Source organism: Cavia porcellus, unplaced genomic scaffold (genome assembly GCF_034190915.1).
Source record: "Cavia porcellus strain 051 isolate PalLab524CR breed Dunkin Hartley unplaced genomic scaffold, mCavPor4.1 scaffold_8, whole genome shotgun sequence".
NCBI lineage: Eukaryota > Metazoa > Chordata > Mammalia > Rodentia > Caviidae > Cavia > Cavia porcellus.
This window is the reverse complement of record NW_026947491.1, coordinates 67,839,106-68,106,667: the sequence shown is the minus strand read 5'-3', so window position 1 is coordinate 68,106,667 and position 267,562 is coordinate 67,839,106. Positions and strand designations below refer to the sequence as shown.

Genomic DNA, 267,562 nt, shown 5'->3' with positions numbered 1-267,562 from the left:
ATTAAAAAAACAAAGCTCGGCATAGTGGCACACACCCGTAAACCCAGCATTCTGGAAGGCTGAGGTAGGAGGACCACAAGTTCAAGCCCAATTTGGTTAATTTAATGACTTAGTGAGCCTCTATCTCAAAATGAGATATAAAAAACAGACTAGGGATGCAGTTAAACGTGAAAGTCCTGGGTTCAACTCCTGTTACTGCAAGTAAATAAGCAAATAAGTACATTTAAAAATAAAATAAGAAAGAGCAGTGGGAAGAATCCTGGATTCTAGCCTTGGCTCTGGACCTAAGAAGCTGTATAATCCTCACTCAAGTTTGCCTCTCTGGATTTAGCTCTCTCATTTCTAGAAGACTTTGTACAGTAGTAGCTGATCAAGGAATGTGATGGATACATATGACATGAGTCCACTCTTGCATTTCCATGTGTTTTATACCTAAATGAGAGAGTTTTGTAATATCTCTGTGCTCTGGGGGAGATGAGGAACAAAGAGGTTTCCAACACCCACTTATGCCCACAGATCAAACACTGAACTCTTCCATTCATCCAGTGAGTTTAGACCCAGCACCAAAGATCTGTTTCCCTGCTAGGAAGCTTCTTTGTTTTCATTCAGGCTAAAAATCTAGCAAGTGCCCATCTCTACTGTCTGCACCCTATTTCTTGACCTCTTTTTTCTAATCCATTAGAACCACAAGGTGCAAAAATCTCCATCAACTTAAAAACCATCCATTTTTACTCTGTGCTTTCCCCTACTCTTTCCTTTAGGAAAAAGAATGAAATGGCCAGGAGACATGCTACTCTTCTGGGTGTTGTTTTAATTTTGGCCGTTTGACAGCCCAGTACGCCCTCAGCCCCAGCATACCATGCGAACTCCTGTTTAGAGTGATGAGTGACCAAAGCGCCAGATTATCCCATAAGGTTGAAAAATGTCCTAATGTGATCTAGAATCATTTTCTACGCCATGGCCTCCAAATGGATGTTGATTTAGGCAAGAAGTTTATTGAAATGGAATCTTTTATTATCTGAACACTTGAATGAGCAGTGTTCTACTTCAATGACATAACTGGGAAGAATCACAATTGAGGAAATAATAAACTTTAACAGCAAATAGTTAGAAGTTTTTCAAACACTTTATAGCAGGGCCTTTATCATAACACTGCTTGGAAGTAGGCATTGTTATCTCTCTTTTATTGGTAAGGAAACAAGTTTATAGAAGTCTAGTCAGTAAGTTCCCAAAGCGAGAGGGCAGTGAGCGGCCTGTGCAGGAGAGCTGTGTGGTTCCACGCCGAGCTGGGAGACCACAGTTCCTGCTCCTTCAGTGCGAGGCTGGCTCCTGTCTTTGGGGAAAGCAGAATGGGGGAGGCCAACGGCAGCCAAGCTCCTATTTATCCAGGAAAAAGAGGGTGGTGGCATGTGTGTGAGGAAGGACAGGGGAGGCCTTGAGGCGCATATGGCTTTCTGTGACCAGTGTGGAGTCATTGGCTGTCACAGGCTGCAGGGTCTATCCCCAGGCCAGATCCTGCAAAAGTCTGGGAGCCTTGAAGGTACCGTTTTATTCATTAAACGAGGGGCTTGCGAGTTGAGGGAAAAAACACGCTGACTAGCACTTACTGAGGAAAAACACAGGCTTTTATAAGCAGGGGACTGGAAGTAACTGCAACAAACACACTTCCTGGGGAATTAGTGAGAACCTCTCCTCATCCCGGAGTCCCGAGTGGGCTATGTCTGCACCCTGGGCCTTATCCAAGGAAACATACAGGTCATGGTGACCAGGAAGACTTGGCAGAGGACTGTCCACGTAATGGGCTACTGGCACTGAACTTACCCAGACAGGCTAACATCTTGGCAGGGGCAAGGGGACACAAGAACCAGCCCATTCATCACATGGTCTTCACTTGCCTCTTGATTCTGGGGTGGGGGGCAACTTTTCAAAGCCCTACCAAGGCTTCTTGCTTCTTCCTTTCTGAAAAATAAGTGTTCACAGGGGTCTGCAGGGAACTGCAGGGGTGGTGCTATCCTGACGCCCACCTTTCCTGCCTCTCTGCTCTGACTCCATCCACCTCTGGGTAGTTACTCTGGCTGCAGTGTTATCACCACAAGACCATATAAGTCAGTTTTTCTCCTGTTCCTTCTTCATCCTTGAACACTCCTCAAGTCAGGCTCAATCCTTCAGCTAGGGCTACCAATCAGGACAAAGGGTGCTAAGCCTCAGCATGGGAGTACGGAAGGGGAGCCCTTCGTGCCCTTTTTGGCTCCCAGCTGTGCATATCATATACCTTCAGAGACTCCCCAGAGCCCTGAGACACCGTGCCTGCCTCTGTCTGCAGAAAACAGGCCTCAGAAAGGCTGTGGAATTCCAGTTGCTGTTTAGATGTGAAAGGCCTCTCTTTATCACAGAGATTATTCTATGCTTCTCCACGTGAGGGGAGATTTCAAGTGTGCAGTAGGTGAGACAGTGTATATGGAAGACACATTCATAGGAAGATTATCTAAGGGTTGTAAGAGTAATAGAACAGAGACACCAAAAGCAAGACAGACTGATAGGGAAGCAGAAAGGGACAGATCCTCAGTGTGGATGCAAACTCAACTGTTACAAAGATGTTACAAAGGTGATTGGCCTAGAAGGGTCACCAGGAAGCTCACATTGTGCTTGGTCCTAGCCATATCCTCTCAAGGAGGTGATGCTGCTGCTCGGAGTGAGACTCTTCCTAGTGATACAGGGAATGAAACTCCTGACCAACTATGTCCAGTATGAGCTCGTGTTCTCTAAAATCGAAGAATGAATTTTAAGAACAACGGAGGTGAAGAATAGAATATATTTATTGAGAGAAAGAAAGCTTCTGTCTGAGAGAGAGACAGAAGGGGACCCAAGTGGGTTGCCCAGGATTCTGTCTTTTCCAGGGACTTTTATAGAGTAAAACCAGGGTCCAAGATGGGGAAAGACTGGGAACTCACAAAGCAGATGGGTATAATGTGGGGCATAACTATAGTTAGCTAATAAGATTAATAGTTCAGGAAAAATTGATAACATTAGAGACAAATGGGAAAGCAAGTCATTCTTGGAGCCTTGACCTTTCCCCTAGGGGGATGGGATAGTGACTCCAGGGTGACAGGGAACTAATTAGAATATCAGTCCTTAGGATGTAGATGCATTTGTTTGATCCTTTTGGCCCACAGCAGGAGGTGTCTGTCTCCCCTGCACTGGCTCCTTTGAGGACCTAGCCCTATCTCATTGCCTGTAATACTTCTGACTAACTCAGCTGCCTGCAACACTAACAGCTGTGTTTCAGTGCCCTGCACTCCATCCTGAGTGCCAGCAATGTAACCCCTGGAGAGCCTTGCACTGGACTTCTAGTCATGACTTCTGGGAACAGGGACCTTCATCTTTGATCCCTGCCCTGGGTCTACTTGGTACAGTCAGTGCTCAGTGCACACCTACCCAGCTCACAGGACTCTAGAAAAAGCTTCTCTGATTAGCATTTGGGGGATGTGAGTGGGGCGGGACCCTGGTGCGGGCTGGTGATGCCACTGTCCTTGGTGGTGTGCACATCTGGGATGTGTGGTGGCCCAGCTGAGAAAAGAGCTGGGTGATGGCCAGGGGAGGGTAGGAGTTACAGCTGAGAAAAGATGGAGGCCTCAGCCTGTGTGGAACTCAGACCGGGTGAGCACAGGTGGTAGGAAGGGAGAGGAGCAGACCTGGTCCTGGTCAGTGTCACAGTTATCAAGACAGCTAAACACCCCAGACCCAGGCCACCAAGACCACTTTGGCTTGGGTGGCAGTGGCAGCAGTACTGGCTTCACATGTCAGCCTCCCACTGTTGGCTCCTCCCATCCTCTCCAGAGGGTCCATGCAGCTCACTGAATGCTTGGAGTTGACCTTTAATCAAAGCTCCATGTGTGATTGAAATATGTGATGAATGCATTTTTAAAAATTTATTACTGTAACATACAAACTGCCGTTAATCCCTCTCAACATATCTCCCCTCACCTCTCACACACTTGCTCCTCATTCTTCCCGCCTTCCGCAGCAGTTCTAGAAGCCCTCGCTGGTGTCTTCTGTCTTTGTAAGGCATAATTAAAAATATGAATGTTGCTGTTGAGTATCATCCAACTGAAAGGCAGGCTCATAAAATGTGACAGTGTGTCCTCATCCCCCTTAGTCACTGGATCTGGCACTGTGTGACTTTGGGCTCTTCCCCAAAGTCAAAATGACCGTGAAAGGTTAACATTTTGAATTGATTCAGGACACCAGGGCAGCTATGACAATGCAACTCAAGAGACTCTCGAAAGAGGACTTCTAGAGCGGCTTCAGAAAGTGGCAACTATGATGGGACAAATGTGGTCAAAGAGAGGCAGAGTGTTTTGGGGGAAGGTGGCAATGTATCTCGTACTGTAATAAATTCTTAAGATGTAAACATTCACCATAGTTCTCAGTCATACTGTGTGTGACCACACACGCAGAACTATGGTGAGTGATTCTGCAGTCTGTTTTTCCCTCCAGTGACCATGTGGACCTTTTGACGTTTGTAGAGGCGAATCTGGCTTTTCCATGCACAGTGTCTCCCTCTGAGGCTTCCCTCAAGGACAGGGCCCGGAGCCAGGGCTATACCCCATCTGAGATCCCACTGTGTGTCCTATCATATTCCAAACTGACCTTCACTGTGTGTCCCCATCCAGCCCTCAGGGTGGTCCAGGGTAATCTGTTTGCCTTCTTTCTTATCTTTTCTTCTGCTCTTCTGGGAAGGCAGGCAGCCTTTGCCTCCTCTCTTGACACAGTAGTACTAGTCTCAGCTGTGTTTCATTGTCAAGACCCCAGACCCCTACTGCTTCTCCTCCAAGGCTAAGAGGCCCCTCACACAGATGGAAGAATCCTAGTAGCCCACCCCAGTTCTCAGCATTTCCAAAATAAGCATGCAGATCAGTCCTCAATAGTGACATACAACTTACAAAGCAAGCAGCAAAATAATTCTTTATGAGTGACTTGTAGAAACCAGGCCAGACATGTTTTTAAGCAATAACAGGCACCACTGCAATGAGATTTTAGTAAGCCCTGAGCTATTTTTGAGGTTGAGTGCTGGGAATCCTTTTGAGCACAAAGGCAAAGTCCCTATGGGTGCGTCGGACCACCTCCAGAGCTCCAAAGTGGGTTTTAGAGACATTCCAAAGAGAGGCCAGGAAAACAGGAAGTATTCCCAGAATACTCTACTCCCAAAGTCCCTGTTGCCTAATGAGCAGGGCATAATTGTAAACAAAGCAGACAAGCTTCAAAGAATAGCAGTCTATAGCAATCATGATCGTCAGCCTCAGCAAAAAGGAAAATGTCCTCCTGATTTTGGCAACACATGGCATCTTTTATGCTGGAGTATTTCAGCTCTAACCAAGAAAAGTACACATGGGCTTGGGATATAGCTTGGGAGTAAACTGCCTGTCTAGCCAGCATGTGTGAGGCCATGGGTTTGATCCCTAGCACTGAAAAAAAAAATTGCACATGTTCTGTTATAGAAGGCCAAGTCTAAACCTAACCCTGAACCCTGGACCACCTACCTCCCCTAAGTACTCTGTTTCTCAGGCAGATAAGAGAGATGACAGAGACCTGAGGAAAGGGGAGAAGGAAATAAAGAGGCCACGATGGCCAGTTTGCAAATCTCTCTCTCTCTCTCTCTCTTGTATCGGGAATCAAACTCAGAACCTTGTGCTTGCCAGGCAGGTGCTGTGCCACTGAGCTATATCCCTGGCACAAATATCTTTTCAGATTCACATGGAGCAGGTTTCTAGTTATCAGTCTTTTTCTTTCTTTTCTTTTCTTTTTTAGCAGTCTTGGCGACTGAACCCAAGCCTTCACACAGAGCTAATCTTTTATGTTTATTTTTCTTCTGAAACAGAGACTCCCTAAGTCACTAAGGCTTCCCAGGATGGGCTTCAATTTGGGCACCTCTTCTATGAGCTTCCCAGAGTACTAAGCTTGCAGGTATGCACCCCTGCTACCCAGTTTCCTGGTCATAAGTGTGACAAAACTCTGCTAATTTCCCAGTTAGTCCTGCTCCGCGCAACCCAGTCTCCCAGAGCAGAGTGTGTGCGCACTCTGAAATTAGTTCAAGTGCCCCAAACCTTCAGTTCTGTCACTCTCAAGAGTTGATGTCTTACTGTACGTGTATCCTCATCCTGTAAACTGATGAGGGTAACTCTTGCTTTAAGCAAAGGCCGTAGAAATGGGTATTTTGTGCCTGAAACTAGGAGACAGATGCTTCTACCATTTCTACTACTTTCGCAGGCCTGGTAACTAGCTAAAGCTAGTGAGTACTTACCATATGCTGTGTGTGGGAGACAACTCCAGGGTCTCCCCTTGAATGTAAAACAATCACTGCAACTTTGATTATTTGGAGACTTATTTCCTTATACTGATACGTAGAGAGCTGGCTATGATAATTCCCTCTCTTCAACTGGCTCTAAACATTGCAGATAAGGCTAGCCAGGTACTGGGATGTATATCTTAAAGCTGATGGACAGTATCCTGTTTCCTTGCAAAATGTCATCTGAAAAGGATATGAGCACAGCGGGATGTTAGAGCTAGTAGCTACAGCTCCAGGAATGTCAACTGGGTATGAGCCTCAGGGTAAAGAGGCTATGACCCCCAGGGCACAAATCAAAAACCCAAGCCTCCCAAAACAATTCAAGTGCTACCTTAATTGAATTATGCAAATTGATCTTCAGCATATCTTTATCTCTGCAATTTGCAGAGATGCTTTTCTCCCCACTTGGCCAGCCAGCACAAGTTACTCACGTAATTCCCGCCATCCTCACTGTCACTCATCCCTGAGCCACATCCCTTCTTCACAAGATAATAAATTCTGGGAGGAACCTTTGTCTACATCCTCACAAGGATTACACTTAGGACCCCTTGGCTGCCCTTAACTTGGAATATGTGTTGGTGTCTTTACTCTTACCGTGCGTTGCTTTGGAGGTGGTAGATTGGAATTAACTTGCTGGGATTCCAGTAACATCTCAGTAGGATTACAAATATAACTTTTGGATTATAAAGAGAACTAAAAAAGGGGTTACAATACTTGGACAGTTGTACTTAATAGTTGAGATTACAATACTGGACATGAGGTTAAATAGTGTGTATGTATACAATTAGTGCTCACTATTTCTACTATGAAATTTTTTTAAAAAGTAAAATTCCTAATGCAATGAAGTATTGCTGTATCTCTATTCAGTTAAATAAGAACAGCAAGGAAGTGAGATTTAAACAGACTGATAGTTCTGTTTGCATTTGCTTACCTGAAATTCACTCATTATATTTCAGACCAGTGTATTCCTGAGCTAAGAAACTGTATCATATTTCAGGAGGTGTTAATCCATATTGGGCCTGAGCTTTTAAAAGGATATTAAGGATTAGTGTGGTCAGCTTCACAGGCTAAGTAAAGAAAAAAACCTGCCTTTTGGTAAAAGTCAAGTAATTGAAACCCAAGAATAAGAAGTCAACAATTTTAATTATTTTACTATCAAACATAATCTTTTTTTTTTTTTTTTTTTTTTTTTTTGGTACTCAGAATCAAACTCAGGACCTTATGCTTGCCAAGTAGGTGCTTGTACCACTGAGTTTGGTTTTGCTGGAAATCAAACTCAAGGCGTCATCCATGCTAGGCAAATGCCCTACTCCTTAACTACATCTCCAAACAAGCAAATCTTTGATCTCACTTTACATTTATCCAAATTTCCTATGCTTTTAATAAACAGAAAGGAATTAGATGAAGCTCTAGACCATGTTTGTAAAGAACCAGAAATGTCTGGCTTCTGAACTGTCTTGTACCAATACACACAGAGTGCCCGAAGTCTAAGCAGAGAGAAGGGTGAATAAAATCTGGAGGAGGTGCCAACAGCTAGCATGGTGCAAACACAACCCAAACCTCCATCCCTGCTTTCCTGCAGTGTACCCGGTACAGACTGTCTGCCCCATGCATCTCCTGGGATAGACAGATGTATCTGCTTTTATCTTTAGTGACTCAATCTGATCAGCAGATTGAGGCAGTCTGCTTTTCTTGGGACACAGATGGAAAGTTTAATGTATTTTCCTTCAACATCTGGTCAATAGATGAAGGTCACAGTATTTGGGAAAGTGAAAAAAACATTACTGACCTCTTTGTGATGCCAGGCACCATCATAATAATATGTGTCAAGTAGCTTTTCTCTTTTAACTCTTAAAATGAACTTACGCATCAGCTATTATTACCTAAATTTTATAGGTGAGGCAACATAAAGGTTGAAGAATTTGCCTGAAGTAGCCTGTGGCAAAAATCAGAATCCAAGCCATGGTCTTTGGACTCCAAGCTAATATTCGATCCGCTAAGCCAGATGATAACTGATGTATTTAGAATAACTGGCATATGGATAGTAAGATCATTTGTTCTGTTTTCTGATTTTGTGAACTTTAGTCCCAGCTTGCCCATTGTGTAATCATGGACTATTTAATGCGTCTAAGATTCTGTTCTTCATCTATAAAGAGCAGGCAATAACAGTAAATCAATCTTTATTAATTTTTTTATTAGAAGGACTAAATGAGAAAGAGAATGTAAAGCCTTTCAGACTTGTAAGGGTCTGAAACATACCAGTTGTTACTAATATATATATTTATTTATTTATTTTGAAAGTAGTAAAATACAACCGAACAAGACAGAATAAAGCCAACTGAGACAGTGTAGTGAAATTGGTACAGAACTTCACAGCAGGTTACTGGGATAGCAGTAATAGGTATCACAGTATATTTCATTGTCTTTATTTTTTTTTCTTTTTTTTTTTAAAGCCAGTCAAATTTAGCAGTGGGGGGGTGGTATACCAACTTTAGTGACACTAATGTTAATAAGTTCTGATAACCCACTGCCATCAGACCAGCCTTCATTATCTTTACAATAGTTGTGCTTTCAATCATGTATATCAAAATAAAATGAAATACAGAATATTATAGAACTTATCAAAACAGAATATTGAATAGAGCAGTACCATTAATCAGAATAAAGCAAAACAGTAATAAAAATATTTGCCTTCAAAGAGATGGTAGAAGGAATTCCCCCTTATTTGCTATGGTCAACCTCCCAAGAGATGCTCAGATTTCTGGTTTCCATTTGCTAATGGGGGGACAGGGGAAGGGGGTCGGGAAAGTGGGATGTTTGACTCTAGGCTGTGCACCAGTAGGTTCACTATTGCTTAGCAGAGAGGCAGGCTGGTTGCTTGGTTTCCCAGAGTCCTAAGTTCCAACATGGTGCGGATCTCAGGAGACACTGGTGGTTCTCCTCCTGGAGGGGCCGTAGTCTGTCACAACAGCCACTTACCAGGGAGGCGAGTTGCTTGCTCGGTTTCTCAGGATTCTCACTATTATATTTTTATTTACTTGGGACATCCATAGTTTTATTGCAAACAATACTGAAATACCACTGTTAATTATACAGTGTCTTTTTACAACGCTTTGTTAAAAACTCCATCACCACCATGGTGGAACTTAGGCAGCTGATCAAGAAAGCAATTCACCTCCCTTCCTGGTAAGCAGCCCTGGTGCGAGCCAGGAAGAGAACCAGTCAGTGTCTCCCATGAGCCTACTGGCACGTGGGCTGAGACTCAAACATCCCATCCCCCTTCCCCCTGCCTCATTAGCAAATGGGGGAGAGGTCTGAGCATCTCTTGGGAGGATGACCACATGCAATACAGCAAATGTGGGGATTTCCTTCTATCTTCTATTTGAAGGCAAATGTTGTTTTCACTGTTTTGCTTTGTTCTGATTGTTTTACTCTATTCAATATTCTCTTTTGATTGGTTTTATAATGTTCTGTTTTTGGTTTGATTTTCCTATACCTGATCGAATGGACAATTGAATGGACAATTGTGAAGATAACAACATGTACTATGGTACTTATAACTGTTATCCCAGTATCCTGCAGTGAAGTTCTGTACCAATTTCACTGCATTGTCTTGATTGGCTTTGTTTGGTCTTGTTCTGTTGTATTTTTCTACCTTCAAGATAAAATTAAAAAAAACAAAAACAAAAACAAAAAACTCCATCACCAGAGGTAGAGGGTAAGAAGAGGAGGTAAAGATATTTTAACTAGGATGACAGAAGTAAGGGCTAGAACATTTACTACTGACTGGAGAGTTTTTTTTGAGAGGTGCCAATGGGAATCAAACCCAGGGCCTTGACATGTCAGGCAAGTGCTCTACAACCGAGTTACATCCCCAAAGACATCTTTCTTCTTTTCTTCTCTCCCTTCCTGCTTTCCACTCCACAGTGCTAGGGATTAATCTAGGGCTTCACACATCTATGCAAGTGCTCTGCCACTGAGCTACAACCCCTCCAGCTTAGCTGGAGAGAATTTAAGTGTTGATAGAAACACAAAATATGTGCGTGAATATCTGGAGCAGCAAGAGGACTGGAGATGCTTGAGACAAGAATGAGCCCTGGCCCACTCCAGCCAGTGAAAGGGAAGGATGGGAGGATTCCTATTCCAGACGCTCTGAAGGAATTTAGTGATAAGGGTAGGTATCTCTTGTCTCCACTTATCCCAGCAGTGTTCTTTGTAGCTATTTCTGAGTCAATACTTAGGAAACCAGTGTATGGTATGGCATGTATAGTTGTTTGTGCATGACGTGTATATGTGTACATATATATGGACAGGGTACATGTATGCAGTATTAGTGTAGGCATGCACTTGTACTTGCATGCATATATATGATGGTGGTGGTGCGTCTGTGTATTTGAGGAACAGAAACCATGGTTGTATGGTTTTTAGTCTATCAACTCTCATTTATTCTTTGCATACAACAAACATATATTGAATATTTTCTTCTTGCCAAGAACTTTGGTAAGGTCTCTAATTAAAAACTTGAGTAAGACAGAGTCTCTGCCCTGAATGAATCCATTGATAAATAAATAAGCTAATAAATATGACTTGAAAAGTCTGGTAGAGGCTCTTCAGATTACTAGCTCTCTGCCTGTCAGGGACTGCAAGAAATTTCATTAGTAGGGGATCATGGATCTTTGCTTCCAGATCTGACATAGGTAAAAGCCTTAAAAGACAAATGCTGGATTGAAATTTGTTCATATTAGGGTGTAACCAGTCAGTGTGACTGGAGATGACTTACATAAATCTATCCTATGTTAAATACAGGACAAGGGGGTAGATGCAGATGGGGAGCAGGAGCCACTACGGGGGCCATGCCAGTGGAGAAAGACAGCCCCAGTCAAGGGGAGTGAACCTCCCAGGAGTGTCTGTACTCTCTATTTACCTTCTTCACAAAGGGCAGCTTTGTTGGGGACCCGCAGTGTCCTTTCCTGTCATTGGTGCAGCTATTCTTTAAATTAGAAAAGAGAGCAGTTAATTAAAAGTGGCTTAAGCGTTTGCTAACCAGTCACTATTAATTCCTTTCCTTAAGAGGCCTCCAGCCTTGATTACAACCACTGTCACAGGAGAACCACTAAAAACAAAACAAAACAAAACCCTTTAGGTCCCTCAGGAAGTGGAACACCTATAGAATTCATACAGATTAGAGAAATTGAAGGTTGCTAAATCTAAAGACAGATGGCGGAAAGGGTCAGCCTTCTGCATAATTAGCACTAATGGTAAACAGTCCTCTCCCTGCCTCTTCAAATCCTAAGGCCTGCAGGGCCTTGTCCCCAGTGTAGACCTGGGGGCTGTGTGGCAGAGCGAAAGGACAGTGGCTCGGGAAGTTCCTGCCAGGCAGGCTGCAGCAGCTCCAACTTTCTGGCAGTGTGACCACAGGTATAATCTGTCTCTGCAGTCTCAGTGTTCGTCTTCAGAGTAGGGATGATAAGACCTACCTCACAGAGTTAGTTGTTCAAAGAAGCATATGAGATGTTGGGCAAGTTAAACTCTGATGCTTTGATTTCTCATTTGTGGGATATGGATAATGATACTTCCCTGCCTAATGGAGTTAGGAAATTCTATAACTTTATTAGAGAAGTCAAATAGAGAAGAAACTTAGTTAATGTTTATAGAGTGCTTGGAACAGTTCCTGGAACACAGTAAGAATTTTGTAAAGTTATTATATAAAGCACTTAAGCAGCAGTTATTTTATTATCTTTTTGTTATGTTTTAGATTGAGAGTGTCCTTGAAAGGGCTCATGTGTACATGGTAGGGGGGTTGCTTTTGGAAAGTGACTGAATTAAGGGGATGGTGTAGCTGACTTGCTTTTAGGAGGCAAGACCTGGTTAGGTAGGTGACCAGGGTTGTGACCTAGAAGGCTATATATATATTTTTTTAACTTTTTATCGGTACCAGGGATCGAACTCACAACCGCCTGCTTGCAAGGCAGGTGCTTATGCCGCTGAGCTAAGAAGGCTATATTTTCCTTTCAGGATTCTCCCTTCTCTCTGCTTCCCGGTGGCCATGATGTAAGCAACTTTTCTTCAGCTAGACTACTCTGCTTTGGAGCTGGCTGTAAACTTGAGCCAAAAAAAAAAAAAAAAACTTATTTTAAGTCGTGGGGTCAAATATTATATTTCAGCAACGAGAAAGTGATGGAGGACACTTTCTTACTCCCAGAAATGCCATTTTGTTAGACTGCTTTCATCACATAGCTGTGTAGTTAGATCAGCTAGGGTTGTTATTTTAAACTTTGGAAGGAAAAGTCTTAAAAGTATCAGGACAATGAAGTTTATTTCACAGTCAAAGAGGATTTGAGGTTGGAAGTGAGGTTCTGCTTTGCGATGTCATGACAGACCGAGGTTCTGGCATCTTGAACACATCACTTCCACAGTGCTGCTTCAGGGTGGATACATGCCAGCTGAAACTGGCAAAGAGCAAGGAAGAATATGTGTAAGAGGGCTTCATGAAAGATATTTTTTCTCCTATATTTTGCTGATGAGTTGTTAATCATAAGGCCGAGCTTAGAGGCAAAGGAGATAAGGTACCTGTGCCCAGGCGGGTGAGAAGATTGTGAAGTTGGAGGAAAGCCAGCTGCCTCTGCCTGGACACGTCAAGCCCCATCAGCAGCTTCTCCTACCTTTCCCATCAGCTATGCACCCCTTCACCCCTACAACTACTACTGCCCTCATGGTAGAGCTCAACACCAAGCCGTTGATAAAGTGCAGACTCATCACCCTATGTAACAGATCCTCCATAATTTCTTTTAGATTCAGCTAATATTTGTAGGCTTCCAAAGTGTCAAGTACTAGTACAATATCATTTAATCTTCATAACGAAGTGGCCATTGTTAAAGCCATTTTACAGGACACAGGATTGTAAACTCAGAGAGTTAGATAATTTTTGCAGTTGTAACTTAGCCCTATCCCTCTCTTTCTTCAAGTCCATTTTCAGTTAGTCTTTACCCTATCAGTCAGTACTCAGTTTTCCATAGTTTCTGAGGAATGTATCTGGAAGAATAGTTGTCTTCTGAGAAAATGATCCCTCGCCCCCCAGGCCTCTCATTACATGGCACACTAGCTTTACTCTTGAAAAATGAACCTTGAGCAGAAGTTCCCAGCTGTGATTCTTCTGTAGCTCCCCGTGTTTGACATGAGGCGCATACACGGGAAGCACCAGCTCCCTGACTGCTGAGGGTGCTCTCTCTGCAGCCTTCCCTCTGGGATCCCCTTTTCTGCTGAAGACCACCATGTCCTCTGAGGCAGAGGATCAAAAAGGAGGAACAGTTTGGCCTCAGATGCTATTCACCCCAAGTGACTGGTCAAGAACAAAGAAGTGGCAGTGGTGAGCTTTATTGTTTTGTTGTTCTTTCCTTCTCTGCAGGGACTTTATTTTATTATGATTATTTAAAGATATTTATAACAAAATAAACAGTTACAAATGTTGGGGAGATTGTATTGCGCAGGGGCCTGTCTCTCACAGCTGCGAGCGTTGCCTCTTCCATGTTATTAATTTAGAGGTAATCAGGTTTGCATTTGCAGCTGTGCAGCATATGTTTTTCTAAAACAGTCATGGCCATGAGCACCAGAACAATTAAGACTGGAAAAAATGCCAGGAAGCATTTTTAAAAACCCCTCTTGTAAACTAAGGATGTCTTTTTAAATTTTTGGGTCTGTGTAGTTTTATCATTAAAAAGTAGAAAGCAAAATACTTTTTGAATATCTTTTGCGTCCGAGCTGGTTGCTTCTCACAAATGTATAAAATCTATGTATACTGCATTTTTAAAAAATGACTCTAGTTTTGCTAGTGGGGAGAGGTTAAGGTATGAAATGCTTCATTGGAGGAGACCATAACAGGTTAGTCACAGTAGGCACATAGAATGCTACAGCTGAAGTGTTTCCCTGGGGAAAATGCTGATACAAATTGCCATTTGGAAGTTACTGTTTTTTTTTTTTTCTTTTAATTTCAATTGAATGCTGAATCCTTTTTGGATTACTCTGTGACTCTTTTTTTTTTCCTTTTTATCGGTACCAGGGATTGAACTCATGACTCCCTGCTTCCAAGGCAGGCGCTTATGCCGCTGAGCTAAACCTCCAGCCCCTTTTTTGGGTTACTCTGACAGAAAAGTGTATTATCATACACAAATTGATTTCTGCCTAAAATTACTTTTTGGATGATCTTGTAGAATTTAACAAATTGTACTTTTCTTTGAAGTCAATTTGAATAGAGTTACGGTATACAGATAAATAAGGCTTGCATCAAAGAAGTTCTGAACGACACGATGTTCTCTCAGGGTGTAACATCCCTGGATCTTTCTCCATTGAATGCAATTATTCATTCTCTTGTATTAAGTAAGAATATCAGTAAAATAAAATGTACTGGAATACTTACCTAGCTAAAGTAACTCCTGAATGAATTTATGATTATTCAGCAAATACACGCTTTTTGTTTTGTACTTTTTTCCTAGTTTTAAAATTAGCTTTCCGGGGCTGGGGGTTTAGCTCAGCGGCATAAGCACCTGCCTTGCAAGCAGGCGGTCGTGAGTTCGATCCCTGGTACCGATAAAAATGAAAAAGACAAAAAAAAAAAAAAAAAAAAAAAAAATTAGCTTTCCAAACATTAAGGAGCACGCTGGCCTACTAAAATGTGGTCTGTGGGCTGGGGATATAGCTCAGTGGCATGAGTGCCTGCCAGGTAAGCGCAAGGTTCTGAGTTCAATTCCTGTACCAAAAAAAAAAAAAAAAAAAAAAAAAAAAGCAAAACAGAAAAACAGTGACCTGGCTCAGGGATCCAAACATGCCCATTCACTTACTTAGCTATGGCTTGTGTGATAAATTTCACAGCCAAGCAATCATAAGAGACAGGTACAGACTCTTGTTAGACCCATGTAATTGGACAAGGCTTTCAGCTTAGAAAATTCTTGTGCTTAGCTTAATGCTCTGTGATAGCCTTCTTAAAATTATGGATATTTATTTTTGGCCAGGGATATGGCTCAGTAGTAGATGTTCACCTAGTATGTGTGGGGCATTGGATTTAATCCACAGCACTAGAAAGAGAAAAGCTCTTTTTTGGAACAAAGGATTCTATATTTTTATTTTGCAGAGGGCCTTACAAATTATTGTAGTCAGGGGTTGTACACAGAGAACAATTAGGATCAAGATATGGAGTTTATAATATTATTTTTATAATGGTCACTGGGAGTTAACACAGGAAAATGCAGGAAATCTATCCGCAACACCAAAGACATAGATTATTTAGTCAAGAGCCTAAATCCCACAGCAATGTCCCACATGAGTCCAGATAAAAACCCAGAGCTCAGGACAAAGCCTCCCACGAGTCCAGCTGGAGGTCCAGAGCCCACAAGAAGGACTCACGCCAGTCTCTTTTATGGATTCGTGCCGGGAAGACCCAAAGGTCAGCGGTGGAAGCCAGAAAGTCTATGCCAGCAGGATGAAGAAGATGTGCTGGTGGGATGAAGGTTCTACTATGGAGCCGAGAAGTCACACTCACAACAAAGAGTGGGGCTGTCCTGAATGGAACCACAGCTGTCCTCAGCGACACGGAGGCCCCGAGCTCCTCCGACGACAAGCACAGTCCGGTACGTGCCAGGAAGCAGCATGAAGAGTTCATCCTGGAGACCAGGCAGCACATGTCTTCCCCTCCAGAGCCAGGAAGCAATGCTCGATGTGAGGACCAGAGCTTCTCCAGGAGAACCAACAGCACAGACAGCCACAGAGAACCCACAATGCCTCCTTAACGCCTCAAGCCTCAACACCTCTCTTCTTCTCCACCTATTTATCCTGGCAACTTTCCTCAGGTGGAGCATCTTTGCTCCATGCCATGCTGATGTAATCCAGCTGGCGTTAAGTTGACCACCAGTTCTCAATCCATAACACAAATTATACAATTGATCTTGGTGTCAGGAATTGCAAAGCCCCAAATTTTGTAGGCCTGAAAAACCTGAAATATTTCCTGGACCTTACAGAAGTTTGCTGACCTCTGACCTAGCTGGTCTTTCTGTTTTACAGTCTTACATGCCTACAGGCTGCCCCTGCATGGACGCAAGCAACCTCAAATTGAAAATATCTGAAAAAGTAGTTGTATCGAACATGTACAGACATTTTTCCTGCCACTATCCCGTAAACAATACCTCTTAGCAGTTACTTACAGGACATTCACATTGTATTAGGAATTACGATTAATCTAAAGAGGACTTAAAGTATATAGCAGGATGCATATAGGTTCTATGGAAAAGTAAGGGTTGAAGTGGCATGGAACATGCTAGTTAAATGAGCTAATTTATTAAGAACCACCTGGGGAAAATGTTAAAGATGTATTTGACCCACTCAGAGATTCTGGTTTGTGTCTGACATTTTAAAAACAATGCCCAGGCCAGGTTGTGACATGGAGAAGAGCTGATGGGCCCTTACCACTTTGTGTCTCATTACTGATTTCCTCCAAGCTCTTCCCTTTCCAATCCACTTTTTAAAACACTCTTGTCAGTGAATCATCTCCAAACCCTGCCTTTGACGTCTCGCTGCCTTCCTGGCCCAAGATCTCTGCAGGATAGAGCCCTAATGCATTTCTTCTGCTTTCCAAGCCTCTCACACTGGCTTCCACCAAATGCAGAAGCAGTGAGTGAGGGAATCCAGGTTCCCTCATTCACATCCAGGTTTTGCTGTTCACTAGCTCTGTAGTCTCCAGTGAGACTCAGAACCGTTATTTTGAAAATTGAGCCCATAATCAAATATTGTGCTTTGAGAAAGACAAACCTTATTTCTCTAGTATGTTTACCCAAATTGCATGAGTTCACTTTAACCATAAGGAAGCATCAAACAAACTGAAATCAAAGGATCAGTAACTGACCAGTGTCTTTCAAAGTGTCAAGTCGGGACAAACAGAAAGGTAGGATAGGAGATTAAGGAAACTTAGCAAGTGCAATGTGTGTTGCTGGGTTGGGTGTTGGACCACAAGAAGGACATTAGTAGAAAACCTTGTGGAATTTGAATAAGGTCTGCTTTCTAGTTAATACTGTTGCATCAGTGTGAAGCTTTGGTCTTTGATAATTGTGCTGTGGTTATACACAACAGCAGAGGAAGCAGGATGAGATGTATTTGGAAGTTATCTGTGGCATTTTTGGAGGCTTCTATGTGAATCTAAAATTAGTTCAGAAAAGAGAAGTGATAAAATAATAGCCAGAACTCTGAGGACTTTTATTAATTCCTAGCCACAGGAACTTTGTGATTTCGGTTATTATAATTATACAATGTGGTAGGTAACAATTTTCTCAGGTACAGTGTCTGGCACTTAGAGCTCCATGAATTCTAGCAAGCTGTTTTATAAATTCACTGTCCTAGTTCATTTTCTGTTGCTAGTATGTGTGGGGCTATGGATGTGGCTCAGTGGTAGAATATGTGCTTAGTGTGTGGAAGGTCCTGGGTTCAATCCCTGCCTCCAGAAGAAGAGGAGGAAGAAGGGGAGGAAGTGAAGGGGGAGTAGGCCCTGAAAGTCTTCCTGCTGAGTCATTACATGGCAGAGAGCATCACCTGGTAAGATAGAGCAAACTAGCCAGAGAAACCCATTTTTTGGGTAACAAAGCTACTCCTACATTAACCCATTAATCCATTAAATCAGTAATCAATTCTTTCCATAAAGATCCCAGTTTATAATACTGCTACAAAGGCAAATTTCAGCTTCGTTTTGGAAGGGACAAGTTAGTCAAACCCTAGCACACTCTGTTCTAAACCTGTCTGTTTCCCAGGTCTCCATAAACCCTTTTGGGGCCCCTTTTGCAGTTCTAGACTTTTGGAACTTTTACTGTCTCTGGTACACATTTATCACTAATTTTATGTAATTTAGTACTGCCAATTTCTTATATTTGTCACTTTTGACGTTCCTTGAAAACAGATTGGATTTCATAGACATTTGGGTAATTCCACTAACAGTCATGCATATCACACATTACCTGCATGAACAATTTTAGATGTCCCATGGTGCCTTGAGTAATAAGCTTCAGCATCTCCTCATTCCTTTCACTAAGAATTGCTCAGGTACTTCACCATCCTCAGAATCTCTAAGGGTGACTCATCTTGGCTTGGCCTGGAATAGTCTCTCTGGCCTTCCTAAATTAGAGACATTTGTCCTTGCTATAGGAGGGAATTTTAACAGATGGCTTCTTGGAAGATTTCCTGGAAAATACACAATATGATCTGACTCTTAGAGAGAACTTTAGCTCTCATCCTTTGTAAAAATTGTGGTAAAAAATATGCAACAAAGCTGAGCATGATGGCACATAGCTATAGTTCCAGCACTTGAGAGGCTGAAGCAGGATTGCTGAGAGTTCAAGGCTAGCCTGGGCTACATAGTGAGTTCAAGGTCAACCTGTACCACACAGGGAGATCCTGTCTCAAACACTCAAACAAACAAAACAAAACTGCCAACAACAAAAAACCCCATGCAAAGTGAAATTTGCCATCTTAGCCATTTTTTATAACTGTGGAGAACTGTAGTATTAAGTATATTGCCATTGCTGTGAAACAGATCATAATCATACATTTTTTTATTCTCAAAATCAATCTTTCTTTCTTTCTAACCTTTCACATGTCACCCTTCCCTCCTTCCTTCCTTCCTTCCTTCCTTCCTTCCTTCCTTCCTTCCTTCCTGAGATAGGGTATTGCTGTGTAATCCAGGCCAGCCTTAAACTCACAATCCTCTTGCTCTAGCCTCCCAAGTGCAAGGATTACAGCCATGTGCCCCAGGCCCACTCGAAATACTTCTGCTATCCAGAAATATCTTACATACTTGCACTTCTTAATAATAAGAGAGCAAGCAAAAATATCCAATAACATGTGGGCTAAAGATTTAAACTGATGTTCACCAAACCAGCTATATAGGTGACAGGTGGTAAGCACCTGAAAAGATACTCAGTATCCTTAGTCATTAGAGATTAAAACTACAATGAGATACCTGTAAGAATGGCATTAAAAAAATGGAAACACCAAGTGCCCACAATGATGTGGAATTATTGGAACCCTTACACACTGCTGGTGGGAATGCAAAGAAAGATGAACACTTTGAAAATCTGGCTGATTGGAGGAACTGTATCGTTTGATTGACTTTGTAAGCCTGAAGTCAAACAATAGAGGATAACAATATGCAGCATATTAACTATTGTAGATTTCCTACTGTCTTATCACTGTTTTGATTTCATTTGTCTGTTTTATTCCATTTAAAATTAAATTTAAAAAAGAAGGAAAAGCTGGTTGGCAGACTCTCTTTTTTTTTGGTACAGGAGATCGAATTTATAATCTCGCACTTGCAGGGCAGGCACTTATGCCACTGAGCTAAATCACCGGCCCCAGTTGGCAGACTGTTATAAGTCAAACATATAATCCAGCAGTCCCACTTATACATATTTACACAAGGGAACTGATAACATATACCTACACCAAAATCAAAATGGGAAGCTGGGCATGGTGGTGCATGCCTGTAATCTCAGCACTTGGGAGGCTGAGGCAGGAGAATGTTGTCAGTTTGAGACCAGCCTGGGCTGCAAAGTGAACTCAAGTCCAACCTGAACTGCATAGTGAGACCTTGTTTCCAAAAGACACACAGACACACACAGACACACAGACACACACACACACACACACACACACACACACACACACACAAAATCTGTATGGGAATGTTTATATCAGTTTTATTCATAATCACTGAAAACTGGGAGGATCTATCAGTGTTCATCAGTGAAGAGATGAATAGGTATAATATACCCATATTGTTGAAAATTGTTCTCACCAACAACAAAGAATTACTGATAAGTACAATTTGGATGAATTTCAAGTGTATTGTGCTTAACAGAAACCAGCCTCAAGATTTAATTCCTTTGATATAACATTTATGGGAAGCAAGCTGCAGAGATTGATGGGTGGGGGAGAGGATGAGTTAAATAAGACCCTTTTTTGTGCTGAAATACTAGCTTTTGTGGGGGGAGGGGTGTGTGTGACAGGGTTTAGCTGTGTAATTCAGGCTGGCCTTGAACTTACTATGTAGCCCAGGATGGTCTCAGACTCACTAAGACCCTCCTGCCTCAGTCTCACAAGTGCTAGGAGTATAGGTGTGTACTACCACATCCAGCTTCTATAGCTTTCTAAAACTATTATTGGTATGTGTTTGTAGAACATGATGATTGCATTCAGCATGGGAATTGGTGCACGTACATAACACATCTTCATTTTTTCATCCCTTACCCCTTCTCTTCCTCCTTGATTGTCATAGAGTTAACCCAGCTCTGTATAATCATTCAAATTCATAAATGAATACATTATAGCTTGGTGGGCCTAGCTCTAAAGAAAATTTCAGCTATTTAATACTGCAAATAGTTGACCATTTAATTTAAGGCACTGCTATTAGAAATACCTGGACCAGGTTGGAGAACCTAATGTGTTGGTGGATCTAAGTTTGTCCTGGACAGTCTGGTGAATATCTGTCTCCCAGGTGACCCAGTGGGTTTAGCATTTGTCCCAGATAATTGAGACCTCGTTTGCATGATAAAGTACATTAGGGTGGAGTTAGGAGCCTTTCTCATGGTACCCTATACAAATGCTTGAGATGCAGGTGACTAAGCAGAGGTTGTGAGGATACTGGACTTGTTCTAGCCTTTTTCCTAAGAGACACTATAGAGAAGGGAACATCTGCCCTTCTAGCTCAGTCCAGAAGTCTGATAAGGTATTTGACAGATTTTGGAATCCAGTAGGTCTAGGCTTTAATAGCAAACCTTCTCCTAAGTAAGTTGGTGAAGTAGTTAAGAATCCTGCTTGTGAGGTAAGTATAGTATTTGCTGGGGACAAAGTCAGGGCTCAGCACTTGCTGTGATCACTGTTATCATCATCATCATCATTTGCTGTGAGGAAAAGGGTTCCTTGTTCATTTATGATGGGGTAAGTAGATGGTGCCATGAGATGAGTGACATCTTCCTTCATGACTGTGATGATGGGGCCGAATGCTCTTTGGCCTTTGCTGTTGGTTTACTTGTCTAAAAACTGAACTTGCTGAAGACTTCTCACTTAAAACTGGTTCCTTCTTGCAGAATTACTACTAGGGCCTTCAAGCATTTCCCCTTTTTGGGTTATCTGTCTGATGACTTCAGAATAGGGTAAAATCTACTTCAATGACTTCAGGAATGTATCATAACCAAGGTACAAGGTAGCAAAGAATGTGCTTTATCTTGGTCCTTTGGCACTGTGAGGGTGGATGGATTTTTGGCTCAAATATCAGACTTAGTAAGGATGCTCGAAGAAAGCATGGAGTTCAAGGGAGCCTAATTAATGGAGAAAGGGCTTATTGTTTACTATTTTATTGAACACACACAGTGCAAGCAACTGTGAGCCTCAAGCAATAGAACAGTTGTTTGTGTATTCTTTGGGCCAATCAATGAGTGCTGCAAGGTACAGCTAGAGAATGAAAAGAAACAAAATCTGGAACTTGCTTTGAAGGAATTCACACTGTACTTGGAAGACACGATGAAAGCATATAAAATTAAGGGAGTGATAATATGAAAAAGAACAGAGTACTACATTTTGTGATACAGGTTGGGTACAAGACACCAGTCAAAGAAGAGATGAATATAAATGGAAGTGGAGAAGGTATTTAAAAACTACCTTTAGGGGCTGGGAATTTAGCTCAGCGGCATAAGCATCTGCCTTGCAAGCAGGCGGTCATGAGTTCGATCCCTGACACCGATTAAAAGAAAAAAAAAACTACCTTTAGCCAGAGGTGGTGACACATCCTTGTAACCCAATATTCTCCGAGGCTGAGGTAGGAGTGTCACAAGTTTGAGCCCAGTCTGGGCAGCTTAGTGGTTTATCAAAACTTTCTCTCAAAATAAAAAATATATAAAGGGTCAGGAATGTAGCTTAAAGTGAAGATCCTGGGTTCATTTTCCCACTAGGATTTTAATAAATAGATCATCGGGTGTGTGGTTATGCACATTTGTAATTCCAGCACTCGGGAGGCTGATACAGGTCTGTTGCAAATTTGAGGCCAGCTTAAGGTACATATTTCAAGGCCAGCCTGCACTACAAAGGGGACCCTGTCTCATAAAGAAAAATATAAAAATTTAAAACAAAAATTCCTTCTACACAACTTTAGTGTTCGGTTATTTGTGGCAGAAGATGTTAATTTCTAATCACCAGCTGTGATGTTAGTAACATCCTAATCCTGTACCCAAGCTGAGCAAGGGGAGTCAGTGTGGCTAGTATTTAAAATTTAATTTAATTAATCATTGGCAGATGCAAGATCGATCAGAGTCAGAGTCAGAGTCAGTCAACTGGGATGGGGCAATAGTCTCCTCTTCAAATTTAAGCAGAGGTTGTTAACAGGAAGTTTCAAAAGGCAAATGGGCAAATGAGTCTGCACTCGTCCCCTCACCTCCCAATAAAGACAGAAAAAACCAAGGAAAAGTGCATGAGAGGACTAATTCTGATGGCTTGAATCCCTTCAATCCTGCAAGACTGAGACAGGCTCAGGATTAATGGCACAATTTTGTTGTTACCATACCTGAGTACTATAAGAATGAAATTAAACAGTGATTAAAAACAGTCAAGTATAGTGAACAAAGCCCAACATTTCTATTTCTTTATATTTTAAAAATATATGCGTACGGTAGTGCAGTGGTGGCGAATCTATGGCACGTGTGTCACAGCAGGCCCATGGAGCCTCTCTGTTGGCTTGAGAGCCAAGTTGTCCCAGCAGCCGAGCTTCAGATAAAAGCTTTGTTTTCTAAACTAAAACCTCAGTATTCAGGTTTAAATTCGGTGTGGGCTTTTTGGAAGAAATAAGTGGACTCAGGGTTACAGTTTGTTCACTGTGTTCCTGTAAGTTTCGCCATTGTTGTTTTAGTGAGAATGTAATAGTGTGACCACTGAGAAAAATACATGTTGGTCCTTACCAAGTTAAACACTAAATCTCCATATAATTCACCAATCCCAGTTTAGGGTGTACACATAAAAGAATTGAAAACAGACACTTGAACAGGTTTTTGTAAACCAGTGTTCACAGCGGTATTATTCACAATAGCCAGCAGGAGGGAACATCCCAACTGTCTATGGATAGACGGATAAATAAAGTATGGGACATATGTACAGCCTTGAGAAGATCGCTTAACCTTGAGAAGGAAAGAGGCTCTGACACACGCTACAATATGGATGGACCTTTAAGACATTACGCTAAATGAAACAAGCCAGATACAAAAGGACAAATTCAAATGGCATGAATCCTCTTATACGAGGTCCGGGAGTAGTGAAATTGAGACAGATGGAACATAGAAAAGTGACCCCCCAAGAGCTGAGAGGAAGGGGGAGTAATTATTTCATGGGTACAGACTTTCCTTTTGGGAGGATGACAGTGCTAGAAATGGATGGTGATGATGGTTGCACAGTAATGTGATCATACTTAAGGTCCTGGATGGTATATTTAGAAACCGTTACATTGATAAACTTTATTTTATGTATACTTTATAGCAATAAAAAACAGACACTTTCCCTACAAGTATGTGTATGCAATTCATTTTTTTCCTGAACAAAGAGCTCCTTTCCTTCTACCAGTTCAATCCAGCATTCCTTCACAAATTCTAATTATATTGCGATGTCAGTTGAGGTGCTGGTTATTATGACTGGGAATTGTAGCCTACCAAATCCAAACCTAGACATGAGAAGCTGTAAAGTGCAATACCTTCATGCATGTTTATTTACGGATTCATTTGTGGCTTGAGGGTATTTGGGGAAATGGTGAGTAAAGACGTGGTGGGGGTGAGGGTGTGGGGTAAGGGACAGCAGAGCAGCCACCCAGTTTGATGGGAGGTTGTGTGGCAATAATTAATGAGATAAAATGGTGCACTGTGCACGGACTATGGAGGGAGTTCAAACTTGATGTATCAGTCATAGGGATTCATGGCATTTTCTTAGTTTAGTTTTATATGCATTGCATATATCAAAAGATAAATTCTTTCTAATGGTGACCTATTTCTTAAAGCAGAGGAAGTGATATATGTCCTTCAGCCTTTAGATTCTTCATCCTTTTTCTCAAGGCCCTGCTATGTGCAAAATTTCTTTTAAAATGCAAATCTTCATGCGTGGAAAAATGAAGCCATTGCAAAGAAGGCAAATTATATTTGCACATAGCATAACGACCATACTCCAGTGATTTTGATAAATGATAAAACCAATAACTAGGTTCTTGAAATTCATTCTTGTGAAAAATTCCCTGTCATCTCTAGTTATCTGATTTACCCTTTCTCAAAAGCTGAGGCAAGGGTCACAATGTACTGACTTGTGGCATAAATATAAATGCTTCTTTCCCTTTTTTTGTTGACATCATCCTCTAGTTGGAGAATTTTGTTTGACTTGGAGATGGCCAGGTATTTACCAATGGCTGAAGGGTGATTAAGAAATAATGTAACTTCAAAGAGCCTATTGAGAGAGGCCTAGATAATCATTGCTTGGATCTCTTCCATATATTATGGGAAGTTAGGTTACGTTTGAACCAGTCCTGATGGATAGGTCACTGAAGGTTAAGTTTGGGTTCAAATGTCTCTGATTTTGTAAAAACACTGCCTACTTGCATTAAGAGGCTGACTCTATTGCCAGCAACTTGTGTGATACTGAGAACAGTCATCTGGGGATGATAGTGAAAAGATCTTCAGCTCCTTTTAAATGCCTGAAAAATGGGAGTTTATATTTTTTAAGAATTGCATTTAACAAAGTAGAGTGATCTGTTCAAGTGTGATGAACAAATATTAACAAATGGAAAGGTGTGAAAGCCACTATTCCTACATGGGTAGATTATATGTTGGAGAAAACTGTCATTAATTTTCAGAGATCACTGAGAGCTAGGTTCAATCAGATCCTTTTTTTTTTTTTGACTAATGACGTAGGCTCCATGGATTATGATAGTGCAGAAAGTGGCCAAGCCATAGTTTCCATTTTCAACAAAGCCACAAAAAATATTAAAGATTAGAAAGTGCTCAGTGTGTGTCATTTGTCATAAAGTCCATCTTTCTGTGTAGCACAGCTAAAAGTGCTTTGCCAAAAAGTAAAGACCCAGGGCTGGGGATTTAGCTCAGGGGGCATAAGTACCTGCCCTGCAAGCCTAAGGTCATGAGTTTGATCCTTGGTACTAAAAAATAAAAAAGTAAAGACAGTTCTGCTTAAACAGAAGAGTTAAATCACAACTGGCTGGCACTGTTATTTCTATTGCTAGCACTAGTGTAGATGGTACCACATTAACAATAAACACTGATGATTTTCACTGAGGACTTTCATTCTGCCGTCACAGATGTAAGGCAAACTCCATTAAGAAATACGAATTCAGTTTTAAAATCCCTAAATTATTGTCTTAAACAATGAACTGTGTCTTACAGAGGTTTTAAAAAAATACTCGAAGCAATCATCCTTCACACAATTCCCTTAGCAGTTGCTTAATTTATTTCAGCATGTGATCACAATAACCTTCTATTCTTTGGAAAAATTAGATCAACTAATTGAATCCCCTTCTAAGCATTTGGAAGGGGGCAGCCAAAGAAAGCTGATTTGAATACAGGGAATAAACAGTAATTAAACTGTAAATGTTGATTTTTCTTTTGAAGTCCACTGGTATGTTTGGTGTGAATAAAGAGCACATTGTCAGTTATAATTTCTGCTGCCCCAGTTATGCGTGTGAGAATCACTGAAAGGCTATGTTAAATTGGGGAGTTTCCCAGGGCTGCTGTTCTGAAACTTCCTTTGTTTATATTAAAGCCTCGATTATTTTTTCCCCTCTCAAATAGTGCACACTGATTTTGGATAAAATCTGAGAGCTTTTTTTCTGCCACTTCAAACTCCTTTACTTCACCATCATCTGGAGAGGAGTTGATAAACCTGGAAATGTAGAGTCTCAGAGAAAGTAAGTAAGAGCTTATTTCATTGTGCATTTTCAGGAGACTTTAAAATAGCAGTTTCCACCTGCACTTTTTATTATACTAACCTGGGAGCTTTTAAAAGTCCTGGGATCCAGGGTGCACACCAGATCATTTATATTGGAATAATTATTCCAATAAATATTCCAGTGTTTACCGATGTCTTCTAGAGGCCCTTGAGTCTTGCTTGTAAGTAGCTAAATGGGTTAGTCTCTAAATGACTTTTCCCCATACAATTGAAAATTAGGAGGGCTTTCCTTTTCTCACTCTGATGCACACAGGAGTGTATACCTTTTTCATCCCCTAGTATAAATGCTGAAGAGGCTTTGATGATTATAAAGCTGATAGAAGCTCAGCAATTAATTAGGTTGGCTTTATTCAGGATATGTGATGCAAGCTAGAGTGTTTCTTTCTTAAAATTACACACATTCCAGCCAAGTGTGATGGTGCACGCCTCTACTCCCAGTACTTGAGAGGCTGAGGCAGGAGGATTGCTGTGAGTTTGAGGCCAGCTAGGGCTACATAGAAAGTTCAAGGCCAGTCTGAACTATATAGCGAGACTATCTCAAGAAACAAACAAATCCCAAAACATAACAAAATCACATACACACAAGATTATAGTACAACAGCAAGGTGCTGTCTACTGCTAATAGATCATCACAAGTTACTCATCACAGTGTCAAAAGTTTTTAAATCTACAGGTTTTAAAGAAGACAGATTCAGCATCATCAATAGGTTGGATTTTCCTATTTTTGCAAATGTAATTTATTGTCACAGGACCCCAAATTTTCCCTTGTGAAGTATCTTTTAATCTGGTCCTATAGCATTCAAGGCCTTTGACAGGTGAAAGTATTTTTTTTTTTTTAACTTTTTAAGGGATTGAACTCACGACCCCCTGCTTGCAAGGCAGGTGCTTATGTCGCTGAGCTAAATCCCCAGCTCCCAAAAGTATTTTGTAAATTGTAAAGCACTAACCAATGCAAACTAATTTGTTCACTGCATGCCTTTTATGAAGCTTGGAGTTTTCAGTATCTAAAGTTGGTATCAAATAAGATAACCCCTGTTACTGGTAAACAACAAGGTGATTTATTCTGAGGTTGCTTTGTCGGGAGTGGATGGGGTTTTATTTTTAGAAGTTGAGAAATGGATAAGGGGTAGATTATTAAATCCTTGATGCAGTGGCCATTTATTGTTGACTGTTTTATTCCCTAGTATACGAACTAGGGAACCCAGAGTTTCATTTGTTTGTTCATTTATTTAACAAACGCTCAGGAGCTGGGGACACAGCGATGTGGGGAGCAGAGCCACGGCAAGGCTGTTCTTCTTTGATGGAGCTTAACTTCCTCTCCTTGTGGGAGGGCAAGCACTTCCTATGCAAGAAAATCACTTCCACAGAAAAATAAAGCAGAGATGGGAACAAGAAGCGACAGATTGTAATTTTTCATGGGGAAGGTGGCACTTGAATAAGAGACTGAAGTAGGTGAGAGAGCAAACCACATAAATGGAAGGTGCTCGGGCAGCAGGAACGGAAGGTCAGAGGGCCTCATAAAATAGCGTGTGCCTGGTTAAATAGACATTTGGGTAAAAGATATCTGAAACTGTGTGCCATGAACTATTTGGGATTTATTTATACTAAAGAGTACAGCCTCCTGTATTTTTATGTTGTAAATCTGGCAATGTTAGATACATTTAATGCTGAGTGGAGAGAGTCAGGAGAGGCTAGAAATGCCCTGAAGCCCTCCTGGGGACCCGGAGGAATGTGCAGGGCGCTCCAGGCCGCTGCAGGAACTTTAGCTTTCATTGCACTGAGCCTAGACATCAATGGAGGGTTGGAGTGGAGAGGTGCTGGGACTTTCCTTGAGGTTTGAAAGCACCCATCTGGTTTCATGTAGGAGGATAAGAACGGGCATGGGAGACCAGGAAGGAGGTTATGGCAAAAATCAGGAACGGGATGATGGAAGTGGTGAGAAGTGATGCACCGGGTATATTCTGATGGGAAACCAACATGGATGGCATGGCATTAGCTGGTGGGTTGGATGGGAAGAATCCGAGGAATGGTGGGCTTGCTTTAACTCAGGGGACGAAATTCAGCTGGAGCAGAGTTGGTTTGGGAGATAAAGTAGGGAGAACGTATGAGAGCATCTTAAGTTCGTTTCTGACATAAACCTGAGAAGTGTATTAGATAGCCAAGGGGAAACATGAAATTGGCAGTTTATGTGGCTCGAGTAGCAAAATCTAGAATTGGATCTATTTACTCAAATGGAAAAGAAAAATGAAAGTGGGTGAAGAATGGATGAGAAGGCTGTTTGAAAGACAGCGGAGCTCTTCATCCAGATGTTATTGTGGCCTGCGACTGTCTGAGGGAGCTGGTAACTACAGGCAGCTAGGGATTCTTTGTGTGTCTCGGATCCCAGGACACAGGCCATCAGAGCTCTCTGGTGACATGTCGAAGAGTCACGTCTGGAGGTCACATCTGCATGGAGCCAGCTGCCAAAGCACGGCTGAGTTACTTAACGCTCCCCCTCAGTTCTGTCTCTTAGTCTTCTGTTGCAAGGTTAAACTGTTCTTCTATAAGGAAAACAATTATATCTACATAAGTGTAGACAGAAGCTACTCTAGCTACACAGTACCACAGAAGGAAGAAAGAATCTTTCTATGGAAGGGTGAAAGGCTCCGTTGCTGCTGTTGTTGGTACACTGTTGTTCCTGTTGACAGAGCCATGCAGGTGGGCTTTTCCTGTCCGACACCTCCTGTGCATCTTTTCCCTTTCTTCAGGCTCTGAGCTGGACCCTGGATCCCTTTGTCCTTGCAGAGCTCAGGCAACAGCGGATATTATCACTTGTCTCTCCCGCCCACTAAAACTTGGCTCCTCCTCAAGGCACTTTTGCATTTTCCCACAGTTTGCTTCTTGATTCTTTTCCTGTCTGCGGCTGTGGTCTCTCTTCCCCTTCTCTGTAGGTTCTGTGAGAACTTGGCAATTTTCTCTTTGACTTGTTTTGTTATTTATTCTCCGCTTTTACCCTTTTTCATTTTATTTCTTATGGTTTGTTATATTCTAAAATTTCTCTTGGAGTTTTATTCTGCCTGACTGTAATTGCTGACTCAGAATGCAGTTTTTTTTGTTTGTTTGTTTTGTTAAGCTTCATTTTGTTACTTGTGATTTTGCAGTTTCATTCAGAAAGCAACAATACAGTCTTTTTTTTTTTGAGACGGGGTCTCGCTATGCAGTTCAGGCTGGCCTTAAGCTCACTTTGCACCCCAGGCTGGTCTCGAACTTGCAATGATCCTCCCACCTCAGCCTCCCCAGTGCTGGGATTATAGGCGTGAGCCACCTCCCCCAGCAACAATACAGTCTGAATAGCAAAACTTGATTTGGGTGGGTTCTGGTACTGCTCTCTGTAGCTGCCAGCTGAGATACCACTTACCATTAGTATTTCGTTTCAAGATTATCACATGTGATTCGAAATTTCTCATTGGTTTTATTTGGAAAGATACTGCTTGGTTCAGAGATCTGAATGTTGGGAACCTATGTGGTTCAAGCCACACTCGGTTCCAGTTTTTCAACAGTTGAGTTAACAAATTCAGATTTAGTTTTAGTTTTCATGGGCTCTGGTTTTATTTTTCTGTTTAGCTAGATTTGAATTCAGAACGCTTTTTCTTTGACAATCCTCTCAGCAAATTTCCATCTGCATGTTCAGTGAGGACAAACCCTCATCTTCACTCAGTGATGCCTCAATGGGTTTTTTTTTTTTTTTTTCATGTTTGGTCTCGGTGAATGTGATGGGGTAAATTTCCTTGCAAACCTTAGGGATCCTCGATAACCCCTAAGACCCCTTGAGTAGGTGCTAGATAAACTTTCTTATAGCAAAATCTACTTCATGGACAGTGCTTTTGTAATTTTCCATAGGCTAGCCTGTCTTTCAAAGTACAGCCTTTGAATTTGTGGCATGAAAAACACATCAGTGGTATCTTTTTTTCATATTTGTAAAACAAGGTATTTTTCTGTGCCAGGCTTTGGTAGTTCTTCAGATTCATTCAATTCATTTCACAATGGGAGATTCTTAGAAGGCTTAATAATACGCTCAGGATATGAACCAGAACTAATTGTAGTGCTTGGGCTCTTAGGGATAATATCCTAGTGCAATACGGGGTTTAAAACTAAATCAGCAGGAAAGAATCAACGCAATTTGCTTCTCTCCTCTCAAAAATTTTAGTTTTTCTAGAAAATTTCTAATACTGATTTGGAATCTAAAAAATTGGGTTGTTCTTGCAATATCATAATATCATTTCTCTATTCTAATCAGGGTTAGTGCCCTGATTCGCCAAAAGAAATTCTGACTCTCTAAACTGCTGATTTTTCTTCCTTTTTGTGGTGTGGGGGATGGAACCCCAGGTCCCCGTGCATGTCAGGTGAGTGCTGTACTCCTGAGCTCCATCCCTCATTTTAAAATGTTTATTTATTTACTTATTGTCTTTTTGAGACAGGTTGTCACTATACAGTTCAGGCTGGCCTTGAGCTCATTTTGTAGCTTAGGTTGGTCTCAAACTTGCAACAATTCTCCTGCCTCAGTCCCCCAAGTGCTGTGATTACAGGTGTGCACCACCATGAAGCTGCTGATTTTTAAACCATATTGTTTTGGATATAGTGAGGTCTTCAATAAAAAAGCAACTGTGCTATATACATCTGCAACAGACTAAAACACTAGTAAATGCCAAACTCCAGGGAACATACACTCACTAAAGACATGCTATGATTTCTTCAGTGATGTCTACATAGCACTTCTTACAGTCCTAATGCACATAAGAGATGCTCAATAAATTGTTAATAGGTTGGTTCTGGTTAAAAACGTTGTAGAAGTTGAGAATGGTTGCCTGTCTTTACTGGTGTCTCCAACAGAAGGTCAGAAGATGAATTTTAAATGGGAAACTGAACTCAATTGGCCTTTTCCATATGTATTTGATGAGGTGTTTCTAATGGGGCTATTACTGGGCAAGCTTGAAGAATCACCTTTTCACAAAGGTCAGATTCCCCATTATCAGGGAACAGAGAAATGGGCTAGACATTGCTAGGAATCTTGCTGGTATCTTTCTTTCTTTCTTTCTTTCTTTCTTTCTTTCTTTCTTTCTTTCTTTCCTTCTTTCTTTCTTATGGCTTACATATAACAAAGCAATGCAGAAAGTTTACAGATGACAGGTGAGATGTCCACATGGAAATAAGACTTTATTATGTTTCTCCTGTACTGCCTACTATGATCATATATTCAGATGTAAGAAAAATGTGACAGGCATCAGGTGGCAACAAATTTATGAATTATGACTCCAGTGCTGCTGCTTTTGTCTTCAGCCTTCTAGGACCTCCAGTGGGTGGTAAAGGGCTTGGATTCTGAAGCTAAACAGCTCTGGGTTGGGATCCTGGCTCTTTTACTTGCTGGTTTGATTTTTGCCCACCTATTAATGAAAATAATACTTCTCTAATATAGTTACTGTGAAGATTAAAATGACTAAAGTCTTTAACAAATTTAGTGGAGTATCTGACATCTGGTAAGTATTGAATAGATGATAGCTGTTTAAAATTTATAATTTGAAACTGGGCAAGGTGGTACAGGTCTGTAATTCCAGTACTTGGGAGGCTGAGGCAGGAGGATCACCTCCAGTTTGAGGCTAGTCTGAGTTATGCAGTGAGCCCAAAGCCAGCCTGAACTACATAGTGAGACCCTATATCCAAAAATTGTAATTGGAAAAGGTGCTATTTTATTAGTTAAAATGTTGATTGAAATGGAGATAGAAGTTCATTAGAGCATGGGGTGATAATACCAGTATGTAAGGTATTTAATAGTAAGGAAAGGATCATTCTGTGCTTGAGAGAAGATGAATCATTTCTGTTTCTAGCAGTGAAAACTGAGCGCAGACCAAAAGTTTCTGTCTACTTGGAAATGACTGACTTCCTTTCTGTTCTTTAATAAAGTAGAATGATGTTAAAGTGGGTAAGAAGAGAGAATAGAAACGCACCCAGAGTGGAAGTGGGGTGCGGAAGAGAGAGGGTTCCAGGGTCAGCCCCAGCCTTCCTTCCTTTACAAGCTATGAGCAGAGCATCACATGATAGCCAATGGCCTCCGTTAGCCAGCGTTACCAAGCACAGAGAGAGCTCTGAATGAAGCTGTCACACATGAGTGCCTGATCCCACTCGTGACCAGCAAGTGTAAGGTTCCCTAGTCAAGTTCATCCTGAGGGTGAACAGCTATGTGCTGTTTTATGAGTGATGACAGCTACTTTTATACTTAAGTGTTTAGGAATCTGTGCGCTCCTATCAGGAGAGAAACTGCATTAAAAACTCACTTGGGTGAAAGGAAGTATCTTTGAACTCCAGGCTCAGCAGGTAGTCGTCTGCATTTTTGCCATTGATGTGTGAGCAGGGAAGCTGAGAACTCTCTCACCTTAGCATAGTTCTCCAAAGCAATCAGCACCACAGGCAGTAAGAGATTTTTCTTCCTGCCATTGCTAAGTATTTGCTTTGTGCTTTGTACATATTTTTGGATGAACTATGTTTAGTTTTCAGATTAGCATTTGGAAGTCATTCTGATTTGGTTTAAAACTGAGATCACGGCCTGAAGAACTGGGCTGTGGCTGTGGAGTATTCTTCAGATTTCATTAGCAACTCTAATGCTTATGATAAACTCACTGCCTTTCAAAATAAAGGCATTGAGACTTTCCTTCTCTTTCTATGTAAGCAACTCTATCAGCCCCTTCTGCCTTTCAGGCTGGCGTTAGTTTGGTTGACTTCCTCTAAGCAAGCCAAGCAAATTCTCCAAATACCAAGTATAAGATGAAGATTCAAAGGTCATTGTTTTCCTGCATGTCGCCCCTCCTCCACTCCCACCCCAGCCTGGAGTGTGAGGGTTCAGATTACCACCGCACCAGGCAACAGACATGGGTACTGCCCATTGTCCTTCATGCCAGTTCAGCCTCTAAGTTTTCAGTATCGGAAAACCAATGTTTATTCCATGTTTGTAACTCCCGAGTTGTGCTCCCTGACCGGATCCCTTGCTTTCCACTGCCAGTGGATTTGCATCATTTCTGTGTATCCCGCGTGTGACTGCCCTGTCTCCATCTCTGTTGAGACTGTCTGTGGGTGGTTTCCCTGTGTGGAATGACAGGGGCAAAGTTCAGGAGCTTCCATGATTCATTTCCTCTTTGCTGCACGCAGTGGATGGTTTTCTGAGTGAGTCACTCGGATGCCAAACACAGGAGGGAGATTCTTTGCGTACAGGCCCCGAGTCTCCACTATACCTTGAGCTGGGAAGACTGACTTCTTAATAATGCCTTTAAAATTTTGTATTTTTTCCCGATGGTTTCATAAGCCCTTTTGTATTCTCTTTCTTCGTGTCCAATGACTGACTCGTGAGAGCTGCCTGACACTTGAAGGTCTTCCCATAACTTTCTGGAGTTCTTCTGAGTTCTGACTCAAGTAATTCAACTGTTAAAATGGAGAGCCAATACTCCCTCAGGTGAACACTATCTCTGTTATATCATCTAAGAGTCATCTATTCATGACCCCTCAAAAACCCACTTCCTTCTTTTTCTTCTAGAATAATAATCTGTGGGACAAACATGGGCACCAACTAAGGAAGACAATGTTCAAATGCCTAGAGCTGCGATCTACAGCGAGGTGTTATTTTGACAATCAAGGGAGGGCGTTATTTTCTTTTTTTGATCTTTAAAAATTATGAAATAGAATATACAAACAGAAAACAATTGCATATTATAAGGAGTAACTATAAAGTGAACACCCTCCATCAAAAACTAAAACTGGCCGGTCCAGAAGCCCAGCCTCTGTTTACCTTGCAGGGCACACCTCCTCCCTCCCCTCCTGGGGTATTCCTGTCCTAACTTCTTGTCAGTCAGTTCTTTGCTTTTCTTGCCACCTGTGTGCGCAAGATTATTATTGTTTTTAAAGCAATATCAGTTTTATCTTCTGCTGGTGGCGCTATGCAATTCATTTGTGTTAAGTAATGACCACAGGTTGACACCGGCCTAGAGTTATGTGTATGTCTGCATGTGTGTACTGTTCTCTCCCCACCTCAAAATTCCACAAAACTGCTTATCCGTGTATTCTGTGTCATGAATTAATACTACTCCTGTGAAGACACAAGTTTAAAATGATGACAGTTAAAAAAAACCCATTAAAATAAAATAAAAGTGACAGTGCAGAGATGAAAAAAGCCAGGAACTTTGAATGGTGTTGTTCTTGTGTTCTTGTGCACAGGGTCCTTGAGCTGACCCCTCAGTAGAATTAAGTAACTTGCTCTGGGAAGTAGGACTCATCCTTTTCTCCTTTCAGCCCCCTTTTTTAATTCCCCAAGACTAGACCAACAGGTTCTAAGATCTGCAGAACTTGGCATGAAAAGGATCCATTTCCCGATCCTGGACTTCCCCCCTTGGCTCCCTACCTAGGGAGCATACTTGCTATTTCAGCATATTTCTTCATCATTGGAACTCACCCCAAGCATTCGTTGATCCTCTTTGGTCTGATATTTTTTTGCTGAGCCAGGAAAAGAAGATAAGTGGTAACGGGGCATGTAATCTGATTCCTAACTATTTTTACTTCTGTGCTTTCATTTTTGTGATAGGCTCAGGCAGATCTGTTAAAGAAAAGAACTAAAACTAGCATTTATTTGATCACTAAACCTGTGCCAGCTACATTTGAATCTATTATCTTTCTTAAATACTAAAAATGCTACAGGATAATTATTTATTGTCTTTACTTTGTAATGGAGGCCACTACATTTCAGAGCTTAAGAAACTATTAGGATCAAAAAAAAAAAAAAATGAAACTATCAGGATCGTCAAATTATAAATGGACACCACTGATAATTAAAAGGTTTAATGAACCTTTTGACCCCCAAAGCCAACTTCTTTACCAAGCTTCTGATTTCACGTGGCTGATGACTTTGGAGTGCTCTTGGCCAACTTTTTTTTTTTTAAAGAAGTTTAATTTCTATTAGAAAAAAAAATCTTTGAGTTTATTGGAAGTAATGAATTCAAATTCTCAAAAATTTTTTTTCTTGAAAACATTGATTAGGCAACAGGATAAAGAGCTTTGGGGGCATGATACCTCCACCAGGAATTCAAAGAAGATCACCAAAGATCGTGTCTGATCCTGGGTCACTCTCTGTGTTTGCACATCTGCCTACCAATGTGCCATGCTGTCAGTCTGTAGTAGGTATTGTGAACTCAGTGTCAGAAGACAACCATGGCAACAGAGTGGCATTAACTTGGTGAATGTGATAATGCTCCTCACTGAGGAGTATAACGTGGTGAAATGCCTGTCACCTTGGACCTTCCAAGTGTGTTGCTCGAGCAGTACCAGCACTCTAGTGCTGGTCTTTCCTGGAAGGCAGTTACCCAGAGCAGCTCAGCCAGCGGTTCTGCCTGGGAAGACAGCAGGGTGAAGGCTTGTGTGAAACAACTTGGGCAGTCCAGAGCAGGTGCTGGGAAAGCAAATGAGGCAGGAATTTAATTTTGGTAGCTGTCTGGTGTTGGTATGTATGGAGCACGTAGCAGATATTTTCAGAGGTGCTTATGAATTGTCCCAATCCGTGTCTTTAACTTTAGGAGAGAGTAACATTTCCATCACACTAAATGTGGAACCTGGATGAGACTCAGAGCGGTCACAACAGCCAGGACCTTGAGCCAGCGGCTTTCATGCACCCTGTGTTTCTGTGCCGGGCTGAAGGGCATTTTTAGAGGAAGCTGGCGAGACAGCAGCAGTGCCAGCCCTGCTTCACAGTCTCTGGACCGTGCCCTTTTCATCTGGGAGAGATGAGGAACAACTTTCTACCTTCCCCAACCAGGCTATCCTCCCCAAGTCCTCTTGTTGGCCCCTTGTGAAATACACTGCATCTTTTTTGTAATCCTAGGGTCATGCATTTATTCATTCTTGGATTCTTCAGTTTATAAACAGCTTTTTTTTTTTTTTTGTTTCATTCTGAGTCAGGTGTTGTCAGTCCCTTGTCAAGTACGATCATACAAATGAACAGTATGGTTTGTTTAATCTAGAAGTGTTTTCATTTTTTTCATGAAGTTTAAAGGACAATGATGAGCTTAAAAGTGCTATAAAAATTGGTTTGTATTTGTGATCAGTAGGAATAATAATAATGAGTGCCATATATAAAACACAGAAGGAGGAAATATTGTGCGTTTTGCTAAGAGATGGAGGATGAGCCTGGTAAGAAACAGACACAAAGTCACCTTTCTTGTTCTCAGTGCTGTCTGTACACTAACAGAGAACTCTTCGCTAATGTGTTAATGGATATTCATTTCTTCTGTGAGTCACTGTGGACCCATCACTGACTTGTTTCTTTATTTTGTGCAAGTTACCTAATGTTCCAGTATATCTAATATGATTTAGTTTAGCACAGTGTTAGAACTAGATGGAAGCTACACTACGGAAATTGAATTCCAGATGAGGAGGCGGTTTGTCCAGTATTAGGGGCTGGTTCTTTCCTTCTTATTCCAAAGCGGTCTGTCTCCCTGATTTGCCTTCTCAATATCTGTTCCATGACTGACCATGCTTCATTATGCTACTGTATCCTCTCTGACATCTGCACTTATGTAATGGTTACCGTGACAATATGGCAATATATAACGAGAGTCTACGATATTTCAGCAGTGGCTGAGGCTCATATGCACGACATTATTAATTCTATGACAACCCTTTCATTTTACAGATGAGGAAACAGAGAGGCTAAGTCAATGGTTTTCTTAGCAGGTATTAAAAATTTAGATTGTCTTGGATAACAAAATAATGATAGCATTGAACTAAAACTCATAAAATAAATATTTATGAGCTTGTACTAATATCAATAAGTGATTAAATAAATACTTTGAAGAGGCAACACTTTCTCAAAGAATTATTCCTTAGAAAGTCAAATTAATAGTTATGGGAGGGAAATGAGAAGTAGAAGATCACCATTAAAATACCACAGTAATTACTGACTTGGGCAGCATGTGTGAAAGGCTGGGGAAAACATAATGTTTGAAGAGTCTCAAAATGTCTCTTTTTTGGGCTGCGGATTTAGCTAACAGGTGTAAGTGCCTGCTTGGCAAGCGTAAGGTCATGAGTCCAATCCCCAGTACCAAAAAAAAAAAAAAAAAAAAAATCTGTTTATTAATCTATTTTCTGTTACCGTACTGAAATACTTGAGTCTGGGTTCTTTATAAAGAAAAAAAGGATTAACTCATGTTCTGAATGTTTAGGACATGGCCCTAACATGTGACTCCAGCAAGGGCCTCAGGGTACAAGGCATCACCATTGCAGGAGCACAGGCAGGAAAGGGAGATCACATGGTGGGAAAGGAAGCCAGAGAGTGGAGAGGGGCCAGTCTTGCTTTTAAACAGTAACATGTTCTTGTGGGAACTAAGTCACTCCATGAAAAACCCATGGGCAGTGGTCCCAGTGACCTAATGATGTTGTAGTAAACTGCATATTTAAAGGTTCTACCACCTCCCAACTTCACTACACTAGGGATCAGGCTTCCAGTACCCCCAACCCTGAGAGATGATTCACATCCAAAACAGCAAACAGAAAAACTGTAAGTCGATCATGGAAAACCCAATAAACACCTCCCAAACTAACTAATCAGAATTCACATTGCTAGTTGTAGGATATAATAGTGTCTTTACACCATGTATGAGCCAGCATGAAAAGTACTTTTCTTCTGTGGATTCTTGCTAAATATAAAAACAGCAGTTTCACCAGGAGAAGACATTAGATGAACACAAACTGACCAAAGTTCTACAAAATATCAACCACTATTTTCCAGAAGTGACAAGGTCATGAAAGTCCAGGAAAAACTAGGGAACTCTTACAGTTTGGAGACAAGTATGCAACATGAAATCCTAGAAAAGAATAAAGATACTAGCAGAAAAACTGTTGACAATAAGATATTACTCCAATTTAGTAAAGCACTGCACCAATGATAACCTTTAATATTGATAATTATTAGGGGAAGCTGGGTAAAACATACATGGAAATTTTACTAGTTTTGCAATTTTTGCAAATGTAGAATTATTTCAAAAATGAAAGTTAGAAAACACACTGTCAGGCCCCATCTTAATTTATTAAATATAATTTTTTGGATATGGCTTATGATTCTGAACCAACCCCTAGGTAAAGACATACATGGAGGAAGTGGTGGAGCTGGGATTTGACACTGGGTCTCCCAATTCTAAAGCCTGTTTGCCTCACCATGGTGGGCTGCCTCAAAAAGACTAAAAGTAGAAATTCAGATTAAACATATCAGTGACATTTGAAATAAAAACACTCAAATTAATATATTATATTTTAATACATTCTTTTAAGTATGCAGGTGTCAATGTAGTGATTGGAGTATACACAAATTCTCTCTGACCATAATTTCCAAATCGTTTTCCTTTATCCTTAATCCTTTAGAGGCAGTGTAATTATCCAACTGAATACAGTATTTGCAATTTGCAATATCAAAGCTATCTTCATTGTTCATACAGAGGAACCCCAAACTATAATTGTAAATGTTGCTATTATAAGTACAAATCGCAAAAATTTAGTGATATATATTCCTTGGTCCAACTAAAAACAGCAAACTCAAATTCTAAACATTATTCTCCAGGTGTGGTATGAGTCAAAGCCTATTTAATATGTCTTTTCACTTATTTGGCACATCTCTGTCTCTGATTGCATCAGCGTCTGGAAAGTAGAAATTCCCGGCAGGCTGGGATTACCCATATGTAGGGGGATTGCTTGCCAGAATGGTGTGGTTAGGGCGAGTTGTCAAAAAGGCTCCATGCCCAAGTCCTCTTCCTTCTCAGTACCTTTGGTGCCAGGTACTGTATTAATACCTAAAAAAATTAAGGCGAAAGATGGCACAATCTCTCTCTTCAAGTTTGAGGAGGATTAGACAAGAGCAAAGGAAGGAAAAAACTACCATTAGAACCAAACTTAGTATCACTATTTCTACACACTATAAGATCACATAATTTACCCAGGTACAATGGCTCTTTAACAGTTGGATTTGCACTGGACCTGGTGGTACGTACCTACAGTCTCAAGTATTTGGGCTTAAGACCAGAAAATTCTGAGTTCAAGGCTGAGACTCTATCTGAGCATAAAAACAAGCCAAAAAAAAAAAAAAAAAAAACAGTCCTTAAAACTTGGACTTGAACTCCTCTTCGGTGAATAGTTGCCCTTGCCTTCTCCATGGGTAAGGTTATTGCCTGGAAGAAGACAAAGAGATTCAGAGAGCATTTTGCTTTCATAATAAGGTAGTGGTACTGGGGACTGTCGCCTTGTGCCTCAAAGGCCACTAGAAAAAGTGGGAGAGGCGGGGAGCTGAAAACAGGCCGGAGGCAGCTATCTGCTCTAAATCTACCCAAATCTGTGAGAGTAAGGAGAAACTTGGAAGGGGTGGCTGGTGGACTGTGTCATATGTGGAGGTGAAGGGTGACGGTATGATGCAGTGGAGCCAGGTACTGGGATGGGGGGACCGACCCCAGGTTTATCTGGGTTTCATGGAGCACGAGTGGGGTTAAAGGTGTGACAGTGTCTGAAGTAACCTTAAAATACAAGGAGGAGCTCATCAAAGGTCAGAATAGTCTTCCAGATGAAAGCTTCACGTCTCTCTTCTTACTCTGCTTGTCCTCTCTGAGGATGAGATCTCTTTGGATGAGATGTTGGATCTGTAGAGGGTAACTGCACATACACCAGTAAGTTCCCTGGCAGGGACGGTATTATGAGCTGTGGCAGTGGTTTCAGAGGAATATACTGGGTGAATTTTGTTAAAGGGGCGCTCTTACTCCTCCTGCACCCCCATTTCTGGTGAAGTGGTAGACCAGGGAGCTACAGAATAGTGGAGCAAACATTACCTTTTGAACCATTGTGACTTTGACAGAATGGCTTTTCCCTAGGTTAGGTAGGATATTTGAGGTCTTGCTAAGTTGCCCGTGTTGTTCTTGAATTTGTAGTCCTGCCTCGAACTCCCCAAGTGCTGGGGTTACAAATGTGGGCCACCGTGCCTGACTCATTGCTATGTTTCAAATGAACAATAGGAAGAATAATGGATAAAGAAAGTAATAATAAGAGGCTGATAGTTATTGAGAGTTCATTGTGTGTACTTTGTTTGCAGTTTCTCCCACTATCAAGTGAAATACTGCTAGGATCTTCATTGTTCAGAGGAAGAAACAAAAGAAATGAAGTAAATTCTCCTTGTCTGTGGAGCCAGTGGGCAGATCCTGGATCCCTGTGCTGGTCCTAACCACTAGATAGGCTGTGTCTCTGCTCCTTTAAATTTTAAGCCAAGATTTGGGAATACTTCCTGGTTGTAAAAGCATTAAATATCTCTCATGAGTTTCACTTCCCATTGTTTTGGGTGAAAAAATTGTTTTTTTTTTTTTTTTAAATTTTATTTTAAAAGTAGTAAAAATGCAACAGCACAAGACAAAACAAAGTCAATTGAGACAATGCAGTGAAATTGGTACAGGATTTCACAATGGGATACTGGGAGAGTAGTAATAGATACTATGGTATGTTTCCTTAACTTTATAATAGTTGTCCAGTCAATTAAGTATAGCAAAATCAAACTAAAAATAGAACATTATAAAACCAATTGGGAATACTGAATAGAGCAAAAGAAACATAACAAAACAAAACAGTGAAAACAATCTTTGCTTTCAAACAGAAGATAGAAGGAAATCCCTCATATTTGCTATACTGCATATGGTCCAAGAGATGCTGAGACATCTATCCCCAGTAGCTATTGGGGGGGGGGGCTGCGCATGGGGAAAGGTGCTTGATTTTCAGCCCGGGCGGCAGCAGGCTTACAGGTAATGGATCTCTTCCTAGGCCATGCTGTGGGTGTTTACCAAGAGGGCAGGTGAATAAGCTGCCTGAGTCCCACCATGGCTGGATCTCCGGTGAAAAAATTATTTACAATGTTACACTGTCCTGCATACTAACTGCACAGGTCCTGCTAATTGCCTGGCATTCCCCAGTCACTGAGACCACCTAATACATCTACCCACGTTCATTTCCAAGTTCTCTGCTGGCTAAGAATGATCAGAAACTTACAGAGCAGGACTAGAGTGAATCAAACCAGAAATTCCAACCATGGTCAAGAACTTGGGAAAACCTCGCAATACTGGGCAAGTTTTCAGCTTCTCTAAGCCTCAGTTTTCCTCAACAAGAGAGTGAATTTGGTTCTCTAAATCGCATAGATTGTAGTTTCTCTTATTTTGAGAGTGCTTTGAAATCATTAAAGTAGAATTATGTGTCAGATGTAAAGAGGGGTAAGAAGGATCTCTGACTTCCAAAGAATTCACAGTCTCACCAGGAGAAAGAGGCCCTTGGCTCACCACGCTGTGAAGTGATGTCAAACGTTGTTCTACTCAGAGTGTGGTGCATGGCTAGGAACATTGGCGTCACACTGATGTTAAACATACAGAACCTCCGCTCCATCCCAAACTTGCAAATCAGCTTTTCTCAAAATGGGACCCCAGGAGATTCAGACTCCACTGAGATGAATGGAGCTCAGCAGGGAGCAGCTAACCCTACGCTTGTCAGGGAACTCTTCCAGAGAAGCAGGCAGTAAACCTCAAAAAAATTGTGGGATTTTTCAACAGGATGAGAGAAGAGAAAGCCAAAGCCTCCTATGCAGGAGCATAAAAAATTTCTCCTTAAGATTATTTAATGGTTTGAAGCATTGCAATTCAAACACACACACACACACACATACACACACACACACACACACACACACACACACACACCAACAACAACAAAAAAACCAAACCAAACAAAAAGAACATCTCTTAAGAGAGAAGAAAATGGATGTGTGATCAAGGAAGTAAGAGCTTTGAATACTCATGTTCAGGCCCAGTGATACATCAACTCAGCCTGACAAATATTATTGAGCAACAGTTATTCATTATCACTTAATGCATGTATGTTCTGGGAAAGTGACTGAAGTGTGAACAACCAGAAGTGTCTTTTCCCTGTGTTCTGAGCTCAGAAGAGCCCAGGTGAGAATCCTCAGGCAATGGTTCTTCATTTCTAAAAAGGCAATAATTACTGTACGTGCACATGGAGTCATTATCGGGTTGAGTTACTACTAGTCAAGTGCCCAGGACAGAGTCTGATCTATACTTAGGAGTTGGTAAATCCTAGCTATCACCATTTCATTCTTATTTTTATTATTTCCCTTCAAGAGCTCTCTGGCAAGTAAGCACCGTATAGGGAAGGCACACGTCAAGTCAAAGCTGGCTCTAACTATGCTGTTGCAGTGTCCTTTATGCTCAGAGCTTTGGCCATTCTGGCTCCTTGGTCTTGTGAGTGTTATTAGCCCACACCTGCCACATGAACAGAAAGGCAAATGTGTTCTGGATCCTCATAATATCTGTGAATGGTCATTCTCTTGGTATCATTATCACCTTCAAAACTGGGTCCTGAATATTTTCTGCAGTTTGAGCTTAGACATTCTTTGTCAAGTTTGTGTTATTATCATTGGCAATTTCATTAAAAGGGATACACAGGCCATCCTACCTTTGCGCACCCTATGAAACTGCCAGTCAGCCACGTCTACTGTTTTCCGCCCTGGTAGGCTGGTATCTCACTGTCTTACCATTTCATTCCTCTTTCATTACTGCACAACACACAATTTCAGTGCGAGATGAAAATAGAACACCTGCTGTAGATCTTTGAGGATTTTGTTCTGTGTTTTCCTGTAAAGCAAAACCAGCAATCCCCTCCTCCCCACTGGCAAAACCAGCTGTGCCTCATTTAAACACAAACTTTGAAGTGCAGGAAAAAGAAAAGGGATTTGGCCAATGAAAACAGTACATGGGGGGCCAGAATGTGTTTTCAGGATTTATGAGCTGAAAGCAAGTCACACTTTAATAAATATTAAATGAAACTCCTCTTTTTTTTGGAAGACAGGCTATATTTCCTTCTGAACATTTCTATGGGATGCCTCTTTTCTGAAACTTGACTTGTCCCCTCAAAATGATGCCCATGTCAAAACATTACAATCAATTTTCTGAGAACTAGAAAATATACGATGGGTCGGTACTGTGAAAATCATGGTTTATTTTCCCCTAAAATATGTCAGAATTTTATCTAAGGGGACATGTGCCAGTGAAGGCCAGGACAAGGAAGCTGTGTCTTAAGTTTAGCCCTCCCTTAGTTTGAGGTATCTGTCATATTGAAAACCAGATCCATCTTTGGTCTAGGGAGTCAGACATGCACAATGTTCATGTCTGGCGACCTCAGTGCTGTTTCCCTGACTTCCAAATTCTTGTCCAATTCTGGCTGTTATTTTTAAATCCATCCCTAATTTCTTGCCACACCCACCCCCAGATGTCACCAGAAGTCTTTTTCTTTTTTTCTTTTTTTAAGAATAGAAATAGCTTCTGAGAGACAGGAAGGGTTGCTCATGAGTTGCCCACCAGAGTTCTGACTGTTAATTGACTATAATTTTTTTACACTTTTTGGGGGGGTACCAGGGATCAAACTAATGTGCTTGTGCTACTGAGCTAAACTCTTGGTCGGTGACTATGATTTCTTAGAAGAGAGTTTATATTTAAAATTTTCTAAGTAGTTTCTCCTAGTTCATTAAAAAGAAGTTCTGTGCTATTATCTGTTGGTCTCTTTTTTCATAAGACAATCTTTTTGTTTATAACTTGGACTCAGTAACATTTTGGCCATTCTTTTAAGATTATAGTGGCACACAGTGTATTTACTATTGACATGCTGTTTTATATTTTGATAGAGGTAAGGAGAATACTTTTTAGAGTTTGCTGTATTAATATCTATTTGTATTACTGATGTAGGCAGCTGAGTTAGTTAAAAATATTACAGGCAGTCAGACAGGGTTAGGTCCTCAAAGGAGCCAGTACAGAAGCCCAGATCCTTTGCAACTGTAGGGGAGACAGAGACCTCTTGCTGAGGGCCAGGCCTCAAGACAAAGGACCAAACAAATGCATCCACATCCTAAGGACTGATATTCTAAATAGTTCCCTATCACCAGGAGGAAGCCAGGAGTCACCCTCCCAACCCCCTAGAGAAGTCACTGCTCTCTAAGAATGTGGGCTTTCTACATGACTTGCTTCCCCATTTGTCCCCAGTGTAATCAGCTTTACCTGAACTATTAATCTTATTGGCTAACCCTAGTTCTGTCCCACCTTATGCCCAACTGCCTTGTGAGTTCCCAGTTTTCCCCACTTTGAACCTGTCTTGCCCCATGATTTTGCTCTATAAAAGTCCTTTGAAAAGACAGAGTCTTTGGCAACCCGCTAGGGACCCCTTCTATCTCTCTCAGACAGAAGCTTTCTTTCTCTCACTAAATATATTCTACTCTTAACCTCCATCGTTCCAAAATTCATTCTTTGATTTTAGAGAGCACAAACTCGTACTGGACATAGTAAGTTGGGAGTTTCATTCCCCTATATCATTACCTTAAAATAAGAAATTAAGGAAATGTTGGTGCATGTGGGATATAAGGAACCATTCATGCTCGTGGGGAGGGAAGGCTAGAGTCTTCCATTCCAGGGGATATCTGTCACGTTATTTTCTTCGTGTCCCTGGAGTTCTGTAGTGCAGGAACCTTGGATAAAAGGGGAGTTAGTTTATCAAGATTTCTAAAATGGCATTAAAATACTAAGAACCTGCCCATCTGGCCTGACCGTGGGAGGAAATAGATATAGAAACAGTCCCGGAAGTAAGAGAGCTGGAGGGTCTGCTAGAAATACCCCTGCAGGCAGGCAGAAGGCTGTGCTGGAAAAGGGGAGTGTGGTCAACCTCATGTGACACACACAGACACCCACTGTTCCTCCAAATTCAAATTGAGCAGAACTTGAAGGTAGAGATCTTAGCCTTTCCAGATTGCACCTCCGGAAGTTAGTCTGGATTTTCAAGAATTATCTGTAAGATTTTCTTTTGGCTCAGGCTGGGTGATTCTGGGTACATCAGGTAACAATCTCCAGGCAAGCCAGGTTGCCAGTTCTTTTCCAGGTTGAAGTACACTACACTGGATGACCCTTTGGTCTTTACTTTGGGAGGTGATAAGTATGGTGGTAAAGAAATAGGATTTGGAGTCACACTGCAAACAGATCCCTCTAAGATACTGTGTTGATATAAGAATGAATGAACTTATCCGGTTGAAATCCCCAAGCATCTGTATTTTAGTTTAATGGCTTTGGATACTTTATCCAAGGTTTTCAAGTCTCAGTATTCTTATTTACAAAATGAAAATAAATAATACTTCACAGTGTTGTTGTAATAAATATAATGTTATGATATATCTGTAACCCTTACCCCAATACCCTAACGAAGGCAAGCTGTCATGATAGGGGTAATAGCAGTATTATTTACAGAGTTGTTACACAGTGGGAGAGGAGGAGGTGAAAAGCTGTCGATGCTTCCTGGAGCCATCAAGAGGATCAACAGTAGATTAGTACATTACAGTGAGTCTGGATGGGAGTGTGTAAAGAAGATTAGGAGGAAAATATAGAGTATCTACCTTGGTGTTGACCAACAAGGCAGAAGGACGGGTGGAGTCTTAACAAAATCAGGTTACCTGGAAGAGAAATTAGCTTTTGGGAAGTGACAGGTGTCTCCTGCCTGAAACCTGAAGACCCTCTCCCACATACACCTGCCTATGTGGGAAGGAGAGGAGGGCTGGGGATCGGCCAGCTCTCAGCTGTGTATGCACCATATGCATATACTGCACACTGGGTCAAAAGGAGGCATTGCTGAGCTGGTAATGAAGCCAAAGACATGGGAAGGTACTAGGAAAAGCTAAAGGTCATCAAAGTAGGTTTCTGCTTTTTCCGTGCTGGATGGGATAGTCTTTACCTATGGGAAACTTGACAGATATGCTGACACGCTCGGTTTTCTAACACTTACTCTGGGTTCTTCTTTCTAAAAAACATAGTGGTGTTTAATGTTATGTGGTCTTATGCCAACTAGTTGAGAAGGCACCTGCTAAAAGGGAATATGTAAAATATGTGAACGGAGAACCGATAGCAAACATTGCTGCCATGAATGTATCTTATTAGCTGTGGTGAATCAGCTGTCTTGTTACATCACCACTGAGCTACATTCCCAGCCCTCTGTGCTTTTGGTAACATTTTGTAATGTGGGTCAGGATCCACTCTCTGCTTTCATCTTCTTCCCTCTGTAGTTATGTTGAATAATGTGGAAGGGCTAGCTCAGGGATGGGAATGGGTGTATTGATGGGAAGTAATTACTCACTTGTGTTAGGGACAATAGTTGTATCTTAATATAGTATGAGGGAGTGAACACTTACTGAGCCCTTGATACATGCCAGTCACTATGCTAAAGGCATCATATTAAGGACCTCATGTGATTCTTACCACGGGGCATGAGCTGAGCACTCTGCACATGTGCAGGGTTGCAGTGGGTGGGATTGGAACAGGTGCTCTGTGGTTACTGCTGTGCCTCAGTAGGTTGAGTTCTGTTGGACTGGCTTCCATGCTGGATGCTGCAGGAGAAAACATCAGAGACGCTGTTTTCCTCAGTTCGCAAGATTCTACCCTCAAATATAGCAGCCCAGCATGAGAACTTTCTCCCTCTGGAAAATAAGCGAGTTAGAAGTTTGATGCTGGGTGAGATGGTGGTTATTGCAAGAGCATATTCTGCCTTATTATCCTCTTCCCTGCAAAACAGCTGTAAGAATATTAGCTCCTGTTTGTGGAGCTGTGGCTAAGTGCTGCATACTTTCCAACTCACTGTACGTGCATTCACACATTGGTCCTTGTTACTTTCTGAGGGTGGAACTGAGGCAGAAAAGTTAAGTCAGTTTGCCCAGTGTTTCCCAGTCAGCAAATGGAAAGGCTCTGACTCAAACCTCAGGATGTTTGTTTTTAGATGCCAGAAGCAGGACAAGGAGGACTGCATCTAATAATCTCAATCACACTGAATTCTCCATGGAGCATGTGTTTTATTTCCTTCCCCAAGCTCATGCATATACAGTGCAGACTTAGGAATACTCACTCATTACTCAGTAGAGCTACAGAAAGGTGATTGGTGAAGGTACCATGGTTAGAGCACGATGTATGAGCTACGTACTTTTTAACCAACTTGGATGGAGGCTGGAGTTCTTTTCCTATTTTAGATTTGACCTCAGTATGCTCCCTTTAACAAGTTGACTTCAATTATTATGGTCATTTCCCATTTACGTTTGGAGCAGAGTTTGTGACCTTAGCATTCTGCTTACATATCACTTTTAACTATGCCTGCTGTTAGCTTGAACATCCTTTCTGTGTGAATAAGGTTTGATTTTCACACAGCACACTTTCCAGTCAAAGTTTCCTACTTGCCGCTGTCATAGGTGTGAAGTTCTGACCCCAATGGAAGAGGCATTTATTTTCCCTCTTAGAGAAGCACAGAGCTGGAAGCACTTGGTTCATCTCTGGACTTGCTTTGTCCCTCTGGGACAGTGTCCGTTGGATATGCTTCATTAGAAAGACCCCAGGCTGGTTCTTAGGAGCTTCCTGTTGGCCAGCTGCTGTAGTGGAGCTGGCAGGTACCAGGTGTGGCCAGCAAACATACCTGCCTCAGAGGCCTGGGCTCTTTGAAGTGTTGCCTGGAATGTCCCACTTCAAAGAAACCACACTGCAGCTGTCACCTGGCTATCTAGGGGAAGTCTGAGAGTTAATGTGCAACCCAACCCTCCCACCTCCAGCTCACACCTGGGACACTGAAGCACATTTTCCTCTGGTGCAAAAGGTTTGGAAGCATTGTTTCCAATTTATCTCAGCAGAAAGCTCAGTGCCCTGGGTCTTTAGATAAAGGTTCATTGTATATGTCTCTCCAACAATAAAATAAGTAAATGAACAGGATTTTCTTTTCTGAATAGGAATTATTGAGCAATAAAGTAAGTGTTTGCAATGACTTAACAGGAGTTTAATTATCAGACTAATTTGTAAAAAAATTTAGAGAGGCTTTGTACAAATGTGGCAGCTTTTGTCTGAGAATCAAAGTGGGTTCTCTGCAAATGAATAAATTCTTCTGATGGCTCTGCAAAGTGTGCACTCAATTACTGTTTTGTGTTTTCCCTGGGCGTCACACACTCTAGGGCTGGGGTGGGAAAGCAAAATTTATTTATAAATTGCAGCAAGATGGACACAGATTAGATCTAAAAACGGACTTCCTGGTTGGGATGTTATTAAACACCAGCCTGAATTACTGCAGCAATTTTTAAAGACTTGCATGAGTAGACTTCCTGCCACTTCGATGGCTGTGTGATTCATCACAAACCAAACCACCATGCTCTTCCACTAAATAAGCTGCACATTCAACTTACATTTAGATACTAGAGCATCAAAGGAAAGAAAAAGAGGCTTCGAATGAGTGACTAGAAAAATTGAAGTCTGCGAGACGCTACTTTAAGAGTCTGGACTCCTTTAAGACCACCCAGCAACTCTAGTACCTCAATTCATATAAAAGGGCTGAATTTTGCCTGGTGTAGTCCCCATTGCAGTGCATACTCTCAAATTTGGCTTCTGTTCTCTTTGTCTCTCACCCTTACCCGTGACTCCCTTAAAGATCACAGCCTGGGTCTTTAAAAAATAGGATGACAAATACTTGCATACATGTAATGAGGCTGGAGTTTCATTTCAGGCATCTCTTGGGCTGACTGATGTCCTAATATTCTTTCTGTGCATGGTTCATATGGGCTTCATGTTCCTTATGCCTGCGTACTCCTCGGACAGGGAGAGAGAAGATTTGGGGACAGGACAGGTTCTTTGCACACTGCCTATGTCTACTCCGAGTGTGGAGTCTTATTTATTCTTTCTCTCTTCCCCAATCCTTTTCTTCTCTTAGTACCTCTGCTTATTAGAATCCTTATTTTTCTGTACCTTTGGTGCTAGAATTTGCAATAGATTTTCCTCCTACCTTAGAAATCAGTGCTCCTGCCCTTTGCTCCATCCAGGCTGCAGTGAAGCAAGTAGAAAATAGAGCTTCTAGGACTAGCAAGCCTACTTAAAAAATCTGGCTCCATCATGTTTTAGCCATGGGAATGTGAGAAGGCTTGTTAGTCTCTCTGCCTCAGCTCCTCATCATCAATAAGAATGGTAAGAATTTCTGCCCTATAGGAGTCACAAGGATTAAATGAGATAATGTGGACTGGGGATTTGGCTCAGCAGGCATAACTGCAAGTGCCAGGTCATGAGTTTGATCCCCAGTACTGCAAAAAAAAAAAAAAAAAAAAAAAAAGATAATGTATGTAGAATACTTAGTACATGGCAAGCATGCAAAAATGCTCTGATAATAATGTTTACTGTTGGCTGGGGATTTAGCTCAGCAGCATAAACGCCTGCCTTGCAAGCAGGCAGTTGTGAGTTTGATCCCCGGTACCGATAAAAAGGAAAAATGACAAAAAAAAAAAAAAAAAAAAAAAGTTTACTGTTAATTAGCTGGACTCCAAAAACAAGGAATTTTCTAGAAAATGCAGTCTTCCATGTTCTTCCTGGGTCTAGTGTACCTTTAAATTTTTTATTTTTTTGTCTTTTTAAACAGGATCTCATTATACAGTTTAGGCTGGCCTTGAGCTCACTTTGTAGCCCAGGCTGGTCTCGAGCTCACAATGATCCTCCTGCCTCAGCCTCCCAAATGCTGGGATTACAGGTGTGAGCCACCATGCCCACCTCCTGTATTTTTAATTATTATGATGTTTCTCCAGCTGTAGGCTGGGTCTGAATGGTTTCTGAATCCAATTTAACTGGGATCAACTGGACTAGAAAAAAGAAAAAAAAATGTATGTACACAAGGCAGGTATTATGCATATTACTGTTTGTTTATGTTACACACATAGATTTACATATGTTTACTTACAATGTGTTTTCATATATTCATATAAGGTATCCTGAATCATAATGTAAAATGTCTTATTTTGAGCACAGTCAACAAAGTGGAAAGTACAAGACTAGATCATGTAAATTAAAAAAGATTTTTTTGCTACAACTTTCTGACTTCTTAATTTTGCTTGCAAAATAATATAGCCTTTTAAAAAATATGACTGGCAAAGTTGTAAATGCTTTTAGTGAGGAAAGAAAGGGATTCTTTAAATGACTTACAAGAAAAAGAGGGCAAAAAGGTATAAGTTGTCTTTGCAAAAATATATACTTATGACAAGTCAATAGCCTTACTGTATAAAAGAACACTAATAAAGTACCTGAACAATTAATTTACAAATAAGTAGATAGCAAATAAGCACAGTCTCATTAGAAATTAATATAGGGGCTGGGGATTTAGCTCAGCGGCATAAGCGCCTGTCTTGCAAGCAGGCAGTCCTGAGTTCGATCCCTGATACTGATAAAAAAACGAAAAAAGACAAAAAAAAACTAATATAAAAAACCGGCTAAGTCATTTTTCACTTACTAAATTAGCAATTGTATTTTGTGTTAATGTTGAGAAATTTACAAGGAAATAATGAATTCTTGCACACAAGATACTGGAAATAAAAATTGTACCTTTATTTTATTTCTGAGACAAAGTCTACATAGTTCAGGCTGGCCTTGAACTCATTATGTAGCCCAGGATGGCCTCAAATTCATAGTGATCCTCATGCTTCAGCGTCCCAAGTGCTGGGATTACAGAACAACAGTGCCACCATTCTTGGCTAAGATTGTACCTTTTCTGAGGGAGCACTTTGATTTCAAAAACCATAAAAATGTATATATTCTTTGCACTGAATTTTCTGCTTGAAAGAATGTATCCTAAGGCCATAATAAAGCAGTTTCACCAACAGCAACCAAGATGATCGATCCCTGCAGGACTGTTAGAATAAGGAGTTTGGGTGATGAATCTGTTTTTCAGAAAAAAATTGATAAAATAAACTTCGGCAAACTTATCCAGTGGAGTAAGAGGCAGTCATTATAAGTGATTCTGCAAACTGAGTGCTGCAGCGTGTGCCTGTAACACAAGCTGCTTGGCAGGCTAAGGTAGGGAGGTTGTGATTTTGAGGCCAGCCTGGGCAACATATTGAGACCCCATTATAAACACACAAAGAAGCTGCTGCAGTCCCAGCCCTGTGGGTGACTGAGGCAGGAGAATGGTGAGTTTGATTCCAGTCTGGGCGATTTATTGTCTCAAAATAAGACGGGCTGGTGGTCTGGCTTAATACAAAGCCTGGAGGTTGCAGGCTCAATCCCCAGCACTACAAAACAGGTAAGTTATGGATATAGTTCCTAAGATTATTCTCTTCTGTATAGGGTCCTGGGGACTGAGTTTTTACTCGGTCCCCTTTACCCTGAGTTACAGCCCTCGCTTTTTTTATTGTTTATTCTGAGACGAAGCTTTGTCAAATCACTCAGTGCCTAGGCTGGGATCAAACTGGTGTTCCTCCTGTCTCAGCCTCCTAGAGTGCCTGGATTACAGGGGTGCTCCACCATGCCTGTCTGGACACTGGCTTTATTTTTGGCACCAGTCCTCCCTGGAGTTATTTAAAGACTTGTATCTTAAGTTTTGCAACTGTTTTGAAGTGTGATGTATTGAATTTAGGCATAAGTGTTTACTCAAATAATAGTAATAATGTGATGGGCTTTAAGTAACATATAATGTGGATGAAATTGCAGGTTATTTATCCAAGCACTGATAGCCCACACCTGCCCTGTTGTTCTCTATATTAGCCAAAACCACACCCAGGTAGGCTTTGGCCTTCCTGTCGGAACCTGATGCGCTGGTCAAGCATTCCAGGCTGTGTTGTCATTACACCCACTGCTGGACATTCTGTCCCTCCCCTGCCTGACCCAGGTGTACCCAGCATTATGAATGGGGCCTGTGGACGCTTGCGGCTCTCTGGGTGCTGCTCTCTGGACAGTCTCCAGTCAACTGGGGGCCGTGGGGACTGTAGCACCCGCTCCATCCTGGCTGGCAAGCCAGTGTGGCAGGCAGGTGGCTCTACATGATCTCCTTCCCAACCTGCCCCCATCGGCTGAGTCTGACTCACTTGTTAGGAGAGGAGCACACGCTATCCACCTAGAGAGTTAGGAAATTAGTCTTTAACCAGACTGCAGCATCCAGAAGTGACCTGCGAAATGCCAACTGAATTAAGTGGTTGCGATATATATGTGCAGTATAGTATTACTTGGGAAAAAAACAATATGGTGCTGTATTTTAGACAAGGTTTGTCACCAAGGATTCATGTGCTAGAAGCTTGGTCCTCAGTGTAGCTCTGTTAAGATCTTTAATGGGTAGAGCCAAGTGGGAGGTTATTGGGGCTCCTGCCTTTGAAGGGATTATATGGTTCCCCAAGACTCTAGTTCATTGCTCAGAGCCTTCTGCATGCCAGGCAAACTGTATCACTGAGCTCCATCTGAGACCCAGTTATACAGAGCTAAAAAAAGGATAGGGGCTTTGGCTTCCTGGGGGTGGTGGAGTAGAAAGTGGGATTTCAGATAGAAAACTTGTGTACACAGAATGTGCTATTAATTTCCATTATGTTGGTTTTCTTTATAGATATATACATGTTCTTTACAAAAGGGCAGCTTTTCAGAATTAACCCTGTCTTTGACCTCTCAGGGTAACCATTTTGAAACATGCCAAAGAAATATTTTGAGGCCCCACAGTTCCTTCTATTCCAAGATGACTGATTAGTGCATTTGAACTAATCCAATCAGCCTTCCTTTGGGGGCTGGGGTATTCATGGATGGGACCAAAAAATTAGCCATTAATGTTTAACCCAAGTCTCGCAAGGGGAGGGGGGAGAAAAAGAAAGAGAGACAGAGAGAGAGACAGACAGACAGAGAGATCCTTGTAAGCCATAGGTGTCTAGGTATTTAAGGCATTCCAAGGTAACTGGGAGAGTCTTATAATGCAGAGAATGCTAAGTAGCCCTTCCTGTGTACACAAAAATTTGTGTAAATTTTGGTCCTTACTAATGAGCCTGTGACGGGAATCAAGTGCAAAGGAAGCATTAAATCTGGTTTTATTCAAGTTATGTAATTAATTCTGGCACTGTAGTTGGCTTCCCAAGTTTTACATATAGTCTGGGTTTGTCCGTTAAATTAGAGGTGAGGGTGGGAGTTGATGCCACAGTATTTTTTATCTTTCCTCAGGAGGTTGTTTTGAAGAATAAAAATGCCTAGAGCATCTGATGCAGGGTTAGAAACGTTCAGTGATCAGCAGCTCAATTCCCTATCTGCTGTTTTCTGTCCCATGCTGCTTTCTATGGAGAGGTCTTTCCTTGGAGGCAGGGCAACAAATGATCTGGAGCTGGTGTGGGAATTTAGCTCCAGAGATTGACTGGTGGATCAAATTTGCTTTGTGCTGACCCAAAGGAGAGTGGCTCTGTACCTCATTAAGTGTCGCTGTGGCATGGTCTTTCTCTTTCTTCTGGCTACCCTATTGCACCTCTCTTCTCAAGACCACTGTTGAATCTGTAGTTTCACAATACCATGGGATTTGTGGGAACTGAATGAATTGCTTCAAGATCTAACATAAAAATAAATCTTGGCCTCCAGCCTAAAAAAGGTCACTGGGAACCCAATCAGAGCTGGGCAGCAAGCCCAGGCCCAGGCTAATGAGACATTTACATGCTAGACCTTCTCTTTCAGCATGGTCTTCATGGGGCTCACTTGCACGGAAGTGCAGAGTGTCTGCTGCAGGCCTAGCTGGGACTTCCTCACTGAGCGCCATGGCTTCCAGTAGCAGAGAAAGTGTTACTAAAATACTCCGACATCCAGCATGCTCACAAATGGTGGATCGACAATCCAAAGCAATCACTTGCTTTTTGCTTTGCTTTTATAATTACTTGGTTTTCACTAATATTTTTTTCTGAGTCTCTGCATCATTCATCTGTGCTTGATTTGTTCACTCCTGAAGTCTAATCTTTTATTCTGAGAAGAGGTATACATAGGCAAAGGAAAGGTAACCTTGTTTTCATTGTTGTGGGAGTTCGGGTTCAAGATTCAATGGATTTTTAGGAGAGCATTTTAATCTAGCAGATAAAGAAAAATTCAAAAGGGAACCAAAAGAAAATTTAGTATTTGAAGACCTAGGAGGATGTTAATGGTGCAGTGTTCATTTTGCTTGGACAATAGTATAGGCTCTCCAAAATAAAAAGAGTGGCACTAAAAAGAGTTGATTGGTCATTAAGGCATGGCAAGGACAAGGGAGAGAAGGCTTATGTGTTCTTAAACAAATCATTCTCACTGGGCATGGTGGTGGTGCACACCTGTAAACCCAGCCCTCTGGGAGGTTGAGACAGGAGGATTGGATGTTTGAGCCTAGCCTGGGTAATTTAGTGACTTGGTGAGACCCTGACTCAAAAAAATAAAAAAGCACTGGGGATAGTGTAAGGCCCTGGGTTCAATCCCTAGTAACTATCACCACCGCAACAAACCCAACCACAGCAATAAGGCATTCTTCTCTCTCGGGTCTCACAGACTTGTTGGGTCTTAGTGAGACAGAGGTAGGATAGCAGGTAGGATAGCCACGGACAGACAGGACAGCAATTTGTGTGGTTTTTGCCAGAGTGCACACAGAGTCAGATGGCTTTGCCAGAAATTTTTCAGTCTTTCGTAGAATAGGAAGAGACAAAAGGGAGACAAACTTAGTAACATATGGGGTGGAGAAACATTGCTTCAAATCAGAAGTGGGAAGAAATCAAGCTAAACTTCATTTCCCCAAATCACTTTTACATTCCTAGATTTGGAAATGACGTTAGTAACTATTCTTTCAGTGTAGCAGAGTATCATTTTTATTTAAGTGAAAGTTCAGAGGTACCAAGGAAAAGAACCCCAAATTTAGAAATAAGAGAAAAAGAGGAGAGCTTGTCGTTTTAACTTTCTACTGGGGAAATGTTTAAAAATCCATCAAGGATTATACAATTGTTTGATAATTTTTTAATATACATAATTTTATTACACTTTTTTTTAAAAAAAATGCAACATCCTAAAAACCCCAAAACTTACTATTGATACTAGTTCCTGCAAACCCGTTGTGCTACCATGCACATGAAAGAGATCATTAAATATTTAGGAACATTCCACATCAAAAACTTTAAAATCTAACTGTAGTAGCCCCTCAAAAAGCTACAATGTGAATTTTTTTAAAAAGTATTTTTTGACAAAGAATTTTATCGGCTGTACAAAATTCTGTACAGTTTTTGTACTGAAGCTAATGTGGAGCTGCGCTTGAATTCACATTCTTAGTAGAACAATTGCCTGAGCACACACACATTCCACGTGCCATTCCTGGACAGCCACTTACTCTTCATCCTCATCCTCATCCTCATCCTCATCCTCATCCTCATCTTCATCCCCCTCCCCCTCCCCTCCCCTCCCCCTCCCCTTCCCCTCCCCTCCCCCTCCCCCTCCTTCTTCTCCTCCTCCTCTTCCTCTTCTGGTTCATTCTTCTTCTTTGAGGCTGTTGCCTGCCAGGACCCTTCTTTCCTACTTCACTCTTGCCCTTGGCATGGTACGCAGCGATATCCTTTTCCTATTTCTCCTTCAGCTTAACTGCTTCTTGTTCATATGGTTGTTTGTCTTTGGCTGACGCCCAGACCACATTTCACCCACATTTTTTGCAGTATCTCCAATGGACGGCCTGATCTTTGATCTCTGGGTGATGTTCAGAGCAAAACAGGAGGAAAGGAGATGGTGGTCTTTTAGGAGCCTCAGGATATTTCTTCTTTCCTCTCTCATTGTTGCAAGCAGCCGAGTTAGTTAGAAATACTACAGGCAGTGAGACAGGGCTAGAACTCTATAAGACAGAACTCCGGGCAACCCGCCTGGGACCCCTTCTGTCTCTCATACAGAAGCTTTCTTTCTTTCAATACATATATTCTGCTCTTAACCTCTGCTGTTCCTAAAATTCATTCTTAGATTTTAGAGAACACGAACTGGCGGACATAGTAGGCTGGGGAGCTTCCTTCTCCTCTGTCATTATCACCACTTGGGAAGAAGGTAATTCTTCATCTCCCTGTCATGGCGAGATTTATCACCCTCTGCCACATCGTCACCTTGACTTTTCCCTGGCAGGCAGGGTCTTCCATCTCTCCCAGCACTGCTTGGAGAACTTGTCCAAGCTGACCGAGGAGGGAGTCAGGGTGCTCCTTGGGGCAGGGCTGCAGGAAGAAGGCATGAAGACATCTTGCCCTGGCTTCCTGGGGTGTCCCTGGCCCACAGCGGTGCAGCTTGCTGTGAGCTTTTCCCGAGTCCCTCCTTCTTGGGACTCCAACCGAGATGCCTCCTTCTTGGGGCTCCGGTGTGGACTGGTTTGCCCAGTTTTTTGATAATTTGGGGCATTATTTACCCTTGACGAGGCCTAGCCTCTGTGAGCTCACGTGTTAATTTGTACTCATGTCCTATATGAAGATAACCCTGAGTATTACGTTTTCATTGGCCTGCAGGATGTTAATCAGTTGTCTGTTTGATCTTGGGGACTCAACGCTGGGCACAGAACAGCGGGGTGTATGGTCCATCCCTGAGCTGGGCACTGATTTGGAGTAGAACTCTTATTTATGCATTCTCTTCTGTTCATGTTATAACCAGACCCCCAAGTGCTCTTTATACCTGCCAGACCCCTCTGTTGGCTTCCCTATTGATGAGCTGAACATGAGCTATACGTGTTCCTTTTGCATTTTTGTGAGTCAAATTTGCAATTATTGACAAGCTTTTCTTTGACAGTAAAGCTGATCCCTTATTGTTTGCTGAGAAATATTTCTCTTCAGGTTTTTCTTCTGCTTTTTGACTAACTCTGAATAGCCGTGATTTTATCAATGGTTTTGCGGAGGCTCACAAAATCCTACCGTTCTTCAGAGGCACTTGTAAACAACAAATAAAACTATTTTCTCATGTAAACAAGCTCTCCAATCTGCCATTTTTATTTATTTATTTATTTCTGTTTGTGGATGGAACTCAGGGTCTCACATAGGCTGGGCAAGTCCTCTGTTCCTGAGCCACATCCTCAGCCCATTCCTTTTCTTCTTCTTCTTCTTCTTCTTCCTCCTCCTCCTCCTCCTCCTCTTCCTCCTCCTCCTCCCTCTCCTCCCTCTCCTCCCTCTCCTCCTCCTCCTCCTCCTCCTCCTCCTCCTCTTCCCTCTCCTTCTTCCTCCTTCTTCATAGTGGGGATGGAATCCAGGGTCTTTGCCCTGAGTTACATTCCAAGCCCTTTTAAAATTTATTTTTCTTTAAAAAAAAATGGATTTTTCTTCCTTTCTGCAGGGTGGGAGGATGCTTTTACTGTAAAGTTGCTAAATTGCCCAGGCTGGGCTGAAACCTGTGATCCTTCTGCCTCAGCCTCTCAGAAAGCTGGGATTATAGGCATGGACCACACCAGGCTGCTGTTCTTACTCTTAAAGACAGTCAAAGTGAGCAAAATCTTTACAGTAATCCTGGATTTTTATCTAAATGGGAGAATCAGTGTTTCGTGTCATTCAATACTGATTGTCACGGCTAGATCTTGTATACATACAATTTGTGCTTTAAAAAGTTATAGTCACTCATATAAATATTTGAGGAAAAGGACTGAATCTCTCTGAAAGAAGCTGAATTTTTCTTTAATAAGAAAAGACCCTGAATTAAAAATAGTAATGTTCAGAGTAGTTTGTTTGCACTTGAATGAATTTGACCCCTTGCTCTTCAGTGATGAGCCACTTGAATTCAACTACTTTTTCATGTGATCTGTTTACATCTTTGAAATTTGGGAGATGCAGCATATCGTCTTGCTTATTAAAAGAAAAACAGCCATGAGAAATATGATACTTTATATGCAATAAATATACATATTTGGGATGTCACAATTTTGTCTTACTCTCTTCCATTCAGAGTGGGACATCAGTTTATATGAATAAGTACCTGTTACCAGAAAGCAAATGCACTGCATGTATTATTTGTATGACAGTTCCTATTTGGAAGCTGCAAATTCAAATGAGCTAAAATATGTATCATAATGTTTCAATGTGTAACATCAGAATAAAACTCCTAATGACTTTTATGGATATTAAAATTTTTATTTTTTTCAAGACAAGGTCTTCCTATGTGATTCAGGCTGGTTTTGAACTCATGGCAATCCTCCTGCCTCAGCCTCCTGAGTGCTGGGATTGCAGGCATGTACCATCATGCCTGGCTTGAAATATTTATTTCTTTATAATTTTATTTTAATGAGAATAAAACCAAACAAAATAAAGCAGAATAAAGCCAATCAAAACAAAACAGTGAAAGTGATATAGAACTTCAAAACAGCATAATTGTAAATCAACAGTGGTTACCATAATGCCTCTTGTTGTCTCCAAAATTGCTGTCCAATTAGACACAATAAAATCAAACAAAACAGAACAGAATAAAATCAATCAGAACAGAACACTGAATAGAACAAAACAATAAAATGGAACAAAACAGTGAGAACAATATTGGATTTCAAAAACAAGACAGAAGGAACTCTCCAATAGTTGCTATACTGTATACTGTTACCCTCTAAATATATGCTTAGACTACCAACTTCAGACCTGCAAGTCAAGTAAACAGTACAAGCATTGAGTTGTTTTGGTACTGCAGTTGCTATTAACTCAGCCTGTCCTCTGAGTCAGTCAGTGGCTTACAGGGTGGTGGTGGTGGAGGTTCCTTCTTTCCCAGCCTGCATGCCAGCAGGCTCATAGGAAAGGCACATTGGCTTCTTGTTTCTCCTCCTGGGCTCGTTATGGCTGCCACTGGCTCACAAGAAGTGTGAACTTTTTTGGTTTTGGTTTTTGAGACAGGGTCCCACTCTATCAATGTTTATTTCTTTAGAATACTCATTTTATAGTTAAGTCTTAGTTATGTCAGGAAGAGTTGTTTTTTTCTCACTGAGGACAGTGAGTAGTGACAAAAGTAACGGGTTTTGTTTTAGAAAGTGATATTTATCACTTTTTGCTCCCCGAATATGTTTCATAAATATGGCATTCCTTTTATTTAAAAATTGGAGTAAGCATTGTGTTGCTATACTACTGGTTCTTTGAGCTGCTTGTTCCCAAGATAGAGCATAAACTAATATATGTGAAAAGAAAGAATGTTTAATTTTTTAAAGTCAATATATCAAAAATTCAAGACCAAGGGGCAAATTCTGAATGCCTATTGTATTAGTCAGTTTTCTATTACTGTAACAAATATTTGAGGTAAATCAACTTATAAAGAGAAAAGGGTTATTTTAGCTCACAGTTTTGAGGTCTTATTCTATGGTCACTGGGCTCTGTTCCTGTTATACCTGTGGTGGGGACATGTGGCAGAGGAAGCTTCTGGCCTCATGGCCATCAGGAAGTACAGAGAGAAGGAGAGGAATGGGTAGGATCCTACAGTTCCCTTTGAGGGCGTGCCACAGTGACCTGAGATCTCCCTTTTTGCCCCACCTCTAAAGATTTCTGCAGTCTTCTGGTAGTACCAACCTACCAGTCTTCTGGTAAGCACCAAGGCTTTATGCTAGGATCCTCAGGGAGAAGCTTAATCAAACCTCAGCACTCATGACTGACAATTTAGTTAAGAGAACAAAAGGGTAGAATTGAGGTAAAATATCTTAAAACATGATTTTACTAATATGGAAGTTATTGGTATTTTTAAGGCCAATATGCCTGGTATCGTATGCATTCTTGGCAATGTTTGCAGGCATCTATGATTGTGATTAGACTTATTTATTTATTTATTTTGTCTTTTTCCTTTTTATCGGTACCAGGGATTGAACTCACAATTGCCTGCTTGCAAGGCAGGCGCTTATGCCGCTGAGCTAAATCCCCAGCCCCCAATTAGACTAATTTAAAGATGAACAAGCCCATGAACCTCTCAGATTTACAAAACTATTTTTAACTCTTGTTAAAACTTCCTCAAAATAAAATTTTTTTGTTATTTATTTCCCTTTTAATTGCTAAGGAATTATACTAAGTATTATGAAAGCCTTTGTTCTTAATAAAATGTCTTCAAGTAAAAATCAAATTGAGATGTGAAATTATTGAAACTGGTTTCTAGAATAATGCCAACCTGCAGGCTTCAATACTTTGTTAGTCTTTAGGATCTAGGCTCCATAAAATCAACTGATAATGGGTGATTATATGACTTCTCTACCAGCTTTCACAGCTGTTTATCTGGAAAAGAAGGCTCTACCAGTTCTGCAGGAGTTGTATAATGTTATCTGAGAGGTTCAATTATTTTAAACAAACAATGTTTACACAGTCCTTTCCTGAGAGCTTCTCACCAGCTTTGATCTAGTTGGGAAAAATGGATGTGTGGATCTGAGAGCTCTCAGAACAAGTTAGTTTGTGAGGTATTTTTAATTTTTTTCTTTTTACAACTATTATCTGAAAACATTATAGCCATATGTGTTTTTAGCTATGTATACAGAAGAATACAGACCCATAAAGTGTGAAAGTGAGTCCACAACCATGATGTGTTCACCAGCCAGGGAACCCGCTGTTTTTGGTTCAGCAGTGGTGAGGGGAGGTTTGTGTTACTTACAGACAAAAATAAATGGAAATAGTCTTAAAAATTTTCCTGCAGATTCTTTTTCCTAATTAATACAATGATACTGAATTTGATGTAGAGGTAGTTTAATGTAGGGATGGTAGGGGTAATTTATACTTCTTATTACCTTATGCACACAGCATTTTGTTCACGTAGCAACATATGGTCCGTAACTGGTTCTTCAAAAGCAAAACAGTGACAAAAACAATGGCTCGACTTTCCTATCAGGTAAATAAATCTTTTGCTTAGAGCTTGTACTAAAGAAGTAGAAAGTATTTTAAACTTTTCCTTAAAGTAATTTTTTGAGGGGTGTACAAATTATTTAAAGTTGACTTTTCCATTGTGCATTCAACCAGGTTTAATTCTTCTAAATAAAGGCATATGAATGGATTAGGAAGGTTGTAAGTTTTCCTCAGAAAAGAAACCTTAGCCAGTTTGTGTCAGAAATTGGGTGAATCTAACACAAGCAAGGTCTCCTTCATCTTTTTTCTTTTCCTGTGCTGGGGATAGAACTCAGGGTCTCATGTATGCTAGACAAGTGCTCAGTCACTGAGCTACACCCTTGTCCCTAAGTACCGTATTGTTAGGGAGACAGTCCCAATGGCTTCACATTCTTCTTTCCTCTGAGAGAATATTGGGGTCCCCTAAAATAAATAACGTGGTTCAGAAAATTGGGGACAGATCTTCAGGAACTTGTGCCAATTAATCTTACTTGTCAATTTGACTGAATAAGAAACCTGAGATGACTGGATGGAGGGAGTGCTGTACTTATGAGTAGGCTAATTCACTGATAGTCACAGCTCCATATGCAGTTAAGAGCAGGGCACTGTTAGAGGGTGCAGGTTACTACGGATACAGGGGAATGAAACTCCCGACCTACTATGTCCATGAGTTTGTGTTCTCTAAAATCGAAGAATAAATTTTAGGAACAACGGAGGTTAAGAGTAGAATATATTCAGTGAGAGAAAGAAAGCTTCTACTGACAGCTTTCTCAGAGGGTCCCAAAGGGGTTCTGAGTGGGTTGCCAAGGACTCTGTCTTCTCCAGGGACTTTTATAGAGCAAAATCATGGGGTAAGACGGGTTCAAGGTGGGGAAAATTGGGAACTCACAAGGCAGTTGGGCATAAGGTGGGACAGAACTAGGGTCAGCCAATAAGATTAATAGTTCAGGTAAAATTGATTACATTAGGGACAAATGGGGAAGCAAGTCATGTAGAAAGTGGGCATTCTTAGAGAGCAGTGACTTCTTTAAGGGGTTGGGAGCATGACTCCTGGCTTCCTCAGGATGATAGGGAACTAATTAGAATGTCAGTCCTGAGGATGTGGATGCATTTGTTTGATGGCCTGGCCCACAGCAGGAGGTGTCTGTCTCCCCCATAGTTGTAAACTATCCAGGTTTCTGCACTGGCTCCTTTGAGGACCTAGCCCTATCTCATTGCCTATAACATTTTTAAGTAACACAGCTGCCTGCAGCACTAGGGATATGCCTTTGGAGGATATGCCTGTCTCTTGAGCTCTTCCTCTTGCTCTGCTTTCTGGCTACCGTGAAATGAGCAGCTTTGATGTGCCACGCCCTTTCCCATGAGCCAGCTGACCATGGACTGAAACCTCTGAAACTATGAGCAAAAGGAAACCTCTCTTCCTTCAAGCTGTGGGTACTGAGTATTTGGTCTCAGCAATGGGAAAGCTATCACAGAGTTCAGAAGGCGATACCCCAAAGAATGCCATTTTGATATGTAGATTGTTTCAAACTAAGAGCGCTTGAGGACCTGTAAATGCAGGGAGTATTTTCTTCCCAGTTTCCTTATCTGACCAAAGACAGATCCTCAAAATGTCACAGTGGAGGAAGGGATCACCTATTCTCAGGGCTAATCCAGACACTTTGCTTACCTGACATGTTCCTTATCTGCATAATCAAACCTTTGTTTCTGTGCATTTCCTTTCCTCACCCCTCTAGCATGTAGGGGGTTAGGGGGTAGCCCTACTCCCCAAGAACCCCCAAGTCCCTATTCCTTTATGATAGAATTTTGGCATGGCAGAAAAGATAAGAAGTATGAAATAAAAGCAACCTTTATTTTAAGAATGTGGGAGAGACCCTCTGACCCTCCAGGGTCTGGCATTGTCTGGGGCAAAAACCTTTCATTCCGTCTTTTGATTATTAGGAAAAAGGGCAAAGATTTTCTTTCTTTTACTGCTTCCTGCTGGAAGGGGGCACTGTACTGGGGTTTAGGAGAGTTGACGGGATGATGGTTGATGCCCATGTAGAAGCTGATGCCAGGTATTTTAACCAGGACAACTTTATTACTGGTGAATGCATGTACGTTAGACTGGAAAAACAAAAGACAAGGTATTATGAGGAGGCATGGCACTATCATATTTAAGGACCCAGGTGAGGTAAAAGGAAAGGTGCCTTTGATTTGGATATGTCATTTTATTGGGACCACATTGAGGTAGAATCATTGCCACAGTAAGTTAGAATTCTGAAAAATAAGTGTGGGGTTATGAGAGGAAAAATAAGTATGGGATTATGAGAGGTGATTATTCCCCCATCTGAAAGGGTACAAGTTAAGAGGGCAAGTAAGTAAGGCTTGTGTCTGGTATGCATGATGTGGGAGTCTTTAGGAAATACTGTTGAGAGTCTGCTGTAAAAAGGATAAGGAATTGGGAACCAAATTGGATAATAAAACATGATAGCCTGAGAGTTGTGTCTGTGAGGCATTGGTGAGGTGGAGATGAGTGGGCAAAAGGATGGTTAGATCTAAGGCTGGAAGGGCACCACTTAGTCTGAGTGATGATGTGAAACCAGGATGGCAGTCTAGCAACTTTGACCATTGTTGAGGTTGTCAAGAAGACCAGGTATGGGCCGTTTCATCTTGGTTGTAGTCCTTGGGATGGTTTGCTGTAACAGGACTTCAGTAAGTATATCAGCAGTCTCCCTGGTTGTGGGAAAGGCTTTTATGTATCCTGAAAAAGTATAAACAAAGATGAGAAGATAAAATTTATCTGTCAGTCTTCACCAGGGTTGTGTCTGAGAAATTGGTGAATAGGAAAGGAAGGGGGTGACATGTATCCCTGAGGAGAGGTTTACTAGTGATAACAGGTGTAAGATGTTGAGACCTCAGAGTGTCTGGGTCAGTCTGTATAAACACAAGGGAATGAAAAGCATTTTTAAGATTTAGGACTGTAAAGTGAGTGGTGAAGGGAAGATTTGGCACCACTGGGTGGGTTGGGAAGAAGCAGTCTGGAACTTGCACGAAATAGGCCCTGTTTGTAAATGGCATAGGTTGGCCATCAGTATCCCCTATGGAGAGTGAGGACTTAATATAGTGGCCTGAAAGCTCAGGAAGAACTTTATACATGGCCTCTATGTCCACAAGTATAGACAATGTCTTACCTGAGACTTTTAGTGGGACTAGGGACTCTGAGAAGGACACCTTAAAAGGGGCTGTGGGCCCTGAGCCCTGTCAGTCTTCAGCAGCAAGTTCAAACAGATCTGTCAACGATGAATCTGGCAGTGTTGGCATTTCCTGTGAGGGCTAGAAGTTAGGATAGCTTACCCACTCTCTGGTGGCTAGGACAGTCCAATAGCCCTGGGGTAAGATCTCAAAGGAATGCCAGGATGGGGCACTCTCCTGCCCAATGTCCTTCTGCTGCATTTGAGGCATGGTCCGTGGGTGGGGGGGGAGGGGCAGGCAGCTCCACCTTGTGTTGGTTTAACTGTCTCAGAACTCCAAGTGTTACGGCTATCTCTGTTGTTGAAAACACCAAAAGCCATATTAAGGTCTCCCTGTGGGGTTTGAAGGCCAAGTTTAGCCTGTTGTTTTGGGATCTGGTCTACGGTAGAAGGCATTTGTAATGGCTTCCCATAAGGAGGACAAGCTCCAGGGAATTTTAGGAACCGACGTCATTTATGTCATATATAAGTATCTCTTTATGTTATTAAAATGTCTGATTCCATCTGATTTTTGGAGGGTGGCCTATTTTATTAACTTTTACCTTTTTATTTAGGAGAGAGATCAGCTATGGTGTCATTTAATGTGAGTTGAATATAGTTAATTATGGCTTGGTGGAGGGCTGAGCCAGGGCAGGTGAACAGACTGGGAAAGGTTTAAGCCAGGCTTATGGCCCAGTGTTGGTCTTGTTGTTTTGCATCATATAACCTTTTTTTTTTTTTTTGGGAAAATATCTAGTGGTTTATAGAAAAAGGAATTTGTAATTACCTCTTAATTTCAGTTGTTAAACATGTAGAAGATTGATAACAGTACAGTACAATATAGGCAGTAAGCTTAATATCAATCATGAGCATTTTTAACATCTGAACACCGAAAAAATTTGTGAAACATCTCTAAGCGTGTGTCTGGATCTGAAAGAAAACATTTGTCATGGCTGGAACACAAGAAAAAGGCAGCAGAAACAATCCAAATTTTATATTTGAAAGTGTGAATACACCATCAGATCAGCAACAATGAAATGTCTTAGCTATATGAACTTTAGTTGAGGTATCTCACATAAGGCTACGGAGATTATTGAAGGTTTTAATTAATAAACAAGACTGGTAAAATTCCCAGGTGGCCACTTCCCCATTTATCAGTCAAAGTCTTGCCTATTGTCTTTTAATCTCGGTTTATTTAACCCAAGTAAACCTTGATTAAATGGTTTGAGAATGTAAAAAAAGCTGGTGTAGACCAAGAAATAGCATCTCTGAGCCGCGGAGCTGCTGGTGGCCTGTATTTGTGCTCAGAGCGGTGCTTGTGCTTGGGGGTGGGGCTGGGACTGCTCTGGAAATGCGGGTAGCGCACAGGGTAGGGGTGGAACATGGAGGGTGGGCGAGGCGCCCAGGGTGAGGGTGGAGCTCGCAGGGCAGGTGGTGCCTGCAGAGTGGCGGGTGGGGTGCACAGCAGGGCGTGGTGCGGAGCTGGGACCCTGTGTGGAGCTGGGGCACTGGGAGGGTGCAGGGCAGGGATGGAGCATGGAGGGTGGGGCCAGGGTGTGCACAGGGCGTACGTGGAGCTGGCACGTGGCATGAGGGCCCAGAGCAGTTCGCGCGTGTATTTTCTCTACATTGTCTGGGTGCACCTCTCCCATCCCAGCGGGAAAGTGGCATGAGGTGGGGGGAGGGGGAGCGGGGAGGAAAGAGAGGATGCTGGGAAAGCTTTGAAAGGCTGTCCTCAGTGTGGGGAGGGGGAGGCATCCTGGAGGGCAGTGGGAAAGGACACATTCTTAAAACAGGCCCAAAGATAGAGTTTTTAATAAACTTGTCATCAGTGTGATAAGCTATAAATAGGTATGGTTTTTGGGGGGACAGGAAGTGGTCCCCAAGATAAAATCTGGTGTGGGGCCTGGACCACAGAGTCACAGTCAGGTGAGGCAACAGACTGTGGCCTAACCAGTTCAGATCGTCACCTTTACCTTGTAGACCGAATGGTAATCAGTAATTTAGTTCCAAAGCTCGTGATATTTGGCTGTCACCAAAAACATGAGTGGATTTCCCGTGGATTACAGTAACAGCTCTGCCTGTGAGAGCTTAAAGGCTCTAGAGGATGTGAGAGCTTCCAGTGTGGGGCCTGGCCCATGGAGAAAGGCTCTGCCTTGGGCTGTCTAAGGATGTGAGAGCGTCACTCGAGTCCAGGGAACGGGAAGAAACCCATGTGGGGCCTGGCCCAGCACCGAGTAATCTCCAGGTTGCTCACCTGTGGTAAATGAATTAGACCGGTGTTGTTTGCAAATCAGCAGCGACAAGTTTAGCAGCTCCCGAGTGTTGAGAAGTAAGGAATTAATCCAGGATGCAGTTCGGTTCATGTGAATCAGCAGCGGACTTGGAATGTGGATTCCAGAAGTCACTCGCCTGCCGATCTGAGTCACGGCATCATTTGATAGGATTCTGGTGTGTCCAAAAGATGAGAAGAATGAAATAATGACCTTTATTTAAAGAAGGTGGGGAGAGACCCCCTGATCCTCCGGGGTCTGACATTGTCTCCAGGGGCTGGCATTCTTTCCATCAGACACGTGGTTTGGGGGCATACATGTAGCTTAGGTTTGGGGTGGTACCTAAGGGGCATTAGTGATGCATAGTGATGCACACCCATTGGTATTAATTTCACACCACAGGTAAATTCCAAGGGGCGGGGAAGATAGAGCCCCTTGGTTCCGCCTCCAAGGCTTTATCGGCTACACTGTCTGGGGCAAAAACCTTTCACTTTATGCTATCTAAGCTGGATTGTATGGCTCTCCTCTGAGCTTCACATTTTCTGAGACTTCCATGCATATAAATAAAATTAAAATGCTTTATTTCCTGTTAATCTATTGCCAGTTTATTTCGTAGACTCATTAGTCAACCTTCAGAGAGGGGAGATAAAGCCTTTCTCTTCCCTACACAGCCTTTGGGATTTAACAGATAGACCATAGGAGAGTTGTGTTTCTGATAAAATTTTGTGCATCCACTTCTCCTCCAGCCCGCACAGAATCAGCTGGAGGCAGAGCTACAATGATGCAGAGTTGGTGCTGGCTTTGCTCTGATTGACTAATTGTAGCTCCTAAACTCAGGGTTAAACTGCCTGAGTTCAAATCTTGCTTCTGCACTTGTTAGTTGTATGACCTTGGGCATGTTACCTATACCTTTGGTAACACATCTATATAAAAGAGGTATCAGTAGAAACTCCATTGTGAGTGAATCGATTTAACAGGTTTGGGAAAAAGTGACCAATGCAGAGCAAGCATATAATTAATATTAGCTGTTATTATTGCTATTCCTTCTTGATGTTCTGGGAGGGTGCAGGGCAGGGAGTCATTTTTTAAACCTTCATTTACTTGTTCCTATATATATTTATCTTAAATTTATTTTTTGTGTGTAATAGTCACATATTGAGTCTTACCAGTATGCTGAATACTACTTATGAGCAAGTCAGGATGAATTTTAGGATTGAAGGCCTTCCCAACACTCTGCAGTCTTATATGTAGTTTGTCTGTTTCAGGTTCACAAGTTACCTAGTAAGCAAAGTGAGGCAAGATTCCCATTTAAGAAGCAAAGAACTACCATTTTCATAAGGCATGAAAAGGATTGATAAAGCATCAAAAGTGGAAAAATACCCTGTTCTTGAATGACAAGAGTTTTGTTTCTTTTATGCGATAAGCTGAACACATTTCAATTCATCTGCATAGCACAGCATCAAAACAGTCTTTCTCCTGAGTATTCCCTTGCTTGACACTAAATTGTCATGTATATCTCAGTTGAACATTATTCTCCCTGACAAATTGACTGCCTAAGACCTTCCTTGCGCTTTTGTAATAACTATTCCACCATTCATCTTCCAATTAAAGTATTTAGCGTGCTCATTGGAATCACCTCTGAATTTGTCAGAATGTTCCAGGAAAATTCCCAAGCCGTATCAAATAGAAAGGAAGACTATCAAATAGAAAGGAAGACTCTTTGCACCGAGGAGATAAGAAGGTAACATTTAATCTTTGCACTAGAGGACTGAGGACTGTTGGATCTTCACACCAGTCGCCTTCCTCAAAGGCGACGTTGCTGAATTTAGGAGAGTTTAGTTTATATAGAATTTAGAAGTGGGAGGTACAAAGTAAGTGACAAAACATTACATAAGTGGTTACTTGCATTGAGTCATACATTGACAGGCAGGCTAGTCGTGAAACAAAGGAATTGTTTATTATAATTTAGAAACACCCAGGGAACAAGAGGAGGGGGTCCTTACAGAGCGAGCATAGTGAAAGCGTTACCCTAATATAGGAACATTCTGGGGAGGGGCCCTTGAATTAGCCCAGGATACCTTAAAGTATAGCCAATTACTCTGACTCACTGTTCATCAGAGAAATGCAGCTGGGCTTAGATACCGTCAAGATCAATTGAATTCGAGCAGAAACAGCAGAAGAGAAACTTGCTCAGAGACTTCTAATTGATCATGGAATATCTATAAGCTTGCTATCTTATGAATGTGTTCCTACATTATACTTGTGCTCCAACAAGTACCTTCCATTGGGCCACAGCTCCATGTGAATAAAGAAATGAGTTATTTTGCTCCAGCACTGTGTTAATTATAACATAGCAGATGCTCAACAAAATTTTGTTACATTATGTTGGACATACTAAGGCCTTTTAATTTTGGTGCTGGTGGCCCTTTAGCATTGAGCATTATAAAAATGGACACTGGAAGAGCTGGGTGAACCAGAGACATCATTGGATGTAGTTTCATACGTGAAACATGTATTGTCACAGAGGATCTTTTGAAATTGGCCTTCCGTCTTTTACCCTTTGCCCCTCCAAAATTTTTTTACTGAAGAGAAGCTCTTCTTTAGATTTTCTTTAAATAGCTGCAGGAGCTCAAGTCTCTTGCAAAGGTCTGGTAAGAGAAGAAACGCACACCTGGAGGACAAAGGTGTCACCCAGCAGGCAGCGCTCCTGCTCACTCTGTAGTCTTCCCCCTGTTAAGGCCTTCTGCGCCTGAGTGTCCCTGCTTCAGTGTGGAGATCGGAGGAGCAAAGAAGCCCCTCTGTCTTCTTCAGGATGAGCTTTACATAAACTTGATTCCTTCTGTCTACTCTTGTCTCCCAAGTTTTTGCTTTCTGTATGACTATTCATAGAAAGGCTGAATCAGACCGATAAAGTTTTTTTTTGTCTTTTTCATTTTTATTGGTACCGGGGATCGAACTCACGACCGCCGGCTTGCAAGGCAGGTGCTTATGCCGCTGAGCTAAATCCCCAGCCCAAAACAGATAAAGTTTTTACAGCAACAGAAATGTGTTTCCATTTCTACTTACTTGCTTGCTTTTTATCCTACTTCACTCTTCAAATCTAATCTTTAACTCCTGAGAAATGAATCAAGCCTGATAAGCCCTCACAGAGGCTGTACAGACCTACAGCAGGTGTTGGGATGAAGAATTGGCTACTCACTCTCTTGTTCATCCTTTTATTAAAAAATGCTGTCCCAGAATGCTACTATAGCTATTCTTTTGTTGAAAGGTCACAGGTGATCTGGTGGTTTGTTTCCTTTTCCAGTCCCTGGCCTCGGGTTACTGTAAGATTTCCTCCAAAGGTTTATGAGCACAACATGTTTGCTGCCTTGGATAATGTGGGGTTAATGTGGAAGAGATAAATCTTACTGAGTCACCCAAAGGCTTCTTGTTATTCAGAGTCCTTTATGAATGCTAGGTTAAGCCCTGCTGGGCCTGCAGCTTCCCGTCTGTCACTTATCTGCCTGTAGATCTCACTTGTTCATTTCTCTTCGCCTAATGAGATATGCAAAATGGTGTTGCTGTTTTGTCAAAGGAGCAGCCCTTTGCCTTCTTATTTTTGAACGAGAAGAAAAGGTCCTTTAAGAAGGTATGTGCTGCGTAATGATTATATGCCTCTACCTCTTTTAATTCTTACTTTAAAAGGAAGTGACTCATAGTGTAGATAAACTGGACTTGAAACAATGTCTGGCTTATGCAAAGCTTCTATTTACATACTGTTCTCTTTCATTCATAAGGAAATAGGCACTCCAGGACTTCAGTGCTGGAGTTGCTCCTCTTCTGTTCCTGCTCTTTGATAGGTTGTGGCTAAGGGGTCTGCAAGAGGGTTTTCTGGATTTGTGACTTGCAACTTTCTTTTCTTGAAAATAGAGTTTCCTGTCTGTGGCTCTAGATACCAGCGAGAAGTTATAAGAAGTTCCTTAAAGACTCAGCCCTTCCACTCGTATTTTCTGTCTCCTTGTCTGTCTAGTGGAGGTTATTTTATATCTGTGTTCTTCATAAGGTTTAGTAAAGCCCTGTAGTGCGGCAACTGGGGACAAATGCTTTAGGGTCTGTCTGGGTCCCATTTCCTACTAGCATTGTAATCTTAGGCAAATCGTTTAATCTCTCTGTCTGTTTCCTCACCCATGAAACAAGGACTGTCACTCCAACTCTGACACCCTGGTACACAGCACCCCCTCCTTTTAACTAAAGGAACACAGAAGCAGCAGATGCTGCAGGAGGCTGTTCTCTGATAACGCCTTGTTTGCTTAAAGTTCCACCTACCAAATAAGAAAACAATTGCTTCTGGTCTCTTCCCCCCAAGTTTTCATTAACTAAATTCATATCACAGGAAGAAAGACTGCATGAAGTATGTCAACACACCTGGGCTGGCTTTTGTGGTACACCATTGTCTTCTATTTTCAGTCCCATTCAGTATTCCAAAGAGAATAATTTACGATCCATTGTTTATTCTGCCAAACCCAGTGGAATTCATTCCAGGCCATTATATATTTCTGTAATCTCACTGAATTCCCCTAAAAGTCATTTACTATTGCCCTAAAGATTGCCCCCATTCTACTTTCTCCCCTTCCCTATAGAAATGGGATGTCCAAGTTTCTAAATCCTGTTGGGCTAGTGATTAATGACACTATGTGGCTATTTGTCTTCTCTGCAGCTAATTGTCTTTGTCAGTTTATTCCAACCAATCCTAAGAGGGCAGAGCGGAAATTGTCCTTCTCTTCCACACCTGTAAATAGCAATCATAGTAATACTTGGATCCAAGGGCTGCAGCGATGGTGAGATGAGAGTTTGTGTAAAACATATCACCTGGTATCACTCATTATTTGAGATTATCATTAAAAACAATTTTATGTGTAACCTCATAGTGTGAAGTGTTTTTGCTGTTGTTGTTTTAATTTTAAGGGTTTATTTTATGCCCTAAATCACTGCTTCTCTTTGACCTATTTTTTTCTCATATAAACTTTCTGAAGAATTCATCTGGGGAGATGAGGAGAAGCCTCTACTAGATGAGGAATATTTATTGAATATATGAAACAATGATCAGTGAAAGTTGATATTGCAAGTTTTAAGATCTGACTATATTCTTAAAAATGCAAATTTCTCTGTGAGACTCCTGGAGAAACAGAGAGTGGTATGGCAAGGTGCTTGTTCTCTTCAAGTAGAGGGTTTAAAGGAGTTCTCAGAAGCTGGGATTCCTGTCCTGCCCACTGGTTTCTGAACCGGAGATGACCTCAAGCTGGGGTGATCTGAAACACTCCCACTTAGACTTGGCTGAGCTTCTAGCACAACAGCACCCAGGCAAGGCCTCAGGCAAACAATCTTCCCTTGTTTTTCCAGCCCTTGAAGTGCCTCTCGTACTCTGAGACAGTTATTAACCCATCACAGCTTGCACACTCCTTCAGGTGTAAAGGACCGTGAAGGTGAACTCAAGAGTTTTTCTAATAGATTCTACTCTTAATTCCTTTAAACTGCTTTACTCTCTGAATCCTACTTTCATTCATTCATTTGTTCCCTCCATGTTGTCCTCCCACACCCAATGAATCATTATCCAGTGGTGAGTGGAACCTTAAAACTTGCTGTTCATGAATTAGTGGGACACAGATGGGGTTTATAGCTCAGCGGTGCAGCGCCTGCCTGACAAGCGCCAGGTCTTGAATTTGATTCCTGGTACATAAAACAAAACAAAACAAAACAAAACAAATCAAAACGAAACTTAGTGATGCAGTTCTTCCATCACGATTCAAACTAAAAAATCATTTTGGAAGCATGTTCCTGTGCTAGGTTCTATACTATAGAAATTCTGAGTGTGTGTGTGTGTGAGTGTGTGTGTGGCAGAGAGAAAGACAAAGAGACTGAGAAAGATAGACAAGGAGACATACAGAGAGATAGAGAGAAACACACACACACACACACACACACACACATACACAGATAAAGACAGAGACAGAGGGAGGGAGGGAAAGGGAAGGAACAAAACAAAATTTGTCTCTTTGGAACTGATGAGCTAGCCTCAACAGGCTGGTTCTTTAGGGTAACATTAGGACCCATCTACAATCCAAACTTTGCAATTTTGTCACTTTCTTAATTCCATTTGACTTTGGTTTCTATTTCACTGCAGCCATCCTTTATATAGGCACTGCTTAGGCATGTATGATTACACTTGACCTTGTCATCCCAGAACCGAGAGCTAAACTCCAGTGACTGGCTTGCCCATCACAGCTGCCCATCCCTGCAGCTTTCTCCTCCCACATTCCAGCCATGCAGTTTCTTTGGAACTTCATTTCTTCTTTCTTTCTTAGCGTATCAGTTACTTCATCCCATCCAGTCTGGGCAAGTTAATTGCTTACTGTTTCAATTTTTCTCTAGTCAATTCTAACCCATCCCTTTCACCTTCTCCTCCTGTCACATCCTTCTAGATCCTTCCCTGTGTCTATGCAAATCCTCCTTTCTCACATCAACATCAATGATGCTCAGAAAAAGCCACTCCACATTGTCAAAGCAAACTTACTGCTTTCAATTTTAGCCATGATTAAAAGCTGATGAGCAGTCTTTCCATTGGTCTTAAGCTGTTTCTTCAGTCTCTACCACTGTCTTGTTTTTAAGGTATATTTTCAGTTAAAGATTCTTTGATTATGGAAAAATATAAACACACAAAAATCTATACAATAGTATCATAAACTTCCATATACCTATTGTCACAGGCAGCTGAGTTATTTGGAAATATTATAGGCAGTCAGACAGGGCTGGGCCCTCAAAGGAGACAGCAGACGTTCACTTGCAGCCTTGGAAGAGATAATCACCTGCTGTGGGCCAGATCTCAAGACAAAAGGCAAAACAAATAAAATTGCATCCTAAGGATCCACAGTCCAAATACTTCTTCCATACTCTGAGAAAGTCAGGAGTCAGCATCTTACCCCTCAACAGGAAAAGTCCCTGCTGTTAAGCATGACTGCTTACTAGGTGACTGGTTCCCCCATTTGCTCCTAATTTAATCAATTTTATCTGAGCAATTAATCTTATTGGTTGACCACAGTTCTGACCTGCCTTATGCCCACCTTGCAGATTCCCATTTCTCCTCACCTTTGACCCATCTAACTTCGTGATTTTACTCTATAAAAGTCCCTGGGAAAAGACAGAGTCCTTGGCAACCTGCTCGGGACCCCTTCTGTCTCTCTCAGGCAGAAACTTTCTTTCTTTCAATAAATGTATTCTGCTCTTAACCTCTGTGGTTCCTAAAATTCATTCTTTGATTTTAGAGAACACGAACTCATACCAGACATAGTAGGTTGGGAATTTCATTCCCCTATATCACTATCACTTAGCTTATGATCATTTTGTTTCATTTATGGTTTTTGTTTCACATCTAAGTTATTTTAAAGCAAATTATTCCAATTATTTTAAATACTTAATATTATATTATTTGTGTAGTCAAACAAAAGAATGTTTAAAAATTAACCACATTAGCATTATCTAAGCATAAACAGTTACCTGTCATTAGATATACAGGTAGTTTTTACATTTCCCTGATTGCTCTTTAACTTTTTTAGAATAATGTCTGTTAAGTCTCTTTTAATGTGAAACATTCCCCTATTTTTCTGTTTTCTTGATTTTTATTCCCCCAGTGTTGGAAAAGTCTGGGTTTCATGATTGCTTTTTGAGATTACCACAATACTATGCCTCTCATTTCTGCCAGCGGATCAGGTTTATGGGAGGAGCTTCTTAACTACCTGCCCTCCTATCTGTAACACTGTTGGCAACTACATCCATCATTCCTCCTCTGCAGTTCCCCAGGAAAGCTATCCTTTCTCCTTCCTCACCCCAGTTCTTCCATCATGTCCTCTAGGGTCCCTTCCTGCTTGCCTTCTTGGCATGTCCCCTCCAGTTTTTCAAAAAATGCTTTCTTGCCTGTGTCCTCTCCCTGACCTTTTCACATCATCTTGACTGTGAAGCTACATTAACCAGTCAAATAACACACACTCACCTCCAGACTTCTTTTAGTCTTGGGTCTCATTTTGGTTCCATCACTCATCTTCCTTTGAAAGCCAAACTTCGAAACAGTTCTCTGCATTCATTTTTGACCCTCTTGTAATTTCTGTGTGCTCCCTAACTCACGTCTAGCTTCAGTGGGTGACACTCCAAAGTCACAGTGCAATGCTTTCTAAGGTCAGTGTAATCCTTCTCTGGCTAAATGCAATGGCTGTTGTGTAAATTGTTATCTACTTGATTTCTTTGTAGCATTTGATGGTGTTGCTCACTCATGGCTTTTTCCTTTGTTTTGTTTTGTTTTGGGTGCAGGAAATTAAACTCTGGGTCTTGTGCATTTCAGACATGTGCTGTACCCCTGAGCTATATCATCAGTCTACTGCTTCTTGAAACATTCTCCAGCTTTAGTGACTTGGTCTTTTCAGGTTTTCCTCTTAGCTATCTGATTGTAACTTCATAACTCCCTTGAAGGTTTTTTATTCTTCCTGCACCCTGAGGTTTAAGTATTTTGGCATCCATTTACCCTAGACGATCCTATCTCTGAGTCTCTAGCTCTGAAGTCTCTCTCTTGAGAAATAACCGTATGTGGCCACCTGTCTACTGGACAGACTTCCATAGCTTATACTTGATTCATGATCTTTCCACCTAAACTTCTGTCTCTTTCTACATTATCTAACTCTGTGAATGCCATCCTCACTGTGAGAAATTGTGGCCCTGTCATTTCTATCAAAGGATATAAACAGAAGTGCTTCCATCTTTAACTTTCATCCACTGTAAGCAGCCCCTCTCAAACACACTGAAATTATGGGAAATGTCTGCTCATTTTAAATTCTGGAAACATAGCTGCGGACCAAGCTGGCTTATCAATAGCCAAGGACTTTCTGTGTTTCTCACCTTCCCCCTCCTGTTCTTCCTCTCCTTCAGCAACCCTTTGGATCTTCCCCTCAGCTTCTTTAAACTAGCTGACTTCGGTAGATTGTAAGCCTTTGAATTCAGTCAATGAATTTAAAGAACAGCAGCTTCCCATGCATGAGGGTTTGAAAATCCCTACTTCCCTGCCATTTGGTGTACCTGTGACATCCTGTCCGAGTGCACTTGTGCCCTTCTGCAGAAGCAGACTTTATTTATTTATTTAGAAGCAGACTTTAAACTCTGTCTTGCTGAGTCTCTCGCTGGCTGTCTGGGTGCATTTTTTTCTGGGACTGATGATTTGAGTGTGGGGCTTACTTCTAACACCAGCTACCTAGATGCTCAAGTCACAAATTCAGTAATTATCCTTGACACACTCCTCTCTCCAACCTGTTCTCTTTATTTCCATTTCTAACGAATCAGTAAGTGATACTAATGTTTTTTTTTTTCCTAGCACCAAGAGTTGAATCCAAGACCTTCACACTGACCTACATCCCCAGCCCATTTATTTTTTTATTTTCAGACAAGGTGTTGCTAAGTTGTTAACTTGCCCAATCTGGATTCAAGCTTTTAATCCTCCTCAGTCTCTGCTAATCTTAGTATTACTCTCTTTTTATGTTCCCTTCCCTGAAGCTTCTTGTGTCTTAAATAAACTGCTGCAATATTGCAAAAGCCATAATGGGTCATGCCTATGATCTGCTCCCAATCCATTTCTCACACTGCTACCCAAGCTGTCATGTTTCTGTAGTGCATGGCTTCCTTCAAATTCTTCATTCTTCTAGGAAAATAAAGAAACAGGGTCGCAAATTATGAAGTCCTATTGATTTGGCTGCTTTATGTCAACTTCTGTTTTTTCTTTCCCCATCTCACACTCTATATTCTAATTTCTTGCATTTCCAGAAACAGCCTATTTTTTGATCCTTAAACTTGTTCACAGAGTTACTTAATGTGTCTTTCAATGTTCTTTCTTTTTGTTTAACTCAATGTTTGCATTTCCTGTTAGGAGTCACATCTTTTAGGAGGTCTTCTCTGACCTCCAGCCTGTTAGTGTCTTAGTTACTTTTCTCATTGCTGAGACAAAATACCTGACACCCCAAGTTAAAGGAGGAAAGGTTTATTTAGTTCACAGTTTGGAGAGGTCTCAGTTTACAATCAACTGGCTCCACAGCAGGGTGGCACATGGCAGAAGGGTGTAAGTTTGTGGTGGTGGAAGACAGCAAAAGCAATAAGAGAATTGAACAGTGTCTTTCTGCCCCTTTTACATTGTATCTAGACTGTCAGGATTGGGGTGCTGCCAAACCAGTCAATGGGCTGATCTAGTAATCACACAGCCTTAATCCCAGCATCATGCACTCTAGGTTCAGCCACCTCTGAAAAAGCCAAAAACTGCATGAAGCTTTGGAAAGACATCTAGACACAGACTGTAACATTCCGCTCCTGGTCCCCTCAAAGACTCATGCATGTCCCTTTATGCAAAAATCATTTAGTCCATCTCTGAGAGTTGTCAAAGTCCTAACAGTTTCAGCATTGCTGAAAAGCTCAAGTTTCAAGTCTCCTCTGAGATTTAAGGTAAACTCTTACCTGTGAGCCCCTGTACAGATGAAAAGAAAGTTGAACACTTCCAACATTCGATGGCACAAGACAGACATTTTCACTCCAAAAGGTACAAACAGGGGATACAAAGGAATGAGACCAAAGCAAGCCCAAAATCCAAGAGGAAATTAGTAAGTCCTGTAGTTGCACATGCAGCATCTGACACAATCTGTAGCAAGTTGTGAGCTCCAAAAGTCTTGAGTGGCTCTGCTCCCATGGTACTTCTGGTGGTTGTAGCTCCCCTAGTTTCTCTCCTGGGCCTAATCTGCTCACTCTTTGTAGGTGTCGTCAGACAATCCACATTCCTGCCTGGCGTCTCCACTACACCTTCACAGCTTCACTTATTGCCCACCCAGGGGCACATTGCCTGGCCTTCCAGGCCTTCTTAAATCCGGGTGGAAGCTTTGTTAGTCTCACAACTCTTGCATTCTGCATGTGCCTAAAGCCAGCACCACATAGATAATGCCAATTTCTGCTGCCAGCAGGAGTAGTAACCAGGCTTCCTTCTCTCTTTGCTGTACTGGCTGAGTCCCTGGATCATTAAGCACTCTGAATCCAATTCTGAGGAACAAATTTTCTATGCTGCCACCATTCTGGAACATGGTGCTCTGGGACTTTCTTCTCCAAGGAAAGTCTGTCATTTTTGCAACTGTGAGGCTCCTAAGGGCTGACTCTTTCTTCTTCTTGTGATGACTTTAGGGCATCTTTTCTATTCTGCTATTCCTTCTCAGCAGTCAACATTGCCTCTGTTCTGTCTTTGTGGTCTGTGGCTTTACTGGAGTTTCCTTTCAGGCAAAATACATAACGTTTTAAATCAGTCTGCTGGGCTCTTTGCTCTTGATTCTCAAAACAAATCTGGCTAAAAGTCCCCAACAATAACCATGGCACTGCCTCAGTGTTTGACTGCCTTGAGATTTCTTCTACCAGATTAATTAGTCTGCCACTCTTAATCTCACTCTCAAGCAAAATCTCTGGGCATGAGCAAAATGCTGATAAACTCTCTGCCAAGCCAAGTGGAGTCCAATAGTCAGTGCAGTCCTTCTTCCCAGCAGAAACCTCCCAAGCCTGGTCTTTACCTGCTGGATTTCTATCAGCCTTCTGGCCTTCTGAGCTCTGATCAGAATCTCCCATACAGAACAACATAAGGCATACCAGCTCTGCTTTTTCAGCTATGATCTGTGAACATTTCCGATCTCTTCCCATATGGTCTGGTATAGTCACAGTAATGACCCACTCCTGGTACCAAATTTTGTCTTAGTTATTTTACCCATTGCTGAGACAAAATACTTAACACCCATAAATTAAAGGATGAGAGGTTTATTTAGCTCTCAGTTTGTAGAGGTTTCAGTCTATAATCAGTTGGCTCCAAGGAAGAGTGGCATATGACAGAAAGACCATTTGTGGTGTTGGAAGATACGAAAGCCACAAGAGAGGAAGAGGAAGCCCCCGTTTCCCCTGTATGATATGCAGGCTACCTGCCTAAGGTCAAGTGTAGCACACCCCCAAATCCAGCACTAGACAATGAACAAATTTCAAACTCTATATTCAGCTGCCTTTAATCCCCTTCCCCCATGACTGCATGAGGCTTTGCAGGGGCATCCAGACACAAACCATATTAGTTACGAACAATTTTATGTAACTGCCATGAAAAATTCCATGTGATAAGCCATGCTCACTGTGTTCCTGTTCTTTTTCATTTGTTGATTTCTCTGAGGTAACCTAAGCCAGGCTCCCCAAGTCACAGAATTCCCAGCCAGAAAGACATTTTCATTGTACAGATGAAGATTTGTGTGGGGCTTACTATCTTTAAGAAGGAAATCCAAATGTCCTGTTTAGAAATGCAAAACACTCATCACAGAGGACGTGCAAGACCCTGTGTTGGCATTTTCGGGATATAAAGATAGAAACCCTGTCCTCAACTTACTCAGTGGGGTAGAAGAGACAAAATATGTGCTTGAATAGGCAGAATATAGTTAATGAGAATAGACTGACACTTCAAGAGAAGTAGAGAAAAAATACTGTGAGACTTCAGAGAACATCCTGATAAAAGGCTTTCAGGTCACAAAGGAAGTCAAAGAAAGGCCCTTGGAAGGCTGGTATTTGAGCTGAGCTTCCAACTTCAGTGGACAGTGAATAAATCTAGGGGTAAGGCCTGTGAGGAGACATAGTAGAGAGGAAATGCAGAAATCAGTTTGAATTTTAGCCTTAGGCATAATTTGTTAAATATCTCTATGAGAGTAAGCCCATACTTGGCCATTTCTTATTATTACAGAAATTTTATAGCATTAAATTGCAGATCTTTTGCTATTGGGAAAACATTTATATAGACTAGATATAATAGAACTGAATCAAATTTCCCCATAAAGTCAATATTGAACCTGACATTGAATTTGATTCAGTTCTCATCTAATTTGATTTTTGACCCTAATCATAGAAAGAATTAAGTTCTTGAAACAAGGTACCACTGTATTACTATGTCATTTTACCATTGTGTTACTATGTTATTTTGGCTGACTACTATTTCTTAACATTCAGAGAATTAGAAACTTGATAACGTTTACTTACTTTTTCAGGAAACGGTTATTGATCAATCCTCCTTAAGAGCTGTGTGCAATGGCAGCTACCAAGATCAGTAAGACAAAGTCACTGCTTCCAAGAAATCAGTGTCATGGTATTGGTAAGAGATAGAAAGGCTATGTCGTGGTTAAAGAACAAAGTGATCCGTACTGTGACAAAGGTATGAGTTGCCGTAGGAGCTGAGCCAATGAAACACCCACCTCTGGCTTGTAGATGAAACCATCAAAGAAAATCCAAAGGCAGGAAGTAGGCAGGCACAGTAGCCCACAGATAAAAGTGGAGGAGAGGTGAGCAAATAGAACCAGGGAGGTGGTTTTCTGTACCGTTGCAGGCTTGCAACTGAGCTACAGTGAAAATTTCGCTGCTATTTGTTGTGTTTAAGAGAAAAGGAGAAGCTGAATAGGGCAGGGGAGAATGGAAAAGCCTAGTTCCCTAGATTCACTTTTGCAGTTCCTGTGCTGTATAAATGAGGAAAGTCACTTAATATCTCTAGGGATCTACCAGTTGGGCCTGGGGTAGGTGGTCTTTAAGGTCTCACCCAGCTTGCGTGGCTCTGGATCCTGTCTCCTCTCTGGTATGCAATGAGATTTAAGGATACTGCTGATGCTGGTCCAGGACCTGTAGGGTAGCTGAAAACTAATGAAACATATTTTCAGACCTTTTTCCTCTATGAATGAGTAGTGTTAGGTTTTATCTATCAGCCGTGGCTCTTCATCTGCTACTTTTTTTAGAGAGAGGAAGGGATTGATTTTTTTAAACATTCTGACACCCCTTTTTACCTCTTTAATCAGTACTACTCATGAACCACATAATATACTGATAAGAACTGAAATTATTCATTAACATTTATCGTGGGGCTATTTTGAAAACATTATCTCACTTCATTTCCTAGAATATCACCAAGTCTCCACAATATCAGTTTCTGAAAAGAGAATGCTATTTTTGCTCCAACAGAGAAAAAATATTCCAGTGAATATTTCTTCAGTTCTAACTTTCTTTCCTAAAACTGTAGCCCAAAGTAATACATTTTGCAGATTCTTTGCTGTAGCAGAGACTAGTATAGTTTGCAGAATTTAAAGTTAGCTGTTTTCAGTAATTTATCTTTACTTTTTATTTAGATTATTTGGATTATATAGTGCTTTTAGCAAGTTTTAAATCCCAGACTAGGGGCTGGAGATTTAGCTCAGCTGGATAAACACCTGCCTTACAAGTTTGATCCCTGGTACCGATGATTAAAAAAAAAAAAAAATTAAATCCCAGACTAGTTTCTGTCATCGTTAACTGTGAATTTGTCATTTCTTTTCTCAACCCCACCTCCCATCTAGTTACTACACGCTCAGGCAGTGTTGCAAAGCATTGCTTCACAGCCACCACAAAGGGATATTTTATATATTCCTGTAAAAAAGTAGCTTTCCCCTACAGTATAATTTGACTTGTTTGAATTAATGGAGAAAAGTGGTTGCCTAATAATCAGACACTTTTTCTTTTGTTGTTGACTGATCTTGAATCCTTATTCAGGAGAATAGAAGAAGCAAACATTCATTAGGGTTTCTATGGAAGGAATATTTTATTTTATTTTTTTGGTAGAGGGATCAAACTTACAACCTCACACTTAGCAGGCAGGTGTTTATGCTGCTAAGCTAAATCCCCAGGCCTAGAAGGATTATTTTAAAGCATCTAACAAGTTCCATTTTTTTTTTTTTTTTGCCTTTTCTGATTTATTGGCAGGCTCATGGTTCACTTATTTATTAAACTCATTTTTTTATATTGCTATCTAAATTGCTGCATATGTCTTTCCATAAGCTTCTAGCAATTGGTTCGGGGCAGAGAGTCGGTCAGGAGTATTTTATGACGTCCAAAGTCAGAGGCATGAGAAGATAGTTTGGAACTTCTGGGAGGCCCAAGACTTAATGGCTGATGTTTCATGGGAACTTGTTTCAGCAATAATCCTGCCTCGGCTGTATGAGTCACGAACATTAAAATAGGCAGGCCATCAGCCAGATGCAATGGAAAATAGTTGACATGGAAAATATTGGGTAGTTATCTTACCTACGTCAAAGTGACTACTAAGTTTGAGTCTTTTAAGCCTGCTAATTATTTTTGAGTGAATTAATGTATAGATGAGTAAACACATGTTAACATGTTGCTACCATTATTAGCTCAAGAGCAGAATTCCTTGCAGGGCAGATTGAGACTGAGAACAATTAGAAAATGGATTATTTAAGTGTTCACTTATTTGACTATTTCCCAGAGAATTTAGCCATAAACATTTCCACCATTTTTTGATGTTTTCAGCTAGTCTTTCTTCCTGTATTTTTAAAATCATACCTAATTAGCATATAGCAATCATGTTTTTTGCTTGTCATTTAATAAAGCAAAACTTTTTAAAAAGTACCTTTGTATCGGGTCTTAACCTATTAGATCTCCAGTTGATTGCTGCAGTGAATTTAGCCCAGAACCTCAAGAGCAGACACCTGGATTTCCTTGTGACTATGAAAGTGTAATGTGGTCACATAGAATATGGCTATGGGCCAGATTAAACCATAGGGCTTCCTATCTGCTATCTGAGATGAATTGCTGCTATCTAAGATGAATTAATAAGTGATCAATGACATTAAGAGCATGCGTTCTGAGATCTACAGAATAAAAGGATTAGGGTGTATGTGTGTGTGTGTGTGTGTGTGTGTGTGTGTGTGTGTGTGTGTGTTAAGGGTTCAGGGAAGTAGGCAATGCATGCAGAAGTGACATCTTAGGCACAGTCATAGTAGTGTCTCAAACCCTTGTGCACTGCATGAAATCTTCCCAGAGGAAGAGACAGAAGCACTAGTAAGCTTCAAGGTGTGCACAGATTGTACAAATGCAGGGGAAACATACAGAGGAAAAAAGAAAGGAGACAGTAGAAAAAGAGAATGGGAAAAGAAATAGAACTTATAAAATTTTGCAACCAGCAGAGAAGAGCCCTTTCAGAGAGCAAAAAAGAATACAGATAGAGTCACTTTTAGCTATGTAAGAACATGACTGGAGAGGAACCAAGAAACAGGATAGGACTGATTACACAAAACTGACTAGGGCAAAAATAGCTGCTCAAAGCCACATTTATAGCAAGAGAAAGCTTGTGATTAGTTGTATAAGGTGGTATTCTTATATATTCATTGACTGTTAGTTATTCTCTAGAAGATGCCTTCGTCTTGAAAACCTTGAAAACCCCAGATTGGTGTTCCAGTTGGATTGGTTACTCCTCAGACCTTCCAGGTTATAAAGCTGGAAGGAACCCCTGAGGTCATAGAATACAACATCTTGTTTTTAACAGGTGAGAAGCCTGGATCCAGAGAGGTGAGAGTAACCAGACACAAAATGTATGATGTATCTGAAATTAGGTCTGAGATTATTTCACTGGACTCAGTCCTGATCTCTGGATCACATCTAGACAGCAGTTCCATCCTGGATCCCATTCAGCAGATCCCATCCTTGGTTCTTTTTTTTTTTTTTTTTTTTTTTTTTTTTAATTTTGAAGGGAAAAAACCCAGAAAAATCAAAAAATTAAAAAACAACAATAAGGGGTTTGGGGATTTAGCTCAGTGGCATAAGCGCCTTCCTTGCAAGTATGCAGTTGTGAGTTCGATCCCTGGTACCAATAAAAACGAAAAAGACAAAAAAAAAAAAAAAAGGCGCAAAAACAACAAAAGCAAAATGTCAACAACTACAGTGACAACAACAACAACAACAACAACAACAACAAAAAAACAATGGCAATATAGGATTAGAAAACAAGGTAATAAGAATTTAACAATGGCTTTTATATTACATATGGTTAACCTCAAAGTAATTGTTCAGGCTACCAGACCCTGGCATGTAAGACGGATCAAATAAGAAAATTTCCCTTTGAGCATTTTCACAATGTTGGTTCTTCCTTCCATGAACAAGGGATATCTTTCCAGTTTTTGAATTCCTCTTCAATTTCTTTTTTCAGACTATTGTAACATTCAATATATAAATCTTTTACTTCCTTTGTTAGATTGATTCCTAGGCATTTCATTTTTTTGATGCTATTGTGAAGGATGTGGTTTCCCTAGTTTCTCTTTCAGTGAGTTTGTTGTTTGTGTACAGGAATGCCATTGATTTTTGAATACTGATTTTGTACTCAGCTGAATTTGCTTTTTGTTCTAGAAACCTGTTGGTGGAGTTTTTGGGATTTTGTATGTAATGATAATTTAACTTCTTCTTTTCCTATCTTTATTCTTTTTATTTCTCTTTTTTGTCTAATTGCTTTGGCTAATGTTTCCAGGATGATATTGAATAGGATTGGTGACAATGGATAATCTTGAGTTTTTCCTGATTTTAGAGTGAAAGTTTTCAGTTTTGGACCATCTAGTATGATGATGGCTGTTGGTTTTTCATAGATGGCTTTTATCAAATTGAAGTAAAGACCATCTATTCTGATTAACTCTAGGTTTTTACCATGAATAAGTATTGGACTTCATCAAAATAGTTTTCTGCATCTATTGAGATGATCATGTAATTTTTGTCTTTTGCTTTGTTAATATTGTGTATTACATTTATTGGTTTGTATATGTTGAATCATCCCTGCATTCCTGGGATGAATTCCACTTGGTTGTGGTGTATAATATTCTTGATGATTTGCCACATTCTGTTTTCTAGTATTTTATTGAGGATTTTTGCATCTGTGTTCATTAGAAAGATTGACCTATAATTTTCTTTTATAGTTGAGTCTTTTTCTGGTTTTAGGGTCAGGATAATATTTGCCTCCCAGAATGAATTAGGAAGAATTGCTTCCCTTTCAATTTCATTAAAGAGTTTGAGGAGTATTGATGTTAAATTATCTCTAAATTTCTTGTAGAATTCAATTGTGAATCCATCAGGACCTGGGCCTTTTTGTTGTTATTTTTTGGGTAAGTTTTTAATTACATTTTCAATTTCATGAACTGATATTGGGTTATTCAGAAGTTTTATATCTTCTTGATTCAGCTTTGGTAATTCATATGTTTCTAGGAATCTGTCCATTTCTTCTGTGTTTTCGATCCTGTGAGAGTAAAGGTTTTCAAAGTAGGTATTGATGATCTTTTCCATACAATCTTAGTGATTACACCCTTTTCATTCCTTATTACATGAATTTGAGTTTTTCCTTCCTTTTTTGATAAGGTTGGCTAGGGCTTTATCAATTTTATTTATTCTTTCAAAGAACCAACTCTTTGATTCATTAATTCTTTGTATTGTTTTCTTAATCTTAATTGTGTTAATTTCAGTTCTGATCTTTATAATTTCTCTCTCTTCCTTGTGCTTTGTGTTTGACTTGTTTTTCTTTTTCCACAAGTTTAAGGTGTAGCATTCAGTTGTTTATTCATGACCACCCTGTTTTCCTGATATGAGAATTTACTCCTAAAAGTTTCTCTCTAAGAACTGCTTTCCTTGCATTCTATAGGTTCTGGTAACTTGTATTTGCATTTTTGTTTGATTGTATATATTGTTTAATTTCTTCTTTAATTTCCTTTGTGACCAATTGGTTGTTCAGTAGGGTGATTGTTAATTTCCATGTGTTTATGGGACTTTTGAAGTTTCTTTTGTCATTAATTCCCAGTGTCAGTGCACTGTGGTCAGATAATATGTATGGAACAAGTTCAATTCCTTTGCATTTACTTAACATGTTCCATGGGTGTTATGGTTTGTGACTAGATGGCCCCCCACGCTTTATGCAGTCATGGAGGTGGCTGTATCTAGTGTGTGTGACTGGTTCATGGTCTAGTGGTGGTGTGAGTGCTGCACATACCCAGAGGTGAAGCTGGCATACAGTATAAAGGAGAGAAGAAGGTGTGTCTTTTCCTCTTTTGCCCTTTTGTTCTTGTTGTTTATAGCCACCATGAACAGTTGCTCCTCAGTCATGCCACCCTGCCTTGGAGCTAGCTGAATATGGACTGAACCCTCCAGAAACCTGTAAGCTAAATAAACCTTTCCATTCCTAATTTTGAGTGTCAGGTATTTTGTCTCAAAAATGAGAAAATGTAGCCAACACAATGGATTAGTGTATGGACTATTTTAGAGACTGTCCTATGTGCAGCTGAGAACGTGTAGTCTGATGTTTTGGGGTGGAATACTCTCTACATGTCTACTATTTGTTCACAAATTTGATTCAGTTCTGTTATTTTTTTGCTCTGTATCAATGGGATGTTAAGGTCGCCTGTTATAATTACATTATTGCTTATTTGATTTTTCATGTCTACTAATATTTATCTTACATTTTTGGGTGCTCCTCCCATATTTGATGCATATATATTTATGATTTTTATCTCTTCCTCTTGAAGTTTTCCCCTAACAAGTATGTAGTGACCTTTATTTCTTTTGATCATTGTTGGTTTGAAGTTTGTATTACCTTTAGACAAAATAGCTACTGCTGCTTTTTTTTTTTCTGGGTTCCTGTCACATGGAGTATTTTTTCCTATCCTCTAACTTTTACTCTATGAATTTCCTTTTGAGTTAAATGTGTCTCTTGTACACAGGATAATGTTGGATTTCATTTTTTTTAATCCAATCTTCCAGTCTGTTTCTTTTTATTGATAAATGGAGGCCACTTACGTTAATGCTTATATGCTATGTATTGACATCTTTGTCTTGTTATCTTTCTGCTGTTGGTTCCCTACCCACTCTGCATAACTGCTAGCCCTGCTTGTTGGTTTCTTTCTGTTGTTGTTCTTGGAATTGTGGTCATTTTTTCTCTTTCTAGAATGTCTTTCAGTACTTTTTGAGGATTGGTTGGGTGGTTGTGAAGTGCTTCAGTTGTTCTTTTTTATGGAAGTATCTTATTTCTCAGTTGATTTTGAGAGATAGTTTTGTAGGTACATCCATCTGGGTCTAAGTTCTTTTCTTTTAGTATTTGAAATACTTCATATTTTTCTTAGCTCGATGGTTTGGTTGAGAAGTATATTGTGATGCTAATAAGCTTTTCTTTATAGGTGATCTGTTTCTTTTCTCTAGCAACTTTTAATATTCTTTTATTATGCTGAATTTCTGGGATCTTGATTATTATATGTGAAGTGCAGGTTTATTTTGGTTATGGCCAATTGGAGTTCTATATATCTTGCTTGTCTTTGTGCCTGCTTCTTCTTTCATGTTTGGGAAATTTTCCGCTATTACTTCTGCAAACAGTCTTTTATGACATTTGTGTTGTCTCCTTTTTCATTTAGACCTATCAGCCTTATATTGTTTTTCTTTGTATCATCTTGTAGCTGTTGAATTGTTATTTCTTAAGTCTTTGTTATTTTTAAAAGATCTTTCCTTTTATGATCACTAGCTGCAATCCTGTCTTCAAGGTCTGAGAGACCATCTTCAATTTCATTTATGTGACTTTACCAGCTTTCAATGAATTTTTTTTTTTTGGTGTTGGGGATCAAACTCATGGCCTCGCACTTGCCAGGCAAGCACTTGTGCCATGAGCTAAATCTCCAGCACTCAATGGATATCTCCTTGAATTTGTTTCATGTATTCTATTTGTTTCCTGTATTGTTCATTCAAGGTTTACCTAATTTTCCTATGCTTCTCTCTCTCTCTCTTTTTTTTTTAATCTATGTCTTCTTTGGACACACTCACTGGTTCTTTCATTATATTTAACATTTCTGTTTTTACCCGAGAGAGTATTTTTTGATCTAATTTCCTTTATAGCTTCCTAGAGTTGTTTTATTTACATTGCTATTATTTCAGAAATTTTAGGTGTGTGATTTCTATTTTCCTCTATGTCTATGTCTCCTTTGCTAGATCTGGATGGGCTGAAAGTTTGAGATTGCATTTTGTTCTTTTGTTTCGGCATTTTTCTGTGTCCCTCTGATTCTGTTGGATACTAAGTTCTAGCTGCTTTCTGTGCTGGCAGCCATCCAGCAGTGGGCTCATTGAGGGTTGCCAATGGCTGCTGGTTTCTGATTGTAGACTTCTGGTCCTCACAGGCTTCAGAGATGGTTCCCAGGTGTGGGATAGTCACTGGGGGTGGACTCCCAATACCTGTGGGCTTCATCAAGGGTTCTTGGGTGACTGGGGTCACTGGGTATGGGCATCCAGTCCCCATGGGCCTCACTAAGGGTTCCCAGATGACTGTGGGTCACTGGTCACAGACTCTTGGTCTCTGTGGACCTCAGAGGTAATTCCCAGGTGTAGACAGGTCACTGGAGGAAAACTGCCAAACCCCCTGGGCCTCAGGTGTGGGTCCCCAAATGACTATGGGTCACTGAGTACAGATTCTTAGTCCCCTGAGCCTCACTGTGGATTCTTGGATAACTGTGGCTCTCTGGGCACAGACCTGCAGACCTCAGAGATGGTTCCCATGTGTGGGGAGTTTCTGGGTGCAATTTCCCAGTCCCTGTGGGCCTCACAGTGGGCTTCCAGATGACTGTGGATTATATGGGTACAGACTCCAGGTCCCTGCAGGCTTCAGGGATCCCTGGTTTCCTTAATTACCTACCCAGGGGTAATTAAGTTAGAAAGAGGGAAGGGGAAAGTTCAAAATATCACTGCTATAGTTTGGGTCTTGAATGTTCCTCAGAAGCCCATGAGTTAAAGGCTTGGTTTCCAGCCTGTAGTAATATTCACAAGTGGTAGAACATTTAATGGGTGTGACCTAGTAGGAGAGAGTTGGGTATGAGACCCAGACCCCTTCTGTTTTTGTCTTTGCTTCTTGGCCACCTTGTAGTGAATAGCACAGTCAATCATATAGTCCCCACCATGGTATGGGGCCAACTAACTATGGACTGAAAAGTATAAAATCATGAGGCAAAATAAACCTTTTTCCTTTAAGGTGATTATCTTAGATATTTGTCACAATATCAAAAAACTGAAAAACAAATTTTAGTACTTCAGTGAAAACCAAAAATATTCATCATTCTCTCCTTTTCCTGTTTATTAAATTAGTGATGCCTTCAAATATAATGTCTTGCAGAAATTATACCTGATAAATAAAGCAAAGTGCTTATAAATAGGTAGAGTCAAAAAGGTGTTTTCATTCTTTATGCAAATTCATATTAAATTTCTTGGTTCACTGAATAGAAGCTAATTTCCCCCTACAGTTGAAGATCAAATTAGCATATTCATTATATGATAGCATAATTATTGACAATGGGCTTTTCTGTGGTTTTATTTATGTATATATACATGTTTTGGAGTTTTTTGAGACAGGGTCTATCTACGTGGTTCAGGTTGGCCTTGAACTCACTATGTAGTACAGGCTGGTCTTGAGCTCATGGTAATCCTTCTACCTCAGCCTCCTGAGTGCTGGAATACAGACATGTACCACCACACTTGTATTTTTTGTTTTTTGAGACAAGGTCTTACTATGTACTTTAGGCTGGCCTCAACTGACTATGTTGCTCATTTGGACTTTGAATTTGTGGATAATTCTCCTGACTCAGCCTTCTAAGGACTGGGATTACAGACATGCCCCACTACATCTAGTTTGTGTGTGTGTGTGTGTGTGTGTGTGTGTGTGTGTGTGTGTGTGTGGTTTTATTTTGTCATGTTCACTAAACTTTTAAAGAATTTTGGTTATAATAAGTCTTGTTATAAATGAAAAGATGATACTAATTGATTTAGCTTTCCACTTTTATATCATACATAGTATACTAGTAATGTGGTATAGGAATAACCTTTCCTACACTCCTGTTCCATTTAATGTTTGTCTCAGCAAGGCAGTGATTCTTAAGGAAAGAAGGTGGTACATACCCCAGACTTGTATCTGAATCTGACTATTAGTGGGTTGCACAGTAGAAGTTCTGTGTGATTTGAAGACTGTAGACATCTCATGGTAGGGGTTGTACTGCTGCCTAGCTGTCTTAGTTACTTTTTACTCGTTGCTCAGACAAAATACCTGAAGCCCAAGTTGGGAAAGGAAAGGTTTATTTCTTACAGTTTTTGGAGGTTTCAGTCCACACTCAGTTGGCTCCAAGACAGGCGGGCATGGCTGGGCCGCAGTTCATGGAGGCCGCCAACAGTAAGCAGGAACCAGCAAAGAGCAAGACACACCTTCTTCCTGCCATTACATCCCATCCTGGCTCCACCTCTATGAGGGTGAAGCCCTGACACCATCAATCCAAACACTAGACAATGAACCATCACAAATGCACAATGCAAACTCATGAGGCCTGGGGGCCACAGACATAAACCATGACACTAGCTCAGAGGGTTGGTATAGTATTTGTTTCTATCCTTTGGTGCTGGCTAAATTAAGATTATCAGTGACCTAAAAGGATCCTTAGACTATGGACCCCAACCTCCTGGTCAAAGGAAGAGCTTATGGAGGCTGTCTGAGTTAGAATGATATGAGGGTGAGTGTGTGTGTGACTCTGTGTGTGTGTATGTGTGTGTGTGTGTGTGTGTGTGTGTGTGTGTGTGTGTGTTGGAGGGAGTATTAAGAGGGAAAAGAGTTGGAGGGAAAAACACCCAAATGTAGCCATGAATCTCAAGCATAATTTCCTTTCCTGATGTGAGCTTGATGGCTTACTATTTACTCCTCAGACTTTCTGTAGCACCTTGGGTCATGTTTCTTTCCTCTCTGCTTCATTAAGGATTAAGAAACATTGGGTTAGAAAGTAAGTGATTAGTTAAACATCCTTAAGGACTAAATGGTGATTGTGTATTTTAAGAGTCCTTGTTATTTGTGAACCTCATCTGTTGAAAAAGTAAGTACAATGCTGTGTTAATGTAGGCTCATTAGTAACAAATACACAAGGCTGATGAGAGAGAGTGGAGGGTCTGTCCACATGTGGGAGACAGGGATGTATAGAAAGGCTCTGCACTTCTGGCTCAAGCTTGCTGTGGACCTACTATTGTTCTAAAAATAAAGTCTATTGTGTGAAAGTACACCTTATTCTAGTTGCCTATCAGCGCCGTGTCCTATAACTTCACAGGTATTTATGGCAAGAAATAGTTGAGAGTCCTTTACTACATGGAGTGTGCTGACACATTTCTTTTTCTTCTCTACTCTCCCAACTATGTCCCAATTCTTTAGAGAGCTGCTGGGCTTTAAATCTTATGCTGTCTCTGTAAGGTTCATATAGGCACCGGATAGTGCGTGGTAGGTAGCAGATGTTTCATCAATTTTATTGACTGCCCGAATAAAGGAAGGACTGAGTGACCCCGACTTACAAGTTGTAAGCCCTGGTGGGAATATAGCCTCCGTTTCACATTCAGGGTACATTTGTTATGCTTCAAGTGAACTGACAATTTTGTTTTTAATCAAATGTATTTGTTAGGGGCTTCTTAACAAATTTATGTGTTCCTAATTTTATAATGGGCTATTATTAGTGGAGAACAGTTTTAGAGATCATTTAATCAAGTGCCAGCATTTTTCAGGTGAGATTTCATGTGTGTTTAAGGAAACAGATTTTGAGATAGTTTTACTGATGTGTTTAAGGCCTGAGAGCTGGTCAAGGGCAAAGCTGGTGTGTGGAAGCCTGGTTCTGACCCCTGGAGCAATCATGACACAGCTAGCTATCTTGGAGAAAATCTGATCTAGGCAGGTTCTCTGCGAGATGACAAATGTCATATTGCTGGTATCTTCCTTCTAAAGGAACATAGATATAAATGACATATTTCCCTTATTGTCAAGCTAATTTCTACTACGAAGGATGTTTTTCTTCTGAGAGGCCATATGGCTTCCTTTGAAGTTTTTAATGAGCTGCTAAAATAAGCAAATAACTAGTCACTTACCTACCCAGGTTTATGTAAATTTGGAGTCCTGCTGGGAGGAGAAAATGTAACAAAGTGGGCCCCCGCTGATAATCTACAGAGCATTAAGTTACATATGAAAGGCGAAAGTGAGGCGTGAGAAGAAATACTCAACTTAGTCTCATCTGAAGGTAAGCACTTTCCCCTGATTGGCTTGGAAACGCTTGCCTTGTGGTAAATAGAGTCTGCTCACACGTAAAAGCCGGCAGCCTAAACAGAGTAGGCAATCAGTTGAAGTGATGTCTTGAAGAGGATCAAGATGCCATTAAGAGAAGGCTTACAGGCTTCTAGAATTAGATGGAGAGAGGTTGAGTTCACTCTTCTTGTAATTCTTTACAAAATATTTATAGTTGTTTGTCATCTTTGCTAAATTATCATAATTGTTGGATGCGGATTGATCGGCCTACCATCACCCCAAAGAGTAGAATAATTTTGGAAAACAACTGATTAATGGTTACTTAGAGTACTTTTGGACATTTCAACTGACTGGAAGGAGAGGGAGAAACTGAGCCAATGGGGTGCATGACCCACGGCAATGATTGCAATGTAAGCTATCCACAGAGCCTGTTTTAGACAAACTGGTAACAGTATATCTTGGTATACATTGGTAACTTATATCTTTCACTGATAACTCCTTATCACAGCTAGAAGGCATTAACATATGCTTTATATTTTATGATGAATTACATTAATTTCTTTTTTTATACAAAAATATTAGCTATGACTGAATATTTTTAGACTTAAAAGATTCCTTGCAAATGTACTGGGAAAAATTTGGGGGGTTTATCTGAAATAAACTTAATTACATCCTAGCTTTTGGGTTGTCCTTCCCTCCCGTCTTCTTTTCCTCCTCTTCCTCCTCCTCCTCTCTAACCATTCCTCTTTTCTTTCTCTCTTTTTTCTACTTGGAGAGTAAGGAAGAAAATGGAAGCAGAATGTTGAGGCTGGGAAATGTGCTTTCTAGACTCGTTATCCCTGCCAGGATATATACACATATAACAGTCAATAATAAGATTTAGACCCTGGACACAGTTTTCCCTCTCTGAGCAGCAGATTTAAAGAGGAGTAGACAGGGTGTGGCTGGAGAACTTTTGCAATGCTCGGGTGTATTCCTGGGCGGAGGTGGGACTGGAGAGGCCAAGGGAGGGGTCAGGCCTTCCTCTAACGGTATGTGAGAATTTAGCACTGGGATGGCTGGACTTTCTCTCTCACAAGTAAGGGCAGAGAAGCAGCCCTGGTGCATGCCGCTCCTTAGGCTCCAGCTGTGTGTGCAGGGTCTCTCCTATGTGATGAACTTGTGGCAGCAAAAAGGACCTTTAATTTTCTTGCCTCTGCCATTTGCTTCTGCAGTGCCTGGTACCTGGAGGAACTGAGAAAAGACTGTAGCAAATCATTTGTTAGATGAGATATTACGAGGCCACTTTTGGAGCAATTTATCAATCTCTCTAAAAGTTTTCATAAGCTGCTTTATTTTTAAACCCTTCCTGTCACTTCTCTCATTTCTAAAACATAATGGTACATTTCTAATAGTATATGAAATTCATGATTTCAGTGACATCCCATAGATATTACAGAAATATACATTATAGTTTTTGTAATTTTTCTTAATGTAATTTAAAACGTGATTTTAAAAAAATGGAGTCTCAACCTATTAGTGGGGTCATCAACACAGCATCATGGGTTTCAAATTGCAGCAGTATTTTTTGAAAGGAGAAAATTGAATAGAAAGTAACAAAAGTGGGGCCTATTGTTTAAAAATTTTGTTTCAATTTTCCATCCATAAAGTGTATGTGGGGGTGAAACGAAATCATTTCTTACCATAGGTCTGAAGAGTTTGAAGATGCTGAATAAGGCATTCACGCTTTGTTGGCTCTCTCTTTTCCTTTGAGACAGGGTTTTGCTGGGCATCCTGTGTCTTAGTCACCTTTTCATTGCTGAAACACAGTATCTGACACCCATGGCTTACAATGGGAGTTTATTTTGGCTCTTGTTTTCAGGCCATGATCAGCCAGCTCTAAGGCAGAAATGACCTGGTGAAATGGTCTGGGGTAGGAAAGCTGCCCATGTTATGGTGGCCAGGAACAGAGAGGGAAGGAGGAGGTGGGATGGAAGATACTCTCTTCCAAGTCACATCCTCAGTGACCTGGTCGTACTCCTACCAGCAAGTTCAGCTATGGATTTATCTGTGGGTTAATCCATTGACAAGTACAGTTCCACAATGAACCACTCGCCTTCCAAACTACCCTCCCTCCCAAACACATGAGGCCTTTTCTAAACAGTTTAGATTTTAACCATAACATTCTGCTTCTGGTCCCTCACTAAAAACAAAACAAACAAGCAACTCATGTCTATTGTAAACCCAAATATTGAGTTCAGTCATCCAAGTATTGTAATCTTTCTAGTCTTCCTCACAATCCAAAAGTTGTATTTGTAATCCCACTGAGACATTATTGGAATCCTAGCAAGTTAATTCCAATCTACCATCAACAATCCAACCCATGGTGAGAGTAAAGACACCAAGACATGTTCCAAGTTAAGGCCACCCAAGGGGTCCTAAATCTGATCCTTGTGAGGACATGTGAATAAAGGCCTCAATCCTAGGCCTCCCCCAGCATTTATTCTCTTGTGAAGAAAGAGGGGTGGCTCAGGGATGAGTTATAGTCAGGATGTTGGGGATTACTGATTAACCTGAGCTGGCTGGCCAGGTGCAAGAATGGCATCTTTATAATTTGCAGGGATAAAGATATGCAGAAGGATCAATTTACATAACCCAATTAGGTAACAGTGGAATTGTTTAGGGGGGGTTTCTGATATGCAAACTCTTGTGCCCTGGGGAGTCATAGCCTTTTATCTTGAGGCTGTATCCAGTTGACATTCCCAGAGCTATTTGCTCTAATATCTGGCCAGCTCAATCCTGTACTGTGGAGAGCATCATGCGAGGAAACAGGACTGTCTGATGGCTATAGACTTTGCACATTAGCACCACAGCTAGCCTTATTTGCAATGCTCAGAGCCAATTAAAAAGAGAAGGAAATACGCTAGCCAGCCTTTTACATATCAGTATAAGGAAATGAGTCTCCAAGTATTCAAAGTCACAGCAATTGTTTTGGATTCAAAGAGAGTCACTGGAGTTGTCTCCCACAATGTCCATCTTTCTATGCAAAATACATGCAGTCCATCTCTCAGAGTCACCAGAGATTTAGCAGTTTCTAGTATTGCTGGACAATATAAATCCAAAGTAACCTCTGAGACTCAAAGCAAACTCTTAGCTTGAACCCCTGTAAAAATTAAGAGAAAGAAAGTTAAATACTGCTAACATACAATTGTAGAGCATAGATATTCTCATTCTGAAAATAAGAACAAGAGGATAGACAGCAATCAGACAAACCCAACATGGAAAACATTAAATCCTATATCTCTGCATCCAATACTGGGGTCAGGTCATGGCAACATGCAAACTCTATAAAGAGCTTGGGTGCCCTACTCCTGTTGGATTGCCTCTGCTCACTGCTGGTGGCTTTCCTAAGACATTCCCTGTTTCTGGGTTCAACTTTCTGAGGTCTCTGTAGCACTTTTGTCTTCATTCTCACAGCTTCAAGTATCATGGTCTCAGGGGTGTAGTACCTGGCTTGCCAGGCCTTCTTCTAAAGTTTAGATGGACACCTACATGACTCTCTAGCTCATTAGGCATCCTGCGAGACCAGCACCATGTCGATGATGCCAAACTATGCTACCAAATTGAACTGTAGCTGGGCCTTCTTAGATTATGGATGCAGAGGCCTCTGAGAGACTGGATGGCTAAGAGTTATGAATTGGATTACAGGAAATCAATTCCTTAGGTGGCCCTTCTTGAACACAGTTCTTTGGGGGTTCTCTTCTTAAATCAAAATCTTTCAAAGGAGTTTACCTTTATCCTTTCATACACTTGAGCCAGTGAAGGGTGATTCCTGAGATACCTTCCAAGCCTCTTTCTTATTGTTCCAATGTACAGTACTTGGATTCTTTTTAAGGCTAATCTCAGCAACCATGCTTTCTTTTGCTTCAAATTTTCAGGCATTCCTTTTCTGGAAAAACTGAAGTCTTTAAAAATGGGCATTTTGCTCTTGCTTCTCAGTATAAGTCCACCTAAAAGCTGACAGCAGTATCCACACCACAACTTGAATGTTGGGCTTCCTCTGCCAGATTAATTTGTCAGCTGCCCTTAAGTTCACATGCTCTATAAAGCCATAGGACATGGACAAAAAGGAAGACAAATTTTATGGCAGAACATTACATGCATGGCCTCAAGTCCAACTGCCAGTGGGGTCCTTGTTCACAACTGAAACCTCTTGGAATTGACTTTTACTCTGTATCTTTTTACAGCATTCTAATCTTTGGATCTCCAACCAGAATTTCCCATCAAGCTTGGCTTACAGAACTTCTCCATTTGGCATTTCTAAACCTTTCCAATCTCCTCCTGCAGATGAGTTTCAAAGGCTTCTAAACAACATGGTCAAGTACACTCACAGCCACAAGTGCACTCTTAGTACCATCTGTTAGTCATTTTACTGCTTCTGAGACCTGTATAGACACCTACAACTTTAAGGAGGAGAAGTTTATTTTGGTGTATGTTTTCAGTCTATTGTCACTGACTCCAAGGCAGAAATGGCATGGTGTAGAAAAGTCACTTATGACATGGTAGCCAAGAAGCAGAGTGAAAAGGGAGGAGCAGGGAAGGGAGATATATAGCCTTCCAAGTCATCCCCCCAGGGACCCATTTCTTCTGACTCTGCCCACCACCTAACAGCACATTCAGCTAAGGATGTGTGTATGGATTAATCCATTGATGAACCTAGCACTCCCGTAACCCATAACCCAATCACCTTCAAGAAGCCCAATCTCTGAACACACAAGGCTTTGGGGAGTTATTCTAGATCTAAACCATGACATTCTGCTGGCTTCAATCTTCAGATCCTCTTGCCTCAGCCTCCTGAATAGCCAGGATTTCATGTTTGCACCACTATGCCTAGCTTTCCTTGATTCAATTTAAAGTTTCATAGGGGAGAGGGAAAAGTATCCTGTTTTTATAAGATCTTCAATCACTCAGTTAACCTCTGAGCTTAGATTTCCAGAAAAACTACATCATTGCCTAAAAGAACTTAATTGACAATAGAGCTGAAATAAGAAGGTTAAATAACTGTTTGTACCAACTGTGTTAGTAATGAATCCACAGCTTATATGATCAGCTGGCCACTATTCCAAAGTATTTTTAGCTCTTTTTTTTTTTTTGGGTAGTGGTCATCTGCTTACTTAGAAATTTTTTTGCATTATATTGGAATAGCATGAGGACATTTTAAAATGGTTGACAGTGGAGGCACTATTACTTACATGGACGATCCTTAGAACAAAGTCTTACCTGGATCAGGCTATTCATGTGGTGCATATGGCCTGTGACACCCCAAAATATGGCCCTTTGAACTTCCATCTAAGAGTCCTGGAGCAGCAGGAAATGCAGTGAAGGGCTATCTCTGAAGTTCCTTTCTATCTTAAAGGCCAGATTCCCATAGGAGATGTTTGGTTGTTGTGAACCCTTCCCTAGCCATCAACCAGGAGGCACTGAGTCACAAAGCTGGAAGAAAGACTAGAGTTGACACCACACAGAGTCCAGATGAATTTTGTTCTAAACTAGTTTGCTTTCAGGCCCATTCACCTTTCTTAAAATTGATGACATTCCTCCTTCCCTCTCCTCTATGAAATGGGTAGATAAGCTTCACATCTCAGTGGATTATTGGGTACTACCCCCATGTGATCCTTGTGTACATAGTAAATGTATGCTTTTTCTCCTGTTAATTGGCCTATTGTCCATTCACTGCTCAGACTCAAGTACTCAACCCCGATAGGGGAGAGAGAAAGATTTCTCTTGACTCTACCCAAAATAACATTTAAAACACTCTAGTAGGTGCCAGTAATATTCTCGCTTTTTTCAAGCTTGTTTACAGGGAACAGGATGTGGGATCACCTGACATGATTATCTGGTAGCTGTTCATGTAAATGGGATCTGTAGACCCCCAAGGACTTATGAGTGCAGTAATGTCATACAAAACGCATGCTATGCATGCTAGGCTGGTGTTTACCGCTAGAGAGAACATGTGTTTGAAAGTGTCAGACATCTCTGCAAGGATGCCTATCTTAGGATGCTGCTGGGAACAAGGAGCTGGCACTGGGGTGGGCAAAAATGCCCTCTGTTGGGTAAGTGGGGGCCAAACCTGAGCTGTTAGTAGACGATGGAGGTTTCTCTCCTATGGGCAGTCTGTTCAGTACAGAGAAAGGCACAAAGAAATCAGTGATTTATAGTCTCTCTTTAAGGAAAAACAAAACAAAGAAAAACTGAAAGTAATTAAAGAAATTTAGGGTTACATTTTTCCATCTGAAATGAGGATGGTATCGCAGCCTTGGAAATTTAACCCAAGAGCCTGCCTTTGGGTCAATGGCTAAAGCTTGTTTGCAGCTGTTATTATTTTTATTCTGTTCAAGAACTAGACTACACATTCTTCTCAGACAATATAATGGCTCCCCAGACTCTGGAGTCAGCAGATAGTTTATGAAAATATACTGATGTCACATTTAGAAACCGACCTTTTGGTTTGTCCTTGCTCTCTGTCGTTTTCTTCTCCCAATCTGTTATTTGAGTTGGCAGGGACAAAGAAATGCAAGAGAGAAGGTCACAACTTACTAATGACCTCTGCGTGTCCTACAAGTCACAGAACATCTCTGTACAGTTGGTTGAGAGCCTGTGAATATGTGGTCTGCCAGTCTGACTCTTTTCTCCTGGGCAGACATAAAAAGAAAAGTAACCTGACATCTCCCTGTGTGAGGAATTCACTTTAAGTTGGATACAAGAGACAAGGTTTTGGCAGGAACATACGTCCCCTCCTGTCTCCCTAGGATCTCAGTCTGTATTCCAAGACCTTTGAACTTCCCTTGTTGCTAATCAAGGCAGGGAGTGAGGAAGCAGAAGAAGAGGAGGCATACCACAGGCCATGGATGGATCCATACTCCTCTTCGCTGGGACATGCTGGACACTGTGAGGGAGAAGAGAATGGTTCAGTTATGTCTTGATTGTTAAGTTGCGGGAGTGTGGAATTTCTTGTTATCCTGCTATTTGGTCATTAACATTTCTGTCCAGGAACTGAGTGCTGACGGATGAGGAATAAGACTAAAACAAGCAAGCATTTTCCTTAGAGAGTAGACAAATCTGATTCTACCTAATCAAAGACAGCCAGTCTTGTCCTCATTTGGTAAAAAGGAAGTGTCCTCTTTGTCTTTCCTGTGCTTTCCAGAAAATTACACTCTAATAATCTGATTTCTCAGGGTATTTGACTAATCAAGCATTTCCTGACTCTAGTTATTGAGGCTGAGAGCTAATTATATGTCTGCTTACTGTTTTGCTTACTTCTAAGTCTGAAAGTCGCTCATACTCCAAACTTTGGCAGAGAATTTGTGTTAGAACAACTTCTATTTCACTATCTTTCCCATCATTCAACTTTACTTCCACAAATTATATTCTTAGGGGGTTATTCATTTGGACTAAAACATAACTTTATTTTTCTCAGAAAGAAGTAATATAATTTTAAAAATTTTAGCTGTCAGTACATGAATGTAGTATATAATGTTTATATTTCTTGTGGGAAGTTGGTAGAGGTATGTCATGGTTTATGTCTGTGTCCCCCAGGCATCATAAGTTTGAATTGTGCATTTGTTATTCGTTCAGTGTCTAGTGCTTGGATTGATGGTGTCAGTGCTCCACCCACAAAGGGGTGGAGCCAGGATGTGATGTAATGGTAGGAAGAAGGTGTGTCTTGCTCTTTGCTGGTTCTGGCTTGCTGTTTGTAGCTGCCATGAACTGCAGCCCACTCATGCCTACCTGCCTTGGAGCCAATTGAGTGTGGACTGAAACCTCCAAAACCTGTAAGAAATAAACCTTTCCTTTCCCAACTTTGGGCTTCAGGTATTTTGTCTCAGTGACGAGCATAAAGTAACTAAGACAAGGTACATAGCACATCTTAATTCCTTTTTATTCAGCCACTTTTCCTTGCTTCCAACACCTCTTCACCCATTCTTTGACCTCCTTCCTTTTGAAGGCACACAGGATGAACAAAAGGAATCGGGATGTGTTACGAGCTTGTATCACTCCACACAAGGAATATAAACAAAATATTCTGTAAACACATACCAAAAATTTTTTAAAAGTTTTCTTTTTTAAAATATTTTTATATTGGCATTATGATGAGTGTTTTTTCTCGCAAAGTTTCATAATAAATTTGTAATGCATTTTTAGTAGAATATTATTAATGTCATATTAAGCCATTATTAATCAGATCTCACTGTGAATTATTTCAGATTTCTGATTTTTTTTTTCTTTTTGCCTCTGGAAAGCTATGTAAGGAAAGGGCATTATGGAACTTAGATGCTGGAAAGATGAGGGATACAAATAGCACAGTGTTAGAAAAAAATATAGGCCCCGAGAGCTATTGAGGAAGAAATAGTTTTCCTCCATGCTGTTTGGATCAGTTTACCTGCAAATTAAACTAACAAAAGAAGATTAACAGCAGAAAAGGCATATGATTTTTGTAATATTTACTTGCATAGAAACTCATATTAAAGAATTGAAATTCTAAGAAGCAGTTAGACTTGGAGTCCCTTTTTTCAGGGGATGGGGGTGCATTACCAGGGATCAAACTCACGAGCTAGTGCTTGCCAGGCAGGTGCTTGTGCCACTGAGCTATACTCCCAAACCCCTATATTCCCCTTTAACAAGGCAGCTTGGGGTTAAAAGATGACGGTTTGTGGGAAACTTATTGGGAAATCTACAGTGGAATCACTGGAAGATAATGGCTGGTTTTTTTTTTTTTTTCTTTTTTTTTTTTGGTGCCAGGGATCAAACTCATGACCTCACATTTGCTAAGCAGGCACTTACTCCGCTGACCTAAACCCCGGTCCAATGATGGCTGTTCTAGTAAGGTCTGTTTATGCAAACACATGTTAGTGTCAACTCTAATCTTTGATATGACTTTTAGGCAGATAGGGGGAAGACAGACCTTCTTCCTGCATTTTTAAATTCTCAGTTGCCTTCAGCTCAAGCTCAAAATAGTCTTTGTGTCAGAATGGTATTTTGGGGTGGTCCTTCACAGGAAAGTGGAGAGAGTGATCCCACAATTGGATAGCCCAAGACCACAAAGTCAAACTATATAGTTCTATGATTTTTGCTGGATATTTAACTGAACTCTTATGTCATGAATGTAGATTGACCATTGTCTTAATGAAAGACAAATATTATTCAATCAATAGGAGGACATAACTTAAGCTATAATTATATTTGTGTTTTATGGAAGCTTGCTTCTTTGGACTGACATGCTGTATCTAAATATTGTACACCTGACTGTGGGTAGTGAGTTCTCTGGGTATAAGCTGAAATATGAACATGACAGGGTATGGGCTCTTGAGGATGATTTTATTGATCTGAAGTATTTTTAAGGATAAAGGAGGAAAATATTTTGTGATTTGTAGGACTGTAAGGACATGTGGCAGGGTCCACATACATAGGCGCTGAAAGAACTGTTCTCCAGGGGGATTCTGAGAAATAGAAGTAAGATCGCTCTGGGAGAGACTTGAGAAAAGTACAGTTAACATAACAATATATTCTTTAGACAGTGTAATCCACCTGCCACTCAGTGTTCACATACAATGTGGAATAATTAGGGTTTGAGGAACTCGGGAGAACATGGCGGACAGACAACAGCAACTACTGAACGCTCTCTAAAGGCTCGGCTCAGAGGCCAGGAATGATGCGGACTAAGGAGATACGAATCAGTAGAGATATGCTCTGCTGACTCAGGAACGAACTGGGCTGAGAGAATCCAACTTGGAATACAGTCCTGGCGCTAAAATAGGAACAGAAAAATCTCGGTGTGGAGGCTCGACTCCGCGCCATTGGAAACCGCGGTTTGGATTTCCCGCCGCCGCCCGGCGGCCGGCGCCTCCACAGCGGCTCAGCAAGGAGAGACGCGACCCCCGAGCTCTGGGAACGGGCGTCTCCGAACGGAGTCCCCACGCCATTGGAAACCGCGGTTTGGATTTCCCGCCGCCAGGCGCCCGGCTACCTCCACAGCGGCTCGGCAAGGAGAGACGCGACCGCCGAGCTCTGGGAACGGGAATCTGGGAACGGAGTCGGAAACGCGACGGACAGGGAGGAAGGCTGACTGGTGGCGAGGTGAGCGAGGAACTGACTCCCTACCGCAGTCTGACTCCAGCGGAGGATTTTCTGGGCGCGGGCAGTCCTGTAAGAGCAGGGCGCGGTGGCAACTGCAGCCGCACGCTTCCCTCTCGGACGGGATTGGTGAAAGGTGCCTGGCCGGAGGGACGCTGCTGGCGGACTCCCTAGGCTGGCCTAACCCAGATCCCAGAGCCTGACGGTGGCCCGGAGGAGCGACCGACTTCCGCGTAGGCTGCCTCCTCCGCAACTCCCTGGGGTGCAGCGGTGAGCGGGAACAACTAGCCAGCGCAATTTGATCAAGCTGTGGCTGACAGGCAGGGAAGCCGGGCCTCCTGTGTAAGATTACATTTTATAAGGAACAGAAAATATGGGGAAGGGAAGCAACAAAAAAGGCTCCTCGACCCCCAATCCTGAGAATCAGGCAATAGTGGACACTGTACCAATATACATTAAGCGCCATTTAGAGAGCCTCATAGACCAATTCAGGAATGAAGTTATCAATGACCTGAAGCTAGAAGTATGCAGAATAGTTAGAGAAATGCTAAGCACCACCCAGGAAAAAGCAGATGGTGGAGTGGAAGAACAGAAAAAGAGGGGAGAATTGCTTGATGGAGAAAACAGAGAAAGCATTGAGTATGTGAAGCAGGTGCAAAGGGACTATCAAGAAATCAAGAAGTCTACCCAAGACTGGCATAACAGCTTGAAAGAAACTAAGGACAGACTATCTGAATTGGAGGGCAGACTTGAAACATGGGAGAATGAAATGAAAAACTTCTTAAAAATAACAAAGAAACACACAGCAATAATACAAAGACAAGAAGATGATAAGAGGAGCCATAACTTAAGGATTAAGAACATAAAAGAAGAAGTAGGGACACAAACAAGTGAACTACAAAAGCTACTCATAGAAATAATCCAGGAGAATTTTCCTAATTTAGCAAAAGGTAAAGATACTCAAATGTATGAGGCATACAGGACCCCAGCTACCTACAACTCTAACAGAGAAACACCCAGGCATATAATAATAAAAATTCCAGAAATTCAATACAAGAACAGAATATTAAAAGCTGTAAGAGACAAGAAACAGATCACTTACAAGGGAAGACCCATCAAAATTACAGCAGATTTCTCTTCACAAACCATCAAATCACGAAGAGCATGGGGAGAAATAATTCAAGCTTTGAAAGATAATAATCTCCAGCCAAGATTGAGATATCCAGCACAACTGTCCCTGGAAATTGATGGAAAAACGAGGTGCTTCCAAGATAAAGAGGAACTGGGGGAATTTGCAACCACCAATTCAACCCTACAGAAAGTATTGCAGGATATTCTAAAAAAAGAAAAATACAAAGAACCCAGAAATAGGGGCGGGGAGGCCACAACGAATAGAGCAGAGAACAAAATGAAGAAGACAAACTGACAGCTACTGACAGAAAAAGAGCTCAACAGAAATGAGACAGAGAAGATTGGATGATAGGAACAGCTTTTTTTGGAGAAAATGACATCTTAATAGGTAATGCTGATTTAGTACCATCTTGTTTTGAAGTCTCATCTAGCTTTTGTTCTTCTGTCTCCAATGGTCTAAACAGGTTGTATCTTATTGGATTTTGCTATGTACGATAGTATAAGAAAAAACCTTTTAAAGACAAGGAGATTATACAGAGACCATTGTTCATCTTCTGTTAGTCGATTCTAAATACTCTATAATGCTGTCATTCTCTTAAATGGATTTACATTGTTTTGATATACTTAATGCTACAGTATATGAAGTTGTACTCAAGGACTTCAGGGAGGGAGTCAATATGGTAACTATTTTTGGGTCAGGATTATCTGGTGGTGAAACACTATTCTGCTTAAATGGTTATGTTTTGATCTGCCCTGTTTCGCTGTTATGCCCTCTTTTTTTCTCAATCTCCACTCCATTATTTACTTTTTTATTTTTATCCATTTAATTACAGGGAAAAATATAGCAGGATATAATATAGTAACCCACTTTGACTTTCTATTATCTCGATTTGAAGCCCTGTATTACTCTCACCATCTTGTTTTTGACTGAGGTTCCTATATTCTGTTTTGCTGGATAGTATCAGGTTCGAAAGTTTAGGCATCAGCTGAGAAGATAATGAGATTCATTATAACGCCCATTCTCGTTGACTTTTATCTACTTTTGAAGACCTACAATATCTCCAATGTTTTGGTTTTGTCGGTTTTATTCTTTACGGTTTTGTTCAATTGTATTACAACTAATGATATAGGCAATTCTATTAGAAATAGCGGGAGGCATTATGGTAACCATTGTTGATCACCTTGTATTATGTTTTTATATTATCTATTATGTCCACCCTTTTGACTTGACCGATTCTGCTCTGTTATGTCACATTTGGTTTTACTCTCTTCCAAAAAAGCAACAAGAACCGTGGGAGCAATGAAACCCAAAATGTGTAATAGTCACTGTACAAAAGAGAGGAAAAGAAAGTGCTCTAAACTATATAACTGCATGTATATTTAAAAGTATAAGATAGAAAATGATATCACAGAGTTTTATTGGATCATTGAACAGAACTGTTTGCAGTATCATTGTTGGAATGTCCACTCTACAAGCTTTAATTTTGTGACTTGAACAATTATTTCTAAGATGGCAATATGTAATCCATTAACTAGTGATTTCCTACTGCGCATTTTTTTATTCTGTAAATCTGTATAACTTGTACCCCTTCACTGTTTTTTTTTCTTTCTTTTCTTTTCTCCTTAAATAAAAATTAAAAAAAAAAATAATTAGGGTTTGAAGCACATGATGGATAGTTTGCATCTTAAAAACATCTTTCATCCTAAAATAGTGCTGATTTTTAAGGTGTATAATGGCTTTCAGGTGTGGTTTTGTTATCTTTCAGAGCTTCATACTTGTGCATCTGGAACGCAATGGTATAATATATGGGATTAGTTTAAAATAAGTTCAATTTTGGATTTAAGGAAGAGGGAGGATATCTTGATAGAGAGTCAAGACTTGAAGCTGGATATGGGGTAGCCATTCAGGTCTCTGTTACCCTGAGACTTGCAGAATTAAAACTTTCTTAAAAGAATAAAGATGAAATAAAAATAAGTCTATGAAGGGATCTATTTTCTCTAAGTACTTTAGCTAATTTTATTCCTGATTAGTCTTGAAGGATAGGATAATTAGGGGAAGCAGTGTTAGAAATTACTTTTCCTTTGCTAACATAACAGCTCTTTATGATATGTGACTTGCCCAGAATATTTTATAGGTACCTCTAGCATCTCACTAAACAGGGATTAAGGGCCTGTTAAGCAATGGCACATGCCTGTAATAATAGCACTCTGGGAGGCTGAGGCCGGAGGATGGAAAGTGTAAGCCCGGCTGGGGTAATTTAGTGACCTAGTGAGCTTCTTTCTCAAAACTAAAAATCAAAAGAAAAAGCTGGGGTTGTAGCTCAGTGCAGAAATTCTGGATTCATTCACTTTCTAGTACTGAAAAAAAAAGACAGAAAGAAACTGGTTAAAGTAGTAGATACTTGTTATTAAAACCAGGACTGTTTTGCTTACCATGCAATATTCCAATTACTGAATTTTATAAAAGGTAGTCTATTCACAACCAAGCACAGAGAAAAAAGAGCCAGTCTCAAATCCACCTCTCCAAAGGTAAAATTTAGAGGTATTTATGCGATAAAGAAATGGGGTGGATCTAGCTAGGAATGGGTGGCCCATGCCTGTAATTTTAGCCACTTGGGAAGGCTTAGGCAAGAAGACTCTAAGTTAAAGAGCAGCCTGGGAAACTTAGACTCTGTCTCAAAATTTAAAAAAAGAAGAAAGGGCTGTGTCTATAGTTCAGTGCTAGAGCGCTAAGCTTAGCATAATGTGAGGTTCTAGGCTCAAGACCCGGTACTGGGGAGGAAATGAAGCAGCAGCAGCAGCAGCAGCAGAACTGTCCAAGGTGTGGGGAGAGGTGATTGGAAAGAAAAGTGAAATCATCTGTGTTCTGCGCATGCAACATCAGACTTTTTGCTTTGCATAGGACATACGTTCAGAAAATGACCGTGACATTAGCGTGCCCTGTGGGTGGGCTGTTGGCCCTCTGATGCCAAAAGGCCACTTACTGAACATTTGTCCATGAAGGCTCAGTGATTTCAATAGGTTTGAGGTAAATGAAAGTTCTTGAAACATAATTTAGGGAACTGGGACCATCATAACTCATATGTCCATGGGTGTTATGTAAAGCAAAGCTCATAGCAAACTACTACTAGTTTGTAACCTCTAGAATTAGCAATAAGTCAAGTGACCAAAAGCAAGTAAAGTGAGAGTTTATTTAGGTTGTCCATTGGTTTCATAGTCTTTACCCTAGTGTTCTGGAGCTTTTGGGTCTCTTGTCAGGTGCTCAGGGGACAGTGATGTTTCCTGATTCTGACTGGAGGTGAGCTGCAGCCACCTGTGGCCAGAATATTGGTGCTTATGAAACTTACAGGCAGAAGCTTTTCAGAGGCCCAGAACACTGAGCATATATTGAATTTAAGAATAACCTCTAAGATTTTTAAATTTTTTGCAGTACTGGTGATTGAATTCGGAGCCTCATACATGGTAGGCCAGTGCTCTACCACTGAGCTACATCCCCAGCCCTCATTGACTGTTTTTGAACCTGTTTGAAAATTTTGTTTGTATGTGTGCTAAGACTCATTCAAACCACCTGTTATGGAGGTTAATGTGAAGAGACTTATGTGCCTCATCTACCTTAAACTACAGATATAGAGAGGTTTTAAGTAGCTTCTTTGGCTTGGTCTGGACCCTGGCAAGTATTAGGGGTACCCTGCCACTTCTGTGTGGGTGTTGCAGTGAGGGTTTGCAAGGAAAACAACTTAATACAGGACACATACTTTATCATATTATTTTATTATAGTCACCCAAAGAATCAAGCACATAAAGTGCAGGAAATCCGTCCACATACTAAAGATCTCTGTGAATCCAGCAGAAGGCCTGGATCCCATGGCAATGTTCTGTAGGAGTCCAGCTGAAGACCTAGAGCCCATGACAATGTCCCCTTTGAGTCTAGCTAGAGGCCTAGAGTCCACGACAATGACTCATGTAAGCCTGTTTCATGGATCTGAACTGGGAAGGCCCAAAGGTCAGTGGTGGAAGCTAGAAAGTCTATGCCAGTGGGGTGAAGGAGCTGTGCCAGTAATCTGAGGGTTCTGCACTGGAGCCAGGAAGTTACACTCAAAGCATGGACCAGAGCTCCCCTAAAAAGTACCACAGCCGTCCTCAGTGACGATGAGGCCCTGAGCTCGTCCAATGATCCGAACAGCTGAGTTCATATCAGAAGCCAGTGTGCCAAATTTCTTCATGAGATTGAGCTGCATACAATCTTCCCTTCTGGAGCCAGGAAGTGATGCTCAAAGTAGGGACCAGAGCTCCCCCAAAGTGCACTGCAACCATTCTCAGTGACAGCTAGGTCCTGAGCTCTTCTGGTGATAAGAACAGACAAGTTCATATCAGGAAGGAAGCTGTTTGTTACAAGTTGGCTATGGCTGTCAATCCACCACAGTGGGGAACAGTATGTCTGCCACCCAGCAAGCGCACTGGGAACACCTGGGAGGGCCCACAGGGGCTGTGACTGGGGTCCTTGGGGAAATCTTCTGCATTTACCTTTGCATTAGGTCTCTGCAGGCAGGAGGGTGAGAGGGGAAAGACATAGACACTTGGACAACATGTTTTGTTAGCTCCTGATATATCCCATTGACAGAACAATTTGAAAGAAATATTGGTTCTGGAATAGGGTTGACGTTTGGAAATGTGAACACAGGAACAAGAGTGAGTGAATCTGTATAATCATTTTTGTTTAATCTGACACCAACTCGTACCTTTAGCTTTTTAAGGTTTTAGCAAAACTGTGTCAAATATATTAAAATGAATGGCTTTTTTCACCTGTACATCATTAGTGATTTAAAGTGTGCAAACATATTTATAAAAATTAATATTTCTTGAGCACCTTACAATATGCCAGACTCTGTTTTTCTTAACATGCTGATAATCTTCAAAACAGTTCTACAAGATACATACTTTACTATTATCATCATAGGATTTTGGCTCTAATTATTGAATAAACTTTATTCATTTACTTAACAGATATTTAATGAACATCTATTTGGTCCTGGGAATCATTTTAAGTGCCAAGGATTCAGAAATGAACTAACACACATATAGCTTTTGTTCTTGGGGTGTTGACCAGAAATAAGCAAACCAATAACAAGCTCATTTCACATATTATTGAGTACTGTGAGGAGAAAAATGGATAAAGCATCAGAGGGGAGCCAGTTGTGTGCAGGTCACCATGAGGTAGGCGGTGCAAAATTTGAGGCTTTGTTTAAGGTGGTGTGACTTTTCAAGGTCACCCAGTTTATGAATGGAACGCTGGGTTTCTGTCTGTTTCCGTGGGACAGCAGGCAGCAGCGGCATGGAAAGTTTTGCTTATTCAAGGTGAAGCCAGGGGAGTTATCAGAGCGTGCTGAAACGGTATTTGCAGAGCTGGAATGAGGCCAGGACACCTGGACTGCGAACACCAGGGACTTGAGAGGAAGTATTTGTTTTAATCGTTTCTGGAATGGGGATTGTTCTTTGATATTTTCTCGTTTTGTTTGCCTGATGACCACAACAGAATCAGGCTTTATAAAGGTCTTTTTCATCTCAATGAACTAAATGCTTGGGGGAAGGGTGGCTGCTGTATAACAGTACTGTTTCTCTTTCAGCTTTACTGCTGACCCGAACTAGTCGGAGAAATGGCCTTTCAAAGGATAAATCTATGAAATTCCATCTGTGGGGCAAGTGCCTCGGTTTGCATTGAGCATTGTTGTAAATGTCAACTGTCCAGCTCCTACCGTCAGCTTGAATGGCCAGCAGTGTTTCTCCTCCCAAGTTAACTGTGCCAACTTACTCAGCACATGGTTGGAGGCTGAGGGCCACTCTGCCTTTGTTACTCTATCATATCCCTCTCATCTGTCTTCCTTCCGCGTTCTGCTGTGAGCCACTTCCTGGATTCTCAAGGTTATGATGATCCGCTTACTCCTTGGCTTGTTTTCCTGGGTTGCCCTGATTCACAGAAGGGCTGGCACATGGGGACCTGCGGAAGAGACTAAAGGGAAAAAGACTAACTGCAGCAGTTTCTCTCCCTCACACTGGAGATTAATGTAAAGAGTCTAGAGCACAAAATGAACCAGAGGAAAAATACCAGAGCACATACCCTGCCTTTTAAAAAAATCACTATATTCCCAGAACCAAGGATATACTAGGTGTTGAATAAATACCTACTGACAACCTGTCACAGCAAGTCATCTGCTGCCTTAACCACCCCTGTATCCTTCTTGGTTCTTTCTCATTGAACATCGCTGGGTTTTGGCCAACTGTTTTCCTTCGAAAGGGCTGAGGGTGGAAAGGGAGGAAGGCTAGCCATATTGCCTGGGCTTGATTGGCTGTGGCCAGTCGTGTCTCCCTTCCAGCTGCAGAGCACTTTGTGTGTGATGAATGACACAGAAACATGCCTGGAGCGGCCAATTGGCCCCTCACCAGTTTTTCGTAAATACCAGCCAGAGGCGGCTCTGGTCTTCTGCCAGGCTGGAAACAGCAGGAGCAAATCTTGCCGGTTCTTAGCCCTCACATGGGGCTCGTGATGACTCTACAGATGTTTTAGCTCCAGATAGCAGTTGATGAATTCTGTGTAATTTTCCTTCCCAGAGTCTGGCTATACTGGTTGCTTTGGCTTGGAAGCCTCTGCACGCTTCTCTTCTCCACTCGCAACTCTTTGATCCCAGTGTTTTCTCCTGCTGGTTACTGCTTGTCCCTGGAGGCACAAGGCACATGCTTGGTTTGGTAGAAACATCAGGCAGATACATTATGTTTCTTGAGAGGCCTGGGTTACTGGATGAGCCGGGTATCTTCAGATTCTTTTTCCCTGTCCCTCCATCAGCTGCATTACGCTGACCCAGTCTAAGAAAGGCGATTGACATGAATAAAATTAAAATAGTCAGTGCAGTAACTACAGGGATTGTTTCCATTTCTCCTGGCTTGTGAGATTTTATATTTTCACAGTTCAATACTTTGGAATTTGGGAAACAATTTTTTTCTTTAAATTGATGTATGCTACACATTAGTGACAGTCTTTTTTCTCTTTTGGTGGCAGATGCCATAATGCTGTTTTTTAAAATAGATGAAATTGTACATTTTTTGAAAATCTAGTGGTTAATTTTGGTCACAGATTTCTTCATTTATTTTTCCAGTCATTTCTTTTCTACTCAGCAATAACTATTCCAATGAATTTATGAGTAAATTATTTCCATAATGAACCTATGTTTACATGCATCTATCTATCATCATTTTAAATGATTGATTTATATTAAGAAAGACAGGTAACAACACAATTTATAGTAGCTAAATCTTGGAAACAACCAAAACGTCCATCAACCGCAGAATGGATGAAAAAGATGTGGTATTTTTATACAATGGAATATTACTCAGCTATAAAAAGGATGATCTTGAGGCCTTCATAGGTAAGTGGAGGCAACTTGAGACTATCCTCATAAGTGAAATAAATAAGAATGATATTTACAAATATCACATTGTATCTCTAGTGTAAAAAGTAATAAGAACTATAGGAGTAACATAACCCAAAATGTGTAATTGCTGTTATAAAAAAGAGAGGAAAAGAAAGTGCTCTAAAGGATATAATTGCATGTGTATTTAAGCATGTAGGATTGATAACCATATTATTAAGTTTTTGTTGGATTGTTGAGCAGAACTGTTTGCAATCTCACTGTTTGAATGTCCACTTTGTATGCTTTAATTTTGTAACTTGAACAACTGTTTCTAAGATGACAATATATAATTTATCAACTAGTGATTTCTTATGTTTATTTTTATTTTTTGAAATTCTGGGGGTTGGGGATTTAGCTCAGCAGCGTAAGCTCCTGCCTTGCAAGCGGGCAGTCGTGAGTTCAATCCCCGGTACCGATAAAAAAAAAAAAAAAAAGAAAAAGAAATTCTGTATTATTACTTCTTATGTTTTGAGTTTTTTCTCTTTAAATAAAATTTAAAAAAAACAACCCCCCCCAAACAACAACAACAACAAAAGAAAGACAGGAATCAGGAATGGAAAATCCTGGGTTTTAGTCCTAGATTTGCTTCAACTAAATGTAAGACCTTGAATAAATACTTTCCTTTTGGCCTCTCCTTTATTTTTTATTTATTTTTTTGCAGTGAGACAGTGGGCGAGACGTGATGATTGGAAAGCATTCACTTCACGGCTGTGCCTCTTCCTCATGAGTCAGCGTCATGGGGGGCTGGGCAGCAAGTCCAGGCTGAAGCTATGTCGTAGTGACTTGTGAGAGCTTGTCATGCCAGGCACATTTAGTTTTTTTCTTTAAGATAATGATCCTATAACAGCAATAAGAAGAGTTAATAGTTATTAAGTGCCAGTATGCCTGGCACCAGTCTACCTGTTTGTGATAGCTGGAGTTGTGTCCTTCCTCCTGGAAATTCTAATCCCCAGTACCTGTGACCTTATTTGGAAACAGAGTCTTTGAAGATGATTAAGTTAAAATGAGTCCACGATGGTAAACTTTAATCCAAATTAAGAGACAGGTAAACACACAAGGAGAAGGCCTTGTGAACACAAAGCTGTAGAGAGAATGATACAGCTCCAAGTCATGGGACACCAAACATTGCCAGTGAACCACCACTAGGTAGGTAAGTGAAAGGTATGAAGATTTTCCATCACACGCCTTAGATGGAATCATCTTCTGACCCCTCGTTGACACCTTCAACTTCTGGCCTTCACAAATGTGAGATGATAGTTCTGTTACTTCTGATGCTCTGTTGGTGGTGCTATGGCAGCCTTAGGAAACTACCAAATTCATATTGGCCACCATCAACCTCCCTGTTCGTGTATTCTGCAGCATGCTGTCCCTGAAGCAGCGATCAAATGGAGAAGCACTGCCTTTGTAGCGCTTTTATTCTAGTGAGGAGGCCAGCCAGAATGTAGTTTAGATTTGGCAGGCAGAAAATTTGCTTGATCCACTCAGAAGCTTCCTTTCCAAGACCTGGCATCAATGTGAGAGACAGATGTCAAGTGGCATTCGTTTCATAGTTGTGTCTCTTCCTCATGAGTCAGCATCATGGGGGGCTGGGCAGCAAGTCCAGGCCGAGGTTAGGTTGTAGTGCCTTGTGAGAACTTGTCATGCTAGGCAAATTTAGGCAATACCCTTTGGAATCACAGACATCTTGATTGGCTCTAGATGTTGGGGATGTGCATTTTTAACTTGTAGATGAGATCTAATAGATCAGTGTGATGGTTTTGAATTGGAATCACAATTCCTTGACAGATACTATATTTATACAAAGGTGAGACTAAAAATTAGAAGAAAAATCATAAAAATCATCATAAGAATTGCTAGCCACTGTCATTATTCTGAAAGAGTTGTGTGTCACAAGTGAATCACTATGTGAACTGACAATGTCATAGCTTTGTGTGGAAATAAAGCTAAAGACCAGCCAAGTTGGGTCTAATTTTTTCTTTATGCTCTGAGTATGTAAAATAGTCACTGGTGTGCTAGAAATAACATTGCCCCTTCAGTTTAAAAGGAGAAAGAGTCAAACATTAGTATATATTTTTTAAGCTAATAAGATTGGAGAAATAAAAAAAATAACACCGTCAATGTTAGTTTGAAGAAGAAAACATTCCTATAGTTTTGATGAATCTATGAATTTACCATATTTCCATGGGGTAATTTTTCCCTAAAAAATCATTGCATATACTGTGTATGAAAAGATTTAGTTTCAACAATGTTTATTGTGATATAATTAATAATATTAAGACAGTAGAATACTATATGGTTGTTAAAATCATGATGTTAAATAAGAATTAAATGTTTTTTGCTAATACATCCTTTGGGAATCTGATGAAAGCAGTCAACTCACTCCTTGGAAAGAGAGCACATGTGTATCTACATAAAATCTTGTATATAAGTTCAGAGAATTTATAGACTACTAAATCCATGCACAGACTTGAGTTGAGGACTCTTACTCTATAGTGAAGAATAAGAATTAGAGACATGGAAAAATAGTCACAAAAGCACATACGAGGACTGGAATTTCAGACTGGAAGTGTTTCTACCAAAATAGTTGCTAAACTAAGCTAAATAGTGTTATCTCTGAGAAGTAGGATTGTGGGGTTTAAAATATTTTTCTCTTGGGACATTTGAGTAATTCTCAACTTTTCACTGTGAAATGCATTTCAATATGATTTTTAAAAAGTCATTTAATATAGAATAACAGCAAGAGAATATTTTTTAAAATTTTATTTTGAAAGTAGTAAAAATGCAACAGCACAAGACAGAACAAAGCCAGTCAACACAATGCAGTGAAATTGGTACAGGATTTCACAGTAGGATACTGGGATAGTAGTAATAGGTACTATGGTATCTCTCTTTAACTTAACAATAATTGTCCAGTCAATTAGGTATAGCAAAATCAAACCAAAAATAGAACATTATAAAACCAATTGAGAATACTAAATAGAGCAAAAGAAACATAACAAAACAGAGAAAGCAACCTTTGATTTCAAACAGAAGATAGAAGGAAATCCTCCATATTTGCTATACTGCATATGGTCATCCTCCCAAGAGATGCTGAGACATCTACCCCCAGGAGCTGGGGGTGGGGTGGGTGGGGGAAGCGTGCTTGATTTTCAGTCCACGTGGCAGTAGGCTCACAGGTAATGGTTCTCCTCCTGGCTCTCACTGCAGGTGCTTACCAAGAGGCAGGGTGAATAAGCTGCCTGAGTCCCACCATGGCCAAATCTCGGCAGTTCTAGCAAGAATAATATTTAGAGAAGCCTACAGGAAATGTAACAAAAATGATACATGGTAAAAAATGCATGATTTTGTCTACAGTAATAGGGAGAAGAAGACTCAAAACTGTTCTGTGCTTATGAAATGTTTGAGAAAAATAGATTTAATTTAAAATAAATGTTACACTTGAGCAAAAAATAGAATTCCTTTACTGTTGGTTTCTGTAAAACACATAGATGAGGTACCCAAGGACAAGATGAACAATTTGTCCCTGGGAATGCAAATCATGGAACTAAAAATTATTGCTCTTGTTGTTTAAGTAACTATTTTCCTGAAGGTGAAAACAGAAGCCAGTGATTTGTCTGGAGTCCCTCTGTCAATTTGCTTATTGCAGTGAGGCAGGGCACGCTGGGGTTCCAGAAGGAAAAACATTGCTGTGACTCCACAGTTTGGTCTCTCCTTACACACTCAGGGGTGCACCGTGCACCTTCACCCACTCAGCATGGGTGTGACAACACTACTTACCTGATTAAGTAATGTGGGTTCTGTTAATAAATATTGGCTACCAGGGAATTGTGATCTAATTCCAACAAAGGTGAAATTCATTTTTGTCCCTCAATCTGATCGACAGCACTAAGTACACAGTGAGCAAAGTCACGTGTTCACCATTACGAACATTAATGACTCCAGAGGAAAGGATTCTGTGTTTGACAGATGAATCCTCCTTCTGGAGACCTGATAAATCCATAGGGGAATTTCTCTTATCTCTCTAGGCTTGGCAGTCTTTGGAGCTTGTTATTTATTTATTTTTTATCATGCTTACCATTCTTTTTATGACCCTAAGGCATTGCTGTTAAAAGTATATACCCTAGGACAATTCAGTTTCTGTGCATAGATTGGACATAGAATATTACTGTATCACACAAACATATGTAGTATAGACACAGATGTAGAAATAGGCACTCTATAGAGTCACGGTTAGGAACAAACACAAGGTCTGTAGCTAGACTTCATTGGACTCCTAGTTCCATCATAACTTTATGAACTCCAGGAACTTAGTTAGCCTTGGTAAACTTTAGATTCTCCATTTGTATATTAAGCATGATAATGGTGTAGTAGTCAGGAGTTTCAAGGAGAACAATTACATACAAGACATAGAATTTATAATATTTTATGATAATCACCCAGAATTAAATACAAGAAAGTGCAGGAAATCTTTCCACAACACTAAAGACCTAGAAAATCCAGCAGAGGGTCTAGACCCCACAATAATGTCCTGCATGAGTCCAGCTGAAGACCTAGAGCCCATGGCAATGCCTCCCACGAGTTAAGCTGGAGGTCTAGAACCCACAATGACACATGCAAGTCTGTTTTATGGATCTGTGCTGGGAGGGCCCAAAGGTCAATGGTGTAAGCCATAAAGTCTATGACAGTGGAGTGAAAGATCTGTGCCAGTAGGTTGAATGCTCTGCAGTGGAGCCAAGAAGCGACTTTCAAAATAAGGGCCAGGGATCCCCTGAAAAGTACCACAACCTTCCTCAGTAACAATGAGGTCTTGAACTCTTCCAATGGTAACAGTTGAGTACATGTCAGGAAGCCAGTGTGATAAGCTTTTCCTGGAAATTAAACAGCACACATCTTCTCCTCCAGAGCCAGAAAGCAATGCTCAATATAAGGACCAGAGCTGACCCAAAGTGAGCCAGGGCTTCTCTCAGTGACAAGGTCCTGAGTTCCTCCAATGACAGTGGCTGAATTCCTACTGGGCAAGCTAGCCATGACAAGCTCCTCCAGCAGAACCAACGGCTCCAAATAACAACACTAACAAGAATCCGTAACACCACACTCTTTCTTCTCCTTTTATGCTGGCAACTTTCCTCAGGTGGGCCATCTACACTGAGCACCATGCCAATTTAATTCAGCTGGTGTTAAATTGGCCACCAGTTTTTAATCCACAACAATGGCTACCTTCTTCATAAAATAATTGTGATGACTGAATGCCTTAGTACTGCTATTATGATTATGACATTGTCTGGGCTCTAGTATGTCCTTGCTACTTGTGTCAGTAGCCTCAGGATGTGAGATTCTTGCATATTCCCAAGGCTCCCAGAACAGGGATTTCCTTTGGATACTGTACCTTTTCTAGGCTCTTGTTTCTCTGGGGCAGATTCTCTCCTAATTATTTCTGTTGGTGTTGCATCATTGTGTGGGCAATACTACTTGAAGTTGTTGAAGAAGTGGACAGAATGCTTACATCTCTGGAAGAGCCCAAGGGAGTAGAGTCCTGTTAGTTATCCCTATTTAATGTATTTGTCAAAGGTGCCTGAGGAAGAGGGTTTATCAACTCCCTTGTATTTTTGTTGATTTCCAAAACTGACCACCACAGACTTCTTAGAGTATCTGTTCTGCGCTATGAGCTCACGCTCTACTTGAATTATCTCTTTATGTATTCTCTCTTTCCATTAAGGGGCCTGAATTTCTCCTGCAATTCTTGTTGAATGGTATCCCCCGGGCTTATTGACTTTTCTAGAAAACCAGAGGAACTGATGATATTGAGGTGTTGACATGCACAGTGCACAGAATCATGGGTAGGTGTATCTCTCTTCACACAGAATAAAATTTCTAGAGTAGCCACTTGGGTATAAACTCAACCTTAAACTTGTTGGAACAATTTGTTCTTTCTCTGGTAAAGATTTTGCCATTTTTCTCTAATGGTGCTTTAGTTAAGACCAAACAACAGTATTTTCCAGCAGAAGAGAAATCTTATGAGGTAGTTATCAGAGAAGGAGAAATTATGTTTGTTTCTACAGAGTTTGGGTTTTAATGGAGAAGTTGGGGAATATATATAAGAATTTTTCCTATGTGTATGATTTTATTTTGATTTTTAAAAAATTTCCTGCTTTGATTGCTCTATAGTTACAGGGAATAGAAATAGTCTCTATAAATTGCAGGCATATCTATAGTATTTTTTAAACCAGTTCCATTTTCTGAATGCTATATTTCCTGACTTTTATGGGGCAGTATCTACCCCTTGTTATTTTATTCTATTCAACAGAAGTGACTTAGTAAATCCATAACCAGTATGGCTTAGAAATTTATATACTAATTTTCATGCAAACAAAAAAATGGAACAACTGTATTTTTGATAGACTTTTAAAGTTATTTTTATTCTGAAAATATGATCTTTTGGATTTAGAGCTCTTTGGGTTTCATGAGTTTTAAAAAAGTGTTACTAAGACAAAGAAGTCACATGGTTCAGCAGTTTGTGGTCATCGCAGAGGTGAGGATGATTCTTTATCATTTGTACAGGGTATCTTGGATTTAACGGTGTCACTGTATAGTTGCATGTGCACTGTGACCTCTGTATCACTGCTTGTTGGCTTGTCAGCTTCTCCATTTGTCAGAGCAGAGTCTGAATGACCCTGCGATTGTTTTTCTGTAGCTCCTGCTCACCCCTCTCTGATTTCTGCACCTGCTCCACTGTCTTGCTCTGGTTAGCTTCTCACCTGGATACGTTAGTCAGGGGTCAGGCATTACTGGGTGTCTGCCCTAGTCAAACGTGGACTCTGCAAAGCCTCTGCTCTATTTTCTTTTAGAGCTAATTTGAGAGGAAATTTGTGTGTTATGGTACAATGTAGGTTTGGTCTGCACAAATAATACAGTTGCCTAAACTGAGAAGCATAGCTCATCATTCATCTTCTTTGTGTCTCTGTGCTCACAGTTCATTGGTTTTGTCCTTTGTCTAGTAAAAGAAATGTTTCACAAGAAGCTTGAAGGAATTTCCCCACTGTATTTAATAGTGTAAATAATAAATTTAGTGTCACACAGAAAAGACAGTTTTATGAGTGACAGAGAAACTTCAGAGCCAACCTGCTTTCTGGAATCAGCCAGTAGAGTGCATGGGGCAGATCAAAGTTTTCATCTCTCCAGATCAGCAGGCCAGTGTTGGGAGCTCGTACAGTTCATAAGCTGTATCTGCTCTAAAACACTTTAGAAATTGTAGCACAAAACATTCTCTAATAGGCTTTAGAGCCATCTCGGAATAATTCCTTTAATTCGATCTAATGGATTGTCTGATGAACTGTATGACTTTCCCTTGGGTCTGGGACAAGTAATTAGCCGTGAACAATTGTACTTGGCCGTTTTTAATTATACAGCTTGAGAAACACACTTTTACTTCTGCAGCTGCCGTTTGAAGAAATCTAAAGACTTTACTGAAGTAAGTATCATATTCCTTTTCTTTTCTTTTTAAAACACCTATTTTAAATCCAACTTTTGCAGTCTGCCATGTACCCCTAACTCCCATTGGCTGTGTGATCCTGAAAAATCTCATACTCTAAAAGTTTTATTTTCTCATGTCTAATTGGAGTTAACAATGATACTTTCAGGATTAAGTGAAATAGTATCATGATAGCATTTCATAAATAAAGTTCATGTTATTTTTTAAAAAAAATAATAGCAAGATCTGCCAGTAGCTTGAATGAGCTATGTCTTTCAATCAGTGATTTATAAGAGTGGGTTATAATAGCATATTTTATATTGGGCCCTGAAATCAATTTGCTAGTTTAGGATGAGTAGTTTTTAAAAAGTGAAGCAAAATAGCATAGAAAATGTAAGTCTGTTTCAAAAGTAGTAAGAGTGAGCCTTTTTTCACTGAAGGTTGTAACGTGTGTGTGTGTGTGTGTGTGTGTGCGTGCGTGTGTATGTGTGTGTGTGTGTGTGTGTGTGTGTGGTGCATAGAAGGTTGGGATGTGGAATATTATTTTTTTCATTTTTATGGATCCAAAGCAGTGCAGTACATCACTGGAGAAGGCTTGGCTTATAAATGGAAACAATATCCATTGTAAAACAAGTTTAAAATATCTTTCCCAGCTGTATTCCTCTGGATTTTTATTGAAGATAAAATACCAATTTTTGAAAAATTTTCTTTGAGGATCACAAAATCTTAATCACATGCATCAGAGAACACTTGTAAGCACAGAATTTTCTGTTTCTAGAGCAGATTATGCTTCCCACCTTACTAATTGGCAGGTCCTACCTCTCCTTATTCCTGACTCCTTCTCCTGTAAAACTCAGAGAAGACCGCTCATATCTTAATTTAGTCCCTGGGATAAATCCTGACAGGTCTCAACCAGTCATAATACTTCCATTTCCCTGACTGTGATTGGTTTAGAAAAGAACAAATGACGTGACTCCAGCCAATGAGATGTGAGGGAACTCATCTTGGATGCTTTCGGAAATGGTTTCCTTATTGATAAACATGTTACTGGAAAAGAGTTTCTCTTCCTTCTCCATCTCCTCCTCCTCCTTCCTTTTCCTCCTCTTCCTCTCCTCCTTCTTTCCCTTCCCCTCTTCTTCTTTCTTTTCCTTCTCCTTCTTCTTCTACTAGATGTGTCAACCAGTAACACCTGGACAGATCTTTTAATTCTGAGAGTAACCAGCTGAAGACCCTGCAGTGGATTGTAGGCAGAAAAAAGGAAATAACCTGGGCCTTTGATAACACAGTAATGTTGAGTCCCAGACTTTACCTATTATGAAATTGTTCTACTTTAGGACTTCTTGCTACCTGAGCTATTTTATGTTCTTTAGAATTTAAGCCATTTTAAATCAGGATTTTGTGTTACGTGAGACTGGAAATATTTTCTTTTATCCACCCAGAATAAAATCTGGATTATGTTTCTTAGAAATTTAGCATCTGTCACTGTGTATCCTTGGACTATATTGAGATTTACCATATGCAGTTTCCAGTTTAAGAGCGAGTTGTGAGTCAGCAGGTTTTATTTCACTCTCTTCTAAATCACTGTGTCTCATACTCTTAGTAGTAAACTGTGGCTGAGTGGTCTAAAATGCCAGACTCAAGGAGTAAACTGTGTTAGCTGCTGTAGATGACACCTATCTCAGACCAATCTTTTTTTTTTTTACACCAAGGGTTTTGGGATAAGCGTGCAGAAGAAAGACTCTTAAATGCTTCATGTCACTATTTGTACTTTTTGAGGTAATTTTGCAGCTATTTTCACTGAGCACTCATTAAAATTTACTAATTGAACACCTACAAATGCCAAACGTAAAGCATTGGTGATGTAACAGTAAACATGATCTACATATTTTGTCTTTGTGGGGAACCTAAAATTAAGTTATTTTGTAAATAACTTTATAAAACAGGGCAAATATTATGAACTTTATCAGTTTGCATATTCATTCATAATTCACCTTTTTTTTTTTTTTGTCTTTTTCGTTTTTATTGGTACTGGGGATCGAACTCACGACTGCCTGCTTGAAAGGCAGGTACTTGTGCCACTGAGCTAAATCCTCAGCCCCAATTCGCCATGTTTTTTGAAGAGACCCCGCTATGTGCCTGTTCTGTGCTACGACATGCAGTGGTAGACTAGACATCTGTGACTCACTCCAATGGGAGCTTAAAGTATAGCTCTTCATAATAATCCTACTAAGCAGCACGGATTATTAATTAGTTAATTAATTAATATAGCAAGTAATTACAGAATGCCTTCTCTGTGCTAAATACAGGCCAGAAAACTGAAGTCAAATGAGTTAATCACCATATTAGTGTGAAAGTTCATGCTAGAACACAGAAAATTTTCGTGATCAAGCTGAACTTTTCCTTTGGTCATTGTCTTTAAGACATGGCAGAAGAGAATTAGAATTACTTCCTAAATGCCAAGTTTGTAAATGACATCAATGCTGTCTTTCCAAACAAAGCATAACATAGATAATCTTGAAGATTTCTTTGCATTTTAAGTGTAAAATTTAACTTTATGTCCCAGAGAGACCCAAATTAGCCCAAGTATTTTTAGCTCAAAAGATTGGTGCTCAGTCAAAATGGAAAGTTTGCAAATTAATGAAAAAGGAGTACTAGGATGCTAGAGACAAGTAAAAATCTAGGCTTTCCTGGGGAAAAGATCAGCACCATTGTAATTATTGACTCTAGACTGTCTTTGCCTGTGGTGTACTCTTCTCCAGCATCCATGCTCCCTATGTGTCGGTGAATGGGAGGAAGTGATTGTTTTCTCCGTGCTCTTCTTTTCTCCTAAACTTTGAGATTCTTTAGTTTCCCTAAACCTTGATTTTGTTTATCTAACATGTATGACTCAGATTAGAAAGATGAAGAAGGGTACTTTAAGGATTTCAAATACAGAACATTTCAGTTTTATGATGCTAAAAGTTTCTAAATAGTATTAATACTCAACATTGGGAGACAGGAATTGGAAAATACCACTTTCTCAAATGGCTAACAAGCATTATTTACTTTCTGAAAATAATCCTGAGAAATGGTGTATCTCAAGAGAAGGACAATGATGAAGAAAAAGGAGAGGACAAAAAATGTTGAATATCAAAGGAAGAAAGTGGGTCAGGGTAGAAGAGGATCAGTGGAAAATATGAAATGAGGTCACCTTTGTAGCCTGAGCTGAGCTGGCTCCAGGCAATGAAGGTGGCTGCAGGTACATTTGGAGGTCTTGCTTTTTGAGATTCACGTGGAATCCAGGCAGCCATGGGATACTAGAGAGCCCATGGGAGATCATTCAGCAGGTGCTTCCAACCAGATGACTGACTCTCTTGAAGTCATGTCTTTCTGTTCAGAACATGTATAGATTTTGTCCCTTTAATGTGATACTAATTACATTCTACTTTGCAATTAAGTTTTTGTTTTATTTTGTTTCGTTTTGGGTCTTTTTGAGACAGGGGATCACTGTGCAGTTCAGGCTGGCCTACAGTTTAATTTGTAGCCCAGGCTGGGTTTGAACTCGTGGCAATTCTTCTGCCTCAGCCTTCTGAGTGCTGGGATTAAGGTGTGTGCCACCATATCTGGTTTGCAATTTAGTTTTAAATTAAGCTAATGGCCTGCCTGGAATCTTCTAGACTATGCTGTAACTGAATTAGTACATTCTTAGCGCTAGTCACATATTTGCAGTTTTAGATATAATTCCTAGTACATAGTGAGGAGTTACTGAATATTCTTGAGTGGTCCATAAATTAAATAAGACCCGGTTGTGAATTTGAACATATCTTAAGCATAGAGGTGGAAAGCTGAAATGCATTCTTCTATTTTTATTGCATTTAACTGTTGCAGTTGTTGTTGTTTTTAAATTTACCAAACGGGTAAATAGCTCAATACTGAAAGTAAAAGCAACAAGGTAGAGATAAAATCAGGAGCGAAGAAACTGCCATTAATGGAAACTTGCTCTGACCTCTATGATCTCCTTATTTAGGAGTATATATGGACAGATCAGGCATTATTACTATTTTTTTTGTTTAAATTTATATATTCTGTTTATAAAGAACTACCACAGATTTCTTGGTTCTATGCTAGGTCATTTATATGCCAGATTACACATAATGAATTTGTACCTATTTAGAAATACGCCCATTTCATAGAAAATGAAGTCTGTGATAAGGTTACACATAATACTCTGGTTGAAAATAGTGGTGCCAATGTACCACTGCAGAGCGATTTTCAACTGATTGAATATGAAAACAGAGCTTGGATTCTAGAGCCAGCAACTCAAATTTGAATCCCAGCTCTGGCACTAGCTCTGTGACAAGTTACCTACTTTCTCTGTGCCTGTTTTCTAATATATCAGGTAGAAGTGATGATAGCTATAGGATCATTGGGAGGATTTAACAAACAAAAAAATGAATCAAATACACCTAAATATAGTTACAGATAACAGCATGGTAGGTGTAATATTCCCTAGCCTAGTGGTATTCACTTCCTCATACCAGGTTCCTCATGGACCTGATGAAGACAAATGATAAGTGAAGAAAGGGTCAATGGCACTTTTGTGGCTTTGTTGTTGGCACATCTGTGAAGAGCAGAGACGGCTACAGTAATCCAGTGAGGACAGTGGTGTTATTGTCCCCATTAACAGGTTAGAAAACAAGAGAAACCCAGAGAGATTCATTAGCTCCAAAGTCTTACAAAATAGAGCTAAAATTTAAATTTGATGTCAGGGATCTATACTTCTATGCTGCAGACTTTCCTGTAAGATTCTCATTGTAAGACATCCTCAGAACTATATAGTATTTTTTTTGTGTCATTGTCATATTTTTATTTTGCCTAACCTCCACAGCATACGCCATCTGCATGACAGAGATAGCAGAGCAGAACAAGGCTTGCCATTGTAATGGAATCCAAGACAGATGTCAGGAAGAAGGCACAGCTGCCCTCATGGCGGCCTGACGGCTTCCAAAACTGCCTTAGAAAGTGGCAAGAACTATGAGGTAAGTGTGTTCAAAGAGAGGTGAGTTGAGGGGAATTAATGGTAATATATCTAGTATTATGATCAATTTAAAATAATTGTAAACCTTCTCTGTATATTTTGATCACACCTCATATATCATAAGCGGAAAGTTACAGCCAAAGAACAGAATGGGCAGAGGTCAGTGGATGGGAAATTGTTAAGAGGAAACATTGGAGGTAAGGGGGGCATTTTGGCTAACTGACCTAAGTGAAGTCTTGCTGAAGACTGGCCAGAGTGATCAGGTGTCACCTGGGAGATGGTGGTACAGGTGCCCGTGGGATGCTGAGAGAGGCCAGTGCTGGGAATGGGGAGGGCTGTCACTAAACTGATTTAGCAAGGCTCTTTGCTAAAACTGGATTTTGCAAGCCTCAGGATGGACCTAGAAGAAGGCTTAGGAGCCTGATTAAAACAGAACTGGTTAGCATTGAACTTTCTTCATAGAAACTTTGGAAACAAATCAGTACAAATTTGTCAGGAAGACAATCACTATTTTTTTTTTTTTTTGTCTTTTTCATTTTTATCGGTACCGGGGATCGAACTCATGATGGCCTGCTTGCAAGGCAGGTGCTTATCCCGCTGAGCTAAATCCCCAGCCCGACAATCACTATTTTACAGAAACAGTGATTCCTGAAGCCTGAAAGCCCTAACTATGGAGGAAACATCTGAAATAATGAACAATAACTTAGGGGGAGAAAAGATGCCCACTAGCCACAGGACACATCAATGCAGAAGCGTTGTGAATACCCAGTTCCTCCCGACCCTGAAAGAACTGACATGAGGAGCAGGTGATTTTGAGGTGGAACTCAAACTTGGCACCAGCTTTGGAACAGTGTTTTCCCCATGTCATCAGTCTACCTTGGGGATGTCATCTATCTAAATGGCATCTATTAAGATATCTCTAATTCTTCAAAGCTGAGAAATAACATGAAGCTAAGATATTAAAATAGTGGGTCAACATCCTTTTTGTTAGAGGATTTCAAAGAAAAGAAACCAAAAACACTGGTGGAAAAATAAATAGGTCTTGAGAAGACTTAAGATTTTTCTTTCTCTTTTTTTTACTCACCCCTTCTCTCCTGCCCTGAGTTAAACAACTTCAAATTGAAAGAAATTTTCTGAACGGGGGCTTTAGAAAAGTTTCTAGAATTTCCAAGGAAAAAGACTGATCCTTACAGAAATATTGGGAGAAGGAAAGTGGCCTCAGAAAGTCCTTGTCCTGTTCACATACTAACAGCAGCATTGCCTCTGGGTTGTTTTAGGGCCTTTGGTTAAAAATGAATCAGCAAAAACACATCAAGTTAGAAGCCAGGCACTATCTCTATGCTTGTTTTATACCTAAAATAAGCTGGAAGGGATTGTGATTTAAAATGTTTCGGATGGTAATGTTCCCAGAGTTGTGATATGTCATTTCAATATACATTTATTGACTGTCTGCTTTGTTCTTGGCACTGTAGGGGTACACCGTAAACTCTGAGGTCATCTTACTTGTATTCTTCGCCCAGAATTGGAATAAGATTTGTGGTTAAGATTAAAATGTATTGGAATCTTTGGGCAAGTTTAAAAAATACTCCATATGACAGCACGATCATAAAGTTACAGATAATTAGTCAACATTTTTGAGAATGCAGTGCTTGCTTGGTAGCAAATGGAACATTTCTAGGGCCTTCAACTTCATTTCTGAGAGGTTATGTATTTTTTTCCTTGTTCATTCTCAAATAACAAATGAAACTTGGGAACGTGACGGGCAGGGGTAACTAGAAGACGTACCCTGGGGAGAGAATTACCAAATTGAGGTTTGTTTGCTGAATATTTGGCTTTTAATGAGAGCATTTTCTCCAAAGTGAAATTGATGTATTACACAGATTTATTTATCCCTCTGTAATTAAGATTCAGCCTATGGAGTTTTTTTTTTAAAAGATTATTCTATAATGTGAGTAAACTGCCCACAAATGACAGCTCCTCTCTTCTGAAACCTTTCGTCTCTTTCTCAGCTGATTGATAGGGCTGCTCATGGTCTTTTGCAGCAGCTTACAATATAAAGCAAACTAGTGCCGCAGAAAGCAATGAATAAAGATTCCTTTGTCCCTGATCACGTGGCTGGAAAGAGAATGTCACTGCCTTGAGCACTTTCTTGAGTGGGTTCAGGATCTTCCCCCTTCCTGTAGGTCTCTGAGCTGTTCTTTCTGCATGAAAAAGCCATCCTGTTCCTTGGGGTGACCCCCCTCAGCAGCGCTGCTGACACCACCTCCAGTCCCCAACCCAGACAAGGGATGAACTGCTCACTGCCCAGAGTGTGCATAATTTTTCTTTTGCCTCATGGAACCTTTTTTCAAAGCAGATAGCAGCATAGCCTGGTGTTAGGAGGTCCAAAGCATCGGAATATGCTTGTAAAATGATTTGGCGGCAATATATGAATGCCCAAATGTGAATGATTTCTGCTGGGGGAATTCACAGAGGAATAGATCAACGTATTTGGCAAGGAAGGAAGGAGGCAGAGGGAAAGACAGATTTTTGTACAGGACTGTGGTTTGCTTATCATGCCTGAATATCTGTCTAAACAGATGTGATATATTTGTTTTGATTTCCTAAGCTTATAACATGTAAAATGTCCTGCAGAAATAGAGCATCTGGTCTTTGGAATCTTTTTGTCTCTCATAATCTTAAATTTCTGTTCTCTGTAATTTCTTATTTTTCCTTTAAAAATTGTCATAATCTAGCTGTTTGGTGGACTCTTCTCATAGATTTAAAAAAAAAAATTAGTTTTGGCTAGGAACTAGGGATTGCAGCCAGGGCCTCACGCATTTTAGACAAGTGTTCTACCACTGAGCTATTCCCTCAGTCATTTTTATTTTATTTTTTAAAATTTTGAGACAGGTCTCACTATGCTGCCCAGGCTGGGCTTCAATTTAAGATCGTCCTGCCTTAGACTCCTGGTTAGCTGGGATTATGATGTATGCCATTATGCTGGCAGCCTCTTCTTACAGTTTTTTTAATATGTTGTTTGATTTCAAATTTAGAACCTTGTACACATTAGGTGCTCAAAGAGTATCTTCTGAAAAAAAAAAGGGAATAGACAGGAAAACAAAAAGATTACAATATTAAGCTTTTTACTCATTAGAGTAAGTCTTTCTTTTTTCCATCTTGGTCCCAGGCTCAAATACAATTGCCCTCAGGTATCTGGGGAGGATTGGTTCCCAGACTCCCTCTATAAATATCCAAATCCTCATATGTTCGATTCCTTATATAAAATGGCACAGTATTTGCAAACAACCTACACATAGCCTTCCTTGAGCTTCAATCTCTAGGTTACTTTTAATACTTAAAAATCAATAAATGCTGTTTAAGTAGCTACCACAGTGTCTTTTTTTTGTGCTAGGAATTGAACTCACAACCTTGTGCTATGCCACTGAGCCAAGCCCTGACCCCTACACTGTATTTTTTAGGGAATAATGACAAGAAAAACAGCACTTGCATAATCAGAACTGATTCATTTTTCCCCAAATATTTTCAATCTGTGGTCAGTTGCATTCATGGGCACGAAAGGCACAGATATACAGGGTTGACTGTGTTAGGCATCTCCGAAAAGGGTGTTAATTTTCCTTGGGCTGTTACTGATTTGGAGCTGCAGAATACAAGCTTTGAGCAGGAAGGCAGTGCCATGGTCACTGAGGGTAAGATTAGGGAAAAGTGGGCCCGAGTAAATTGGTCTGCTCTCCCTCGAGGTTATCTTTAGCTACTGAGCTACCTATTTGAGATTTATTGGGCTGTTAGTGATTCTTTTAGGTATAAAGGAAAAAGTAAAAGTAAACACTGAAGATCTAGTTTAAACTACCAAAGCACGCGCTTCGACCCATCTGCCCGTGTCAATGGGACGGGAGTGCTGGAGGCAGGTGGAATGCTCCGTGCACCAACACCGCAGTGTGCGATAGAGTGAGGCACATCTGTCGCCTTTCTCCTCCTGCCAGCCATGAATGTGCACGGCAGCAACGTCATTTTCTACTCCATGTCATAGCCAGAAGGGCTTATATTAATTGTCTAGGGCTGCTATAGCACAGAGCCACACAATGGGTGGCTTCTGAAATGAAAATTCATTTTCTCCCAGTTCTGAAGGCTGCAGATCTGAGACTAGGATGTCGAAGGGGTTGTTGATCACCAGGTTTTCTCCTTGGCTTGTACCTGGCTGTCTTTTGTCCTGTTTCCTTATTGTCTTCCCTCTGCACATGTCCAGGTCTAAATTTCTTTCCCTTATGAGGATGGCAGTCATGTTGGATAGGGCTCACATTAGTGCCTTAATTTCACTTTGATTTTCTCATTAAAGGCCTTATCTCCAAATACAGTCACACTTAGTGGACTTCAACCTATGAACTTAAAGGAAATGTAACTCAAAGCATGACAAGGCCATGCTTGGCAAACCTTTGTCTCACCATTGGATATAAGTTGTTTTATGTCTGGAGGAAAATGAAGTGAATGATTACTGATTATAGTGGAATGATCTGAAAGGGTTGGAGATATTGAAATGGAAAGTAGATATTAAGCAGTGATATAGCTTAAAATGGCTAATTAATAGAAAAGGATCACATTTCCTTGCACTGGGATAAAGACATGTCTACCATGTAGCAGAGAAATTTTACTCAGAATCCCTCAGACTTTCTTACTGGGAATTGGGTAATTTGAAAGGTAAAGAGGTTACTGACGTGTCAGGGAACAAACCAGGGAGAACAAGAAGAATCAGACTTCTCTTAAGTCAATAATAGCTGCGGGACCAAAGAAGGCAGCTTTGTGATTTGAGTATGGTAGGACTGTACTATAGAGGGTGCTCATCTTTACCCATGTCAAAGGTTTCTTCTGCGAAATTATATTAAGAATAAACACCCATATGAACGGGGTTTTTGATTGATAGAGAACTCAGTATGCTTTTAAAGAAAGCCAATGATGAATTTTGAGAGTTTTAGACACAATATAGAGAAAATATTCAAGCTTACCATCAAGATTAGGAAATCACTGACTGTTAGGGATAAAGGGCACTCTGTCATTCAGGGGTCCAACTCTCTGCTTTTATAGGGACCCACAGGGATTTAGATTCCCACCTGGAGTCACTCTGCTAGTGTGCAAAACCTCTGGCACAAGCCTCACTTTTGTTCTTTTATAACTTATTAAATGGCCTTAGGCGAGTTATTTAAAACATAATATTAAATATAGGTAGTGTGGTGTATGAATTGCAGGAAGGTATAATGATAATTTAATGATTTAAAATATTGAGCCCTTTGTGATTGAAAACGTATCTGATTCCCACATGGCTCAAAAACTCCTAAGATTTTAGAGAGGTAATTAAAATGAAAATGTGAACATGTGGCACTTTACTTGATGCCCTTTATGTAGAACTAGAACTCAAGGGAAAAATCTGCGAGTAGACTGCAGAGTACTGCATGTAATTGTGCTTTTATTGCAGCTATCTGATTTTCTGAGGTGGAAGCAGAAACCACGGGCTTATTTATGGCAAAAGGTGCCTCGTCTTGTTTCCTGTTCCTTGTTTCTTTATACATAGCTTTGTTTTGCTATTTGGAAAATGTTTCATAAGAAAAATATCACATTCCTTTTTTTAATGCAATAGTTAAGCTACAGCAAAGAAATGTTTATGGGATAGAATTTGTTTATTTTAATAATTCATTCTATTCTTGGACCTTCTTTCTCAACTCTGGAGCAGTGGGATTGTGCCCTGGGATCTGCTTTGTATTCAAAATATAGAGACCTGCTTTATTGGTATAGAAGTTGAAAACATAGAATGATGTACTTATACAATTAACATTTTTGAGCTAGAATTTAAAAAGCAAGCCTACTACCTTAGATGGAAGAGATATTTTCCATCTAAATACTGAAATTCTTTTTGTGTACGCTGACGTTACATAATGGTTCAAAGTTTGCCACCTTAGAAATGATGATATAAATAAATTAAATCTTTAAAAATGACACTTCAATTTTGTCAAGGCATAGTCTTTTGTTTAGCAGATAATTTGTAATCCTTAAGATCTTGGAGAGGATCTTTTTCACTTGTATGTATATTTTTTTAACTGGTTGGAGTCTGATGATTCTGTCTCCTTTCTGTTTCTTCCAAGCACTTACACTTTGTTACTTCTTCTTAGCATTTTAAATTATTTAATGAGGATCATAGTGGTTAATTTTCTTATAAATATGAAGATAAGTATTGAATTTTAAATTTTGTTTTGTTTTTGGTACCGGGAATTGAACTCAGGGCCATGCCACTGAGTCACATTCCCTGGCTCTTTTAAAATGCTTTTTATTTTGATATAGCATCTCATTAAAATACCCAGGCTGGACTCAATCTTACTGCCTTCCTGCGTCCTCAACCTGCTCAAGAGCAGGGACTGCAGCTGTGTCACCATGCTGTGTCACCATGCCTGACTAAGATTGCTGTGTCACCAGGCCTGGCTAAGATTGTTGCTTTCTGAGTTTGTTGGTGGTGAAATTGAGTTTAGTGACAAAATTTGTTTCACCTGTGCAATGTGTATTCCAGGGGAGGCATAAGATAGCAGGTCTGGGCTGATTAGAAATTTTATTACTATAAAGACCTAATTATTGGTTTGGGAGAGAACAGGAAAGGTATAGTGACTAAAATCTGGGCACCAGCACAGTGGGATGAAGACTCAAACAGTGAGTTCCTTCAGGTTCTTGTGAAGTATCCTCAAGGCAAGGGATTTAAACTGGGGTAAGAGCCTTGAAGAACTTACTCTGCATTTTAGGATGCTGGTACAGTAATTCTATGAGACATTGTTCTTGGTTTTTTCTTTTATTGCAAGAGAGGTACACACATACAAAATACTTCCTCTTGTAAGTCCAAAAGGAATTTATAATTCATAAATTATAAAGTAGGTAAATACTTTAACATTAGGAATGTTCACTCATTCATTTATTTACTCATATAAAACTGCATGTCAGGCATTGTCTGAGATGCTAGAAAACCTAGCAGAGCAAAGCTCTCTCAGGGCTTGGCATATACTAGAGCAAGAAGAATTATAGATAAAAAAAGAAATTAGGAACTAGAAATTATGGTCTTGGGCTGTGGGTAGGGTATTGTATTCCTGAGAGCTCAGGGCCATAAGCTTTCTGATGAGACCTCTGTGATGGGAGATCTACAAGTGTAGGCCAGAGCTATAAGAGAAACCCTATGAATGAGAACAGGAGGGCTCTTTGTGTGTGTAAGGCAGCCAGTTTTGCTGAGTCATAGTGACTAGAGATGATGGTGCTACAGGGCCTGATAAAAGCAGGCTGAGTTGTAGGGCAGATCAGGAAGGATCTTACAGATTCTCATAAGGCATTCTGCTTTGCTTCAGAGGGAGAAGGCAAGTCATTTGAGGTCTTTGATCACAAGAGTGACACAATTTGCTTTTAAAGGGCCCACTCTGATGACTCAGTGGCAGAATAATTTTTGAGGGGCCTGGGGGGAATCTGGAAGCCCAGTTAGGAGGGATGGGAACAAGCCAGGCAAAGGGCCAAGGAATCCTGGCCCAGGGTGATAGAAGTGGTGGAGCCTGGAACTCTCTGAAGTTTGAATTGAAAGATATGCTAATGGACTGTGATAGAGTTATTTCCAAAAGATGAAAAATATTAACAAAAGATGAGAAATATAAAATAAAAAGCGGCCTTTATTCTGAGAACACGGAGAGAGATGACCGGCAACCCCCACCGCTGGCGTCCGGCGATCTCTCCGGCGGACACGCGGCGTGGGGGCCTGTAAATAGCCTCGGTTTGGGGTGGAACCTAAGGCGGGCATTAGGGATACATAGGTAGCCCATTGGTCCTAGGTTTGGCGCCATATGTAAATTCCCAGGGGCGGGAAGATGGCGTCACAGGTAACTTCCTAGGGGCAGGGCAAGATGGGGCTTCCTGCTTCCGGTTGTGGCTTTCCTGGCTACAGTGTCCTGTCTGGGCCAAACCTTTCATATCCCGTCTTATGGTTATTATTATGAAATGGGGCGAAGATTTCTCTCTTTAACTACTTCCTGCTGGCAAAGGGCGCTGTACTGGAGCCTAGGGGAGTCGACGGGATGAAGGTTGATGCCCAGGTAGACGCTGGTGCCAGGAGTTTTAGCCAGGACAACTTCACTGGTGAATGCACATATGTCAGACTGGAAAAACAAAGAGACAAGATGTTATGAGGAGACATGGCACTGTCATATTTAAGGACCCAGGTGAGGTAGAAGGAAAGGTGCCTTTGATTTAGACATATCATTCTATCAGGACCATGTTGAGGTAGAAACATTTCCACGGTGAGGCAGAATTCTGAAAATTAAACATGGGGTTAGGAGGAGTGGAGTTATGAGAGGTGATTACTCCCCCATCTGAAAGCATAAAAGTTAAGACGGTAGGTTGGTGAGGCTTGTCTCTGGTATGCATGATGTTGGAGTCTGTAGGCAATACTGTTAAAGAGTCCTGCTGTAAAAATGGTCATTAATAGAATGGAAGAAATTAGGAACCAAAGTGGATAACAAAACATGACTTGGCCTGTTAACTGTGGCTGCGCGGCCTTTGTGAGACGGAGATGGGTAGGTGACAGAAGATGAGATGACCACTCAGAATGATCAGATTTAGGGCTGGAAGGACACCTCTTAGCCTGAGCGATGTGAAACCAGGATGGCAGTCCAGCAACTTTGATTTGGGCATGGGTCGCTGTATCCTGGTTGTAGTCCTTGGAATGATTTGCTGTAACAGAACTTTAGCAAGTATGAGAAAGGCTTTTATGTATCCTGAGAAAGTATAAACCAAGTGAGAAGACAAAAACGTATCTGTGAGTCTTGACCAGGGTTACCTGAGAAATTGGTGAATAAAATAGGAAGGGGGTGGTCTATATCACTGAGGAAGGGTCCACCAGCGACAACAGGTGGAAGCTGTTGAGGCCTCAGTGTGTCTAAGTTAGCCTGTATAAAAGGCATTTTAAGATTTAGGACTACTCTATCATTTGTTGCCGTGACTCTATCGGCAGGCAACTGACTGTTGGGCCACATACCCAAAGTCTTCTAGCCGATAGCCAGATAACATCCTGGATTAATCCCGAGCTTTTTCCTCTCCCGAGACGTTCCTGTCGCCAGCCGCCTGCACTCCGCATCGGCCAGACTGATTTCAGGTGAGCACTCCCCGGGGAACTTTTCGCACTGGGCAGCCCCAGTGGAATGTTCTCCCCGTCTGCGTGGGTCTGTGCATTTTCACGTCCTTAGGACCGCCCAGGGCAGGGTTCTTTCTGGGCAAACCTGCACCCACAAAATCTCTCACGTTCTTTGGGTTCGGATAGCCCAAAGCAGAGATTTTTGGGACCGCCCACACTGAAAGACCCTCACTTCCCTTAAAGCCTTGCGCTTTCACGGGCAAAACTGTTACTGGTCCCACGTAGACTCCATTCGTAAATCTCAGTGACGACTGGAGTTTACGGTTTGGAACCGTTCCGCCGCGTGGTACCACAAATAAGTGACGACTTTTTTCTGGACCTCCGGTTTTTTTCTTGCCTGAATCAGTCATGGGGAACGTATTTTCTAACTCCCAAAAGACGCCTTTAAAATGCCTAATTTCCAATTTACGTACTCTAAAACTTAAAGGTACCATAAAAACTAAACAACTAACTTTTTACTGCCAGGAGGTCTGGCCAACCTACCCGCTTATCGGCAAGCCTTGGCCTCGGCAAGGAACATTTGACCCCTGCATTCTCAGGAACTTGTATGATTTTTGTCAAGCTGGCAACAAGTTATTAGAACTCCCTTATGTCCAAGCCTTTCTTATTCTGAGAACACGCCCATCTCTCATTAAGTCTTGTGCTCCCGCTGAGATACTTTTAGCTAAGTCTACTGCGCCACAAACTTTTCCATCCTGCCCTCCATTGTTTTCCCAGCCGCCGCCTGCCTACCACCAAATTCGTTCCCTGCCGTTACCTCCCGCCGGACCGCTTTCTCCTCCCCCTGTGCCTGATTCTCTCAGCAGCTCTAATTCCTCTCCATTGCAGATACCTCCCACTGTACGATCGTCTCCCTCTCCGCCTTCCAGGACCCATAGTTCTCCCAGCAGCTCTAATCCCTCTGTGTCGCAGTTATCTCCCGATGTTCCATCCTCTCCCCCGCCTTCTCCTGGGACCCATAACTCTCCCAGTGGCTCTGATCCCTCTGTTAGTGCTTCCTCACAGTCTCCAACTTCTCCTGAGAATTCTCTATCCCCTACAGCATTCTCACCGCCTGCCCACCATACTAGGTCTCGCTCGCTATGTCCTTCCAGCAGGTCGCGTGATTGTTCCAGCTTGCGCGGGGAACAGTCGCCATGTTGCAACCCTCTGCCACGTGGCATGGCGCCGCCATGTTCCGGAGGGCCACATGGCGACAGGGCGCCGCCATGTTTCGGGTCACGCGACAGGGCGCCGCCATGTTCCCAGGCGCCGCCATGTTTTGGGTCACGTGACAGGGCGCCACCATGTTTCCAGGACCCTCACTGTCAACAGGCGTCTCCTTGTGGCTCCTCTTGTGAACTACAACAGCCGCCCTGTTGCAGTGCACATGACGCTTCATTGTGCTGCCGACAGCAGTCCTCTGGCTGCAAGGCACACAGTGAGACGCCATCTGCTCGTGTTTCCCAGGGTGACCGGCAGCAGCTCTGTAGTCACTCTACAGATGATTGCTCACACGCGCCTACCGGAAGGATGGCTGCTCAATGGCCCTCTGCTCCGGAATCTCCTCAGGCTCTGCTACCACTTCGGGAGCCAGCTGGCCCCAAGGAGCTTGTTAACATCCATGTGCCTTTTTCCCTTTCTGATCTATCTCAGATTACCCTTAAATTAGGTAGCCTCTCTGTTGACCCACAGAATTATATCAGGCAATTTAAATTTATTACTAATTGTTATGATTTACATTTTAAGGACGTTTATAATGACTCTGGGCCTATAGCTGTGCCAGAGCAGGACAAGCATACTAACTATAACAAACTTTTAAAACAGGTCCAGGAGGCTAATCAAAACCCAGCTGTGTTCCTAAATTGGCTTTCTAATCCTCGAGCCCTGCGAGCAGTTCCAGCTTCGCGCGCTGTGTCGGGCCGCCTCCCAGCCCCTCCCCCATGCGCCGTCCCAGCCCCTCCCTCCCCCATGCGCCGTCATCGCCGCCGCTGTCACCTTACACGTTTCTGGGGGCAGTCCGAGCCCGCCCCTGCGCGCTACATCCCAGCGCTTGCCCCACCTACTGGGCGTGCTCTGCCGGAGCGCCGTGAAACAGCAGCTCAGCGGCTCTGCTCAGGCATGCTTTTTTTACAATTTGGCTCCACTCAAAAGATGCTTTTTTATTACAATTCTCAAACCATTTAATCAAGGTTATTGGCCACCTGATAATTTTACCAGCCTTGTTTATCAATCAAAGCCTTCACCAATCTCCTGTTTAACAACTAAGGTTATAAATTCCTTTTTGCTGGGAACCACTAGCTCTATTTCAAGACAAGGGTTTTCTTCAAAGTTTTATTTTATTTGTCTTGGTTCATACTACTGCAAATAACAGGTTTTAAAAAACTAAATGTGTTCAGAATTTGACAGTATTAGATCAGTTTTGATTGATTTATTCATAAGATTGCTAAACCTTTACTGCAAAATGTTTCCATTAAAGCCTTGTTTGGCAGACTAAAGCTTTGTTAATTCTACGTGTCACCCTATAAAAAAAGTGGTATGCCATCCAGATAAAGCCTGCTCTCTAATCCAAAATGCCAATATTAAATTCCTGCATACTTACTTAATTCTACTATAGTCCAAATCCCAAACAAAAAGGCAAAACTTGACCTTCAAACCTTATAGAGATCTTAATATGGTTTTTTATATTTTTAACACTTGTGACACTTGAAGTTCTGAGACAGGTAAACCTACACAAGGTGGAGCTGCCTGCCCCCTCCATGGACCATGCTCAAATGCAGCAGAAGATACTGGGCAAAAAAATGCCCCATCCTGGCATTCTTTGAGACCTTACTCCAGGGCTACTGGACTGTCCTAGCCACCAGAGAGTGGGTAAGCCATCCTAAGTTCTAGCCCTCATAGGAAATGTCGACACTGCCAGATTCGTCACCGACAGAAAATTGCTGCTGAAGACTGAGGAAGTTCAGGGCAACAACAGCCCCCTTTAAGGTGTCCGTCTCAGATTCCAAGTCGCACTAAAGTCTCAGGTAAGACATTCTCTATATTTGTGGACATAGAGGCCATATATACAGAGTTCTTCCTGAGTATTCAGGCTGCTATATTAAGTCCTCAATCTCTGGGGGTATTGATGGTCAACCTATGCCATTTACAAACAGGGCCTATTTTGTGCAGGTCCCAGTCTTCTCACTTGGTTTATACTTTTTCAGGATACATAAAAGCCTTTCTCATACTTGCTAAAGTTCTGTTACAGCAAATCATTCCAAGGACTACAACCAGGTTACAGTGACCCATGCCTAAATCAAAGTTGCTGGACTGCCATCCTGATTTCACATCACTCAGGCTAAGAGGTGCCCTTCCAACCCTAAATCTGATCATTCTGAGTGGTCATCTCATCTTCTGTCGCCTACTCGTCTCCGTCTCACAAAGGCCTCGCAGCCACAGTTAACAGGCTAAGTCATGTTTTGTTATCCACTTTGGTTCCTAATTTTTTACATTTTATTAATGATCATTTTTACAGCAGGACTCTTTAGCAGTATTGCCTACAGACTCCAACATCATGCATACCAGAGACAAGCCTCACCAACCTACCGTCTTAACTTTTATGCTTTCAGATGGGGGAGTAATCACCTCTCATAACTCCACTCCTCCTAACCCCATGTTTAATTTTCAGAATTCTGCCTCACCGTGGAAATGTTTCTACCTCAACATGGTCCTGATAGAATGATATGTCTAAATCAAAGGCACCTTTCCCTCTACCTCACCTGGGTCCTTAAATATGACAGTGCCATGTCTCCTCATAACATTTTGTCTCTTTGTTTTTCCAGTCTGACATATGTGCATTCACCAGTGAAGTTGTCCTGGCCAAACACCTGGCACCAGCGTCTACCTGGGCATCAACCTTCATCCCGTCGACTCCCCTAGGCTCCAGTACAGCGCCCTTTGCCAGCAGGAAGTAGTTAAAGAGAGAAATCTTCGCCCCATTTCATAATAATAACCATAAGACGGGATATGAAAGGTTTGGCCCAGACAGGACACTGTAGCCAGGAAAGCCACAACTGGAAGCAGGAAGCCCCATCTTGCCCTGCCCCTAGGAAGTTACCTGTGACGCCATCTTCCCGCCCCTGGGAATTTACATATGGCGCCAAACCTAGGACCAATGGGCTACCTATGTATCCCTAATGCCCGCCTTAGGTTCCACCCCAAACCGAGGCTATTTACAGGCCCCCACGCCGCGTGTCCGCCGGAGAGATTGCCGGACGCCAGCGGTGGGGTTGCCGGTCATCTCTCTCCGTGTTCTCAGAATAAAGGCCGCTTTTTATTTTATATTTCTCATCTTTTGTTAATATTTTTCATCTTTTGGAAATAACTCTATCAGACTGAATGTCCAGTGTGAGAGAAAGAGGGTGCGAGGCTGACTGCAAAATTTGGGCCTGCCCATTACTGAGACAAGGAAATGGTGGAGGAACAGATTGGGTTGATTTTAGCAAATGAAATCTGATGTGACTATGAAGTACTTAGGAGGAAATGGGAACAAGGACAGGCTGCAGGAGAGAGGCTGGAGCTGAAGACTGTAATTTGGGAGTTGTTAGTACATAGGTGGCACTTAAAGGGAAGGGGCAGTGATGAGAGGAACAGAACATTTGGTGAGAGAAATATAAATGATGTAGCAGCTTGGTGTGGTATCAAAAATAGCTATAGATTAAGGCTTTTAGCAGCAGGTGGAGAAGCAATGTCACTAGTAGCTGAAGATTAGTGTTGATGACCATCAAGGCCTCTGGCTGACTCCACGAAGGGAAGGCAATCAGGTCAGTCTGGAGGAAGGAGGCAGACAATGATACAGCTTGATGCAGGCTCAGACCAAAGATGATTTTTTAAAAATGCAAAACGGGCTGGGGATTTAGCTCAGCTTGCAATCGCACAGTAATGAGTTCGATCCCTGGTACCAAAAAAAAAAAAGCAAAATGTATTCCTGTTTTGCTGCTGCACAGATGTGGCTTGATAAGGAAACAAGTATCTTCATAAATTTTGAATTGCAAAGCTGTTTGTGTGTTTCTTAAGGGGGAATTCTATATTTGAGTTTCTTTTGATATTCTGCATAAAGTTTAGAACAGAATGCTCTTTACATGGTAGGTGAAAGAGTTTTGGCCCAGGCCGGACACTGTAGCTGGAAAAGCCTCAGCCGGAACCAAGGCGCTCCTGTCTCCCCCACCCCTAGGGATTTACCTATGGCACCCCTAGGAATCTACCTCTGGCGCCAAACTAGTGCCAATGGGCTACCTGTGCATCCCTAATGCCCCCTTAGGTTCCACCCCAAACCTAGGCTACTTATATGCCTCCAATCCACTTGTTCCCCGGAGAGATGGGGGGGAATGCCGTACCCCAGGGGATCGGGGGTGTCTCTCCCAGCCTTCTCAAAATAAAGGTCATTTATATTTCATACTTCTTATCTTTTCAGCCGCCGCCGGTCCCCCACAGTTCTATCAGTAGGTACTCCATTAGCATAGACTGTGTTGTGTAAAGTAACCCAAAACATCATTACAAAAAGCTTCCAACATCTCCTGAAGGGGCTTGGACAAGAGCATCCTAATGAGCATTAGCTGCGCTGGTCTTTCCTGGTCTGCTTGGCCAGGGTCCTCAGTGTGTCTTAGAAGTGTGAGGCTCCTTTTAAAATCAGCTATGGTGGGGTTGGCTTTTTAGATATAATCCTTCAAGACTGAAAATTACAGGTTGTTTGGCAGCCTATTTAAAGTATTTTTTCCAGGAAAAAAGTTTTGCTTTTTGTTATGACAAAATTATTCAAATAATACATGCTCAAACTGAGGTTTCTAAGTAGGCTCTTGTAAAAACAGGCAATTACTTGCTCACAGCAGTTAATTGTGTGCACAGATGGGTACTCGAGTTACCAATTCCTCACTTGCACGTGTGATTACCCATTTACAATAATTCATGAAATTTAGGGCAATTTTTAGGTGGGAAAGGTTGTAGGCATTTAAGAAACATCTAACTGCCTTAAAGGAAGATAGAGGGATCAGGCAATGTTGTCCCAAACTGTGGTTGCTGAAGGTAAGATCTACCTGACTGTCTTACTTAAGTTGTTTCCATTGCCTCTTCCAGCTTTAAAAAAGAAAGAAAAAATAAACAGTATTTCAGCATTTCTCATTTATTTTATATTTCTTGTTAAGAGCAGTTTCTGTCAAGCTATTTCTAGCTTGATGCTACGCCCAGCTAGAAGAGCCTTTTGCCTTAACGAAATGCACTCACATTAAAATCCTTTGAAATAATTTGAAATCATAGATCTGGGGAGAAAGTGGGTAGAAACAATCTCAAATGCCCCAGGGTTGTGGTAAAATGTCAAGGAGACCTGCTTTTAGAGGTGGTTATCGTGACAACCCAATGCTACAGAGAGTGTGATCAGCAAGTTTAAACAAAAAATGAACCAAATTCTCCTCATCAAAATAAGAAGCCTGCTCTTAAGAAACATTTTTTCCAAATAATTATGGAGTCATTGTGAACCACCTGCAACAAATGCTTCATGAGGAAAAACATCCTATGCCAAGGTATGTTAGCTTTAGCACTGAAAAAAGCAAACAAAAGAGCATAGTTCATATCCTAAAGAAGTTACAGATTGCTTTTATTCTAAATTTACCCTTTACGTGATTTATTATTTTAGTTTTCACAAAATTGGTGTGGGGGAGAATGGGGAGTAACCCATCCTATGGGGGCTGTTAAGTTGGAGGGACAAATGATGGAAGAAAACTCACAGACCTTCCATGCCTCTGGCTGAAGAGTACTTCCCAGCAGAGGAAATTAAAAATAAGGTGATGGTATGTTAATATCTTAATTTTGATAAATCATTTCACAATATATGTATAACTCAAAACATGATATTGTATACCTTAAATATGTGTTTTTTATTTTTCCATTACATTCAGTTTAAAAAATAACAAAAGAGTACTGCTTGGGGATGTGGAATTGAGCTGGGGCAGCCAGCCTGAAACCCTCTGGGTGTCTAGTCACGACCGTGGATTTGGAAGATAACTTGTGTAGTTCATTCCTGTGTAGATTCCTCTGGAAGGAACAGAGAGCCAAATCTATGGAGCATGCATCAGTCAGGATAGACTAGGTAATGTGTAGTAACAAATTTTCCCCTAGTCTCAGAAACCTAACGCCACAAAGATTTACTTCTATTGTGCTACATGTACATTGTGTGTCTACATGGGCTGTCTTTGTCATGGCCACTCTAAGTAGATGAAGCATTACCTGTCACTTCCCTTCACTGTGTGGAAGGTCTTACCTTATCAACCGAATGCTCTATTTTGGAAGTGACTTATTTCCTTTATCCTCATTGACCATAATTAGTCATGTGATCATATACAACTATAAAGCAGCCAGAAAGACTGTCCTACCCTGTGCCTAGAGATACTGAAGACTAGAAGTGTTTGGCATGACATCTGTTGTAACAGATTTTGGTTGAAGTGAATTCCATAGGTTGGTTTTCTTTGGTTCCAGGAGCTACAGAACCATCATTTTTGGTAGCCAGACAGGTGGTCACAAACTACCTGATTTTCTTTTTTTTTTTTTTTTTCCGGTACCGGGGATCAAACTCATGACCGCCTGCTTGCAAGGCAGGTGCTTATGCCACTGAGCTAAATCCCTAGCCTGAACTACTTGATTTTCATGTGATTTTTTTTCCCCTTATTATATAATTTCCTAGAGGAATAATTGTACCTGGGGTATTGAATGCTACATGGTTCACATTTTAAAAACTTCATTCCCATGATAGTTATTAGCTTTTAAAATCATTTTAGGGCTACCTCCTAAGAATTTCTATGGTATCGGAGAGGAGATCTACAAGTATCAATTGTGTATAAGATTATCAGAATTCTGAAGTTCCCCACTAAAACATTCAAAGTTATCTGATCTCTGTGGAGAATTTGAATTTTTTCTCTTTGGCAGGAGGCATCTTTTCATATTCTATTCTAGGTCTGAGGCATTTGAGTGCTTTATTTTAGACGATAAAACAGATCAAGAATTGTGATGAATGAAGAGTATGACTGAATGGCCCAATTTATCAGTCAAACCAGCTCACCAAGTAGAAGAATCAAGGTGAAAGCAGATAAGAAGAGGAGGAGGAAGAAATTAGCAGTTTTTTGATTTCTAAACACTGTGTGCTAGCTTTGGTGACAGTGTTTCTTCAGTAATGTGGATGGAAGATGGGGTACAAAAGCATTCTGAGCTGATTCCAGTATTGAAATCTGATTTTTCTTTACAGAGGATGTAGTGATAATACCTACCGGTATGGTTAAGGAAACAGTCTCTATTTTGGTGCTTTACGATCCATTTCTTTTTATTCTTTGTAGTCAGATGTAAGAGGCGTCCTTCTGGCTTATGATCTTTAGTACTACATTTTAGTCTTTGCTGAAGTATTTCTTTAGGTCCATTTTGAATACTTGGTTGGTGTCTGTTAATTTTTGTGGTAGCTTTTGCTCCCTTCTGCTATGAATGGAGAAGTTTGAATTTGTGGATTTGCAATACAGAAACTTCCTATTTTCCCAGTATGAACTTTTTAATCTTACTTTGCTACCTGCATGTTCTTGGAATTTCTTTGTATCTTCTGAGGCACCAGTGTTTCTTCCTGTCCCAGTGATAAGGCATGGTAGATATTTAGACCTCATTTCTTGGGAAAAATCACTTTTTACTTAGGTTGGTTGAAATTGAGTTATTTACCTACAGCCATAAGACTTTTTGGAACTGCAGGCAAATGTTAATATCCCCTATAACATCTGTTCAAGGTAAAAATGTTTAATTGCCTATTAGCTATTCTAGTTGTGTTCCAAAAGCATTTTCAAATACACTGTTCATTTGCATTTCTGCATCTGCTTCTCAGTATTTATACTACATTGAAAGAATATAAAGATTTCCCTTTTCCAAAATCTGTGAAATCACTCAATTTCTTAAATTTAAAATATAATTTATAAGCTTTGCTTGTGCTAAAAGTATATGAATAGCTGCTTAATAAATCCATATTTTTGATGATGGTGGTCATTACATTAAAGAAATGTTTCCCATTTTCCACAGTGACCTGCAGTAATAAATACATGTCCTTCAGGAAATTGAGTCTGTCTACATTCATAGAGAAAAATTGTAGAATCATAGGAAGTGAAAATTGGAAAGGCCAGAGAAGTTTTCTTCAAGCTTTCATGTGGAAAATCTAATATGGAAATCTGAGCTGTAAACAGGTAAGAACCAACTTGTTGTGGCTGACGTGTAGGAGGAAGAATATGGTGGTCTGAGAAACCTACTGCTTTTCTGCAGCTATGTCCCAACTCTCATGACGCACTGTTTGAAAACTAGTAGTGCCTGGTCCCTTTTTTGTAGATAGAACGTACATGACTTCCTCTGTGTCGTGGAAGAGCCAGCTCTACTCCCAGGGCCTCTCATTTGCCTACTTTCGTCCTTTCCATTGTATATGCGGTCTTGTCGTATAGTGTTTTATGCTGACAAGAAGGGAGTTTGAATCATTACTATCGCTACTCAGGAAAACGTGTGCAAAAACATCTTTTGAATTCACTGAAGACTTTATGCTGAGAAGTTATCTCAGTCACGAGAGAAGAAGGTATGTTTCCCCAAAGTCCCTGTGAGAGCCAGAGCTTCCTGTGCAGTCAGCCTTGCATCCTCCCAGCCCTCCCCCAAGCCATGGTTATATCTTTCTTCTGATTGTGTGTGACCCAGTGTGAAATTGAACATGAATTTGTTGCAACACATCGGTGGAGCTTTCCAGCTCAGAAAAGGTTTGGCTCAGGTCTTGGGAGGAAAAGAAAAGAAAATTATAAAGCAAAACAACCAACACCCCCACTGTCGCCATATTCAGAACATGAGCTTGGAGATTGTTAATGCATTTTAACAACTCCCAGAGTGCAGAAATGTGTGTTGGATATGCGCACAAATCAATAGTTGGCTGCTGTGATTGAACTATGCACCGGAGAACTGTACTGTAATTATATTCATGCCAGGCATCAAGGACGAATCTCCTGGGTTTTGAGTAGGTGTGAGACAGGAAAAAATTACTAGCTCAGCCATAGAAGATTCAAAACAAAACAAAACAAAAGGATCCATGAAGCTTTTCTTTTGAAATGGTAGGTTTAATTACATAATCTTCATCTAACAAATAACAGTTCTCAAGCTCTTGATAAAATCATTGCATTAAACAATGTGTCTGGGGAAAACAATGCTATAAAACAATTTTATTCACATCTCTGTGGATTTGCAATTGCTTTACCTGTTCTAGTGGGATTGGATTTTTTTCTTGCTTCTTGAAATTTAAAAACTATGAGCATTGGTTTTAATTTTTCATCTTTTCCCTTTTCTTTCATTATGATAATTTAAAGAACAATAAAGTCTGTGATTCTGAAATTGCAAATTGCAGCCCTGTCTCGAAGTGTTAAAATTTCACATTGCCAGTTTCCCCAGAGAGGTTTCGAAGTCACCAGCTTTTGTTTGATTGTGAGATTTCTTTAACCTGCCATATGACACAACTCTGCTTTCCTCCAACAGCCCATGGAATCCCTACTGTGTGCCAGAGATGGGAATGCAGTCTAGGAATACATGGATAGATTAGAAACAGTCAGCTTTTGGGAGGCTCACAGTCTTCTAAATGATTTAGGGAATAACCCTTCCTTTCTCAGTTTGGATTGCAATCCTCATGCACAAATAGGCTGTCTCCTCCCTCCTCCACTGGCAGCCAGAGAATTCCCTGTGTTTCCCTTGCTGTCACTGGAATTTTCTGCTGTTCTATCTGGTCTCAGCCCGTCACTGCACTCTTGAAGAGCTCCTAAAACCCTGTGAGGGAAATTATTAGACTCCCCTTCAGTGGAGGTGGGTTCCCTACTTATTCTGCTGAACAGATTGAGAGATGGAATGCACTCATGTGGATGCTGAAGGGCTTTTTTCTTTTTGTGGTCCTGGGGAGTGAATTCGGGGTCTTCTTGCTGAGCTACTTCCCTTGCCCTTTTTAATTTTGAAACAGTCTCACTAAGTCACTAAGGTGCCTAAGCTGGGTTCCAGCTCGTGAACTTTCTGTCTGAGCTCCCGGAGTGCGAGATTATGGGCATGCACCCCACGCCAGCTATGGATGCTGAGCTTTAAGATGTGGAGCCAGGGGCTGGGGATTTAGCTCAGCGCCATAAGCGCCTGCCTTGCAAGCAGGCGGTCGTGAGTTTGATCCCCGGTACTGATAAAAACAAAAAAGACCAAAAAAAAAAAAAAAAAAAAAAAAAAAAGAAAAAGATGTGGAGCCAAAGGTGTCATGGCTTTGCTTTCTGAGATGTTTATGAAATCTGTTTTCAAGGGGGAAGGAATTTAACAGAAGATTATGACAGGCAATGGAGTTATATTGGTTTACTTTCTCAGAACTGGATTTAGTTTTAACCAACTTGTAAAGCAGAGGTCGAGTCCCTGTTGAATGTGGTTAGAAGCTGTTTTCTTTGGCCTACAGAGTCTGATGATAGTGGTGGCTATAAAAAAAAAAAAACTCTTGATTTAGAGGCCAACTTTCTGCATCTGAATGATTTCACAGGTGTCTAAACTCTGTCTTTTTCTGAAAAGTCAGATCTGGTGATTCATCATGGTGGAAGTCAGCTGGGAATAGTTGCTTGCTATAGAGACTGTGCTCTTTGCAGTCCGTCTCAGGTCTCAGGATCTTGTTGATTTCCATTAGGTGCGACTTTCCAGATTCATCTTCAGTGTATCATCATCTAGGACAAATCTCCTGGGATTCGAGTAGGCATGAGGCTGGAAAAAGTTACCAGCCCACCCATAGACCATTAGACATGAACTATGAACAAAGCTTTTCTTTTGAAATGATGGGTTTAATTATACAGACTTCACATAACAAGTAACAGTTCTCAAGCTCATGATAAAATCATTACATTAAAAAATGGTTGTAGGGGAAATCAGTGGTATTCTGTTCTAGTCAGCCAATGGGGAAATTAAGTTGACCCTGGAATCAACGTCTTCTGAGCAGTTTCATGGGCCTAGGGCATATGTTCTGATCAAGTGCTCTTTTTTCTGCACAAAACTGGTGTGGTTTATGCATGAAGCACCCCACATCATTGAGAGGGATCATATATAAGCCAAAGTGCTGTGCTCCTTCCCACCCAACTCCCCTTGGCTACAGTTGCTCTTCTGTTCTCACAGTCTGAAATGTCCACTGAAAAAAGAATATTATCCTTGGCAGGATGGGAATTTACATCAGAAGCCATTGTCCTGATGAAGGTAGCTGGAAACATTTCTTTTCAGAAACGTTTTTTGATAGCTAATACTTATTAAAGGATAAAAATATCTGTGTTGTTATATTTTGCATTCTAGAGAGGGAGACAGGCAATAACATTTTGTTGTTATCAGGGGTTGTGTGTAGTGTTGAGGGGGGTTAGGAGAACAAGGCAGGAAGGGGAAAGGATGTATCAGGAGTGGGGTTGTAATTTTAGGTAAAGTTGCCACAGAAGGCCTTCCTTGAAGGTGACATTTAAATAATACTGGAAGAAAGTGTGGGAAACTTCCACGCGGATGTCCAGGGTAAGAAAATGCAGACAGCATTCAGAGTATAAAGCCACAGTGGAGCAGTTTTAGTGGTTGAAGGATTAGAAAGGTCACAAAAGCCCTGGTAGCCATTGCGTAGAGTTCAGTTTTTGCTCTGGGTATTTGGGCAACCATGATAGTGGGTGGTAGGGAGTCAGGATTAAGCAAAGGAAGAAATCTATCTTATAATTTAGTTACTCTGAAGTTACTTTGAATGTTGTGCTAAGAACAGATGGGGAAAGGAAAATCAGTTATTATGCTGCTGTGATGACTCAGGCCAGGGGTGACAGTGAGTAGACCAAGTCTGGAATATGTTTTGAGATGTGTTTTAAGATGAATCCAATATGAGGTGTGAAAAGAAAGAAGCTGTTGAGGAGAACCCCCAAAATGACCAAAACAGTTTATTTGGGGAAGCCTGGAGTGGAGGAGGAGCAGGTTGGGGAGGGACATTTGTCTTTTTCTTTTTTGTTACATTTGAGATACTCACAGATATGAAGTGGATATTGAGAAGGCAGTAAATCATAGGTATTTAAATTAAGGAACAGCTTGGAGTTTTTGCCTACGCAAATGTGCTATAGAATTTTAAATAATAATTAAGTGTAATTTTATTCTCATGCAATTAAGGAAAGGTATGTTGAAAAGAAAAGAAAAAAGATCTTTTTAGCATTCAGAGAACTTGAAAGGAGGCCAATGTTAATAACCTTCAATTTAACATTAGATTCTTCTCTTATTAATGCAAATTTTAGAAATCATCATAAAAACTAAATAGTCATTAGAAATCACCTTGGGTTGGAAGCTGGAAGCATAATTTTTTACTTTAATAGACTTTAAATAAATATTTAATACTGATAATAGAGGCACATGGAAAGTCAGTGGGAAATTTGTATGACTCACAAAGCAGACATGGAGAGTTTTTTAATCAAATTGAAACCCTTTAGAATAAAAGTTTTTGAATTTTCCTATGAGTTTGGAAGTCAAAGCATTTCCTAGAAATAATCTCATTAAACTGTGGTGAGACTAGCCAGGACACATAATATTATTTCTACTTTACAGATCTGGCTGTGGAGGAAGAATGGATTCACAAAGGAGTTGTTATGCTCCTTGAGACTCAGTGCTAAACAAGATTTAGAGCCAGCATTTTCCATTTCAGATGAGCTACTTTCCAGTTTAACTGAATTGTTTTCTGTAATAAACAAAAAGTTCTTTATTTTGCTCCCTTTAATGCTTATTATTCTAGCTCTAAAGGGTCATATGCAAAAACTTTTTGACATTATAGAAAAGATTGAACTCTGGTTAAGTAGTTTATTATTCATTTGTTTTTAAGATTATTATTACTTTTTGTCTTTTTGAGACAGAGTTTCACTATGTAGTTCAGGCTGACCTTGAACTCACTTTGTAGCTCAGACTGGCCTCAAACTCAGTGATCCTCCTGCCTCAGCCTCCCAAGTGCCACACCCTTCTACTTCTATGACCCCAGAGGCGAGACACCTTCCTTACCAGACCCAGTTAGAAGAAGCCAAAGCAAGGCGAGGATGCTTACAGTCATGTTTCCATATTCCGGGTCAGTCAGTCTCAACAGGCTGTGAGTTACTGATTTGCCGCACCTAGATAACAAAGCTGGAAGGCAGCAGCTGATTAAAATACTGCAGGATCGCACAGAATGGGTAGTGGGATAAACAAAAAAGATGAGGCTATTTATTATTAAGGGACAGGTTGCTAAGGAGGTCATAGCAAAAGACATTTCCTAACAAGTGACCATAGGTGGTGTATCTAAGACAGGGAGTCAGGTATCAAAAAACTCAGGTTTGAAACCTGAATGGTATAAAAAAAATACCCCAGGATGGAGGGAAGAAGGGCTCCCCATAAACCAGTCTTGGATCCACCTGCTAAAGTGGAACATCCTTGGAGGAATCTTGTGAGAATGACCCATGCAGGTCTACGATAAAAAAAAAAAGGCCTGATTTGGACCTTCTCATGTTTAAAAGTGCTTATCAATTTTAAAGCATTTGGAGGAGTCCAAACTTACCTCTGAGAAAAGAGAAACTAAACTCCAACTCACTACTCTGTTACTCAAAAAAAAAAAAGCAAGTCATCTTTCAGCTTTTTATGTGTCTAGCTGTACATAAACATTGAACAATTTAAGGTGGTCAGGTGGGGGAAGCTGTGTATGTAAATGTACAAAGAAAAAAGAAAGTGATTTACTCAAGGAACTAAGGATTTTGCTCTACCTGGAGAAGAATGTAAGGTGATCAGGTAGCTAGAAGTAGAGAACTTTAGAGTTTATGGGATAGGGAACCCCTTACTGAATTTAATTCAGCTAATATTTATTGAGTGTGTCTTACTGTTAGTGCTATTATATGTATTTTCCATGATTGGCTCACTTAATCTTCAGTCTTACCTTCTGAGGTAAGTAAAGGTCACTTCAAAATATTTGACACCCAGTGTGGTATGATCATGATTGGTCACATCCATTTGGAATAGAGACAGTCAGTAAAATGTCTCTGTACACACATAGGTATCAGTAACTCCCAGCCTGGAGGTGGGTACTCTTACTATTCTTGTATTACAGATGAAAAAGATAAAGCCAAGAATGCTTAGGATCGTGGAGGAACTGGACTTCAAATCAAAGACATCTAGCTCCAGACCTTGTCGGTAAGGTGGGAATATCAAATCCAACCTTTAGAAAAATAGCATGAGAAAGTGTAAGTCTTATGAGACTAGACACTGTGTGTGTTTCTCTTTATATTTTCAGTAGTATCCCTGATGTATAGTAGACACTCAAAAATATTATATGAATGAATTATTAGAAAGTGCACTTCATATTTGAGACTGGTAAATATGGCTGAGGAGTTGACACATATAAGGAAAAATATTAGAGGTTTAAAGTTAGGAAACTATACTAAGGGCACCAACTGGAAGAGATTAAAGATAGGAACACCAGTGGAAAGTTATGCAGAATTTAGTGGTTTGGATGTAGAAATGAGTCCCACGTTCCTATTTTGAACAACTAGGTGAATGCTGTCATTTACTGAGACAGGAGACACAATATACAAGGGGCAGAGCAGGATGCTGGCGGTAGTTAAACTGAAGGGGACAAGCTCTTTCTTTGTAGATATTGAGGTTGGAGTATCTATAGCTGCTAAGGAGAAAACTGGATCAGGATTTAGAGAGCAGTCTGTGCTAGTGATGCAGATCACTGTGTAATCAGACCGTAAAGTTAAAGGCATGAGGATGGAAGAAAATCCAGAAAGAAAATACTTAGAGAAGTTACTAGAGGATGAACCCTCAGGCCAGGGAAGAACTCCAATCAGAGAATGAAAATGGATAACCAGAGATAGCAGAGAAGAAACCAAATTTTGTAGGAAGACCAGAGGTGTGGGTTTCTGATTTTCCCCAGGAGCACTGAGCAGCTTGGGTATAGATGCGGACTGGTAGGCATGGGGTAAGATTGACTCGGAATTTGGGTTTTACCTTGTAGAAGTGGCTGACTGCAGGCAAGAGAGCTGAGGAAGAGGATGAGATGCTGACTGATGGAGCTGGGGTCCAGGGGGTAAGGCAGGAAGCAAGCGGAGGGAGGGGCTTAAGAAGCTGGCCAAGACTCAGGGGTCACAATGAGTCAAGGAGCAGGTGTGGTGGGGTGGAGCTTCCTGAGAGCTGAAGGGATAGGAAGTTGTGGTGAGAATGGGTGGTGAATTTTAGACCCAGGTGATAGCAGGGTTCAAAGGTGTGTCATGCGTGTAAGAGGCTGAAGTTCAAGGGAATCATTTTAGCCAGGATTCTCCAGAGAAATACAATCAACAAATACATATTATGTATATACAGGTATTTAATATAAGGGATTGTTTCATGCATCTCTAGGGGTAAGGAAGTATCAGGATGCAGGATGAGTTAGCAAGCTGGAGGCCCAGGGGAGCCAGTGGTATAATTCCAGTCTTACAGCTGGTGGGCTCAAGACCCAAGAAGAATCTACGTTTCAGTCTGAGTGTAAGAAATGAAAAAAAAAAAAAAATCAATGAATACCATTGACATTTCTTTTGAAATGAAAGAAATGGTGTCCACGCAGAATTTTGAGCATTTAGTTCACAGAGAAGATTGTCCCATAATCAGAGATCTGAGTGTAAATGCAGCCAATTCGAGACAAAACAAGGAAAGAAGGAGGACGAGAATATTTCCTTTGTCTCCCAAGGCTGGTTCTCAGAGAAGTTGTCTGGTATTTCAAACTTGCTCTCAAAGGTCATTTCTACAAAACTAGTCCTAGGAGGGTCAGGAAAAGGCAGCCTTCTTAGCATCTTATTGGCTCCTTGCTAATCTTGTTACATTGTGGGGCAACATGAATCACTTAAATGAGGGCAGATCTTTTACTCATGAGTCACCTACTACCCCAGAGCTTATCAGAATCTCTGTTATTTCTAATAGCATCACTCTGCTCCGGAAACAAAAGGCTTAATGCTAATCTGTTCTCTGAGTAGCTCCCAGAAGTGAACTGTGTTCCAACAGTTCTCATCCAGCTGTGAGGGGCAGTTCAGTTCACAGCTGGAGGCAGCCAATAGCATCGCTTATGCATTCCACCAAACTCACCTGCAATCTCTTTTTAGGTCCTCAAATGTTCTGAGGAACCAGTTTAGCCTTGTCCCCCCCTTCTCCCCTATGGAGATACACACTAAACACAGATGAGACAATATTTCTCAATACTGCTGCTCTAACCTCTTCCAATAAACACTATCTGTAAAATTGAGCAACAACTCAGACCCGGCCCTGATGTCCCAACTGCAGATTACACAGACATATTCCATTGTAATTCTAATAAGCAGATTTGCTTCTGTAACTGATAGTTGAAGCAGGAGCTGAATGGAGACCCGGAGCTGGAGGGTCAAGACCAGGCAGACCAGAGCAAGGACTGAGACTTTTACTTTTTCAGAACTGAATCTTGGCCTCAGCGTTTGCATGATGTGTAATCTCAGGAAAGTTCTGTGAATGTCAGTTTCCTTATTCATAAAATAGCAAGAATAATAATGGAACATACCTCTTGGGTTACTGGGGAGATTTAATGTGAATTATTCTGTATTAGGATTCTTCAGAGAAGCAGAAACACGAGAATATGTAAATATAGATATGAGCTGATTTTTTAAAAAGTGGGAATTAGATCATGTGATTATGGGGGCTGAGAAACGTATGATATTTTGTCTACAAGCTGGAAAAGCAGTAGTGTGGGGCACCTACATTACTGGTGTGACTCAGTCCGAGGCCAAAGGCTGAGGACTCAGAGTGCAGATGCACGAACAGGTGAACATGGATCCCAGCGCCTGCAAAGACCAGGCTCACCCTGGCTCTCGGCCTTTCTCTTCTGTCCAGGCTCTGAATGAGTTGGATGCTGCCCACCCACAGTGAGGGGAGGGATTTTCTTTATGGAGTCTATGGATTCAGATGCTAATCTCTTCCAGAAACACCCTTCCTGACACACCCAGAAATAATGCTTTGCCAGCCATCTGTGTATTCCTAACCCAGGCCAAGTGACACCTAAAATTATCCATCACATGTTCCATATAGTGAGCACAAGGCTTGGCAAACAGCGAATGCTTTTAGATATTAGCTGTAAATTTTTATTAATCTGCACCTAAAATTATTTAGGATTGTTCCATATTTATTGACTCACTACCAGTGGAGTGTTTACTGTGAATCGTGTTTTGTTTCCTATAGTTTGCTATTTTATTTTCAAAATTGGAAACAGGAAAAATTTGCTTTTTGTAATCTGGTTGAGTAATCTAACTTCATTTGATGGAGAGCTTTTTAGGGTAGTGGGGTGGGAAGAGGAATGTTTGAGCTGTAAATCTCAGTTCCCAAACTCCATCTCTCAGCTTTCAACTGAGCAGGAAGTCAGTGGTTACATTTCTGACACTAATGACCTTTTGGATTTTGACTCATCTCCGATGATGCTGTTAAAAAAAAAAGAAGAAAATCATGGATTTGGCAAATGGACATACACTTTGTTTCTGGATTTAATAGCGGATGAGTTGGTATTTTCTGAGTACTAATGCCACTAAAACGGACAATTCCTGATTGCAAATTATTTAGTCTACATACAATTTGGGAATTTGGAAATGTTTAGATATTCAACTGTTTCACAAGTTAGACTATTCATGCTCAGAGAATGTCTGCAGAATTCTTTGATTTGATTCAGTTTATACACAAGCTGAGGCAACTGTTTTCTATAAGGTATTGAACAATGAAGTGACTCACATGGCTTGGTCAGTTTTGCTTTAGGTTATTTAGTCACTCATCAAACATTTGCCATGTAATTCCTGTGTACTAGTCACTGGGTTCAGTACTGAGAACATACGCAAAATGACTGTGATGCAGATTCTGTTCTCAGAAGGCTGAAGTACAGATAGTACTTGTATAGTGTTATTTTGTGTTAAGAGCAGAAAACATTCACCCATCCATTCATTTAACATCTTTGAACTACTTATAGGAGCCAGGCACCAAGTTAGGAGAAGGTGACTCAACAATGGACAGCATAGCTCCTTTGTATCCTTTTAGACATGTTACAACTCATATCCCTTGATAAATACAAGATAAGAGAACCACTTACAATGCATTATGATGATTACAGGATAAGGAACCATGTAGAGTGAATTGTCACACAGGCACTACAGTAGTGAAGGTCAAATGCTCCAGGAGAAGTGATTTCTCCTCCTCTGTCTCTCTCTGGCCCTTCCCCTCCCCACCCTCCCTCTCTTTCTGTCTCCCTGAGACAAAAGAATCCAAAAGTCTGAGAACAGCAGTCCATTCATAAGACGTGTGTACAGTTAGGAATACAGTTAGAAACACCAATAAAAATATAGTTGATAATTTAAGTGGAAAAGAGCCAGCCTATGAGGCATTGATCTTGGAGCAATTGTAGACAGAAAACACCGAGAGTCCCTTACAATGAGCGAATTAGCACCGATAGCAGGAAATGGTCAAGAAAGACCAAGTTAATGAAAATGACAGGAGGGAAGACGTGGACTCAGTTGAGGACTAGAGTTTTTCTTCTAAGTGGCTCTGAGTAAGGGCTTCTCCAGGAGAAGGGCATTTATCGCTGCAATTATTTGTATTTTACTGTTCATATTTCTGCTGATGATAACTATAAACAAGGTATATGTATTCATTTCATCACAGGGGGTTGCATTTTTTAAAAAGTTTCTCATTTTCCTCACAAGGTCCTAGTGAAAACAAATAAACAAACAAACCTTTTCCTTCTATGTCATGGAGTATCTGGACAAATGCAAACAATTAACACCACTGCCCTAGGTTCCAGAGAAGGGAGCTGGGTAAAAAGTCCTCACTCATTTTAGTATGAAGCTCTGACCACGGTGGGGAATCTACAAAATCACAAGTTCCCAAATCAATATGCGCATCAGAAATCGCTGAAGAGCTTTTAAAATTAGAGATACCAACGTGCATCCTGGAGATTCTGATGCAGCAGGTCCGGGGGAAATACGTGGCAATATATTTTTTCAAAACCTTCCCAGGGGATTGTGATGTACCTATTCCGTGTAGACCGCGGTTTCAGGTCCTCTTTACTGATTTATTTCCACTTTTAATATGAGACGACTCGTATTAAAACATAACAACAGACACATCAATGGCAAGAAAGAGCTCTCATTCCTGCCTTTTGTTCTCCCTCTTTCCTCTTTTCCAGTTTTTTGGAGAGTCCGTGTTCAAGCCCGGGTTTTAGACGAGAGGTTAAATAACTACACCATTTAGAGAAATCCCCTACTTGGTAGTCCAACACATTTTCCAGGAAAAGTCTTGATGTCCGGTATGAGCTGACAAGTGGGCTGCCTCACGGTGGCTGCACACCTGCGAGGATGCAGGGCAGAGTGGCTGCGGTGGAGACACTCAGGGCAGCTGGCTTTCACAGCCTCGGCCTGTTTGCCCCTGGCTTTCACTGGGTCCCAGTACCTGACACAGAGTGAAATTTGTAGGTAGCATCATCATTATTATTTTCTTCACATTCTTTTAATAACACTGAGAACAGTAGCGGATTTATTTCCTAGTAAGGGATTCCATAAGGACTGGAGTATTAAGGACAAGTTTAAGTCACTGTCAGGTTCCTTGTACTAAATCGCTACAGTGCTGTGCTGACTTTCTCTTCCTCCTGACCTCGGCCTTACACGGCTCATCTAAATTGCTGACTTTGGAGTTATTCTCAATGACACTGAACTCTATGTTCTTTTTCTCTTCTATTTGTCATGCCTGAGTACTTCTTCACCTTGTTAAGTTCTATGTGTTTTGGCAGTAATCTCTCTTCTCTTTTTCTTTTCTATGAAATTTCTTATTGTGCCATAACTTGTTTATTATAGAAAGTTATGGCTGCATAAACTCTTATACACATTTACATTGCCTGGAAGCTCTGTTTGCAGAACGGCAGATGGTTCTAGTTACGTCTCCTGAAGCCTTTTTTCAGTCAGGGGTAGAAGTTCCCTTCCTGAGACTCACCACCTAAATAAAAGTGTGATGAATGAGTTTGCTTTGAAATAACTTCTGCGGTGTACTGTGAAACATCTTTTATTGGAAAGAGACCTCTTACTATAAGGTCTGGGTTAAATAGGAAAGTAGAAGAATCACTGTCATTTTGGTAAGAGTCAAGGTGGAGACCAGAGGCTGACTGCTAATTGGTAAAGCCTGCTCAAACAGGGAATTTCAAAAAAAGCACATGTGTACTTTTAAACGTTTTAGTTTAAAGTGCATGAATAATCTTTTCATGTCCAACTTTTCACTGCTGTGAGTTCACTGTTTGGAGTTCCATGTCCTTATTCTTACATAAACCACCTTGTTATGCATCATTTACAACATCCAGTTTCAATTTCCTTTAAGTGGCACAAGATCTTAAAAAACATTTATGATGTAAACTAAATGTACTCTCTGTCTAGACTAGAGTCCTATTACATACGTCTTCTAATATTTGTAGTATACTCACACATATATTGACAGATATTTTAAAGCAGCTTACTTTTTGGGTTGAGACATTTGACTACACTCTTAGAGAGACAGACTTTTCTTTTTACCTTTACATCTCATCAGTTGATATAATATTCAATACAATCTCACAATTCATGTAACTCCTACAATGATCATAAACAGATCTAGGAATGCAGACAAGTGATTCGTTATTGTGTTTATTTCCCTTGATGCACTAAAGGTACAGAGATCGCAGGGGAAAAATTGATCCCTGGGTACTAGTCCATAGGTTTTAAAAGTCACAAGAAAGTGTGAGGTATAACCGCAGGTCCCTGTTTGTGCATATTGAACTGGCTTGCATAATTGTTAAGAGCATCCTTTTTTATTTTCTCACGGGTCCTGAGACAGAAATGATATCATCATGTAGTGTTGATTAACCCAATTAGTTTCGCTTACTGGAGATGAAAGCTGACCAAGGGAGTTACTATTGAATGTGTTTAAAGTTTTGTCAGTGCCAACTTGACATTGGCTGTAAATACTCATTGATTGCTTGTTGTTGAAACTGGAATTGTTTAGAGGATAGAGTTCTTTTTTCTGTACTTTAGAAATTATTGTGTATTGGTTATACAGATTAATGGACTTCGTTTTGGCAGATTGTACATACACATGACATGCCTTAATCCTCTGCCCATCACATCCTTGCCCAGGCTTTCCCCTCTGTTTCACATGTTTTTTGGGGGGATTTCAATGTGTATAATACTTTGTTCCTATCCATGTCCCCAGTTACCTGCCCTTAAACCCCGATTTCTCTCCCTTCTTCTTTTCCTCTAATAGTAGTCTACCTCCTACTATCTTGTCATCTTTTTTAGATTCTACATATTAGGGGGAACATGTGGTACTTGTGTTTCTGAGTCTGACCAGTTTCTCTGAACATGATGATCTCTGAATCGATTTATTTTTCTGTAAATGAGATTTTGTTCTTTTGAATGGTTGAGAAATACTCCGTTGTGTAAATACCCTGCATTCATTGACCCACTCACTTGTTGATGGGCACCTAGATTGATTTCTTCAGAGTTCTTGATTGAAATTTTTGCATGGACCAGAGTCACTGAAATGCCCAGGTGGCCAGCAGGGGCTTCGATCAATAGGCTTCCCAGGTAATTAATACTGCTATCTTGGGGCCTCCCAGGCTGCTCTGGATAGGAGCAGGTATTCCATGCATGTGATGATCTTGTAGAGAGTGCTAAGGCTAAATTTTGCTAATGTGAATTCCACAAATATACCATCTGGCTGTGGCAACTGCATGTCTTTTAAATATTGGTAAACATGGTTTATTGAAGATGATACTCAAAAGAAGTTTTTCTCTTTATTCAGTGGCAATGTTTTCAGGGCCAAGTCTCTTCAGTGATTCTGTTTATTTTCTCCATCTTTGCAGTCACCTTCCTGCTTCCTTCCTCCTTTAGTCCCTCTTTCTCTTGGCTCTCTGGTGACATTGCCTCTTCGTCATCTGAACTGGAATCCCTGAGAAGATGCTGATCGCTTACGAGTCCTATTTTGTGGAGAACCAGCTCCACTCCACCTGGAGCTCAACAGACCTCCTCCATCTCCCTTCTCTTTGTCTTCCACATGCTTGGCCTCTTTGTGACCTCTGTGTTGTTTCTGTACACAAGGACTATTCCAATCACTGTCTCTGTAGATTAAGCCTGGAGCTGGCTCTTGATTGATATTTGGAAGATCACACAGCCATATATCCGTCTCTGAGGTCTGCCATTGGTTTCTGAATTTGAGATCAGGTAGAAGGGCCAATGTGAAAGCATCCATGTGGCTCAAGACTGTTATCAAGTCCATGCTCTGTAATACCTTGCCCCTGTCTCAGATCAGACCATTATGAGGGTTTGATGTATACGTAGGTCTAATGCTGATTATATTCAGGGGTGCTCTAACTTAATCCTCACAGCAAACCTGAGCTACTATATACACACAAGCACATATACACTTTTGGAACACACATGAAAATCTAAAGGCTAAGGGTTTTTAAAAGCTTAGAAACCGATGGCGGTATTAAGACTTACAGAGTACCGAGAAACTTGCTCATAATCACAGGCAGCAAGTATGGAGCCAGAATTTAAACGTGGTCCATTTGACTTGATATCTTTGGCTTCCCAGCAGACCTTCATGTTCCTCTTCTGGAAAGGACTGTTCACGATGGATTGCTATCTACAAACCATAAATAAAGGGATTAGTGACATGGTTTTCAGACTTTCAAAATATCATCATGCCTGTTATTCAAATGAAATCTTGTAAAGAAGCCAAGTTGCCTAAGCCTAAAGATAATACAGGCGAGGGTGTTTCCAATCATCTCCATTATTTCCCTATTTCTCATCCTACAGCTCCTCAAGGCTTGCCATGGACTAGTGTATGTGTATTGTACATAAATAAATAATGGTTAAAAAATCAAATACAAATTAAATGCATGCACATGTGTTTTCATGTGCATGCATGCGTGTGCGCTCATACACACACACAGACACACACACACACACTCTTCGGAGTTGCTTATAGGTCCCAAAGCACTGATGAGTTTCCTTAAACTCTTTATTTTTTATTTTTTAATTAAAGAGAAAGAAACAAAAAAACATGGAGGAAAAAAAGAGTAGAAATAATATAGAATTACAGAAAAATAAACAGTAAGAAATTACCAGTTGATAAGTTACATATTGTTATCTTAGAAATAGTTGTTCAGGTTACAAAATTAAAGTATGTAAAGTGACATTCAAATAGTGACACTGCCAACAGTTCTGCTCAAGGATCCAACAAAAACTTAGTAATATGTTATCAGTCCTACACACTTGTTTTTTATCTTAAAGAGGGTAAGATTAAACATATCAAAACAGAACAAAACAGTTCAAAGAGAAACAATTTAAAGAAATACAGATTTCAAAGCAAGTCCACTGGAGATCTTCACTCTCTATCTTATTGTCTCCAGTTTTCTTCCAAATAGTTGTCCCCATCTTGGCACACATTGAATACATACTGAACATTATAAAATTAATCTAATCATAACAGGATGATGAAGGCTTTTTAGGTCTTCAAGACCTGACATTGGGGAAGACAATAATGACTACGATAGTCAGTCTCATTCTCTTCGTAGTAGCTGTCCTTATCTTTACATATGCTGAAACTGAACTTAAGAGACTAGACTAATATCAGTCTGAACAGTGAATAGTATTGCTAGATTTTATATCATAATGCTACAGAATTAGCATTGGGTTTCTTAGTGTCTCTTCTTCAGAGTATCTGTTCATTACATCTTGCATTATATAATCTGTTCCTGTAAATAGTTTAAACAATTCTTCCCATGTGTGAATTTCCACATGTATATCCAAAGCTTCTTCCTTGGCCTGATGGAGGTAATTATACCTGCTTAACAGGATCAGCATGAAACGTCAAAGTAGTTGTCAAATTACATTTGCTTGATAAATGCTCGTTCCTTTTTTCTCTCTGACCTGGTCAAAGTTCTGTGTAATTAAATATTCTCATTTTAAAAAGTTAGTAATATGTAAAGAATAAAATCAGTTTATCATTCAAAATGCATCAAATGGGTATGCAGACATAAGGAAATTTTATGGGAAAAGGAAATATTGTCTACATTGATTTGGATGGTGGTAACATGAATGTTTAAATATGTAAATATTTATCAAGTTTTTTTTTTTTTTGGTACCAGGGATCGAACTCAGGACCTTGTGCTTGCCAAGCAAGCACTTGTGCCACTCAGCTACACCCCCAGCCTTCAAGTTGCATATTAAGATTTATGTATTTTATTATGTGCAACTTATTACCTTAAAAAGTTCTATATAAAAAACCTTTTAAAGTTGATTTACATGGTTGTTTTAAGAATGAAGAGGGCTTATAATCATAGAAATCTATTTCTTAGCTTGGTAGACATCACTTATTAGAGTGGCTTAGTGATTAAAATGTCAGCCAAGCCTGGTATCACATGGTAGTATATATATATATATATATATATATATATATATATATATATGCATGTGTAAATATAGCATATAGTCTTTCTGGAGTGATGAATTCTGCTGTGTTCTCTCTGCATTGGTGAGAAATAGCTCTTATTCTAGGTCTAAATTAGTTTATTTTATGTTCTCTCTGAAGTGTAGCAAAATCAGGCTTCCCCCACTTTCTTTTCCTATTTAGCATTCCAGGAAGTCTCAGCTAATGAAATGAGTGTCAGCTTCATGTTACTGTAACGAAACACCTGGGATACTTAACTTGGAAAAGGTTTATTTTGGCTCACAGTTTTAGGGGTTTCAGTTCAAGATAAGTAACCATGTTGATCTCTGGTGAGGACAGCACATCATGAGTGTGAGCTTTTGGTGGAGCAAAACTGCTTACATCATGAGCCAGAAAGTAAAAAGGAAGAGAGGATAGGCCAGCGTCCTGCAGTCCCCATTGGTGGCATGCCTCCAGTTACCTAAGGGCCTTCCACCAGCCTTCCCTCCTACATGGTCCACCAGCCGAGCATAGCACCATGCTGGAGGCAGTCCTTTAACACTTGGCTTTTGGAGAACATTCAGCATTTGAGTGACAGTTCAAAACTTTTGGAATAATTTTGATAGTTGAATTTGAGTCTGTACTCTATGGGATAATGACCTTAAAAACGATTTTGGAAAATAGATTTGAAAATAGACTTGGTCAGTAGGCTGATGCAGAACTCATCTGTATACAAGACCTCTCTTAGTATAAAACAGTAAGCATTAAAAAGAGAAAAATAGTGGCACTTTGAAACTAATATTTATATTGGGCAATTTATTATGATCTCTCTGATTCTCTGTTTTCCTGGCATCTTGTGGTTAAGAAAATAATGTTATCATCTATTTTCACAAATAGTTTGGGTAATTTTCTCAGAAACCCTTCCCACACTTTGTGTTTTGGTATCTCTTCATTATTTCTGACTCAGACAGACCACAAGGACATTAACTGATCTCTGGAATGCATCAGCCTCCTAGTCACATGTTCAGTGGCATGTGTGGGATCATCTCAAAGGGAGTGTATGAGGGATTTGTGATATGGAGAGGAGCCTAATAGCCTATAGCTCATCTGGGAAGAAAACCATCACCACTACCAATAACAACAAGAATAACTGCTTGCTGGGGATTTAGCTCAGTGGTATAAGCACCTGCCTGGCAAGCGCAAGGTCATGAGTTTGATCCCCAGTACCAAAAAAATAATAACTTCTTGCATCATGCAAGCTGTTCAGAAATACTTCATCATGTCCAATTCCCTGGTTGGTGATGACAGGTGATCTTAGAGTGGTGGCTGGGCAGCAAGCCCAGAGGGCAACCCTCTTTTACTGGAGCAGGACAATGGAAAGTCTGGAGAGGTGGAGTGTCTCCAAGGAAATATAAAACTAAGAGATATATTTTAAATACATTTATTGAGAGAAGATTATCCCTTTTGGTCAAGAGTTTACAGATGAAGTAGTAATTATTGAAAAACAACAAGGGAAAAAATACAAAGAAAGACAAAAAGTTTATAAGAAAAGAGAAAATTAAGTGATACATCTGGAATAAGTATTTGATAATTCCAGTAATATAATACTGAATGCTGACTATATTTGTCAGCTCTGAGTCACTACAATGAAATACTTGAGGCAGCTAAGTTTATAAAGAGAAAAGATTTATTTAGCTTACAGTTTCAGAGAGTCAAGTCCAAGATTAGATGGGTCCATTAGATGAAGATGGTGGAAGGTGGCACATCGTGGAAGGAATGTTTATGTACTTATGTGTACATGCTCATATCACCATGGACCCATAATTCCTCTCTAAGGTGGCCCCCAGAAACCTAAAGACCTTCCCCTAGGCCCACCTCCCAAAGGCAACCCTGAGAACAGAGCCCTCAATGTGGTGGACACTTGAAGGAACGTAGTTAAACAAATGCATCCAAACCCTAGTATTGACTTAACTCAAAAATTTATATTGGAGGGATCAATGGAAAAGTGAGAATTATGTGCTTTGTACATATTTATGTTTGAAGCATAAGAAAGCTAATTCCTGATTTTCGATAGTGTAGTCATTATATACTATCTAACTTGAAAAACTAAGAACCACTAATACAAGCATACTATCATGAAATATGAAGGTAAGAAAGAGTTATGAGAATTGAAACTAATTGCCTTCAGGAACTAGAAAGTAAGAATATAACTTTAATTATTGAAATGAAATTTAAAATTAGCTAAAATGTCTCTTCAGTCATTTCAGCTAATTCAGTCATTAAAATTAAGTCCTTTCCTGAAAAAATTAGAGTAGAAAAGTAGACAGCCAATTGGAAGAGTTTTCTTTAAGAGCAATGATAAAACCCAGAGTTCTTACGTCATTAATTAATTAAAGTTGTTAGTGCATAGGCTTCTCCTTACCAGAAGAGGGAGGGCTGAAGACTTTTGCAATGTGTTTGTTTTCTTCCAATACTCTTAAAAATTTCGGCCTGCTAAAAAGATACCTTGCCAGATCCTGAGAACTTGAGAATATAGTTAGGGGGCAAAATAGTGACAAAGACTATATTATTCTATGACTTCGATGCCACCAGATGCTTCCACTGAACTGTAGCCACGCCTCTCCCCCTACCCAACACCCTCCACCCCAGTACAGAGTCCGTAGTAGTGGATTGTAAGACTTCCTGCATGTGAGATTGGTATAACCACTGTGGAGATCAGTCTGGAGATTCCTCAAAAAGCTGGATTTGGAAGTCCCATTTGACTCAGCTATCCCAGTTCTGGGCTTATTCCCAGAAGAACTGAAAACATCATACCACAGTGATATATGCGTACCTGTGTTTATAGCAGCACAATTTGTAATAGCTAGATCTTGGAAATTACCTAAATGCCCATCAACTGAGGAATGGATAAAAAAGATGTGGTATTTTTATACAATAGAATACTACTCAGCTATAAAGAATGATCACATTGGGGCTGGGAATTTAGCTCAGCGGCATAAGCATCTGCCTTGCAAGCAGGCGGTCATGAGTTCGATCCCTGGTACCGATAAAAATGAAAAAAGACCAAAAAAAAAAAAAAAAAAGAATGATCACATTGAGATATTTATAAGTAAATGGATGCAACTTGAGATCATATTCATAAGTGAAATAAGTCAAACTCACATGTGTAAATATCATATAGTCTCCCTAGTGTAAAAAATGGTAAGAGTACATACGATATAAAATCCTCATCAATTACAGTAAAAGGATAAGAATCTGCCTAAAGGGGAAAAATAATATCTCAGGGGAAAATGAGGAAAAAGAAAAAGGAAGGGAAAAGAAAAAATGTCTAAAATTATATAAACACACTTAGGATAGCTAAGATGATTACACTACAAACTCTATAAGTTCTTGGAACAAAATAGTTAACATTCATGGCATTGGAACAATTGTTCATATTATTGTATAGTGATCTGAGGAACTCTTTTTTTTTTTTTTTTTGTCTTTTTCCTTTTTATCTGTACCAGGGATTGAACTCATGACTGCCTGCTTGCAAGGCAGGTGCTGATGCTGCTGAGCTAAATCCCCAGCCCCTGATCTGAGGAACTCTTGAAGATTATTATGTAAAATAACAACCTTAGTTATGCTCGTAACACCTTGTTTTGAAGGCCTAAACTGTCAGTGTTCTGGACTCTTTGCTATTGTTTATATGCCTTTTTCGTTTCATGTTTTTCTAGGAATTTGTTTTGTTTTGTCTTGGTTTGTTCTGTTTTTCCCACTAATACAGAAAGGATAGGTATACATGTAGAGACTCATGCATACGTAGAACTTCTAAAAAGTTTATGAGAATTAATAAAATAATGCACAATGAAATGAACAGCTACTTTGAAGAAAAAGACACACTAAGGTACCCAGTGCTGATTCTACAGTGTCATGATGTGAAATCTAGCAATGCTATTATTCTTTGTTCAGAGTGATTTTAGTCTGTTTTGTGTTGTTTAATTTCAACACACATGAAAGTATGGACAGCTATTTTGAAGATAATGAGAGACATTATGGCAGCCATTGTTGACTTCCCTATTGTCTGGTCTTGTAGACCTAAAATGCCTTCATCGTCCTGTTCTGATCAGTTCTACACTATTTTGTTTTGTATGAATTCATTGTATGTGAAGATGTGGACAACTATGTGGAAGAAAACAAGAGACAATATGATAGGCAGTAAAGATCTCCACTGTCTTGCTTTGAAATCTGTGTCTCTTACATTGTTATTTTATTATCTATTTTGTTCTGTTTAATTTTACCTTCTTTAAAAAAGAAGAATTCCCACACATTTTCTTAAATTCCAGTTTTGCTGCAGTGATGGTTCCTGACTATGCCTTTGGGCAATGCAGAATCATCCTTGCTGTCTTCTGTAATCTTTGGCTATCAAGGAGGAATTAAACTTCTACCATTCCCTGCCAATAGTTGGTCTGTCAATGAGAAGTCTGTCAGCGAGAGGTCTGGAAGGAAGCATGACGAATGGAACTGATGCGTCTTGTTCCTCCAGCAGTGTGTGTGGGGAGGTAGTGTAAGGACTTTAAGGGGTGTGAAATTTTGTAGCCACCACTAGGCAGTCCCCTAAAAATCATCTTCTGTGGTCACTAGGGGTAGTAAGTTTTGATGTGTGTAAATTCTTAATTCTTAATTAAAAGCAGTGGCACACTTGAGAGCTAAAGATGCTTTCCTCTAAACCTTAGATTCACAAGGACCTGGATTTGAATCCTGATTCTTTTTATTAACTATGTAATCATGAGTAGGTTTCTTATTGTCAATTAATTTTTTTCAGCTGTGCAGTAAGGATAACCCCACTTACGTCATAAATTATGAGGAGTAAATATGATAATCACATGCAGATGCCCAGTAGAAAACCCAGCCATTTGTCATTCAACAATTGGGAGCTATTGCTACTGTTATTTTTATCTCATGTTTACTGCCTGCTACTGCTGCTCCTCATGCTGTAGTGGCTCTCCAGTTGCTAGCCAAGAAACCTAGGAGCAGGGTGCTGCCCCTGCAGCTGGCATACTTTGGCCACTGCTCCTTGCCCAGGCTTTTCCTTTCACAGAGAGTGCCTGCATCTCTCTTCTTCTGTCGCAGGGAGGAAGGCAGGGCCTGCCAGACTCCCAGACCTGTCTGAGTGTAGGAAACCAGGACCTACCAAGTTGGTTATGACCTTGGCACCTGCGTTTGGCTTTTCTCTTATTTTCCCTAGTTTGCTTCTTTTAATAATCTGGGAATAAAGTAAAATTTTTTCTTCTAGGCAGTGAACTGATATTTCTTTGACTTTCCTGGATCTGATTCTTTTAGGGGCCCAGTTGGTGACCATACTTGAGGCAGATTTACTCTTACACCTCTATGGCTTTTAAAACAAACCTCACTGTAAGAGGCAAAGCTATGGACTCCCTGGTTTGGGATATTTCTTTTCCTCTCCCATTATGCATATATGAAACACCAGATGTTCCAGCTAATGATCTCTATAAGAGATTTTTTTCCTCATTGATTTAAAACGTTGTTTTCTCTCTGGCCCACCACCTGTTTTCCTGGGTAAGGTTTAGCTGGAACCCAGCCATGCCCACTGGTTTACATGTTGTGTGTGGCTGCTTTTTATGCAACAAGGACAAATTGGGTAGTCATAGCATAGATCTTCTCACCCACAAATCTGAACATGGTCCAGAAAAAGTTTTCCAATCTACTGTCCAAGCTGAAATGCTTTTGTCGTCGCCAGAGTCATATTAGCTGTGGGGTGAATGCAGGGAAAATACGGCGGCATCCAGACACCGAGCAATTTAATCTGAGAATCACACTCTTTTCCTGCCACGATGAGACAGAACTATTTTGGGACAGCCCGATGGATGAAGAATTTTATGATTTGTGAAGAAGTGAAGTCTAGAACATGATTATTTATAATTATGAAAATACACACTCAAAAAGTATCATTTTTATTTTAAAATTAATTTTATTGGTATATTTTAGATATGCATAATGATAGCATTACATATTGAATTGGATCTGTATGTGATATATCTTGATTCTTTTTTTTCTCAGTCCCCTACCTTCCCTTTAATTCCTTCCCCTCCTTATTTATGAAAGGTCTATTTCTATTTTTTTCTTCTATTCTCTATTATTTTCATTTCTCTTCCTTTCTCTGTCCTCTCTTATTAGTTCCCCTATTCATTTGAACATTTTCTTTCTATTTTATAAAATATATTATGTATTTTGGTCCTTATTTACCCTTCTGGTTTCTCACACCAGAGAAATAATGTGATAATTGAACATGTGTGTCTGATTTATTTCACTTAAGAATATGGTCTCAAGGTGCATCCATTTACCTAGAGATGTCTCAGGCTTATCCTGCGTTATGGCCAAATGGTACTCATCTTCCTTATCTATTCGTCAGTTGATGAGCCTTTGGGCTGTTTCCAAGATTTAGCTAGTGCAAACTGCTCTCCTATGTCATTATAGTGTGATGTGTTTAATTCTTTTGGGATGATAACAAGAAGAGTAATAGCTGGGTCAAATGGAAGCTTTAGTTTTAGTTTTTTGAGGAATTTCCACACTGATTCCATCTGCACTGTTCTTCTAAGGGCAGGTTTTTAGAAGAGTGAAATAGATGAGTGAAACTCTGGTGCTTTGGTGTTCTGCACAGCTGTGCTTGAATTGTGTCACTGCCATTACTAGTTGTATGGTCTTGAGCAAGTTTCTTGACCTCTCCCTGTCTTGGTTTCCTCATTTTAAAAATGGGGTTGCGATTCTACCTACCTCATGGGGCTGTTACGGAGATCAAGAAGAGGCAAAACTAACCCTAACACTGAGATGTTTGTGTGGTATGTTAGGAGCAGTTTACAGTCTCTTCTCAGAAAATCTAATCAGCTCCACCAGAATCTCAACTGCCTCTACTTGTTCCTCATCCTCCCCACCACTTGCCTGAGATGTCAAAGACCTGGGCTCTTTGGCTGGTTCATATAAAAACACACCTCTGATTATGGAGAGAAATGATCTCTACAGAAGTGAGAGGCCCGTGGCAGAGAGAGCACCCTACAAATATTTGAGTTAGCTACTCATATCCTGACAGTAGAGTCTTTCGGGAAGACAATCATGTGAGTCAGAGAGAATGGGACCATCTCGCTGTGCTGCTGAACTGTGACGAGTGCTTGCCAGTCACAAGAATGGGTCTCTGTCTTTGTTCACTACAAGTTTTTACCTGCTTTATTGTTCTTCTGACTCGAGCCCATCTCTAGTTTTTTCCTCTGGAAAAAAAATCTCTGACACGAGGAATTATTAAGCTGCTCCTTCTGTTGGCATGAGGTTAACTCTATCACACTTGGACTGTTTTGCTGTAATTGTCTCAGTGCGAGGCAGTGCCCACAAGTATTTTCACATGTGAGTTTCAGTCATTTTCAGGTCTTCCTTGGATTACCTTTTATCATCTCCTTTTATTAAAGGTGTAGATGTTAGAATACAGAGGAGCTCAGCCAGGAATCAGTGGATCAAATAATTACTTTTGGAGGAGAAAATCCCTCCAGTGGGCTCGGGGTTAATTGTCGATTTACCATCTGCCCATCTGCTGTGCTGCTGTGAAATAACATTGGATTTGACTTCAGGTTCTACTTAATGTTCCCCTGTTAGCTATTCACATATCTTCTTTTGATCTCCTTTTTCTTATATGTTAAATAGGAGGAATAAGCACTCATCTAATTAGCATTGTCTCTTTGGACTCATGGATTACCACCATCCCAGCCCTTCCTCAATCCCTGTTACCCAATGCATGCTCATGTTTGCGTAAACAGAAACACATGGAGTGCTTTGGTCATTTTAGTTGTTGTGGAGTTTATATTCAGTTGCTAAAGAGGAAACACCTATCATCCTGCTGGCATAGTCTAGATACTTCTTGGATTTCTGTAACTAATTTCCAAACCATGCTTTAGGAGATTTGTGGAAGAGGCTCTGCTTTATCACTTAATAGTTGTGGCACTTTGAGTACCTTTAGCATTAGCTTCCCTAAAACTGACCGTTTCATCAATAACATGATGAAAAATTACCCTCAATGATTAGAGAGATCAAATGAAAACATGCAGAAGTGCAGGATGATAGGAATGAAAAGTGCTTTGCAGGTAGTTGTGACGATACAATAGATTTCACTTGGAAGTGATGATGATAAGCTGAAAGGTAGTTCTTAGTTTTAGTTTAGCTATGCTCAGTGGCCCAGGACACTCATCTAAATGTTAATAAAATAGGAGAGTTCTTGACTTTGTTTTATAATCAAAGCAAACACATACATATATGTTGGTCATTAAAACCTTCTAGACTGAACAGGGGAGAAGTGGGTGTGACATCCCCAGAAGGTGGAGTGGGGACCCCATCAGTGCCCCAGGCCCCAGTGCTGACAGTGAAAAGACTGGAGTAGAGTTAGGATGGCATCAGTTTCACTGAGGGTGGAGGGGTGCTAGTGAAACCTCTGTCCTGGGCAGTGCTTCCCTTTAATCTCACTTTAAAAGAGGCCAATTACTCCAATGTCCCAGACGTTTGCTCTGGGTCTCTCTTTCCTTTGCAGGGGGAGAAGGGATTTGTGGGAGGTCTGCTGCTGCTACTCTTCCCTTTGGTCCTCTAGTCCAAGAAAATTAGAGGCAGAGAAAAAGGTTGAAGGAGATATCTGTAAGAGTCACTCGCTTTTCTCAGGCTTTGCTTCCCTCTACGCAGTAGAGACAACTTCCGTGTCGTGAATGTAACTGGAAAATTAAGATGGATCTGTAAAAATTAGCTTTGTTTTTAAAAAAAAGGATAAGCTATTTCTCCAGTTTTCTCTTGCTGAGAGTGGAAATCGCCATCTGCAATCCTAGTGCCAAGGAAGGTTCATTTCTGGGCTTTCCATGCAGTTTAAGCAATAGAAATTTATTCATAAATTTTGGATGTTAGAAGGTGCCTCGATGGTGTCAATGGGGTTGGTTTTCTCTGAAACCTTTCGTGTTGACTTATAGAGGCTCTCTTCTCCCTGTGTCTTGTTCTATTTATATCGATGTCCTAATCTCCTCTTCTGGAGACATCAAGGATATTGGGTGAGGGCAACCACAATAACCTCATTTAACCTTAATTATCTCTGTAAAGATCCTATCCCCAAATGCAGTCACATTCTGAGGTTTTGAGTATTGGAAATTGAACATATGAATTTCGTTAAGGTATAATTCATCCCATAACAACTTATAGACTCACATTTAATACATAATATATGCTCAAAATGATTTTTAAATGCCTTCTGCCTCTATGAGATGCATTCTGTCTCTATGCATTCATCAGGACTGAATTCAGTATTCTGGGTATGTGGCCAAAACAGATCCTGCCACGGGGCAGCTGCATTGTTTCAATTCTCAAGGATCCCTAACCTTATACCAAAAAGAATCCAGATGGGAAAAACCTCTGAAGGATCTTGTGGTTGGGAAAAAGATACTCCTTTCCCCATTTAGTAACTGAGGAAACCAAAGCTCTGAAGTGGTGGATCCTAGGTCATGCAGCTAATGCATGTCAGAACTGAGAATTATGTGTGCACATTCTGAGCCCCTGGGATCATCATTCCATTAGGTCAGGACTAACGGAGTTTACAATAGCAGAGTTTGTGTTTCAAATGGATGAATGCTAATTCTCAGTGAAGATTTGCAGAATGGGGTGAGAAGAGAAGCAAAGTGGATGAAGAGGAGCAAAGCAGAGCCCCAGAGAACGAAGTGAAGGAGGCTCTTGGCTTCCAGCTACCCTCCACTCCCGACATGTCATCCTTTTGAGTACACTACCTTTCATGATGAGGTCAGATTGCTGGTGTCTCTCTGAATAATCCAGGAAATAATGAGGCATCTCCACTGTGCCATGGATTTATTTACTGGTTCTTTGGGAAAGATATAATTGTTATTCATCAGCCACTGTATATTTGCAAAATGGTTTGCCATCATTTTGATATGATGTCTCTCTAGTGAACTAGCCCAGGGTGTTTAGTGCAAGTTGCTCAATTTAGTAAGAAAACAATTAAAGATATAAGGACATTGAGTGATCCTAAAGCACCTAGGGGCAAGAGCTAGGATTAAGGGTTGGAAATGTCAGAGTCCTCTCCTCCTTTTTGCCTCTAGGGCTGGCTGGTTCCACAGACAGGCTTCTGGGAAACAGTGATGAGGGGGATTCCATGAAGACTGCGGCATTTTCTATAACCATTTATTGGAAATGCAAGTCATCGCATTAGAAGAAAGGCTACCGGCGAGCCAAGAAGGCCCACTCTTTGGGCCAGGGTTTTAGAGCAGGGTCCTGGACTGGGTTCTGTGTAACACATTTATGTTGACGACCATGAAAGGATTCAGCGTCTTGAATGAGACAGCTGCTTGTACAGAGGCGTTTCTTTCTTTTCTTTTCTTTTTTTTTTTATGAGCTGACAAGTTAGGCAGGAACAAAGCATGTTTGTAGGAAGTAAATCGTTGCCAGTTTTAATCTGAGCTTTTCATTCAGCTGTAGCCGGAGACAATTGGGTTTTCAATGTTCCGCGTGAAGTTCCTCGTTTTGGATTTTGCTCAGAACGAGGCCTGGGATTTGGTTTGGCTTAGCTGCTCCATTTTCAAAATGTCACCAAAATCAATGAAAACAAAAGCGATACTGGTTGTTTTTATTTCCTGCTGATCCTAACTTTTCAGGAGGACAGAGTCTGGACAAACAAAGCTGTCTCCATGAAGGATGTTTATGTTCCTGGCTCTGAGGTTGAGCTTAAAGAGGATAGAGAAACCGTTGATATGTTATGATGTGAAAGTGATTTAAAGTCCCATAAACCAACTCGAGAATTAAATTGAGACCCTAGGGGAGACTCACTGGGGTCTTGAGGAAGTGGAGGAAACAGACTGAATCACACTGATGAGAGTTGAGAATTGCCTTTTGGATTTGGTTTCTTTAGAAGATTCTGCAGTTTATTCCAAGAAAAATTTCCATATAACAGGAAAATCTCTTTTAAAAATACTAGGTAAAAATTGCTTTTGTTGGAAGCCATTTTACGATGCATTATATACCTTTTTCAGCGTCAACAAGAGTGGGGACCAGAACATGCACTGTGTTGGTGAATTTTCCTCCCATGATTCCTACCATGGCACCAATTCATGGGGAGCCTGCAGAGGAAGTGGATGATAGATAAATACTCCTGAGGATTTATATTTTTATTTTAGATTGTGAGTGGGATTCTTTCATTAGAACCTTGTAAGTAAAAGTAGTGTCTGGGAAAAACGCAAATTCTGCTATTGAAAAATGGTATCTGAATTTCCTAAACTGACTAAATGGACATTTCAACTAATCCCAGTTTGACCAAGTTGGTTTGAAAACAATACCTTCTTATAAGAAATTTGTTCCTGGAACTTGGCCAAATGTTTCTTATTGTGTTTTTGTATAATGTCTAGTTATTATAAAATAACTCAATGAAGTATAACTGAAACTCTTTCTTAATTTTTATTTTTTATTAGTACATGTTTTTGATACATAAGGATTAGATTCCTGTTTCCACATTCTTTGGAACATGCATATAGCACATCTTAATTTCTTTTATTGCCTTTTCTCTCCTCCCTCCATTTCTTGGTGTACTTCCCCTTTCTAGCTATTATTTTGCTCGTCAGTTATATTTTGGGTTTCTCATATAAGAGAAAACATGTAATATTTAAACTTGTGTGTGTGATTTATTTCACTTGATATCGTGGTTTCAAGATGTATCCTGAACAACAAGAGCAAAGCAAAAGGTATCACAGTCTTGGACCTCGAGTTATATTACAAAGGTACTGTAATTAAAGCAGGATAGCACTGGCATAAAAGCAAACATGTTTATTAATGGACCACAACGGAGGATGTAGAAACAATCCCAGGCACCTTCAGTTTTCTGATCTTCAACAAAGGGGCCAAAAACTTATGCTAGACGAAGGGTAGCCTCTTTAATAAAACTTACTGGGGATACTGTCTATCCACACAGATTGAATATAGACCCATATCTTTCAACATCTACTAAACTAAAATCAAACTGGATCAAATGTTAAAACAGAAGTACTTAATCTGCTGGGAGCTAAAATAGGTAAAATTCTTGAAGACACAGGCATAGACAAGAACTTTCTGAACAGAATCCCAATTACACAAGAAATAACATGAAGAATCAACAAATGGGATCATGTCAAATTGAGAATCTTCTGCACAGCAAAAGAAACAACCAACAGAACAAAGAGACAGCCTGCAGGATGGGAAAAATTCTGTCAACTATTCTTGAGATAAAGACTAACTTAAAAAAGTTAGAACCCCTAAAACAAAAGACTCAAAAAATGGGCAACTGAAGTGAACAGACATTTCTCAGATGAAGTACAAATGACCAATAAGTAGATGAACACATATTCAACTAAAGCTCTTAAACTTAAAACTTGGTTGCTTTTTAAGAGTATACTCACCCAGTGAGCATGTGTCTCATTGAAAACTGTTCAGACTTTACATTTTCTCTTTGTGATTTGACCTTCAGGAAGAAGCTTCTACCTTCTTAAGGATTCCACCCGGCTTCCTGATCACATAATTAGTGACTCCAAGGCCAAGGTGTTCTCTACTCATGCTGACTCCCAGTCTACACAGAACACAATCTGCTTGTGGTCTACATGGCCATGTCACAGAGGGAATGGATTTTATCTCTACCTGTAGTTTTAGGTGGAAAGGATTAACCTGATGGCCAAATGCCACGAGGAAGACTTTTTTCCAGGAAAAAATCTGCCTAAATTATGGTCTTTTAAGATTTCTTACCTTGAAATAATCTTTTGATCTTGCAGATGTATTAAAAATGATATCGATATTTTCAACTTATAATGTATCCTTCAGATAATTTTAACTCTGTGATGCCTTTTCTCTTGGATAACCTTGTGATATCTATTTAGCATTATTTCTTCACTTACACTGTTTATTGGATATTTGAATTTTCTGAGTAAGAGAGATTCATATTCTTCTTGATTTTAATTGAATTTTTTTGCTACAAAATTATTAAATCAAAAGATCTAACACTAAGGGTGCAGTAGGCTAAATAATGGTTACTAAAGATATCAAGCTTTAATCCCAGAAACCTATAAATGATCCCTTTTATGAAATAGGGTCCTTACGAACATGATTCAAGATTTTGAGATGGGGTGATTGTTCTGTGTTATGTAGAAGGACACTAAATGTAATTATTACTTTCTTTATATTAGAGAGGCTGTGAGGGGCTTGACACAGGAGGAAAGGAAGACAGTATGATCATATGGGCCAACACTGGACAGCAGGGTCACAAGCCAAGGGCTTCTGACAGCCACTGGGAGCTGGGTGAGACTAGAAATGAATTTTCCCCTAGAGCTTCTCAAGTAAATTCGTCCTGATTGACACACAGCTTTGGCTCCAGAGATGCTGATTCAGATTCATGTTCTTCATATTGAAACAATGCTTTCTTTTATTTCAAGTCGCCAGGCTTGTTGTTCTTTGTTACACCAGCCACAGAAGCTAATGCAAAGAGCAAATAAACTACTCTTAATTTCGATTTGAAAAGCATCGGTTATTTGCAATACTTTCTTAGAGTGTATGAGTTTTATGTTAGTCCATATAGAATGCAGAGAAGAGGTAGAGGACGTGCTGCTTTTCCTCAATGGCTTAAGGCCTAGCTGCAGATACAAAGATGGCATTCTTGAGACAAGAGCAAGTGATACAAAGCAATGTATCGTTAAATGGTATAATTATAGATTTATAATGGTTGATGAGATTTGGAGAAGAGATGGATAGAACAATCAGTAACATGAGGGAAAGTTTACTGGACAAAGGAGGACAGGAAATATTTTCAGGCAGAAAGCAGGAAAGTGGGTACACCTGCCCCGGGGGATGAGGGTGATGGAAGAAATAGAACCAAACCTGATATGAATCTTGAAGCAGGGACCGTGGGCATCACTGAAAAACATCAGCTGGCACTATCAACCTCTATCTCCTCGTATAGTGCCAGAACATCATATGTATTCCCTACATATTTGTTAAATAAATGGGTAGTGTCTTTGTAGATTATCACCTTTCTAGGATGGCTGGTCCATAGGAGCAAAGGACATTCTTTGGGAATAATGGAGAATTAGTGTGGGTGTGTAAGGAGAGAACCTTGAGAGCTAAGGGGAAGAAAACAGTGTATTAGAGGACTGATATGTTAGAGAGGAATTAGTTCTTCCCAGCATTCAGGAAGACATTTAAGAAATGTACCTTACATACAAACACATGTATGCACACATGCAAGCCACACACACACACACACACACACCCACACACACACCCACACACACATATCCTTCCTTTCTTCTTCCCTGCCTCCCTCACTTTCTCTCCTTCCTTCCTTCCCTTCCTTCCTTCCTTCCTTCCTTCCTTCCTTCCTTCCTTCCTTCCTTAACTCTAGTCTTTCTGTGATACAGAGCTGTGGAACATATAAATCTTAATTTGGTAATCAGTTCACCCAATATGAATTTGCCTTAGTTGCGTCTGGAAAGTGGATTTGTGAAAGACTTCAGAACTAGCCTGAGTTGTGCCCCACATGTCCTGGATTCTGAAACCCAGACACTCCCTGCTTTCTCCTGCTCCCCTTGTCTGCAATGTGCCAACTTGGAGAATAAGAGCTGGCAGCTTTATCAGGACAATTGGATAAATTCTGGCTGTCTTTGGTTGGTACACTGAAGACATTCACCAGCTTCCAAATAATGGGAAATTTAGGAATTTTGAGTGCCAAATCTAAGTTCCTTCTCACAGAAGGGGATTTTCCACTGTTCAAAAGGAGGAAATACTAGCTATTCAATGATGTATCCTTTATCCATGGTGACAGTCTCTATCTCCATATCATAGGCACAGGAGCATTTGTTTCAATAATGCAGTTTTCCTGGCTGACAGTGGGATCTGTCTTACCTGTAAGGTTTTCAGCCTTAAATAGCAATTGCCTCTTCACAAGAAGTGACAATGGCATATATTTTGATTATCTCTTGTTTTTGATCAATTGTACTGATCATCACAGTACATTCTGAACTGTACAATTCTGAATTATACTTAATAGAGGTCTTTCCTTGGTTGTTATTTATTTAAAAAGTATACCAGACCACAGCAAAATAAAACCAGATTTTGCATCGTTTTTCATACACCTTCAAATGTCTTCCTGTTGATCGTGAGGATATTTTCCTTTTGACTGGATGGGGGTTAGGGGGATGGGTCTCAGTTCTTTATAATCTTAAAACAAAGAAAGCATCTATAAAAATTCTTTGCTCAATTCTGTTGCCTATCAAATCACTTTCTACTTTTCTTTTATTGCTAGACTTAATGAAAACAGAGTGTGTCTTAGGTTGGCAGGCAGCATGGAGGATTATGCCTACAAGCCTGATTTGTTAGCCCATGCCATATTTCTCCCAACATTTAGAAATTAGGGAAGTGCATTGAAATCTGAATTTCTCTTGCTCTTGACACATTGGGGAACTGGCAATACTGGCTGGCATTCTCTCATGGTTTCCAGCTCTTGGAGCCAAGTTTCAGCTTCTGCTTTGAGGTGGATAAGGCATACATTCTCTAGTTTTCTGTGGACCTCACCATTCCCTCTTATCTCCACTTCTGAGGCGAAATGCCAGCTGCCGCTTATCACTGCCACATATTCTTGCTTTGCTTAGCTTTTCTATATCAATGTCTGCATCCAATGGAAGGCCTAGAAGGCTGAATGAATCTTGTACTCAGCCACTTTTTCCTCTCCATTATTATCTGTTTGGCCCCTTTGGCATTGAATTTACAACCCTTGACCTGTATTACACTTTGTCACTCTTTACCAGTCTTCAACCCTTTGCTAATGTGTTCTTTTCATGCAGCATCACTTGTCTCAATGATCACTTCTCACTTAATAGATAAAATAGCCCTTGTCATAGTTTATGTCAGTGGCCCCCAAGCCTCATGCAATTATGGACTCTACCAAATCTAGCATCTGTGATTGGTTCATTGTCTAGCATTCACCCACCCAGGGGTGGAGCCAGGAAACAGTGTATAGGCAGGAAGAAGGTGTGTCTTTCTCTCTTTCTGATTAGTGCTTTGCAGTTTGTGGCTTCCATGAACTGTAGCCGCCATGTCACTGTGCCTTGGAGCGAACTGAGTATGGACTGAAACCTCCAAAATTGTAAGACATACACCCTTCCTTCCCTAACTTTGGGCATCAGGTATTTTGTCTCAACAATGAGTAAAAAGTAAGTAACATAGCTGTTTTTGGTCAGTGCTCTTTCTCAGAGATTTTCAGGGTGCCCTGCCCAATTGCTCATAGTCTTAAAAGTTTTTCTTCTGGACCTTACTTATACCACCTGCCACTTTATGACTTCTCTTCTCCTTGCCTCTTATCTTGTTTCTCAATGTTATTTATAAGACCTACTTATCTTTATATACTCACTCTTGGTAGTTTTCCTCATGTCATGGCTTGGATGATTTCTTCAACATGGTGACCCATAATCCAATTTTTCATCCCTGGCCACCATCCTGAGTCCTCATCCTAAAGAACACCTCCATTAGGGGTCCTTCTGACCATGAATCTCTCACATACCTACATGTTTAGTTGGTTGCTTTTTCCTTATCACTGGGCTGCTTGCCTACAGGAGCATTACATTAGTTCAAGCCGGATCACATTCCATGTTGGTTCCTTTTCTTTCCCTCGGTCACTGTCCTATTCAGGCCCATGTTCTCTTATTGCTGCTGTTTTCTTGATCTATGGGTTCATTCTTCTAATGTGTCTTACTTCCAATCTGTTATATATGCAGGCTGCTTGCTGCTTGATTAATCTACTTAAAAATTCATTCATTGATTCACTAATTAATTTATTCAGTAAACGCAATAGTATCATGCCTATAAATATGTCTTTTTATCTCTTCTTAGAAAGTCACCAGACTGAGTGTGTGTTGCACATCTCTAGTTCTAGCTCTTGGAAAGCTGAGGCAGGAGAACCACCTTGAGTCTGAGGCCAGCCTGGGCTATACAGTGACTTCAAACCTAACCTGCACTAGAAAGTGAGGTGAGACCCTGTCTCAAAAAAACCAAAGCAAACCAAAATGAAAGCAAAAAAGGAATTAATTGCTTTTCCTTGCTAATGCAACCAAAGTCAGAGTCATTTCCTGGCTTTGAAGACCTATACTGTCCCACCCTAGCTTATCTTTCTGGTCTCATCTTCCAGTACTCGTGGAAATAAGTCTTTGTTTCTTGAATCAGTGTCTGTGGTGATTTAAGCAGGAAGCCTTTGCATCTGCATTGATTCAGTCTCAGCTCAGCCACATGGTAGCTGTGAGACCTTGGGCTATTCATTTGACTTCTAAGGCTCAGTTTCTTCATCTGCTTAGCCCATGAGCTAAGTGTGGCAAGAGCCTCATAAACCTTACACAGCACTATCCATCCAGAGGGCAGTTCATGTTCCAATTTCACTATTGATTTCCTGCCTCTGTCTAGCACTCTTTATATGTCAACATCCTGTTCATGGTTTAAGATGCCAGTTAGATTGTATGGGCTTAATGAAGCCTTCTCTGACCCTACTGGTAGGTATCTTGTCTTTTTGAATTCTTAGTACAACCATTAACTCTTTATAGTTGCAAGACTGTGTTCGTATATAGCCATCATCTAACCTAAAGTCAGCTCTTTGATTTCTGGGATCTTAATAATGTTTTTAACACTCATGTCACCCAGGAGACCTTGTATAAAGTAGAAGTTATTTGTTGAATGACTAACCATTTAGATAATTGGGTATTTCCACATTTTAAATTTCTATCCATTTAAAAATAGTGAAAAAGTATTAATCATTCGACTTGAGAAGTGTAACATGTTCTCAGTAATGTTTTCCCTTTAATCCTATGCCACCCAAATACAGGTATATTTTCAGGAAATGATATACTCATTGATTTATTTAGAATTTATAGACCATCTTCTTTCAAAAGGATCTGAAAGAGCACACAGAATGAAACCCAGTGTGAAATAGGTCAATTATGGCTAAAAAGAGAACAGAGACCATCTCAAAGGAACAGGGAGCAGATGTTACCAGGCACCTGGGATGAGCTAATTACTATACTTGGTAACCGAATTTGGCTCTGCGTTTCTTGGCAGCCAAAGCTGAAGGGAAACACATTGGGTTATTCATTCTGCAAACATTTGTTGAACATCGTTGATAAATGGGGCACTGTGCTAACCATGGGGATTCTAGAGTGAATAAGCCGGGGCCTCTGGCTGCGGTGCATCACTTAGCTGGGGGCTAAAGCAGTCCTGGAGGTAGGGCCACAGGAGAAGGCTGCCAAGTGTGCTCGCGAGGGGAGAGACGGGAGGCTCCCAGAAGAGTGTGCTCCATCAGGCCATTCAGCAGGGAAGGTGCCTCCTTGGCAGAAAGAAGAGCATACGGAGAGGTTAGGAGGCCTCGAAGGACATGTTTATTGAATGAGCCACAAGGCGAGGGAGTGGCAGACAGTGAAGTGGGAGAGGTTGGCCAGGATATGCCAGGCTTCAGATGCCAGGCGAAGGAGTTCGGTGTTGTTCTCTTGGCTAATGCTTCCCATCATGGCTGCACTCAGGAACCAGCTTTCTCAGTCGGACTCTCTTGAGGGAAGCCCTGGGAACCTGTGCTTTCACAGTACGTTTTAGTTGACTTTCAGGCAGCTGGACTTAGCACCAGCCCCTGGCTGGGCTCACGAATCACTGTGACGTGGGCAAGAGGGAAGCCTTCAAAAGAGTTTAAGGAGAAGATGTGAAAGATCTCCTGGAAGATGTGCATTTAAAAAACTACCTGTGGTGTGGGAAAGAAGAGCTGGATGTGAGATTGGAGGAAACAATCAGATATGGGTTTATGAGGTTTTCTGAGTGCTAAGCACAATATCGGGTACAAAAAAGGGACTCAAAAAGTGACTCACTGTCAAATCTCCAAGATGATTTTGCTTTCAGTGGTTCTGTGATTTTGGGATCAACCTTTCGCTAAAAGAGCAGGAGCAAGATATGGGCTAAACATCAGAAGGGTCAGAGTCCCAGAGCAGTTTTCAGCTTTGTCCCTGAGTGAGTTGTTTTAAACTTCTCAGAGCCTCAGTTTGGTTACTTAAGAAGTCTGAAAAATAACCACTAACCCATGGCGTTTCTGAGACGGGTAAGTAAGGCAGCATGCATAAAGCATGTGGCAGCAGAGAACGAGCTGTCTTCTGTTTCATTCATTAAAAGTAGCCAGGCATGTTTTCACTATCTCACTAACTCTAAGTGCAAAGCAAGAGTCATTTTATTATACTCACAATTTCTGTGGTTTAGAAATTAAGGAATGCAGAGCAGTAATGACTTTGTCTTTGCCCAGTGATAGCAGGACTCTGTCCTGTGTCCTAGTGGGAAGATGTGAAGGCTGGATTCCCTGGGACCAACAACTGGGGCACCTACTTATGCCTGCTCAGGGCCTGAGCTTCCTCCCAAGATGGAAGCTGCAGGACATTCAGTCTCTCACACAGTGGGAGAGGGCTTTGGCATACTTAGGAATAGAGTGGCCTTTTGTGATGTAGCTTCAAAGTCACATGGTGCCCTTCTGCCATACATTATTTATATAAGCTTGCCTCTAATCAAAATGATGGTACATAGACCCGATTTCTTCTTTGAATAATGATCAAAGAACATACCTGACTTCTTATCCAAGTAAATATCAAATAACGTATTTTAAAAGCATTATATTTTTGGCAGAGGTTTTTTGTTTGCTTTTTTCCAAAACTTGATTGACTGTGGTTGGTTGAAGCAGGCGAGTCATGAGTTTGAGCCCAGATTGGGCAACTTAGTGACTGTCTTAAAGTAAAAATGTTTTTAAAAGTGTGGGGGGTGTAGCTCAGTGGAAAGGATGTGGTTTTGATCCCCAGTACTGCCAAAAAACAAAACAAAGCAAAACAAAAAAGCAAGAATTCAACTTGCTTGGTTTTTGTAGTATTTAAGTAATTTTCTATATCTATAGGCTCAAAATAAAAAAGTATTTTTATTATTAACTTTTAGTTGACAAAAATTTATATTTTAAATGTTATATATAATAGTATGCTATGTTTTGAGACACCCATACGTTGGGAATTGGTTAAACTGAGCTAATTAACATATGTACCCAGTTTTGAGTGTGCACAATGTGTATATGATGAGGAGCACGTAAAATGTCATTGATGTTCAAGATGCAGCACATTGTTAAATGCAGTCACCATGTTGTACAATAGAATTTATGGACTTTTTTTGCTTTTAACTAAATGAAAAGTTTCAATGCATGATCAATATCTCCCCAGACCTTCCTTGTTTAGCTAGTGGTGACCAGCATTTCACTATTTGCTTCTTAAGTTCAACTTTTTTAAAGGTTCCACATACAAGTAAGATGTGACATCATGTATTTGTCTTTGTATGCTTGGTGTTGGGAGCCGCGTCTGTGATAGCTCGCCTTGCGCGGCGGACGTGCGGCCTGTGGTAAAGAGCAAAGCCTGAGGTAGATTACCCCTCCCATCGAATATGTTAGTTTCCTGCTTACCGCGTAAACAACCCGCTCAACAATATAGTCTGCCTGGCAACTGATGATGTTAGCCAATCAGCTTGCCTTGCTTACTTTAACATGATTGGACACTGTACCCGTATATATACCGGTGCCACCCCTGGGCGGAAGAAGAAGCCAGGTAGAAGCCCGGAAGTAGAAGCCCAAAAGGAGCCGTGGAGAGCGGACCGGTAGAGGCTTTGGGGCAGACTGAAGCACAAAAGGAGCCGCGGGGAGCGGACCAGAGGAGGCTTCAGCTGGGAGAACCCAGGGCAGGCTGTACGGAGAAGGAAAATAAAAAGAAAAGGTTGTCCACTACCAGACTTTGTCGTGTGTCCTTCCTGCCGGCCGGGAGCGGACATCGACATTTGGAGGCCCGCCCGGGGACTGATCACCCCCGAGACGTGGAAGTGGACAACGCTCCAGTACAGAGCTGCGAGACAGGTGAGTTGGGGATAAGCCTGGGCTCTGGGTGGCGCGCACCTACAGGGCTTTTAGACTCCCCTCAGGCTCACGCGTAAGTGGCGGATTCCTTGGGCCTCACGCGGTGAGTAACATATTAAAAGATGGGAAACATGTTAGGTAGCAACACTAAGAGCGAGGGTGGTTGTGGAGAAAGCTCTCAAGAGCTTACAAAAGTACGCAGGGTATCTGAGCAGGCCCAGTCAGGGAGCTCCCGAGAGGGGTCCGTCAAGGGGAACAAGGATGCTAAGGAGGAGGATGGGGCTCTAGCCTCGGAGTCGTCTGACTCCGAGGACGAGGGAAAGTTGAATGGCAAGGAGGCCAAAGAGACCAGCTGTCAGGAGCCTAAATCGCTCAATAAGGAGTCGCAGGGTTCTTTTCCAGCGTTGCCCCGCGAATTGCGCTCTGCTCAACCTGGTCTGCGGAGGAGTAGAGAGCTCCTGAGCGCTCCCCGGCGCGAGAGGGAGGCGAAGCCTTCCGCCCCACCTTGGGGGCCGTTTCCGGAGGCGATTCCTCGCCACGAGGCGGCCGCCTGGGAGCTCTCTCCCCTTTCGCCAGAACAGGAAGTGATGCACGGGCCCCCATTTTCCGCCCAATCACGGCCGCCGTCTTATGCTCCGCCGCCAGCGGGTCGGTATTTTTACAGGCGGCTTTGGCAGGGGGGACGCTTGTCTCATGAGGTACATCCACCTGGGATAGATAGTGGCCCCTACGGGATATTTCCTGTACAAGTAGCTATGGGCCAGGGACGCAATGTATGGGAGCCTTTTGAGATAAAGCAGATTAGAGAACTTAAAAATACAGTTACAACCTTTGGGCCGACTGCGCCTTACACCATTGCCATGCTGGAGAATCTGTCTTCTGGGCCCCTCACCCCCGCGGACTGGATTCAGCTGGCAAAGGCGTGTCTGCCCTCGGGCAGTTACCTGGATTGGCGAGCCTGGTACGCAGAGTTCTCTGCAGAGCAGGCTGAGAGAAACGCCAATTGGGGAAACCGGGGGTGGAACAAAAAAATGCTTATGGGAGAAGGTCGGCACGCTGATGACCAGACCCAGTTCCCCGGCGCTGTCTATGAACAAATCAATGCCATAGGGCTCCACGCCTGGAAACAGGTAAGTGGTGCCGGAACTGCCTCCTTGTGTCTTTCAAAAATAATTCAGGGTACCACAGAGCCATTTGTTGACTTTGTGGCCCGAATGCAAGATGCTGCCGATAAGATATTTTCTGATCCGGGAGTGGCTCAACCGCTGGTAAGACAGCTGATTTTTGAGCAATGTACAAAGGAGTGCAAGACAGCGATAGCTCCTCATAAGAACAAGGACCTCAACGCCTGGATTAGGATATGCAGAGAGATAGGGGGGCCGCTCTCCAACTCGGGAGTGGCTGCTCTCCTGGCCGCGGCTGTACAGCAGAGGGGACCTCGCGGGTTAGAAGGGGAATGTAAGGCTAAAGGGTGTTTTGCCTGCGGGGAGCCAGGACACATTAAACGTCATTGCCCAAACAATACAGATGCTAGGCCTCGCCCTAGGAATAAAGAACCATATGTTTGTGGGCGATGCAAAAAGGGATCACACAAAGCTGAGGAGTGTAGGTCGGTCTTTGATGCTCAGGGCAACCGTATTTGTGGACAAGATGCTAGAGAGCCAAAAAACGGCCAGAGGGGGCCCCCTTCACAGGCGGGCCCCCGCCCCAGAGACAGGACAGCTCAGGGTGGCAGCCTTCAACAAGGGCCACCCCTGGGTCAGCAGGTGTGGACCTCAGTGTCGCCTCAGGACTTATATTAGTGCCTGATATGGGTGTTCAAGTGGTTGAAACCACCTTTAAGGGACCGTTACCCGAAAATTCCGTGGGTCTGGTGATCGGGAGATCCTCCACGGCCCTTCGGGGTCTCACAGTAGTCCCAGGGGTCATAGACTCAGACTACACAGGACATATTAAAATTATGGTTCAATCTCTTGTGGGTACTATGGTAATCAATAAAGGAGACAAGATAGCGCAGCTCTTGCTGCTCCCCAGTCTCCACAAGAGATTTCCCTCAAAACAGAAAATTAAAAAAAGTCAAGGTTTCGGTTCCTCAGGGGAAGTCTTTGAGGGACTCCATATGACACTTGGTAAAAGGCCCATGCTCTCACTTAAGGTCAATGGCAAGAATATAACAGGGCTCCTAGACACAGGAGCTGACCGTTCCATTATCTCCAGAAAGGATTGGCCTTCCAACTGGCCCACCAACACTGCAGATAACACGCTGCAGGGCCTGGGGATGGTGTCAGCTCCTCAGGTTAGTGCTTCAACCCTGCTCTGGTGCGATGAGGAGGGTCATCAGGGCCATTTCCAACCGTTTGTGTTGCAGTTGCCAGTGTCTCTATGGGGAAGGGACATCCTCACTCAGATGGATGTCACGCTTACGTCAAACTGCTCCCCCCAGGCTAAGGATATACTCAGGAACCAGGGATATACCCCCGGCAAAGGCTTGGGCAATGCCCTGCAGGGTCGGACATCCCCAATACCAGTAGAAAACAAAAAAGGTAGGCAAGGATTGGGTTTTTCTTAGGGGCCGCTGAAGAAGCTCTCCTACCCACTTCGATCAAAATCACCTGGAAATCAAATGATCCGGTTTGGGTACCTCAGTGGCCCCTGCCTAAGGAAAAGCTATTAGCCTTGTCAGAAATAGTCAGTACACAACTTAGATTAGGACATATTAAGCCGTCAACCTCCCCATGGAACACCCCCATTTTTATAATTAAAAAAAGGTCTGGCAAGTGGAGGCTGCTCCATGATCTAAGGGCGGTCAACGCGCAGATGCAGCCCCTGGGGGCGGTCCAGAGGGGGCTGCCAGCTCTCTCAGCCATCCCTCAGTCCTGGCCAGTTTATGTTATAGACCTTAGAGACTGTTTCTTCTCAATTCCCCTGCACCCAGAGGACACTCATAGGTTCGCCTTTACTTTGCCCACCATTAACCAAGAAAGCCCTGATCTCAGATACGAGTGGGTAACGTTGCCCCAAGGTATGGCCAACAGTCCCACTATGTGTCAGATTTACCTTGATTCCCTACTGGCCCCCCTACGAAAATCCTTTCCCAAGATAAGATGTATGCATTACATGGACGACCTTTTGCTCAGCGGCAGGGACCCAGACATGCTAAATAATATGCTCAGCCAGTTGGTTGAGGCCCTGAGACAAGCTAATCTGCATGTTGCCCCCGACAAGATTCAGGGAGGAGAAATGGTGACCTACTTAGGCGCGAGAATCTCCCCTATGCTAGTCTCTCCGCAGAAGGTCACCATTAGGACGGATGGCGTTAGGACCCTAAATGACATGCAAAAGCTATTGGGAGACATTAATTGGATTAGGCCATATTTACATATACCAAATTCAGATCTCAAACCCCTGTTCGACCTTCTGAAGGGAGACCCAGATATAGCCTCCCACAGGAGGCTCACTCCTGAGGCAAGAGCTGCCTTACAGAGAGTGGAAAAAGCCTTAGGTGGGGCTACCTTACACAGAATTGAACCAGGGCGACCCTTTGATGTCTGTTTGCTACAGACTAGTCTACAGCCTACAGCGGTGATTTGGCAGAAAGGACCACTACTGTGGATACACCCTAAGGTCTCACCTGCAAAAGTCATAGAGCATTACCCGGAGACAGTCGCTTCATTGGCCCTTGAAGCGCATGATAGAGCTGTCCAACATTTTGGCTCAGGACCACAAGCCATCCGAGTACCCTATACCGCCAGCCAGATCAAGACCCTGGCTGCCTGCATAGATACCTGGGCCATTCTGAGATGTGTTTTCCATGGGGATATAAACAATCAATACCCTAAAGACCCTATCTTGTCATTTGTCACTCAGCACCCTATAATTTTTCCAAAGGTTACTGCCTCTGAGCCATTAGTCCTAGCAACTACAATATACACAGATGGCTCCAAGACGGGGATAGGCGCCTATGTGATCCTAGGCAAGCCCCCGGTTACCATACAATTTAAACCAGATCAGCCTCAGGTGGTAGAACTGCAGATCGTTAAAATGATTCTTGAACGGTTCTCAGAAGCCATTAACATTGTCTCCGATTCTAGGTATGTGGTCAATGCTATGCAAGTGCTTGAGACTGCCAGTTTAATTAGATCCACTTCCACAGTGGCTGGACTGTTCCTGTCTATCCAGACATTGCTTCAGAACAGACACCATAAGGTCTTCACCACCCACATAAGAGCACATACATCCCTGCCGGGGCCCATGGCACAGGGGAATGCGGCTGCTGACACTGCCACTCGCCCGTTATGGATTTTTACCTTACTAACACCAATCGAGCGAGCCCGTGCCTTCCATGATAAATTTCATGTTAATGCCAGGACACTAGCAAACCATTTCCATGTTTCCAGAGCAGATGCACGAGATATCGTGCGACTATGTGACTCCTGTGCCACATATAAACCTGCCATACCGATGGGAGTAAACCCTCGAGGTTTGATCCCTGGTGATGTTTGGCAGATGGACATCACACATATACAGGAGTTTGGGACTCTTAAATATGTTCATGTTTCCACAGACACCTGTTCTCACGTCATATTCGCAACAGCAGAAACAGGTAAAAAAGTGTCTAATGTGATCAATCATTGCCTGGCAGCTTGGGCCGCATGGGACAAACCAAAAATATTAAAAACTGATAATGGACCAGCCTATATAGGCAAAGCCTTCAATGAGTTCTGCAAAATGATGGAGGTTCAATTAAAACATGGTATCCCATACAATCCCCAAGGTCAAGGAATCATTGAGAGGGCTCATAGAAGCCTCAAAAAAATTTTACAAAAACAAAAAGGGGGAGTAGGCCAAGGCCTGGCCCCAAAGGCACGATTATCCATGGCACTATTCACACACAATTTTTTAAATTTAAATAATGATAATCGCTCCCCAGCTGTGGAGCACTGCAACCCTTCCCCCAACCATAAAGGGTGGGTGAAGTGGAAAGATGTCCTGACAGGACAATGGATGGGCCCGGATCCAGTGGTCAGCTGGAACCGAGGCGCGGTTTGTGTTTTCCCACAGGAACCGGGACGAGAACCACTGTGGATACCGGAGAGACTGACACGGGCAACAAAGCCCTCGACTGAAGATCAGACCTGCCCTACTGGAGATCCATCACAGACCAACCAATAAGATGAATAGAAATAGCGGTAGCCCGAAATGGACAAGAAGATCCTCAGGCATATGCATGGCTTGCTCAATTGGCCCACGACCGAGTCTAGATATGGCGGGCATCCCTCATTCTCCTCCATAAGGTGACAATACACAGCAGGGTAGGTGAGTCAATGACGGGTAAGAGCGTGCCTCCCCAGCACGACTCGACCTAAGCCAGGCCCTACCCCATCCTGCACGTAAGCCGCTGGACTGTTAGATGCTGCCCAGGTCTAAATTTCTCTCCGAGGGGATTTCTTTACGGAGAGGAAATGAGTGCAAGCTTGTGTGCATCCAGGTTCCGTCCAGTTTGTGCCTGGCCCTAGAAAAAGGACGAGGGCCTCAGGGCCTTGGCAGACCATGGCATGGCCAACCAGGGTCTAAGCCAAGGACCTACGGTGGACCTACACATAGGGCATAAGCCTCTGCACCCAGTCCAGGAAGGGCTACGATGCGCACATTCATAAAAAATAAAATAGGGGGAGATGTTGGGAGCCGCGTCTGTGATAGCTCGCCTTGCGCGGCGGACGTGCGGCCTGTGGTAAAGAGCAAAGCCTGAGGTAGATTACCCCTCCCATCGAATATGTTAGTTTCCTGCTTACCGAGTAAACAACCCGCTCAACAATATAGTCTGCCTGGCAACTGATGATGTTAGCCAATCAGCTTGCCTTGCTTACTTTAACATGATTGGACACTGTACCCGTATATATACCGGTGCCACCCCTGGGCGGAAGAAGAAGCCAGGTAGAAGCCCGGAAGTAGAAGCCCAAAAGGAGCCGCGGAGAGCGGACCGGTAGAGGCTTTGGGGCAGACTGAAGCACAAAAGGAGCCGCGGGGAGCGGACCAGAGGAGGCTTCAGCTGGGAGAACCCAGGGCAGGCTGTACGGAGAAGGAAAATAAAAAGAAAAGGTTGTCCACTACCAGACTTTGTCGTGTGTCCTTCCTGCCGGCCGGGAGCGGACATCGACAGCTTGGCTTATTTCATTTCACATAATTTTTCTCCCAGTTTTTTCATGTTGTATCAAATGAGGTTTCCTTCTTTTTTTAAAGGCTGACTGGTATTTCATTGTCTATACATACTGTATGATTTTATCCATTCATCGCTTGATTCCATATGTTCACTATTATGGATAATGCTACAGTTAACATGGTAGTACAGTTGTCTCTGTGACACACTGATTTCATTTCTTTTGGATATATACCTGGTATTGGGATTGCTAGACCAAATGGTGGTTCTTTTTCTAATTCTCTGAAAAACTTTATACCATTTTTCCTAATGGTTATACTGATTTACTTTCACAATGTACAAGTGTTTCTTTCTTTCTATGCTCACTAGCACTTTTTTCCAGATTCTTTCTTGTCTGTTGTTTCTTGTTATAATCATATCTCTTAGGCAGTTGACCTCAGTTGACCCTTATTTTCTTGCTTTAGCAAATATACCTAAAGTAAATTCAACTTTTCTGTTCCATTATACACCTTCATTTCTTCCAGAAATCCTTTTAAGATGATGTAAAACATGTTTTAAGAAGATCTTAAATTTATCCAAGGGAAAGAAAGCAAATGAATAGAACTCTTTTAGGTCTCTGCCATGGTACATGCAAAAAGACTCCAGATTTCCTTAACCTCAGTTTTTTTAAGTGCTGGAGAGGATGAGAAGATTGGCAATAAAATGGGAGGATTATTGTGTCTGCTTAGAGCTCATCACAGCAAAGTGATACGTATTTAATGAACTTTTGTGACAGTCTTAGTCTTACAATCTAGTGGGGCCATATGTGCCCCGAGTGACAGATGGTCTCAATCTGCAACTGCCAGATAATGGCTTGTTTAGTGGCTTGGGGTGACTGTGTGACAAATCTTGGCTGGCCCAGCTGTTCCCCATACCTAACGCCTGGTCTGGCTGAATGAAGGCATGTCTCCACTTCATGGGACTATCCACATTCTCTGGCAGGAGAGTGAATGAGCATGTGTCTTCAAAAAGTTTATGCATCTCTTTTATACCTTGCACCTAGAGTGCTAGTCTTGGTTCAGGAAAGTTGGACTTTAATCTCTTCCCGTTGCTTACTAACTGCATAACCATAGAGATATATCACACATTTTTGAGCTCTTATTTCTTAAAATGAGTCTTAAGTAGATTCATTTTTAGTATGTTTTGCTTTTTTGAGTTATTGAATCCAAATTGTGAGCAATAAAAGGCAGTGTAAAAATGATTACTATTCAGGAACTTACCAAGTGTTGGATTATTCAACAATCACACTGACCCTAAGTGGCGTTATTATTCACATTTTTGGGTTTGTTCTGTAGTGGGAATTAACTCAAGACTTTCACACTGAGCTATATCCCTAGCTCTTTTTTTTTTTTTTTTAAATCCCTAGCGCTTTTTAAAATTTGTAAATTTTGGGATAAAGTCTTGCTAAATTGCGTAGATTGGGCCCAAACATCTGATCCTCCTGCTGCCTTTGCCTCCCCTAATGCTGGGATTTCAGCAATGCGCCACCGCCCTCAGCTTTATTTATATTTTAATAATGAGGAAGCTAACAGAATTACACAATACACCAGAAGTTAAAAACCTGGGGCAGGCAAAGCTGGGATTTGAGCAGCCCGAGCACTTTATGCTCATATTTATTAAACTATGTCTATGATTCAGGAAAGAAGGAGAGGCAATGAAAGAGGAAGATGTAAACGAATGGGTTAATAGTGTTGTGACATTTTTGCTTTTTCAGTAGTAAGTGCTGAACCCAGAGCCTCACACAAGGTAGGCAAGTGTCCCTTTTTTGTTCCTGAGTTCTGATCCTACTTGTTTTCATTTTGAGACAAGATTTTGCAGTGTTGCCTAGACTGGCCTTAAATTTGTGATCTTCCTGTGTCAGCCCTCCAAGTAGCTAGGATTATAGGCTTGTGCCACTGTGGGGATTATAGGTTTGTGCTACTGTGTTGTGGCTTTTCTGTTTCCTCTCCTTGTCTGTTGTTCATATTTCTATATTTGTAGAAGTTTGGGTGCTGCCCTAACTCATTTTAGGAGGGTCTCATCCTTCCAACCAGAGACTTGCCTCTCCCAATACAGCAAGGAAGCCCTGGGAACCAGCCTGCTGGGGTTCCCATGGGATTGTTTGGAAAAGTCCCTTTGTTGTGCAATGGTAGGGTCACTTGGATACAGGGTAGGCTGCGTATGGGAGAATGCCCTTTTATGTTAAAAAAATGTGAAGGATTTATGATATGCTGTTAATATATCTCTGGGGCTTAAACCACATGTATAGATTTGTCATTTTAAGTCCACTTTATTTAGTTCACATTTCTGAAACCTTTCATTATATTGGTCTTGTGTTTCCTGGTCATATGAATTTTGAGACAGTGATCCCTTTCTGTGAAGAATGACCTCATTCTCCTCATGGAAAAATTACTTTGGCATTTGAGCAAATAAGAATTAAATTGAAACCCAAGCCATTCTTCTGATTGTGGTAACCTTCTCCACCCAGCAGCTCTTCAGGGTGTTGCTGTAGACACTGAGTTATATTTTTTTCTCTAGACTCGGGTTTAGTTTAAGAATATAATACAAATATTAATTAAATCTCTCCCTGCCAAGCACAGGATTTAAAAAAAAATGTGATCACACTGTGCAAAAAAGACTAGATATCTGGTTGACCTTGGGGTTTGCAAATAGGGTCTTTACTGTCAGCTCAATTTTCAACTAGGATTTGAGTCTCAAGAAGCTTAAATACAAGAAAGCTTGAGGGTATTTTCAAATGCTGCCATTGTTGGGTGCAGGAAAGAAGAGGGTATTATGGTTCCCATATGATGTTGCCAGCTTCTTTGTGTATTTGTTGATAATTTTACTTTGATCACTTGTTGGCTGTGTGAGGTTGGGCCCTCCCATGCTCGGCATGGGAAGGATAGATGATTCCTTAGGGGCCAGCATGGACGAATGATGCAGTTTAATTAGTAGCAAGGTCTTTAGTGCTGTGGTCAGTATCCCATAAACCTGCAAGGCTGCTTGCAACCCTAGGCTGGCCAAGCAGGGGATATGAAAAAAAACCATTTGATTTAGAAAAGAGAAAACTGAGTCCATTAGTGAGATTGAGACCTACATTTAGCGAATTTTGAGTGAAGCTAAACTAGTGTGATATGTATCAGGTTACATTTAAAATTAGATAATGATTTTCTCAGGCCTCCAGGTAAGCAGGTGAAGTACATCAGAGCTAGTGTCTTCCGCCCACAGCTCTCTGGGCTGCTTTGATTACAGGGTTGATCGATGGCATTGCAGAGGTGACTGTGAGTGGAGCTGTTGTGCCACCTCTGTTGGCAGTGCACTACTCAGGTTATGTTCATGCTCACCATCTTCCATCTTGACAGCAGGGTTTCTGTGCCTCAACACTCTTGGCATTTTGAGTTGGGGAAATCTTAGTAGTGGGGAAGCTGCCATGTGAATTTTATAGATTCTGGTTGTAGTCCCCATTATGATGATCAGATTATACCAAATGTCTCCCGGGAAGCCAAACTGCCCTACTCTCTGATCAAAAGCAACTGTATCAGATTCATATTGAGCCAGTGTGAGTCACATAGTCACACACTGATTGAAAAGTGAGTTTGTGTGTGTTTATACACACATCCATGCAGGTGTATACATGTACTGCTGTGGTCTTGATGTGTGTGTTCCCTTAAATTCATGTTGTGACTGCTAATCATGAGATGTCAACTTGAAGGGATTAAAAACACGCCAAGCAGATTATTGAAGCACAGTTCTGGGTGTATTTATGATGATTGCCGTGTAGATCAGCAACTTGAAGGAAGAAGACCTCCCTTGGAAGTGAATGGCACCAGTGAAAAGGCTTGTGTCCTGGATGGAATAAAAAGGGAAAGAAGAAGGAAATATTTCTATTTTGGAAGTGCTCCAGTCCTTATCATTGCCTTCAGATACTGATATCCACTTACTTCAGCCTTCCATTGAAGACTCACATCAGTGACTCTGTAGTGAGCTTCTAGGTCTTTGGCCTTGGACAAGTGCTGTACCTTTTTTTTCTGTGGTTTCCATCTTTTTGTGCTGAATAACTACTGGATCCTCTGGATTCCCAACATGCAGATGACCATTGTGGATTTTTCTACTCTGATCCGAGAAGAGGCCTTTGAAGATTTCTGCTTCTGATACTGTAAGTCTACACAGTCAGGAAATGGTTCCTCATCTATGAACCAGGAAATGGTCCCTCAATGGAACCTGAATCTGCTGGAACCTTGATCTTAGACTTTCAGATTGGTGAGGAATAAATTTCTGTTAACGATAAGCTACCTGGTTTATAGATTTTATTATAGGAGCTATGAGGAACTAAGACAGATATCCTTTTTATTAGACATGAACTGGTATCTCTTAATACATATTGGGCTTGTAATAAATAAAATGGTAACTCAGCTAATTCTTAATAAAATTATGCTTTCTATCCCACTTGTAAGGCTGATTCATCTCAAAGAATGAAGTGACACTAGCAAATTTTAACTGGAGCTGAAGAGAGGTTACACCAGGCCTGCAAGACCTTCTGTTGAGTGAGCTAATTCAATGAGCAAAATCTGAAAAATCACTGTAAACAGTTGCTTCTACCAAGGCAACCCTATAGTTGAATAAGGCTGAACTAATAAGAAGAATTGTGGCTGAGTCTTTAGAAGACCTAGGAATACACTGAGTGGATTCATGCATTAATTTTAAGGACAACAAAAAGAGCTCCTAAGGGATGTTTAAGGGACAGCAGAGGAGGAGGTATCTACAGCTGGAAGAAGGTCATAAAATCATAGAACCATAGGATAGGGGAAGATTTGAGAAGTCCAGTCATCTGTGTCCCCACACTGTACTACAACAGATCATGTCAGGCTACAGTGACTGCATCCTGATAAAGCAGATGATGCTTGTGTCTTGCCTGTAGCAGTCTTGTCTAGGCTTCCCTGTTGTCATACTCTACCACAATGAACTTTCCAGCTATCTCCTTTGCACATCCCTCTCTATAAGATGTAAATAGCTGAGTTTTTCCTTTTTTTTCCTTAACTTGTTTCACAGGACCTGATGACCCCCAAAAGCATACTTCCACCTCAGAACTTATCCCGAAGTCAGATTCATATGTTCGATCATCTTATCAGCATTGCCTTTCGGATGCCTAACAAGCACCTCAAATTTAATATGTCCCAAAGTGGGGTAATTTTGCCGCTCTGCCATGCTTCTCAAGTCTCCCTGCACTGGCCCTACCTCTGTCCACCTGTAGTTGGTGCTTTTCCCAGAGATAAGAGTGAGCCTATCAAGAACATACCAAGTTATTTCCTGGTCCAGCTCTCTTGTGGGCTCCCATTAGACCAAGAGTGTAATCCTAAATTCCTTCAAATGCCCCCACAGACTCACAGTGTCCAGTTGCTGGCTCCCTGTTAGACCTATTTCCCTGAAAATTCCCTCCCTTGCCTTCCATCTCCCCTCAGCTCTGGTCTTCTCTCTGCCACTTGAGTAGATATCAGGCTCCTGCCCCTGTCAGGGACTGTAGTAATTTCCTTCTTCCCAGATCCTCCTGCCGCTGCTCCCTTTCATCATTCATATCCAATTAAGGTCCCTTCCTATCATACTATCCTGTTTCTCTTCCTCATATTGCTATCAGTAGCATAATATATCTTGTTTGCTTACTTTCTTTATGTCATCTCTTCATCAAAAGAAGGGAGGCTCCTGGAGAAGCTCTGTTTACTCAGTGCCTAGCAAACACAGGTGTTTAATAAACACACATGCATGGTCCTGGTGACATTTCTACAACACAGTGAAACAGCCACATTCTGATCTCAGGCTTGACTGGCTAAAGGGAAGTATCTAAAGGGAAGTTGACTGATTCAGAAAAAGTTCATTCACGTATCTTGTGTGAATGGACAGGGAAACTATTGATCTGAACTTTTCGATGACCTTTAAGGAACTCTTTGAGGGAAGGAACCATCTTCAAAATGGTTTTGACACACTGAATAGTTATTTGTATTATGAGCTGAGGTTTCTCTTCTACTTATATCCCATTAATGTAAATAGAAAAGCAAGTCAATCCTGGATCTGGATTTCTAGAACTGACCTTTCTTTTCTCCACTTTAAAACTAGGAAAAAAAAAAACTAGAAAATCAAGAAAAAGCAAAAGTGGTTATACTCCCCACTCATCGTATTTCTACAGAGGAACCCACTACTCATTCTACTAAGGGAAGGTAGATTGGGAAGAAACACTCCCAGGTCCTCCTTGTCCCCTCCTTCAGGCTAGTCGGAGCAGGACTCCATTGATTAAAGAATTTTATTAATGAATATGCCAAGCTAAGCTTCTGCATGTCTTTCTTACTCTGCCTGCTAAAAGGATGCATTCTCATCAGCTGCCTGATTTAAAGTAAGCTGCCTGCCTTAGGCAATGCCTGTGGATACTGAACAATGCCAGCAACAGGAGGGACAAGTCTGCAGCCAGGGTGGACATGAGGAAGTTCCCTGAGGCTGTAGGAGCTGTATGTACCCTGCAGCCTCACTTCTATCTGTAATGAATGTGTCCCGGTCTCCATCAGGCCCCCATCAATGCTAGTCTCATTGTTGGTTCTGAGCCTGGGCAGTGCAGAATGCTGTTATTTATGACCCTTCCTTAAAGAGTTATCATTGATACATTGTGTCAGTTTGAGAAGTCTTGAAGCTTAACTCAGAAACTCAGCAGCTCTCCATTCTGGAGTGTAAAGGACTTGCTCCTATCTCTCTAAGATATTGTTGATTGTATCAATTTGAGAAGGTCAGAAGTTTAACTAAGTGATTCAGCAGGGGACCAGGGTCCTTACTTTGTAAACATTCCCAGCCTATGCAAGAGTGGGGCTCAGAGATGATGTGAGCACTGCACCCAGTTGAGGGTCATAGCCTGGTTGCAATATAAGAGAGGAAAGGGGCTTATTCTCCCTCTAATTCTCCTTCTTTTTTCATCCTTTTGCTCCTGTCACCTTTGGAATCTGCTGTAGCCACCTTGAACAGTTTCCTCTGGCCATGCTTCCCTGCCTTGGAGCCAGCTGAGAATGAGCTGAAACTTCCACAAACTGTAAGCTAAATAAATCTTTCCTTCCTTCATTTTGGGCATCAGGTATTTTGTCTCAGCAATAAGAGAAAAGTAATCAAGACAAACACCAAATTAAAGACTGACTTAGTGTCATAAACTCTCATGTGAAAGATGCTAAGATTTAAATATAAAACATATTTGAAGTTTTTCTGAATCTTGAGAGTCCCAAATTTAATCATTGGTTCAAACTCCCAGGTAATTTTGTACTTTGACAGCTGATACCTTGTGAAGGTAGCAGAGGGTTGGTAAAAAGATCATAGATTTTGAAATCAAGATGAGATGCCACCAGCTCCACAGTGACCCTTTACAATTAGCTCCATTTTGAGTAAATAGAACCATGTATGTGAAACATTTGCATAATGCTTAGTGCATAGAGGGTTTTCAGTGGAAGATAACTTCCATCTATCTCCATGCCACAAGCTTCTTGTTAGCCAAGGTTAAATCCTTCTTATCGTCTACCTTTTTCATGCTTGCCAGGCAGGTGCTATGCTGTTTATCTGTATCCTAAGCCCCTGTCTCCCTATCATAGTCATTGAGATTTGCATTGTTATTTACACCTATTAATGCATTCTCATGTGCAATTTAAACTTTCTAAATCATCAAGTGAACATGAAAGGTAGGTGCATGAGTAGGGGTGATCCTGTCTCATAGATGAACAAAGGTAGAGCAGATGGTTGATAGATTTGTCCAAGATTAGTAGAGCCAGGTATCAATCTCAAAGTTGGACTCTGGATTCAACATTCTGACTTTCACTAAATTCTCCTTTATTAAAGGTGTTTGCATACTTCATTGCAATGTGGAAAGATTTGATTCACAGAGAACAGTAACTCAGGATGGTCATGGTATAATGACAGTTTAATTTAAAAAATAACTTTAGTCTGCAGGCTCAGTGGCTTCTCAAGGCAGTCCACTTCTGAAATTTGAAAGCTACATTAGGGCTTTGTGAAATTAAGTTTCTGTTAATCATTTTTTTATATTTATCATTTCATTTTTTCTACTTTCTCATATTGTTTTAATAAAGCAAAGACACAGACACTGAAGATGTACAAGTATGCTGTAGAAGACACTGCAGGGAATTTTGCTTTGTAGCTAAGAAGGGATGAGATGACAAATTCAGTATGACTCCTGAGGAAGAAAGGAGACTAGGGTTGCTTTGTTTTGTCTTTTCTTGGAATAGAGATTCAGATAAGTCAGTGGCCTAAAATGAACTCAGCCTAATGTTTTATCTTACTTCCTCTTTGATCACAATTCACATTTCCAAAGCCCAGCATAGAGAGCATGGCTCAATTGGAATTTAGAATATCCAGAGTGGGTTGTTGTGCCAACTATATCACAGTTCTCTGCTTGAGAAAGAAAATGCAGCACTAGTGTTTAGTATTACTGGGGCTAAAACATAGAACACATGAGGAACAAATATTCTGACTTAATTATATCTTGTGTTGGTCTGTTTGACCCTTTATCAGGCTCCTAATTTGAATATGTCACCACTTTTTACCTCCCAGATTCATCTGATGATATTTTTGACATGAAACAGAAACAAACTGATGTATATACATAAAGGTTGAGGAATGTAAGCTTGCTGTATAAAAGAGTATATTTTTCAATCACTGCATAGTCCATTGATGATAAATCTAATAGTTTTAATTTTAATATGTTTTATTATTACATAATTTTGTTAACAAAAGCTAAAGGTACTCGAGAGGTGATAAAAGCTGATTTGCAAAGGACTTAGGTGTTCTAGCAGTGATTGCATAAAATGTCCTTGGAATTAGTAGGAAAACATCTGTCTTAAATTTTATTGTATGCCATATTTCATTGTTTGCACTGTGTATCAGTGAATTTGTAAGACATATGATACCATCCGATGTGAGGTTTAATGATATTTTATTATTATTATTAATATCAATGACATTTAAGAAATTCATTCAATTTCTAAAAAGATGATCATTGTAATTATTCAAGACTACTTCTTTTAAAACTCCTCCAGATAGTAAAAGTGTCAGGTGTGGTGGTTCATGCCTGTAATTCCAGCATTCAGGAGGTCGAGGCAGGAGGCAGAGGAGGAACTGTGAGTTCCATGCCAATTTGGGTTGCATAGTGAATTCAAAGACAGCCTAAACTACATAGAGACCGTATCTCAAAAAACAAACAAACACCATACCAAAAACAAAAACCCCCAAACAAAAAAAAACAAAGAAAAAAGGTAGTAGAAGTTAGAAAATGAGGGCAATAAATAAATAACGAAAGAAAAAAAAAAAAAAAGGAAAAAACCTGACTTATATGCAAGATAGATATGTGTGGGAGGAACTTACACATTATTATTCAGAGTCAAACTGCTGCCCTGGAATCTGATAGGCTTTGATTCAAGGTCAGGGCTGCCCTTACTTATTGTATAAAATTAGACAATTTCTCTATCTTTTGTTCCTTCTTTTGTAAAAATGGAAATAACAGTCTTCTCATAGAGTTGCTAAGAAAATAATTAAGACTGCTTAGTAATACTGAGCACACAGTGAGGAACAGTTTCATTGATATTTGGATGGGAAATGTAAGTGTGCTAGGCTCTTACTGATACTATTTAGGATGAGAAGTTTTTAAGTGTACTAAGGAACATCAAAAACTCATCAAGCAGCTCAAAATTTGCTAAATATTCTAAAGAAAGGTTTTGTCTTTTTAATAAGAAAGTCTTTGCTTTTAATATCTATGAAATTCTGTAGAGCCAGGAATATAATCATGAGAATCTACATACAATCTATGATTTGTTATGTTACAAAATAAACTGCCAAGCTTTTGTGGACTTTTATTTATGAAAACAACTAAAATTAAGGGATGAGGATTTAAACATGTTAACCTTATTTCTTTTTTCCCCCTTAAAGTGGGATTTGGTACTTAACAAAAGTTATCCAGAGACAGGATGAGTTGAGTGCTTATAAATCTGTCACAAATACAGAAAATATATGCAGTCCACACTGTATAGCAGTGGGTCCCAAATCTATCTGTTCAATAAATCACAGATCAAAAATAGTTTAAAACAGTTTCTTTGATACTTAACATGTACAGAATTTTTCTTATTATTATTCTGTGGATAATACCATATGGCAGCTATTTACATATTATTTACATTATATTAGGTATTATAAATACTCTAGACATGATTTGAAATAGTTGGAAGGATGTGTGTAGGTTATATGCAAATAGTGTGCTACTTTTTATAACAGACTGAAGCTTGATGAATGTCAATGTGGGGGTGCTGTCCCGGCAGACTCCACCAAGTAACGAGTGATGATCTGTGTATCAGCTGGTATGTTTACAGAAAATGTGTGATATCAGACCAGTTGTATAAGACAGTAGAAATAGCAATAGCAAGAAATAATGCATATGATAGACAAAACAAAAAGTACTTTAAAAATGGAATTTTTGATGTTTGTGCCACACAACTCTGATCTCAGTAACTGGGGAGGCTAAGGCAGGAGACTACAAGATTGAGAGCAGACTGGACAACTTGGCAATTATGTGAGATAGTGTTGCAAAATAAAAATTTAAAAAAAGAATAAAAGAAAGGACTGGGCAAAGTGGAAAGGCCTTACCTTCAATCCCCAGTGCTGCTTACAAAAAAAAATGTGATTTTTATATCCAGAGCCAAATTTCCATTCTACAACTTTTGTAATTATCCATATTTTATCATCATTCTCTGTGTCCTGCCATGTCCTTAGTGCTCTCATGAAAACAAATCTCATCCTGGTCCTGGCCAAGAATCAATGACTGATACTAAACCATAGTCAAAACCTCCTCTGATTTGTTGTGTTTAGGGCCAGCTTCAAGGGGTAGCTTGGTGTCAGCTGCCAGGGGAACTGACTCAAACTAGATAGGCAAAAATTCTTGTTCAACACTGGAGTGGATAAATGAAAGGAGCTCATATAGTGAGCGGATTCCTTGTGATTACAGAAGGACAAAGCCATCTAGTGCTATGATGTCCTCTCTCCATGAGGCCAGGTACACATTTCCATCTCAGAAACACTGGTTACCAGAGATAACTGGATCACAGTTCACATCTTAATGCTGGGACAGCAAGCATTGCCACAGTGGCACATCATTCTGTGAACCCTTATGATCAATGCCCGGAACTACTTCTGTTTCCTCCTACCTGAGAGTGTGGTTTTCCTTGACATTCTGGTCCTGCTGAAACGTTCTGAGTCTGAAGCCAGAGCACCCAGATCCCATTCCCTGCCAATCTTCTGGGTAGCCAATGGTTGCTTTTCAACTTGTGGTTATGACACCTCAATAAACAAGTAAGACGCATCATTGTCAGCATGGCATTCTGAGGTAGTGGTGCGCCACCATCATCCATGAATCCTACCACAAGAAATTACTGTGTCATACCATCTAAATAATGAAGTTCACAAATGGACTTACCTAAAAAAGCCAAGAATTTTAAATTTGTTTCTTGTATTTTTGTAAAGCAGCTTTATTAAAGTGGCACTGACATATGATGAGCTACACACACTGAAGTGTACAGTGTGATGGGTTTTACCATACACTTACACATGTGAAATCATCACCATGATCAAGAAAATAAAAATATTTGCCTCCCCTTAAAAAAAATCTTCTAGTGTCCCTTCATAATCCCTGGTTCTTTTGCTTTATTCTCTCAGGCTTTCCTGACAACCATCGATTTGGTTCCTGCTACTTAAGTTACTTAGCATTTTGTAGAAATTTATAAAAATTGAATCATGTAATACAAATACATTTTTTTCTTCTAGAGTTATGCATAAGTAGACAATGTGCATTTTATATTTTCTTTTTTTTTTTTTTTTGCATTTTATATTTTCTTTCACTCAGTAGTTACTATGAGGGGGGAGAAGCAAAGATGGCAGATAGATAACAACTGGCTACAGAAGCTCCCCGAGATAGTCAACTTAGAATTCAATATAATACAGAGTGGGGAGCCCCAAACAGAGGGAGATGAATTCTCTTGTCCCAAGAAAAAATTAAGGTGACTTGCCCACCATCCGAGGTTCCACCGTGACTGGCTGAGGTCCCACCATGACTTGCTGAGCCATCCAAGGTCCCGCCGCTTCAACTCACTGGAGGGACAGTTACATTGAGTTTGGGGGTCGGCAAGCTGAAAGGAGAGCTGAGTTGGCAGGGTGCCTACATCAACCTGTGGTGAGTGACAGGAGTGGAGCCATTCCATAAATAAGGGGGCTCCGGCATATGACATTCTGGAACTGGGCAGGACTGGCAAGTACAAGGGGCAGTAGTGACTTCAGTCAGTTGTTCCCTTCCCAAACAGGATTGGTGGAGTGAGCTAGGCCTGGGTCATGTGACCTGGCTGAGACCCAATATGTTATCTGAGGTCAAGTCCCTGCAGCGGTGGTGCACGCTAACCACTCTGGCCCAGTGGGGCCTCAGAGGTTTGGCTGGTCCAGAAGGGAGGTGATGCAAAGTAATACAGAAGTGCAGGCCACAGCAGCTTGACTAATCTGGAGGGCAAGGGTCAGCATATGCTGTCCCTGTCTGCAACTCACTAGCACATGGCAGTGGGAAGGGTCATCTAGCCAACACGCTTCAGAAGAATTGTGACCAACAGAGAAAGAACTGTGGCCACCAGGAAGAAGCTGAAAAGATGGGAAAAGAAAGCAACAACAAAAAATCCCCTGGCCCCAACCCTGAGAACATTGACCCAGGACAGGTATATAAAAGGAGAATGAGAACAGCAAACATGCAATATCAGACACAGCGCCAGTGAACATAAGAGATATATTTGGGACCTCATAGATGAGTTCAAAAGTAAAATATTTAGCCAAATAAAGCAAGATATAAGAAGATCCCTCAAGCAGACACAGATAGAAGAAGGGAGGAACTCAAACAAAGGAAAGAACCATTTGATGAAGAACATAAAAAAAAGAATACATGAAGCGGATTCAAAGAGATCACCAGGAAATTGAAAACTCTATGGAAAGATGGCAGATCAGCTTGAAAGAAACCAAGGATAGATTATCCAAACTGGAGGACAATTTTGCAATGTGGGAGTATGAAAGGGAAAACTTTTAAAAAATAACAAGGAAACAAGCAGTAACAATGCAAAGGCTAGAAGATGACAAAAGGATCTATAACTTGAGAATAAAGAATGTAAATGAAGAAGCTGGGATACAAACAAAGGAACTACAAAGGTTATTCACAGAAATAATTAAGGAAAACTTCCCAAAATAGTAAAAGGAAATGATATTCTGATATATGAGGCATACAGAACTCCAGCCACCTACAACCAAAACAGAGCTACACCAGGCATATAATAATCAAGATCCCAGAAATTCAATGTAAGAACAGAATATTAGAAGCTGTTAGAGACAAGAAACATATAACCTACAGAGGAATGCCCATCAGAATCACAGCAGACTTCTCAACACAAACCATCAAGTCCAGAAGAACCTCGAGCAAAATATTCCAAGCCCTTAAAGCAAATAACCTCCAGCCCAGATTGATATACCCTGCTAAACTGTCTCTAGAAATTAATGGAGAAACAAGATGCTTCCAAGACAAAGAGGAACTTGGGAAATTCGCAACCACCAATCCAAGTCTACAGAGAATATTGCAGGGCATTCTAGAGAGAGAGAAAAGTACTAGGATTCCAGGAACAGTGGCAGAGAGCCCTCAATGAATGGAGCAGAAAATAGAATGAAGAAGATAAACAGACAACTGATGGCAAAAAAAGAACATAATAGAAATGAGGCAGAGAAGATTTTATTCAAAACTGATATGTTTGATAGTATCAAGTCTGAGAATATAGGCAACTACACTGAAGATGACAAGACTCTACAATACACATTCTGGTTTGATAACTGCCAATTTTTGAAGTTCTATACTATCTACAAAGTTGTGTTTTTATTAATACTGTTATGTACTGATATATTCAATTATACTATGTCTGATATAGCCAATTCTATTGGAGATAACAAGAGACAACACAGGAACCATGGTAGAACTCTTTATACTATGGTCTGAGATGTTTATTTCATTTCATGTGTTTATAGGAATATGTTTTGTTTTGCCTTACTTTGTTTTGTTTCTCCCTCTAATATAGAAAGGATAGAAATACATGTTAAGACTCATACATGTGTAGAATCTATAAATAGTTTATGAGAACTGATCTTATGACAACCGATGAAATGAATAGATACTTTGAAGAAAAAGAGACACTAAAATACCCAGTGCTGATCCTGGAGTGTCATAATGTGAAACTCAGCAATAGTATTATTCTTTGTTCAGAGGGATATTAGCCTGCTTGTTCAGAGGGATATTAGCCTGTTTATTCAATCTCAACATAATCAAAGATATGGATAACTGCATGTATGTCTAAGTGTATAGGATTGATAACCATATTTCTGAGTTTTTGTTGGATAGTTGAACAGAACTGGTTGCAGTCTCACTGTTTGAATCTCCACTTTACGAGCTTCAGTTTAGTATTTTGAATAACTATTTGTAAGAGGACAATCTGTAATCATCAACTAGTGATTTCTTACTGTTTATTTTTTCTTTGAAATACGTATTATTTCTAGCCATTTTCTGTTTTGTTTAGTCTTTCTTTAAATTAAATTTTAAAAAAAGCACTACAGTACCCAGTGCTGATCATGGAGTGTCATGATGTGAAATCCAGCAGTACTATTATTCTTTGTTCAGAATGATTTTAACCTGCTTTAGTCTGTTTAATCTAAATATAAATGAAGACATGGACAACTGCATGTATATTTAAGTGTATAGGATTGACAACCATGTTACTAAGTTTTTGTTGGACAGTTGAACAAAACTGGTTACAGTCTCACTGTTTGAATTCCCACTTTACATGTTCCATTTTTGTATCTTGAACAACTATTTGTAAAACGACAATATGTAAACATCAACTAGTGATTTCTTACTGTTTATTTTTTCTCTGAACATATGTATTATTTCTACCTATTTTGTTTTGTTTAGTCTTTCTTTAAATAAAAATTTTAAAACAGTAGTTACTATGAGTTTCTCTTTGTTTCTATGAATTTCTGTGAGTATCTGTTTATAATTACTCATTTCATTCATCTTGGGTAAATATCTAGGAGTACGATGGCTAGACTATATCGTAGATAATATATTAAACTTTTTAAAAAAACTGCCAAATGTTTTTAAAATTGGCTATCCCCTTTCCTAGTTCTAACAGGAGTGAGGAGAATTCTATTTACCTGATGCTGTTGTTGTTGTTGTTTTTCTTTTTTTCTTGGTACTGGGTGTTGAGCTCGTGACCTTGTACTTGCCAGGCAATTGCTGTGCCACTGAGCAATGTGTTCTATGTCATGATCAGTCCTTTTAATTTTAGTCATTTTAACAACTATATGGTCATTTAAAGAACTATATGGTAATATTTCATTGTAGTTTTAATTTGCATTTCTTTAACAACTAATGATGTTGAACTTTTTTTTCCTTCATGGTTTTTTTTCCCCACTTTTTATTGAGTTATTTTCTTCCATCTGAGTTTTAAGACTCAGATAATTTGGACAGTTTTTTTAATCAGGTGATTTACATATGTTTTCTCTATTCTACAGCTTGTCTCATTCTCTTAACAGTGTCCTTTGAAAAGACATTTTAGCCAGGCTTAGTAGTTCATACCTATAATCCCAGTACTTAGGAGGCTGTGGCAGGAGGATGGGTGCAAATTTGAGGCTAGCTTGGGCTACAAAATGAGCTCAAGACCAGCCTGAACTACACAGCAAGACCCTGTCTCAAAAACAAAACAAAACAAAGCAAAACAAAAACATTTTCTATTTTGATGAAGTCTGCCTTATCAATTTTAGAATCTGATTTAGGATCACGCATTTGTTATCTTTATTTACTTATTTTTTGGAACCCTGGATTGAACTCATGACCTTGCACTTGCCAAGCAGGAGCTTATGCCACTGAGCTAAATCCCTGGCAATTTTTTTTTTAATGAATTCACGACCATGAAGGTTTTTCCCAAAGTCGTCTTCTAAAAGTTCAACAGTCTTAATTCTACTTTTTGATCTATGATCAGTTTTGAATTAATTTGCATAAATGATAGGAGGGTACATAAGACATTCAGTTGTTTTAGCACCATTTATATAGACAAGGGTGACTTTTTTTTTTTTTTTTTACCACTTTTCTTTGTGTTTTTGTTAAGAACCAGTTGTCTGGGGCTGGGGATTTAGCTCAGCGGCGTAAGTGCCAGCCTTGCAAGTGTGCAGTCGTGAGTTCGATCCCTGGTACTGATAAAAACGAAAAAGACAAAAAAAAAAAAAAAAAAAAAAAAAAAAAAAAAAAAAGAACCAGTTGTCTATACATAGAATGCTTATGTCTGAACTTCTCTTAATTTACATGCCTGTCTTTATGCCAACACCACACTGTTTTGACAAGTGTAACCTTAAAAATAAATTTTAAATCAAGTAATGCTTGTCTTCCAGCTTCGTTATTTCTTCAAAGTTATTTTAGTTATGCTAGACACTTTGCATAGCCAAATGAGTTTTAGAATCAGTTTGTTAATTTCTAAAAAAAAAAAAAGTCTGTTAGAATATTGATTTGGATTCCTTTGAATCTGAGAAGAATTGCCATTTTAAAAATAGTCAATGCTTTTGGTTTGTTTTTCAGTATTGAAGTTGGACCCAGGACCTTGTATATACCACTGAGCTATACCACTGAGCTACATCCTCAGCCCTTTATTTTATCTTATCATTTCATTTTATGTTGTTTCATTTCAAAGTTGTCCAGACTGGCTTCAAACTTGAGATTCTCCTGCTTCAGTCTTTTAAGTAACTGGGATAACAGGCATGCATTGCCATGCTTGGTTAAAAGTAGTCAGGTTTTTGAGTCATGGATATACTAACTGTATCTCTACTAACAGGTGTTTTTTAATGTCTCTTAATAATAGTGCATAATTATCAGTAGATAACTGTTTTATAACTTCTGTCAGATTTGTCTCTAGAAATTTTTGATATTAAGTACTACTGTATTTTAAGTTTTACTTCTGATTGCTCATTTCTACTATTGTACATAGAAATACACTTGACTCCTGTAATCTGGATAAAATCATTTCTTTTTCCTAATATTATTGTAGGTTCCATCAGATTTCACACACAGATGATCATTTTGCCTGTTGATAAAGACAATTTTACCTCCTTTCTGCTTTGGATAATTTTTATTTCATTATTTTGCTGATTAGTAAAAGAATTTTAGACTCTAGTGTGATGTTTAAAGGAAGTGGTAAGAGGAAACATTCTAGCTTTGTTTCTGATGATCTTAGGAGGAAATCAGTGAATCATTCACTATTCAGTGTGATGTTATCATACTTAGACTTTTCATAGACACCTTTTGTCAAGTTGAGGAAATTAATTTCTAGTATGCTGAAAACTTGGGTGAAGAATGGATTTGAGGTTTTGTCAAATGCTTTTTTGTTTTGTTTTGTTTTGTCTGTTTGAGACAGGGTTTCACTATGCAGTTCCGGCTGGCCTTGAGCTCACCTTGTAGTCCAGGCTGGTCTCCAGTTCATGAGGATATTCTTACCTAAGCTCCCTGAGTGCTAGGATTACAGGTGTGTGCCTCCACACCAGTTTAAATATTTTTTTCTGAATTTGAAAAATCTTAGAAAAAATATTTGTGTCATCTTTTGAGAAGATCATATATTTTTTATTTTGTGAATAAGTCACATATTGAATGTGACCAACCTTCTTCTTTCCTTGGTTGTGTTGTTTTGCCCTTTTTATGTATTGTTGATTTATTTGATAGAGTTTTGTTGAGGCTATTAACGTTTATATTTAAGAAGATGATTGGAATATAGTGTTTATTGTAATGTTGCTATCAAGTTTTAGTATTATGATAATTTTGGACTCCAGATAGAGAAAAATTACTTTCTTTTCAATTTTCTGGAAGTGTTTGTATGGAATAGAACATACAAATATATTGGAAAAATAACTAAATTTATCAAAGTAAGTATACAAAAATTAATTGTATTTCTACATATAGCATTAGTATTTTTTTCTTAAATGTTTGAAAGAATTCACCAGTCAAGCCATTTGAACCCTTTAAACTATAAATTCAGTTTCTTTAGTAAATACATGGCTAATGACAAAACTTTTTTTTGGTACCAGGAATCGAACTCATGATCCTGTGCTTGCCAGGCACTATATGACACTGAGCTATATCTCTGGTCCTATACTTATTTTTTAAAGTAGTCTTTGGCAGTTTGAATTTTCAAGGAATTTTCTATTTCATTGAAATTGTCAAATTATTGATATAAAGTTCTTTATAATACTATCTTAAATCTTTCAATAATTACTTCTTATTGCTGAGACTGGTAATTTATGTCTCCTCTTTTTCTCATTTTCTTTTCTTTTTTTTTTTTTTTTTTTTTGAGACAAGGTCTCACTATGCAGTTCAGGCTAGTCTTGGGCTTACTTTGTAGCCCAAACTGGTCTTGAACTTGGAAACATCCTCCTGCCTCAGCCTCCTGAGTACTGGCTTCTTTTTCATTTTTGATTGATCTATCTGGAGAAGTAACTCTACTTATTTGTTTTTCTTGAGAAAGGACACTTGATATGATTTCCTCTACTATATTTCTGTTAATTTTATTAACTCCCTTTCATTTATTTTGGGAAGCATTTGTGCTGTTTAAATCTAATTTATTAAAGTAGAGCTGAGTTCATTGATTTGAAATCTTTTCTAATACGTTAAATCAATGAAATGTTTTCCCTGAGTAATAATTTAGTGGTATCTCACAAGTTTTATGTTTCCATTTTTATTCAGTTCATGATATTTTACAGTTTCTTTGAACTAAACATTGTACAGAAGCAGGAGAAAGGGGAAAAGTCAGTAGGGCTGCAGGGCTAGGTTTTGGGCAAGAGAAAGGATTCTGTGGGTGGGCTGGGTGAGAACGAGGTTAAGAAAGATGCTGATGAAATTTGGTTGTATGAATGGAGGGAGGAGAGGCCCTAGAAGGTGACAGAATTCCTACCTGATCCCTCTTTTTTCTTGGTGAATGTCGGCCTAAGAATATCTCCCATGAGTGGGGAGAATGTTGGAGAGGAAGAACTGTGGACACTACATATTTGTAGAGGTAATAACTGGGATGGAGATTATGGGTTTGTTGTACAATTTTCCTCCTGCTTTGCCTAGCTAGTGAGTAAAGATCAGAGAGAAGAGACAGATGCAGGAATGGTTCAAGTTTAAAAGTTTGGTGGACTCATTTGGAGGAAGCAAAATATAATAAGAAAATGAAAAAAACATCAATATGAGAAAGAATGAAACTATCTTAGGCTGAAAAGTTAAGTGAAGACATAAAAGAACTGATTGAGGAAAATAGATGCACGGGAAAATGGGTCAGGGACTTGAAAAACGAGTCCAAAGAACTAGCAGAGAGAACAGGAAGTTTAAGTAGGTTGTGTGGTCAATCTGTGGGATAGTGGAGTTAAGATTTCATCACCGAAGCAATCCTGTGGGATGACAAGTTTCAAGGTGTGGTTATGCATGTGGGTGACAGAATTGGAGTAAAATTGAAGGTTATTGGAGTAAGGAGACTGAGGAGCTGGAATAAGGCATTTTGGGGGCTATGTAATGGGCTCTGAAATCACCCAGGATGATACTGTAACTGGGTGTGGAGAAGAGAATGTGAATCAGGTGCTGTTTCAAGTTTGGGGATAAATGTGAGGGAGGTGGTTGGTGACAGTAAGGGAAAGGCATTTGGGCTCATCAGACACTAGCGGGCTCAGCTGTGGAGTGGAGGACAGAATAATTTAACAGAATACTAGGAGAACACTGGTCTCTGAGGTCCCAGTGTAGAAAGACCTAAAACTGCCCTAAAGAGACGAATGGAGCAGCAGGAGGGCAAGGTGTGAGCTCAGTGGGGTGGTGGAGAGTCCCTTTCTGGAGGTCGAAAGTGCGCTAAACTTTGATACCTGGAAAATTGGGTTTTAGAGGGGACAGCACAAGGATTTTGGAATGGATAGGGGATTGAGGCATTTGCTTTTTCCCTGTCCAAATGTTAGTTTAGTGTCAGTGGCTGGGACTGGAAAAGATGAGTCTTATCTTTGGGACAGTGATTGAAGGTGAAGGGATGTGAGGCATGAGAGAATTCACAGATCTCAAATTTCTTAAAGGAATTTTGTTGCAAGATTGCCTTGGTGTTGACTCTGATTTCCAAATGGCAGTCTGGTGATGCAGCAGTCTGTGAACTTCCTTACTTAAAACCTCTTTCAGCTCAGGTTGTGCAGCAGCATTCCATTTCTGACATTAGTGAGTAAAATATTTTTCCTTCTTGATGACTAAGTTGTCTTTAGAAACTGGCCCATGAATTCAGTTCCTAATCTTCCCACAGAAATAAGGACAGTTTACTTGCTTCATGCTGAGGCCACTGTGGAATGTGTGAATCTAGGGGATCAGCAGCTCTGGGGCCCCAGCTGAGAGCTGTGCCCACAGCCCTGTATCTTTGTATCTTTTTAACTCTCTCCGTATCAAGCCATCTGCAAACATGATTCTTGATGGGAGGATATGAAGGGGACTTTGAATTCTTTTTTCCCTCAAGCATATCATCAGGGAAATTTTTCTGCATTGATGATACCTTTTTCCCTGAAATGAATTCACTGTTGTCCAAGAGGAATATAGATTTCAAATTAGACATTTATGATATGCATCTATCACGATGCATGTGAAAATGACAAGACACAATAGCCATCCCAGGTCTGTTTACCAGAAGAAGGACCTTGGGCCACTGGTTTTGCCTCTTTGTGCCTCAATCTCTTCTTCAGTCTGACACGGTTAATAAACAGGACTCATCTTGCAGGATCGATATGACTTCTAAATCTCATATATATGAAGTTCTTAGCCTGGCAGACAGTGGCTATATAACGAATCATGCTTGTTACTTTTATTAGGAAGATATGACAGACTATTGCTAGAGTTTAACATAAATAAGTGTATTATATCGTTACACTAATTTTGTGTAATTGTTATTGATTATGGCTTTTCTTAGGCGAATAAATAAAGTTCAATGTAATTCCATAGCCTGCCCAAGGTCAAATCCTAGTAAATTGCAGAGCTGAAATGGCTTCTCCAGGTATATTTTTCAATACAATTATAGGATTCTAGACAAATTATTTGGAACTTAGGAAAACTTCCACATTTTCCATCTTGTCCATGGCTTACTATGATTGTAGGCTACAATCAAGTGATTTTCCATGGGTCACTCTCAGCTCCGTGTACAGAATTATGCTCTCTTTTCACCTTACTTAGTTTTCTGGGAGCATGGATACATATGAAAGGATATCTTTTAGGTAAGGAAAAAAAATCATACTTGGAGTAGATGGTTAGTTATCCATAAAAAGCTCAGAAATTAGGCTCTAATTAGATAATCAAAGCCAAGCAGAGGGAAACTGCTGTTGATTTGATCAAGTGGGAACACTAAAAATCAGAACTGTCATATGATCATAGTTTTTTACTGATCCAAGCACATCAGAATTCATTTAGTTAGCAGTGATCAGAGGCTCCCCACTGTGTGCCTTAATTATAACACTGGGGTGCTCTATAGAAACATGAGAGGAATGCCATTTCTAGCAATTCATAAATCATGTGATTTCACTTCCCCTCTTGGGGGAATGTTTTATTGCAGACCAGCGCAGGATTTTTGCTGGACGTGCAAACTCCCCCCATTCATTTAATCACGGAGCGTGACAAGCTCCGTGTTGCCTGGGTGAGTTTTCATGATCCACTGGTTAATGTTCTTTCTCCTTCCAGAATGGAAGAATCCCTGTTTCTAATTACCTTGTGGAGACATAGCTCTGAGCTGGCTGCTCTCTGTTTCAGAAGGGACCTTGGAGGTTGTGGACTTCTATTCCTTTAAGGTTCAAATGAAAAAAGAAGGACCTCAAGATACTTAAAGGCCTTTCTGATACCAGTATTACATAGCCAGATGATAGAAAGTTTATCACTGCAAAGATTAAGACTGGAGGCTGTACTTTGATGAGGAAAACCAGTGTCATGGGATCAGGCAGGTTTTAGAAACAGAGATATGGTAACTTAGACGGGGCAAGGAGAAACGGGGAGAATTACTTCATAGTGCTAGAATCTGCTTTCCAGTTGGATAATGTAAAAAAATTACTGCGCTTAGCATAGTATCTAGTATGTGATGTATGCTAAACTGATGAAAAATTGTACAAATCTTCTTCGCATTTTGCATCATTGTATTTAAAATGAAAGAGGATGTTTGGCTTATTTTCTTCACTGCTTTTTACTAACCACGTGGGCCCGAATTAGTTTGACAACTCTTGTAGGTTGTGGTCATAGCAGCCCATGGCAGTGCAGCCTTTTGCACTATTACAGATGGGGAAAGCTCCCCAGAGCCCTTCTCTCATCCTCAGTCCCCCTCCCTCCTTCAGCCTGCCTCTGATGCACGCCTGTCTTGCTCTAAGCAGACTGCCTGGCTGCCACGCTTGAGAGGCTGATACCTTCCTCATTCTTCTCAGAATGTTCCATCTCCCTGGCATCACAGTCCATCTCGGGGTGTTTGGCTGGAACCACGACTCTGATCCAGCCAGTTGTTTCCACCAGCCCCAGAGAGAGGCCACCTGGAACGGTTGCTGATCCACTGCTACCAGCCCTAGTGGTTTCAAGTGTATCCTCAGGTGCCCAGGAGAGTCTCTGCATCTCTCGTTGGCCCAGGTAGAACTAGAAGCCTGTAACCACGGAATGTTAGAGAGGTATGGCATTTCCTGACTATGCTGGCTCCAAAGCCCCTCACAGTGTCACTCTGTTCTTCGCAACAATGTGAATGGGACAAGTTCCTTTTCATTTGTGCACCTAGGGTTTCCCTCTAATGTTTCAGAGGTTGGTGTTTTGTGGGAGAATCTCTTTAGACAGCCTCAGAGGATCTGGCTCTGTTAACTTCCTGTCTTCCCTAGTCCTAGACATGGAGTGTGTGTGTGTGTGTGTGTGTGTGTGTGTGTGTGTGTAGCTGCCTCTTTTGCAGCAGCGGCTTTAATAGAGTCCAAACCACTCTATTTAGTGGTTAATTGCACTGTACCCTTATGGGATGTTTCTAGAGCTGTACCTTGTCTAATTCTCCAAATAAAAATAACTCTTGATCCCATGTGTGGCTTGAGCACAGAGAAATGAGAGTGCCTCTGTGCCTCTTGCTTTGCATTTTGTCTTAAACCATCAACCTGCCAACTGTTGAGATTAAGAGAAAAAATTCTATGTGCTGACTTTAAGATTTAGCAAATGTTCTTCTAGACCCCAAGAATCCTACATATAGAACTTTTGTAATTCTTGCCCAGGAAATGCATAAAGCGATAAACCCCATTGGAAAACTTTCATTGATTGGCCATATGAAAAATAAAAGATTAACTTGTTTCTTTATGCAAAATGGCAATAGTTTTAATGAGTGCCATAGAGAAAAATTATAGGCAAATGAAAACAGTTATTGGGTTTAATAAAAGAAAGGCAACAAAACAATATAATGTGGATTTTCAGCCTCTCATGTTATTTCCAGGCATCCTGGAGAAGTAGCAATGTGAATCAACTTTCTTAACTTCCACATCTACTCTTAACTCTCAGATTGAGTCACTTGTGTCATAAAGCTTAAGATTGCTTATCATTGCTTGAGACACTTGTCTTTTTTCACTGTTCTTTAACTGTGACTGACTCTGCTTTGTCAAAATCTCAGTGAATCAATATTTTATAAAAATGATCATGCCAGATGTATGACACTACTAAAGATTTTAGTGAAAGGCAGATTATATGATTTTTTTTCAGACAAGGTTTCACTATGCAGCTCAGGCTTAGTTCAAACTCATTTCATAGCTCAGGCTGGCCTCAAACTCACAGTGATGCTCCTGCCTAACCTCTTGAGTAATAGGATTGCAGGTGTGTACTACCATGCCCAGAAGTATAGGATTTTTTAAAATCACTGAAATTCACAGTGCTTCTTTAGCACTGAATCCTCATTGACCTCCCTCCTCCTCCTCTTCTTTTTCCTCCTAGTGGAGAGAGCATTGAGACTGTGACTTTCTTTAGCAACCATCGTTGGCTTAGGAGAGCCAGTAAGGTAGTATGGTGGTAAGATTCTGCTGTCTCACAGGGTGGCCTGAAACACAAGGTTAAAAAACAGCCATGTATTTTTGATTGGCTTACAATTACTCCACATTCATGAGCACATTGTTTAAATTTGCTTTTTCTAAAACCCCATTAATCTTTCCTATTGGTTCATCTCCTGTTTCCAAACATGACCTCACCCCAAGTTCTGCCCAGTGATTAGTAGCTCTAAAGTATTTTCATTTCTCAATCTCATAGAATCAGTGTCAGTGATCCCCAAGTTGGTGCTTGTTTAGGAGCTTTTCAAAATGAATCACTGGAGCATGGGGATTTGGTGTAGATTACTGGCCAAGTAGTTATCTGAACGCATTTAGTGTCAGCACTGAGGGCTTTGTATGGAATTAAAATTCATGCCCTGGGGTAGGATCTTGCCTTTTGAGAATGACCAAAATTTTGTATCCTTGGTCTCTCTTCTTAATCCTTTGCTGTGTCTTCTTCCCCAGTTGACATCCCTGTTATGCCAAAGGTATTTTGGGTAGTATTCAAAGCTGTGACCTAAACACTGAATATAGGGTCATGGTTTTCAGTCAGGGGCTGAACTCCTATTTTTATTGTTCAAGGTTTCCACTGACTTCCTTGTCTTTTCAAATGACATGGAAATTTACCTGGCTGGCTCAAGAGATAGTTTCTTGTCTCAAGGGTGACATAATTCACTTATAAACCATGAACTGGTGTTATATGCCAGCATACATCTCCAGAGATTGAGCATCTTCTTTTTCCCTGCAAGATAGGGGTTACTCCTTTAGTTTTCTAATATCTTTTTTCATTTTTAATAAATGCTACAGTTACTTGAATCATTGGGGAGGTAAAGTTGTTATTCTTTCCTAAATTTACAATAGTAAACAGTAGATAAATTTCATGTGGTACATAAATTTCATGTTTAGGTATCCCTGATCAGAAATGTTAATGCTGGGATCTTTTTATAGTCTGAAAAAGTTTAACTTGTCTGACTGAATTTAAACTGCCTTAATTAAAATTTATAGACAATAAGAGAATTAGAGTATTTCTCCCATACTTCATACCAATTTAAAAGAGAGAAGAGAAGACACAGAATCTACCTAGTTTATCTTCAATGTGAGGTTAAGAGGGAGGGAGGGAAGGGGAGGTACCCAGTGATGCAGTGATGAGGTACCTCTGGGTCAGCAGGACCAAGGACATCTCTTTGTAATGCATCACTCACCAGGTCAGCCTCTTTGACTAGGGTGGAGGAGACTTACATTTTTCTTCAAATGTCATTTATAGATAATTAAAAGTTATTCATATAAATAAGATAATAGTACTTTAGAATCATTAGTAAGTTGGCAAGTATTTATTAATATAATAAATACTACTCGTGTAAGATTGTTCTGGGTGCACATGGGAGTTTAGGGACAATATTTCAGCAACACATAATAGACCCTTATCAAATAACTTACAGTTTTTAATGATACAACAGAATATATATATATATATATATATATATATATATATATATATCCATATCAGCTAAATAATAGAATTTTGAATGTTAAAAATGCTCAAGGAAGGGAAAAGTTTGTGAGGGTCTTTCACATCCTATTTGAAGAATAAAGAATTACTGTGTCTTACAGAACTGAAAGATTTCAGAAAGCAAGAAGAAATAAAGTACTGAAAAGAAAATCTTGTTGTTTTTATTTCTTATATGGTGATTGCATACCTGGAATGAACAAGGTATATAACGAAAGGAATTCTGGAAACATCAAGAAAGGCACCAAACTGGCAAGCTTTTACTACACAGAAAAAAATATGTGCCGAATCAGTTGTCATCTTTATCAGCACCAGGATCACAGACCGAATGCCTTAAATGTAGTTTCATGTGATATTTGCAAAAATACCTTTGGTTTAAAGTCTTAGACCAAAAAATGCCTATTTTGTTAGTCAGTTTCATTATCAAGGCATGTAATTAAGTTTTTTAGAACAAAACACAAGCAGTAGATTGCACTTGTATCTGACAAAGGTAAGATAGGGTGGCTGCCTGTTTGGTGTGACTGTGTAGGACTGTTAAGAGCTCCTCTAGACTGAGTCCCAGTAGCAGGTAAAGGTCTTGGGAATGTCTTCATGAAGCCCTGTGCTTCTGTTGCATTTTTTGCATTGTCATTTCTTATCATCTCCAAAACAATCAACCAAAGAGACTATCAGGTCCTGACCTAGATCTCCAATCTCCCAAGTGTACAGCAGAGGCTTAAATAAAATGAGACAAGTGTTATGATTTTAGGGCTCCAAGAGGGTCAAAACCCTTTAGCTGGGCTCGAGACTCTGAGGGCTAAGACAAAGACTTCTCTGGATCACCCATATATATTAGGTTCAAAACAAAGGTGGGGAAACTGAGGAAAGCATGGGAAATGAGCAGGACCTTGGGAGCCATTTCAAAGACTTCTCCATGTAGTAAATTATGCCAATTTAGGAGAACCTTCTTATCCCCTGGATGACATTTATGGTAGGAGTGAGACTGCAGGAGTGAAACTCCTTCAGTTGTGTCTCTATTTACTTAATTAGTGTTGAAGCCAAGGTGTCTTCAGCTGTGGCCTCATCTTGCCCTTTGAGGTATCTCTGGCCTCGGAGGCTGCTACAGGCCTCAGCCAGGACCAGTGAATCACAGAGGCTCACTTACTATGAATCAGCTCGCATTGCCAGGCAAGGGGCCGAGGCCTAGGACGGACTCACAGATAAACGTAGAAAGCCCATTAGTTAATTTTAAGTCCTGCTCAGAGCTGCTTTGTAGTGGTCTCCAACAGAGACAAGGCAGAATTTTTAATACTCTTTCTTTATAACTTTGCCTCAGAATTCATGAGCTATGTCTTCCCTATAGCAATATAGTAGTGAAGGTAGTCAAAGGCCTTCTAGGGTTCTTGAAGAAGAAAAATATACCCTGTGACTTGGTGGAGGCTGTTAACATTTTAAGAGGAAAATATGAAGCAGGGATGTCTGCTGATATGGTTGTACTGTACTTAGAAAATACGATTTTCCATAGCATGTAAACTATGTGTATAAACATCAATGCTATTCAATGTTTTCTTAGAGGATAAATCTCCATGTATCTTTTGCTAGAAATTCAAGGTATAGATTAATGATTATCTACATATGAACTGTGTTTACCTGCTACTTACACATAAACCCCTTGAAACTAAAGACAGCTTTCAAATTTTTACTGTTGAAACCATTTCAAAGTTACACATATTTTAAGAACAATACAAAAGCCTACCTCTCTATACCATCTAGATTCAATCCTTTTAACATTTTGCCTCTTTTACGATTTTGCTTTCCCCCACTGAATGTTAATTTCATCATATCCTTTTATCTCTGATAGATCCCTAGTGTAATAATCAAACTCCAGAAGTTACCATCGATACAATGCTTTTATTTAATACATAGACAGTATGTAAATTTCAAACATTATACTAATAATGTTTTTATATCAGTTTGTTTTCTCTCTAAACCATAATTCCCTCCAGGACCAGTGATTACTTTTAGTTGTCATATTTCTTTAGTATTTTTTGATTTGCAACAGTTCCTCAGTTTTCTTTTTCATGACATCAACATTTTTTCAAATTAAAATAGGCCAGGTATTTGGTAGGAATGTTTTTTTAAAAAATTTCAGTTTGCTTCAAGTTTTCTCATGATGAAATCCAGCTGCTGTAGTGGTCAGGCACCCCGCGATGCTGATGTGTTCCTGTAGTGTCTCCCCTCAAGATGCATGGGCTGTTGATGGCATTAACTTTGGCTGCAAGGGAGAAGGTGATAAATGCCAGGTGTTTCCGCTGTAAAATTACCATTTCTCTTTGCAATCTGTGTAGAGACATATTAAGATGAGTTCATGTCCTGTGCTGTCTGTATTTTTTCTAATAGTTTTAGTATCTACTGACGAATCTTGCTTGAGTGAGTTATTATCAAAGTGTTTTCTTCAAAAAGTGACTTATCAACTTTTATATCATCTGTTTATGTTAGCTAGCATTGTACTGTGTTTGTCCTTCTACCTTATGTATTTGAATTAATGGATTCTTATTTTATTAGGTAAATTATAATCATACTGCCACTTTGAAGCTAAAATTGCCCCAAATTTGACCAGTGAATATCCTGATAGCTTGCCCTGAGTCCTTTGGACACAAGTCCTCATTTTTTGAGCACTTTTTAACTTTTTAGTAAAAAGCTTCTTTTGTAATTCTTTGTTTTAGCCCTTGCCTTTGAGAAGAACTGGTTCCTTTTAGTGAGGAATGGTATGTACAAGAAAGATCTGTGAAGAACTCTGTGTGTGGATCATCTAATGTTGAAGTGAATTAGGCCAAAAACTAGCTAAATATTGAGCTCCTAAAATAGAAAGCCTTACTTGGAATTATATCTATTATAATTCAAGTTGAAAATAGTTGGATCGGAGAATTTATGGGAAATGGCTTTGGAAAGATCAAGTAGCCACTCAAAAAGTTGCTCACTAGAGAGTGAGGAGATCTCAGAGCACCTTTTGTTTAAGATATTTTCTATATACTTTTACTTTTACTGAATCAAGCAATTCAGTAAGAGCCATAGTCCCCAGCTTGACTGAACATAGCCCAGAGGCTGGAGCAACAAGATACAAGAAGGCAGAAACACAGTGCTTTTGGGGTGCCACACTTCAGAAAACTTGTCATCACTAGCAGAAATAATGACTGCTTATACCATCTGGTCTTAACTAATCTTAAAACTCAGGAGATATTCCAAGCCTAGTTTTAGAGACCATGTGTGGGCTTTGGTTCTAGTTCGATTTTAGGAAGTTTGGTGCCTCTGTGCTGAATCAGATTTCACTGCCTCATGTAGAACTGGGGGAGTGCTTGTGGTTCCTAGAGCTTTACGTGACTGAGTTTCTGGTTCATTTAGAAGGTAAGATGTAGGAGATATAGAAGGAGCCCTGGACCCAGTATTGACTAATTAGGCCTCCTTTGATGACTTTAATCGAGTTACTCTGCAGGATTAAGTCCCTTTATTTTCCTGGGCTTCAGTTTTCTTATTTATAAGATAAGAGGCTGAAGCTAAATGATCTCTAAATTCCCTTTTAGTTTTCATAGCCTATGAAACTACATTGGCCTGTATCTTTAAAAGTGTGAATTAAACTCACACATCAAGATAAATTATCAGAGGAACTGAATGCCTTATGGAATTAAAGACTTCAGAGCCCCAGCAAGCTGGCTTTGGAGCATGCTTTCTTTTTACAGCTGTGAAGAGAGGAATCAGCACACAAGCTATAACTTCATATGACTAATGGTAACCATGGCGACCACTAAATATTCCTTCTAGACCTTGCATCTGCACAGCTCACTGAAGCAGAGGAAATAAACGTTGTTGCTTTGAAAAATGATAAAAATAATCTGAAACAGCTACAGGCTGGGAAGGAAAGGAGAGATCTTACACCTGAAGGTCAAGCCGTTTTATTTCATTATTTTCTCAGGGCTTTGTTGAACCTCAGGTGTTTGGTACCTGAATGCACAGGTCGCAGGCCTGAGGGGTTTAGAGCTAGGCTACTGAAATACCTGACTAGTTCTTAAAGAAGCTTCTGGGGTTCTGACAGTGTTTGCCAAGTTGATGCGGTGACCTCTTTGTTAAAAAGCTGAAAGTGAACATAAGAACACCAAAAGGTAATTCCCTAGGCATCCTGCAGTTCTGGATGTCAGGACACATATTCGTCTAAGGGAGAGTAATTACAGAACTGGTCAAGGTCAGACAGAGGTCTGAAGAAACATGCATAGACCAAGAACAAGCAGCTTTGTGTGCATAGGAAATAAGGCATGGAAAGATGGAGAGGCAGATAAGTATCAAAGACCTTGGACAAAAAGCAGGAACCTGGGGAGGGGAATTAGGCCACATGAAGTCTCTATGTTAGAGAGAATGGATAAGAAGTGGATAGTACTTAGGGTAAAAAATAAGGTAGTGGCCGGAGATACTATAACTAACAGTTCAGCCATGCAAGACATGAAAATGAATGAAGCAGTCAGGTGTGGTTGGGGGCTAGGCAATGGCCTGGCCTTGTCTAAAGATGCCAGGCTCTTACTGTCAGAGGAGACTGCCAATCCTGAGCTCTCATTTTTCAAAATAACCAAGAAATCGGGGGTGTATTTAAATGTGAAGTTTCTTAATTGTTTGGCATTGGCATAGCATGAACTGCCATTTTGCATCCTTTGAAATTATGGTTACCCTTTGAGAATGAAAAAGGAAAATACCAGAAAAAGACCCTCTGCAATGATCTATACAAAGATCGTGATATTATAGATGCTCCAAATTAAATCAAGTGGGCCTGAATTTGGAACCTCAGGAAAGGCATGGAGAGATCTGTGATGGTCTCTGAAGAAATTTAGTAACATTGGACTTAGTTTGGAGAATAAATACATCAACTTAAGGAAGGCAGTTTAAAAGAGAGCTACACAGTGTGAGCTGTTCCCTGTGCCAGAGATTGCTACAGCTGTCACCTATAGCTTTTCCCCAACTGTTTTCACCCTTAATTGCAATAGATAGTAGCAGCATGAACCCAGCACTAAGCCAGTGCTGTGCCTTAGAGTTGTGTGAGGTCTGCAGATAAGTCATCAAGACCTGATGACAGTGGGAAGTCTCCAAAAGAAGGTAAGAAGCCAAACTTGATGACTGTCCTTTCCACTGTGTCATCCTCAGGGGATTAGTCTGGATCGTGCTTACCAAGGCTTAGTACTTGGACTTTAATAACTGTGGATCATTTTACTCTTTCAAAAAACAATTATTTTTTGGATTATAAAAGTACAAAGGGAAATCTGAAAACTTAACAAAAGAGCAGTAACTTGCAATCACAAGGAGAAATAGAGAGATGAAAAGACATTTCATAGAAGAGACCAGCCAGTGAAATGTTATCTTGTGGGAAACAACTTTAATGTAACTGTAGAGGCAAAGAGAATTTCTCCCTCTTCTTCCAAAGGTTTGAGTTTTTAAGGCTTTCAAAAATAGACAGATTCACAGGTGAAAATGCTTACAAATTTAACATGTGTATGTGCACGGGAACCACACAAAATATGAACTCAAAGAACTCAAAGAAGGCCAGATGGTTGAGGCTTACATACCCTTTCCCAGGGGAGAGGAGATTGGGGTGTGTGTGTGTGTGTGTGTGTGTGTGTGTACACATGTGCGCGCGTGCCCACACATGCACAAGGGATGGAGAGTTCTTTTAGAGGGAGAGTAAATGAACTTCAGGCGAATTGAGTGGGCCCTGCTATAGTTTGGGTCTGGAGTGTCTCCCAAAAGTCCATATGGTAAAGGCTTGGTTCCCCGTTTGGTGCTCTGGGAGGTGGTGGAAGCTTTGATGTGGGCCCAGTGGGAGGGCATCCCAAAAGGGATGATTATGAAACCCTCGTCTCTCTCAGGGGAGGGTACTGTGCCACATCCTCCTATCATGATGAGCTCCGGTAGACCCAAAGCAATGGGACTACTCATCCTTGGACTAAGTGAGAGGCAAAATGAAGCTTTCACTTTTATAATGATTTATTTCAAGTTTCAGTTGTGAAAAACTGCTAAACATAGGCCTAAGTGAAAGATGACAGGCAGGGACAAAGTTCTTCAGGGCACTGGTTTGGTGGTTGATTTCAATCCGTTTCTCTGTGATATGAGTTTAACCTTCCTTGGTTAGTGAAATTTTAGTAAGAACATCAAAGGCAACTGTGTTCCTCTTTGGTAATCTGGTCTTTAGATACAGAGGGGAATTTAGAGAAAGCCTCATTCTGCAGTTCGGGAGACAAATCAGTTTGAAAAACAGGAGAGTGGGAAAAGTCACAGAGGCCTTGTGGTTGCTGGCTTGCTCAGCATGTTGAAGCATCATAACTAGGGGTGTCACTTGCTGAACCCCAACATGATGGTACCCTGCCAGTACCATGACAGGCAAGTTTTCACAGAGTTACAGAAGAAAAAGGTTCACAGATCTAAAGAATATGCTAGAGTTATGTCATTTGTTAAAAATGTTTAGAATACAGTGAGAAACAGAAAGGAGAGGGTACATACGGGAGGAAAGAGCACACTGCCCGGATCTTGAGCTACACAGTTTTTGTATGTTCTCTTTCAGTCACAACAGCCTTCCCTTCTGCTGACGTGGACACCAAGACCAGAGTTAAGATGGAGCGAGAGGGCCTCAAAGATGGAAGAAGGTGAGAGTGGGGCCTATTTGCTTAGTGGGAGCAAAGCTTGGGCAGGCATAACTGCATGCAGATGCAGCTCGGGATTAACCTGATGTGCTCTAGTGTGTTTATTTGCAATTTCTACCTAGAGAATGGGCCAAAAGAGACTACAGGCATGGTCATAAATGTGTGGAAGATTTAGGGATCACACAGCCTTTGATCTGGAAGAAAATAAATTTTTGACTCACTAATACATGGCTTTGGAGCTACTGACACTAGTGTGTCTGCGTCTGATGTGCTCTGCCCTGGTTTTGGGAGGAGGCTTCGGCAGGAGATGTCAGTTGGGGAGTAGGGAGTGACAGCCAAGCACAGAGTTGTTGCTACCTTGATGTGAAGGAAGTTTGGTGCCCCTCCGTGAAACCTGGAATGAGCCCAATTAAAAAAAAATGAGCCAGGGTGGGAAAGGGTCTGGCATGAGTCCTCCCTCTTAAGATCTAACTTGCATGAGACTTTAGGCATAAAAATGTGTCAGACTGCAAACAGGAGAGTAACTGGGGTAAAATGGGCTCCGAAAGGAAGGTGAGGGAACATCACCATGAAAAGGAGATAAAGCCAGGAAACACAGAAGGGAAGGGAGACGAAGAGTCAAAGAGCACGGAGAACCAGAAGATGCTACGCCAAAGCCTAAAGTCCTTGCTGAAGTCACAGGAGCCACTCATGCACTAAGGTGAGGATATTTAAGGGAGCACTTGTCTGAAAGGAGGGCGAGGGGCCATAGCTGGGGCTGCTCCTACCATTCAGGATAGGAGGTGTGGGAGAGACACAGCTAATCCCAGCTCCGCACACTGGGAGCCTGGTGGTGGTGTCAGGTAGCTCAAGTATGGCAGGTCCTCCTCATTGAGATCCACTCGCTCATCCGACTACCTGCTCCTTCTTTCATTCTGCTCTTCTAGGGGGGTTTGCCGATGTGCACATTCATTTTCAGAAGTCTAATTCTGACTCAGAAAATTGCTGGTTTCAACTCTTTTGCCAGATGGCTGAGGGAGAGCAATTGACTGTTAGTGCTGAATGTCTGTGTCAGAGCCCAAAGCAGCCGATTCCAATTAACATAAAAGGGAGCACAGATCTCCTAACAAGTGTAAACGATATAAATGCAAAAGGATGCAAATGTAAAAGTAAAATGGTGTGAATCTGAAGCTAGGGGAGTAAAACCTTGGCCCAGCTGAGAAAGGCAATCGCATCGGCATCTTTTCTCCTGTCAGAGGCTTGCCTCTCTGTTGGGTTGCTGGGGTCTATACATGAACGAGAGGGGAATATAAATCAGTCTCTTCGAAAGACTGATCTTCAGAGCACCACCTGTGCCCTGGTTGCTTTCTGCTTAGCTGGGAGCCGGTGGTCCTCAGTCACTGGCAGACACGTTTCGTTTGTTTGGGTGGATGAAGCACGTTCTTGTTGTCATCAACACTTTTTTTCTGTCTTCTCAAATGAGATTTATTTCATAGAAATAAGTGGTGCCAATCTTTTCAATGGATGATGTAGATAAATCTTAATTTTGTATTTTGACCCTTTAAAAATTAATTAAATAATGCTTTGAGGTAAAAATAAAAACAAAATTTAATAAATCTAAATAATGTTAATCTCATCCCTTTCTCCATCTACCATTTTTTTCTGCTCTAAAAAAGTAGTAATAGGGGCTGGGGATTTAGCTCAGCAGCATAAGCGCCTGCCTTGCAAGCAGGCAGTTGTGAGTTTAATCCCCGGTACCAATAAAAAAGAAAAAGACCCCCCAAAATAGTAATCATTTTAATTAGTCTCTTGCCATTTTCTCAGCACTTTTTAATGGATACACAAGCATATGCAGAAATTTCTATTTCCACTTACTTTACTTTTCCCTGAAAAGCTAGCATGGTATGTATCCTTCTTTGCAACAACCTCTTGCTTTGGGGGTCACTAAACAGTATGTTTTGGAGATTTCTCCATATAAATACATAGACAGTCTGACTCTGGCTGGTTGCAGGAGATGCTGGTTTGTACTTGAACAACTCAGCAGCTAAGCACTTAGAGATGGCTGCAGGATTTCCAACAGCTTTGGAGAAATCTCAGACAAGAATAAAGCCTTGTTTAAATGTATTAATGCTGTGAAGAACAGCAACAAAATTTTGTTCTCTTTCTGCCACCAGGAGCCATGGAGTCTTGCACAAATCTTAAAATATTTTGGTTTAGGTGCTTAAGTCTAAAATGGGAAAAATAGTTTCTTACTTGCCTCAAAGATGCACTTCTCTAAAATTCATGACTATCTACAGATTCCTGATTTTTCAAAGTATACCATCCTTGGGGAAAAGCAAAGTCTCAGTGTAGAAAAATATATACCACATAGGCAGTGCATGTAAATGGATAGATTTCAACAGTGTATTCGGTTAAAGTCCAATGCTAGACAGAATTTGTAAAGGTGAAATTTCTAAGTCTAAGTTGTCACGGAGCAGGGAATGTGATGAGAGATCTCTATGTCATAACAGAGGAAACCAAATTATTTCTTCCCGAAATATGGAGGATTATGTAGCTAAAGATAATTTAAAAAGCAGGGAGTCCTTTTGCTTTCCCTCTCACTGCTGGATGGCAAGATAGGGATTCACACAGCAAAAGGTCTCCCTCTCCACCGCTTTCTCACCTAGGGCTGAGCAGCAAATCCTCCCTTACTGGAGGCAGCTGCTTCTCAGCCCAGAGGTGACAGCCGAGGACCTCAGAGAAGGGAGAGCAGACTTTATGACCTTCACGAACTTTCCTTGCCTCCACAGTTTGAAATTTATTGCTCCTTTGTCTTGTCACTCTAGGATTTATTGCTTATTTTAAAATATTTAAGAGAGAGTCTCTCAAGCCACAGCTGAAAGTTATTTTCCAGCAAGTTGCTTCTCTCCTGTGTGACACATAGCATGTGTTATTAAAACTGCTTGTTTTTTCATATTGATCTGCGCTTTGTTAGCAGAAATGTGTCCCAGTTCAGAGCCTATGAGAATTGAGAAAAGAAATATTTTTCTCACCTTCCATTATATAGCACAATTGACCTTAAGATAAGGAGATTATCTTGCTTTATCCAGTGGGACCATTATAAGCACATTAGCCCTTAAAAGCAGAACTCTCTCCTGCTGGTGGCAGTCGGGAAGGAAGTAGAAGTGAAGGTGGTCATTTTTCTTTTTTTGCCTGACTATAACGAAATAACTAAGGCAGGGTGACATTATAAATAAAAGAGCTCATAATTTGAGGAATCCTGGTGCTCAGCTTGGTTAAGGGCTCTCTTGACTGCATTACATCACAGCAGGACTGTGTGTAAGTGAGAAAGATTATCTTTAGAAACAGGAAGCCAGAGAGAGGGAGGAAGGTCCCACGGTGCCCTCTGAGGCATAACCTTGCTTGATCTCCAGTAATTCTTTTTTTTTTTTTTTTTATCGGTACCAGGGATCAAACTCACGACTGCCTGCTTGCAAGGCAGGCGCTTATGTCACTGAGCTAAATCCCCAGCCCCAACCTTGCTTGAACTAAAGGCTTCCCAGGATCCCCCACCTTTTAAGTACCCCTCATGTCCTAATACTGCTACACTAGGGACTAAACCTGCTACATATGAACCTTTGTTGGACATGCTTTAAGCAGGTCCAAACCTTAGCAGATATCAAAGAGATTCGAAACAGCAGGCACATTTGACACCCCATTGTTAACTGGGAAGATAGGAGAAACATGCTAAGGAGTGTGGGTGGCCTTTTGGAGCTGAGAAGAGATCTGACCTGACAGCTAACAGGGACCAGGGGCTTCCGTTCTGCAAGTGTGTGAAAATGAATTCAGACAATAAATGGAGTGAGTTTGGAAGTAGATGCTTCCCCAGAGCCTTCAGGTTAAAACCCAGGCTGACCAACATCTTGATTTCAGCCTGGTGAGACCCTTAGTAGAGAATGCAGTGACACCTACCTGGATTTCTGACCTGCAGAACTGTGAGTTTATGAATTGGTAACAATTTTAGGTCCTGGTTTTTACAGTGATGGGGCAAATTTAGGGCCTTGTAAATCTTAGGCAAATACTTTACCACTGAACTAGGAAATTGTGTTGGGAAAACTGGCTATCCACATGTAGAATAATGAAACTGAGCCCCTATTAGACACAAAAGTAACGTCAAAGTTTATAAACCTAGATTCTAAAAATGTAAGGCTCCCAGAAAAATACATTCAGGTAGTAGACTTTGATTTGGACTTTCTAAATTTTTAAAAAATATTCCATCAAAAGCAAAAATGAACAAATGGGATTACATCAATTAAAAGAACAGAATCTTAAAAATGAAAGAAAGAATTAAAATATGTATGGGTCCCCACTCCTCATAAAAAATGCAGTCATCACATATTACAAACATACACCAATAAAAACAAAAATTTAACAACACAGCAACAAAGAAAAGTGTCTGCAGAACAAAGGAGAAGTCAGCAGGCCGACACTGCCATTCATAGCCTGAGAGAAAATATTTGGAAACAACGTATCAGATATGGATTAATATCCAAAAAGTAAAAGGGAGTCACATATCAAAATAGAAAAAAAGCCCAAGTAATCTAATCAAAAGTGAGCAAAGAACTTGAACAGACATTTCTCGAAGGAGAATAAAAATTGCCAAGAAGTATCTGAAAAAGATGTTCAAATTATCAGTCATCAGGACAATGCAAATCAAAACCATAATGAAATATGATCTCGCTCCTATTAGAATGCTGTTATCAAGAACATAACAGGTATCAAGTGTTGGCAAGACTGAAGGATAAGGAACCTTAGCACACTCTTGGTGGAATGTAGATTTGCATACTCATTGTGGAAAGTAGTTTGGAGGTTCTTTTTCTTTTTTTTTTTGAGACAGAGTTTTGCTATATAGAACAGGCTGGTGTTTAACTCACTGGGTTGCCCAGGTTGATCTCGAATTACAGATGTATACCACTGTTCCTAGTTTGGAGATCCTTAAATAAATTAAAAACGGAATCATTAATATGATTCAGGTATTTCCATTTTGTGCACTCCTCAAAAAATTGTTGTTATTTTCTTTTTTGAGACAGGACCTCATTATGTAGTTCAGGCTACCTTTGAACTGCAGGTTGAACTCCAACCCATGGCAATCCTCTTGCCTCAGCCTCTGAGTGCTGTGATTACATACACTACCACACCTGTCTCAATTTTAAAAAGTTTTTAAAGTATGTATTAGATGGAAGGATATAGGACTTACAAAAACATGGGTCTGTTTTTCTTGATCCAGTGTTGTGTTGAAGACATTGTGGGGACATTGAAGTAATGGAGAATCACTGTTTGGGAGACACAAGTTACATCTCATGCTAGAGTCAGAGTAAAGTGGAAACAGAAAACAAAACCCAACGTCAGTGGCTAAGCACAGGGCAGAACTAAGACAGCGACCGGATGCCGAGTGGTGGGTGCTCATCCAGATGGGGAACCTATCAGTCTATCCCCAAGAAATTTAAGTCTTTACTGCATACTAAGTGTGCGTGAGTACGTGCGTGCGTGCGTGCGTGTGTGTGTGTGTGTGTGTGTGTGTGTGTGGTGAAAGACCAGCAACTCATGATGATATGTCCATACAAGGTGGAGCAAAGTGGGGAACTGCTTCTGGATGAGAATACAAATTGCATTTGTGTACATGTCGACTTTCTCGTATGAGGACTTAGTAATTACAGTTTTTAATTTGAATAAATGCAAGGGTTAGGAGAAGAAAGTTTTTGAATACAAAAATTATTTTAGCTATGAAAAAGAGGAAAGGTCTTTGGTGTAGCTACTTTTGAAAGTGTGTACTCTAGCAGCGTAACTTTTTCTAGGTGTTGCGATCTTTCCACTGCCTCTTCAGTCAATGATTCAGAATTTTCTACTCCCCACAGCCTACTGGGATGCATTCAGAGCTGATGCTGGAAAAATTGCGAAATTCTCTCCATTCTTAATAAGGCTTGAATCCCAAAAATTTTATTTCAAAGTGACGTCTAGTTGGGGAATTTACTGACTGTCCAGCTTTCTTCTCTTCCTTTAGACTTCTTCCAACACTAACGCTGGCTCATTTCTCTTTTAGGAAATAACTGTAAATGAAACTGAATTTGGTTTCCATCATTGGGTAATCTTTACGAGTGTTACTAATGAGACTGAACTTTCATAAACATTCTCTTTAGGAATCTTTACCTTAAGAGTTTTAGGTGGATTTTTAGAATCTCGTAGGCCCTAAGAATAGGCTTAGGGAAGAGAGCACTGAGTTTTGCTCTGTGGTACAGGATTTATTTTTCTTTAAATTTGGACAAAAAATTGTTCTTCGACTTTTTAAATTCATGCCATTGTTTCTTGGTTACAGTAGTATTTTCATTGCTAGTGATTATTGAAAGACATAATAAAGGTGCTGTAACCTTGTGAGACCTGGAAGCTTATTAGGTTCTAACTTTGATCCCTCATTTCCACTCAGTACACTGTATTCTTCTTCTGGTATTTTCCATGTTATCAAGGGCTTGAATCATCAGAAATGAAACGCAAAGGAAGAAAAAAACCTAAAATTGTACCAAAAATTGTGAACTATCTTAATTTATAAAGCAATTATTTTTATAATTCTGGGCGGTGTACTTTATCTGACAAATGTTAAATGAAGTGAAATCTGTTTGAAATTGTATTTTTATGGTTTGGGTTCAAAAGAGTTACTTAACACCTTTAACACTGTGTTTTTGAATTATTATCTTCGGTATATAAAATGTCACCACTTCAATATCTGGTTTTCTAAAAATGTGGAGATATTGGGAACGTCATTTACTTTTTCATTCAGTGAGTGATAATTATTAAGTGCACACCATGTTCTAGATGTTAGGTGCTAAAATACAACAGTAAGGAAAACAAACTCTCAGGGCACATGCATTTTAATTGAGAAGACAGTAAACAAAGCAAATGATTAGTACTATTAAGATAGAAAAGAAAATTGTAAGGAATGTGATTAGGGGAGAGAGAGATCCTAAAACAATAGGTAGATTAGTTAAATTATATGTAAAAATGAGGCAAACTGGTACATGCAGTTGTCGGCCAGATGGATAGCTGATACTACAGTGACGTCCTATTTCCCTTAGAGTTTGAATTTTGTTTTTCATGTGTCTCAGAATTACAGAACTTGATCTGTTACTGGATTGTCTAATTCCCTTCATTTTGTAAGTGATGAAACTGAGGCTCAGAGCAGTCATCTGAATTGCTCAGGGTTTCACAGCTAATTACAGTTAGCTAGAGCTCATCTCTTGGATTTCCAGTGTGTGGCGTTGTCTAGGTTTTTAACCAAACCTGTAGTCTCATGTTCTTGATGTGATCAACACTGAGATAGCACACATTCTCCAGGCTCCAGAAGTTACCTTCTGTTTCATACCCAGGAGCAGCTTCCCAGCTCCTTCCCCATCTTCTAGTCAGCAAGAAGTCCAGCCTCTACAGTACCTTCACTTACCTACCTTCTGTCTGTTTTAATACTCTAGGCTTCTTTATGTGTGGATTCTGGCAGCTTTGAGCTGCTGAATTTGCTCTGATTGCTTAAGCCTCACTGCAGATACAGTTAATTTTACAAGCATTTCTAACACCAGAACATGTAATTAATAACATGGGGGTCTGACAACATTGGTTCTACCCATCTAGGAACAGGGGATGGCTTTCCATTTTTTTTTTTTTTGTTGTTGTTGTTGTTTGAGACAGGGTCTTCCTATATAGCTCAGGCAAGCACTGAGCTTATATATAGCTCAGACTGGAGTTGAACTCATGGTGAGCCTCCTGCCTCAGCCTCTCAAGTACTGGGATTATAGGCATACACCAGCATGCTTGGCCTGTTAAATCTAATGTCTTCTTCTTTTTTTTTTCAGTGCACTACTTTTAAAAAAAAAATCATGCAACTTTCTCACTTCCTTGGTTAGGATAATTTCTAGAAATTTTTTTGAAGCTACATTGAATTGGATTATTTTTCCTCTGTGGCATCATTGTTTTTTATTGGAATGCTATTGATTTTTGTGCACTGATTTTATTTCCTTCAGGTAAGGGCTTTTGGATCCTGTATGTATAGGGATTCCAAGTGACCCAGTAAAAATTGAACAATTGAAATGCATAGACATCTCTCAAATGAAGTACAAATGACCAATAAATACAATGAAAGAACCAAGGTCTTTGGCTATTGGAGAAATGCAAATGAAGACATCATTCAGATTCCATCTTATTCCAGGAATAAGGTTGATGTTATAGTTGTTTAAATGTCCCCCCACAGCCTCATACAGTCATGAGGGCAGCCCTTTCAAGAGTGGCTGAGTGTAGCATTTGACATTGGTTAGTTGTTTAGCGCTGGGATTGGTGGTATGAGTGCTGCACCCACCCAAGCGCAGGTAGCTGGTATACAGTATGAGGGAGGGAAAGAGGCATGCTTTTCCCCTTTTACACTTTTTGCTCTTATCACTTGTGTCACCATGAAGGCTGCCCCTTAGCCATGCCACACTGCCTTAGAGCCAGCTGAGTATGGACTGAAACCTCCATTAACTGTAAACTAAATAAACGTTCTCTTCCTTTATTTTGAGCCTCAGATATTTTGTTTCAGCAATGAGAGAAAAATAATCAAGACAGAATTTGGTACCAGTGGGGTGAGTTTGTTGCTGTGACTATCTGACCATGTGATCCAAGAATCTTTGGGAATGGCTTGTGGGAAGAGTTTGGAAAAGTTCAGAGATGTTGCCTGAAAGAGATGAACAGCTTAGATTGTTCTGATGGAGGCTGGTCAGAGCTCAGAAGACCAGAAAACCAGTAAAGACCAGGCTTGGGAGGTTTCTGCTGGAAATAAGGACTTTGTTGGTTATTGGACTACAAACAATGTGTGTTATGACTTGGCAGAAAGTTTGTCTGCATTTTGCCTGTGTCCAGAGACTTTGCTTGAGATTGAGATTAAGAATGATGAACTAATTAATCTGACAGAAGAAATTTCAAGGCAGTTGAATGCTAAGGCATTGACATGGCTATTGTTGGGGGCTTTTAATCAGATATGTGTTGTGAATCAAAATACAGTAGGATGATTTAAAACATTGTGAGTTTAGCTGGGAAAAAGGCTCCTGTAAAGTTGTGGACTGCAAAGACAGAGCTGAGATCTCTATTGTTGAGAAGAAACAGAAGGATATAAAAGATGGCCTTAGGGCATCACAAGCAGCAGCAGGTCTCCATATTTTGCATCCTTTAAACTGCAAAAGTGAAAGACCTTGCTTGGAGGAGAAAGCTGCTGGGTAGAGAATAGAAGTGGTGGTCATTTCTTCAAGCTTCCAAAATGTCAGTGGCTGCACCAGGTTCCAAAATCAAGGCAACATAGAGAGTTTGTTCCTTACAATCAGGTTCAGGGTGCACAGTGTTCCAGGCACTTAACTTCTACAGCCAACAGAGGAAAGCCTGGTTATTGCTCCAGCTTGCAGCATACTCAACAGCATCAGTGTAGTATCGATTTTAAGCACATGCAGAATGCATTAATTCTGAGGTTACAAAGGCTTCCACTCCAATTTCACGAGTGTTGGAACATCCGGCAGTGTGCTCCTGAGAGGGCAGTGTGTGAAGCTGTGAACTGGAAGACAAAGGAGAACCCAGAAGTTGGGAAAAACCAGGAGCGTGGATCATCTAAGGAAACCTGCAAGGAGGGAGCAAAGTGAACCTAAGAGAAGTGATGGGAGCTATAACCACTGGAAGGGCCATAGATGTGAAGTCACTCAAGCCTTTTGGGGCTCACAACCAGATTGCTTCAGATGCTGAGCATGAACTCCAGGACTTAATGTTTGTTCTGCTGGATTTTTTGTATCACCTATTTGTACCCTTTGGAATAGTAATGTTTATCTTGTACCACTGAATGTTGGAAGTGTTTAACTATCTTTTAATTTTCACAGGAAGTTATAGGTAAGAGTTTGCCTTAGATTTCAGAGTGTACATGTATCACTATAAATATACTGTCTTTAACACTAGATAAGGATCCCAGAAGAATAGCTAGATCATCTGATATTTCTGCGTTTTGTTTTTTGAAGAATCACTCTACTAACTTCCATAAGTGGTGGTACTAGTTTATATCCCCACCAAAAATACCAAGGGTTCCTTTTTTTTCACAACTCAGTGAGTAAACTAAGTAAACATTTCATTCCTTTATTTTGGGTGTCAGGTATTTTGTCCCAGAAATTAGAGAAAAGTAACCAAGACAGCTGATTATTAAGAACAACAACAACAAAAATGATGATCAAGTTGTGAGGAAAAAGAAATCCTTTTATATTTTTGGTGTGAGTATATTTATAGTGATATATGCACACTCACATTTATAGTAGCACACCTCATAGTAGCTAGATCTTGGAAGTAGCTTATAGACTTACCTTACCCAGATAAATGGGTAAAGGAAATGTTATATGATTTAAATCACATATTTATATATTTAGATATCATGCTGATATGACATATATGTATATGTCAAATATATATATAAATATAATGGAGTACTAATCAACCATAAAGAAGAATAAATTTGACTCACTTATAGAAAAATAAATCCCCCTTAGATTATTATGTTAAGTGAAATAAATCATAAAAGTTTAAATATTTCAGGGTTTATCTTCCATGAGAAACTCAAAATATAAATCATTTAAAGAACAAAATAAGAGATAGATTGAAAACCTGCAAATAGATTTTATGAAGATAGAAAGGAGATCTGGGTGTGGAGGAGATAAGAAAGGGGCAGGGGAAATAAAAAGGATTATGATGTGATCAGTATAGGTACCAATTTTCCAAGATGAATGTAATTATTATGTATCACAAACAGGTACTATTATAAATAAGTTAGTACAATGTTACCAAAGTTTTTGGGGATTGCTCTGCAGAAAGAGGAAATGAAACACAAACCCTCTGTAGCCCCTTGGCATCCTCCTGGAGAGGAAGTCCCCTACTGTCATCTTTCAATATCCCTCTCAGCCTGCTTCCTCCACTGTGTCACAGGAACCTCCTGAACACACTGCGGCCTTTGATGGAGTCACTCCTACCTGCAGCCTTATTAAGGCCTAAGTGACCCAGGGTGTTAAGAAAACCCTCTCTTCCCTGACAGAGACGCTTTGGTTCACACTGCTGACAACTTCCATTCTACATTTGAATGTGGGTTTTACTGTTGCATAGTCAAATGTTTCAAGATGAGTTTTGGCTCACCTTAATAATATCTTCTCTTTCAGCTAAATTAAAAACAAAACAAAACAGAAAAACCCTATTGGTTTCTTTGAAGTAATTTCTCCCATTAATGACAGCCAACTGTCACCATTTCAATTCTCACTGGGTCAGGTTTCAGAGTGATCATCTGTGGAAGTTCGTCTTCTTCACTACCAGGTGCCTCGTTTCCATCTTCAAAATTTGTTTCAAAACTCAGCCTTTCCTAGAAGTCTGGTTTAGCCTCACAGTCGGCACTGTTCTTAGCACTTACGTGTTTAATTTAGAGGACATTTACCACATGCATTATTTGTACACGTGTGTTCTCCAGGCAGGACCCTAACATGTTAAGGACCCTAACTTTGTTTTACAGCTCCCTCGGTTACTGTGCTCCATGTTTGACGACAATGCTTATTTAGTTCTCAACAAATACCAGGTATGACTTAACGAACATATGTCTTGGTCAGCATCACTGTTTAACCCCCAACACTGCCAAAGCCTCACACTTCGTCGTTTAGAATTTGAAAATATCTTTCATTTCCCTTTTTATTGATTTGTCCAAGTTCTGTACCCACTGCTTGTCATATGGCTTAGAGCATGATATTCAGATGAAAATCCCATACAAAAACATTGTTTCGATGCTCTTTAAAAGAGAAAATGTAATCTTTGTTTTCCAGACTATTACGGCTTCTTTTGCCTAAATCAGTGGAAGACCAATGTGTGAAAGCCCTGGAAATGGAACTGAAGACCAGGTGTCACAGGACACTGCTTTCCCTGGTGCAGGGTGCCAATGTTGATGGGAGAGTTGCAGGACCCGTAATCAGGGCTGAAAAGCCAGTGGAGGCGAAGTTCTCCTACCAAGTGGGTCTCACTGAGAGCAAGAAGTGAATTTGGGAAGACTGACCTTGGTTACCATACCATCCAGCCTGATTATGGCCTGAAAACAAAAACACACAAGGAAGAGGAAGAAATATGAGGGCCCAGAAAAAAGATTACATTTCTCAAGTGTTGTTGAACTCTATGTTATTAAAAAGTTTTAGGTCAGTAAAACAAAAAGGTAACATTTCTCATATAAGTCTTCATTATCCTCCCTGCCCATGAGTAACTTCACCCTGCCCTTCTTTAAATATCTAATAACATGAAAATTCACAGAGATTTAATTTGCCAGAGTTTCAATTGATGCAATCTTCAACTGCTTGATAGCTTCGAAGCTGTCAATTATTCACCTAATCAAATTGTGTTTTTCTTAGTGAGACAGAAGTTATCTCTGATTAGAGGAATAAACAAAATTAATCCATGGTAGGAATCTAAAACATACACATCTAATACTAAGCTACTTCCCTGGGCATCAAAACATGTACATATCTATATATAATTGACATACATCTGACATTCAGAATGCTAGTGATATGTTTGGAGCCAAGTAAGCTACACTTCTACTGTTAAACTGTGATCTGGCCAAATTACACAATCTTTTGAACGTTAGTTTCCCTATCTATGAAATAAGCCTAGTGATAACAGAATTTACATTATAGAGGGATTGAGAGTCTAAAATGAGTTAGTACATGTAAAGCTTGTACAGGAACACCTGGCCCAAGTGCTAGGTGAGTGTTAGCTGTTACTATGATTGCTCCTGTGTCCTATTTTTGCAGTGAGCTCATGTTTAAATGCTTAGGGATGATGAAGTTGAAGATTTTTATCATTAATCACAGAGTTAGGTTTTTTTCCTTTCCCTGAAGAATGTGTGTGCTAAAAGAAAAATGTGTGTGCTTATATATACATATGTATGCATATATTCAAATGGTGTTTTTTTAAAATAAAATGTGTGCTTATTAATTTACATATTACTCAATGATGGATTTTTTTCCCCAGTAATGCTGAAAATATTCTCCTCATGAGACAGGTACTCTCTCATCTTAATCAACAGGGATAGAATGGAATCTAAACGTGGGAGCAATCTCAGTGAAGGCATGAGCCTGCAGAATTTCCTTTATATTAGAGCCAAAGGAACAGTTTAATTTTCTTTGTGTTATGTTCCAAACTCTTCTCAAATTATACTGGGAATATCGCTATTAAAAAGAGGGGGCCTCTTGCAATTCAGCACCTCCTACACACAGCTAATTAAATAAAATGAGAGGCAAGGAGCAGACGAGAACCAAGCTCATAAATATTGTACATTTTTATTAATAACATACAAATGAACTTAATTAAAACTGCATTTTCCATGAGTAACAATCTGACATGCAGATTTATGCCCTTGTCCAGGAGCTCTAGTGTGAGTGAAAACATCCTGGAATTTTAATACAAGGAGACTCCCTGTTGGTTTAATGTACTCTTCTCTCTACTCATTATTTTGCAGGCTTCCTCTTTGGCTTTCCCATTTTTAAGAACACACGCAACCAATGAAAAGACCCACATTCTTCTGAGCTCTAGATGACCCTGTTATCCTAGAGACAAGTCTAACGGTGTAAGAAAACTAAAATAAAAATCCAAATTCTCTAACTTGACCTGGCTTCTCCTCTGTGTTCATGTGTTGGAGGCTTGGTCCTCAGCATGGTGGTGGTAAAGGGGTGATACTTTAAGAAGTAGGTCCTAGTTGGAAGTCTTGAGGGCACTGGGCACATGTATTCAGAAGGGATTAAAATGGTTCTCATGGGATCCCAAGGTCTTGTGAGAATGAGTTGTTACAAAAGCTTGAGTCTGATTCCTAATTCACCCTCTGGCTTCCTGACTAGCAATGTGATTTTTTGTTTCCCAGTATATGGTCACTGTTGTGACTCCATCACTAGGAATGTCTCACCAGAGCTCAGCCAGTGCTAGCACCATGCCCTTGCACCCCAGAACATGTAAGCAAACTAAACTTCTTTTTCTTTATAAAGTTTGGGTATTTCATTATAGCAGTTAAAATGGATTCATATGCCATATGACCAGAAAACTAATTTAGGTTTCTGTGTTGTGTGGTCTCACTGTTTCCTTCATTGTACTTACTCAAATTTATCGATATATATTTCGTTTTTTTAAAATTCAGTCTCTGACTTTCTTTACTCTCTCTTTCTTTCTTTCTTGTACTGGGAATTGAACTCAGGACCTTGCGCTTGCCAGGCAGGCGCTGTGCCACTGAGCTATATCCCCAGTCCTAGTCTCCCACTTTAGATACAAGTTCTTGAGGTCAAGTGTTAACGTTAAGCTCGTTCATGTTCCGCTACCCAGAGCTAAGGATGCATCTGACTTACAGTCCTATCTTTATGATTTGGTGTGTATTTTTGTGGATACTAAAGTTAGGGGTTTTACAAATAGGAGTTTCTTTTATTAAATTGAAAAATAGTTTATACACAATACATTTTATGTTTGGAGGTATATACTTTTGTGTGTTTGAGAAATTTGTGGAGTCATGCAGTCTTGCCACAATTAAGATAGAGTTACTTCCCCCAATTCCCTTTTCCCTCTGTACTCAGGCCCTTACTTTGTTTTCTATTTGTCTTAGTTACTTTTTACTTGTGGCTGAGACAAAATGCCTGATGCACCAAGTCGGGAAAGGAAAGGTTTATTTCTTACAGCTTTTGAAGGTTTCAGTCCATACTCAGTTGGCTCCAAGGCAAGGTGGCATGGCAGGGCCACAGTTCATGGTGGCTGCAAATGGTAAGGCAGAAACTGGCAAAAGAGAGCAAGGCACACCTTCTTTTACACCTGCCATTACATCACATCCTGGCTCCACCTCTAGGCTGGCACTTACACTCCCAGTCCAAGCGCTAGACAATGAACCAATCACAAATGCATAATATAAATGCATGAGGCCTGGGGGCCACAGACATAAACCATGACACTTTTCTATCTCTCAGAAATGACCAGTCTGTATTCTCTTCTTAGAGAGTTGCTTTTTCTATACTATCATACAAATGACATTTTTTTGTGCTGGCGGAGGCGGGTGCTCTGGGTTCTTTCACTTTGCATGATGTTTTTGAAATTCATCCGTGACTTTTTAATGTAGTAATAATTTGTTTCTTTCTATTATTAAGAAGTAGTGTAGCAGAGTTTTAATAATTGTTTGCTAAAAATATGAAAGGAAAACAAACTTGAAAACACAACTACAAGTGAACTGATCAAAACAGAACATCTTTATCTGGAAATAGTTCCTGAATATCTGGATATGTTAACCGTTTAATGGGAATGTTTATAGATTTTAACATCAGGTCTTGTCTTCAGATTTTTTAGTTGTCTAATATTTCACATTTCTACCAGCAATGTGTGATAGTTCAAGTACGTCCACATTGAAATGGAAGTACTTAAGCACCTTTTCTAATGGAAATGAAACGATTATTTTTTGTTTCTGTGATACCTAGGCAGTTGTATCTGTATACCGTTCTGTGAAATCTTCATAGGAGACTTTGAATCAGGAGGGAGGCTGGTATTTCCAGCATTGATTATGCATTGAGACACTGAGCATTACAGTTTTGAAGTAAAAACTTAATATTTCACTTAAGAATAATTTAAGAATTATCTTATTTGGGTAATAAAAGAGGATAACAGAATAGATTGTTCACCTAACTCTAGTCTAAGAGAAATAAAACGAGTATTAAGATGGTTCCTGTAACTTTTATCCTGGATTCTTGTAATTCCCTAGAACTACAATAAGGAGAACATTGATATTTCAAAATATCAATGAAAGACCAAAGAATATGAATGACAAGGTATAGACAAAAGTGTAAGAACACTGGATTAAAAATAAGATGTGGAGTCCATCTGTTAGCCAAGTGACTTAACTTCTTGTAACAATGATGTTCTCTGGTAAAAGTGAGTGAAGTAATAAAGTCTTCCTTGTTTAAGAATTGTTATTTATTTTAAAGTGCTACTAACAGTGACGCTCTTTTTGGGTTGTCTGGTGAGTTACTAGGGTTCTGTATAATATTTGAACATGGTGGAATTTGTGGGAAAATTTCTTTTTTAATTCACTTCTTTGCAATAAAGTGCTCTACAAGCACAGAGGAATCTTATTATAAAAATACCTTAAATTTTAACTCAAAAAGGATATGTAATGTATAAGCTACTTTGTAAAATTCTCACATTTGCTTTGGAAAACTACTAAATAGCAGTTTCTCAAGATCCTGCTTACATGTATTTGACATATACAGTCTCATTTAACCTTCACAGCAAGCTAGGTATATTATTAGTCATAGTTTTTAAATGAGAAAACTGAGGGCTACTGAGGTTAAAACCTTTGCTAAAGGTCTCACGGTAATAAACAATAGAGACAGATTTGGAAGCCAGATCAATTAAATCCCAAAGCCAGCCCTGACTCTTGGGAAGTAGGCTGCTTGGCCAACAAGATTTCTAGTTTTACATTTTGGCTACAATGAATAATGCTACCAGGAACATTTATTTTTGTGTGGGTACACTTTTGGTTCTTTTGGGTGTGTACCTAGAAGTAGACTTGCTACACATAGGAACTCAATATTAAACTTTTCAAAGAACTGCTTTCAAAAGCAGGTGCAGTATTTTCAAATTTCCACGAGCAATGTGTGAAAGCTCAGGTTTCTGCATATTCTTAAAAATAGCTTTTGTTGTACTTCTTTTAAAACTCTAGCCATACTAGTAGGTGTGAAGTGATATCTTATGGTTTTGACTTGCATTTCCTTGATGATTATTGTTCAATTTTTTCACAGGTTTATTGGCGGATGCTATTTTTGGTGAAATGTCTTGTTATTGGAGAAATGTCTTATTTCCTTTACCTATTAAATAAAACTGAGGAGTCATTTGAATAAAAGTTCTGTATAGGTGGTGGGTATAAATAATTCATCCTTATCAGATATATACTATATACTTTTTTTTTTTTTTTTTTTGGTACCAGAGATCGAACTCACAACCTTCCAGACAGGTATGCATATGCCACTGAGCTAAATCCCTGATAATATATAAATATTTTCTCCCATTTTGTGGGTTTTGTTTTTAGTTTTCTGATAGTGTCTTTCTTTAATTTTTGTACCGGGGCTCAAACTCTTGACCTTGTACTTACCAAGCAAGTGCTTAAGCTGCTGAGCTAAATCCCCAGCCCCTCTGTAGTGTCTTTTGAACTACAGTTTTAAACTTAACATAGTCTCATTTATCTGACTTTTCATTTCCTTATGCTTGTAGTGTCATATCTAAGGAAATACTGCTGAGCTTAAGGTCATGAAGATTTATTTATTTTTTTTCCTAGGAGATTTATAATTTTAGCTTTTAAAATTTAAGTCTTTAATCCATTTTGGATTATTTTTCTATATAGTTTGAGGTAGGTTACTCAAATCCATTTTTTTTTTTTGCATTTTCGGTTCTGAATTAATTTGTTGAAAGACTATCATTTCCTCCACTAAGTGATCTTGACAGTCTTAATGAAAATCAATTGATTATAAATGCAGTGGATTAATTACATGTTAATTTTGTTAATTTAATTCTGTGATAGAAACTCAAATTTTATTATTACAGCAGTGGATAAGTTTTAAAATCTGGAAATGTTGATTTTCCAACTTTACTCTCATGGTGCAAGATTACTTTGGACTTTCTTGCGTTCCTTCTATTTTCATTGAATTTTAGTATTCATATATCTATAAAAACTGCAGCTGGGACTTTGATAGGAATTGTGTTGAGTCTGTAGATAAGTTTGGGCAGTATTACTTTAAGTCTTCCTACTCATCAGACATAGATTTATTTCTATTTCTTTAATTTCTTTTGATGATATTTTTTAGTTTTCAGTGTATGACTCCTGTATTCTCAATTAAACTTATTCCCAAGCATTTCATTATTTTGAATACTGTTGTAAATGAACTTTTTCTTAATTTCATTTTTAGATTGTTCATTGTTGGTGTATAAAAACGAATTTTCTTTTGTACACTAATTTGATAGCCTGAAATATTGGTGGACTTTTTAATTATTCCTGAATTTTTTCTTTTGTGTGTGTGTATTCCTTAAGGTTTTCACATGTAAGATCATGTTATCTAAAAATAGAGATTGTGCTATTTCTTTCTTTTTACTTGCATGTCATTGACTGATTGATCCGTGGACTGATTGCCTGCTTGTACCAGCCAGACTCTCTGGTGCAGTGTTGGACAGAAGCAACAAGAGCAGGAAATTCAAGTTTTATTTCTAATGTTACTGAAATTTTTCAGTCTTTCACATTTAAATATGATGTTATCTGTAATGTTTTTTTTTAAAAAAAAATAAATACTGTTCATCAGATTGAGGTACCTCCTCTCTATGCCTAGTGTGTCTGATGTTTTTATCTTGATAGGTTGTTGGACTTTATCGAATTCTTTGTCCACAGCTTTTGGTGTCACCATGTGGTTTTGATTTATTATTCTATTAATATGGTATATTACATTGATTGACTTTTCTTATAATGAACATACTTCCATTTCTGGAGCAAATTGCATTTAGCCATTGTAATTGTTAATCTTGATTGTCAACTTGATTGACCTGAGAGGTACATAGGGGATTGGTTAAGCACATTTATGGGTGTGTCCAGGGGGATTTGAGGGTGTGATTTTGAGGACAATGTATGGTTCCTTATTCTCTCTGGCTTTTCCCCTGTTTCCTGTTTCTCTGATGACATGAGTAAGCAGCTTTCCTCCATAACACTATTTCATCATTACATTTTTTGTCCTGGCATCCACAGATTCTGGGCTGAAACCTCTGAAACTATGAGCCAAAATAAGTTTCCCCTCCTTTAATCTAATGGGTATCAGGCATTTTTGCAGCAGCAATGGGGAAGCTGACTCGTACATTTATGGAACTTAATTCTTTTTATACATTGCAGGATTCAGCTTGTAGTATTTTATTAAAGATTTTTGGTCCACATTCATAAGAGATACTGTTTTGTAGTTTTCTCATGATGTCTTCATCTGGTTTTGTTTTCTGGGTAAGACAGCTCTCAGAGAATGAACTGGGAAATAGTCCCTATTTTTATAATTTTTAAAAAAAGAGTTTGTGAAGAAGTGGTTTTAGTTGCTCCTCAGATGCTTGGTAGAAGTCCTCCGAAACTATTAGTCTTCTCTCTTTTATCTCTGTTAACCTAGCTAAGTAAAGATTTGTCACCTTTATCAATGTTTTCAAAGGACCAACTTTTGTGTTCAATTATACCCTATATATTTTTTCTATTTCCCATTTATTTATACTCTAACCTCTATTATTTCCTTCTTTTGTTTGATTTGGACTTAGTTTGCTTTTTTTCTTCTATTCTCCTAAGATATATATATATATATATATATATATATATATATATAGAGAGAGAGAGAGAGAGAGAGAGAGAGAGAGAGAGGTCTTTTGCAGGGAGCTACATCCTAAATATTTTAAATTTATTTTTTATTTTGAGACAGAGTCTCACTAAGTTGTTAGATTCCCTAGGCTGGATCTGAACTTGGTGATCCTCTTGCCTCAGTTTCCAAGAGTACTGGTATTATTTTTTTTCCTTTTAACGTAGGTAGGTTTTATTGGCATAAATTGCCCTGTAAGCATGGATTTAGATATGGCCTAAGTATAAGATTCTCTCATTTTTATTAATCTCAAAGTATTCTATAATTGCCCTTTAATTTTTTTCTTCATTGATTATTTCTAACTATAGGGTTTCATTTTCAGTTTTTATTTCCCAAATTTCTTTGTAGTACAGATTTCTAATTTTAGTCCCTTATGGTCAGAGAATATACTTTGTAGATTTTAATGTTTTATTTTTTAAGTTTTAGGTTTTCTTTTCTTCTTCTTCTTCTCCTTCTTCTTCTCCTCCTCCTCTTCCTCCTCCTCCTCCTCCTCCTCCTCCTCCTCCTCCTCCTTCTTCTCCTCTTCTTCCTGTACTGGGGATCAAACTCATGACCTTGCATTTGTCAGGCAGGTGCTTATGCCCCTGAGTTAAATCCCTGGCCCAAGTTTTAGTTATTTTATACAGGGTGTCACTGTATAGTTCAGGCTGGGCTTGAATTTGCAGCAATCCTCCTGCCTCAGCCTCTCGAGTCCTGGGAGCACAGGTGTGGGCCATCAGCTGACTCTTGTCATGGCCTAACACATAGTCTGTCCTGGAAACTGTTCCATAGGCAGTTGAGAAGGACATGTATTCTGCTGTGACTGGGTGGAGTCCTCCTTGCATACCTATTAGATCTTGTAGGCTTACAGTATTTTACAAATCTACTTTCTTGATGGCTTTCTTTTAGCTGTTCTAGTAGTGCCTGTCTTTCATGGCTAGTATTATTCAGGTTCTTGGTTTTTAGGCTGTTGCAGAGCCGTAGAAGACAGGATGGGAATAAAGTAAGTTAAAGCTCCAAGTAAGTCTGTGTGTGTAGCTCAGTGGTAGAGCACTTGCCTACCATGTGCGAAGCCCTGAGTTCATTTCTCAGTGCTGCAAAACAAAAACAAAATCTCAGACAGCTTGTTCTTGTGCTTCAATCATTTGTGTTGATTAAATGATTCTCTGATCATTGTAAGCCTTTAGCTAACTTGCAAAGTTCTGAAGAACGCCGATTTTGATAAATTTTTCCCATATTATTGATTCTATGGAGAAGCAGATTCCTGCTGATGTCCTAGAAATGACAGTTTTTAGTGCAGAAAGTGAGTCAATATGAGTCATTCTTTAAAATTTCTTATACACGCATAAATATATTTAAGGTGAAGTAAGATTCATGAAAATATGGTTGAAGACTACTGTATCAGAATCTTGAAGCCGCGGCCACCGATAATGGGAGTTGGGGGCCCTTGGCAGGAGGATGCGGTGCAGAGTGGAGTGGAGCCAAGGTGAAAGCTGCATTAATTCTCAGTGAATGCTGGAAATTGGGTCCCGCAGTGGGTGTGGCTGACTGGAAGACATCTTGGGGTAGGGCAGAGCTCAGTGGCGCAGTGGCATCAGTCAGCCATCCCTGACTCAGAGAGGACTGGTAGGATCAGCTTGGGCTGAGTCACGACCCTGGTCGGGGCCCAATAGCCAGGGACAAAACTGTCCCGACCCTGTGATGTACACAAAGCACAGGCTAATTGCTGAAGGCACTTGCCAGTTGACTGGCTCAGAGAAGGGCAGTTAGCCCACAGTCCCTGCGTGCACCCCAGATAACAGCAAACTGGAGAGGGCAGCAAGCCCCCAGCCAGCATGCTTCAGAAAAACCATAGGCAACTCAGAAAGTGCCTGAGAGCTGTACCACACACCTGTCTGAAAGAAACCAGAAACATGACAAGAGAAAAAAATAAGAAAAAACCTCCAGCCACTGACCCTGGGAAAATAAGCCCAGGAGAGGTAAATCCAGAAGAGAACCAGTGCAGCAGTCATGCAATATTGACCACAACGTTAGCAGAAATACTTTCTTGACCTCATAGATGAACTTAAACTGAAATTCTAATCCAAGTGAGACAAGATATAAAAAGATTAATAAAAGAAATGCTAAGCTCCTCTCAAGAAGACATAGATGGAAGAATGGAGCAACCCAGAAAAGGAAGAGAAGCCTTTGGTGAAGAATATAAACAAAATGTAGAATATATGAAACAGATCTAAAGAGATTACCAGATTAAAAACTCCATTGAAAGTTAGCAAAATGCCTTGACAGAAACTAAAGTTAGCCTGTCAAAACTTGAAAATAGATATGCAATGTGTGATTGTGAAAGAAAAGGCCTCTTAAAAATAATAAGGAACCAGGAAGTATCAATTCAAAGGCTAGAAGATGGCAAGAGGATCTATATCTTAAGAATAAAAAACATGAGCAAAGAAGCAGGAGTAACCATAAATGAATTACAAAGGCTATTCAAGGAAATAATTAAGGAAAACTTCCCAAGCATAGGAAAAAGAAATGATACCCAGATAAATGAGGCATACAGGAACTCCAACCAACTACAGCCAAAACAGATCTACACCTAGACATATAATAATCAAGATCCCAGAAATCCACCACAAGAACAGAATATTAAAAGTGGTCAGAGAAAAGAAGCAGATCACCTATAAAGGAAAATTCATCAAAATAATGACAAAATTCTCAATACAAACTATCAAATCACAAAGAGCCCGGGGGAAAGTATTCCAAGCCCTGAAAGAAAATAACCTCCAACCCAGAATGATGTATCCTGAAAAACTCTCTCTCAAAATTAATGGAGAAACAAGATGTTTCCAAGACAAGGAGGAACTGTGGGAGTTCATGGCCACCAACCCAACCCTACAAAAATTACTGAAGGATATTCTAGAGAGAGAGAAAAAAAAAATACCAGGATTCCAGCAACAGTGGCAGAGAGACCTCAATGAACAGGGCAGACAGTGGAATGAAGGAAAAAAGTGGACAAATAACAGCAGAAAAATAGAATAGCAGAGATGAGGCAGAGAAGGTGGGCTATAATCTCTAATATAGATAGCCTTGATACACTAACAAAAAGAAATATAGGCAGAGTAGATTAGGAGGTAGGATCCGTCGAGATGCTCTAAATAGGAAATATACTTAACCTGAAAGAGGCTTAATACACTGAAAGTCAAAGATGAGAAAATGATGCTCTATGTGACAGGGAGCAAGAGAGAAATAGGGACAACTCATCCAGCAGTCTCAGATAGGTTGGAAAGTTATGACACTTTGGAGCAGTGGAGAACTACACAACTAGAAGGAAGGAAAACCTTGTGGCTTTACTAAGTAAAGGAGTACAGCTCAAAATCAAGCTCAGGGTTAAAAAGATTCAGCACCACTCAGATAGATAATGGGTTGCCCCCCCAATCTAAAAACTAAAGGGAGCCAGTGGGACCCAAAATATACAAAGCATCCTGAGAAGGGGAAAGGTAAGGAATTGCCTAAAAAAGGAAGGCAGAGGACATTATTAATAGTGTATCAGGATTTAAAAGCCACCTTAGTCTTATTGCTGTTTAGTTTGATTTTATTTTGTTCTGGTCTGTCTACTCATACTAGATTTGAGGGCACAGACAGCTATCCTAAAAATAGGAGGCTATACTATGGTAACTATCCTTAATTTCCTATTAACTTAAACTGAAGCCCTGTATTACTTACATTGTCTTACTATGACTGATCTTATTTGAAGCTGGTTTGTTAGACTGCTGTTTTGTCTTGACTGATTTTGAGTTTGGTATGCTTGATAGTATCAAGCCCAAGAGTAGAGGCAACTACTCTGAAGGTGACAAGATGTAATAAGATACCCATTCTGGTTTGATTATTAACTGCTTTTGAAGTTCCACAATGTCTCCAATGCTGTTTTTATTAAAATTGCTACGTAATGCTTTGTTCAATTATATTATGTCTGATGATGTAGACAATTCTATTGAAAATAACAAGAGAAAGCATAGTAACTACGGTAGGTCACCTAATACTGTGGTTTTATATGTCTTTTTCATTTCATGTTTTTCTAGGAATTTGTTTTTTTGTCTTGATTTGATCTGTTTTTCCCTATAATACAGAAAGGATAGATATACATGTAGCGATTCATACATGGGGAGACTTTCTAAACAATTTATGGGAATAGATTGTATAATGCACAATGTAATGAACAGATACTCCAAAGAAGAAGAGACACTAAGATACCCAGTGCTAATTCTGTAGCATTATGACATAAAATCTAGAAATACTATTATTCACTGTTCAGAGTGATATTAGTCTAGTGTCTTATGTTTAATTTCAGCATACATAAAGGTATGGACAGCTACTTTGAAGAGAATGAGAGACATTATAACAGTTATTGTTGACTTCCCCAATGTCGGGCCTTGAAGACCTTGAAGACCTTCATCATCCTGTTATGATTGGATTAGTTCTATAATGTTCAGTACGTACGTATCCAATGTGCGTGAAGATGGGGACAACTATTTGGAAGAAAACTAGAGACAATATGATAGACAGTGAAGATCTCCAGTGGACTTACTTTGAGATCTGTGTTTCTTAAAATTGTTTCCTCATGATCTGCTTTGTTCTATTTTGCCATGTTTAATCTTACCCTCTTTAAAGTAAAATAAAAAAAAAATTAAAGAAGTAGCCCCAATGCTAACTTCAGTCCTTTGCACTGTACCTTCCCTAGTCTCTTAAGCTACACCTTTATTAGGCGTTTCTTCTTTGAATATGATGATTATTTTGCTAATAGATTCACAGTACTCATTCATTTCCATTTCTTTAAGAAAACTTTAATGTGTTAAATATCTTTCTTCTAAAGCAATCTAACACCTCTTTTTCTCAAAGTTACAGAATAACTGCAAATGAAAATGACTTGTGTGGTACAGACGTGAGATGCAGGATGCATGAACAAGAGGTGAAATGACTCGGAGCTCTGTGTGGGCTGTTTCACAGCAGCTTTAAAATGAAAGTGGAGGGAAGAACTGAGGCCCTTAAGCAAACCAAATTAGTTCAAAGAAAAGGAAATGACTTTCCAGATTAATAGCGATGAGCTGGCACACATGTTAAACACTCCTACTTGCAAATGACTGCATGCTATTTTCTTGAGGCTGTGAGGGCAATGGGTATACACTTTGAGAGATGATTTCAAAAAAGCAAGCCTTTTCATTGAGCTGGCCAAGATCCCATTGTACAATTTCTAGTTATGGTGCTGTTTTTTAGTCTTCTGAATTTAATTCGTTGCTTGTCAGAAAGTGAGAATGTGACACAGAAGGGTGCCCTGCAGCCTCAGACGTACCCAGAAAACTGCACGTCCTGCTTCAGACGTTTAGAGCTGTCAGCTTTATGGTTTTGATCTGACCCTTTCAGTGTCTGTTCAAAATTTCCCAGGTCAGTTATACAGGCTAGCTTGAGGCCTGCTGTGCTAAATTAATTTTGTGTTCTGAATTTTTATCAGATCCACTCACGTACAGGTATGTGTCTTAGCTGCAAATGTGAATTTCTTAGGCAACTAGACTGAGAACTCTTTGAAACAAAAGTCATATTTCACTCAGCCTTATATTACCAAACCCTAGCATGATGATTTACATGTAGCACTATGAACAGCTAGGATTTATCAGTGAGATACAAATTCATAGATTGGATTTGTCTGCCTTCAACTTACTGTTTTATTTGAAAATGGAATTAAAACTACAGATAAAAATTCAAATGTATAAACATAAAGATGAAAATAAAACTAAACTCCATGTACCCACCTAATTTAACAAAAAGAATGTTATATAACTAACACTGCCATCTTCTGAGTATCTAAACCCTTGTTCACACCTGTATGCTTCATCCTTAGAGAAGACTACTGTTCTCAGTTGTTATCATTCATTCTAGTGCTTTTCTCTTAGAAACAATTGTGTGTGGTGACATTACCCAAACAGTTTTTTTTTTTTTTTTTTGCAGAAAGGACAAGTTTAATTTCAGTTTAAGACAATAATATCTTTTATTGATGGGTTACAAATCCAAAAGGAATGTGATGCAAAGTTCAAACAGGCTTGTCCCTTTAAAATATCTTCCAATCTAAACAGTTGTGGTAGCCTTCCCTCAGAGGAGTTACAATAGAGACAAGTAGAGAAAGCTGTTTGTCAAGAGGGCCGGTCTTAGTGTTCACATACATAACCTCACAAATGACCTCACATCTGCTGTTAATGAGGCCCTTCAAGACCTGTAACCTCCTAAAAGCATGGATTTTTAAACTGTGCTGCTTGGAGGAGAGACGATGATAGTTAGCTGGCAGAGGTGAATTTTAGTCTGTTCACAATGCCTTCAGCAAACACAGATGTGCCTTATTCTATTTTATATCTTAACCTTCCACATAAAAACCTGAGCTTAAAAACAGACTTTAACGCCAGTAAGTCACACTTACAGTTTTCAAACATTTTAGAGCACAATCCGTAGTAATAATTACATTATACATAGTAATAACTTATGTTATACAAATGTATATAGATTATGCACACGTGTGCATTGTCTTATTCTCTGTGGTGTGGTCTTTTCCACTTCTTTCCATTTTATGCCATTAGAAATAAAGTTTTGTTAAAACTTGCCAAACTGACCCCACAACATGACGAAGTTTGAAAAATTAGGCCCTAGACCATGTTCATTTTATTTATCTAAGGGATGTTTCTTTGACAGGTTATTATTTATCGGTGACAGCATTGTCTCCCAATAATGGCCTTATCTACCCACATTGTACTATTTTTGAGCTTAATCGACCTTTTGTTTTCTGAATGTAAATACAGTGGAGTTTAATGAATTAAGAAACTACAGTTCCTTTTTTGTCATTGTTATTATTCCTGAGACTTTCAACAATATCCAAAATAATGTAATACTACATTCCAAACCAGCAGACATTACTATTTCTCCTGAGGCTCATTGTAAGTCATATTATTATCACTGATTTGTTTTGTTTAATGAGATTATTTTTCTGCCAAATCAGTGGTGAACAAAGCTGACAAAAATTCTCGGTTTTGTGGTAAAACACTTCTTACACATAAAATTATTTGAAGGATGTATATTTTAGAAGAAAAAATATGTATGCAAGCCTATTTACCACTGCTATCCCATTCACGACAGTGTGGCACTGAGAATGTGGCAGTTTTCATACGGGTGAAGGGGATGATATCGTTTTTTGTGCTTGCGGTAGTGTGCTTGGTCAGTTCCGGTCAGGGTGGTGTGCTAAGAAAGAGACCTAGCTAAGACAGCATGGTGATTTGGACCAAGAAGACAGAAGTGTGTGAGGAATGTGAAGTACTTTGCAAGAGAAATAAGAGAATCAAAGACAAGAAGGCCTCTTTTCTGGATGGCCCTGTTTCCTAATCTCTTCTAGCTTCCAATTTTCTGAAGCGGACTTCAGAGAAATACACACTAAGAAGGCAACCTGTCACCTAGGCAGTGTCTCCAAATAGCGCGTCTTCTACTTGAGAAAGCTTTTTATAGGAGGACAAGTGGTTTATTTGCAGATGGAGGAGGAGAAACGTGCACACTCAGGAACACTTGGCCTCACCAGATGCCAGGTTCAGAGCTGCCTTCCTGAATTCCTCTTGTCTCTGCTTGTTTGCTTGAATTGGGCAGCAGAAACGGGCCAGTGCAGGTGCTGGCTCCATCGGCAGTTCGGCTTCTTTTCCAGATTCCAGCTCTCCCTGGATGGCGCTGGCTGGTAACCACAAGAATGAAGATCTAATCAAGTCGGTGCTGGCTGCGTGCCTGCCATTAACTGGTTTTATTCAGTTTCCCCACTGTTGATAATAAAACACAAGTGAGCCTTCAGGTTCTTGTCTGCTAAGTTCAAACCCAGCATTTGGTGCCTCCTGTTTGACTTACGGAAAGAACACCTACTTACGATCAGCATGCCTGCTTGCTTGTCTGGGTTTTGCCTGAAACATGGTATGTAATGTTTGACCTCTCTGCACTTCTGTTCAGAGAGAAAGAGAGAAAGAGAGAGAGAGAGAGAGAGAGAGAGAGAGAGAGAGAGAGAGAGAGAGATCCTGACCTCCTGACCTGTAATTTTGGCTAAATTTTGTAGTTCTTAATCTCTGAGATTTACTGGCGGTGAAAACAGAACAGGCCTGCAAGGAATTTCAAGTTCTGTTCTATGTGCTATTCTAACAGTTGAAATGTATTCTAGAGAGAGGACAGGGCTTACAAGAAGCAAAGAGATTGGGTGGAAATGTTTCCAGAAACTGGAAAGGATAGAACTTGTACTCTGCTCAGAATGTGGCAAGGCCTCAGGAGGAAAGTGTTGGCAGGGAAGCACCTAGGTAGGTTGGGTTCTACCATCTCACTTGAGATTTCCAGCCTTGGCAAAGAAGATCAGTACAACAGGTGTCTCCGCTACTGCCAGGGTGAACCTGTGGGACAACCTGAGGGAATTCCCTGCCTTGGAGCTGGGTGAGACCCCGGGGTTTTTCCACCTTGGAAGGGGCTCTAAGAAGGCATAATGCTTAACTTCTTCATAGTCCTATAAAATAGGACTTGGAGTTAGGATTATATTGATCTAATGAGAATAAAAATAAGTAGCACATAATGCTTTTTATATGTAGTACCTGAATGAATGGTCTGAGGTTTGTGACCTCTTAGAACACCTGTACTTCCCTTCTGCACACCTTGGGCTTCTCTGTCAGGTGTGTTCTGAGCACCTGAGAGTTCATGCTAGGCCAACTTGGCCTTCCTGCACACAAGGCCTAAGCAAAGAGCAAGATGAGCAGTTCAAGGTTGAAGTTTTGATCATGGGTGAGTAGCCAGGGCAGCCCCAGGCAGGGCTTCTGAGGTCCATCAGAGAGAAATCACCCTGCATCAGAATACCACTCAGCAACATCTCATAAGTTAGGGCTCCTAACTAACGGTCAACAGTGGAGGCTGCTCAGACCCATATGTTCTTAGAGTCTCTTAAGGCTCAAATCCCTGGTCCTTTTCCTGTCTAAGGCCAACAGAGTTCACTCCCCTTAACAGAGTGACATAAAGCAACCTGACAGAGTGCAGCCAAAGCTTCTCCCCAGCTGCAATGGTTTCCTAAAAATGGAGAGTTCACTTTGGCTCCTGCACCCAGTTCCATCCCCTTCCATATTTCACAGTTCCCAGTCAGTCATGGAAAGAGGAGTATGCCTAAAAATAATCACCAGCTGAGCCTATGAAGGTCAGCAGGGTGTGTTCACAGCTCATGGAGAAAGCTTGAAGGCTGCCTCTGTGGTTCTGGAAGCTCAGCTGCATTGTGCTTGCCAGAAGTGCCCTTCAAGTCATGTTATTCTTAGTGTCTCCAAGGGCAGCCTTTGCGAGGCAAGTTCTCACTGCCTATGAATTATTGAGGTCATCCAAGGATAGCAGCTTGAGGGAAAATAGGAAGAATAAAATGTGTTTTACTACATTTTCTCATGTCTTTGTATTGCCCACCTCTTTTGAATGTTTCCTGAGTTCCCAGCAGCCACCTCCCCATGCCCACTTGAGCTACTAGCTCTTAGGCCATGTCTTTTTCCTGGAAGCCCAGAGACTTCTGGGAATATATCCTGAGCCTGCCTTCTCTAGCTCCTTTCCTTGGTTCTCTCTCTTATCAGAATTGAGCATCTATTCTTCAGAGAATAAAAGTATAAAGGAAGTTGGCTTAAAATGACTGTTTATACAGAATACGGATGCATGTTTATTGTGGTAATAATCATAAACTATACCATCCTCAGCATTTTTAGCTTGGTATGTTAAATGCATCCACATTGTTAGAAAATGGACCCCCAGAATTTCTTCATCTTGAAAAACTGAAACTGTATACTCATTAACAACTCCCCATTTCTTCTATAGCCCAAACCCTGATAATGACTATTCTACTTTTCAAATCTATGTATTGATTACTTTAGATACCTCTTGTAAATGGAATATAGTATTACTCTTTGTGATGAGAATATTTTGCTTAGCATAATATTCTCAAAGTTCATCCATGTCATAGCACATGGAAAGATTTACTTTCTTTTTAAGGCAGCATAGTATTCCATCATATTATTATAGTAGACTTTGTCCATTTGCCCATTGATGGACATTTGAGTTGCTTCTGCCTCTTAGATACTTGGAATAGTGCTGTAATAAGCATGGGTTTTAAAATATTATATCTTTTTTAGATCCTGCTTCCAATTCTTTTATATTCTCAGAAATGAAATTGTGGTATTGTATGATAGTTCTACTTTTTAATTTTTTGTGGTACTTTCACATTATTTTCTGCCTCAATTGTACATTTATAATCCCACAAACAATGCACAAGACTTACAGCTTCTTTTAATCTCTGCCAACATTTGTTAGTATTTTTTTTAGCAGCTATTGTAATGGGTATGAGAATATGATTGCATTTCAGCAGATTTTCATGCTTGACCTAAAGGCATGATGATAGGGTTGTTTTTAGGCTCTGGCATTGATACAGGGAGGATGATATTTTTGTTAGGAGATCCTTGCTGCATCCTTTAAATCACATGCTACAGGGCTTCAACAGAGTAAGACATTATTATCATTTCCTTCCAATGCCCAAGAAATCTCTGATTTAGTATTATTGACAATGATTCTGATTATGTGTTTTTAGGAAATTTTCTTGGGGCAGTTGAGCTGTAAAAAAATATATGATTTTGGCAAAGTTTTCCTTGTTTTTCTCAAGCGGTTAAAGTCAAGACTAGGCAGGAACATGGTTAGGAATGTCTCCTAAACTGATTCCACTATTTAAGGACTCTCTGCTACCCATAAAGGACAGACTTTCAGAGTCTTTATGGTGTTGTTTTTTTCTTAACTTGAGCAACTGTTTTGTGCCTTAGTTTCACTCTATAATTATTGTTTGTGGAGACTTAACGGGATATTAGATCCTGCAGCTCTTAGCTGTAATAATAGACTCCTTGATCTACCTATATGGAGACCCTTGCTCCCTGCTAGCAAGGAATCTGGCCTGAATAACAAAAGTTGTCATAGAAGTCACATTTTATTATTTCCTCTTACTATATATGGTAAGCCAGAAGTGCTATCTTGAAACTAATCTTGTAATCCTTTTCTTCCTAATGGGAGAACCGTGGAATTCTGTGGGCAGAAAATATGTGGGCAGCTGGGAATTGGACTTTCAGCACCATACGGTAGACACTAACCCTCTTAACTGGCCTTGTCGGCCCTGCAGTGTGATAATGATGTAGTCAGAGGCAGCTGGGGATTTTGAAGCAGCCAGACTGCAGAAATCATGGGCAGGAGGAGAACACGACACGGAGGAAGTAAACGTATGAAGAAATAGTATGTCATCAAATTCAAGAGCTTAAAAAAATATTTCCCAAATATGGTATCAGTTCCCAGCAGTCATTTTCACTATCCTGTTTATGTCAAAAAAAATTGCAAGTAGGATATAGTGAGGGGAACAAGAAATTCTACATATCCTACAGTAACAGATAGCTTGAAGTTTGTGGTGTGTATGTTACTGCATCTGCCAGTCTTATTTCCTCTCTGAAATAAATTCTCTACCCGAATCTCTCCTACTCCCTCTCTGCCATATTCCCCCTCAATTTCTTGTACTGGTCTCTCAGATTTCAGCATAGATTAAATCATTTCTTTTTTTTTTATTTTAAAGAGGGGGAAAATCACAGACAAGGAAAACAAAAAGGCAAAAGAGACAACAGCAACAAAAAAAAAATCCCCAAAATAATAACAATATAGGCTTTCAAAACAAGATGTTAGGAATTTAATACTGGTTGTTTTATTGCATTTTTATCTTCAAAAGAGTTGCTTGGGTTAAATCATTTCTATTGGGATTTTTTTCTCAGATCCCCAAAGAATGGGTACCAGCATCAGTGATACTACTTATCGCAATATGGTTATTGGCTCTTTTTTTTTTTTAATTTTATTTAAGGAGAAAAAGAAAAAAAAACAGAAAAAGGGTACAAGTAATACAAAATTTAAAAAATAAACAATAAGAAATCACTAGTTAATAGATTACGTAATCTCATCTTTGAAATAGTTGCTCAAGTTACAAAATTAAAGCATATAGAGGGGACTTTCAAACAGTGAGAGTGCAAACAGTTTTGTTCAACGATCCAAAAAAACTCAGTAATATGGTTATCTATCTTATACACTTAAATATATATGCAGTTATAACCTTTAGAGAACCTTCTTTTCTTTTGTACACTCAAATATATATGCAGTTATAACCTTTAGAGCACCTTCTTTTCTTTTCTTTTGTACAATGACAATTACACATTTTGGATTTTATTACTTCCACAGTTCTTATTACTTTTTTTGAAGAGAGTAAAACCAAATGTGACATATCAGAACAGAGTCAGTCAAATCAAAAGGATGGACATAATAGATAATGTAAAAACAAAATACAAGGTGATCAACAATGGTTACCATATTGTCTCTTGCTATCTTAAGAAGAATTGCCTATATCATCAGTTATAATAAAATTGAACAAAACAGTAAAGAATACAACCAAAACATTGGAGACTTTACAGGACTTTAAAAGAAGATAATAGTCAACCAAAAAGGGCATCATAATGAATCTTATTGTCTTCACAGTTGTTGCCTATACTTTTGAACTTGGTACTATCAAGCTAAGCAGAATAGGGGAAAATCAGTCAAAACAAGATGGTGAAGGCAATACAGGCTTTCAAATCAAGTTAATGGGAAATCAAAGTAGGTTACTATTTGGCTCTGTCTTTAATTCATCTTTTCTGTCATGTCAAGACTAGAGATTTGCTCATTTGTGTACCTGCAACACCTTATATGATGTTTATAATATAGAAAACAGCTAAGAAATATTTGGAGAAATAGATGAGTGGGCTAGTAGAAAATAATTAATTTCATGTCTTTCTTATCTTAAAACCAAATTGTTTATTGGTCAAGATCTCTATAGAACATTTTAAAAATGAGAAATCTAGGTTTTCTTCACATAGGTAAAGGCTAATTGTGGCTATGGAAAAATATTTTATTATGGATTGAACTCTTTGAAGAGGCAGCCAAATAAAGCTTAAGCATTCGGTGGAAGAAATAGTAGTTGATACTTTTTTTCTCCAAAGGCTGATTATCTATGAATCTCAGTTTCTTCCATATCTTTGATTACTGGGTTATAGAATCCAAGGTTATCAGCAAAACTGAAAGTAACAAAGCTTTCCTATTAAGAAATTAGTCTAAGTGCCATATAAATGTATGTCTGAATGAAAAATATGTAGATTAGAGATACATGTTTCTAAATGATGACCTCATTGTTTTAATGATGCATAATATTATAGAACATAGAATCACTTTGGGTTACTATTTTTTATTTTAACATTTGACATTGCCTTTGTCACTTTCTTATCACTAGAACAAAATATGCAACACTGTGACTTAAAGTAGGAGGGATTTACTTTGGCTTATAGCTGTCAGGGGGTTCAGTCCATAGCTGGTGGAAAGGGAATGGTGGAAGGGTCTGGGCAGAGGAAACCTGGTCACTGCATGGCAGTGGGGAGCGAAGAGCGGAGCTGGGGAGGACTGTCTACCCTTCCAGGCCACACCCCAGTGACTCACGCTTCTGACCTGGCCCCACCTCTGATCAGCAAGGCAGCTACAGGGAAGCCATAGTCCAATCACCTCCCAAACACCCTGCCTCCGAACACACGAGGCTCCAGGAATGCTACAGATCCAAACCATAGCGGAGATTAACTCTCAGAAACAGATCTGAATATTATTTTTTCAATATTTTTCTCACTGTGTTTAAGGGGTTATTGTTCAGTGAGTGTTAATTTCGGCATTGACACTGTAACATGTCCTTTATTTTATGGAAATACTACATAGAAAAAATAGGAGAAAATTAACAATGAGAATAACAATAGCAAGTGACTGAAATTTTAGATCTAATTTAGTTTTCATTGATAAAAACTTTTTTGCACTAATCTGGTATCTTGAAAGGGTCATTTGAGTTTAAAAACACCTTAGCTTCAGCTGGATATTTTTCCTCACCTAGAACACATTTTCCTCTTTGATGTTTGTCAAAAGTATCAGAAAACATTTCATTTGACAAAAGCATGATTTCTGAGATATCTACCAAAGTTTTCCTTTTTGTGAAAAGCATCAAAATATGATTGCAGTTAAATATAGTGTCTCCAACATATATTCTCTGATTATATGAACCAGGATTAGAAAATGAAACTCTCATGCATTCCAGAATTATAGCAAGATGCTGGAGTATGTTATTTTAAAAATTCTTCCTTTAAGTGAAGTCATTTATTTTTAAAAAGCAAGTGAAAGGTAATCATGACACATCAAAAACTCATATAATAACTAATTTTTTGTAGTTTTTTTGAAACTCAGAATATAGATTTTAAGTGAGTTCTATTCTTGCATACTGTACCATCCAGTCCTCGCTGATACAGTTTATTAGAAAGATACCCGATTTCATTCTTTATGTCTTTGATCAGTGTTTGTTGATTTCCCCTTATGTGCCAGGACCCCAGATATGTGCTGAGAGGAGTCAGCGAGGTTGGGGCAACACATGGTCTTACGCTATTTATCTAGATAATTCTCCACCCACGTAGATGGGGGACTGCCTTCCACTGCTGGGAAAGAGTGTATTGAGCTAAACTGTAGAATTATTCCTCATCTTTAATGTGGCGATCTGTTTTGAAATTTAAATGTGGTAATACATGTAAAGTGTGTAGAACAGTTGTCAACATGTAATAAGAGCTCAATAAATTTTACCTAAAAAAATAAGTGTGGAAAAAAATCATAGGCTCCTGTAGTTGCAAGAAACCTTAGAGTTTACCTAGTAATTCAGCCTCTTTACTGTGGAAGAATCTGATTTTCTTGTTGAGTTTAGGTAGCACACTCAAGGTTACAGTTTTTTTTTTTTTCAGGAGGAACAATGGAATCTTAATTTCTACCTCACTGAAAGTTTTATTATAGTAACTGCCAGAAAAGTTGTATGTGTGTGTGTGAGAGAGAGAACAAGTGTCAGAGCTCCAAGCTTGTACCAAATACTGAATAATATATATTGCAACAATATTGAACAAAATCATAACCTCAAGGAAAAAATCCCAACAGTACAAGAAATTTCAAAAGCCTGAAGATACAGACTGAATGTTTTTATTCCAGTTGTGTTGTAGTGTGCTTTGTGAAAGATATCACACTGGTTGATGGTTTATATGGTGTGCTTTGCTTGGACTAAGTCCATAGAAAACATGCTTCATGAAAACAATTGTACCATTGTTTATTGATCAGGTGCAATTTCCTACCTACTCACTAGACATTGGCCACGAGGTGTGTTCCCTCTAGCGGTTTTCAAGATCACTGTAAGCATCCTTTGCGTTGTAGAGATTTGAGCAGCAGAGAAAATTTCTTCCTTATTTTCAAACCAGCATTTTTAGTCTCAGAAAATATTGAAGAACAAGGAAAAGCTATCAAATGCTTTCCTCTGCACAGCATCCAGGCGGAACTTGAGTAGATTATATAAGCACATCAGTCTTTAGAATCCAGTGATCCACACAAATTTTTAACCCATTCTATAGGAAAGAAGGTAACACTAGCTTGCTGAGAGTGAAAAGGAAAGATAAATGTGGTGCACATGTCTGTCAATCCCACCTTCTGGGGAGGCTGAGGCAGGAAGATTGCAAGTTCAAGGCTGTTAAGGCAACTTAGAGAATTAGTGAGTCCCTGTCTCAAAACTGAAAAGCCTGTGCGTACCGTTAATGCTGCCTGGGTTCATGCCCCAGCACAAAACAGGCGAGGCAGGGAGGAGAAAGTGGAAAGAAAAAAAATGCTTCCTTTCTGAAAGCAGATACACTAAAGATTCTCAGGTATGTGCCATGTTTTTGAGAGCTTGCTTAGATACTGCTTAGGAAGACATACTTTTCTTCTATGTCTCAGATACAAATGGAAAAGAAAGAGCAAAGCTACCAGCTAAACAAGTCATAATGTTAAAGGAGAAATTTTCCTACAAAGAAAAAGGAAAGGAGAGAGGGGACAGAGAAAGTGTCTCCAAGTTAAGCTGAATATTAATTACATTTTGAAGGAGCTTCCATTTAACCAGTTGGTGATATTAATCCTTTGGGGGAGGGGAACCTCTCCTCTACAACTGTAGGCCTAATTAATCCTTTGCTTTTAAAAATGCAATAATGCTATGGTGTAGCGCAGTGAATCTCAATAGGTAGAAATAGGAGCCGGCTTTGTCCCACAGGGGACATTTAGCAGCGTCTGGAGACATTTTTGGTTGTGTTAAGCAGTGAAGTGTTGGGATGGTATTGATTCTATTGGAAACTAGTAGGTGGGGTCCCAGGATCCTGCTAATCATCCTATACTGCACCATATAACTTTCAGCAACAAAACACCATCTGGTCAAAGGTGCCAGAGTATCAGTAGTGCCAAGGTTGAAAAACTACAGGGAATAAGAGCTTAGTTTATAGAGCCATATCTACTGTGTTTCAAATTACTTAACCTCTTGGTTCTCCATTACCCATCTGTAAAATGGGATAATAATGGTACTTTCTTTATAGAATTTTTCAGGGTTAAACAGTTAATATATTCAAAGTCCTGAGAACTACATTCAGTGCATGGTTAATATTATGTTTTAATTGTTATTTTTGTGCAAAATAGCACAAGACACATATGCATGTATTGACAGAAAAATCTCTCTACATAAGTGTGTTTTCATGATTACATTCCATGTGGATGTTGGTACGTGTGCATAACATCTTAACTCTTTTTACTTCCTTTTCTGTCTTCTCCAGCACAAGTGTTTTTTAGGGAACATGACTGAAGATCATCCTGAGTAGAATTAATCAGGGTAGACTAATTTGAGGTGCCCTATAAGATGTTAGGATCAATATAATAGTGAGCCCTGTAACATCGTCATCACTCTCCACTAGTTTCTTACTGCCAATACTATGCTAAGCTGTTGAAAGGAAAGAAAAGGCAGTGTACAGTCCTGGTGCATCATCTGTGCTTAGTGGTATTTGAGATTAGTTAGTAATTGTGTTTGCAAGAGTCTTTGAAGGCCAAAGATATGCAAACCCCCACCCACCATGGATACAGAGCTATGAGATGAGAGTAGAGGGAAGACAAAAGGAAGCACTTGAAAATTACTCACTTGGCAGGGCTATTGGTATCCATTAGAAGGGAGGTACTTGACCTTTAAGATAACAAAGATGAAACTCCAAAAGGTCAGAATCAGATGAAAGGTAGTGATATCTGTGGTAGGAACCAACAAATTATTATATGACTTATTCTCCCCTTAATTGTAGACTTGAAGATACCAAAAAGGGAATATTTAAATACATATTACAAATTATAGGTGTTCACCAGAGAAAAGAGGCCAGAATTGACCGAACTGACCTGAATTGAATACTATGCCCAGAATTATATTTAATCTAATGATTTTAATTTTCAGGTTTTGAAAGCCTGAAAATATCTCTATGAAGCTCAGTTAAATAGTCCTTGACCTTGAGGCTTTCATGTTACTCTCTGGATAATTTCAGCATCCAGGGGACCACTCTAGCTTGTCCCTGTCCTAGATTCTCTCAGAATGAAAGTTTTAATTAAAAAGATGTTTAGTGTTTGGGGCTGTAATTCCACAAGGCCTTAAGAGACTAACTTTGAAGTCATAAACTCTAAGTCCCCCTCTGATAAGTGCCCATCTATTCTAAATATTTGCAGACATAAAAGAAGACATTTACACTATAACTAGAGTCCTCCCAACCTCCAAGAGAGTGTCCTAACATTATACACTTTCTTGTAAGCTCAATGGGCTGTAGGCTACCAGATTCTCTTATAACTTCATTAAGAAAATAAAAAGGATTACAGAGAAAAAGCTAAGAAGAATAACTATTCTTTCTGAAATCATATTGTGCAAGATATTTTAGGCACTTAAAACAACCTGACAGTTTTTTTAGACAATAAAACCAAGATTCAAAGATATCAGGTAACTTTCTGGAAATCACACAATTGGTAAGTTTGCAACCGATACCTGGATCCGGGTCTATCTCTCTCTAAAGTCTTCTATCAGGCTGTTTCTTGAGCCACATAACTTTCGGCTCTCAAGCACTGCTACCATTCACAGAGGCTCTGACTGATGAGGGAAATTCAGGTGGGCTGTATCTAGTGCTTGGAGTATGTTCATTTGGAAATAACTAAAAATGTCTGTCCTTTTCTGATATTTTAAATACATAAAGATCCTAAATTTTGCAAATTATCACTCTTGCCTTTCATTAACTATAATGCAGACACTACCAACAGGATGCAAAAGATATTTATCAGTCACAAGGCAAAAAAAGATATGTTGCTAGATGCAGGTCCTATCCACAAAATAAACCCAGAATTTGCCTACTTCTTTCTATCTGCTAATCCAATGCTGTTTAAGTCATCATCATCCTCATCTGGATGATTGTGACAGCTATCTTTTTTTCTAATCTCAAATTCTTACAGAATATTCTCCTTGTAACAGCTGGGTCAATTCTTTAAAAAACCTAAATTTGATTATGTTCTTCTTTGCTCAATATTCTCCAACAGCTCCATATTGCATTTAGTATAAAATCTATTCAGTCTTGCTTACCTTTAAATTTCCATGTTTGTCTGCCCATTTGCTAAGCTCTACCTCATTCCAGGATGTTTGTACCTGCCATGTTCTATGTTGCCCGAAATTTCATCCCCGTAGCTCTTTGCTAAAGAAAAACAGCAATTTTTACTCCCAAATATGCATCTTTGACAAACATTTTATTTTGAGCTGAAGGTAAGTAAAAAGTGGTGAATAAAAGAAAAGCTCTGTCTGCCTCCTCTCTTCCTTTACTGGAGACAACTCTGAACTCTCGTCAGTCCAAAGCAGCCACAGGGAAGGCCGAAAAAAGCATTGCTCTATAAACAGATGGTCCAGGATTTAGAATGGTTCCCCTTATGATTTTTTGACTTTACAGTGTACCACATATCCCGTGGAAGCTGTGTTTTAAATTTAGAATTTGGATCTTTGGTTGAGCTAAGGATGTGCTGATGACATGCTCTTGTGATTCTACACAGAAGCAGCAAGCTACAGCTTCTGGTAGCACCAAGATTGTGAGGATAAACCACTGGTCTTTGGTACTATTTGGTAGATTTGTAATATTAAAGGCACTGTTGACTTAGAAGCACTTTCAATTTAAATATATTTATAGGGAGGTAACCCCATTTTAAATTAAGGAAGGTCTTTACATTCTCACAGCTTCTCATTCTTGGAAATCTGAAATACTTCTTTGCTCTGTTGTTTTTCAACAAATTTCATATATATATATATTACTGGGGCTCGAACTCACAACCTTGGGCTTACCAGGCAAGCACTTGAGCTGCTGAGCTAAATCTCCAGCCCTTTTTTGTATATGTTTGAAACAGGGTCTTGCTATGCAGTTCAGGTTGGCCTTGAGCTCACTTTGTAGCCCAGGCTGGTCTTGAACTTGCAGCAATCCTCCTGCCTCAGCCTCTCGAGTGCTAGGATTACAGGGATGTGCCACCACACCTGGCCAAATTTCATATTGTTAATAATGCTATATAAGCTAAGTTCCAAGCCAACTCTTACAGTACTGGTCGCTGAATACTCCTTTGTGTTACATGCATGGTACACATGTTAAAAGACTTGTTTTTCTCATTAATCTTTTGTAACAGTGGTTCCAATCAAGAACCTGGAAAGGTATATTATTTTTCTTCTTTTATGTCTAGCACTGGCAGCTTTCTCCCAACCTTTTGGTCCCAGTGGAAATGTCAGTGGTTCAGGGATGATGTTCCTCTGGTTATTCTAAATGATAGTATCACAACCCTGCCACTACCCACCTGTTAAATGCACACTTTCCTTCTTATCCCTTTGTCAGCTTAAAAGCATTTAGTATCACATTTTCTCTTTGTATATGCATATATCATCAATTTTCATCCTTGAGAAATTAAGGACTTTGTCTTTACTACTGCAGTATTCTCAGAGTTTTGCAGTACCTGGTTAATAGCAAGCACCTAAGAAATATTCATTAATACTGAATAGAACTCTGAGTTGGGAGTTATACGATCTATAATCAATCCTGGTTCCACTGCTGGTTTAGTGTCGTGTTAAGACAAGTCACCTTTCTTGGCTCTCAGTTTGCTTCTTCATCTATAAAATCAGTCAAATGATCTCTGTAGTCTTAATCACTGATTCTAATAGCATCCCGATTTGTGCTAGAGGCCTTGGGACAGAGTTGCTCGACTCCTCTTTCTGTAGGCTTGGAGGGAGCTCCTCTAATATTACTAAGTGAGAAATGCTACAAGACCTTTTGCTAGCTAGTAAAGGGTCAGTTTGTTTAATGATGTTATAATGAACTTCTGGGGCATATGGTGAATTTTATGTGTTAAAAAAAGACATGCATTGGTTACTTTGAATTTATATTCAGGTTAGTAAAATTATAAATACAAAAGTCAAATTCCATTATTTAAAAAGTCAATTTGAAAATGTTATTGTTTAATACAAATCTAGTAAATTTTAACAGTTACTTTCATGGCTGTTGAATAATATGTGTTACCACTTAAATATTAGTTATTGAAATACCATGAAATGTTTTCAATCACATTTATGCATTTTATAGATCTGAAAACTTCTAAAAAAGACATTAACTGTTGAAGTTTTTCAAATGTTTAATACTTGCTAAGATGGGTTTTCCAACACATTTTAAATTAAGATAAATATATATTATGATAATAATAGGATTATTAAACATTAGAAAACAAAAAAAATTAAATACACCCAGCTTTCATTATACTATAATGTATTTTGTTTTGATATAAAATTTTATAGTTAATTTTAAGTGTTTTCAAAGTGAAAATTTACTCGTTAGTACTAAGAGAATGATTAAATCAGGATCTGCTACTCCCTTAACCCACGAGTGTGTGTGAAGCTAAATTCTAGGAGTAATCATTACACTGATCAAAATGTCAGATTGCAAGTTCTATAAAATTGCATTTAATCAGCCAAGTTGCATTACACAGGTGGCTTTTGCAAGGCTTTAGTTATCTTAATATCAGCTCATGAGTAGACATTGTGACTAATTAGAATAATGAATAACAGAAATATTTTTAAAATAGCTTATTAATATACTAAATGATCGTAGTATGCATGTATATGTAGAATTAGTAATATTAAAGACGTGTAATTTGGCTACAGTATTTGAGACAATCTCTACCTTCAGTGAAGAGCATACAAATTTGTTTATTGCTTCTTCTTGTCTGTAAGTGTTGTCTGCATATGTGGTAGAATTTGATTTTAGTCTTCATAATAATCCAGTGGAAATATCTTTCCATATAATTTTGTTATTAACTTGAGTTTGAATAATTATAAGAGATTGTTATTGGAAATACTTATGAACTGTGTTATAAATGCCATGCCAATAAATTCATAACTGTAGTAGAAGTGGTGATTTTGTACTCAGTATCTTTAACTTTCTATTAGATGTTAAACTTCCATGACTCTAAATATACACATGTATTTTCCATTGAATTTTGGAGACCACTGAATTTGATAAAATCTCATGTTTTATATTTTATGTTCTTAGAATCACGTAACTATATGGTTATTAAAATGACACTGGACTGAATTTCAGCCTGCTCTCTTTTTTTCCTGGTAATTTCTCAAGTCAGAATTTCTGAAAGTCATTTTATTGGTAATTGACATTAGGGAAAAAAAACACCCAGAAACCAGTTGGGAAATCCTTAACAAAACTGGCTCTGGAAATACCAATGAGAGATAGGTCACTGGTATTTTATTCTTCAGAAAAATGTTTTGCAGGTCTAGATTCCCCTGTAGGACACTCAATACCTGGCCAATACCACCTAAAATCATTTCCAAATTGCAAATGGAGCCAATAGCAATTGGAGACATTTCCATTTGAAAAATGTGCATAATGTGGAGAAAAATAAGGGAAGAAATGTCGAGTGGAGGGAGGGAAATTGCTTTCACTAGTATTGTTCTACTCTGATGTTCCTAAACAAAATTTATTTAGCAGAGAATGTGAGAAGAAAACAGCCAAAGGTTATGTCATCTGAAATTTTTCACTATCAAAAATGCTATTACAAAAAATTTTCTCTGTAGACACGTTCTGATAGATTTTATTTTACTAAGCAAATGTACTTTATTACACAAAACATTTTCTTCACTTTTATTAATCAAAGATATATCTGATTATTAGAATTTCTGCTTAGCCTGAGTTGAAAAAGAAGATTTATACTGACTTGATGATTTCACCCAAAGCAGAGGAGTTTGCAATGCTAGTTAGGAATATTTTAGCTACTCTTTACTACAAATGAGTACTCTCAAAACCACCTAGTGTTTTAAAAGAAAGAATGATATTCAATTTTCATACCAAACAATCCAAAAAATAATCACTTGTGTTGTGATCTTGGAATCTTCACTTTCAACAAGCACAGTGCTCTTTACCCAGGTGGCTCAGATTCTCTGGTCTTGGAACCACACTTCGAGAAGCACTTCACTAGATATTTTAAAATATTGAGAGTAACTTCCAGACCTTCCTCTGAACTGACTTCACAGATCTGATCACTTCCGGATGGAAACTTCTGGAAAGTGAATAATTGCAAACTCAATTCAGCTGTTCAGCCTTAGGCACTACAACTGAAGCTCAAGAAGCTATGACTAACTTGACCTTTTGTCATATCTCCCTTCCTCCTTGTTTATTTAAGTTACCATCTTAACTGGCTTCTGGAATCAAAAGTGCTTTTGTTCTCTGCATGAATGGTTTGATTCACATCACACCAATACTGCTTCAAAGGAAGAGAAGTCACTTACCTTTGGATAATCTCTCCTTCCCTCTACAAATGGCACAACCCAGCTAAAGGATTGTAAAGGTTTTATGTTTTAACTATTTCATACTCACCACATCACCCTCTCTCCTCCTCTTTTTTCCTTTTTGGAAGAAATAAGACCAAAAGAACTAAGATTCGCTTATAATTTTTTTTTACAAAGATGAATTCATGCACATAATGTTGTATTCAAGGCAGTGATTCACAAAGTGGGTGCATATAAAGCCTAGGTTCCTGGAGCCACCTCCAGACAGTCTGATCTCAGAAGTATAGAATGGGTCCTAGGGAATTGTATTTCGATAAACCAGGTCTGTGAATCATTTTAGAGAATGAACCTCAAAAGATCGTTTGCCCAAGGTTGGATGACCAAGAAGTGAAAAATTCTGACTAGGAGAACTGTTCTTCCTCCACTGCCTCCTGTTACGAGATGCATGGCGTGGTGGGAGTAAGCAAAGGAGCCTGAGCCGTGTGTCACTTCGGGAACGCATGTTTCCTTGCCTAATTCTCCCCTCCATTCCCTCCATGTTCCACCTTCTCTGAATGTCTTACAGAACATGCATGACCATGCAGACCAGTTTTGTATACTTGTTTTTATATTAGCTGTTATTTCAGCCCAACTTTCATGTCCAATTCTTTTTTCCATGGTGAATTTCAATACTCCATTCAAATATCATATCCTTTGTGAAACCTTTATAACATCCCAGAGTGAGTGAACCCTTCCCTTCTCTGGGTACTATTAAATTTTTGTACAGGTAAGTACTAAGGTGCTGAAAGCCTAGCTATTCTCTACTGTGTTTAATTTATTTAAAATACATCCTCATAGATGGCATGATGTGTATATATGTATATGTGATAAAATATATGTAATAAAATCTACATTGTAGGGAAAGCTAGATGAAGTATCCAAATGAGGAATAATCTCAGTATGTATTGAGTTGTCATTTCAAAGATTCTATAATTAGCAATTAGGAGAATTAGTACAAAATAATCACTTATAAATTGCTATCTAAATTCATATCAGGGGATAATAGAAATACTGTATTTTTTGTGGGTAAAATAGTGGTATTTGACATGAGTAAATTGTCTAGAAAGATGGTACAGCACTTTCAACGAATGGAGTGTGAGCTCAGGGCAAGCCCGGCAGCTTGGCCCCTCAGGAATGTGCTCTAGAACTGGGATTTCTTTTAACTTTGTGTTTCTCTCATTTAACTGGGGGAATCTAGGGGAGATGGTGAGATGCTGGAACAGAGACCTGAGTGCAGAAAATGCAGAAAGCTATGACCTCCTGAGCCTACAGGGACAAAGAGAATGGCATTGTGTGTGTTGAGTGATTTGCATCCATGCTAGGAAGTGCATGCTTGGCAGGATTTACTTTAATGATAATAAAGCAATCGTGGTGAAGTTGTATCGTAAGGCACCAGGAGTTCTCATTTACTTGTGGTGTAAAGGTTTATTCGAGGCTATCAAGAATGACTAGATTTACTTAGGGCCACCATCCTATTTACCTTTATTTGCCTAGTAGAAGTACTTCTTATTTTAAGTGTTCAAAAAATATATGCCTTTTTTTGTCTTTCATTATAACCATAAAACAGACAAAAATTATGCTAGTCAAATGATGTTTGACTTTTTTGTAGAATTATATAATTTTTGTGAGGGATTTAGTTAAGCAGATTGATAATCAGTTTTGTTTTAAAAATCTGCATGTGAGAATTATGTCATTCTGTGGGATATGGTATGGTGGTTTGATACATGTTGAGTATAATAATCAAATTGGGGTAGCTGGCATTTCCATCTCCTTAAAAATTTATCATCTCATTGTGCTGGGAAGCTCCTGAATCTTCTCTTTCAGGTTTTTATAAAAACATGGTAAATTGTTTTAATTAAAGTCACCATACAGGGGTATTCTTCTGTTTTAACTGTATTTTAGCATTTCTCATTCAGCCTTCCTCTATTTCCTTTCCCCTTGTCCTTTCTCAGAATAAAGTAGATCACTATTCTACTTATATGAAATCAACATTTTTAGCATTCACATGTCAATAAACACATGTAGTATTTGTCTTTCTGTGCCTGGCTTATTTTATTTAACATAATGTCTTCCAAGTTCATCAAAAGTCAGGTTTTAAATAACAGACCCTTTCAACTACAGAGCCTGCTCTTTTGAGGAAAGCTTGAAAAATAACTAATAATAGTTTTTTATGTAGCCACTGCTTCAAATGAAATGCACTTTCTCTCTCTCTCTCTGTATATATATGTGTAATATACATAAATACATACTATGTATACTTACTATTTTGGTTACTTTTCTCTCATTGCTGAGACAAAATACCTGACACCCAAAATGAAGGGAAGAAAGGTTTATTTACCTTACAGTTCATGGAGGTTTCAGGCCATACTCAGCTGGCTCCAAGGCAGGGTGTTGTCATTCATGGTGACTGCAAGCAATTAGAGCAAAAAGGGCAAAAAGAGGAAAAGCACTTCCTTCCTTCCCCTATATTGTATGCAGCTACCTTCTCCTGGTCGGGTGCAGCACTCACATCACCAGTCCCAGTGCTAGACAACAAATCAATCACAAATGCTGGATTCAGCCACCTCTATGACTCTATGAGGCTTTGGAGGGACACCCAGGCACAAACCATAACACTTATGTACATTAATATGCAGATATATTGTGCTTTAATGAAATTTTTATACTCCCTTCAAATAATCCACAATACAATAGATTTATCGTCTCCTTCCATACAGCTTGAACAAAGGCAGCTTGAAGAATAGCTGGTGGAAATGCCTGAAGTACTCATTTGCAAACAGGAGTGTTCATTTCTCAATACCATCAAGAAAACTCATCTAAGGAAATTATAATTCTAAAGAGTTCCTACATTAGCCATTTGTCATTAGAAGCATTCTACACAATAAATAGGCATTACGGGTTGTTAAGCATCTCCAGGAACATTGCTCCCTGAAATTTGTTGGAAAGATGATTGAATGTTATTTAAGTAGGATTTTATACACAATAAATAGTACATTTACAGACTGCTGAGAAAATTGATGAAAAGGATAATCTTCTGTTTTGGACTCTAAACAGACAATCAATTAGTAGGACCAGCTTGAGTAATATGAAAGAACCAGTGCCTTAGAAACTCGCCTGCTGAAAGACTGGACCTTTGAAGTAACTGCCTCTGCATTAAAAAGATCTATGGCTTGGCATAAACTCAGCACAAAAGGGAATTAGAGACAGTAGCCACTGCAGGACCCATCACTCCTTTGAGCTGATCCCTCATGAACCTACATTCTTTTCACAGCCTTGCCTGGATTATGAACAGCATTTCAACTTCCTATTAAGTCCATCGCCATACTTTGGCCAGGCTTCAGACGTTCCTGGTGGCAATGACGTTTTGAGGTCTAAAGAGGCATAATTCACAAGAAACCTATACAGTTTTCCTGATTTTTAGAATGCTGTTATTGCTACTGTGTAGAGTTATCAGGTCCTACTGTTTGCTGTTTGCCAGGAAAGGGGATGGCTGAGTTTTGATGGGTTCCCGTATGTTTAGGATTAACTTTTCCTATCATAGTCCAGATAGTAAATATTTTAGTCTCTGTGTGCTGTATACTGTGTCACAACAACTCAGTTCTGCTATGAGAGCCCCAAAGCTACAGACATTGGATAATATGTAAGTGAATAAGTGTGATTCTCTTCCAATTAAACTGTATTTACAAAAAGGACAGCTGATCATTTTTTAATGTGTTTCAAGGGACCAAAATCATTACTTAATAAATCTTACATGATAGAGTCTTGGATCATGGATACATATTTTTTAAAATTAATTGAATTTTTATCTCACAGATGATGATATCTAGTTATCTACATATTGTATCGTGAATTTAAAGGATTTTTGCACAATGATAATCAGAAGCCTTATACGTCCTTTAAAAATGAAACAAAACTGGGTATAGTGGAGCACACCTGTAATCCCAGTACTGTTGATTCCCAGTACTCTGTAGTCTCAGTACTCTGGGAGGCTGAGGCAAGAGGATGACAAGTTCGAGTCCAACCTGGGCAATTTAGTGACATAGAGACACTATGTCTCCAAATAAACAAACAAAATTAACACTTTAAAACATGTTGAATCTGAGGAATATCAGCTAGGAAAGTGGTACCCATTGATTATAGAAGTAGTATTTATCTTAATTAACTTCCATTAAAGAATTTACTAGGTAGAATAACTGGCATTCTCTATTCTCTGTACAAGACAGATGACCTGATTCTTATGTCATGTAGAATGTTTGGATTTGTTGGATAGTGCTAGTACATTGTGGTCATCTGGCAAGCTTTCACAATCACAATGCCAAGGCTTCATACTGCTCACTGATGTTAGAAACTCCCAGCGTGGCACTCAGGTGACCAATGTGCAGCCAGGACAGAGCATCAGTGTGTTAGTGCTTGGCATTCACAGTGTGATCTGTGGTACTTCAAGATGCAGCTCTGTTGAGAGCTGAGAAGCCCTACCTTATTGAGTCTGAGTATTTTTTCTACCACTCTTAGGTAGCTGGCAAACCAAGGATCAATTTTGTTCATTTTTCCACTTTGTTTACTTAGTGGTAATTGTAATCATGTAGGTGTTATATAAGTGATGAACTTGAAGGGCACAGGGAGAATTGGTCTCTGAAAACAAAATGGGATGTTTAGATGACAATAAAGTAAGCAATGTGAAAATACCTGTCCAATGAGGCTTGAGATAAACCATTAAAACTTACGGGAAAACAAAAAAAGTTCTACATTGCCTGTACAGTCATTTTATTTCACAGGTGTCTTTAAATTGTGCTACTTTGAAACAAGCTAAAATGGTACATCAGGACCATTAGTTTTGGGTACAGTTCATGCCAGAAGGAGTACTTAAAACTCTAACCAGAAAATCCATAACTGAAGAAAAGACTCTGCAATGGTTAATGCAGATTTAAGTTAAAGTATTATAGATTCAAAATATGTACCATTTTAGAATGTTCCATTTTGAATTTTAATTAACTCACTCAGTACTACTCTTGGTCATGTTGAGCATGAAAGCTACTAAGGTTAACAGTCAGAAATTAAGTCAATCATTAGACTCACTTCCTCTGTTCGTGGTCCAGTTGGTCTTCATGCTCACAAATGATTGCAGGTGTCTTGGATTTAACTGAGAAGGGAAGTTTCAGAAGTATTTGAAGAACTGACTTAGAGATGCTGACTCTGTATTAGAGCAATGAGGGAGAAGTAGGGTGAAAGGAAACAGGAGATTTAGGACACAGTCAGGGTAAAAATGTCTTTAAGTGGAATGAAATTAGCTTTAGGGAAACTAATTTTAAGATATTTATCTCTTTTTACTATGAAATAGCAAAACTCACTGCAGTTCTGCCGGCTGTCACTGAAAATAGTCTTCTGTGTGGTCCTAGGGAAGAGTTGGTGGGGATGTGCAAGCTTTGTATGCCGCCACCTGCACAGTCACACCATTTGGGATATTCTGTCTGTCTCTCTGTCTGTCTGTCTTCCCCCTTTCTTTCTCACACTGGAGATTGAAGTCGGGGTGTTCTACCACTGAGCTATATCCCAGCTCTTTCTATTCTTTGAGAGAGGATCTTGTTCAGTTTCCCGGATGGAATGCACAGTTACAATACTCCTGCTTCAGCCTCCCTGAGCCCTGGGATTATAAACATGAGCCCCTGCACCTGGCTAAGAACATTTTCTTATGCAAGCCACCTGTATCAGTACTTACCTCATTCTATTGCGTCTATTATTTATGTGTCTCCTCCACTCCTGAGCTGTGAAGCTGGGCATCCCCATTATGTATCTCTTACATGTAGCGTGATACATGGCACAAAGCAATAAAGCAATAACCATTTGTTGAACTAATCAATGAATACAATAGATTTCCCTCACATAAATTTATGTTACAGGGAAAACAGAACTAATGGTAAGGAATAAAGTAGTCTACCCCTTTGAGAATCTGGCTGATGATGCCAGAATGCCAATAAGGTGCTAATACATGTCAGTAATGAAGCCTATAGAATGGGCCATGCATTTTTGATTACTTCTCTACTATGAATCCAATTTTTATAGTATATTTAATTAATATTGAGTGTAGGACAGGGAATTTCAGGATAAAAAATTATTAACTTGTCTTTATTACATTGTATTTTCATTAAATAGTAACTTACAGAACAGAGCTTTTTTTATTAATATTACAAAATGAAGTATTGTATTGTTACCAATCAATTCAAGAAGTAAAAAGTGGAAGAGTGTCATACAGTTTTCCTCTTGTAGAACTAACAGGGTAGTAATAGTTATAAAGAAATAGAAGTATTCTTTTCTTTTGAGAATAGGGTATTAAAGGAAAGTAATTAGCTTTTCTAGTTGGTTCTCCAATTCCCTCTTTTGTTAGAAATTATACTTGAAGGTCTTCTGTCTTTTCATTAGACACCAATAACTGAGTGTTCATTATAAAATTAATCACAATGCCCTATATATGAGATTTGAGTTTTAAAAACCACACCTAAAGGACTTTTTTAGAAATAGAGTAACGCTCAAGTACTAAAGCTCCTATAAGCCTTGTATTCTGATAGTCATCTTCATGTGGTTCACTCAGAATTGAGTTTAGATCACTTATTAACATTTTTATCTTACTGATATTATTAGTAATGTCTCAGGTAACATGCTGTCCTTGATAGGTGAAAATTATCCTTCTGGTTCTTTGTGAGTGAGATGTGAGATCTGAGATGCCTTTGCCCTTCTGGTTGTGTGGTCTATGATGGTTTCTCAGTAGGTTCCTCTTGTGAGCACTGGAATAGGAGGAGCTGCTAAAGAGGTAGAGCCAAAGTTAGGAAGCAGAGCTAGTCAGCCAGACCCACTGACACGGCCCCAGGCCTGGCCTCCTTAGCACTGTGTTTGGAGTCTTCTCACTAACCCTTGGTTAGATCCATCAGTATGATCTGCTGGCTTGAACAATACAGACTTTCCCACATGAAGATACCTAGTATTGTAATAGACTTCTTGGCACCTAAATACTTTTCCTCATATTTGAAACTCAGAAGTATATGGACTCAACAGTAGTTTTTCACTTACAGTTATCTTTTTTTAGATGAGGAAAACAGTTCTGAAAATTGGAGACCAGATTTTTTTGTTCTCACTTTAAAGACCTTTAGGGATTACATCTTTCCATGCAGGAAATCATTGTCACACACGGAAAAAGTGGGAGAGATAGGGACATCCTTCCTGCGGTAGTCAAAGTTTCCAGTGTGGAGACACTGCTTGGTGAATAAGCTGCCATGATGGGAGGTAAAGTAAAAGCTGAGTCAGGAGCAGCAGTTTTACAGTGTTAGAGACAGAGACATCTATTGTGTAAACTAGTCCGTCTGGGCCGGGCCCTCAGGGAGGGGCTGATGAGCCTGGGAGGAGTTCCTGAGGTCCTCCTCTGGGAGTGGTTGGAGGATGAGGTATATTGGGAGTTGAAGCTACTTGAGGAAAAAAGTTTTTGAATAATAAAGTATTAAAAGTAACTGTCTTGCTGGGCATGGTGGCACATGCCTGTAATCTTAATATTTGGGAGGCTGAGACAGCTGCCAATTTGAGGGCAACCTGGATTACATAGGGAGACCCTGTCTTGAGAAACAAAACAAAACAACAACCTAAAACCATCTTTAGTTTATTTTTCTTGAAAGAAAATAACATTTTATTGCTCATTTTCATTTTATTTTGGGGGGCAGTAACTGAGGGTCTGCAGGATTGAGGACGCTACACCAGAGGAACGGTATGTTATCCACCACTTAGGAGCCGGACACTTTGCTGGACGCTCAGCCTACAAGGAAAAAAGCCGGAAAGTGTACCTGATCCCATCAAGCTCACTACTCTGTGCCAGTTTGAGTGTGAAGGGCTGCGAGGTGTGACTGAAAACTATGGTGAATGTTAAGCTTTAAAAATTCATTACAGGGCAAGACACACGGGCATTTTCTCACTCAGAATACTTCCCCTTGCTTTGGACACACTCGTATTGTTCTTGCCACTTTCTGAAGCAGCTCTGGGAGTCTCTTCAGTGTCTTTAGTTGGGCTGTTGTAGCTGCCTTGTTGTCTAGCACTGAACCAAAATGTTTATCTTTCATGGTCATTTTGACTTTGGGGAAGAGCCAGAAGTCATATGGTGCCAGATTCGGTTACTATGATGACAAGGACTGACCGTCATGTTTGTTATGATCCTGCCTCTCTGTTAGATGGCATAGGCAGAACATTCACCTTGTATTTTGATCACATGCTGTATAGTAGATAAAAAAAATATACAAATAAAATTTTAAAAACCTCTGTAATTATAGTTTGTGATTAGTTTTGCGAAGGAAATAAAAATGAATAGAGAAATCAGAGGTCTGTGATGATACTTTCCCTTGTATTTGAAACTTGGTAGTATATTGACCCAACAG

General features: G+C 40.0%; 1 long non-coding RNA gene and 1 pseudogene across 6 annotated transcripts; one reads left to right on the top strand and one right to left on the bottom strand.

The window, feature by feature from the left end:
• The first annotated feature begins 26,199 nt into the window (after positions 1-26,199).
• LOC134477362 (uncharacterized) lies at positions 26,200-230,521 on the top strand. 6 transcript variants are annotated; one of them, XR_010049382.1, is made up of 7 exons: positions 69,993-70,135; positions 122,505-122,655; positions 140,908-141,068; positions 216,761-216,842; positions 228,388-228,450; positions 228,692-229,054; positions 230,374-230,521. It is a non-coding gene; the product is annotated as an uncharacterized LOC134477362 (long non-coding RNA). The 6 variants fall into 6 exon arrangements; XR_010049380.1 differs by lacking the exon at positions 230,374-230,521 and adding an exon at positions 191,492-191,568 and having other exon boundaries at positions 228,692-230,349; XR_010049383.1 differs by lacking the exons at positions 69,993-70,135; positions 230,374-230,521 and adding an exon at positions 26,200-26,309 and having other exon boundaries at positions 228,692-230,348.
• Positions 55,582-56,798, bottom strand: LOC134477196 (high mobility group protein B2-like; annotated as a pseudogene).
• Positions 230,522-267,562: the final 37,041 nt, after the last annotated feature.